This window comes from Drosophila pseudoobscura, chromosome X (genome assembly GCF_009870125.1).
Source record: "Drosophila pseudoobscura strain MV-25-SWS-2005 chromosome X, UCI_Dpse_MV25, whole genome shotgun sequence".
Lineage (NCBI taxonomy): Eukaryota > Metazoa > Arthropoda > Insecta > Diptera > Drosophilidae > Drosophila > Drosophila pseudoobscura.
The window spans coordinates 54,050,617-54,289,605 of NC_046683.1; the positions used below are offsets into that span (position 1 = coordinate 54,050,617).

At 45.2% G+C, this 238,989-nt stretch overlaps 25 protein-coding genes, 3 long non-coding RNA genes and 1 other non-coding gene across 49 annotated transcripts; 17 read left to right on the plus strand and 12 right to left on the minus strand.

Moving 5' to 3' along the window:
• Positions 1 to 19,220: 19,220 nt before the first annotated feature.
• Positions 19,221 to 20,429, minus strand: LOC6900816 (angiopoietin-related protein 1-like). Its single transcript, XM_002135139.3, has 2 exons — positions 19,541 to 20,429; positions 19,221 to 19,477 (listed from the first exon to the last, which is right to left on the minus strand). Exons 1-2 carry the CDS (start codon positions 20,380 to 20,382, stop codon positions 19,342 to 19,344), a joined length of 978 nt encoding a protein of 325 aa, XP_002135175.3. The 5' UTR covers positions 20,383 to 20,429; the 3' UTR covers positions 19,221 to 19,341.
• A 1,736-nt stretch (positions 20,430 to 22,165) lies between these two features.
• Positions 22,166 to 40,807, minus strand: AstC-R2 (Allatostatin C receptor 2). Its single transcript, XM_033382811.1, has 2 exons — positions 40,440 to 40,807; positions 22,166 to 25,769 (listed from the first exon to the last, which is right to left on the minus strand). The coding sequence occupies exon 2, from the start codon at positions 25,540 to 25,542 to the stop codon at positions 23,794 to 23,796; it is 1,749 nt and encodes a 582-aa protein (XP_033238702.1). The 5' UTR covers positions 25,543 to 25,769; positions 40,440 to 40,807; the 3' UTR covers positions 22,166 to 23,793.
• A 36,982-nt stretch (positions 40,808 to 77,789) lies between these two features.
• LOC26533974 (period circadian protein-like) lies at positions 77,790 to 78,910 on the plus strand. 3 transcript variants are annotated; one of them, XM_033384349.1, is made up of 4 exons: positions 77,790 to 77,879; positions 77,934 to 78,122; positions 78,159 to 78,572; positions 78,634 to 78,910. In XM_033384349.1, the coding sequence occupies exons 1-4, from the start codon at positions 77,822 to 77,824 to the stop codon at positions 78,714 to 78,716; spliced, it is 744 nt and encodes a 247-aa protein (XP_033240240.1). In that variant the 5' UTR covers positions 77,790 to 77,821; the 3' UTR covers positions 78,717 to 78,910. The 3 variants fall into 3 exon arrangements, with proteins under 3 accessions (XP_033240240.1, XP_033240239.1, XP_033240241.1); XM_033384348.1 differs by having other exon boundaries at positions 77,934 to 78,572; XM_033384350.1 differs by having other exon boundaries at positions 77,803 to 77,879; positions 77,951 to 78,572.
• Positions 78,911 to 83,704: 4,794 nt separating this feature from the next.
• AstC-R1 (Allatostatin C receptor 1) lies at positions 83,705 to 98,169 on the plus strand. Its single transcript, XM_002135142.3, has 2 exons — positions 83,705 to 84,315; positions 96,100 to 98,169. The coding sequence occupies exon 2, from the start codon at positions 96,187 to 96,189 to the stop codon at positions 97,672 to 97,674; it is 1,488 nt and encodes a 495-aa protein (XP_002135178.2). The 5' UTR covers positions 83,705 to 84,315; positions 96,100 to 96,186; the 3' UTR covers positions 97,675 to 98,169.
• A 6,366-nt stretch (positions 98,170 to 104,535) lies between these two features.
• LOC26532334 (uncharacterized) lies at positions 104,536 to 109,705 on the minus strand. Its single transcript, XR_004469818.1, has 3 exons — positions 109,473 to 109,705; positions 105,379 to 109,395; positions 104,536 to 105,098 (listed from the first exon to the last, which is right to left on the minus strand). It is a non-coding gene; the product is annotated as an uncharacterized lncRNA (long non-coding RNA).
• A 1,904-nt stretch (positions 109,706 to 111,609) lies between these two features.
• LOC4813126 (protein terminus-like) lies at positions 111,610 to 113,042 on the plus strand. Its single transcript, XM_001353949.4, has one exon. The coding sequence runs from the start codon at positions 111,705 to 111,707 to the stop codon at positions 113,022 to 113,024; it is 1,320 nt and encodes a 439-aa protein (XP_001353985.3). The 5' UTR covers positions 111,610 to 111,704; the 3' UTR covers positions 113,025 to 113,042.
• Positions 113,043 to 117,782: 4,740 nt separating this feature from the next.
• Positions 117,783 to 119,651, minus strand: LOC4813266 (prolyl 4-hydroxylase subunit alpha-2-like). The gene is made up of 6 exons (XM_001353950.4): positions 119,412 to 119,651; positions 119,058 to 119,351; positions 118,804 to 119,003; positions 118,174 to 118,739; positions 117,969 to 118,116; positions 117,783 to 117,897 (listed from the first exon to the last, which is right to left on the minus strand). Exons 1-6 carry the CDS (start codon positions 119,615 to 119,617, stop codon positions 117,875 to 117,877), a joined length of 1,437 nt encoding a protein of 478 aa, XP_001353986.4. The 5' UTR covers positions 119,618 to 119,651; the 3' UTR covers positions 117,783 to 117,874.
• Positions 119,652 to 119,685: 34 nt separating this feature from the next.
• Positions 119,686 to 122,436, minus strand: LOC6900820 (prolyl 4-hydroxylase subunit alpha-1-like). The gene is made up of 8 exons (XM_002135143.3): positions 122,211 to 122,436; positions 121,868 to 122,158; positions 121,610 to 121,809; positions 120,955 to 121,553; positions 120,755 to 120,896; positions 120,251 to 120,697; positions 119,889 to 120,179; positions 119,686 to 119,823 (listed from the first exon to the last, which is right to left on the minus strand). The coding sequence occupies exons 1-6, from the start codon at positions 122,411 to 122,413 to the stop codon at positions 120,675 to 120,677; spliced, it is 1,458 nt and encodes a 485-aa protein (XP_002135179.3). The 5' UTR covers positions 122,414 to 122,436; the 3' UTR covers positions 119,686 to 119,823; positions 119,889 to 120,179; positions 120,251 to 120,674.
• A 92-nt stretch (positions 122,437 to 122,528) lies between these two features.
• On the plus strand, positions 122,529 to 124,539 carry LOC6900821 (prolyl 4-hydroxylase subunit alpha-2). Its single transcript, XM_002135144.3, has 8 exons — positions 122,529 to 122,761; positions 122,812 to 123,117; positions 123,167 to 123,366; positions 123,427 to 123,542; positions 123,598 to 124,026; positions 124,087 to 124,125; positions 124,183 to 124,348; positions 124,403 to 124,539. Exons 1-8 carry the CDS (start codon positions 122,571 to 122,573, stop codon positions 124,444 to 124,446), a joined length of 1,491 nt encoding a protein of 496 aa, XP_002135180.3. The 5' UTR covers positions 122,529 to 122,570; the 3' UTR covers positions 124,447 to 124,539.
• A 34-nt stretch (positions 124,540 to 124,573) lies between these two features.
• On the plus strand, positions 124,574 to 126,553 carry LOC6900822 (prolyl 4-hydroxylase subunit alpha-1). Of its 2 annotated transcripts, none has more exons than XM_033382081.1 (6): positions 124,574 to 124,786; positions 124,837 to 125,139; positions 125,208 to 125,404; positions 125,466 to 126,112; positions 126,168 to 126,346; positions 126,396 to 126,553. In XM_033382081.1, the coding sequence occupies exons 1-6, from the start codon at positions 124,587 to 124,589 to the stop codon at positions 126,445 to 126,447; spliced, it is 1,578 nt and encodes a 525-aa protein (XP_033237972.1). In that variant the 5' UTR covers positions 124,574 to 124,586; the 3' UTR covers positions 126,448 to 126,553. The 2 variants fall into 2 exon arrangements, with proteins under 2 accessions (XP_033237972.1, XP_002135181.2); XM_002135145.3 differs by having other exon boundaries at positions 126,168 to 126,333.
• Positions 126,554 to 126,610: 57 nt separating this feature from the next.
• LOC6900824 (prolyl 4-hydroxylase subunit alpha-2) lies at positions 126,611 to 130,865 on the plus strand. Of its 5 annotated transcripts, none has more exons than XM_033382080.1 (8): positions 126,612 to 126,834; positions 126,892 to 127,043; positions 127,098 to 127,248; positions 127,305 to 127,501; positions 127,554 to 127,592; positions 127,653 to 128,188; positions 128,252 to 128,417; positions 128,473 to 128,710. In XM_033382080.1, the coding sequence occupies exons 1-8, from the start codon at positions 126,623 to 126,625 to the stop codon at positions 128,550 to 128,552; spliced, it is 1,533 nt and encodes a 510-aa protein (XP_033237971.1). In that variant the 5' UTR covers positions 126,612 to 126,622; the 3' UTR covers positions 128,553 to 128,710. The 5 variants fall into 5 exon arrangements, with proteins under 5 accessions (XP_033237968.1, XP_033237971.1, XP_002135182.3 ...); XM_033382079.1 differs by lacking the exons at positions 126,612 to 126,834; positions 126,892 to 127,043; positions 127,098 to 127,248; ... (3 more) ...; positions 128,252 to 128,417; positions 128,473 to 128,710 and adding exons at positions 128,809 to 129,064; positions 129,122 to 129,273; positions 129,329 to 129,479; ... (3 more) ...; positions 130,490 to 130,655; positions 130,716 to 130,865; XM_033382077.1 differs by lacking the exons at positions 126,892 to 127,043; positions 127,098 to 127,248; positions 127,305 to 127,501; ... (2 more) ...; positions 128,252 to 128,417; positions 128,473 to 128,710 and adding exons at positions 129,122 to 129,273; positions 129,329 to 129,479; positions 129,536 to 129,732; ... (1 more) ...; positions 130,490 to 130,655; positions 130,716 to 130,865 and having other exon boundaries at positions 126,611 to 126,834.
• On the minus strand, positions 130,613 to 136,541 carry LOC26534394 (uncharacterized). 2 transcript variants are annotated; one of them, XR_001453236.2, is made up of 9 exons: positions 136,315 to 136,541; positions 136,033 to 136,259; positions 135,532 to 135,774; positions 135,346 to 135,466; positions 135,060 to 135,276; positions 134,712 to 134,996; positions 134,540 to 134,660; positions 130,723 to 130,838; positions 130,613 to 130,631 (listed from the first exon to the last, which is right to left on the minus strand). It is a non-coding gene; the product is annotated as an uncharacterized lncRNA (long non-coding RNA). The 2 variants fall into 2 exon arrangements; XR_001453237.2 differs by lacking the exon at positions 130,613 to 130,631 and having other exon boundaries at positions 134,717 to 134,996.
• Positions 131,062 to 133,134, plus strand: LOC4813005 (prolyl 4-hydroxylase subunit alpha-1). 2 transcript variants are annotated; one of them, XM_015187886.2, is made up of 7 exons: positions 131,062 to 131,302; positions 131,359 to 131,661; positions 131,723 to 131,919; positions 131,976 to 132,602; positions 132,641 to 132,708; positions 132,771 to 132,936; positions 133,004 to 133,134. In XM_015187886.2, the coding sequence occupies exons 1-7, from the start codon at positions 131,091 to 131,093 to the stop codon at positions 133,060 to 133,062; spliced, it is 1,632 nt and encodes a 543-aa protein (XP_015043372.2). In that variant the 5' UTR covers positions 131,062 to 131,090; the 3' UTR covers positions 133,063 to 133,134. The 2 variants fall into 2 exon arrangements, with proteins under 2 accessions (XP_015043372.2, XP_001353987.4); XM_001353951.4 differs by having other exon boundaries at positions 131,976 to 132,598; positions 132,655 to 132,708.
• A 65-nt stretch (positions 136,542 to 136,606) lies between the features above and the next one.
• LOC26533175 (uncharacterized) lies at positions 136,607 to 138,157 on the plus strand. Its single transcript, XR_004469817.1, has 3 exons — positions 136,607 to 137,703; positions 137,770 to 137,939; positions 137,996 to 138,157. It is a non-coding gene; the product is annotated as an uncharacterized lncRNA (long non-coding RNA).
• Positions 138,158 to 139,048: 891 nt separating this feature from the next.
• On the plus strand, positions 139,049 to 139,120 carry TRNAP-CGG (transfer RNA proline (anticodon CGG)). The gene has a single exon. It is a non-coding gene; the product is annotated as a tRNA-Pro (tRNA).
• Positions 139,121 to 139,333: 213 nt separating this feature from the next.
• Positions 139,334 to 142,295, minus strand: not (ubiquitin carboxyl-terminal hydrolase nonstop; the record flags this gene model as incomplete). Its single annotated transcript, XM_033382558.1, has 5 exons — positions 139,334 to 139,782; positions 139,846 to 140,657; positions 140,715 to 140,822; positions 140,882 to 141,283; positions 141,543 to 142,295. Coding segments are annotated over 5 exons (2,118 nt in total), but the record flags the coding sequence as incomplete, so codon positions are not given.
• Positions 142,296 to 143,176: 881 nt separating this feature from the next.
• On the plus strand, positions 143,177 to 145,324 carry bora (aurora kinase A activator-like protein bora). The gene is made up of 2 exons (XM_001353953.4): positions 143,177 to 143,574; positions 143,645 to 145,324. The coding sequence occupies exons 1-2, from the start codon at positions 143,300 to 143,302 to the stop codon at positions 145,002 to 145,004; spliced, it is 1,635 nt and encodes a 544-aa protein (XP_001353989.3). The 5' UTR covers positions 143,177 to 143,299; the 3' UTR covers positions 145,005 to 145,324.
• Positions 145,325 to 147,186: 1,862 nt separating this feature from the next.
• MYPT-75D (Myosin phosphatase targeting subunit 75D) lies at positions 147,187 to 191,996 on the plus strand. Of its 12 annotated transcripts, XM_033382574.1 has the most exons (10): positions 147,187 to 147,405; positions 148,082 to 148,260; positions 160,221 to 160,265; positions 187,300 to 187,956; positions 188,019 to 188,730; positions 188,794 to 188,919; positions 188,992 to 189,067; positions 189,136 to 189,256; positions 189,324 to 189,889; positions 191,051 to 191,996. In XM_033382574.1, exons 4-10 carry the CDS (start codon positions 187,811 to 187,813, stop codon positions 191,635 to 191,637), a joined length of 2,334 nt encoding a protein of 777 aa, XP_033238465.1. In that variant the 5' UTR covers positions 147,187 to 147,405; positions 148,082 to 148,260; positions 160,221 to 160,265; positions 187,300 to 187,810; the 3' UTR covers positions 191,638 to 191,996. The 12 variants fall into 12 exon arrangements, with proteins under 12 accessions (XP_033238465.1, XP_033238464.1, XP_033238475.1 ...); XM_033382573.1 differs by lacking the exon at positions 160,221 to 160,265 and having other exon boundaries at positions 147,188 to 147,405; XM_033382584.1 differs by lacking the exon at positions 160,221 to 160,265 and having other exon boundaries at positions 147,188 to 147,405; positions 191,333 to 191,996.
• A 908-nt stretch (positions 191,997 to 192,904) lies between these two features.
• On the plus strand, positions 192,905 to 193,885 carry LOC6900826 (uncharacterized). Its single transcript, XM_002135148.3, has 3 exons — positions 192,905 to 193,144; positions 193,198 to 193,343; positions 193,397 to 193,885. Exons 1-3 carry the CDS (start codon positions 192,988 to 192,990, stop codon positions 193,538 to 193,540), a joined length of 447 nt encoding a protein of 148 aa, XP_002135184.2. The 5' UTR covers positions 192,905 to 192,987; the 3' UTR covers positions 193,541 to 193,885.
• A 4,283-nt stretch (positions 193,886 to 198,168) lies between these two features.
• Positions 198,169 to 202,733, minus strand: Capr (caprin family member). The gene is made up of 4 exons (XM_001353955.4): positions 202,202 to 202,733; positions 201,513 to 201,695; positions 201,279 to 201,445; positions 198,169 to 201,225 (listed from the first exon to the last, which is right to left on the minus strand). The coding sequence occupies exons 1-4, from the start codon at positions 202,583 to 202,585 to the stop codon at positions 199,110 to 199,112; spliced, it is 2,850 nt and encodes a 949-aa protein (XP_001353991.3). The 5' UTR covers positions 202,586 to 202,733; the 3' UTR covers positions 198,169 to 199,109.
• A 62-nt stretch (positions 202,734 to 202,795) lies between these two features.
• LOC4813434 (gram-negative bacteria-binding protein 2-like) lies at positions 202,796 to 204,986 on the minus strand. Its single transcript, XM_001353956.4, has 4 exons — positions 204,342 to 204,986; positions 203,530 to 204,276; positions 203,408 to 203,464; positions 202,796 to 203,350 (listed from the first exon to the last, which is right to left on the minus strand). The coding sequence occupies exons 1-4, from the start codon at positions 204,472 to 204,474 to the stop codon at positions 202,893 to 202,895; spliced, it is 1,395 nt and encodes a 464-aa protein (XP_001353992.4). The 5' UTR covers positions 204,475 to 204,986; the 3' UTR covers positions 202,796 to 202,892.
• Positions 204,954 to 206,708, plus strand: GNBP1 (Gram-negative bacteria binding protein 1). Its single transcript, XM_001353957.4, has 3 exons — positions 204,954 to 205,115; positions 205,177 to 206,348; positions 206,415 to 206,708. Exons 1-3 carry the CDS (start codon positions 204,989 to 204,991, stop codon positions 206,610 to 206,612), a joined length of 1,497 nt encoding a protein of 498 aa, XP_001353993.3. The 5' UTR covers positions 204,954 to 204,988; the 3' UTR covers positions 206,613 to 206,708.
• On the plus strand, positions 206,702 to 208,410 carry LOC6900827 (gram-negative bacteria-binding protein 2-like). Its single transcript, XM_015187888.2, has 4 exons — positions 206,702 to 206,861; positions 206,926 to 207,651; positions 207,718 to 208,019; positions 208,087 to 208,410. The coding sequence occupies exons 1-4, from the start codon at positions 206,738 to 206,740 to the stop codon at positions 208,273 to 208,275; spliced, it is 1,341 nt and encodes a 446-aa protein (XP_015043374.2). The 5' UTR covers positions 206,702 to 206,737; the 3' UTR covers positions 208,276 to 208,410.
• Positions 208,411 to 208,538: 128 nt separating this feature from the next.
• LOC6900828 (gram-negative bacteria-binding protein 2-like) lies at positions 208,539 to 210,299 on the plus strand. The gene is made up of 3 exons (XM_002135150.3): positions 208,539 to 209,544; positions 209,603 to 209,934; positions 210,036 to 210,299. The coding sequence occupies exons 1-3, from the start codon at positions 208,680 to 208,682 to the stop codon at positions 210,243 to 210,245; spliced, it is 1,407 nt and encodes a 468-aa protein (XP_002135186.3). The 5' UTR covers positions 208,539 to 208,679; the 3' UTR covers positions 210,246 to 210,299.
• Positions 210,246 to 211,211, minus strand: Sgf11 (SAGA associated factor 11kDa). The gene has a single exon (XM_001353958.4). It carries the CDS (start codon positions 210,931 to 210,933, stop codon positions 210,316 to 210,318), a length of 618 nt encoding a protein of 205 aa, XP_001353994.3. The 5' UTR covers positions 210,934 to 211,211; the 3' UTR covers positions 210,246 to 210,315.
• Positions 211,212 to 211,272: 61 nt separating this feature from the next.
• On the plus strand, positions 211,273 to 211,907 carry LOC4813821 (uncharacterized). The gene is made up of 2 exons (XM_001353959.4): positions 211,273 to 211,478; positions 211,539 to 211,907. Exons 1-2 carry the CDS (start codon positions 211,378 to 211,380, stop codon positions 211,834 to 211,836), a joined length of 399 nt encoding a protein of 132 aa, XP_001353995.2. The 5' UTR covers positions 211,273 to 211,377; the 3' UTR covers positions 211,837 to 211,907.
• Chmp1 (charged multivesicular body protein 1) lies at positions 211,847 to 212,826 on the minus strand. The gene is made up of 2 exons (XM_001353960.3): positions 212,664 to 212,826; positions 211,847 to 212,581 (listed from the first exon to the last, which is right to left on the minus strand). The coding sequence occupies exons 1-2, from the start codon at positions 212,683 to 212,685 to the stop codon at positions 211,989 to 211,991; spliced, it is 615 nt and encodes a 204-aa protein (XP_001353996.1). The 5' UTR covers positions 212,686 to 212,826; the 3' UTR covers positions 211,847 to 211,988.
• A 390-nt stretch (positions 212,827 to 213,216) lies between these two features.
• Positions 213,217 to 214,942, minus strand: Cyp12c1 (Cytochrome P450 12c1). Its single transcript, XM_001353961.4, has 2 exons — positions 214,454 to 214,942; positions 213,217 to 214,399 (listed from the first exon to the last, which is right to left on the minus strand). Exons 1-2 carry the CDS (start codon positions 214,906 to 214,908, stop codon positions 213,250 to 213,252), a joined length of 1,605 nt encoding a protein of 534 aa, XP_001353997.3. The 5' UTR covers positions 214,909 to 214,942; the 3' UTR covers positions 213,217 to 213,249.
• Positions 214,943 to 224,668: 9,726 nt separating this feature from the next.
• On the plus strand, positions 224,669 to 225,935 carry LOC4813033 (mitochondrial dicarboxylate carrier). The gene is made up of 4 exons (XM_001353962.4): positions 224,669 to 224,820; positions 224,895 to 225,043; positions 225,105 to 225,475; positions 225,547 to 225,935. Exons 2-4 carry the CDS (start codon positions 224,980 to 224,982, stop codon positions 225,874 to 225,876), a joined length of 765 nt encoding a protein of 254 aa, XP_001353998.3. The 5' UTR covers positions 224,669 to 224,820; positions 224,895 to 224,979; the 3' UTR covers positions 225,877 to 225,935.
• Positions 225,936 to 238,989: the final 13,054 nt, after the last annotated feature.

Consider the following 238,989-nt stretch of genomic DNA (forward strand, 5'->3'; position numbering starts at 1 on the left):
CAGAAGAAAACCAGTATTTGCATGGTGTGCAAATCCAACATTTCGGAAGGCTATATCTCAGCTAAATAGGGCCAGATCGGCACAGGACTAACTGTCCAAGGATCGCGAGGATCCAGTCTGTCGATTGGCACCAAAATCTCGACCACGAAAATGAGGCCGATTTTTGGCAAATTGGATGATGTAACCATCATGATTTTTTGCGAAAATCGTGATGGAATGGATATCCTTTTTTCTGGTGCCAATCGGTTGGCAGGACTCTCCCGGTCACGAAATGACATGCCACGCCTCGATCGGCTGCCGTTTAGCAGAGATATAGCTTGCAGAAAATACCAGTATTTTCATGATGTGCAAATCCAACATTTCGGAAGGCTATAGCTCAGCTAAATGGGGCCAGATCGGCGAAGGACCTAGTCTCCCAGGATCGTGGGGATCCAGCCTGTCGATTGGCACCAAAATCTCGACCACGAAAATGAGGCCGATTTTTGGCAAATTGGATGATGTAACCATCATGATTTTTTGCGAAAATCGTGATGGAATGGATATCCTTTTTTCTGGTGCCAATCGGTTGGCAGGACTCTCCCGGTCACGAAATGACATGCCACGCCTCGATCGGCTGCCGTTTAGCAGAGATATAGCTTGCAGAAAATACCAGTATTTTCACGATGTGCAAATCCAACATTTCGGAAGGCTATATCTCAGCTAAATAGGGCCAGATCGGCACAGGACTAACTGTCCAAGGATCGCGAGGATCCAGTCTGTCGATTGGCACCAAAATCTCGACCACGAAAATGAGGCCGATTTTTGGCAAATTGGATGATGTAACCATCATGATTTTTTGCGAAAATCGTGATGGAATGGATATCCTTTTTTCTGGTGCCAATCGGTTGGCAGGACTCTCCCGGTCACGAAATGACATGCCACGCCTCGATCGGTTGCCGTTTAGCAGAGATATAGCTTACAGAAGAAAACCAGTATTTGCATGGTGTGCAAATCCAACATTTCGGAAGGCTATATCTCAGCTAAATAGGGCCAGATCGGCACAGGACTAACTGTCCAAGGATCGCGAGGATCCAGTCTGTCGATTGGCACCAAAATCTCGACCACGAAAATGAGGCCGATTTTTGGCAAATTGGATGATGTAACCATCATGATTTTTTGCGAAAATCGTGATGGAATGGATATCCTTTTTTCTGGTGCCAATCGGTTGGCAGGACTCTCCCGGTCACGAAATGACATGCCACGCCTCGATCGGTTGCCGTTTAGCAGAGATATAGCTTACAGAAGAAAACCAGTATTTGCATGGTGTGCAAATCCAAATCTTCGGAAGGCTATATCTCAGCTAAAAAGGGCCAGATCGGCACAGGACTAACTGTCCAAGGATCGGGAGGATCCTGCCTGTCGATTGGCACCAAAATCTCGACCACGAAAATGAGGCCGATTTTTGGCAAATTGGATGATGTAACCATCATGATTTTTTGCGAAAATCGTGATGGAATGGATATCCTTTTTTCTGGTGCCAATCGGTTGGCAGGACTCTCCCGGTCACGAAATGACATGCCACGCCTCGATCGGCTGCCGTTTAGCAGAGATATAGCTTGCAGAAAATACCAGTATTTTCACGATGTGCAAATCCAACATTTCGGAAGGCTATATCTCAGCTAAATAGGGCCAGATCGGCACAGGACTAACTGTCCAAGGATCGCGAGGATCCAGTCTGTCGATTGGCACCAAAATCTCGACCACGAAAATGAGGCCGATTTTTGGCAAATTGGATGATGTAACCATCATGATTTTTTGCGAAAATCGTGATGGAATGGATATCCTTTTTTCTGGTGCCAATCGGTTGGCAGGACTCTCCCGGTCACGAAATGACATGCCACGCCTCGATCGGTTGCCGTTTAGCAGAGATATAGCTTACAGAAGAAAACCAGTATTTGCATGGTGTGCAAATCCAAATCTTCGGAAGGCTATATCTCAGCTAAAAAGGGCCAGATCGGCGAAGGACCTAGTCTCCCAGGATCGTGGGGATCCAGCCTGTCGATTGGCACCAAAATCTCGACCACGAAAATGAGGCCGATTTTTGGCAAATTGGATGATGTAACCATCATGATTTTTTGCGAAAATCGTGATGGAATGGATATCCTTTTTTCTGGTGCCAATCGGTTGGCAGGACTCTCCCGGTCACGAAATGACATGCCACGCCTCGATCGGCTGCCGTTTAGCAGAGATATAGCTTGCAGAAAATACCAGTATTTTCACGATGTGCAAATCCAACATTTCGGAAGGCTATATCTCAGCTAAATAGGGCCAGATCGGCACAGGACTAACTGTCCAAGGATCGCGAGGATCCAGTCTGTCGATTGGCACCAAAATCTCGACCACGAAAATGAGGCCGATTTTTGGCAAATTGGATGATGTAACCATCATGATTTTTTGCGAAAATCGTGATGGAATGGATATCCTTTTTTCTGGTGCCAATCGGTTGGCAGGACTCTCCCGGTCACGAAATGACATGCCACGCCTCGATCGGTTGCCGTTTAGCAGAGATATAGCTTACAGAAGAAAACCAGTATTTGCATGGTGTGCAAATCCAAATCTTCGGAAGGCTATATCTCAGCTAAAAAGGGCCAGATCGGCGAAGGACCTAGTCTCCCAGGATCGTGGGGATCCAGCCTGTCGATTGGCACCAAAATCTCGACCACGAAAATGAGGCCGATTTTTGGCAAATTGGATGATGTAACCATCATGATTTTTTGCGAAAATCGTGATGGAATGGATATCCTTTTTTCTGGTGCCAATCGGTTGGCAGGACTCTCCCGGTCACGAAATGACATGCCACGCCTCGATCGGTTGCCGTTTAGCAGAGATATAGCTTACAGAAGAAAACCAGTATTTGCATGGTGTGCAAATCCAAATCTTCGGAAGGCTATATCTCAGCTAAAAAGGGCCAGATCGGCGAAGGACCTAGTCTCCCAGGATCGTGGGGATCCAGCCTGTCGATTGGCACCAAAATCTCGACCACGAAAATGAGGCCGATTTTTGGCAAATTGGATGATGTAACCATCATGATTTTTTGCGAAAATCGTGATGGAATGGATATCCTTTTTTCTGGTGCCAATCGGTTGGCAGGACTCTCCCGGTCACGAAATGACATGCCACGCCTCGATCGGTTGCCGTTTAGCAGAGATATAGCTTACAGAAGAAAACCAGTATTTGCATGGTGTGCAAATCCAAATCTTCGGAAGGCTATATCTCAGCTAAAAAGGGCCAGATCGGCGAAGGACCTAGTCTCCCAGGATCGTGGGGATCCAGCCTGTCGATTGGCACCAAAATCTCGACCACGAAAATGAGGCCGATTTTTGGCAAATTGGATGATGTAACCATCATGATTTTTTGCGAAAATCGTGATGGAATGGATATCCTTTTTTCTGGTGCCAATCGGTTGGCAGGACTCTCCCGGTCACGAAATGACATGCCACGCCTCGATCGGCTGCCGTTTAGCAGAGATATAGCTTGCAGAAAAAAACCAGTATTTTCACGATGTGCAAATCCAACATTTCGGAAGGCTATATCTCAGCTAAAAAGGGCCAGATCGGCACAGGACTAACTGTCCAAGGATCGGGAGGATCCTGCCTGTCGATTGGCACCAAAATCTCGACCACGAAAATGAGGCCGATTTTTGGCAAATTGGATGATGTAACCATCATGATTTTTTGCGAAAATCGTGATGGAATGGATATCCTTTTTTCTGGTGCCAATCGGTTGGCAGGACTCTCCCGGTCACGAAATGACATGCCACGCCTCGATCGGTTGCCGTTTAGCAGAGATATAGCTTACAGAAGAAAACCAGTATTTGCATGGTGTGCAAATCCAAATCTTCGGAAGGCTATATCTCAGCTAAAAAGGGCCAGATCGGCGAAGGACCTAGTCTCCCAGGATCGTGGGGATCCAGCCTGTCGATTGGCACCAAAATCTCGACCACGAAAATGAGGCCGATTTTTGGCAAATTGGATGATGTAACCATCATGATTTTTTGCGAAAATCGTGATGGAATGGATATCCTTTTTTCTGGTGCCAATCGGTTGGCAGGACTCTCCCGGTCACGAAATGACATGCCACGCCTCGATCGGCTGCCGTTTAGCAGAGATATAGCTTGCAGAAAATACCAGTATTTTCACGATGTGCAAATCCAACATTTCGGAAGGCTATATCTCAGCTAAATAGGGCCAGATCGGCACAGGACTAACTGTCCAAGGATCGCGAGGATCCAGTCTGTCGATTGGCACCAAAATCTCGACCACGAAAATGAGGCCGATTTTTGGCAAATTGGATGATGTAACCATCATGATTTTTTGCGAAAATCGTGATGGAATGGATATCCTTTTTTCTGGTGCCAATCGGTTGGCAGGACTCTCCCGGTCACGAAATGACATGCCACGCCTCGATCGGTTGCCGTTTAGCAGAGATATAGCTTACAGAAGAAAACCAGTATTTGCATGGTGTGCAAATCCAAATCTTCGGAAGGCTATATCTCAGCTAAAAAGGGCCAGATCGGCGAAGGACCTAGTCTCCCAGGATCGTGGGGATCCAGCCTGTCGATTGGCACCAAAATCTCGACCACGAAAATGAGGCCGATTTTTGGCAAATTGGATGATGTAACCATCATGATTTTTTGCGAAAATCGTGATGGAATGGATATCCTTTTTTCTGGTGCCAATCGGTTGGCAGGACTCTCCCGGTCACGAAATGACATGCCACGCCTCGATCGGCTGCCGTTTAGCAGAGATATAGCTTGCAGAAAAAAACCAGTATTTTCACGATGTGCAAATCCAACATTTCGGAAGGCTATATCTCAGCTAAAAAGGGCCAGATCGGCACAGGACTAACTGTCCAAGGATCGGGAGGATCCTGCCTGTCGATTGGCACCAAAATCTCGACCACGAAAATGAGGCCGATTTTTGGCAAATTGGATGATGTAACCATCATGATTTTTTGCGAAAATCGTGATGGAATGGATATCCTCTTTTCTGGTGCCAATCGGTTGGCAGGACTCTCCCGGTCACGAAATGACATGCCACGCCTCGATCGGCTGCCGTTTAGCAGAGATATAGCTTGCAGAAAAAAACCAGTATTTTCACGATGTGCAAATCCAACATTTCGGAAGGCTACATCTCAGCTAAATAGGGCCAGATCGGCACAGGACTAACTGTCCAAGGATCGCGAGGATCCAGTCTGTCGATTGGCACCAAAATCTCGACCACGAAAATGAGGCCGATTTTTGGCAAATTGGATGATGTAACCATCATGATTTTTTGCGAAAATCGTGATGGAATGGATATCCTTTTTTCTGGTGCCAATCGGTTGGCAGGACTCTCCCGGTCACGAAATGACATGCCACGCCTCGATCGGCTGCCGTTTAGCAGAGATATAGCTTGCAGAAAAAAACCAGTATTTTCACGATGTGCAAATCCAACATTTCGGAAGGCTATATCTCAGCTAAATAGGGCCAGATCGGCGAAGGACCTAGTCTCCCAGGATCGTGGGGATCCAGCCTGTCGATTGGCACCAAAATCTCGACCACGAAAATGGGGCTGATTTTTGGCAAATTGGATGATGTAACCATCATGATTTTTTGCGAAAATCGTGATGGAATGGATATCCTCTTTTCTGGTGCCAATCGGTTGGCAGGACTCTCCCGGTCACGAAATGACATGCCACGCCTCGATCGGCTGCCGTTTAGCAGAGATATAGCTTGCAGAAAAAAACCAGTATTTTCACGATGTGCAAATCCAACATTTCGGAAGGCTACATCTCAGCTAAATAGGGCCAGATCGGCACAGGACTAACTGTCCAAGGATCGCGAGGATCCAGTCTGTCGATTGGCACCAAAATCTCGACCACGAAAATGAGGCCGATTTTTGGCAAATTGGATGATGTAACCATCATGATTTTTTGCGAAAATCGTGATGGAATGGATATCCTTTTTTCTGGTGCCAATCGGTTGGCAGGACTCTCCCGGTCACGAAATGACATGCCACGCCTCGATCGGTTGCCGTTTAGCAGAGATATAGCTTACAGAAGAAAACCAGTATTTGCATGGTGTGCAAATCCAAATCTTCGGAAGGCTATATCTCAGCTAAAAAGGGCCAGATCGGCACAGGACTAACTGTCCAAGGATCGGGAGGATGTAACCATCATGATATTTTGCGAAAATCGTGATGGAATGGATATCCTTTTTTCTGGTGCCAATCGGTTGGCAGGACTCTCCCGGTCACGAAATGACATGCCACGCCTCGATCGGCTGCCGTTTAGCAGAGATATAGCTTGCAGAAAAAAACCAGTATTTTCACGATGTGCAAATCCAACATTTCGGAAGGCTATATCTCAGCTAAATAGGGCCAGATCGGCACAGGACTAACTGTCCAAGGATCGCGAGGAGCCAGTCTGTCGATTGGCACCAAAATCTCGACCACGAAAATGGGGCTGATTTTTGGCAAATTGGATGATGTAACCATCATGATTTTTTGCGAAAATCGTGATGGAATGGATATCCTCTTTTCTGGTGCCAATCGGTTGGCAGGACTCTCCCGGTCACGAAATGACATGCCACGCCTCGATCGGCTGCCGTTTAGCAGAGATATAGCTTGCAGAAAAAAACCAGTATTTTCACGATGTGCAAATCCAACATTTCGGAAGGCTACATCTCAGCTAAATAGGGCCAGATCGGCACAGGACTAACTGTCCAAGGATCGCGAGGAGCCAGTCTGTCGATTGGCACCAAAATCTCGACCACGAAAATGGGGCTGATTTTTGGCAAATTGGATGATGTAACCATCATGATTTTTTGCGAAAATCGTGATGGAATGGATATCCTTTTTTCTGGTGCCAATCGGTTGGCAGGACTCTCCCGGTCACGAAATGACATGCCACGCCTCGATCGGTTGCCGTTTAGCAGAGATATAGCTTACAGAAGAAAACCAGTATTTGCATGGTGTGCAAATCCAAATCTTCGGAAGGCTATATCTCAGCTAAAAAGGGCCAGATCGGCACAGGACTAACTGTCCAAGGATCGGGAGGATCCTGCCTGTCGATTGGCACCAAAATCTCGACCACGAAAATGAGGCCGATTTTTGGCAAATTGGATGATGTAACCATCATGATATTTTGCGAAAATCGTGATGGAATGGATATCCTTTTTTCTGGTGCCAATCGGTTGGCAGGACTCTCCCGGTCACGAAATGACATGCCACGCCTCGATCGGCTGCCGTTTAGCAGAGATATAGCTTGCAGAAAAAAACCAGTATTTTCACGATGTGCAAATCCAACATTTCGGAAGGCTATATCTCAGTTAAACGGGGCCAGATCGGCGAAGGACCTAGTCTCCCAGGATCGTGGGGATCCAGCCTGTCGATTGGCACCAAAATCTCGACCACGAAAATGAGGCCGATTTTTGGCAAATTGGATGATGTAACCATCATGATTTTTTGCGAAAATCGTGATGGAATGGATATCCTCTTTTCTGGTGCCAATCGGTTGGCAGGACTCTCCCGGTCACGAAATGACATGCCACGCCTCGATCGGCTGCCGTTTAGCAGAGATATAGCTTGCAGAAAAAAACCAGTATTTTCACGATGTGCAAATCCAACATTTCGGAAGGCTACATCTCAGCTAAATAGGGCCAGATCGGCACAGGACTAACTGTCCAAGGATCGCGAGGATCCAGTCTGTCGATTGGCACCAAAATCTCGACCACGAAAATGAGGCCGATTTTTGGCAAATTGGATGATGTAACCATCATGATTTTTTGCGAAAATCGTGATGGAATGGATATCCTTTTTTCTGGTGCCAATCGGTTGGCAGGACTCTCCCGGTCACGAAATGACATGCCACGCCTCGATCGGTTGCCGTTTAGCAGAGATATAGCTTACAGAAGAAAACCAGTATTTGCATGGTGTGCAAATCCAAATCTTCGGAAGGCTATATCTCAGCTAAAAAGGGCCAGATCGGCACAGGACTAACTGTCCAAGGATCGGGAGGATCCTGCCTGTCGATTGGCACCAAAATCTCGACCACGAAAATGAGGCCGATTTTTGGCAAATTGGATGATGTAACCATCATGATTTTTTGCGAAAATCGTGATGGAATGGATATCCTTTTTTCTGGTGCCAATCGGTTGGCAGGACTCTCCCGGTCACGAAATGACATGCCACGCCTCGATCGGCTGCCGTTTAGCAGAGATATAGCTTGCAGAAAAAAACCAGTATTTTCACGATGTGCAAATCCAACATTTCGGAAGGCTATATCTCAGCTAAATAGGGCCAGATCGGCACAGGACTAACTGTCCAAGGATCGCGAGGAGCCAGTCTGTCGATTGGCACCAAAATCTCGACCACGAAAATGAGGCCGATTTTTGGCAAATTGGATGATGTAACCATCATGATTTTTTGCGAAAATCGTGATGGAATGGATATCCTTTTTTCTGGTGCCAATCGGTTGGCAGGACTCTCCCGGTCACGAAATGACATGCCACGCCTCGATCGGTTGCCGTTTAGCAGAGATATAGCTTACAGAAGAAAACCAGTATTTGCATGGTGTGCAAATCCAAATCTTCGGAAGGCTATATCTCAGCTAAAAAGGGCCAGATCGGCACAGGACTAACTGTCCAAGGATCGGGAGGATCCTGCCTGTCGATTGGCACCAAAATCTCGACCACGAAAATGAGGCCGATTTTTGGCAAATTGGATGATGTAACCATCATGATTTTTTGCGAAAATCGTGATGGAATGGATATCCTTTTTTCTGGTGCCAATCGGTTGGCAGGACTCTCCCGGTCACGAAATGACATGCCACGCCTCGATCGGCTGCCGTTTAGCAGAGATATAGCTTGCAGAAAAAAACCAGTATTTTCACGATGTGCAAATCCAACATTTCGGAAGGCTATATCTCAGCTAAATAGGGCCAGATCGGCGAAGGACCTAGTCTCCCAGGATCGTGGGGATCCAGCCTGTCGATTGGCACCAAAATCTCGACCACGAAAATGGGGCTGATTTTTGGCAAATTGGATGATGTAACCATCATGATTTTTTGCGAAAATCGTGATGGAATGGATATCCTCTTTTCTGGTGCCAATCGGTTGGCAGGACTCTCCCGGTCACGAAATGACATGCCACGCCTCGATCGGCTGCCGTTTAGCAGAGATATAGCTTGCAGAAAAAAACCAGTATTTTCACGATGTGCAAATCCAACATTTCGGAAGGCTATATCTCAGCTAAATAGGGCCAGATCGGCACAGGACTAACTGTCCAAGGATCGCGAGGAGCCAGTCTGTCGATTGGCACCAAAATCTCGACCACGAAAATGGGGCTGATTTTTGGCAAATTGGATGATGTAACCATCATGATTTTTTGCGAAAATCGTGATGGAATGGATATCCTCTTTTCTGGTGCCAATCGGTTGGCAGGACTCTCCCGGTCACGAAATGACATGCCACGCCTCGATCGGCTGCCGTTTAGCAGAGATATAGCTTGCAGAAAAAAACCAGTATTTTCACGATGTGCAAATCCAACATTTCGGAAGGCTACATCTCAGCTAAATAGGGCCAGATCGGCACAGGACTAACTGTCCAAGGATCGCGAGGAGCCAGTCTGTCGATTGGCACCAAAATCTCGACCACGAAAATGGGGCTGATTTTTGGCAAATTGGATGATGTAACCATCATGATTTTTTGCGAAAATCGTGATGGAATGGATATCCTTTTTTCTGGTGCCAATCGGTTGGCAGGACTCTCCCGGTCACGAAATGACATGCCACGCCTCGATCGGTTGCCGTTTAGCAGAGATATAGCTTACAGAAGAAAACCAGTATTTGCATGGTGTGCAAATCCAAATCTTCGGAAGGCTATATCTCAGCTAAAAAGGGCCAGATCGGCACAGGACTAACTGTCCAAGGATCGGGAGGATCCTGCCTGTCGATTGGCACCAAAATCTCGACCACGAAAATGAGGCCGATTTTTGGCAAATTGGATGATGTAACCATCATGATATTTTGCGAAAATCGTGATGGAATGGATATCCTTTTTTCTGGTGCCAATCGGTTGGCAGGACTCTCCCGGTCACGAAATGACATGCCACGCCTCGATCGGCTGCCGTTTAGCAGAGATATAGCTTGCAGAAAAAAACCAGTATTTTCACGATGTGCAAATCCAACATTTCGGAAGGCTATATCTCAGTTAAACGGGGCCAGATCGGCGAAGGACCTAGTCTCCCAGGATCGTGGGGATCCAGCCTGTCGATTGGCACCAAAATCTCGACCACGAAAATGAGGCCGATTTTTGGCAAATTGGATGATGTAACCATCATGATTTTTTGCGAAAATCGTGATGGAATGGATATCCTCTTTTCTGGTGCCAATCGGTTGGCAGGACTCTCCCGGTCACGAAATGACATGCCACGCCTCGATCGGCTGCCGTTTAGCAGAGATATAGCTTGCAGAAAAAAACCAGTATTTTCACGATGTGCAAATCCAACATTTCGGAAGGCTACATCTCAGCTAAATAGGGCCAGATCGGCACAGGACTAACTGTCCAAGGATCGCGAGGATCCAGTCTGTCGATTGGCACCAAAATCTCGACCACGAAAATGAGGCCGATTTTTGGCAAATTGGATGATGTAACCATCATGATTTTTTGCGAAAATCGTGATGGAATGGATATCCTTTTTTCTGGTGCCAATCGGTTGGCAGGACTCTCCCGGTCACGAAATGACATGCCACGCCTCGATCGGTTGCCGTTTAGCAGAGATATAGCTTACAGAAGAAAACCAGTATTTGCATGGTGTGCAAATCCAAATCTTCGGAAGGCTATATCTCAGCTAAAAAGGGCCAGATCGGCACAGGACTAACTGTCCAAGGATCGGGAGGATCCTGCCTGTCGATTGGCACCAAAATCTCGACCACGAAAATGAGGCCGATTTTTGGCAAATTGGATGATGTAACCATCATGATTTTTTGCGAAAATCGTGATGGAATGGATATCCTTTTTTCTGGTGCCAATCGGTTGGCAGGACTCTCCCGGTCACGAAATGACATGCCACGCCTCGATCGGCTGCCGTTTAGCAGAGATATAGCTTGCAGAAAAAAACCAGTATTTTCACGATGTGCAAATCCAACATTTCGGAAGGCTATATCTCAGCTAAATAGGGCCAGATCGGCACAGGACTAACTGTCCAAGGATCGCGAGGAGCCAGTCTGTCGATTGGCACCAAAATCTCGACCACGAAAATGAGGCCGATTTTTGGCAAATTGGATGATGTAACCATCATGATTTTTTGCGAAAATCGTGATGGAATGGATATCCTTTTTTCTGGTGCCAATCGGTTGGCAGGACTCTCCCGGTCACGAAATGACATGCCACGCCTCGATCGGTTGCCGTTTAGCAGAGATATAGCTTACAGAAGAAAACCAGTATTTGCATGGTGTGCAAATCCAAATCTTCGGAAGGCTATATCTCAGCTAAAAAGGGCCAGATCGGCACAGGACTAACTGTCCAAGGATCGGGAGGATCCTGCCTGTCGATTGGCACCAAAATCTCGACCACGAAAATGAGGCCGATTTTTGGCAAATTGGATGATGTAACCATCATGATTTTTTGCGAAAATCGTGATGGAATGGATATCCTTTTTTCTGGTGCCAATCGGTTGGCAGGACTCTCCCGGTCACGAAATGACATGCCACGCCTCGATCGGCTGCCGTTTAGCAGAGATATAGCTTGCAGAAAAAAACCAGTATTTTCACGATGTGCAAATCCAACATTTCGGAAGGCTATATCTCAGCTAAATAGGGCCAGATCGGCGAAGGACCTAGTCTCCCAGGATCGTGGGGATCCAGCCTGTCGATTGGCACCAAAATCTCGACCACGAAAATGGGGCTGATTTTTGGCAAATTGGATGATGTAACCATCATGATTTTTTGCGAAAATCGTGATGGAATGGATATCCTCTTTTCTGGTGCCAATCGGTTGGCAGGACTCTCCCGGTCACGAAATGACATGCCACGCCTCGATCGGCTGCCGTTTAGCAGAGATATAGCTTGCAGAAAAAAACCAGTATTTTCACGATGTGCAAATCCAACATTTCGGAAGGCTATATCTCAGCTAAATAGGGCCAGATCGGCACAGGACTAACTGTCCAAGGATCGCGAGGAGCCAGTCTGTCGATTGGCACCAAAATCTCGACCACGAAAATGGGGCTGATTTTTGGCAAATTGGATAATGTAACCATCATGATTTTTTGCGAAAATCGTGATGGAATGGATATCCTCTTTTCTGGTGCCAATCGGTTGGCAGGACTCTCCCGGTCACGAAATGACATGCCACGCCTCGATCGGCTGCCGTTTAGCAGAGATATAGCTTGCAGAAAAAAACCAGTATTTTCACGATGTGCAAATCCAACATTTCGGAAGGCTATATCTCAGCTAAATAGGGCCAGATCGGCACAGGACTAACTGTCCAAGGATCGCGAGGAGCCAGTCTGTCGATTGGCACCAAAATCTCGACCACGAAAATGGGGCTGATTTTTGGCAAATTGGATGATGTAACCATCATGATTTTTTGCGAAAATCGTGATGGAATGGATATCCTTTTTTCTGGTGCCAATCGGTTGGCAGGACTCTCCCGGTCACGAAATGACATGCCACGCCTCGATCGGTTGCCGTTTAGCAGAGATATAGCTTACAGAAGAAAACCAGTATTTGCATGGTGTGCAAATCCAAATCTTCGGAAGGCTATATCTCAGCTAAAAAGGGCCAGATCGGCACAGGACTAACTGTCCAAGGATCGGGAGGATCCTGCCTGTCGATTGGCACCAAAATCTCGACCACGAAAATGAGGCCGATTTTTGGCAAATTGGATGATGTAACCATCATGATTTTTTGCGAAAATCGTGATGGAATGGATATCCTTTTTTCTGGTGCCAATCGGTTGGCAGGACTCTCCCGGTCACGAAATGACATGCCACGCCTCGATCGGTTGCCGTTTAGCAGAGATATAGCTTACAGAAGAAAACCAGTATTTGCATGGTGTGCAAATCCAAATCTTCGGAAGGCTATATCTCAGCTAAAAAGGGCCAGATCGGCACAGGACTAACTGTCCAAGGATCGGGAGGATCCTGCCTGTCGATTGGCACCAAAATCTCGACCACGAAAATGAGGCCGATTTTTGGCAAATTGGATGATGTAACCATCATGATTTTTTGCGAAAATCGTGATGGAATGGATATCCTTTTTTCTGGTGCCAATCGGTTGGCAGGACTCTCCCGGTCACGAAATGACATGCCACGCCTCGATCGGCTGCCGTTTAGCAGAGATATAGCTTGCAGAAAAAAACCAGTATTTTCACGATGTGCAAATCCAACATTTCGGAAGGCTATATCTCAGCTAAATAGGGCCAGATCGGCGAAGGACCTAGTCTCCCAGGATCGTGGGGATCCAGCCTGTCGATTGGCACCAAAATCTCGACCACGAAAATGGGGCTGATTTTTGTCAAATTGGATGATGTAACCATCATGATTTTTTGCGAAAATCGTGATGGAATGGATATCCTTTTTTCTGGTGCCAATCGGTTGGCAGGACTCTCCCGGTCACGAAATGACATGCCACGCCTCGATCGGCTGCCGTTTAGCAGAGATATAGCTTGCAGAAAAAAACCAGTATTTTCACGATGTGCAAATCCAACATTTCGGAAGGCTATATCTCAGCTAAATAGGGCCAGATCGGCACAGGACTAACTGTCCAAGGATCGCGAGGAGCCAGTCTGTCGATTGGCACCAAAATCTCGACCACGAAAATGGGGCTGATTTTTGGCAAATTGGATGATGTAACCATCATGATTTTTTGCGAAAATCGTGATGGAATGGATATCCTTTTTTCTGGTGCCAATCGGTTGGCAGGACTCTCCCGGTCACGAAATGACATGCCACGCCTCGATCGGTTGCCGTTTAGCAGAGATATAGCTTACAGAAGAAAACCAGTATTTGCATGGTGTGCAAATCCAAATCTTCGGAAGGCTATATCTCAGCTAAAAAGGGCCAGATCGGCACAGGACTAACTGTCCAAGGATCGCGAGGATCCTGCCTGTCGATTGGCACCAAAATCTCGACCACGAAAATGAGGCCGATTTTTGGCAAATTGGATGATGTAACCATCATGATTTTTTGCGAAAATCGTGATGGAATGGATATCCTTTTTTCTGGTGCCAATCGGTTGGCAGGACTCTCCCGGTCACGAAATGACATGCCACGCCTCGATCGGTTGCCGTTTAGCAGAGATATAGCTTACAGAAGAAAACCAGTATTTGCATGGTGTGCAAATCCAAATCTTCGGAAGGCTATATCTCAGCTAAAAAGGGCCAGATCGGCACAGGACTAACTGTCCAAGGATCGGGAGGATCCTGCCTGTCGATTGGCACCAAAATCTCGACCACGAAAATGAGGCCGATTTTTGGCAAATTGGATGATGTAACCATCATGATTTTTTGCGAAAATCGTGATGGAATGGATATCCTTTTTTCTGGTGCCAATCGGTTGGCAGGACTCTCCCGGTCACGAAATGACATGCCACGCCTCGATCGGCTGCCGTTTAGCAGAGATATAGCTTGCAGAAAATACCAGTATTTTCACGATGTGCAAATCCAACATTTCGGAAGGCTATATCTCAGCTAAATAGGGCCAGATCGGCACAGGACTAACTGTCCAAGGATCGCGAGGATCCAGTCTGTCGATTGGCACCAAAATCTCGACCACGAAAATGAGGCCGATTTTTGGCAAATTGGATGATGTAACCATCATGATTTTTTGCGAAAATCGTGATGGAATGGATATCCTTTTTTCTGGTGCCAATCGGTTGGCAGGACTCTCCCGGTCACGAAATGACATGCCACGCCTCGATCGGTTGCCGTTTAGCAGAGATATAGCTTACAGAAGAAAACCAGTATTTGCATGGTGTGCAAATCCAAATCTTCGGAAGGCTATATCTCAGCTAAAAAGGGCCAGATCGGCGAAGGACCTAGTCTCCCAGGATCGTGGGGATCCAGCCTGTCGATTGGCACCAAAATCTCGACCACGAAAATGAGGCCGATTTTTGGCAAATTGGATGATGTAACCATCATGATTTTTTGCGAAAATCGTGATGGAATGGATATCCTTTTTTCTGGTGCCAATCGGTTGGCAGGACTCTCCCGGTCACGAAATGACATGCCACGCCTCGATCGGCTGCCGTTTAGCAGAGATATAGCTTGCAGAAAAAAACCAGTATTTTCACGATGTGCAAATCCAACATTTCGGAAGGCTATATCTCAGCTAAACAGGGCCAGATCGGCACAGGACTAACTGTCCAAGGATCGCGAGGATCCAGTCTGTCGATCGGCATCAAAATCTCGACTACGAAAATGGGGCTGATTTTTTGCAAAACCATCATTAGGTTACATCATTAACTTTACGTTTCCTTCTCTATTTCTCGTGCTATAAAGATGTGCCACTACTTCTCGTGATCGCGAGAATATCCCAGATCGTTAGAGCACAGATTGACATTAAGGATAATAAGGAACAGGCACTAGTTTATTGTTTTATAGCCATAACTCCACTATTTATTGTCTGATATCAGCGTGCCACGCCTCCTCGTAGTCGGGAGATTGTTTTAGATAAGAATATTTCAGGCCCTATTTACTATCCCAAAGAAATACTTCACATTTTTTAAATTTTTATATAAAATTGCATACTTTATTTATATACCAACTTCATTTCGTTTTTTAGAAATGTATAATAATACATTGATGTAATTATATATGTACATATATGTATAATTATGTAAGTTCATAGGTACATATAGGTATGTGAGCAAGTGTTACAATAAACTGATATATATATTATAATAACACAAAGCGTTTCCATTTGCTAAAAGTGCATTATCCTTGTTGTACCTTATGCAAGCTTAGGCGTGCCACGCCTTCTCGTGGTTGGAAAAAACATCCTTGATCGACTGGGACGCAAATTGCATGGGACTGCAGAACTCTCTGGGCGCTACTGGCGGAGATCTTCATGTTAGCCGTGCAGATGCATTCGCACACGAAGTAGTATTGGCTCTGAATTGGAATAGCATTTGTTAGATGGGTAGGAGAGGCAGTCTTTGAAGACACTTACCACATTCTGGACCATGGAGCGATTGCACGGGATTGCCAGGCTCAACGGGACTCCAAACGGGGGAGGACCATAAAAGTAAAAGAATAAAATATATTTAAATGAGAAACATATATGTATATATGAGCTTTAATTTCAGTCAATCGGATGATCCCGATCAAAACAATGCCACACCCAGATCGGCAAATAGAGCCAGATCGGCGAAAGGCTTTAAGTGCTTTCTTTCTTTCACTCTCTCTCTCTCTCTGTAATATATCTTTCAATTGTAATAATTTGATTGCGTAATCTAAGGAAACCTAAGGGAAAAGTTTATCGCACCAATCTCAAATGGAAAACACCTTCGGGAAGGGCTTCTTAAAAGAGGGAAACACGTGCCGCTTTTTTCAGAAACCGTTGCAAAATGTTGACAAATCTTCGTGGTCCCTGACCAAGGCCCTTAACGCACCATTATGGCCAGCAAATGAAATGCTCGTCAGTCCTCAGAAAAAATGAAGGAAAAATAGCCCAAGGGTGCCAAAAGAAAGAATACCAGAGAAAGCCGAGAGGAATGGAGCAGATGAGGAGGCATAAATAACTATGGCCGCACAGAATAAACATAAATAAAAGCGGGGCAAGAGCCACAAACTCAAATTACACTCCGTTGAGTGGAGGGGAGGGCCCGGATAGGAAGGGGATGGGAATGGACGAAGTACCGGACACCCTGCTGCGGCTGAGCCCAAATGTAGGCGACTAATGTCCACAAATGTTTGCCCAGGTTTGTCCTGGTTCATTTTCAGGTGAGTCTTTCCCTTTTCTCTGTCTCTATCTCTCTCTGTATTTCCCTCCTGGTGTGTGCTTTGTGTAATTAATGTGCCCCTGCTGCTTCGGGTAACGGCAACAATGTCCGAGAGGAAGCGGAAGTGTGAGCCCAAAAAGTTTACGTTAACAGGAAATTGTTATTGTTTTGTCGCCTTAAAAAAGCAAAGAACGAAAAAGAAACAGGATTGGGGCAGGCCAACTGTGAAACGAATCAGTTATACCCTAAAGATCGAAAATAAACTCCGTAAAGAGATATGCATCTCAAAATTGTAGATTCCACGACAGAAAACATCAAGTAATCCTTCGAATCGACTGAGAAATATGTAGGTTACATACCACTCCATGAAGATGAAATACCCCTCATCTAGCATACATACCCATTGATGGGTGGCCTGCGTACAAAAACCAAAAGTGAGCGCCCACAGCAGTTTGCGTTGGTAATATTGTGGAGCTGACCATTGCCGAGTTATCCCGACCAGGTCATTGACATTCCTTCCAGTCTCTTCCTTCTCCTGTGCCTCTCACTGCGCCTCTCACTGTGTGTCTGTGTGTTGATGTGGCTGTGGGTGGGTGGTTGGTCGTGTGTGGATGGGTAATTAAGATGCTATCTTAGGATGCGTTGAAATTCGAGACGAGAAGCGATTTCTGGATAGCGGGTTGGCTTTTACGGCTTAGCCTTGACGGAAATTGGCCAACTTAAAGAGGCCCCGTGCTGGGTGTCTTTAAAGCCTATTACTAGTCCCTGCAGCGTGCCATATTTTTCAATAAGCACAATTGACACCCACGGTGAGAGAGAGAGAGAGAGAGAGAGAGCGGTCCTGAGGAGTGGCTACCACTCGAGCTGAGGTCCTCTGACACTTGCCGGGGTGGGGGCTAATTTACGCCTTCAATTTGTACCGGACAACAGCCAGCAGCCAGCGGCTGTGGCTCCCACTTGATATAATTGATGGCCAGCCCGAGACCGGACCAGTTCCAGCCACTGGGATGAGAGCTGAGACTGGAGACAGTGGTGGCTACCCACTGGCTAGTTATTTACTCGACCTTGGACGTCCGGGACGTTTTGTGTTTCCGTCTCATTCTCATGTGAATGACACGCCCAAAAGCAGGTCATATAGCACCATAGCGCCTCCATCCATATATCCAATATGTATATGAGAGCAGCATATTTCAAGCGTTTTTATGGCCAAAGAGTCCAGAATTAGGAAGCTTATTCCACGGCATGTGGCGCTGTTTTCGGAAGCTGCCTAACCATGGTAACCATGGGGGGCTCCTCATCATCATCATCACCATCATCTGTGAAAAATGCTACAAAAATGTTGATCGATTCGAGTTTGACTTTTATGCCCGCTGCGTGTTTGTCGTGTTTCGGTACGGGTTCCAAAAACATGCTTTCAATGAGGGGTAAACTCACTAGGGTGTGACGCTAGAATACTTCAGCTCAATCCAAGATTATAATATATAACACTGTGTGATGGCAGCAGATTGCTTTGGGCACCCACATCTCTTGAAGTCCCCACAAAAGAGCATCCAAAAACCATCTTAAATATCTTCCCTTTATCCACAATGTATTTTGTATCCATCGCTGTCAATACTTTCTTGTGTGCTGACTGAATCATCAATCACTCGGTGGCCCCATCTCCTTTCCTAATGTTAAGCGGCTTTAACCCCTCCAATGGCTTATCAAATTCGTTTCTGAAAGCCACTGAAATCGGCTACGTTCTGGCCTTTAATCGAAGCCAAAGATTCGGAAGGAAACCGCTTGTTGTGCCCCAATTACAGCGAGTAAACTAGAGGAACAACTCCTTACAAATTTATTGTCCGACTCAACGACTTTGGACTTTTGAGCAATTTGCTATTGCTATAGCCACGAGCAGGAGCCGGAGCAGGAACAGGAGGCAGCGGTAAGAGCTCTATGGAAATAGTTTATAGTTCCGCATGCAGAAATGCCAAACGCTCGAGTGGCCGCAAAACAAAAATTGTTGGCGAAAAACTTTCAATTTGCCCAGCCGAGAATCGGAATCGTGGTAAAAAGGAAAAATCATAAAATACGAGTACGTATAAACCGAAAGCCACAGCCACCATCAATGGAGGAAGTGGCACGGAATGCTCAAGAACTTTTCAATTTGGTGGCGAAATTTGCGCCACTTCCTTGGCTGCTGCTGTATTTCGCAAAGGGTGAACGGGTTGGACTTCCCTGGCCCTGTCCCCCCCACCCAACCACTTCAAAAACTGCAAGTGTCAATGGGAAAAATTATGGATTGCGCAAAGTTGTTCAACGCCCAACCAACCAACTACGTATATTTGCTCGTTTCTTTCAAAAATGTTGGAATTTTTTGTAGAATCCCCTCACAGCGCTTTTTTAGTCGAGCATCAAAGTGTACGATGGACGAATCATCATTTCGACTGATTTCAGCGCAGCATAGCCCTTCCAGGTGTACCACCAGATGCTGGTTCTGTCGTTTCTTTCGTAACGGTAGTATTGACCCATCAGATTGCTGAGAATGAAATGAAAATGATCGAGCTATATGCAATGGAGATTCAGGTGTGAGCACCCTCACCTATTGGCGTCCCAGCCATACCACCAGGCTCCCTGATAGAAATCGGCACAGTTCCCTTCGCTCCATCCATCGTTGTCCATATCGAAGGTTGTAAACTCATTGCCTATATGGTAGCCCATTGCCTGCCCGGCATCTCCTGAGTAGCCACCCAAGGTTTTGAGCTTATATTTCTCTTGCTCATTTCCAATCCTTATATTACTGTAGAGAGCATATCGCTCGTTGCCGTTGAAATCCTTGAGCTTTATGAGCAGCTCGTAGGGCACGGACCTTGTAAGACTGTACAGCTTCTCGAGGCCCAAGAAGTGATCGCCGGACAGGTCCCCGAAGCCATTGCGATAGCTCTCCCAGTTCCTGTGAAAGTCCAGCTGGTCTCCATTGGTGCGTCTCAATACGACTACCCAGGCTGGTTCATCCATCTGCTCCATTTCGCAGTACACCAGGAACGGATCCGTGCCGGGTACTTGAATTTGATGAATTCCGGACTCCTCATAGGTTGCACACTTGGTGGGCAGTGAAGCATTCGTGGCTGTTGTGGGAGTGGTGGTAGTAGTGGTAGTGGAATCTCTTCCAATTGGGTGGTCGTTCCTAAGCTCTTCGATGTCTTTGCTCAGAGAATCCACTATACGGCGAAGCTCCACTATTTGTTGGTTTACGTTCGCGATCTGTGCACCATATTCTTCGCCACGGTGCTTCATATCTACTGCATGGTCGAGCAGGGGCTTCAGCTTCTCAAAGCACTCTGGCCCACAATAGTCGACGGAATTCCGTTCAATTGTGTTGGATTCGTACGGTTGTGCGACACAAAATCCTGCCAGAAGCAGAATAGCTGGAATAACTTTCATCGTTCGCGAGAAACGTGGGGCTGGTGGGAAGATTTAAAACAAACTGATCGCCAATCGAGCGAAATGAATGCAAAGATGACTTTTCTGTGTAAATCTCGTTCAGTTCTTATCTGTTTGAATTGATTTGCGTCGCTATAAGGTCACACGGATAGCGTCAAATATTATCAATATACACACACAGTCAGCACAGCTGAATACAACGACTCGATTCTAGACGAATGACCTAACTAAGAGTATTGATAATGGTAAAATAAAGACTCAACATCTACTTCATCAAGTATGAGTCACAGTCATGTCCACTATCGGACGTCCTCGTTTTTCATTTCCTCAAGAAAGTTTCCTAACCAAGACTCCGATTTGTGGCAAATAAGCGTGCAACTTTTTAATTGCTCATTTAATCCATTTAACCTTCCAAATATATTATTTGAACAGCTGTAGAGTCTCGTCCAATCTGGCTTAATCTTTGGCTAAATTTTCTTTTTGTGTATTTCTATTTGGCCAGCAGCATCATTATCCGTCGTATTGAGGTGCTAATGTATTTATAAAGCGACTCGAATGTATTTTTAGCTTTGAAAGAAACCCGTTGCTGAACGAAATGTGGCTGGGCGGGCGCCTTTTTATCTGTTCATTTTCATTGGCCGATTTATGAAGTGCGAAGCATTAATTTGATTTCTCGTATAGCCAGAAATAAATTAGGTCAAAATATTCACAAACTGTTGGGGCAGCGCTTTGAAGTCGGCCCGCTCAGACACATATTCGTATACTCGTATATCTGTTCCTCGTTTGACTTTGAAAATTTCCAGAGAGCGCTGGAAAACAGAAGGGGCAGGGTGCAGGGGGCGGCAGCCTTGCCTCGAACCGAATTCATAATTCAACTGACAGCTGAGTTTTTTCCATCAATATGGCTATAAGTTGTCCGCCTGGCCTGGCCTGGCCTGGCCTGCCCCATCTTGCACACGTACACGGACTTCTAAGTGCCTTCTCTGCTCTGCTCTGCTCTACCCTGACCTTAAACTTCAACTTGATGGAGATGGAGGGTTGGGATGTACGTCGTGGCGGGGGAACTGCATCCGTCAGTCCCCGTCCTCGTCCGCAGTTTCCTATTAAAACTCTCAAAGTTCCCTGGCATATGGCGAAGTGCATCAGCATGCAGGAGCGATGACCATAATCAATATGCCCCGCACACTACATTCGTTAAGTGCGAATGAAATCGAGTAGGACAAACTACTCTAACACTTCTTTGTCTCTCTCTCTCTCTCTCTCTCTCTCTCTGTCTCTGTTTTTGTTTTTGGGTGTTCTTAACATTTTCTCAATTTGGTTGGTCAACTGGATTTACAATCTGTCCAGAATGTCATTGTCCTCGGGGTAATAGCCATAGCCATAGCCTCCCTTACTGTCTGAAACTGTCATTTCTTGGCAGTTTTCCCTTTCCTTTAATATTGTTGCAGTTTGTGTTAAGCTTTCATTAGATGTTCCTCAGTTTTTCCCTTGCATTTTCCATGCAAGCCCCACTGCGGTCCTAGACATCCTGTGGATGCCGAAGCATAAAAAGTGTTTTCTTGTTTTTCCTGTTGTTTACGGATCCTGAATGGGAATCCTTCTCACTTCTAACTCGTTCTGCCAGACACATGACCAGGCCAGCAGGACAGCCAGCGCAAAGCTATGGCAAGGCATTGATGGATTCTAAGTGGAAACTTAAATCAAATCCAAATAAACAAAATCATTTCACATGGAAGTAAAAATCGATTGAATGGTACACAAAAAAGTTTATGAGTTGCGAGAATTCATTTAAAATTATGTTTATTTTTATTTGATCATTTTTTGAAGCACTCAAAGTCCACCTAATGTATTTTTAACAACATTTGTTTGACTTCAATTAAGTTACACTTAAAATTGAAAAAATTTACCATACATACATATATGTAGATGTATCTTTTTTTTTACATTTTTTTACCTGTAGCTTTTTTGTGGACATTTAATAAAGGTAGGTATGTATGTATCATAATTTATAGTAAACACTGATTAGCCTAGGTTCTTTTTTTTTGTATTTTCAAAAGTACAAATACTCGTGTACATTGGGGGAGGGGGGAAACATTCTCTCAACAATGCCCAAAGATTATTTCAGCTATGGGTACAATATCCAAGTCAATGATCAATTCTGGCATAGGTTTTTTTATTTTACGTTTTTTGAAAACATTCAAGAAAGACAAACATTTTTTGGGGGAATCTATTGAGAGGCTATTCGACTGATTCCATATTTATTGTAGCTATTGTTTTTTTTTATTTATGTATTCATTTAATATTCATTTAAGTCGATTATTGAAAGCGCCGTTGAGTCAATTCCAGCAGCCGCTAAAAAAACATTTAGTTCCAATGTTAATTAAAATGCACTCGGTTAATTAGGCTTCATTAGAGATTATCGTCATGAATTGTAATGCAAATTTTTCACATTGTTCGCTTCACATTTCCCCCTTTTCCATTACCTTTTACCCTTTACCATTTCCCTTTTCGTTTTTGTTTTTGTTATTGTTTTATTTTACAATCACATTACAATTTAATTCGAATTGAAAAAGGACTTTTTTCGGTATTTATTATTTTATTTCTTGTTTCTTGTTTCTTGTTTCAGAGAATACTTTGTTCGTTTTATTTCCAATGGAATTATTTGCCTTTCTGGAATTCTTTGGGTTCTCTTTGGGTTTGTTTTGGCTTGTTAATGGCGCCTTTTTTTCTGAGTTATTCCTTGTGTATTTCAAAGTCTTTCCTTGAAATCTAAGATCAAATCTTTGGCTTACTGAACTAACACTCGAAACTGGTTATGTTCCACTATTTGCTTTGTTTGACGCTCTTCACTACTCAGCTTATTTGTAGAGATTTTCAACCTTATTCTAGCAGAGTATCTAAATGGGAAAACGACATTAAAAGTATCCACACTTATGCAAAACTTATCTGATTGGCAAACTGATGCGACGGCGACGGCGACTGCGACTGTGATTTACGTTTGATATATCCTCCGATCTGAAACACTGTTATGATGAATACTTTAGTTTTGACACTATTTCTGACTGAGAATCTGTCATAAATGTTTCATCGATTCCTTTTGATGGGCATTAAGAATTCTCTATGTACCTACAGGATTCTCTGGCATTATCATTTGCGATCGAACGAGGTCTCAACATCGCTTTCGCATCGCTTTGCTTTTTCAATATAAAATATCAATATCCATCGAGAGAACGAACGCTTAGCCTAAAGCAGGAACTCCGACTGCATTGTCAGCTGTCGATCGAGCTCCAGCTCCACTCCCACTCCCACTCGCACTCCCACTCCCACTCCCACTCCGATGTCGGCGTGCCCTCATCTTCTGGCTATAAGCACAACCGTCTCCAGCGGCATAGCCTGGGCCTGGGCCCGCTCTTATAAGTCCGTGTGCAGCACGGGCGGCTTACAGTTGTTGGTCTCGGCATTGACCACCAGGAGAGTGGCAGGATTGCCGCTGGTGCTGCAGCTGCCGGATGGCGCTAGTAGCTCGGCAGGAACATTATGAACTGCTGGCTGCACAGAGGTCACGGTGTCCGTTCCGGTCGTTGTCGTGGTCGTTGTGGTGGTGGCCATCGGGGCATTGTTGTTTCTCGCTGCAGCCAGAGCAGCCCGCTTCTTGGCCGTGCCACCGGTTTTGGCCCCCTTGTTGCCGCCACCGATGAGCCGCTCCGACTGCCGGCCCTTGCCGAACTTCGGGAAGAAGCTGTTCTCCAGCTGGAGCTGGGCGTTGACGTCCTTGCGGGCCGCACAAGTGCAGGCCTTCATGAAACTCTTCTTGAAGTTGTCGCTGAGGAAGGCGTAGAGAATGGGATTCATCGCCGAGTTCGAGTAGCTGAGACAGCCGCAGACCAGGAAGACTGCCAGCTCCAGTCGGGAGGCACCGCACGGATTCGGGACCGAGTTGATTAGGGCCACCTGCGAGATCCAGTGGGGCAGCCAGCACATGATGTACACGGTTATGACGGTCAGCACCAGCTTGGTGACCTTCCTGTGGGAGCGCTTCTTCTCCTTTGACTTGTGCTTGGGCCCCACCGTGTGCAGCTTCCGAATGACCAGGCAGTAGAAGACCAGGATGAAGGTCAGCGGCGTGGCGAAGCCCAGCACCAGGGAGTACAGTATGAATGTGGAGTCCGAGTCCAGGTTCTGGGTGTCGGGCCACTCGATGTTGCAGGTCAGCAGTCCGTTCTCCGCTGGCACGGTGCTGGCGAACAGAATCACCGGCAGCATCAGCAGCACGGAGGTCATCCAGGCGAAGGCCGACACGAGCTTCGACACGAACGGGGTGCGGTAGCGGGGCGACGATATCGGATGGCAGACAGCTATATACCGGTCCGCGGACATGATCAGCAGGAAGATCGAGGAGGTGAACGATGTGATGGAGCTGCTCACCATGTACGCCTTGCACATGTAGTCCCCGAAGGACCAGTTGCCCACCTGCATCGTGTAGATAAGGAAGGGAATGCCGATCAGGAAGAACTCGTCGGCTATCGCCAGATTCAAAATGTAGATGTTGGTCACCGTCTGCATCTTGGAGAACCGCATCACCACGTAGATTACGAGGGTGTTGCCGAAGAGACCGACGATGCACACCATTGCGTACAGGATCATCGCGATGAGCTTCAGGATGAAGTTGCTGCTACTGTGGTTGCTGCTTTTGCTGCAGTCGGCGCCCGCATAAAGTCCGCTCCCATTGCGGTACTGGTGGGGCGGCGGCGGCCGTCCAAAGGCAAGTGTTCCATTGAAGTCAACTGCTGCCACCAGATTGCCATTCATGTGCTTGTAGTCTAGCTCCAGTTGCAATTGCTGCTCTAGTTGTTGCAGTTGTTGCTGCTGATGTTGCTGCTGTTTCTGTTTCTGTTGCTGTTGCTGCTGTTGTTGTTGCAGTTGCAGCTGCTGCTGCTGCTGCTGTTGCTGCTGTTGCTGCTGTGTGGTTCCATTTGGCGCCACTGTCAACTGCTCTGTGGGCGTTATTAAGCTCGTTAGTGTCAGCGCTGTCAGCACAAATAACAGAATGGCCCTGCCATGGTCTTGGTTTGGGCCCTGGACATGGCTGTTGTCGCTGTCCACGATGCGGCGGCCACTGCGGTCAGCAGCTGCCCCATTCGGTTTCGAATGTCCTTTCATGTTGGCTTTTGTGCCTGTGCCCGTACACTCCTCCACCAAGGACTCCTAGCCTGGTAATTTCCTATCCCTGCTGCTGCTGCTGGTCGTCAGCCTATTAGTGGAAGCCTGAACCAGCTGAATCGCAAATGTTTTGATATGTTTTCCATACTTTATGAGTGCCACCCGTTGTCACATGGTCCTGTTCCTGTTCCTATTCCAGTTCCTGTTGGTGGCTGATGCTGCTGCTGCTGCAATAGTAGAATAGAGAAATGCGAGATTGATTAGTGGCCAGAGCTGGGTGATGGTGATCCCCATATTATTAGCCAGGGATATGGCCTGCCTGCCTGGCTGCCTGTCAGCAGCTGCTCCTAACAAGCAAGCGCATTATTTACCGACAATATTGAGCGGAGGGTATCACTATTTCATGCAGCCACAGTGCGCCCTCGATACAGTAGATCATCGAGAAGGGAGATGAGTAAAAGAAAGGGCTCTCTTCTCCAACGTTCCGTCTCTGGGGAGTGGCCTGTAGCGGCTCGGAACCTCATTGTCCCAGGCATTGTCTTCCCAGCAGACAATGCAATCAACTATATGAAATTTTTGCCCGTTTGCTTGTGTTTGCCATCTTTTCTGCTCGCGAGCGCAAAAAACAAATGATTTTCTATCTGGCGAGTGAAAAATGAATGGCAACCGGAGAACGGCAAGGCAAAGGAAAGCAGAAAAGAAAGAGAGCAGGCAACAGGGAATAAGAGAAACACAACAACGATAACAATATTAGCAGCAACAACAAGCAATTAACTTGGCAATAACAAAGCTGAAAGACGAAGAGGGGCAGAGGGGGCAGAGCTCAGTACTCGTACAGCATATGTACATAGACCCAATCTATTTGCTGTGCCAAGAGCAGAAATGAAAAATAATTAAAATGAATTTCAAACTCAACGCAATCCCATCATGGATATTGGCTGCCAGTGCCAGGAAATGCCAACGAGCTAAATGCTATGTCAAATATCACTGAGAAACATTTCTTCAAGACGTGGACTAAAAGAGCTCAATAAATTACACAATATGGCCTTAAATATCGGAGCAGACAATACTATTATTTATGAGATTTTTACATCGACAATAGGTACGAGCACTTTTGTACCTGCCATCGGTAAGCGTGCAATGTGGTCCCCCCCTCGAGTACTTTGTGCAGCATTTAAAAGGAAAATGGATTCGAAACGCTTTCAGGTGTCCCTTTTACTGGGCAACATCCAGCGACACCTTCAATAGTTCCGGCGGTACCTCACCTCTAGGCGGGATATGCCAGCAAGAGCGGGAGGGCAGCGCAAAAGTTTGAACCCAGAAGCAAGCCTTAAGACACACTATACTAAACAACCCGACGAAAGCCGTAAACTTCTCGGTCCGCAGCCAGGCAGAAACCTCCGCAGACAGCGACGCAGCCAATAAGAAGTGAAGTCAAGTTTTTGGGGCGGCCATAACCGACAAAACTTATTTGCCGAGGACATGCCAAGGCCAAGTGGAAGGAAGTCTTGGTAGGTCATGGCGGAAGTGGCGTGTGGGTCGGCGGGCACTTTACTCCTCCATAGCGACCACACGCAGATGGAATTTCCTCTGATTAATTAATTGGCGTAATCCCAGTTAGATAAACTGCATGAATTGCCACCAAATTTATGACTCCAAGCAACAGCAACAGCGACAGCAACAGCAGCTGTTCCTAACGACCTCTGTCCAGATCGGATTTAAGCTTGAGCCCCCCCCCCATCCATAGCCCACACTCAATTAGGAACAAGGGGGCGCACTTACTCATACGGCAGCCCCCATCATGATTGCCAGCAATCCGCTAACCTTTGTACGGCATACACCTTGATTAGTCAGACAGATATCCCGATAATTATGCCAGGACCAGTCGCTGTCTCGGGCCTGCCAGCCAAATGGCGTTCAGTGCCAATACCAGTTTTATCCGCTCCACTGTTGTTCGGCTTCGGGCCTGGACAGACAAGGCTAGCGCTGGCAATCAGTTGCTCAACCATGTTGCCATTGACGATGACGAGACGACGGCAACTCATACATATTTGGCTCTGCTCTACCTCCCAAAATGACAATCGAAGGCCATAAAACGCTTGACTACCGACTACCGACTACCGATCTGGCCGTTGGAGCAGAAGACATGTGCTTCGGGTTGCCAGCGAAATCGAGAGAGAAGAAGAGGAAAAGATGGCTTTATGCCTGGCTGACTAATGAAACTATAATTGCCACTGCTCGACGGTAACGAGGAAAGATGGTTAGCTTTGCAATACAAAAACTTAAACATAGATATTCATATTGGAATATTGAAATGAATTTTAGGGCACTTTCTTTGGGAAATTTTGTTAAATTAAACACCAACTGAATTGAAGAACCTAACGAATTTTTATGGAATGGTTGTTTTTCCGTTGAATTTTGCCTTTTGTTCCCAGCGCCTTTGTTCACCTGAGTACACGCCAAGCACAAACTTTGCACTGCTATCTTTCACACTCATTGGCCAAAGTCATTGTCATGCATAGAGTTTCTGTCCTCATCCTCATCCCCCTCCTCCTCCTCCTCCTTTTCCTCCTCTCGTTTCAGCTTTGTTCCAATCTTTCCTCTGGCATAAATTTTCACTTCCACGAGAATCGCGTGAATAGGTGGTGCTCCCTCCTTCGATCCCTGTTTCACCTTTCACCTTTCAGTTGATTTGTTTTGCCCCAAGTTTGCTTGCCTAATTTCATGAATATATCTATGCACTGATTATTGAATGCAGTCGCTGGATTGCCATTTGGTTAATTAAAAATTATATTCGATCTGCTGTGCAGCCCAACCCATGAGCCCGTGAGCCCGTGAGCCCATGAAAAGTATGTAAACGCAAAATCGGCTTATGTCAACCAATTTAATTGGTAAATGCACGAAAATACATACATAGCTCACATTTCACATTTCCCCAGCAACAGCACAGCAGCCAAATCATATTCCCATTTGGTTATGAGCAAATCAGGCCGATTGGCATTGGCTGCTGGCTAATGCGAGTACCCGTCCCCGTCGCCGTACCCCTTTCCCCTTTGGGTAAGCTTCTAACTTGATTGAATTTCATGGCTGAATGTGATTAAAAGTTGTATTCGATCAATAATCGGAGTTTAAGTCCAAATTTATTTGATGAATAGTACTTATTCGGTTATTTTACCTAAACGAATGAATGTTGATTCATTACCTTTGAGTGGGCCTATTGAGGTGCTTTTCTGTGATTATGAACTCAATCTTTCAAGCTCTATTTTGTTCAATGATTAAAACTTTAAATGCCTCTTAGCTTACATTATTCCAAGTGTCCTTCAGGGCCATGGTCTGGGCCCCTTCTTTGAGCTAAGTTGCATTTCTTTTAGCCCTTTCGTGCACATCTTAGAGTCATTAATTATGCGAATTATCCTCTCGTTAGCCCTTGATGAGGTTATGTTTCCAGCATGACTGGACATTTATTACAGATCCCACGATTAATGCGTCACTTCCTGTACGGTCTCTGCCCACATTGTTTCTTTTTCTAATTTCTCCTTTTAAGGGGATGGCGAAAAAGGTGTTCCGCCCACCGGACGCCGGGCAAAATATGTTTGCCATAATTTATGTATTTACACTTTGGCCCGTAGGTTCGACCCGATTCTGGATAAATTATGTGCTCATCCGTGCAGTGGCGACATGCTCACGTTTTCCTCTCGACACGTCGCTCGATGCTTGATGGTCGACGCTCGACGCTCGATGGTATATCGTATGTGGCAGCATGTGTATGTGGCAACGTCATTGTCGCTTTGTCGCTTTGTCGCTTTGGCCAGGTCATGATTTATAAATAATTAAATATTTATTTTCGCACATCGTAAATGACGTTGCCACAGCCATCGATGAGGTTTGCCGCCAGGGTCCGCATCTCGCTTGAGACTTTTTGGCCCCCAACCATATGCTCATTAATATTAATAAGGCGACTTTTCCGAGCACGAGTATCAGATGGCCTGCTGTACCCGTGTCTAGTCTCTCTAATCTCAACAGGTGTTTGTGTTTGTGTTGCCTGCTGCCTGCTGCCTTCTGCCACACGTGTCATCCCTGTCTTCGTCTTCGTCCCCGTCGATGTCCTTGCCTGCCACGTAATCAAGTCAAGTGCCACTGCCTTGGCCACATACAGAAAGTTCCATTTGAGCGTGGCCCGGAGCGAAGAGCGTTTGCGTTTAGGCCGAAACTCCCGCTCGAATCCAATTTCCATTATCCAATTTAACGCCGGCATGCGCGCATAAATAAGCCTCTGCGGATAGAGTCCGGGATAGAGACCATCAGGACCAATAGGAATCGGGACAATTTTGCAGGACGATCTCGAGCCAGCGCCCCGCCCTGCCCCGCCCCACAATGGCTCTCCCTGTTATGCAAATCTCAGTGAAAATGAAAAGGGAATAATATCAATCTTCTACTTAGCCAGGCCACAGCAGAATATATTTTATAGGCCCAACCCCGACCCGACCTCATACATCACTTTGTTGAGGCTGACACTGAGGCTGAGACTGAGGCTGAGACTGAGGCTGAGACTGAGGCTGACACAAAATGTTACCCAAAAATGTGTTGCCTTTAAATTTAGTTAAAGTGAAAAATTCCACGAAAATTCTATGACGCAGCTGTCTCGGAGCTGTTTGGGGTGGCCCCCAGAGAGGGATATTGAAAAATATAATTTATTATTTATATTTAAGAAACCAAGAGAGGAGCGGCGAGGAGAGGCGAGGCGAGGCGAGGAATGAAAGGCAGCACAGCAGAGAGCTAAAAGACAAAACCGAAACCAAAAGAGACACAAGCGACAGTTTAGCAAACAAGCAACAACAACAACAACAGAAAAAAACCAAAATAAAGTGAAACAGAGTCGAAGACTAAGAGAAAAGTACAACTCCATGGTGGAAGAGGAGGAGTCTTTATTTGGATTGCTGAGAGGTTGCCATTTGCCACGCGCCTGGAGCATCCATTTCACAGAATACAGATTTTACAGGTGTCCTGTGTGGGTGTGCCTGTGTTTGAGTGTGTGTGTTTGAGTGTGTGTGTTTGAGTGTGTGTGTGTGTGTATGTGTATGTGGGTAGTCGAAAGAGCTTCACCCCAAATACTATGAAGTTCATAGTATCAAAGCTGGAGAGAAAAGCGATAACTCATTTCCAGAAGTCGAACCTTCAAGTACCCTTTGGTTGAGTTTTCGTATAATTCACAAAAATATTACCTATTCCAGGGCTTCGACAGGCAAAGCTAAGGACGTGTTATTTGTTGCAGAAATAATATACATTATTCTACGATCAGTTTGCATCCAAGCTTAAGGATATAGAGGAGCACTGAGACTTTCAGCCAATAACTATGCTATATTTTCTTTTCGGGCTTTTTCCTCAACATTAAATACCCCAAATACGCATTGCTTTTACAAAGTTGCTGCGAAAAATACAAATAGAAGAACAATGTCGTGATCAACGTTTAAAAGTAAATTTTGTATTACATTTTTCGTTTTTATTTTTTTCTGCCTTTTTTTTTTGTTGCCCTCCATTAAATGGCAACTCTGTTGCGTATCAGAAGGTGAGCGAAGAATTTTTTTGTTATCTCTATAACTTGATTTATGCCCCTTGTGTCGCCGTCGCCGTCGTTGCCGTCGTCGCCGCCGCCGCCGAAAAACCCCCATTAGAGTTTATCGATTATAAACAGTTTTTGGTATGGGATGGGGATGGGGATGGGGATGGGGATGGGGGGAGCAGCTCCCTTTAGGTGCTGTCTATGAGATTTCCTATAGCGGGGGAAAATTGAGGGAAAATGAGCCACGCGCGCTTTCAGCAACATTTAACGTCGGCGTCAACAATGTGTCACGCCCATAGAGGCGCCTGGCTCTCGTTTTAGCCGTATCCCCTCGCCCCTCTAGCATTTAGACAATAAATTAATTTCAGCCACGAAGTGAGAGTATAACAAAAAGAGCAACAGCAAAATCAACTGAAATCAGTGTCTAGACAAAGACAGAGCTACCAAGGAGGAGATGGAAGAGGGAGGGTGTTGGAGATTGCCGCAAAAAGGCGCGTGTTGCATTTCAAGAGAGCTTTGGTGGTAGCCAGCCCAGCCCAGCTCAGCCCAGCCCAGACCTAGACCTGGGTCTCAGACTGCTTACTGGGTCCCTCATCCACTGCTTTGGGGCTTATTTGCTTGCGGGATTCGGTCTTGATTTTCATATTCATCCTCCTCCTAATGGCCTCCATGGCTCGTGCGTGAGCGGAATTGTGCCACGGAACTAATGGCGGGCACTGGCACACTGTGCCACTGTGCGGTGTGTGCCGCAAAGCACTCAAACAAACGTGAGGCAAAACCACTGAAATGCTCGTAATTTAAAATAAATTCCCACTTTAAGGGCCTTGTTCTCGCAATTTATTCTTAAAGAAACGAAAATGAGATGCCGAAATTTGCATAGGAATGACAGCTTAAATCGCATCGCAAATGTATTACTTTACATTCGGCATACAATAAACGAAGAAAATTTCGAGCTTAAAACAAGGAAGAAGGTATTCATTTGAAGTTCATCGAAGCATTGAATACTCTGACACACTTTCATGGTGGACAATTCTGTGGTTCTCTGGCTCTCTGGTTCTCTGCATATGTGGAATGGAATTCCTTCCGCGTTTAAGGGTAAATTCAAATAATGAAATTCAATTCATAGAGTCAAGGAAATAGGAAAATGTAGCAAAGAGGCATTAAAGTGGAAAGAAAAATATTATTTGTACACAATAAAATTGGAATGGAATGTGACATAGAGTCAAGGCATATCCCTACCACCATCGCAGTCCTTTCTTTTTCACCATCACACCCATCGACTTGCTGTAAAAATATGTACAGCAAAGGATTGTTTGACATAAATTTATAGACACGCTGCCTGCCCACTCCTCACGCTCCTTGAACATCGACATGCAAAATGGAAAATAGAACATGAAACAGGACGTGATGGTGCGATAAACGGACACTGTCCTGTCCGCATAAATCGTATCGCAACAAAACATATAAACAGGCAAAAACTGGAGGGCGGACATCGTAAAAAAACAACGGCCCAAGGAAGAACATGGAATTGGGGAAAAAACAGGGGAGCAGCGGGAGCAGGGGGAACAGGGGGAACAAACTATAACCAGATATGCAGATCATTGGAATTGTCACAGAAAAACACACACAAAATATGTATTTCCGAACATGACCGAGCCTAACGAAGCAGATAACCAAATTTATGACTCCAGAAACCGTCCAAATGTTTGGCTAAGTGAAACATGAGCCCATAAAAATGATGACTGAGCCACAAACTTGCCAAAGAGCCGGATGTTCCGCCCAGCAAGAGTCCATAAATACTCCGAAGTCGAAGGCCATAAACACGCGAAATGGTTGCCTTCGCTCTTGATGCGACGAAGAACTTTTCAAATTGACACTCAAATACGTTCTACGGACCTCAACGTGATCATTTGTACGATTAAAATACATAAACTCAGAGTACTCAACTTGATAGATTTCTAGGAAGATATACCTAAGTTATACTATTAAGGATAATGTCCGTATTTCCGCGCAATATTGATCGTCAATCTACGGTTCCAAAGAACCTTTTCCTATCCATTCAATCGTTTGGTAATGGAAAGAGTCCCATGCACTGGAGTGGAATAGTTTTTCAGTTAGTTTCTGTTAAAGTCAAGGAGCTACCAAAGTCCTGAGCTACCTTCCAGATATGCTTCCTTCCCTCCTTTTTCGTAATTTCAATTAGTGCTATCAAGCATTCAAGCGCACTTGAACTACTCCAATCACATCGACATCCACATCCACATCCACATCCACATTTGAAGAATAATTAATCCTACTAAATCACTTAATGGAATCGATAGTTTTTCCTTGTTTTCCCATGGTTCTTATCTCCATGGTTTTCTTCTGGCTGCAAGACAGCAAACAAGACAATCAACTTTCATCAGCAATTTCTCAGGGCCTTTCTCGGCCGAGAAGTTTTTCCTATTTTCGTCATTCAAGTTGAAACTTTTCAATTAGTCACACGACTGCACAATTAAATTTTAGTGCCACTCCCTTCGGATATCCCGGCCTTGACTACCATCCATGACCATGTTCATGGCCATGAGACGCCGCGCCGTGTATTTGTCCGCTCTCGGAGCACCTCCATGCCTTGCCACCGTGCCACCTATGTGTGTGGCAGCAGCGCGGACAACTTGCAGACATTTATCTTCCATTCGGCGCTCCACTCTCGCCGGGGCTTGTGCCCCATAAAAAAAAAGAGTGGACCAGAGTCAGAAGGATGCTACTCCTGGGGTTTGTTCTGTGGCGGGGGCCAAACTTGTCGTAATTCACTCTGAGGGCAAGTTCTGGCATCGATAAATTTTCTGCGTCCAAGCACTTGTTGCACTTTGAAGTTTTCCATCGGTTGAATGGACCATTCATGGGCCCTCCCTGGTGGTGGGGCAGAATGGGCAGAAGTGATCGCTCGCTCGCCCGCCCGCCCACGGGCGAAGTGTCAAAGTAAATCACTTTCCTCGTAAACATCGATTACAATTTTCGGCCATTTACTGTTAAAGTCTATAAGTTCACTGGAAAATGCTCGTTGGGGGGAAAAGTATTGATTGAAGGGGTATTCTAATCTTATTTATTGTATATTTATGCTAAAAAGCACAAAATATTTCACCGACAGGCCCCCTGAGTAGTTCTTTTTTTCATAGATTACCATAAAGTTGATGCCACTGATTTTCTATATTTTCTATATTTTCGCATCACATCTATATATGTACATATGATAAGCTCCTCTTGGCGGATCCACGCATAACTCAGGCACACAGCCAAACGTTTCGTTTGGGGGGATGGGGGTGGCCAGAAAATTCGGGGAAATTTCCATGAGGCATGAGGCATGGCCTGGCATGACACAATGACACAATGACGTGGCAGCTGGTGTCCGCAAAAACTAAACCAACAAAATGTTTTAGGAATCCTAATTGAAATGACAGGGCCAGTGAAACGGCTAATGCCACACATTTGGTCCTTTAATGTTGGCAAGGACTATGACAGTTTTTTAAGGGCACACGACAGCAGAGTATTAAATTCTGGGGAAGCACCTCAAGGCATTTATAGAGGCTTGACACTTGGCAATGAAACAGAGAATGAACGGGAGGTAAGCGCTAAGAGTCCCGCCCAACACATGCTCGTATCTCGGACCAACTTGAGCCACCGCTGATGAGCTGCCATCTGTATGATTTGCCTGCTGGGAGGGAGCGACAGGGGTTTCGGTTGCCCTTCCTTCCCAAAAGGGGGGAGGGGCTGCAGATGCAGAACAAGATGAACTCAACTGAATTATGCAATGGACAGCCGCACCAGCAGCAGCATCAGCAGCAGCACCAGCAGAAGCAATAGCAATAGCAGCAGAGACCCACTGCAAGTGGACTTGAAAACGAGAAAGAGACCCCAGTCAAGAGGATATTTTCATGATATTTTCCGAGAGAAAGCGAAGAGGTTTATTTCGGCACTGTACGTACTTACGTAGATACGTTTGTGGTTGCCACCAATATATGTGGCAACATACATACGTATGTGCATGTGCGGGGTAATTGCGAAATGTAATTGAAGTGCTCACTCATTGAGGTTCGTCCTCGTCACTCTTTCCAATTGACGGCAGCAGCAAAATTAAAGGCCAAGCATGGTGCTTAAGGATTATTCAAGGGCTACCTTTGGCTAGATAATGCTTTGGCAAGTGAATAATGTGAATCACGGTTGAATAGCCCTCAACGCCATGAGGTCTGAATGTGTATAGGAGTGTCAGGAGCTATATACTCGAAATTGATATTCCTTTTGAAAGTGCTACAATTTACACTTCTGGGTTTACCAGAGAAGAATATTACGAAAGAACTAAAAGAGCTTCGGGTTGGCCCTTGAAAGGGATAAGCACCTACAATGCACCTTTGGGACCTCTCCCCTCCTGTTGCCACTTTGCAAAAGTATCAATTATTCAATTTCTCACCTGCTACTGCCACAGCTCTGGCTCCTGCTCCTCCTGCTGTTAATATTTGCACTGCTCATGAAAACTTTTAATTTAATTTCATCTCATTTAGGCCATCTTTGCCAGCTCTTAACGTTTCATTTAACCTTTTTTTGTGGTCCCACCTTTGGCAGCCATTTCAATTAAAAGCGTTCGGCGAAAAAGGCCAGGAGATAGCACTTGATAAATTTCAAAGGTCCCAAGTCGCCGAAAAAAATTGTAAATCAAAAAGGAAGAGGCCACAGAAAGAGATACCAAATAGATGGAGTGGCAGTGGAAGTGCACGGGCATGGGCATGGGCTTGGCCATGGAAATGAGTAGGTCAAGTGGCGATAAACAACTTAAAAGGTCGAGAATTAAAATTGGATAAAGAGCGCAAAGGGTGCTAAGGTGGGGACTGCCTTTGGGCTAACTATTTGCGGGGCTGAAAACCTCCCGAAAATTCCCACTCAAACTTTTCACATTTTGATACACTTTTTTGCCCAGTTTTCTGGGCCCCCAAATGTATTTCGTCGATTGACGAATCCACTGAGAAATTAATTTGATTTTAGCTGCGGCTTTGCCCCGGAAACTTTCCCATTTTGCATTTTAGCTCAATTTTTGAGCTCATTATCTGCTGTCGAGTCCTTTTTGAAGTTGAAAAGTTTCTCGAGAGAATTTTCCTCTTTTTTTTTTTTATTTGCGGTACGGCAAAACTTTTAATAGATTTATAAGAGCTCCGTAGAGAGGGCCTTTTATTGAAATTTATTTGAATTTTTTTTTGTTTTTTTGTTGGGTATTTTCGATTGTTTGAATTTGAATTGCATTGCACTTAAGGATTTCCCATTTACATATTCCTGAGGTAAAACCAATTTTGATTATCTCCCTCTGGGCTTTCAACTATTAAATTCCATTTAAATTTTCAATTGATATTTTGCTCACACTTTCGGCTGCCAAAATTGAGGCCATGAGGTTGGTTGTTCAAGAAGGCCAAAACGGTCAGAGGCCAACAAAGAAATTTGCAAATTTTATTTATTTAAACAGCAGCCACAAAAAACACACAGCCCCTCTCGCACGAACACACACACACAAACACACACACACACACACACACACACCATACACACATAGCACCCATACGAGTGTACATATGGGATAGGGGTTGATAATGTTATTTCAGCTCAATTGTTTCACACCACCGCCAACGATAACAACAATTACACCAACGAAAACAACAGCACCCGAATTCGACAATGAACCCAAGCAAATGTATCGCTTAGATGGAAGTTTTTTGGTTTTTTTGGTACCCACAAAGTGGAAGGGTATCTTGTGCTTCGCAATGTCTATGTAATAGGAAGAGGAAAACGATTCTGAATCGCTCTCAGCCAGTCATCTCCGGAAGGGTTTCATATAGGGTTTCCGATCTGGCAATCTACCGAAAATCATCCTGCTTACAGGCGGAAAAGGTAGGAAAATGTTTCGGGGAAGCAAAGTAGTATCTAATGGGTATCTAACAGTGCGAAAGTCTAGTGCACTCCCAGTATTATTTTGTATTGAAATTACTGAACAGAATACACAGATATTGTCGTTGTTTTAGTGGTGTTCTCCGTGTGTTTGTGTTTGTACTGCTGATAACAATGTCGATTTAATTACATTTTATTGACTCCTCTGCAGGGAACAGGAAGCGGTGTGTGTGTGTGTGTGTGTGTGTGGGACAGCCGGCCAAACCCCCGACCAACGTACGCGTCATCATCATAAGCTCTTATCAAATAACAGAAGCACACACTACGCCGCAATATAGACATATTTATGCAGACACAGAAAGAGATACGATACTCGTACTTTACCCCTCATGTTGTACTATGTAGTTGTTGCAATTTAATTACACTTTTATTCTGTGCTCCCGCTCCTGCTCCTGCTGCTGTATTTCCTGATAAAACCTCTGACTTTCCACTCTGAGCTTCTCTGGGTCTTGTGGGCGATCACTGCTTTATGATTGCAGTTGAGATTTGATGAAAATAGTGTGCATTTATGGAATTGCATTTAATCAAATGCACGAAACTTCTGTGCTAATATATTTGCAATATATTTTCATTTAGAAGAGGAAATTCCCAACAAGAGGTTACCCCAATAGCCCTACTCATTGGAGCATTCGGGACCCGTCTTCTATGAATTTCCTTTGGCTCGGGCCTGATGGTGTTTGTGGCTATTCGTGTAGGGCTACTCGTATTTGTTGTCGGTGGCAATAAGCACGTCATTACTCACACAAGCAGAAGCCAGTGCAGGAACACACACACCCGACACCCGACAGCCGACACCGCACTCCGGAGACGGACACGGACACGGACACGGACACGTAGCAGGCAGAAGGCAGAAGGGTCTCTTGTCCGAATACAAACACATTATGTAATTACATTTAATTATCTGCATTGAGTTTGTGGTCACTCTAGCCAAACACCAAGCAAGGACTATTTCTCAGAAATTAAGTCAATTTCGCACATTCCCTTCTTCTCTCTCTCTCTCTCTTTATCTTTCTCTGTTCCTGTTCTCTCTCTCTCCCCCTTTGGCTGTTTATTAATTTAACTTTTTGTCTTTGTCCTTCAGGTTTCTCTGCCTGCTCCATTGTTGAACCAGAGGGGCGGCAGCTCGGCCTCCTCCAAAAATGGTTCACAATGGAATACTGCGGTCGGGTGCCCCAAGGAGTACGTATACGACGAGTATGCTGCATTTTATTCCGTGAACCCCTGCTTCACCAGGAGCTACATATGGCAGGACTCCTCCTGCAGCATTCGGAAGTCTTCCGAACTATTTCGGTAGCACATAAAGCACACTTAGCCACTTACACACACTTACATAACGCATATGGGGTACAGTGCGTTACAAGACCATAAGATCAGGCTATAAGCAAATCTCTAATCTTTCGATTGCTATCGATGCTTTTGCTTAATTAATTCATATTTTTCAGCAAGGATACATAATTCCAAAGTGTCAAAATAGGCATTTCTTAGTGTTGATTTACAAAAAAGTTCGTACCTTTGACATTCTTTGAACAATTTTAATATTTAGTAGCTTATTTTTTGGCGAATGAATACCTCTAAAGAACTAACGTCTAAGAAAAGGACCATAGAATAAAAAGAAAATTTAAAAAAAATGTCAAAATTAATGAAAAAAAATATAGTTTAGAAAAACTTTGGCTCGCTATATCTTCAGGTATATCCATTGTATAGAAACAAACCACAAGACCTGTGAACAGTCTTACAATTTTTGATATTTGTGGCTATACGCGCTGCAGTTCTGGTGAAATATTGCAAAATCCAAGTATGAGGAAGGCCTACAACCAGGCCTACAACCTAATACAATAAAGAGTGCAAAGTACACTCAAAAGTTTTCTTTTTGTCGCACAGTGTTATTTTCTATAACTCTTGATGGGACCCCACTGCACTAAGTTGGATTGTATGACATTTATATGCTGGTATGCTTTTCTGTATGTAATCTCTCCACGCTCTGCCCCTCTCTGGGGACGACAAAAGCAGCAAAGCCACTTGGCCCCAACTTTGAGGCCTCGTGTTTCCTTCTCTTCTCTGTGCAACTGTGCAACATTTATGCTTTAATATTACACAAGATTTAATATTTAATAAGAATTTTTCCAAAGCTAGGAAGAGCGTGTAACCGTTTGATATATCAAATCAGTTAAACTAAAATTTTGTGCTAATGAAGGGGAATAATTTAAGTTCTGGTTTGGTTTAATTTATTCATTTTTCTAAATTATTATTTCAGATCTTTGAAGTATGTCTTAAACGTTTTCTTTACCTAGGCTGCTATGCTGCCCTTTAAATTTCATTGATATTATCTGACTCCATTAACCTTTGAGGAACTGCTCTTTTAATGGCTATCTAGGAGGCTGTTTACATTTTTTACGAGCCCCTCAAAAGTACCAGTGTACTTTTTACTATAATAAACTCACGGAGTAATAAAGGTTGATGTCCTGCCATAATAGTTAACGCTTTGATAACTGACATTCGACCATAATTTTACACTTTTCCGGGAAGGCATAAAAGACCAAACATAAATGTTGAAAAATTAAATATTTATTCACAAATACAGAAGTACATTAAATGTACATTTATCTCGGGTTTTTCATAAATATGCTTGACAAGAATAACTTACTCCCTTGGGCAGAGGACGGACCTTTGTTTCTGTCTAATACATGGAAATTATGTACCTAAAAAACCACCGAAAATAAATCTCTACGCAAACTGATCTTTTTATCGTGTAATGAGTACTTTAATAAAGTTACAAGCTATAACTTAAAACATTCCACAGAATTTCTGTATTTTTACAAAGTTTTATTTCAGCCTCCATCTCCCCTATGATTACCACAACTTATCAAACATTATTTCGGATGTAAAAACCCTGAGAATGCTTGAATTTATTAGGCCCAATGGAAGAGGCGAAGAGCCATAGAATCCATTGAATCCATAGAAAAAATATGTTAACACAATTACAAGAACAAACAAGTTGACACCCACAAAAAAAACAGAAACACAATTTGGATGTACCAGCCTCTCCTTCCGTTTCCTTGCCTGGCATTCCCATGAAGCATCTGAGAAGGCAAATAAAAAATCTTCGAGGTTTCTGCTGGGGACAGATGGAAAGGTTTCCATCTTTCAGCTCAGCTCAACTCAACTCTCATAAGCCATATAAATTTCCGGCTGTCGCCTTTTACCGCTTCGCATAAATTTGACACTTTTTTCATAGCTTTTTTCCCTTTTTTTCACTGTCGCTGGCTCAGGAGAAGGAACCATTTCTTTTGTTTATGCACTGAGAGCAGTTTTCGGGGGGAGTTCATTTTAAGACAGATTTATGGAGAGATATAGCAAAAGTAATATTTACCTTGGGAAAATTGAGTTTCTGTGAAGTTTGTGTCTTTTTTATGTCTTAAAAAGAACACTTTTTAATGTTTTAAGAAACACAATTCTTAATGTTTTTGGTTTTCGATTCTGGAATATTTAAAAGCTAATTGGTAAAAAAAAAAGCTTGGGCATTTGGTTTGTTTTTCCAGCACTTTCTTTGCCCACAACACTTTGAAACACTTAAAGGAAATTCTTCAAATCAAATTATTTCGCGTTTGACTTGAAAAAAAATTGAGATATTTTGCGGAGCAGGTTCTTCAGACACGTTCGCAGCGCTTTGTTGACAGGCAACGACTGAAGCCGCTCAGGAAAATTGTAGGTCTAACATCAACGATGACGACCATGATGATGATGATGATGGCGCCCATTGATGGGGCAATGGTAAGGCCAGCGGCACCGACAGAACAGCTGTTACTCCGAACGGCCTTCTCGGACCTGCTCGTGCCTGCTCGTGGCATACGATTCCGAAACGTGCTTCCAGGGAGCCTCTGTTACTCTGTTACTCTGCTCCTCTGTTACCGAACATCCTCTGTTAGGCTGCGTGGGTGGTCTACCTGTTTGCTTTTCCCTGTTAACTTAACATTCTAGCGGCACGTTCGAGCTGTTAGCTTTGAAAGGCGGCGCCCAAGTGTGTTTATTTCCTCGAAGAATGTTTATTTAATATTATTTAATATTAGTTTTTATTATAATGGCTTTTTAATGCCAGCCATTCCGAACGTTTCATGTTCATTGTACTTTTGGTTTGTTTTTTTCTTGTTCTCTCTGGTTTTCAATTTGATTTGGTTTCATTTCGATACCCTCGCCGGGGATACTATAAATTTGAGGACCCATTTGCAACTTCCACAAGGAAGCAGCTTCAATCATAGATTTCGGAGTCCTCTGAGTACTAAAGGGGAGTCAGTCGACCAGTTATTACCCTGTACTTCTGTAGATGTATAGCAGTCGGAGCTCTAGCTTTTAAGAACTATTGTTTGATGATTTTCCTCAGAGAGAGAGAGAGAGAGAGAGAGAGTAGAAGGCGAGAGATCTCTGAGGGTATTAAACGATTCTCTTTTGTTTTTGTTTTTGGATTTTCCTTTAGGATTTGGCCTTTATGTCTGCTGCGCATTCGTTTATAAACAATTTGTGGGGTGTGTTTCCACACCTTTGACGGTGGCGGTGGCGGTGGCGCTGGCGCTGGAGGGGCGTGCCGGGGCAGACGATCGAATATAAATAAATATCCGGAGAGGCCATAACAATCAAAAGCAATTATCGATAATAAATCAGCCGTCGATTTATGAAAGTGTCAATGCAATTTTTTTTCCCCTGAATTCAAATTCTTGTGACGTCAACGCTTTGAAGTGCTCTCTCCCTCTGCATTATATCCATCTCTCTCCCTCTCCGTCTCCGTCTCCCTCTCCCTGGTACAATATGGGTTTGTTTGAATTCCGTTTTCCAAATAAATAATTAACCAAAAGCCGTTTGGAGGAGGCGTCTTTATTTTTGTCTTGGCCTTTGTTTTCCACATTTCTTGTGGGCAAGGGGATAATTATGAGTGGAACTGTATTATTAAAGGCGTAATACGGAAACAAAGGTGCGACACTCGACGAAGATGGCCAGAAAGAGTGGGAGTTACAGCAATATTATCGCAGGGGAAGATCACCCCATGACCGACTTACTACGGGAGAACCTTTCCAACCAACCTTTGGGCGTTGATATGCAATGACTGCACCATCAAGTGGGCCAGCAGAAGGCTGTTGCGCGCGAATCCTAGGCAAAAACGCAGCATTCCTCCCGCCCAAACGACCAAACCGAAGGCCAACATGCAGGAAGGATAGGTGTTAGCCTAGTACTCAAGTAAAACTAGGACTAAACGCACAATTACTAATTATGTGAAAGATATGTGAGTTGTTGGTTGTGCACAAAAGTCACACCAAGCATTTTTCCTAAGATTAATAGCAATTTGCTAGGGTAAGATGGCAGTCTCATCCTTGCATCCCACAGAGCAAAAGTGAAAAGCGTTTCTGGACTGATTCTATATGGTACACGAGGAGCTTTGCATTGAGGGCACTATACACAAGAGCCGTATTCGAAAATCGGACAAGCTAGCGGGATATAGAGAATGTTTGTTATATAGGGTTCGATAATAGACCCATGGTCCCTTTTACCATGGTCGAAATGGGTATAGAAAACCTTTACTTGGTGTCTAATATAATTTAATTTAGTCTTAATTTGTTTTGTTGTTCGATGTGGTCGTGGTGTCAATCTGTACATGCCAGGCGATGCGGCGATTTGGACTGAGGCAAAGAAAAGGGCGATGCGGTGCAATCTTAGCAGTAAGAAAGTTACAAATCATTTAGGAGCATTCGGATAGAAGATATTTGAAGGCATTATAGGCAATATCTTGAGAACTATTGGAGCTCAATATGCGATGTCCTTGAATGCATCCTTCTGCCTGCCAATACAGCTTTCACTGCATTTGATAAACAAGTGAATATTGTTGATTAGAAAATTGCGCCACAAAACGCAATTATTGATTTGTATATTTGGCATCAATTCATATGCACAATCACGTATTCCGTTAATCTGCTGCCTCCTCCATGCACCTCATAGACTTCTCCTCCACTAACATATATGTATCTGACAATCAATCGTATCCAGGCATATCATCTTCCCACATATATATAGTTTGAACATGCTGTAATCCCGCTAATGTTATTAATTAACAACTGCGGGCATTTTCTTTTTCATTTGGAGCTTATTGCAGCTTTTCACATTTTATTAATGCTGTTAATTTTTAAAGCCACTTTCGCGTAGGACAGTGCTCATAAATTTCCCATTTACGAGTATGCTCGGTTTAAATTTTTTATCTGCAGAACACGGAAACTGCTGCAGAAAGCGGAAGCTGAAGCTGAAGGCATTAAAAAACAGACGCAGAACAAAGTGGACGGAGAAGCGAAGCGAAGGTGGATCTGCAAGTGGAGTGTTCGGCAAAGGACGACTGGAAATGGAGGAGCTGCTGGAGCTGCTGGAGCTGGAGGTGGAAGACGAGCAATGCTGTTGACTGGCTGGGATTGCATTTATGCTGCAGTCTGCAGTCGGTCTTTTGCTATTAGTTCGGCGAAGTGGAAGTGAATGCTGGACGGTTTAATAACCTCTACACAGGTCCAAGATACCAGAAAATGAAAATAATCAGAAAATCCATTAATATTCTTGTGGAAATCATGGAAATGCAGTCCCTACAGAGCTTACAATTTATGGAATAGAGAACTTTCATGGTAGCATAACTTTCAAGCATCCCCAAAATATATCGAATTTTATGTAATTATTGGACTATGAAACGGAATATCCCATCCCACCATATCTACCTTCATTAATTACCTGTTCAAATTCCGCTCTAGGGTATCACCTATTCGGTAAACTTCATCAGAGTTTTTTTGTTCTTTTTATTTGCATTTATTTACAGCGTAATAAACCGTAAACTGTAAATGCTGTGCATGCTGTTTGTCAACGGTATGCGAGGACGGACCTCCACAGGATACCGCACGGAACAGGGATCCCTACACACACCCTTACACGCCGCCCAGCTCGGCCAGACGCAGCCCCTCATTTAACGCCTCTACGAGGGTAGAGGCGTCTGTCTGGGATGGGATGGGATCGGTTGGGATGGGATGGGATGGGAAGGGATGTGTTCGGGCACCTCTTAATAAAAAGCAAATTAGCTCAAGCACATTAAATTGATGTGGCAGAGGCAGAAGCAGAAGCATCCGTGGCATCGGTGCAGCTTCTGTTTCTCCTCCATCCTTTTCCGCCTCCGCCTCTGCCTCTGCCTCTGTTCGCTGTTCTCTGTTTTCCATGAGAATATTAATATTTCTCTTCCTTTCCGACCCTCTCCATCTCTGTCTCTGTCTCTCCCTCTTGATAACATTTGGCGTCAATTTTATGCCAAGCCATAAAATTTGAAAGGCTAAAAATTCGCTAGATCTCCCCAGCGGGATTGTTCATATGAGCATGAAAATGCCGTCATAAATGTTGGCTGGCCTACACTCTGCCCCATCATCAGTTTTTATAGCCATTAGAGCTGGACGGTAAAAAGTTTTAATGTTGGTCAGCCGCCAGCCGAAGGAGAGGGGAGTGATCCCCCCGGCTAATGGTATCCAGAGGATGGAGAATCTGAAAAAGTTAGATGTTTTCTATGGGCTGCGGAAGCAACTATCGCTTGCTATCGAAATATGAAATCTTATTTGTAATTTGAATCTTAAATAATTCCATTTTGCATTCAACTAAAGACTTTGGCTCACACTTTCATCGTTGGGTGGCCGTTGCCTTGGTCTCAAGTGCAACTTCCTTCCTGTAATTTATGTGTCAAATATAAACGGCCACCATCCGGGCTGCACCACCTCTCCTCCTCTGCTCCTCTGCTCCTCTGCTCCTCTTTCCTCGCCAATTTTCAGGATTCCGGCCGGATTTTTGTTTGTTTCCTTTGTAAATTTGCTCGGTTCATTAATTCATTTTAAATTACATGCACGCTCTGGATGCAAATTACAGTGTGCGATACGATGCGATGCCCTCTCCTCTAGACCCTCTCTCTCTCTCATGTGCTACCCCGCTGCTCCTTCGTGTGTATTCTGCCCTTTCCCGCTGTTAAATTTTTGCAAAATCAGCCGATTAAATGTGTTTTAAATTACTTCCGTTGCATTAAAAGAGAGATTTCGGAGACAAAAGGATGGGCTGTCCCCTACATTCTGCACTTTGCAGCATTCTCCGTGCCCCGTATTTTTTGTCGTATTTACTATGCAAATTTCGCAACCCTATTCAATGAATTTAAATTCATTATTACTTCGCCAGAAAGTCAAACAAAAACTCAGGCAACAGGAACATGTTAATTAACATTTAATTGGTAGAGAAATCCGCATTCGAATGGGTTAAGCAAATGTTTAATGGCACATATGTAATTGTTTAATAAATCATGTACACACGGAGACGGAAACGGAGAGCAAGTGGAGAGCACTTCCTCGTGGGAATTACCTTAAAGAAAACATTTCCCAGTTTATTTGCTTCATTTGTCTCTTGAGTACTGAAAAGGAGGTGTCGAATGCTATTCATACATTCAGAGAGAGATCGTATGGGGTACAAAAAATAGAAGGTCGGCAGACGACACGTTCTCTACTCAAATAAGGAATTTCCATTACACGAATCATCTCTTCTGTTAGCAGAAAACGGCAAAATAATTTGCCAACAATTTAGCAAACGAAGGGAAACGTGAGAAAAGAGGAAAATATAGAAACAGCTCCAGAAGGGAGGAGACAAAAATAGATTGAAACGATGCAAGTGGCAGAAAATATATGAAATACCAGCCATTGATGAAGCAACTCCATCACCAATCCTTCGTGAAAAAAAATACTTCCCAAGCCACCAACAAGTTCCTGTATAATCGTGAACCGTACTGTACATGCAAGTACTAGTAACTATCAGTTAGTTAGTTAATCAAGTCATTTACCCCCAATCCAATCCACAATCCTGATTGTGAATTCAGGCATTTAAAGTATTCGACTTGACGTTCGCCCCCTAACCGTTTACATGGCATCCTTCCCTTTGCGTGTTGTCGTGGATTCCAGTGGTTTACAATCGAAATCTGTGAAAGAAATCACGTAATAGATTTGCATATTTATGGTACTTTTGGCTGCTGCCCCAAAAAAACCGCCCCCCCAGCTTTCACGTGTGGGGACTGCTCTCTCCGGCGAAGACTGAGACTGCTGTCGAGATGTCTCGATGGAGCCTGCGTGGGGTACGCGGAGTAGGGAGTACTCTCCCCGGTTTTGCTTGAGTGAATTCATTCGTGGAGTGATATCTGCCACGGATACTATCTGGTAGGTTAAAATTAAAAGCCGAAAAAGGCAAAGAACTTAAATGCTAGATTTTCAAGTATTCCCAACTAAAGCAACTCAAACAGAAGCCCAAACCAATCCAAACAGAGCCCTCATCCACTCAGACCAAAACCAATTCCCAGCAGCTCGGCCAATGCATTGACCCACATTCAAGAGACTCCTTCTCGAGAGGAACAGGAGGAGGAGTAGGAGAAGGGGGAGGAGAAGGGGGAGGAAGCTCGTAGTCGATGTACAATTAACACAATTGCAAAGTGTTGTCAACATGCCGCAAGTCAACTCGAGCATCCACTGCGTATACGTAATGCGAGAGTGGTGCGGCATGCCTCCGAGTGTGCCTGTGCGTGTGGGTATGCGAGCGCGTGTGCGAGACATATGCGTGTGTGGCATGTGTGTAATCGAGTGTGTGTGTGTCTGCGTCTCTGTGCAACATTTCCTGCTATTGTTCAGCAATTTCCGCTGGCATGGGTTTGGCTTTCTTTACTTTCGTTTTTCCCCTCGCTGCTTATTCGCTTTGCGCTGCTTTTTTTCCCGCTGAAAGTTCTAAGGGAACGGGACCAGAAGCAGGAAACACTTCCCTTTGGCTTGAGGTTGGGCGACTTGGCCTGGAAGTTCGTGCGACGGGCTTTGGGCTGGATGTTGGTGGCCCTAGTAATGCTGAAATTGGATTGGAACATGTCACTGCACTGCACTGCACACGGGCAACCCTCTGACGTACACTGCTGTTGAAATTTGTCCGCGGTATCTCTGGATGATGGTTGCCATCACAAAGATTGACACAGCACCTTGCACGGAGCGGCGGCATTATTTCCATATCCTTCCGATATTAAGAGGACATCTATGCACACATCGCTGGGGGGGGTTGGGCTCCCATGCACGTGCCCTGCTCTCCACACTTTCGGTCGGTCGAGAGGCCATTGCGGGTCAAGGACATAAAGCAGAGCAAGACCCTCATTCCAGATAGTGTGACGAGTACCAGTACGAGTACGAGTACGAGTATTATCATGATTCAGTTATCACATGTAGCAAAGTAATTGCTAATTAAGTCCTAATGAGTGCTAAGAGAGCATCTAATGGGTCGCAGGGGAGGGGGACAGTTGAAGGAGTCACTCGAAAGAACCCACCAACTTGTTGATGGGAAGCAATTTCAAAGTTTATGTCTACTGAAATCTCTTCATGGATGAGTTTTCTTCTTTGCGAGCGTGGAAGCTTTATGTATTTTCCGAGTTATTTATATCCTTTAAACGCAGACAGACACACTGTTTACATTTGTCTATCGTTCATTATTCAGTTTATGAGTACTTGAATGGATTGTTCCTTTGCCGCATACATATGTATATGTATATGTACTCGTTCATATAATCATCGTGTTACCCACTCCCAGTTCCACATACGCGGCGATATTTCACTCTACTCGCCCACCGATTCCTTTGTTGGAAGCTCAATTCCATTGAGCATTGACACATGGCCCGTGACTGCCATAAGTCCTGGGTGCCCCGAATGCAGTCCCTTTTAATGGTCCTAACTGCATTTTCCCCAGATGATGAATGGTCCTGGCGATATCTTAGATGGTTCTCCTGCTGTTTTGGGGCTCTGCCGCCCCACACTGTTATTTATGTGCAGGAAAATGTGTGCCAAGTGCCCAATATAACACTCGCCAGAGAATATATATACATCGGGAATGCAGTGACCTGTTTCCACCTCTCCATGCCATTTCCAAATGTAAAAGAAATAAAAAAAGAGAAACGAACACGAATTTAAATTTGATTCGCGAAACTTTTACATCCATCGCTCTGTCGACCGCCTAATTTCAATCGCTCAACGCTCGAACATCATTTAATTTATATGCTTGGCCAACTCCTTTTGACGCGCCAACGTGGCGTGAATAAAAAAAGAAGAGAAAAAACCCCAAAGGAGGGAATTCTTCCATGCGCCCCACCAAGGGGCAAAAAAAAAGCCACAGAACCGCAGGTTTTTTCGCCCCGCCCCGCCCCGCCACGCCACGCCCCAACCATCCTCGCACATGGCGGGCATTTTTGTGCCCGGCCTCGCTCGTATTCCCCCACATTCGTTGCTTTTTTGCATACCCTGTAATCGTGGAATGCCAGGCATTTCGATTCCGAGCGATCTTTCTCTGGCACCGTTCAAAAAGGAGGCGAGCTTTATTCGTTTCCCAAACTTTAAATCGAATTGCGAATGAGTATCGCACAGTTGAAAGATGGATTAGATTTGAGCTCCATGGCTCGTTCTCTCTTTTCGGTGGGTGTGGGTACGGGTTAGGGTACTCGAACTCGTCTTTGTTAAATTGAAAAGCGTTGCTATGCGCTGGCGACCGCTGAAAAGGCACAACGGCATTCCAACCTCTCCTTCCACCATCCACCTACTCGTAAAAAACCCTCAAAGTAATTGATGTTACCCCGCTGAAGGGTCTCGTCCGGCGAGCCAGGAACAATTTTTTCCGCATTGGTTTTTGTTTGTTTTTTGGGGGCAGGGGTGGCCTCTCCATCGCCTCTTAGCGGGATCACTCGTGCTGCTGATATATCGTCAAAAAAGTAAACGGAGCGAAAGTGCCACTCGGCTGTATATGGAGAGGGCTCTGCCTAAATACCCAACGGTCAATGGTCACTGGTGAATGGTCACTGGTGAAAGGGGAATGGTGAATGGGGAATGGTGAATGGGGAATGGTGTATCAAAGGCTTTAGCTTCAATCTCATCTCCACCCTCATCTGTCGCCTTTGCAGTCAATCTTTGGCAATTCGCGCGCAAAACCTCAATTTCAATGCATCTCAATCGGTCCTGTATCTGTATCTATGGGTGTCCTTCTGTGTTCATGTGGCGCTCCACTTCAATGATTACAATTCGTTTGACCGGTTCGAAAATGAATCAGAGGTGGATATTGGCTATTGGCTATCCGTGGAAGAGGCGTACACGGGGCAAAGTTCGAAACCTAAAAGCATTCTATGATACATTTTAAGGCCATCATAGTAAAAACCTCTGCAATATCTTGCAACAATATTTGATTAACACGTCTAAATGGCAACGACTTGGCCGCGATAATGTGTTGAACATTTGTATTTATCCCGAAATTCACATCACGAATTCTGCGCACGTGTAAACAAACAGCTCTATCTGCCTAGCTAGCGCCGTCCCTGTCTGCTCTCTGCTCTCCTTTCTGTCTGTGTGTCTGGTGTGCTGCATATTCGCCCGTCTGTGTGTGTGTGTCAGCGAGCTTTGCTGCTTGGATGTGTGGGTGGTGCCTGCGCGTGCCATCATTTTAAGTTCAAGTGCAAAGAGTGCAAAGAGTGCAAGAGCCATGGCTTCGGCAAAAGGCGAACGTGAGCGAACAACAAAAATTGCAATTACCCAAAGGAGCAAACAGCTCTACCCTCCTGCCCTGCCTCCTGCCACCCTCCTGCGTGACCCTTTTCTGCTTCAGGCTGCCTCTCTGTTTCCCACTGCTGCTACTCCTTTCAAATCGCATCGAATTTTTATGGTCTCACTCAAGTGCAAATAATGCGAAGGTAAAACAAGAACGAATGAATAGCCAATGGGTCCGAAGCTCTATATACCCTGGCACCAAATCGTATTCGTACATCCCGTACCCCGTATCCCCAAGGAGTGCCCAAGTTGTATATTTTTTATCTACACAGAAAGGATTCCTTCTCTGCATTTGCAAACTTTTTCTGAAAATCCCAATGCCATCTTCAAGAGTATAACAAAAGGAACGACCAGGAGGGAGATAGATAGGGAGAGAAGCGAAAGCAGAGGTGGTATATAAAGAAGAGAAAGGGGGAGAGCAAAAGCGAGGATTGGCATCATTTGAGTGCATTTATTGGTCACTTGGCCACTTGGCCACTTGGCCTTGGCCAGCCAGCAGGAAGTTTACGGACAACAATTGGGATCAATTCTCAGTGCGTTTTCCTCTGATGCATATTCATTTCACTTATTAAATTTCCAGAGCATGCTCAATTTGCATCTGCATTGTTCCTTCCACACGGCACTCAAAATTATTCCCATGGATGAAATAAAACTCAAATATACTGATTGACTTGTGCCACCAAAACAAACACCAGATGTCCCACGGCTGGGAAAACTATCTCCCGCAAAACACTTTCAATGGTTGTTCAAATACGAGTGCAAACACATGTATAGTATTTTTATTTTTATTTTTATTTTAGTGTTTCTTTTTTTAATGTTTTGTGTCCTCTCCCACGCCAAAATATGTAGTACATTCGTCGAAAGTGAATAACGTTTTGTGGGATTGAAATGTTTGCTTAACGCGTGGCTGGCGGCCTCTATTTTTCTCGCATTCAAAATTCGCAGCACGCACACAATAATTCCATTCGTTATTGTTTTATAAATACCAACATTAATTATTCGATTGCCTGGAAGCTGTCGATTGGGTGGGGCGTGACGAGGATTGGGGCCATCAAATCTTGTAAATTGGCAGGATCTTTCCGAAAAGAATAAGAATGAACAGAGCCTGAACTCCATAGAGTCCTCTTAAATATAAATTGAATTCTTACAATATCGTTTCCCACATTCTCTCATCGCTAGCTCGTATCATTTCCAAATGCTCCTCTCTAATAGAAAAAAAAAACACAAATTTCTTCCAATTATAAATGCATAAAAACAGAATTGAAATGCATTTCGGTGTTTGCGTTTCAATTGCTTCGGCAAATATTTATGGCTAGAGCTTTTTATGAAAAAATCATTTAATTAAATTTTCCATAGAAATCGTTTCCGGGGATGCTTTAGCGAAGGCTTTGAAGCTGAATTAAGCGCTGGATTGCTTTGGATTAAGCAACCAATTTCTGTGAATGGGATACACCAGCTATGGGTATCATTCGAAGTGGAGTTTGCTATCCATCAAGCTGTAGCACTTAGCCGGCCCTAACTGCTTTCGATTATTTTCAGATTTCTCCTCTAACATAATTAATTCGTTCTTCTTTTTGGATGCCATGGAGTCAAGTAATTTGTGTCCTTTGCTAAATGCTTTCATCACGGGATGGTAGGGGTGGCCAAAGCCTGGCAACACATGTTGGAGCTTGCGTTATGAATTAGTGTAAGCTTCAGCCGAAATAGATCCCCTCTAGATCCCGACCCATGAATATTCATGTATGCGTGCGAAGGGCCTCTTCCCCCCGCTCTGGTGAGCTCTGGTGAGCTCTGGTGAGCTCTGGCTGTCATCCATCATCATCATTCGGATGGAGGATGGAAAATGGTGCAGGATGGTGTTGCCTACTTTCGGGACTGCCTGACAGACACTTCTTCGGGTCTCAGTCTGCGTTCACACCTGAGCCACCTGTCACTCAGCCTCTTGTCCGGGCGTGTGTGTGTGATGTACGAGTTCGCCCTCCATCATTCCGTACATCATTCACTGGCCCCGACCGCCCGACCTACGGAATAGAACCTTTTATCATCATTTTAATTTCACTAATTTCCCAGGAAGCCTAAAATAGAAGTTTTTCTGGGCGTGACATGTGGATCTGATCCAGTAAACTTTTTGCTCTCTGCCTGAACGAGGCACAAATTAATCGCTCTCCATTAACTTTGATTTATGGCTTTCTCTCTCTTGCTGGCGAGAGGTTAAAGTGGGCGTGGCAGGCATTTACTTTCTGCTCGCCATATTTTGTACATATTATTTATAGTTTCCCCCATCCCCCATCCCCCTCCTGCACTCCGACCAGAGACTGATGGGTTAACAAATGTTTCTTCGGGTTAATAGACGGTCAAAGTATTTTTGTATGTCTTTCGTTTTGCCTTTCGTTGGGTGCGGTTTTTATGGAAAATGAATGGATAAAAGGGAAGGATGGGGGAGGATGAAAAATAAAGTCTTGATTATGGACTCTTGTAGATGGACATTTGTCTGTGAAAGGTCCGGAATAAAGCGGAGGAGAATCCCCGAGGGCCCATTCAGCTCTCCATTCCATAATTTTTGTATAAATAAATCTTTGATTTCAGCTTGAATTAAATATAACATATATTAATCCCGTAGAGTCCCTCATTTATGTAGATTGCAAATTAGCATTTATGATGTTAACGAATGTACATTGTACATGCAAAAAAATGTATCTAGGAAACCCTTTTTTCAGAGATTTAATCAACTCTTTTTCAAAGGCCTTTATCCACAATTTCTTTGGCATGTGTCGCAGCTTGTTAGAATTACCGCAATTTATGGGAATTTATGTAAGCCACACCACGCCACGCTTCCCTCTGCAACCATTTTCCGCCGTCGCGTTGGTTTTATCCACATTAATTTGCTAAGCGAACCATTTCTTGTTGGCCAAGTGGATGCGGGCCAAATGCTGCTGTGGCGTCACTTTGCTCGTTAAATTTAATTTCATTTGCTGCTGCACCATCGATGTATGCAAAGAGCAGCAAATGGGGGGAGGCAGAAAAGGGGTATTTTATAAACAATAGTCAGCGCCACACAAGCGTCATAAATTGGTGGCTGATATTTCACACATGCTGGCCACAGATTTGGTGGGTCCAGAGAGGGTACAAGATTCACAGGGGATACATATGTATGTATGTACATATGTATATGCGAGTGTGCAGATACAAATCCGAGCGACTCACCCACCAAGTGGCGTTAATAAAATGCTTAATTTACCAGATTCCAATCCCAAAGCACAGCAACCTTTTTACCAAATATTCCGCACATGTTTTTGGGTGCTTTTACACACGTTTCTCACGTTTTTCGCCCACCGCCCTTCTCTCTTTTTCGGTGAATTTTTATGATATTTCATTGCTCTCCATTTACCCTGCCGATTCCCTTCCCGAATTACTACCTTCTGCATTCAATATTCAGTTGATTTTGTGGCCAATGAATTCTTTGTTTATTCAACAATTTCTCAAGTGATTGACTTTCATGCGATTTACAGCACAACACGCTCAAAATGAACAAACTTTTACAGCGTAATTTCAGTGGAATTGACTAAGTACACAAACGTATACGTTTACATATTGTGGTTGGTCTTTACGTTCGTTAAACAAATAAACAAATCAACGAAGGTGTTTGCGCCAGATAAAAATATTCTCTTGAATCCTTTTAAAATAAAAGTTTATGTATAAATAAATAAATAGCTTGGATATTCAACACTTTAAACTGTGGCAAGGTACAAGCAAATTTTTCTGAAAGCTTTTCATCGGCAAAACCTGAAGGTTTGGTTTCGTTTTTCATTGAAATTTCCCTGGAAGCAGTTCAACGACTAAACCTGAAGCCTTGGCTCAAACCTGAAACCTGAAGGTGTGGTTCGTTTTCCATGCATAAGCAACTGATCAAGCAGTTCGCTGCTGAAACCTGAAGCCTTGGTTCAAGCAGTGATCCACTGAAACCTGAAGGTGTGGTTCGTTTTTTCCCTTTAATGACAACTGATCAAGCAGTTCGCTGCTGAAACCTGAAGCCTTGGTTCAAACCTGAAACCTGAAGGTGTGGTTCGTTTTTTCCCTTTAATGACAACTGATCAAGCAGTTCGCTGCTAAAACCTGAAGCCTCAGTTCAAGCAGTGATCCACTGAAACCTGAAGGTTTGGTTCGTTGTCCCCTCACAAGCAGGGCGCTGCTAAAACCTAAAGCTTGCTTCATCTACAAAACAGAAAACTTGAACTCCTTTTTCCTTCACAGACAACGAATTGAATAAATAAAAATGCTAAAGATGGCTACTCGCTTGGTCAGATTTCTCGTAATCCATTAATAAAGAACCCAACCCACCTAAATGATGGCCTAACAAAAGTCTCAACTTTTCACATACTCATTCGAGCAAAATGATTTGACAGAAGTTTCGCAAGCCGTTTCCCTTCGCTTTTCAATCGAAAAATAAACCAAACCAAACATATCAATGGCCAAATTCCTATTGGGTTTCCTGTTTCCTTTCCTTCCTTTTCTTTTTTTTTTTTGCCCAGCTTTTCCTGCATTAAAATGCCATTCAAATTACGCAAATGTGGCCGAAAGAAGAGGGCGAAGCGATGTCGGGGAACCGAGCCAACTCCGCATATCACTTTGCATTACATTTGCCACAGATGCATGAACCCTGAATGGGGGGCCGGGGCCGGGGCCGGGGCCAGGGCCAGGCTAGCCGAGTCTGAGCTCAGCACAATAATCAAACTTACAATTCAGATACAGATACAAAAAAAAAAATATACACAGATACAACAATATATACGAGTATTTCTTTGGTCATTGGCTTTTGCATAAATTCCAAAGAAGGCAACGCTGCGGATGGCGAAGGAAAATCAAATAAAATAAACTAAAATAAAAATATATTTATTTTTATATGCAATGAACCTGCCACACATGGACAAACTACACACATGGCACATTTAAGCCGCCATTGAGGCCATTGGGCGGGGAGCATTGTGCGGGGCATTCCTTGTCTATTTCCGGTTCCTGCGCCACCATTATTGTGCCCGCCCACCCGCTGCTTCCCATCATTTCCCTCCTCCTTCGCTATCATTGTTGCTCTTGCGGTTATCTAAACGTTTTGTTTTGTTTTCGTTTTCGTTTCGTTTCTTTTTGCATTTCAATTTTGGCAATTTTTCCCGCCCCTTTTTTTTCTGCCGGAGCAAGAGAATGGGCACATTCTTTGGCTTCCCTCGTTTTTTCTGCCCCGCTGCCTGCAGTTGTGTTGCCGACTCTCCTCTCCATGGCTTTCCCTCCTCCCCGATCCATGGCCATTTTCCATTTTGTTCGTTATGCCCTCTTTTTTATTATGATTTTGTTGATTTTACTTTTCCGGCAACCGGAAATTACCTTTCGGGCAAGACGAGGACTTGATGCTCTTACAGTTGGAGCTGGAAATATCTTAAGAAGAGGTTGAAATATCATATGGTAGCCGCTCAGTGGCAAAATACTCGTATATTTGCGATTTTACTTCTCTCAAAAGGTGCGCGTTTTGCTCTCATATCCAAAACAACTCCTTTTTCCCATTGTCCGCCTTTTTATGGCCAATCCCCCCGGCAATATGCTCTCTCTTTTCCCTTCTTTTCCCATTCCGTAGCCCTCTCCTAGCTGTGATACCCCGCCAACTCGTTAGAGTACACCTAAAATAGAAGCCAGAACGAGTGAATGGTCCTTGAAAGCGTGTTATTTTGGCCGTGGTGCGACTTACAGTCAGTGGACGATGATGACGATGATGATGGCCAGAGGTGAGAGCGGTGAAAACATCCAAATGATACGCACCATTTGGCCGTTTACTTTGGGCCCAAAATTTAATTTGAATAGTGGACACAGCCAGAGCCCCTCCCCGTCCATCCTTATCTCCATCTGCATCTGCATGGACTTTTACAATAATCAAATAATTTAGTGCCGAGTGCCTGGGGCAGTGCTCGCTCACAGGTTTGTTGATCTGATTTGCAATTCCATTTCTTATTGACTCAAATCAATAGAAATCAACTTACTCGCAAATCAATTTGTGCACAGGCCCAGGACCCTATTAAAGGAGCCAGCAAATAGCATAATAGAACGAGGATGTTGAGCGTCAAACGCTGCCAGGCCGGGGGCAGGGGCAGGAGCAGCCCTTAGCTTTTATAGAAATTCATGATGGTACAACAGAAAAATTAAAACCATAAAAAAAGAGCCTGCATTTGAAGTAGGAGGAAGAGCAGGCGGTCGAGTCCTTTGGGTTTCTCTTTGGGCTCTGGAGGATTGTGTTGGCAGCAAGCAGGCAAGCATACTTAATGAGAAAGGAATGCGGGTGAATGGTATTCATGACGAGGACGAGGAGGAGGAGGACGAGGAGGAGGAGTCAGGACCCACCAAGGGTTGCTTAATATATATATTGTCTTAGCAACAAGCATAACATTAACTTTTGTTTATATATAGAGTCATGTGGCTTGTACATTGTACATCCTTTCACCCACAACCTTTTTAGAGGATGGAGAAAGGCATCTCAAGGAGCTCTTCTCTCTTTGAGTTTTGTGTGTTCCATTTAGCAGCAGCAAATAAAATCTCGCACGAGTACTCGTACTCGTACTCGTAGTCGTAGTCGTACCCACAGGCCCTGACAATAATCTATGAAAATATGGCAATGAAATCAGCTCGGGGCTAAGCCAAACAAGAGATGCTGATACGAGGACACCTTCAATCTCTTCGATCCCCAAACAATGGCGGCATCGAGGAGGAGTGCAGGAGCAACAGCCCGGGGAGTATCGTGGTCGTGGCACCCGACTATTATCCCATGCAAATATTTAGTCCCCGTGCCAGACCGTAAGTCCATGGCTATGATATGGTATTGTTTTGTTGCTGTCGGAGGACACCATTGTGCTGGCATTCTGGCAGTCATGCTGTGACATGCATAACGCGATTTTCCTCTGCTCAGGCTGCTGCTGCTGCTGCTTTTTGAGCCCCAGCATCAAATAGTACGAGTATGTAAGCAAATCAGTCAAGGGATGTTGGCAAAAAGTGCACAAACATCGAGCAACTTGATGGAGCATCCCCAGCATAAAACAAAAAAAAAAATAAAATGAAAATCAGTAAAACAACAAAACAAAAAAATAAAGCAAAACAAAAAAATAGGTCAACACACACACACAGTTTTTGTAAGCTGTCTCGAGGCGAAGTTTCCTGCAAAAACAAACAGAAACCCAAACAGGATTTAAATCTAATGGAAATTGTCCTACACAAACAGATTTCCAGTTGGGAGGCAGAATTCTCGGAAAAAGTGTAATTTTCTGTACAACTCTTTTTCAGGGCTCTCCGAATTATTCATTAAAGTTCCATCAGGCATTCGAATCGCAGTGGGAATTATATCTGTTTCTGTTTGTGAAAAGTTCGTCTTTATTAGTGGCAGATGTTTTCCTTTTTTTCCAGACATCGCAGTAAACTAGTTTTTCAAAACGCCAACCACCTATATATCCTTCTTGATCTCGTATCCTTCTCGTGGCATTCGTAGGGCAGCATTTTTCTGCCTGTCCGATGCCTCATTGAGTCCTAGACATAAACTTCTGTCAGTTTGGCTGCTTTTTGTTGAGACAAACATATTGGCAGCGACAGAGGGCAGTGGGCAGACATCATAGACAAGCACTTAGTGAGCTTGCCGTTGCGGGGGGGCTGCTGGGCTGCTGGGCTGGGGGGGGTTTCCAGGGTTACGGGTCTGGGCTTTAGAGAGACAGACATGCTAACTATGGCCATGAATCAAGAGACAAGAACAACTGCACACAGCGAAGGAAAGGCCAGGCCAGGCCAGAAGAGAGGCTGAGATTGAGACGGAGACGGAGACCGAAACGAGACTTGGACCAAAGACCAGACCAGACGTAGGACTCGTGTCTCAACGTTGAGCCTCAATAAAACTCAAACTTCGAGTAATTGCCACAAGTCTGAGGGAGAAGTTCATAAAAATGCCATAACTTGACTGGTTTCCTCTCTCTCTCCCTCCCCCTCCCCCCCCCACTTAACCCCTTTTTCGCCCACAGTTCTTGCCGAGGTTATTCTGGCTGGAAAAAGAAGGGGATCGGGGGAGAGGTCGGATATAAATTTACCAATTTGCCGTGGCATTTGTTTTTACGGCTCCAGACGCTGACGACGACGACGACGACGACGACGACGACGACGACGATGCATGGATGAGGTTTATGCAAATTGCTGCGTTTGATGGCGTGCGATTTTTATATGTCTCATGGCCCCCCCCCCCTTCGGCGCCCCCTCCTTCAGAAGGGGTGAAGGTGCTCCGCTCCGCTCGGCTCGGCTCGGCTCGGCTCCGACAAAATGGCTAAATGTCATACACAATGGTAATTAACCCAATTTGCGTGGCGGTGTTAATGTTTTGTTGCCTACAATGATGATGGCTTGATGGCTCCCCTTACTGGCAGCCGGGAGCGAAAACATTTGCTATGGAAATTAACGAAGGGGGTAAGCAGCACCGAGCCGCCACGCCACGCCACGCCTCCCTGCTGCTGCTGTGTCGAGCAAATTGCCATCATGTGCTCGGGGGGGCGGAGTCCCGCTTTCGGAATTGCAGTGGCTACTCCCATGACGGAGCCGTAGATGCCACTTGGCCTCAATTGGCTATGCTGGGTGGCTCTTCTGGTAGGTTTTCCCTAGTCATGCAATTGGCAGATTACGAGATACTTAGGGTAGTACACGTGCTAAGGCGGTTGTGCCGCAAGACGTCTCAAAGGCAACTCGTTAAGCTGTACTTTAACCAACAAGAGTTTCAATGAATCATTGAGCCGGGATTATGCCAAGGAATGGTGCCCTCTACTGCAGTGCCATAGCAGAGATACATGGTTGTTCTACCGCTGGTGCCAATAAATAAATAAATAAATAAATAATGGTGTGCATTTAAAAAAGGGAAAACTCCCTCCAAAGAAAACATTTAATTGGCTTGCATCAATAAACCCGAAAACATGCTCAAAGGACGCACCTGAGGCTTCAGTGCAACTGAAACATAAAATATGTATGAATTTCATGTAAAGGTAAAATCAAATCAAAGAAAAAGCACAGCAGCAAAATAAATGAAAACAAACTGGAGGCAGGCCCAGGCATCGACCGCATCATTGTCACTCAATTTGCCGGGTCTGACTCTGACATTTGAACTGTTTGAACCGCAGAGTGGGGAGGGAGGGGGGGCGGGGAGGCAGACATTCAGACCGGCCCAAAAGAAATACTGCAGCCATCGATTTGGCCAGCCCGAGATGAGGGGGGGTGAGGGATGACCAGTGTGGACCTTCGGGCACTGCGAGCCGAGGGTCGGGCATAATTTGTAAATGTCTCAACATGAAATCAAGACACAAGAAAGAACTTCTTTCAGGCGAGGCAGCAGCTGACTTGGATCCAAAGATGACTTTGGTTTTTCTCTCCCCGCAGGACACTTGAGCCTTGAGCCTGGAGCCATGAGCCATGAAAGACACAATTGGGCCAAACGCTTGAAAGCTGTTGACAATTTGAATTTTGGCCCTACCAGCAGCGATGGCAAGGAGCTGAAAATCAAGGCAAAAACTTGCCCCAAAAACAACAACTAAAAGGGTAAAACTACTCGTACAAAGTTGCCACGTGCTGCGTGCTGTCCAAAAACAAAAGATGTTGGCCAAGTTTATTTTTTTTTACGGGATTCTGCATGTAAAATATTAAGCACACCATGTTTTTGTACACATTTTCATTATATTTTGAACATGAAATGTGCCAAGGGCCAGGCAGCCAGCCAGGACATGGCGCAGGCATCTCCCTAGGATGTGGGAGTTGGCTGAGAAAATAATGAGCGTCATGCGGCGTCGTCTGATAAATAAAGCACACAATAACAACAACAACAACAACAACAACAACAACAAGGAAAATATGTATGTAGGCAACAGTTGTCGGTGCCATAAGCGATAAATATTTGCCAACTCATGGCAAATTGTGACCATAGCCGTGGGGGTACGATATGTATTATATTATTTATAAGAAATGAGGCTGCAACTCATGGCTGAAATGGTTCGTTAAGGTGTTTAGCCTGGGGGACAGCTCTCTCTCTCTCTATCTAGCTCTCTTCAGCGACTGAATCACTCAAAATAGCTGAAGATTTTCCAAAGATCTACCGACTGGTTATGCATTAATTCATTAAGCCGCATCCCGTGGAATTCAAATACTTGGTTCCCATTTGAAATGCCCTTCTGGCAGGCACTACGTCTCAAAAGCCTTTTGTAAGGCCCCCACACTGCAGTGCTCTGGAAGCTAATCGGCAGTCTGGAGGTGGCTCCTGCCTGGCGCCCCCCCTTCCCTCTCGTCTAGTGCGAGGCAATTTAATCAGGCATCAAGGTGTATGCTTATTATAAATTAATTTACCCTCAGTTCCCTCGGTTCGCTCGGTTCCGAACCACAAAACGCGATTAGAGAGAGGGCCTAGTGTGGGCCCAGCCTCTTGCCTTTGCCTCGGCGCTCCGTATTGTGCATAGCCCGGACCCAGACCGGTCTCAGGGTCTCATGGTCTCTGAAATTCCTTTCATGCCCTGTTTGTGCAGCCCACCCACACAACCCAACCCCAGCCACCCAACTGCCTCCCGATGGAAAATGAGTAGAAAGCCAAGACACTGCAGCCTGCTGTCGGGCGGGTCCTTGTCCTTCCGTACTGTTGCCTTCCCCATTAGCTATGCAGCGTCGGAAATTGGCCGAGGACATTACAAAAATGTTATGCAGCAAAGTGCAAATTTAATTTCGCCCGAACTCGTGCTAAAAATCAGCGAGCAAATGGGATCTCTTAAATGCCATTGTCTGCCCGCAAATTGATGCCCCCAATCGATTCGGATAGATGTATGTATGTATGTGTCCGATTCAATGCAATTCAATTGCAGTTGCAGGATTTTGTACCGCCGATACACGAGGGAACGTTTAAAATGATACCCCATAAAAAAGCCCATGCCATGCATAAATAAATAAAAACCCGAACGAAGTTTGACTTTTCCAGGCGTAATCAAATGAACGATGGCCCTGTAAAGTGCCTGGGAAAAAAGGCAATATTCCTGTTCCTGTCATACAAATTGGGCATTTTCGCTCGGGTCGGTTTGCCCTTGTGGCTGCGGCCATCATTTTTGTTTGGGCCACAATTAAAATACGTTTCCCTGTGTCCCCGGGACAGAGACAAGCAGACCTCCTCTTCCATTTGGCATCGCATTTCATTAAAATAATCCTCCACTCCACTCCACTCTTCGCCCCTCAATGCCCGGCTGATGGTGACAATTGCATCTCGGATACAATTTGTCAGGCTAAAATATTTGCCTCTACCATTCTCCTCCATCACCTGACGGTCCTCTATGTTCCAATTGTTGTCACTCCTGTTTCTGTTCCGATGAAATTAATTATACACTTATTCCAGCACCTGTCTGTGTGCCTGACTGACTGCCTGACTGACTGACTGACTGACTGCCAGACTGACTGGCTGACTGACAGACAGGGTTACAGATGTCGAGAGCATTGCACAATCCGATTGCCTCTGGTCTGTTGCTACTTGCGGCATCTTTTGCTTACGCAAGGTAAGCCGCCCCCGCCTTCGGCAGGTAAAGAACGTCACTTGGTTCAACCTCAACGTGTTCCTTGGCACCCCCTGATTATGAGGGGGCGAGAACACCTGACACAGACACGGATCTCAGTACCAGTAGCCATTTACAGTCATAGACGTTGCCTGTCGACGTCATCGTGAGTTTTATATAAACTTTTCGGTTGCGAGAGACGTCAGGAGGAGGACCTGGAGTGCAGCTCTATGCGTAATTATAGAGCACAGAGAACGGACACAGACACAGACACAGACACGTGTCCAACTGCCACCGAGGTGGCCATAATGAGTACGTACTAAATCGGATTATGCAGAGGTGTGGAAAACTTGCATAAGTGCCCCGTGCCCCGTGCCCCGTGCCCCCGAGCCATGCTCGTTTCTAATTGTTAGATATCATCTCCAGAGACAAAGGACATGGCCGCTGGACGTTGGACGCTTAGTGTAAGATGAACCTCCTACAACATGGCATGAATCCATTGTATTGCGGATTTTGTCAGAGCTACTGAATAGAGATCCAAAAATAGTATCCGATGTGCAATGAAAGACGGAAATAACATGGCTATTGATGAATGACTCAAACGGAAAACCCACAAGCATTATCATAACAATTTATCAATATTTTATTTAAGCAATTGCCGGACATTTTCCAACCAAATAAGAAAGGTTTCAGGCCCAAGTAATCGCCTATTATTCTAAATTTTATTATTTCCCCAAAGAGAAATTCAAGCAAAATTTTATTTAATTTAAAACCGTTGACATGAGGCTTTGTCCACAACCAACTAATTAAAAAATGAACATCTCACCCTGCCCCCCTCCCCCCGCCATCGTGGGTCTATGTATTTACAATCCCATTTGCGTCAAAACCGAAAACAAAACTGATTTGTCCCAAAGGCAAACCCTTTTCAACGCCCGGACAGACTGTCAAACATTTCAGAAAAGTCTTTTTGCCAGTAGATCCATAATTCCATATGAATTTAGAGTGGATTGGGCTCTTCAGATTTGATATTTTCGAGATAGAATGCCACTGAAATCTGCAGTGCTTGTAGGTCGCCAAGGAGGTGTCCATCTGAAAGCCGCCCATCGTCCATTCCGAGTCTTGTTTAATTCCGAATATTGGTCCTGTTGGAAGGTCTCTGTTGGACTGTTATTGCTCTGTGAACCGATAAGAGCCGCTCTGTTGCTCTCGCACTCCGAAAGATTTTCGCGCGCGCTCTCTTGCTTTCCCGTTCGGATTTCCACTGTCTCTCTGCCTGGAAAAGCCGCCAAAATATCAGCTGTTTGGGGACTTGGTCTTGTTCTTTCGCTTGCTAAGACCTCCTGAGAAGGCATGACCAGCCATAACAAATATTGTAACTCGCACTCCCCTCCCCCTCCCCCTCCACCATACCACACACCGCACACTGCTCTTGACGTTTATCGCGTCGGAGTCGCCTTAACCAATTTAATTGTGTTTAATTTATGTGACAAACGAAGGGCCGTGGAGCGTCCATCCATATGGCGATTGAGCTGGAGAAATGGAGATGGGTCCTCGATATGGGGCCTTCGACCAGACCGGGACCGGGACCGGGAGCGGGACCGCCTCATGCACACTCCGGCAAATGGTGCGTGTCCAAATCGCATATCGAGGGCGAGGCCCGTCGCTGAGTAAATAAAACGCAAAATGAAATGAAATAAAACAAAATGGAAATGGAAATGGAAATGGGAATGAAAATGGCAATGGAAATCGACATAAATAAATTGCTGGGAAAAACGTTTTTATCGCTGGCACAGCCTTTGACACTTTTGCTTAATGGCAGGATCCCCTCCATGCCCTAACCTCACAGAATGATTTAGGTACAGGGCCCGTGGTCCAGGAGCATCCCACATGGCGTATGCGCAATTAAAATATTTACCCATCTACAAATTTTGTCAAATTTTGTACGTGCAATCACAAAAACCTTCACAATTTATTTTCCCACAATTTGTTCTCCATTTATTTATTTTTTTTTTTATGTGGAACTTTTATCTTATCGCTGCTTATCAGAGTCCTTTGGGACATAAATCGTGCTTTGGCAGGACTCTCCTCTCCTCTCTCCTTGCCTCTCCGAACAAGAACACAACTAATTTGACAATTGGTTTGTCTGAGAATTTCAATATGTTTCTGCAGTCGGTGCTCCACGGCGAGAGAGGAGCGGCACATTATCATAATTTGTTTTTGGCATGTATAAATTTTGACTTTCTTCTGGCAGCATGTGGAAAAAGTTGGCCCAGCAAAAAGAACAATCTTTTTCGGCAAATTAAGTTTTTGCCTTCGTGTTTGTCCTACAGAAGTTGATTTATGAAGACTTTTCTTTCGCTCTGCGGCTGTTTGTCCTCCTTTGGTTGGTGAGGCTATAAGTAGTTTTAATTAAGAGTGAGATCAAAATTGAAGAGTTTTTCTTGGCTTATGAAAAGTAATTGTAACTTTTTATATCGTTAACTTTGTTCACGGGAAGACCCAGGTGTTTGGTACCAGCATTTACGAAAGACTCTTTTCTTAGCCCAATGCCCCAAAGAGTTTTCCTGCCACCAACAAAACCATTCTTAGAGGAAGTTTAAAAAAGAAAACACAACACTAGAATGAGAAGATTCAATTAAATCTTCCTTTCTTGCTTTTCTCTCCACCAATTCATAAAGGTTAAAAATGTCGAAAAAACGCTTTTCCCCTTAACATTTTCCGTGGCATTTAGCAGTCGGTTCTGCCCCAAATCTAATTGTTCCCACAGAGGCCCGGCAAACTTTAGTTATTAATTTTTATTGTTTTCTCTCACTTTGCCCGTGATTTTTTGCTGTTGTTGTTTTTAAATTCGTTTTTTGATACCAATTCCCCGAAACGTTTTCATCCCATGTCCATCGCTACATTTTGCATGCAAATGAAAATGCTTGCGGCTTTTCACGACACTTTCCGCCTGCCACTGCCACTGCCACTCCCACTCCCACTCGTAGTGCCAGAGCCAGTGCCAGTGCCACAGTCCCTGTCCCAATCCGTGTCCCTCCTCTACATACCACACACACTCGTATATCGTCGCCGCTTAATGCCCCGCCGTCCGGAGAACATTGTTTTTCCATTTGTGTGTGTCGCGTTTTAATTGCAAAGTGAAAGCAAAAGAGCAAAAAAGCGGAAAAGCGTAGCGAAATGGCCGTCGAGTTCACTCCGGACAGCTAGTTGGCCTACTTTCGACCGCCTTTCTGCCAAAAAATGTTGCAGAATGCCCGCAAATTGTCGGCAGACGGTCATTCCGGTCGGAACAAATCTTTTAGTGCCTGTGTCGAATCACAATTTCTAATAATGCCACATGTTGTGCCAAAAATTAGCGACCAATTTGCGTATACGGAATTGTTAGGCGATTTGTGATCCGGAAAATTGTGACAGCTTTCGGATCAACTCTGACGGAAATCAATAGCTTGGATATTTGGTGGAAAATATGGATTGTTTTCTCCACTTCTTTCTCTTCCCACCAATCCACGCAATTTAATGGATATTTTCTGGGTATTGGGGGGAGTCCCCGTGGTGGACTTAGCCGTTGCTCAAGGCAAAAAGTACTCTGAAATATCATATGAGACTTTTTTGATTAATATTTTACTCTTTAGCTTTTAAGTATTTCTACTTCCAGGCAGTGACTCTCAAACTATGGCCGAAACTATGGGAACATAGGGGAAGAGAAAAGGTGCTGAGAAGAGAATTAGAAGGTAGAGAGCCTGCAGGAGGTGTACTTCTCTTCCCTCTCATGTACATCCCCTTCTCAAACACCGATTAGTTTTCCTCAAAATATAAATTAATATTTCAAATGCCTAGAACAGGGAACAAATTCTAAAATATATCTCCAAAATAGAGCCATCTAGAACTCTCGCCGCCCCGTGACGGTGAATTCTCGGAATTTTCGTTTAGGATTTACGAATGAATGCAAGCCACACATTTCTCACGGATTAAGCGAATTATGAGGATTGATAATAAGCCAAATCAATATCAATTAGCATGAGTGTGAGTGTGAGTGTGGGCCACGCATCGAAAGATTAAAGGACTCAAAATGAGGCATTCGAAATGTTTAGTAATTCAATGAAAGGCGGGCGGGTAAGCGGGTCTGTCGAATGCCTGAACAATGGGGAACTTAAAGCAGAAAACTGCCTTCAGAAAAATCTGGCGAAATCAGGCAGGGCGAAGCCTTTTGGGGGAGAATAAAAATCAGAAACCAATAGCACGCGCAGGACCCACAAAAAAAATCTCGACAAATATTAAGCGACAGCCTTGAGGGCGTTGAAGGCGGCTTTCAAAACCTCCGAAATGTGAGAAAAACATCAACTTAAATTTCATGGGACACAGAGATAGAGAGACAGAGAGCAAGAGGGTGGGACGGGGTAGAGTGGGGTAGACTGAAGAAATGGATATAAATGAAAAAGATAAACCCACTTTATGAATGAATTTTTTATGCGACGCCTTGTCCTTTTTTGGATGATTGGCCCGGCCCTTCTCCTTTCTTTGATATTCTATTCTATTTTTTGTTTGTTTTTTTTTTTTTTTTGAGAGAACAGGAAGACGGGGGGACAAACAACAGGCGCTAATTCCCGGCAGACACCCAAAGGAGTAGTTAGCCATGGAGATAAACGGCGTTTACGGGGAAGACGCGAGACGCCATCCAGACACTTGGCCAAGGCCTGCTATTGTGGCCAGGTCTGCATCGCGAGACGATGAACGTCCGTGACCGCAGACTGGCAATAGCCTTGGCCAGCAAATGCGCCATAAATCAGCGCCTTTCAGCCTGCAAATTGTAAACCCAATCTGAATCGGTTCATCCCAGCCCAGCACAGCCCAGCCCAGCGCAGCCCAACCATTCTGTCTCTATCCCAGCCATTCAAATGATCATCCTCCCCAGTCATTTGAGCCCCGAAGCACAGAGACGTGTTGCGAATATGAAATCTTAGATGGACAAAAGTTCATAAGTTCTTATATCCACCGCCACCGCCACCGTCAGCGCCCCCCCTCTGGATGGAGCAATTAGGGGTAGCGTGTTGTCATTTCAATTTGCTTAAATCAACATTTGGTTAGGTTTTTCTGGTCAAATGGTCACTCCTTGAGGGAGTATCCGTATCCGTATCCGTCCAGCAAATGTGTAAATGAAAATTGGTCAATAAAATAAGCTAACTGCATTTGCGTGACACTCATGCTGATTGGAGACACTCAGGGTTTATTCGAGGTGTTCGAAGTATACGAGAAAGCTTTGCTCTCTGACGGGTCGAGGGTCCTGCTAATTGATGAGGACGAATCGTCATTAAGGGCGATAGAAAAGAGATGTTTTCTTGAGCAGGGGTTTGTATTATTATTTTACATTTTCCGTCTTAAGATAAAGCCTCTCTAGGGCCTACAGTCAAGGCTGAAACAATACCGAATAGCATCTCGATAGCACTTAATTTCATTTATTCTGTGCACCCCACCCACTCATTGAATCCCTCGCCAATCATCACTGCCCTCTCTCTGGGCCCCATTTCAATTCAATCTATTGCCTGGCAACCCGACGGCGGCTGTCTTTTGTCAACTAGTCGTCGCACATTCCACTTAAATCCCAAGAACTTAATCAAGTTTTGGTTACAAAAGATTCCCCACAAAACTTTTCGCACTCATTTCATTTGTTTGGATTCTGTTTGCTTCATCTCTTCCTGCCGCCACACGCATAACCCTGGATGAGTGGTGCCCCACGCCCCACGCCCCATGCCCCATGCCCCACGCCCTCGCGCACGCCCACTTTCTGTTTATTTTGCATATCATTTGAGATGAATTTCCAATTTGGAAGGGAATTTCAATTTTGTCAAGGATTTCGCACATACTTGCATATGAATTTTGAAAATTGCTTGTATCACATTGATTGAATTTCATCGTCCCTTCCGCATGGGAGCTGCAGGTGGAGATGGTTGGTCAGGTTATTGTCAAGGCCTTTGATTGATAGCTTAGTTGTGGCCTTGGCGCCGTCGCTATCCACCTTGGATTCCTGGCAGGCGTTTACCTGTCGCCCCTGATTGATGGCCAGCGGTCAGATTTACACTTCAAGATCAATAAACCGTCCGAAACTGTCCGAGCCACTTCGTTAGCTCGTACAATCCACACTTCTGGCCTCATCTTGATGGATTTTCAAATTCGAGTTCACTGAACTGGCAAAAAACTGGCTGTCTTCGAAGACAGCACGTGGAGTAAATTGGGTTGAAGGTGCCCCACCAGACAGACCAGACGACGACGACGGCGACGACGACGGAAAGAACATCGTCCTCTGTCTGCTAATTAACCAAAAGAAAGGTTCTGTTCTGTTCTTCTGCCAACCGTTGTCGTTGTCGTCCCTCTCGGGTATCCTTGTCACGGGTAACAGGTGTGAAATGTCTCCGGTTTTCGGGATGTGTGGTATAGGTGTTCCGAACTTTGATGAATACAATGGCAATTAGAGGGAAAGGGGTTTTTTGCATTTCGTCTGTCATTTGGCGTCCGTCCAGTCCAATCGTTGCTCAAATTCAGTGATTTGGAAATGTGTGATATGGGTTCTGACTCTCCGTCCCCCGTGGGTAAATGGAATGTACTCGTAAATTGGAAAATATATTCGATTCAATTTTATTTGATTTTTTTTTTTTTGGTTTGTGGACTGAATTCATTGATTCAACAATTTCAGTTCCAGTAAAATCAAAATCAGCAAGTGAAGTTTTTAGGAATACTTTTCAATGAATGTATTTTCCGATCACTGTTCCTCCAAGAAGCCTTAGCATTTAGTTAAATGTATCTTATTATCTGTAACTCAAGATGCAGAGTGCTGAGATATTTGAATATTGTCGTTCCATGTTCCATTTTCACAGTTCAATTGCCAGGCATAATGGCGCGTCAGGCGCGTGTCCGCCCATGCCTGTCCTCTTCTGTGATCCATTCCGTCATTCCATTCCGTCACTCCGTGTGCAAGGCTCGTATAATAATTCCCCAATTACCCTTGAGTGGGGAAGCTCTTTCGCATTCAGGTTAATTGTACCATCTCATCCTATCCCATCATCTCCATTCATTGCTATAACAAAACAACAAAAAAAATTCTCAAAATTTATTTGAGCGGAAATGAAATCGAGCTGAATCAAGACGGACGATAAAGAAAGACACCGAACCTCGTCCCGGCACGGCACGGCGCGGCGCGTGTTGTAAAATCAACGAACGGAGCCGAAAGTCGAGGGAGAGGAATTTTTGTTGCTTTTATTACAAATATTAAAATGTTTACACTTGAATGGGTGCCGGTGCCGGTGCCAGTGCCGGTGCCGGCAAACAGAAAAAGCAACAATAGCAGCAATCACTCGATTATGATAACAAGGTCGTGTTGCCAGGGCAGCTGGCACACGAAGCACCCTCGAACCCTCCCCCCTTGAGCCGTACTCGGACTCGAGAAAAATTTGCCCAAATATTCAAAAGAAAATATAGGCATAGGCTCTAGGACAAACACAGACACACCCCCGCACACACGTGTGCCAAATGATTTAAGATTCGTGCCTAATTAGGGTATCGGTGACAGCCCGTATTTCGTATATTCCGTTTCAGTTTTCATTTTGGGTCACGGCTATTTTCAGCCTAATGTTTGGGAAACTCTAAGCCCTTGATGGGACATCTTTAAGGGCCGCTGGGCTAGAAATGCCCAAGGAAAAGCAGGGACCGTAACTTCTGTAAGTTTTCAACAGCAATTTTATCCAAATTTGTATTTAAAATTTACGAAATAATAACACTCGATTTTGATTCTAAAATATGAATATCTCTTGAAGAAGGAAATCCTTGAATCCTTTTTGTATCTAGTACATTTTGTGGCACTAATAAATAAATAAACAAAAATTAATAGCATTGCCCGAAAGAATTGAAGCCAAAATCAATCTTCAGCCAATATTAAAGCTTGTTCCTTTGATTCCATCGAGTTTATGGCCATTAAATTGAGTGAAAGACAAGCCCCAAAAAGCACAAACAATGCCCGACAATAATCACTCATGAGCCAACCCCCTCTTTCGAGAGGGACTGGAGGACCGAACTACCGAAATGAAAGGCCTGTTAATCACACTCAAATCAAGCCCGCCCCGAGCCACCCCTCTTCGAGGCATACAAAGGACCGCATTGTTTGCTAATTAATCAAAACAAACGCATTATCGTGCCATGTGTGTGTTCACTGTACAGTGCACATCAGACACCAGTGGGAGGTCGGGGGGTCCCCGAAACCACTTGAGATGTTTGCTCCTCTTTCGGTTTCCTTCATGCTTTTGCGGACTCCACAGGCGCCGTGGCAACAGTCACTGTCTACGCCACAGTTCAATGAGCCGGCGGCGGTCAGGCAAATGCCGAGCACATTCATTAGGAGGCTGGCCAAAGATTTGTAGGCGTGGCCGCATTCAAAATCTGACATGTGAAAGAAAGGCCAAGGAATCGTCTTTACCAGTGGATGAATCGGTTGTAGGAGGCGGATGGAGGGGTCGTGCTTTGAACGCCTGAATGGCAGCGAATTGAATTGCGGATTCAATGACACTGGGATTAGAATATGGAAAGTAGGACTGAGGGGAGCACATGTCTTTGAACTTGTCTTTGAAGTTCCCTTCAGCAGAGAGATCTCTGCGGACTGTAATTACTGGTAAAAATCGAAATTTAATTGGAAAACGCTGTAGGAAGTATTAAAGAGTCTAAGCGACGTTACCGTGCCGAACTTTCAGATCGATTTTGGCGCCCAAGAGAGAAGGAGGAAAAAACCCTAGAATGAAATCAGTTGCGTGTCAATCAGTGAACTTTCGCCATCAGCCCTTGAAGCCTTCATTGATTCCCATCTGCCCTGAAGGACCCAGAAGAGGAAGTGTGGTACCACCAGAAGCACCTTCATCTTTTCCCATCAGTTGTTTCTGTTCCACTTTAATTGCTTTGTCGGGTCCCTGTTCCCCCCCTGTAATTGCCTAATGTCCATCAATGTAAGCCCCTTAAACTCAAAAGGAGGCAGCAGCAAAAAAGCGAATACACTCAGGGGCAAATAATTACAAACGAAAGCAGACACACCGAATTGAGTGTCACTCAAAAGGGAATTACATTTGATTGGATTTGGCTGATCAGAGGGAAAGGCAAGGGCAAAGGGAAAGGTAAAGCTAGGTATTACCGCAACACACATAAGATTGCAATCAACAAATTTTCCAAGACATAAAAAACTGTATTTCACAAATTAATAAACCAAAAATAGCAGCGAGCGCATAGAATTTAATTTAATCTTAGCTTGAGCCATGGAAAAATGTTTCATCCTCTTTTTAGAAAAAAAAAAAACGAAAAGAAAAACCCCAACGTGACTCCTTTGAACAAAAAGTTATGCTCAGGTGAGGTTAGTCTTCCTTGTGTTGGCGGCTGGTGGCTGGCGGCTGGGGGCTGCCATGACAGCAGCAGCAGCCTCTCATACGAGTACATTACCATCCGCCCCCGACTAAGCCGTGTCCCTAGCAAAAGACGTGCGGGCGTTCCACATAACAAAAGGAAAGCTGCTTATGTAGAACGCTCAAGCCTTCGCTGGGTAGATCTGGGTATCCCAAAGATATTGCCTTTTTTTTTGTATGAGGGAAATCCCAATGTGAGAGACTTTCCACAGCACCCATGACCTTGAGACACAGCAGCAGCAGCAGCGGCAAGGTGTTTATCGAAGCGATTGCCACTCCGTTGTGTGTGTGTGTGTGTGTGTGTGTGTGTGTGGGGAAGGAATCTGAATCTGAGAATCAGAATCGAAATCGGAATATATTTCCATTCATTGGCACTGATCCTCCTCGCACCATCCTCGCGCTGGGCAAAAATGTAACCCATATCAATTTCTGTTCGCATTGCACAATTCCCTTAATTGGCTTTATATAATTCTTCTATCGTACTGTTTGCAGGCCAACAGCATTTTTGCGGTTGCAGCCAACGTAGAAAAAACACAAACTATTTATTGAATCGATTTCAAATTGCTGCCGATGCAGCTGCAGCTTTCGTTGCAAAAGTAAAAACCAATTAAACGCATTCAAATGTGAAATAGAAGCAAGAAAAACAGGAGGAGAGGGGGAGAGGGGGAGAGGGGGAAAACAGAGTCAACAATTGACAGTAATTTAGGGACCTTTCTGTTGACTGTTTTTTTGCGCCATACCGAATGTAGTTCCGTGGTTAACCGCAAAACCGTTCCGTGGTTTCGCGGTTTTTATGTGTGTGTTTTTCCCATAGAGCCCATTGAATGCGTGGTCAGGGAGATGTCATTGTTTGGCAATACATTAAATGGTTTTGGCCAGCGTTGGCATAAATAAACCACAGGCGAGAATTTACAATAGACAGAACATGACCATCGGGGTCACCAAAGAGGGAAAGATACCATCAAAAATATGAGAAGAGCCCCCAAAAGTTTTTACCTTTCTTGGCATACAAATTCGATATTATTTGGGAGGCCAATGCAGCTGCTTTGCCACAATAAAGTTCACACAATGTATCTATGTATGTGTGTATTTAATTGTATAAAAGCAGTGGTCTCCCTTGAAACGAAATGTATTTATACAATTTTTAGAATAAACATTTTTCTATAATTAAAATCAACAGAGAGCAGCCAGAGACAATAGCAGCGCTGGGGGCACGCACGTGTTTGCTTTCAACTTCCTTTTTGACGCTGCCGCAAAGAGGGCCGCCAGCAGCAGCAGGACATGAGTGAGTGGCTGGGGCAGGGGGGCAGGGGGGGCAACCAGAAGCAGGGGAAACCGCACGCGTAAAAACAATCAAGTCGTTGGTGACCCACGACCTCCACATACTCGTAGTCGTACAACCCAACAAGAGGGCCAGAGGACCAGAGGACCAGAGAACCAGAGGCCACTCAGCACGCTGAACCGAACTGTTTATCTGTAAATATAAACTGCACATGCACCATGTACAGATACAGATACATTTACCAGCGCAGATGCGGCATACAAAGGCATTGCTGCGGAGACACGGATGCAGATACGATATGGGGGAGTAAACAGAATACGGAATACCGAATACCGAATACGGACTACGGACTACGGAAAACAAATACAATTGCTCTTATCCTCGAGGCTTATGCAGACGGGGGCAATACGCGTTTCCTTTTCGTTTAATTGCGCTTGCAACATGATGGCAACCCTGGCGGAAGCACACCCACACACATGCACACAAATACAGATACAGATACATATGTTAAATTTTCGGTTTAATTTCGTTTTCATTTCCGCGCACAGTCTGCGTGAACTGAAGGGCGGGGGGAATGGGGAGCAATGGCGAAAAAAAAAAAGAAGATACGAGGCACCGACCGAAAGATTGAAGAATCTGCAAACAGTTTGCCTGCAGCACATGTTAACTTGGGGCACACGGGGCATGGCTTTTTGTACAACGGCAGCAGCCAATCAATTCGACATTAAAAATAAAGAAGACAAATCCAGGCTGGGAGAGCAGAGTCGACTTTTAGATACCCAAAAAGGGACCATCAAATTATGAAAGATCATTGTAGATCTTACGTTTGCAAGTAGGAAAGAGTGGAGTACAATGCTTGGAGGAGAACTGAATGAAGGTCCCAGAATATATATACAGTAAATAAAGAAAATAAAGCCCTGAGAAACCAATAGCTATTGAATGGATTCCCATCACTTGTGGACATTGTAAAAAGAAACAGTTCAATTAAATGTGAGTGGAAAAGTTTAGTGAAAGATTCTCTTCCACCAATGCAAAACATCACATCCGAAATGTATCCAGACGAGGCACAAGTACAGGTAACCCTCCAGAGGCCTCCAAATATGAATTTAAGATACTTATGCCTAGGCCTTAGGGCGGCCTTTTCCTTCCTTCCGTACAAGGGCATACATTACGTTCATATATCCTTTTGGCAGTGCTATGGAAGAACTCCGCTCCACTCCACTCCACGCATCCGCCATTTATTATGCAACGGAAATGAGCACAAAGTGTATTCCCGTCTGTGTGTCTCTTACTTACCCTCCTTTATCCGCTTTCTGTGGCGGTTTGGTTTTCCCTCCGCCCCTTGGGTTTGTACGTAGTATATTGTTGCCTGCGGACGCGCTTCGCTTATGTTGAGAATTAAAAGAAACCTAACCCTTCCGCCCTAACCCAGGCTCTTCTCTGGTCGGCATTTTGCGGAAGTTGCAATGAAATTGCCAACATCCGCCAACAACAGAGAAAGCCGGCAACAGCAGCACCAGCAGCAACAATGTGTGTGGCATGCAACAACAGCACGTGTGCGTATGCCATCCGCATCGAGCCCAGACGAAAGGGTAAGGCGTAACGAGAGCATGCGATGAGTGGGCTGTGCGGAGTGAGAAGTGAGAGGTGAGAGAAATGCCTGCATTTGTCAGTCTAGGCAGCCAATATGGCTGCCTGCTCATTTCCTGTGCGCACAGCGGAAGTGATTTGAGCCAGCTTGCAGGCTCGAAATGAATACTTCTTACCTTCCTTAAGCCCAGACCCAGTCTGAGATGATAGACTGCTGCTTCATGAATATTTAGGGGAGCTTGGGCACCAGCTTTTACGGTTACGCCTTAGTGTCAAGGTCAATGTCAGGCTTTTCCACCTGAGAACCATATTTCCCGTTCAACTTGTCTGTTTTTTTCGAATAAAGGGTAGAGTCTTTCCGCTCCATCATCTCTAACGAGACTTTACACTTATGGCCCGTTCGTTTCGGCTTTACTTCGTGGAGCTGGTCCATTCGTATTCACCTTCTAATTCCTACCCATCCTATCTCCCTCCCTGCCTCTGTACACCAATGTACAATAGTCAACCCTTTGCATCGACACACAAGTACCTCGATCCGCATTAACCTCTTGCGAGGTCGGTTAGCTGCTGGCAAAGCCAGTCCCAGGGCAACGCTTATTAAAAACCCAGCCCAAGTCGCGAGCAATCATCCATTCAGTCAGTCAGTCAGCCAGCCAGTCAGTCAGTCAGCAGCGGATATCAGAGATATTTTGCTCCAACTGCAGCGGAAAGCGGAACATATGCACTGGAGATGGCAGAGATGGAAAAGTGGAAATAAATATATGGGGAAATGCCAAGTGAAATGCAAATTTGACTTTGATTCTTTTTCGCTGACGCACAGGAGCAACTTTGTGACTGGAACTCATATTTGGAATGGCGTTTTGCTTGCTGCTCAAAGTGTAGGATCCGCAGGACGAAGGCTGAAGGCTGAAAGATGAAGAGGTAGGTGGTAGGTTCCTTTAACCCTGGCATTTACCTGCTGCTTGCCAATGCAAATGTTAGACAATTTTTCATTTGCATAATGTCCTCCCTGCTCCGCTCTGCTCTGCTCTGCTGGTGAGATTTGAAAGTCTGGCAACTTTGTCACTTGCAGACAAGTCGGATTATGCCCGGCACTCCTCAGTGCCAAGGAAGCGAAAAGTTCCATCCAGCCAAAAAAAAAAGAGAAAAGGGAAGGAACCAAGAAAGTTTCCTTGACAAATTAGCGCGGGACAGAAGAAGTACAAGTTAAAGTTAAAAAACTCCTCAGATAAACTTATTTCCCACATGTGTAATGGTCCTCAACGGAGTTGTTGCTCTTTGGATTAGGTTAACTCATCCGCCGCCAAGCAACCAAGCAGCCAGTTATCGGCAGATTGCCACATATTTAGAGCTCTACTTGTTGTTACTTTCCGTACTTTCTTTTCTTTTATACTCAGTACTCGAAGAGATGAGGGATGTGGATCCAGAAGGAAGTGTTTCCGACCATATGAAGGGCATGTATATTCTTGTTCAGCATCAATAGGCCGTCCGTCTGTCTCCCGTCAAATGAGGTTAATCTAGGGCACGATCCTAACCATATCTATCAGATCGGAACATTATTTAAGGCAGAATGAAGAAAAGGCATTGCAGTGTGCATTTACCCATTCCCACTCTCTCTCTCTTTCTCTCTCTTCCTCGTCCAGTGGGCGCCCCCTAGCGGGTACCGCGTATACAGGTAGAGCCTCAGCCCTTGCCGCGGCTCACCACCTTCTCGCTGGTTTTCCTTTCACAAACGATTCTTGTACACTTTTATTGCAAATTGAATCGCCTGTGGCACGTCTTTGGCCACTTTGTCAATATAAAACTGCCGCCATAGAAAAAGTTTCTATATGTGGAGTATGGGTGCATTGAATGTGCATGAATACAGGGTGATCTTATGGAAAAGAAGCTACCAATCAAAGCTTGGAAAGCTTCCTGAAACTTCCCAGAAGAACTTCTCAGGCAACCCTGTTTCTAAGGCGAAAGTTTACCCAGCTCTGAGCAGTTTTCTTGGACATAAAATGCAGCTGCAACTGTGGCAAGGCTGGACTGCAACAAAGAACTTTCTGTTGCCATTGTTATGCTTGCCCTGGTCAGACCTGGTCGTTGCCCTTTCCAGTGCCATTCTCAAAGCGATTTGAGCGATGTGGTGACCCAGTGAGTTCACAAATATTCGCACCATCCGGCCCCTGCTCACCGCATCAGCACATGGTTCCGGTCGGGGTCGAGGGTAGGGGTAGGGGTAGGGGTCGGGGTCGGGGTCGGAGTCGGGAGACTGGTGCGGATTTGCCGGGCATCATTTGTCAATGTCGTCCGCGCCCTGGGCGCTGAGCACACGCAACCTCCATATGCTCCATCTCCATATCCATAGCCGTATACTCCTGTGGCATGTTTGGTTCGCGTAAGTCCTGCGAATTGCTGGATTTCCATGGCATTGCATGAAATTTATACACATCTGCCACCTGTCCGACTGTCTGCCGTGCTACCAACTGCTTTTGCGGGCCAGCACAGGAGTATACTGCTCCCAGTGAACTTCTGGGCATCGTCGCATCGCTTTTATTATGCAGCACATTGGGAGTTGGCCCCTCCCTCCGGCTCCGGCTCGGGCTCTGGCTCTGGCTCTGCCCCTGCTCTATGTTCATGCCGCTCCTGGTGGCATAACTAACCGCAGTGCCAGCCCAGCCGCTGCCTTGCTGCCTTGCTTGCCCTCTAATTAAACGCCTTTGAAATTTGCTCCTCTCATTGAGGGTCGACTTTGAATGCATTCAACCATTTAATTGATGCTGTTCTTTGCCATCTAATTGCCTTGATGATTGCCTAGCAGATGATTGTCGACGGAGATGCAATTCCCAATGCAATGTGCGGTTTCCCCTTTCCTCCCCTCCTCCCATTTGTGGCGTAAGCGAAATTAGCTTTCGATATTTTCTGTTTGTGTAAGCATTTCCCACAAATGTTTACTGGTTCAATATTTAAAAAAATTCAAACTTTAATCACATATTTTGTTCTGGGGGAAGTTTTTCCTAAGGATCACAATCTGTCATAGAAGTGTCTGAGGCCAAGGCTAGCCGAAACACTCAACGAAGGGCACAAATAGGTTTAAAGGCTGAAAGCCGCAAAAGAGCACAAAACCCAGAGACCCGAGACCCGAGAGCCGAGAGCCAGCAGCAGGCAAATGAACTGGCTCGCGAATAGCGTAAAGACTGGGCCAAAACCGCTCAAATGTTATGGCTAGAAGGGAGCCGCAAAAAGTCATTATCTTAAATATTTGACATGCCATCCAGACCCGCACGATGGCGGCCCACAAAAGCAATTAACAATAAGGTAAGGGTCCAGGTCCAAGTCCAGGCCAAACAGTTCAAGGGTTCAAAGATCTGTTCGTGGCGTATCCCGAAAAGTATGCAGCACGCAAAAAGTGTGAGCGTTGGGGGAAAGCGAAGGAAAAGTGAAAAGCTAAAACGCTGAAAAGCTTTCTCCCGGCGTGCGTGCATAATCAATGACATATGAGGCACCAAAATGCTATTCAACAACAGACAAAAGCAATCTGCCACCTCCGAGTGGCAGTGGAAATGCAGATCTCAAAATTATGAAATGAAAACTTTCCCTACCATCCCACCATCCCACCATCCTGCCATCCCACCATCCTGCCATCCTCCACGAGCTGTGCATATCTCGAGGACAACTTTTGGAAATGAATTTTTTATGGGCGCTCCACTGGCGGCGCCTGAGGGGAGTAGTGCCCGTCATATCTGCATTTGCTTGGTGTGCATTTTTTGGGATTTTATCAGAGAGGGTAAAGAGTGAGAGAGAGAGAGAGAGAGTGCTGCAACTTGCAACTTATGCCACACACTGCCCCAGATGGGAGGCCCCCGAGGTCTCTGCTGCACGGGAATGTGAGTTGGACAAGTTGGTAAGTGGCAGCAGCATCTTGAGAACTGTTTGGGGGGCGGGGCGGGGATGTGCTGTTCTGCACACAAAAGTGAAACTATCTGGGATGGAAAGCGCCTTCTTACGGAAGATTAAAGGGCATTCAGGTATGAAGCCCAACGGGACATTCTTCCTGCAAGCTGGAGATCTCATTAAACCGGCAACACAGGAAATAAAGTGTACCCAAGACTTCTCCAGAAGCAGACTCTTTCAAAGTTCTAAAGTCCCCCCCCCCCACAAAGAAAACAAATAAAACGCTTGTCGAATTGATTTTGGAACTGAAACAAGCTTCAGGCGAAAACAAAACCCGACCCGAAACAGTTGACATTTGAAGTTCAGCTCCGAATATCATGGGTTTTTCATCGCTGGTGCAAGCCTTGATGCCAATCACCGCCTTTTTTGGTGGGAGTAAGTCCAAGAGCAAAACACAATGCCCCAATATTCCTAATATTCGATGAGAAGAGTGTGGTAAATTTCAGAAGAAAGTGAAAGGCAGTAACCGCCTTTTGCTCGCCTACAAGTGCGTCTGCAAGGACGGCTACGTGCAGAGCGGTAACGATGGATGCGTTGCCATTCACATTCCGCCGTACACCAAGCCGAAACGGAAAAAGTCAACCACAACAATGAACACGGCCGGAACAACCACAAGCACCAGCACCACCAAAAGCGACAGCACCACCAAAAGCGACAGCACCACCAAAAGCGAGAGCACCACGAAGAGCCATAGCACCACGAAAAGCAACAACACCACCACAGGGACCACCACAGGGACCACCACAGGGACCACCACAGGGACCACCACAGGGACCACCACAGGGACCACCTTAGGGACTACCACAGGGACCACCACAGGGACCACCTTAGGGACCACCACAGGGACCACCACAAGGACCACCACGAATAGTAGCATATCATCGAGCAGCACATCTTGGTGGCCAACCTGGCTAACGACAACCGAGCCGATGCCAAACAAAAACGACGACGTACAGCCAAGAACCAAGAGATACGAGAATGCGATCTGGAGCACGTCGGAAGGACCTTATTATTTGGATAGGACCGATTTCGCTATTCCCGAGGCCAGCACTGTGTCAATGCCAATCCGTAAGCGAAACGATTCCACAAAAATGCCCACGGCCAGGGACTAAATAAACTTTTCATTCAGATGTGATGAGCATCGATGCAGCCAGCCCCAAGACTACGCCACTTAGTTGGCAATGGCATTATCTTGTGGCAGGAGATCAATAATTAAGAGAGAGACTATAGGACATATTTTAGACACATTTCCGTACATTTTCCGGTTACTTAACCCATCATAAAGTCCGTAGAGTGTATAAAGTGTATACTCTGGCTGTTTGACCGACAGCACAGCTCCTGTGGAGGGACTTAATTGAAACCCAAGCAAATAAAACATGTTACCTCACACGACTAATCCCCAAAAAGTTGAGTGCGCAATTAACAGACAGTCAGACAGTCCCGTTGCCGGACTGCCAGAAGCCTCAACCATTTCTGGCGAAAAATGTGAAATAAAATAAATATTGACAGGCGAGAGTCGGCTGTCGGTTGATTTATGTGGCATGACTCATGAGCGTGAAAGTGTAACTGGAACTGAAACTGGGACTGGGACTGGAGCTGAGACTGAGACCGGTCTAGATTTATATGGTATATGGTGCCGGTGCTGACCAATCTGTCTGTCCCCCGACAATTCCCAGACACGGGGGCAAACAGGCCAAAAGGAAAAATTGGAAACTTCAAGCACTTGGCCCATTCATGGAATATAATATGGGGAAGGCATCGCACCGAGTACATTGAACCCTCGACAATGGACAAAAAATATACAAGTACATGTACATATGTTTGTAGTAATACCCTCCTTCCCTCCTTGCGAATGCAAATGAGTGGGTGGGTGGGCCACAGATTTGCTACGCTTTGCGTTCACTTTTTTTTTTTGCCAGATATGAGTACGCATATGAGTGCGGGCTGGTGTACTCGTATTTCGGTCACACAGAGACACTGTGGGTGGGGTGGGGAGGGGGACCGGGACCGGGACCCCATTCACTTGTGCCTGTCAATCACTCTCCGACTCTCTGACAGGAAAAACGGCAGACCAGAGGCATACAACAGCACACGTAGTACGACCATCCATCCATCCATCTATCCATCCATCCATCCATCCTCATTCCCATCCTCATCCTCATGCTCATCCTCATCTGGCTGCCAACGATGCGACGATGAGACAAACATTCCCACATTTGATTGACAGACTAAAACGCTCCGTCCAACGTCTGGTACAAGCGCAATGAAAGACCGAAATACTAGACCACTTTTTATATTCATACGTGTGTGAATTTCTTTATAATTAAATTTAACAGAATTCTCAATTATTTATGCCCAATTAAATTGTATTCAGAGACGAGCAAAAAAAAACCTAAAGCACCAAATTAATGACTCAATTATTAATTGGCTTCATTAAATTCTAGAAATACCCGGACTAAACACCTACTAAATATGCCAAATGCATATTTCATGTCTGTGCCACCGCTCCAGACCCCAGACCCCACACCCCAGGCCTCAGGCCTCAGGCCCCAGGCCCGAGACCCCCAGACATACATAAATGTGCAGAAATATCTGTCCAAACTATTAATTAATGTTCTCTGTGCATGATTATTATTTTATTTTTAATGCCATGCATTTATTTTACTCTCTACGCTCAGATCATTTGCATTTGCCATAATCCATGCTGGCAAGAATGGGGCACAAATTTAATGTATCATTAATTTCAAGTGTCCAAGTGTGTCTATCTTTTTGGCTGGCCGAAAGAGTGGAGAAACGCAAAGACATTTTGCATTTCTGTGACTAGAGCCGCAAATATTTATGTATTCGAATGTTTTTATGGAAATTTACAAGCCATAATGATCTTCGGGGATAAGTAGAAACCTGTGGGTTTCGGACTTCCGCAGAAGGCGGCCTAAAGAGATATTCTACTCTATCGAATTACGCCTTATTATTCCCACTTTGTTCATGGAAAATACTTTCAAAATTCCAAAATAGCTTTATATTTAAACTAATCTATTAGAAAATAGTTTTAAAATTCGTACACATATATTTTCGGTGTGTTAATTATCTTTAAAAATAATTATATATTCCTGCCAGTATTTAATGGGAAATACCTGTGGATAATTCACACGCAAAATTGTATACAAAATACTCCCCAAAGGCAATCAATTTATCTGCATTGATATTTTGTGCGCAATTATGTTTTGCCAGTTGATAATCAACTAATTCATTATAGAATAAATTATATGAATATCCAACAGCATTTTCCTGTGTAATCATTTCTCACTCTCTGCAATCGTTTGGAAGTCATTTAATTTGCATAATGCTGCCTGCCCCTGTTTTTCGATATTGCTGAATGAGTAAATTACAAAAAATTACCATTTGGTACATTTATTCCCTTCGCTATTAATTAGCTGGTGGGAGTGGCTTTTATAATTCCTTAATTGCATCAAATTATAAGCAGTTGGATAGGGATCTCTCCACATACATACATATACGTTACATATGTATGCATATTAATGTGTGTCCGAATACGTATACGACTAAGTGTCCCACGCACAAGAAGTTCATCAAAAATTCATTCGGGCTCCCGACTTTTCCAACTCTGATTATTTTTCACCGAGTTTATAGAGTTGCTGAAAGTCAATTTTCGGGAAAATTGAATTTATTTCTATGGAAAATGGATACAAAAAATATGTGAAAACTATTCGGATTACACTCAATGTGGATGTACTCTTTCGGAGAAAGAAAAGAAGAAAAGGACTAAGTTTTTCTGAATTTTATTTATAGATATTCCTTCAATCTGGTTGATTCCTACATATTACATGCTACAACCGCAGCACACGCATACAGGTGGTTATCCTGGCTGAGAATATTTACATTATTTATACAAAAAATTAGAAAAAATAAATGATAAAATTATGTTAAATTAAAATTATTATAAGAATTAGAATGAAATGTAATGGAGGAATAGGTGTTCATCCTGACTGAGAATGCATTTAATATATTTATAAGGAAATAATAATATTGAATACACAAAAATAAATTTAAATGAAAAAAAAATTTCAAAAGAATCAAAATAAAATTTAATTAAAATTATTATAAAAATTGGAATGAACTGTAATTGAAGGACAGGTGTTCATCCTGATTGAGAATACATTTAAATTATTTATATAGAAATTAAATACACAAAAATAACTTTCAACATATAAACAAAAATTTAAAAAAAAAAATTAAAATATAAACTATTTTTAATTAATTAATAATCTTGTATAAAAATTCTCATAAGAATATGAATGTCTTAGTCCTGGATTTTGTTGGTAAATAATTTTCTCTACGAATTCTTTTAACGCTGAAATATGCATATGTAGATATATTGCTTATGTCCTGCACTAATACCCACTGAAAGGGTATAGAAATTAATAGAATTTATAAGAAAAGTTTGTGCCCACCGAAAAACTTTCGCACAACAGAGACAACCACAAAAAGGACCAAGACAATCCATGGTCTGGGCTGGATGGTTCGAAAATGATAGACTGACCTTGATGTACGATGGTGTGTCCTTATGTGTCTGCATTCCCAGACGCCTTGGCTGGGAAAACCACGGGCCACGGAAAACTTTGCCCGTCTGTGACTAAATTCCTTCTTAATTCAATCAGCCGAGACACGTTTTAAAGTCGATGCTGATTTAATATTCTGTGGGGGCGAGATATTTAAAAGTAAACTTTAATAATCTGCTGACGGCACTAATTGCGCAGGACATGCTCGGGAAATGCCTTGGCCGTAATTCAATTACGGACATTAGTTTTGGCTGCAAAAATTCCCTTTGGCTTCTGGCTGCTGGCCGCATAAATAAAGACTCGAAACCAGAGGGAACTTTGTGTTCTTGTGGTTGATCATTTAATTTAAAGTTTTTTTTTCGGAGGACAACTTTTGGGGATTTGAGAAATGGTAAACAATAAACAGCTTCCCTTTACGGACGGCACTTTAAGCACTTTTCAGTGTCAGCGGAAACGGAAAGACGGCGCATTGAGGCAACAACTAGACAAGTGACGGAAGTTCAGCCCGGGACGGGATTAAAAGTTTTGCTCAAAAGGCGAAACTAAAGCCCGGCTCAAAGGGAGACGACAGTTGACGTATTTTTGCAGCTCTCCTCTTCTCTTTCGCTCTCTATTTTTGCCTATGATTGGATATGTTTTCCCTTGGCTTTTTGTCCAGCCAACTTTATTTGCTTGCAACTGAGAAACTTAAACCCGCTCCACATGGAAATTATTTCAGCAGTTTTTCCCAGAAGTTTCGGTGCTAGCAAAAACTGATAGTTTGATATTCTCCTAATGACTCGGACAGAGAATATTCGCCCAAGTTTGTGCGCCAGGTGAAATGGTTACCCTGCCACTGCCAAAGTCCAGAGCAATTAGATTTCAGTGCTGGAGGCGGCAAAAGCTCCAGAATCCGAGAGAAGACAAATGGTTCAAGTTCTGGGAAATGATTTATTTAGTCTATAAACGTAGGGGGGATGTTAAATTCAAAGAGATTCAAATCGGAAGCATAATTATGTTATGGAATTTTCATTTTGGTATTCAAGATTAAACCAAGGTATCTTCAATCTTCAAATGTGATTAGACCGTATAGAGCACATACGATATTTTGCAATTTCCAATTATTTTCCATTTTCCTACCTGCAATTAGGCACAATATAATCAATCAGTAATCGAAGACCATCCCCACCGAGCGGCCTGTCCAACTCGCATTCAAATCTAATCATTTCTGCCCCAGCCCCCAGTCCCAGTCCCCAGTCCCAGTCCCCAGTCCCAGCTCTAGTCAAAGTTCAATCAGGCCGCCAACCAAAAGCTAACAGAGCTTCGGCGTTTAACAGTGCACTGTTAGGCGCTAACAGCCAACGAAAGTGAGAGTTCGTGCTCGTATAAGAGAGAGAGAAAGTGCCCGCGCGACAGTGGAAGAGAGAGAGAGAGAAACGAGCGAAAGCTGTTAATTGAAGGAAATTGCAATGCGAGCCATGCCATGCCATGCCATGCAGCCAGCAACAACAGCAACAGCAACAGCGACGGAGACGGAGACGGCGACAAAAGCATCGCCGAACCGCAACACGCATCAGGCCAATCGGGCGACGAACCTGAACCCGAAGGAGGCGGCGAGCTTGTAACTGTATAGCCGACCGAGCGGCGACTCTGCACTCGTCTCTCGCATTGCACCGCAACGAAATTCGCCGGCAAGTGCGGCGCCACAGTATGCAAAACAAAGCCGAAACGTGCAGCAGTGGCAACGGCAGAAGACTACAGCACTAGCGAGGCAACGGTAAATCAGACAAAAACAACCGTTTGCGAAATACGCGCGCGAAAACCACACACAGAAGAGCCACCGCATCTGCGGGCGGGCGGATGCGTGTCTTCGACACGCTGGATGCGTCTTGAGGCAAATGCAAATTAGCAGCCAGAACGGCAAAAGAAAATACACAAAATAAGTGGCAGAATAGCAGCACCAGGAGCAGCATCCGAGCAGCATCCGAGCAGCATCGCATCACCAGCTAGAATTCTGCAACAGAATCCGCATCCGAAGAACATCAGAAATAAATCCGGCAAGAGGGAAGGCCAAAAGTGAAAAATAACATTAGACAAATCGCGAGAAATTGCAGAAACGTTTGCCAAATATTTTGAGAACCTCAAAAAGTGCATCGTCGTGTGCCATTTTGTGGGGAATTTTCTCTGGGATAGATCTACCACCTACCCACCTACCCACCTACCCAGAGTATGATGGGATGATATCCAAGCGGGTAAGCCAACGGGTACCCCTAAAAATGTGTCCCTTCCAAAAAGGTTTCACCCTCTCGGAATTTATTTGTGTGTGTGTGGCGGAATTTGTCAGATAAACCCAAAATTTTGTGTGAATGGCCATTTGTAACTGTTGAATGTTGCGTTGTGTTTTTTTTTGGGGGGTGAGGGGTGGGAGTCCCCGTCGGAATGAGGAATTGGTTTGCCTGATGATGTGGAAATTGAGAAACTGGAGGCCAGGAGGCCCGAAAAGATTTTTGGCAAATGAAATGAGATTTGAAAAATTACGGTAAGAGTAATGGGCTGAAAGGGAAACTTGTACGAATCTTGTGATTGTTTGGACTCGAAATGGCCTCATATTTAAAGCAGAACTAAAGAATGATTATTCGTAACTATAATTTGAGATCTTTTAAAAGCTAAAACCACAACGATATCAATGGAAAAGTTGTTCTAAAGAGTTTCCCAAAAATAATAAATAACGCAAAAAGCCACGAGCTACTACGACTACATATAAAAAACCCAAACCCAGAAGAGATGAAATGAGCTCATCCACCAAAACCAAACCCGAACCCGAACCAAACCCAACCCCTAACCAAAACCCACCCAAAGGAAAACCCAAGCAAAGCAAAGCCACCTAGCGCCCAATCAAAAGGCCGTTGCACTCTGCGACTAACTGAATGACGTGCGTCCGTTCATTCGCTTGATAGCTTGATGGGTTGAGTCCAAATGTGGGGCAAGCAGCCAGAGACAACAATGGGCATGGGTGAACGAAGGGCCAGTCATGGAGGCGGAAGAACTGGCGGAGCAGCTGCTGCTGGTGCGACTTCGCAGGGCATGTAATTTGTCAGACAGATTTCTTTCTAGCGCCAGGACCACCCAAAAAAAGACCCCCCAACCCCGGACCGGCCCACATCATTGCAACAAAACTGCTTCCTTCCTGGCATTCGGCAAATGCTGTCCGGAGTCCGGAGTCCGGACTCCGGAGATGGAAGAGGGAATGTGTGGGCAGTCAGAGAGGGGGAGGGAGTAAGTGAGAAGAGATGAAAAAGCAACAGACATTGACATTTCAGTGCAAATGAAGTGATAAAAAGTAAAGGCAAAGCGGCGTCAGCTCGAATATTGCCACAGCAAAAGCAAAAGCAAAAAAAAAGCCAACGGAGAAAGGGCTAGAAGAGGTGGTGAGCTAACAGAGAGAGGGAGAGAGAGAGATAGACGAAATAGCCAAAGGCAATAGGACACTAACAGGGAAAGAGAGAGAGAGAGAGAGGGAGAGAGAGAGGAGGGGGGAAAGGAAACACAGACAAAGCGCGTTGAAAATGCGTCTAATTTGATGGAAGCGATGCATGCCTTAACCTTTCGCCTCGGCGTCAGGCAAACAGACAACAACAAGAATGATGGCGTTTCCTTCCATCTCAAAGGAAGCTTTGGATAAGAAAGAGCAAGTGTTGGCGGTGGGAGGGGGGTAGGTCTAGAGACCCCATGATTCAAATGGTAGAGCAAGTGCCAGAGATGCTCCACCAACTCTTGAGATGCCGCTGATGCTTTCTTGGTAATTGATGGCTAAAGAAGCATAAAATTGCTGCTTGATACTTCAAGAGGGACTGTGGGAGAGAGAGATCTGATTCTAATATACATATATTTGAGAACCGCCGGCTCACTCGCTATATATTTACCTTTATTTATTTAATAAAGAATAATAATAATAATAATAAAGAAACTTTTAGCTACCCAAAGACCTCCTTTATGTGGTATAAAACTTTCCTTTTGTTCGGGGAAACAATTATGTCGTTACTTTCGATGACTAGTGGGTAAAAGTGATCCCAAACATTTCACGAATAATTGATTGAATTTTAGAGACCATGTCACGCTCGTCATCGATGAAGTTTTCTCCTGCTGCTAATTAGAGAATTTTGTATAATTATTCATCATAATTGACAACTCTCTGGTTTTAGCCACTCATCACTTGTGGATGGTATCCCCGACCCACCATTTCCCAGCGTCCACAAAAACTTTGAACTTTTGTGCAGCATCAGACGAGAGAGAACAGAACATGAAGGGAACTTTTGCAATTAATTACGGACAAGAACCTTAAACAGGCAGAGGGCGGGGGTTTGGGGCTAGGGGCTAGGGGTGGGGGCACAGACGTTAAACTTAACCTATAAAAAAAAAATTAAAATAATAAAAAAGAACGAAATCTAAGCGCAAGAGATAAGATTAGCTGCGTGTAGAAGAGGAAGATAGAGATAGGGATAGAGATAGGGATAGGAATAGGGAGAACAGCTGTAGATATCATATCCAACTGTGTCACGCCCCCCTCTGAATTGGCCTACATAAAGAGAATTAATGAGTGCGTCGAGGGAAATGGAGATGATGGAAGGGAGACCAAACGCATCCACATCCACATCCACATCCACCACATAATGATAGATGAGTTAATGAGGACTTAGCCATGGCTCCATCTGGGCCAAACGACGGCAAACTGTCAATTAATGTGAGCCAACAGTTGGCTGTGATGATTAGCCATGGCACAAAAGCGAGGAAGCGAAAGGAGGGATGAGAAAAGATGATGCGGGAATGCGGGCAAGTAAACTATGTGTTAAGGTGCTCCATAAAAGTCCAGCAAGTTCAGCAACTCCACAAGAAAAATATCTCAAAAAAAAGCTTAAAAAAGAATTGTGGGTAGAAAGAGGCCAAGACCAAGACCAAGACCAGACCAAGACCAAAGTTTGCCAAACCATCCAGAATGTTGGGGGGAAAGTTGCCGCAGAATTTCAGAATGCTTTTTGCCCCAAGAAATACTTGATGCGCATGTGCAACATGAATGTTGGGGCGCATAGAAAACTAATAATAAGACCTGCCTGTCTTCTTTAGAGAACCTGCCGCAACTTTTCCTCTGCTGCAATATTGGTTGCAACTTCCTTTGTCTGTTTTTGTGCCACAGTTTCAGCCTTCACCCCACCATCAGGCATAGACAGGCATGATTAATGTTCAAATTAAACGAGGACGCAATGACGTTAATGACGACAAAAGAGTAGCAGCAGATAACAGGAAAATCGAACAAAAGCAGCAACAAAAAGATAATGTGATGTGTGGGATATACACAAAAAATAGTAAACAAATGATTAGACTGGAGGGTGGGGAGGGGGGGTGGTGGCTCTCACTCAATGTCGCATCTGGGGGGGTAAACAGAGATATCAAAATACGTGAAATATTGGCAAAAGATGAGTCTCTGCCAATCTATAATTGACTACGAATGCAAATCAACTAATCAATCAAGGCCCCCTAAGGATTTGAGCCAAAAAAGATATTTAACTCCATTTGACGTGTCGATCGATTCCGTTATGCGGACGGATACCGTTTCGTAATTCAATTAGCGTCCGATTTTCTGGCAATGACACAACTCCGTCACGGCTGCCCTGCAATATTGATTGAATTTCCATAGAAAACTGATACAAAAGAGAGCACAAAGCACACTATTCAGGGACCTGGTGTTGCAAAATGTATTTAATAAAGAGCTTGATTTAGTGTTAATTGGAGAGAGTCCAGTCCCAACAATGGAACCGGTGTGTATTGGTATTTTTAGGTGGATTATTGAGGGCATTTTGTAGGCCGCACAGCTGTTAAGTATTCCAGAGACCGAGACCCCGCACCGAATCTGTTATAAAGCAATCAATTTAAATGCGAGGATAAAAAGTTCATCATTTTTATGATTTTCATGGCTTCTGGTTAATTGAACCCATAAAATGGGGAAAAACAACAGCAACGGCAACAACAATTCCGTTATTTGGCCATGGCTGCTGCAAAACACACACATTGAGAACACACTCCGATCCAATGAGCGAAAGGAAGGGGGAGAGGGGGAATGCGATGAACAGATGAGAGCAGAAAAACCGAAACCGAAACCAAAACCAAAAAGTAAAAGCATCATCGGGCTACCAAACACAACAATAATTACATTGAAAGACGCACTAAAATGCAGAATTGGCAAATTTTGTAAACAAAACGTAAATGGAAATTGTGTGAGGAGAATACGGCCGGCAGATACTCTACGCAAAGATATCTGGAAGATACCTCAAAGCTCTGACAACTCCTCTGTGTGTGGGGTTTACCCTCGGCCATTATCGAATGATAAAACAACAAGAATGAGAACTGTTGATGACAGAATGGCAGCTGGGAAAAACAAAAACAGTCAGCAAATCAATTGGCCATTCATGTTGCCTAATTGCATTGCGGAACCGAGCCACAAACAGTTCTAATAGTATCTGAGAATCGGTCGGTCGATTGAGCGCTTGCCCTTTTTGTTGCAATCAACTTGATTTCTTTTCTGTTTTCTTTTTTCTGCTTCCCCAGATTTATCCCATTTATCTGCGCACTTCTTGAGCATTTTATTTATTTATTTTTGCTGAATGGTCAGCAGCAACACGTCGGGCACATCAAAAGTGGCGAAGAGAAAGCCTTTGCTGTTTCCTGGCTACCATATTATTTACCTAGGTAATGGCATTTGCTGATGACGATGACGACGACGATGACGATGATGGGGCAGCAGCAGCAGTTTGTGTGATTAACTCCGGCAAAAAAGGAACTCCCATTGAAGTCAGAGGCCTCGACTGACTGACTGACTGGCTGGCTGGCTCTGGTCAAGTGTTTAGCAAATAGCCAAGGCAAGACGGAGTGCTCCTTCTCGTTCTCGTTGCCGTTCCCGTTCCCGTTCTGGGGACCATTCAATTGAAGTGCAAACAGGGCGTATGAATGATGTTGATTGGCTGGAAATAATTCAATTCAATTAAATTGCTGCTTTTGTTTCCGAATATCCTCGAAAACTTTAAAGTTACAGTGAAAACTCTTTGGCCACAATTTTCGGACAGCATCCATAATGTACGTAAAAGCCAAACCGCTCGGCCAACAAAGGATTTTCGATTTGCCACGCAATTAGTGACAATCCTTGGGCGCAGCATGGCAGCGGCATTTACATGGGCATGGATTCGTTGACCCGAAACGACATATGCAACATAATCCTCTATCTATTGGGGGCCGGGTGGGGGTGGAGGAAGAGCAGTTCAATTATTGTCAATGGGTGCTCGGAAAATTATGTTAAATTTGCCGGCGGAACTATCGAAGCATCCAACACACACACACACACACACACACACACACACGCGAGCGCTTCCACACAGGCGAACAATAATAAACACATCGCTTTGGAAGAGAAGGAGCAGGGAGCAGGCAGCAGGGAGCAGGACGAAGGGAGCAGGGAGCTGGTAACAGAGAGAGAGTAATATATATTTTGGTGCTAATTTATGCAAATTGTCGAGAGCGCAGGGCTTGGGGAATGCTCCCCATAAATTGCACTAGTGGATGGCGCGAGGCGTGAAGCTGGCAAGTGTTAAGCGCCCGTAAGCCGATGGCAATGATATTTGAACTCCAACTAAATTGTTTGTAAGGGACTCCTCGATCTAATTGGACTACAGCGGGGATTAGCCCGGAAATGCCATATAATAAAACGATTTTCCACCTCCCCCTCCCCTCTAAATTCTTTAAATTTTTGTATTTTTCTATCATCTACTTATGAATGTGCCCCACATTTGAGGAAAATTAAAAAAGCTTAAGCCTAAGCCGCTTAAGGGAAAAGTGTTTCCATGGAAACAACATTCGAGTGGGAAATTTGATACAATTTCCAGAAAGGGGTCTGGAAAAATGTGTAAAGCTTACAGTCGGATTGGGCAAAGCCTTTACGTGCTCCCTTTAAGTCCTTAAAGAGCTACCAGACCGTGACACATCCTGCAAATATTATCTACAGATCTACATTCAGTTCACTCTTTTTTTGCTTTTGTTTTTGTTTTCCCCTTTTTTTTCCCGGGCACTTCCTGCCACCAATCACTAAAAACGTTTAGCATGCAATTGACAAACATTTTTCAGAAAGCGCCACCGAATTGAGCGGTGGAAAAACAACAACGACAAAGAACCAAATCGGAAACAGCTATGGAGCCGATGAGGGTGTGGCTGAACAATGAACAAAGCTTCAAAGACAGATGTGATGTGGTGGAAGGGGCCGTGAAAATGTGAAAACAGAGTGGAAAACCGATGGCAGATTTCAGTTTTTGGCAAACGGCCTGCCCCGCCGTTGAGACCACAAACCAACGGCATCGGCACCGGCAACAGGAGCTGCCACATAAAACAACACACAACGGACCACATCAAAGGATCCACAAACACGGAAGGAGTTTACCTCACCCTCACCCACCACCTCCCCCCTTCTGCTGGGCCCCTTTATAAGGTGCAGCCCCAGAGCTTGCTGCTGCCATAAATAAAAACGAACCAAATGGCAGGAAGAGAAAAGAACAATCTCTCCAGGACTCCAGCTTATGTCGCAGACATTATGGTCTCCCAGGGTCCCAGGGTCCCAGACTCCTAGACGAGCTAACAATGAACACCCCAGCCATAATTGAGCCAACAGTGTGCCCACCCATTGGCTACCATTTGGATGCTAAATAGGGACTGGCCGCAAAAAGTTCCAAGGGGGAGACACCCGGGCCCGGAGACACCAGCCAGACAATGAGCAAAACTCTCTCAAAGTGGTGGGGCGGGTACTCTCTAGTACTCTCTACGAGTACCATGGAGTACGTACGTACGTATGTATGCATGTGGCTTGGTCGCGTAGCAGGGGATTTCTTTCACTCATGCAACGGCATAATCTGCCTGCCAATTCGAATGCTTAATTGGGCGAAATAAATGCATAAATCGGTAGAATAGCCCTTCAAAGGATTATACGCAAATGCACACAAAGGACGATAATCCCAAACATTTTTATCAGGCCGATGTATGGACACAACTTTTTTTGCCGCACTCCCAAACTCAATTCTGAAATGAAACAAAAGGCTTGAAGCACAAAGCCCTTTGGGATTATAATTGCACTTGTTGTAGAGGTCGTCGTCGTGGTCGTGGTCGTCGTTGTTGTTTTTATGTGTTGTGCAACACATGTTTTGAGTGTTTTTATCAAAGGTCAGGGAGTCAGGGCAAGTGTAAGGATAAGGGTAAGGGTAAGGGTAAGGCCACACGGTGAGTGGCAACCTGTGGCCGAAATACCCAAAAATGTGTCCCAAAGATTAAGTGCGTTTGCCACCAAACAAAAAACACCATCCACATCCACATCCACAAAGGGGGTCGAGTGGGAGGGCGGAAGACGACCGATGTAGCAGCACTCTCTCGGGGGGGCGCGGTGTGGTGTAGGTGACTGAGTTTTGTTTATGTTGCACTTTATGCTCGGGTAGGGGCTCTATAAACAAGAGTACCGTATCCCGAACCCAAGTGCACTCTAGCCTCGAGGCTGGGCGACACATTTCTCTGTTTCTGTGCTTCTATGTTTCTGTGTTTGGGTGTGTGTGTGTGTGTTTGTGTTGTGTATACATGCAAATTTTCTAGTCATATTTGCATGCCACTGCCACTGCTCCTAAGGCACACACACACACACACACACACAAATACGCAGAAACATAGGAGCATAGGCTTAAATGTGTGTGCCTCCTCCGCCCTGTGTGTACAGTGGGCGGGTGTTGTGTGTTGTGTGCTGTGTGCTATGTGTTTATCCATAAAATTATGCTCTTTGCATATGCCTGCCTCTCCCTCGCTCTGATTTACTTTCATGCCCTCCCTTCCGAAGGGAAGAATGATTCCTTCGAGCAGCAGTTTGCATCAGCAGCAGCGACAATATCCTTCTGCTTCCCGAAAGGGCATCAAATGCTTCGGCACTCCGACAGCTGTGCTGCTGCGTGCCAAAACCAAAGCAAGCGGATAATCATTTGCCAAGGGGCCAAGGTATACTCATGCAAGGTTAGGCCCTGCCGCTCTTCGCTTCGCATTTCCAGGAATGCATGCGTCCCCTGGTCTCCATTGCCCTTTGGCCCCAAGCCGTTGCCTTTCCTTGTTGCCTTGTTTGTCCTTCCCTGTGTGCGCCTAGCTGTATTTTTTGGTAACATAATCCACATATACCCACATAGCGCAGCCACACACACATGCATGCCATATTCAAGGGTCCTTTGATAAAGTTTTAATTAATTAAGCGCACATCAGCAAAGCTTAAAGTTCTGGGTGCTTATGAATAATCCAAAAATTTTTCAATTTAACCGGCAAGAATTGGCCAAGAGATGGACGAAGTTATCAAATTACTGGGCTAAGCCAAACAGGCCAAAAGCAGAGAAATTACTCCTATGGAGTGGAGCGCGATACGTTCTGTAGAATTTGCTTTCAAAATTAATTATCTTTATTTTGTTGAAGAGAATTAATGAGGAGAAATTAAGATGAGAAAAAGATTTGAAAGAAAAAAACATTACAACGCTGAAACCTGAAGGTTTGGTTTCATTTCGTGTTCAAGTGCTGCTGCAAGCAGTTCATCGACTAAACCTGAAGGTTTCGATCAAGCAGTACGACGCTGAAACCTGAAGGTTTCGTTCAAGCAGTACGCCGCTGAAACCTGAAGGTTTGGTTCAAGCAGTACGCCACTGAAACCTGAAGGTTTCGTGCAAGCAGTACGCCGCTGAAACCTGAAGGTTTGGTTTGTTTTCTTCTTCACTGGCCAGTGATCAAGCAGTGCTCTGCTGAAACCCGAAGCTTTGGTTCAAGTCGACAAACTAACCAACTTTTTAGTTAGAATATTCTGAATTTTAATATCAAATATAATTATTTGATAAATATAAATATTTGTAGATGCACTCTCAGCTCCTCCGAACTCAGTAATTAATGAAACATTAAAATTGTGTATATTTCAAGTGAGCCAAAACTTTGGCAATCTATTTTCGTGATACCTTTTCATACCTTTTTGTCCCCACTCCTCACGAAAAACATTCGCTTTATTAAAGCTTCCAAAAACATTATGAAAATCCCCGAAAAACATTATATGCAACTCTGTATTGACTGGCATGTGTCCTTTGTCCTTTTTGCCTTCGGATACTCTTCATTTTTATAGAACTCCTAAGCTTTATGGTCGAACCCAGAGACCAAATAAGCTCCCTCTAAGCTGAAAATGCTGATTTTTATAGCCTTTCGTCACATCATCAAGAGCCAGAGAGCAAAGGGGAGAGGGGCAGACGGGGCGTCGGGGCGTTGGGGAGAGAGAGTAGGATGAAGAGGTTCAATGGAGCAGAGACATCAACAAAAGCTGTGAGGGAAATGCATTTGAGGAGCCACTCTTGAGGGTCTCATAAAATGCATAAATTTTTAATAAATGCTGCAGAACAGAACACACACAAAGACACGAACATACGTGCACACTGAGCGAATGAGCAGGGAGAGAGAGAGAGAAACAGAGGAAGAAGAAAAAAATGTGGTCAAGGGTGCGATGAGCAGATGATGATGGCTCCGGCACCTTCCGATGGTGTTGCTGCTCGGTCCCTTGTCAGAGATGAGACGACAGCTGCCCCTCGCTTCTCCTCCTGTCTCCATCCATCTCCTTCCCCCTGCAGAAGGGAGCTTCGTCAGTAGCTTTCTTGGCAATAGTCTCCGCCGTCTGTTGCCTGTCGTCGTCAGTGGAGGAACTGCAGACAATAGAAGTGCGCCGCGTGCTGTCTTCGCCCCCTTCGAGGCAATCAGCTGCCTGGCTGCCGATTTGTGCCTCCATTGCGGTTTGCCGATAACAGTTACACTTGCAACAACAATAACAACGCAGCAGCCCCGAGAGCCGAAAGGAAAAATAAATGTCGAACAACAATTGTGCAGAGTCAAAGATAGGTGGGGTGGAGGGGGGGAATCGATGCGTTTTACACCTGTCGACGGGTTGCAAGTTAAGTCTCCAAGCAAACAAACGACAGCACACGGGTGGGAAGGGGGGATGGATACGGATTGTGGCTACTGATGGAATAGTGACTACCGCACACACACACACAAAGCCAATAAGGAATACAAAAGGAATTGGAATGCGAAAAAGGGAATAAAGTTGGGCTCTACAATATTTGCCGATAGAAAGCATCATCTTTGACTGTTTTCCACATAGAAAACTATCAAATTCAATCTCAACAAACCATTTGGATCGGATTCAGTGCAGGCTTAGGCGTTAAGGGAAGTGGTTTAAGATCTACCCAAAGCAATGTGATCCAAAAAGATACGGATTAATTTTTAATTATGTTCAATTAATTTTTGTATAAAAACCACAAATTGAAATACGAAATAACCTGCATCTGAAATTGCAGCTTAAATGGGATTTCATCCCCAACAAAACCCTTCAGTAGCTCAACTGCCAATATCATTGCATATCCCCGCCCTGCCCTGCTTTGCCCTGCCCTGTCCTACTTCTCGCACCTGATTACATGTTAATTACACACATAACAACGTCAAATACAGCTCTAATTGATTGCACCGCTGTAATCCAATACGCAGAACATGGCTGCCATGCCATGCCATGCCATGCCTGCCTTGATCCCAGCTTGATTGCTTTGCTCGATGCAGCTCAAATGTGGAGGCAATCTATGGGATTCAATGGGCCAGCCAGGCAATCAGCTTGGAATTAAAGGTAGCGTTCAGCTAAAGGAAGCTGAGAGATTTGTGGCATGCAAGTTCCATTCGAATGATATTCGAATGTAGAAGGACTGTTGAATATTTTAGCAAGTTAAAGTACAAGAAAGCCCCAACAATATTCCCCCCGATAGCCAAATGAACTGAATGCATTTCATAGACTAACCTCAGGGGTCTTTAAGGTCCTAACAATAATTGTTAGCATTTTACTACATCCCTGACTTAACCCCCAATTAAAATTATGATCTATGGCTAACAAATTTGGATAGATGTTGTAATCCAACATGCATCGGGGAATCGCCTCAGACTTAGTCAGAAATAGGCATAGACTAAGAGGATTAACTCTTCCTTTGGCCTTTCAAAACGGTCTTATGCATGCACAGTCCCTCCTTCCTGCCCTCCTTGCCTCCTTGCGTGGTGCAACCGAATTTTGATGAAGCAAATATGTATAAATTTTCGCCAGATATGTACACACATATTTGCGTAAATTGAGCACCGGATTCCACTTCATTTGCTTTATTTATTTATTTTACAATACAAAGTTCTTGGCTGGCGACCTGCCCTGTTTGTTGTTGACAAATTGTGTGTAATTTGAATTCAATTTAAATGTTAATTTATCACCTCCATCCTCCCACCTACCACCTACCACCTAGCACCTGCCACACCCTGAAAATCAACTGAGTTTTCATAAATCAAGAACTTTTCCATTTGCACATGGAATTTGCCGCTCTTCCGTTTAAATAAATTGGCCAAAAACATATGATTTATGTACATACATATATATTTGTCTACCTTCAAAACTCCTTGTTCTACAACTCGTCAGAAAAAAAAATAATAAAAAACGTTGAAAGTTGAAGATTTTTGGGGTAATTTTTCAGAAAAGTCGGCGCAAAACTTTTGCCCCCAAAAAGTTCTCCTCCAAGTGTCTGGTCTGGGCGGGGTTGTGATTTGTTTTCTTATTGTACGTGTAATTTGTCAGTGTTAACTTTTAACTTGGGATTCAATAATTTGTTAACAAGTGCCAGTTGAAGATGTTTGTTCACAGAAAGAGAAAGGGAAAGCATTGATGCAGTAATTGGGGGATAATTAAGATGGATGGATAGACATCCGGGGATATCTGCTTTCATCTAGCTTCTATAAATCCTATATAGATTAAAGCTATTTTAATTAGTAGCCAATCGAGCCAAAAAAAAAGTTCATATTTTGCATAATTATACACAAACACCCAAAGCACGCACGCACGCATAAAATATGTATTTAATGGGATAATGAAATTTGTTTTACAGGTAAACCGAATGATGGACATCCCCCGAACAATATAATTAGATTTAGAGCGCACAAAAAACACAAAGGAGACAGAGACCGGCCAGACCATGTTGACCTGGCTAATAATGATGAGGCTGCTGCATTCGGCCCGGGGGGGAGGCGAGGGGCCGTCAACCGATTCGTATCCAAACACCACGGCCTGGAACGAGAGCCTCTTCACCACAGAACTAAGCCAACGGTGGGACAGCGGCAGGGGCTCCACGATCCAGCCAGAGGAGCCACCGCTCTACAGCACGGACCTGCCCACGTACGAGCATTGCATAGCCACCAGGAACTCGCTGGCGGACCTGTTCACGGTGGTGCTGTACGGAATCGTGTGCATCGTGGGGCTGTTTGGGAACACGCTCGTGATCTATGTGGTGCTGAGGTTCTCCAAGATGCAGACGGTGACCAATATCTACATCCTGAATCTGGCCATAGCGGACGAGTGCTTCCTGATCGGCATACCCTTTCTGCTCTACACGATGCGCATCTGCAGCTGGCGCTTCGGGGAGTTCATGTGCAAGGCCTATATGGTGAGCACCTCCATCACATCGTTCACCTCGTCGATCTTCCTGCTGATCATGTCCGCGGACAGGTATATAGCCGTCTGTCATCCGATATCCTCGCCCCGATATCGCACCCTGCACATAGCCAAGATCGTGTCGGCCGTGGCCTGGTCCACGTCCGCCGTACTGATGCTTCCGGTGATCCTATACGCGAGCACCGTGGAGCAGGAGGATGGCATCAACTACTCGTGCAACATTATGTGGCCGGATGCGTATAAGAAACATTCGGGCACAACATTCATTCTGTACACCTTTTTCCTGGGCTTCGCCACGCCGCTCTGCTTCATTCTCAGCTTCTACTATCTGGTCATACGGAAACTGAAGTCCGTGGGGCCCAAGCAGGCGACCAAGTCCAAGGAGAAGCGGCGGGCCCATCGCAAGGTCACGCGACTGGTGCTGACCGTCATTACGGTGTACATCTGCTGCTGGCTGCCGCACTGGATATCCCAGCTGGCGTTGATCAACTCGAACCCGGCTCAGCGCGACCTGTCGCGCCTGGAGATACTCATCTTCCTGCTGCTGGGCGCCCTCGTCTACTCGAATTCGGCCGTCAACCCCATTCTGTACGCCTTCCTGAGCGAGAACTTCCGCAAGAGCTTCTTCAAGGCCTTCACCTGCATGACCCAGCAGGACATCAATGCCCAGCTGCACCTGGAGCCGAGCGTGTTCACCAAGCAGGGCAGTCGTCGTCGTGGTGGCTCCAAGCGGCTCCTCACCGCCAATGCCCAGGCGCCGCAGCTGCAGCCCAACAATGCGGGCAACAATAATTCCTCGACGGCCACCTCCTCCACAACGACGGCGGAGAAGACCGCATCGACAGGGGCCCAGGGGAAGTCCAGCAGCTCCAATGGCAAATTAGCCACAGCTCCCAAAGCACACCCCAGGGACCCGGAGAATCTGATCATCTGCCTGGGGGAGCAGCAGGGGGAGGCCTTCTGCACCATGGCCAGGCGGGGTTCCGGTGCGATGCAGCAAACGGATTTGTAACTAATTTTAAGATATATCTAACGAATCCATCATCGGATGGACGTAAGGAAAGGCATGTTTTTTTTTTGTGGTGTTTTATACATAAAAATCTTGTGAATCTTGTCCTCGATCGAATACGTATTTCGAGTAGAGACTTTGGCAGTATTAATAACGAACTACAATCTATAACTAATCTATACAGATTTTTTTAAGAGCGAATCTTAGCGACAACGATTAATGGCAAGAAAATGGAACTGAAATATTTTAATGGGTGAAAGAGAGAGAGAGAGAGAGAGAGAGAGAGGGAGAACACACATACGAGAACATCTAATCAATTTAATCTCACATTTTTCTCTTCCCAGATTTAATAATTACTTAAATTAAAATGAAATGTAGGTATATTTAAACGCCCTATGATATTATCATGGAACTACCATAATAAATAAAAATAAAACAATACGTAAACTTGCAGTGAAAAAAGTATTCCAAATGTAAACTTGTATCTTCTTGAATTAGTTTCATAAAAATATTTGCTAAAAATATATAATATTTATACAAATTTTTTTTTTTTTTTTTATATAAGGAAATAAAATATTTCTCATACTTTGTCGTTAGATAGATAGATATAGGACATATATTAGAATTTAAATCATATTATTTATTTTAAAGATTATTTTCAGTTACAGATTTAGGCGCTCCAACCCATTTGGGCATTCAGCAAAACCGACATTATTTTATCGCCTCCATTTCCCAATTAGCCGTTTTGGGTAATTATGGAAAATGGTTCATGCAATTAAAAAAGTATAAGACGGATTTGCTTGGAATAAGAAGCTTAGCAACGGCAAAGTCATCCAAAGAGTCAACCAGGACTCTCTCTCTCTAATTTTTTTTTTTTATGTCTCTCATAAAATAAGAAATAAAAAACTTTTTAAGAGCCCAAGCCAGAGCAGACCCACTCACAGTCCTAGTCAATATGGAACTATATAGATACTGGGGACCCTTTTTTTTTGGATTTCGCTAAAGTTTTAATTGAAAACTTAAGAGAAAGTTAAGGAGATATATACCAAAAAAAAAAAAAAAAGAAAGGACTTGCCTTCGATAAATCAGCGCTCGTACGGGTATGTTTCTCTCGGACAAGTTTGCCAGAAGGAAATTCAACACTTGATAAATTATTCAACTGCTAGTTGGTTGAATGCTGATGTGAGTGGGTGAAGGGTGGCCCCCCTTCCTGTTTCCGGCCTGGCCTGGCAAAGTGCATATAAATTAATTCAATTAGTTTACCCAACATCGTCGGACAGGGACGGAGCTATAGTTTAGGCTAAACGTATTTAATTTATGTATGTAAATGTGCTTGAAAGTGCGTTAATAAAATGGAATTTTATAAAATATTTATGAGTGTATTATTATATAAATATATTCTGTACGCTCTTGAGATGCCATTCCCCCAATTGAAAATTTTAAAGATTGACATCAGCTTTCGGCCAGCATCAATTTGTCAAGGAACAAATCTCAAATTCTTTGCGAGTATTTCTCTGTTGCCGATTGCTGATTTATATCGATGCGATTCAAGTCAGGTTAAGAGCTTTTAAGCCAGCAACACTTTGGAGAACAACCTGCCAATATATTGTATTCTCGTTGCCTTTTCCTTTGCCTCTACTGCACCGGCATTAAATCAAGTTTAGGAACTTGGCTTGCTGCCATCTTCCCCCTCCTCATCCTCCTCCTCCGTCCCGTCCCAGCCCGGTCTGTTGCTTACCTGGTGGCTTGCTTACTTGATTTTTCCCCCATTGATTTATGCGTTTCAGCGCCCCAGAATAAAGAGCTGGGCGAAAGCTGCTTTTACCTGCAGGCGACGGCAGCGGCTGAACGGCACGCCGGAAGGTGAAAAGTGAAAATTTTAACTCAAATATGGGTGAAAGGAACAAAAATAAAATAAAATAAAATAAAAACAAATGGCAAAAACTCAAAGCTGCAGAGAGCTGCTCGTTGGCCCCTTGTATGGCTGTATGCCCTGAACGGGGAATTTGCGTAAGCCGGAGAGGAGCTTGGCAACTTTTTCGAGTGCAAATTTGTGAGATTTTTCCCGTTGGCTTCAGCTTCAGCATCAGTATCATTATTACTTTTGACTTTTGAATGCTGCCCTGGCACTTCTGGCTTTTGATAGCCTCCGCTGGGGGTTTCCTTCTCCCACAAGGATTTATGTATGCAGCTTGAATCTGATTTATGGCTAGAGTTGTGCCGATGGCCTTCTCGGCCGAAGCTTCGAGCCTTATTAGTTGATTAGTTTGTGGAATTTGAGTGGCCTGTCCACAGGCCCGGCAGGATGTCGGTGTGGCCTGACCTGTCACCCACCTTTCTCTGTGGTCAGAGAGCTGTGTGCGGGTGTGTGGGTGTGTGTGTGGTCATTGAAAAATCAAATTTGCGGTCGGACCAGAACTCATATGTGAGTGAAATGAATCGATTTTCCCCTGCTACCAGTCGAGAAAAGATAAACTGAAACAATCTTTCGGCTCGTTCGAAGATGTCAGTGTCAGGTCCCGAAAAAGCCATCTCCAAGACAATGCTGTAGGTCCATTCAGGCCAACATCGTTGTCATCAGCCGTTAACAACACCCGATTGCTGGTCAAAACGATTGAGCACAAGTATGGCTTGAATGCAATCTGGAACGTGGGTTATTAAAAATCCTGCAGCAGCAGCAGCAGACATACACACATTCGGAGCCACAAAGAACGAAGCGTGAAATACAAAACGTGACCCAAGACACGGCCAGAGGCAGGGGCAGAGCCAGCGGCAGAGCCAGAGGCAGAGCCAGCGGCAGAGGCAAAGCCAGATGCAGAGCCAGAGGCGACTTCCTCCAGGGTCTGTTGCATTTTCGGGGGGTGTCAACCAGAGTGCCCTGTATGCCCTACTCGGCTGCTTCCGGCCTCCTCTGAGTGCAACTCCAATTGGAAATCCCTGTGTGTCTGTGTCCTGGCCATTAGCATTTCATTATGGCGGAGATTGGATTACGCTGTAAATGCATTTCGCTGCTGGGATCCTCCTCTTAAGTGCAAATGGTCCTTTCTCGGCTTAAAGTCAATGTCCCCGAATGTACTGGCAGCACAAGGAACTGGGTCTGGTCTTAATGGAGTGCTTACCCATCGAACATCGGATATCCAGCAGCATTTTAAATCATTCTCTAATTAATGAGGGCTCTCCTTGGCGAAGCCCGATTTAATTTAATAATAGTTTGTAAATTGTTAGAAAGATGCCTCCACTTCCTCTGAAATAAGGGGATCAAATAATACACCTCAGTAGTCGCACAAATTAATAAGCAAAAGGTTTATGAAGCCCTCAAATTCCATGAAGATTCAAAAAAATCAAACATGAAAAATAAAAAAATGTGTAAGTAATAATTAAATAAATTTTAAATAAATTTTAACAATATTGGCCCATAGTTTAAGCGATTATAATATTAAATAAATTATCTGTCTGTTATATAAGAAAGAGTTGGGATTGAGCGAAGCGAGTGAGCCTAGGGTTGGCCCGAGGGCAGGGGGCTTGCCGCCTAGTCTCCCCCAAAGAGACTCCCCCAGAGAGGCGTGTACAAAAAACACTTTACAATCAATTTATTAGCAAGTATTTCTTTGATTTATGTCAAAAATATCCAAGATGCTTTCAAACTGCCATAAAACAAAAGACCAGAAAAAAATACCTGTGTGCGTAGCCGGCGAGCTGCAACCTGCACCTGGGGCTGAAGCCCGATGGCTAAAAATATTCCTGGGTCAAGCCCCCCCCCCCCCCCCCCCCCACGGGTATCCAACTCGCCCGCACATGAGGATCCAAGCAGCGTTTTTCAACCATTTTACTACCATTTTCCCGACACTACTCGCTGGGATATAAATTCAGTGCGAACTTTTGAAAAACCCAGACCCGAAACAGCAGGAGAAAAACAGCTACAAAGGCAAAAGTTCTTACAGCTTCATTTAATATCGACTGGGAGACACACACAGAGAGAGAGAGAGAGAGAGAGCAAAAAAACGAGGAAAACTTTTTGCCCACCTCCACCTCCCAGCAGGGGGGTGGGGGTTTTTTATTTTATTTTATTTTATCTTATTTCGTTCGCCTGTTGTGAATTTTTTATGAAATTTGTTCGCTTGTTGCCTTGCCTTTTGGCTGCTGCTGCTTTCCATGCCAAAAGCGTAAAAATATTTACGCATTAAAGTCGGAAAAGTAGAAGAAACAAATAGTACAAGGAGCAATGTGGGGGGTAGGGGAGGTTGAGGGAGAGGGGAATAGGAATGGGAATGGCATAACAATAAGCGAATTTGTTTTCTCTACTTAAACAAATAAAATGTCAAACAAACAGTGAGAAGAAACTTTAAGGGGAAAAGCGAAAGAAGAACAAATAGATTCCGGTCGGTCTGCAGGCGGAAATGCCTGTCAGAGCGGACCGTCAAGTTATGAGCGGCAGCCGCAGCCGCAGCACTGCCCGGCACTGTCCAGCACTGGCCGGAATGAAATGCAAATTTCGAATCATGGCCAAAAACTTTCGGTTGTTGCTTGTCTTCAGAGCTACTGCGGCTCTGGAATTTCCCATACAATTGCAGGACGATACAGGACGATACCAAGGCGACGAGACGCACGTCGCCCGTCGCCCGACGCCAGACGCCAACAAGCGAAAACTTGAGTAATTGATATGTGTGGTTTCAACTTTCTAATGGAGCTCTCGCTCTGCTCAGTGTTGGACAGTGTGGAAAAGTTTGCGGTTTCCCGGGCAAATTCTGGCGACTCCCATCCATGGCTCAAGACTGAAGACCGACACTAGAGTTTCCCCACTAGATTGTAATTGGTTTTGCGGTGGCCTGCAGGTGAAGCCAGCATTCAGCAGCAGCACGATTTACCAATTAAGAAAATTCAATCTTAAATCAGTTTTATGTTGAACCACTAAGAAGAATAAACTCATTTAAACAGATATATTGCAATTCGAACAAATTCAAAGAGTTTTGTGGTACAATCTGCAGTTGTGGTGATTCTGTGTGCCCCAGGACTCAGGCTGAGAAAGAAAAGAAGAACATTTCTTTACCCATAACTTTCCATTCAAGGCGGTTCTATTGCAAATACCCATTAAATTTCTTAGGTTCGAATTAAATCAAATAATCTATGTACATATGTTCCCTTGGACCTTTATCTCCACAGATGTTGTCCCTCTATCAGAGCTCCCTTTAATCAAGCTCCATAATGTTGTATGACATTCTCTCACATGGAAAATGCACGCTTGAAGCGAAGTCACACAGGTCCGTAGCCCCCTTCCCTTCCCTTCCCGCCCCCAAAAACATTTAAATGCCATTTCAATTACGCGTTCCATCCGTCTGAATGCCGGCTGCCGGCTGCCTGCACGCCGCCCCCCACAAAGCCCTCGCAATCGTCCCGCACCTCACACGCTGCTGTATTATTCAGAGGGCAAAAGCTTCTTCGCTTCCCAACCAATCCCTTCCTTCCCTCTTCCGCTTCGTTAGTGCAACGTTTACGCACAAATTAACACGCTGGCAAACTGGAACTTTCTGCCATCCAGGACGACGACGACGACGACGGCGACGACGAAATCACAAACGACAAAGGGTTAAGGCAGAGAGAGGGGGAGGGAGAGTGTGTGGAAAAGGGGAAGAAAAATTAAAACATATACAAAAATCATACAATTTCAATTTTAATGAGCAACATTCTGTGGCAGTTCCCTTGCAGCAGAGAAATTATTCGGAGAAATTATTCTATACAATAAAACTGCATTAATTATTTTCTATTATTTTCTTGGAATGCAACTGTAATTCCCCTTCGAGGCGGTTAAGTGGTAAATGGATTTTGCCAACATTCGCACATCACGTGGCACATGTGCCGGGCTGGAATTTGCATTAAAACGAGCCCTAAGTGCATGCTGATGGCTGCTGAATAAGAAATAACGAGAATGAATGTACAGAAACGTAGAGACGGCAGTCGACCCGAGTGTCGAGTGTCGAGTGGCGAGGGTCGAGGGTCGAGTACTGCCGGAATCGGTAGCAGAGCCTATGCAAACACCCGACCGACCTGCCACATCATTCATTATTACTCATTTAGTACTTGATTTAACCAAAGAGTTGATGGGTTCTTCGAAGGCTTCTGTTCTCCACTTGCTCTTTGTATTGGGCACCACTGCTTGAGTTGCTCAACTGCTTCCAGGAACCTCCCACACATTTTGCCAAACAGAAATTTAATGAGATTTTTCAAAAGCTCCAAATTTCCAGGGTGGTAGGGTCACTGTTTTGGTACATTAAGTATATACATATATAATTTTTTTTATATTTTAAACCCTGGAACCATCGAAATAAGTTTAAAAATGAAATATCTCAAATCTATTCTATTTGAGAAAAATCCAATTAAAGACAGAGTTGCAGGTCTGTCAGATTAAAAAAAAACGCAAATATTTATACTTCTTAGAATTATAATAGTGAGAATCGAACAGAGGGGATTCCATATCCGTTGCAGTATCCAGCGCAAACGATAAGTCCTGTATCTAGCAGATACAATTTGTGGTTGCTTGTGTGTAAAAAAAACCCCACCCAAGCTGCCTGCAGACAAATGTTTCTGGCCGAGGATATAGACAGTGGTTCAGACAAAACATACAAAACCGATCGATCAACGTACATCCCCCTAAAAACGTATAACTATCACACTAGAAAAAATTCACTGATCGAAAACCAAAAAATATCTATAAATTAAAAAGTAGGGAAAGGATGATATACGAGATATACAGAATATTACAGAAAATTATAATTATTATAAATACATATTTATAAATTTCGGAAAAAGTATATAACCGTATAAAACGGAAAGACTCACCTGTTCTTATATGCATTTTCAATATGTAGTTTAATATTATCTTCTGTCTACTTTTGGGACGTGTATGTAGCTGCTTTTTAGTTCTGTATCTTTGAATATAATTTTCTATTTTTTTGCGTTGCATTTCTTTATAATGTTGTTTTCCACAAAAACACATAAACAAAAACAAAAATTTAAAAAATTTTTTATCACACACGACGCACACACCTTAAGACCTTGTGGCCTAGCGAAAATGAGGAATAATTGATTTTAATTATATTTTCGTAGGAAAAAAATCATTTGGGAACTTTTCACGTTAGTTGCAGGGCGCGCACGCGCACTTTTACTAGAAATACGATTTAAACGAACGCTTTAAAAGACCGATTTGAACGACCGCTTTAAACTACCGCTTTGAATGAGAAACCGGGGGGAAATAACAGTGGCGATAAGATCGAAGAGTAGTCGAAGCTGTGAAAAGAATGCAGCAGCATGGGCGAAGCGAAAGCTTGTGTGTTCGGTGTGTCACGTCATGGGAGAGGGGGGCAGCAGAGCAGCGTAGGCCAGTCAAAGCTCGGTTCGCAGATCGGCCTTCGTTTCTGCACGACTTCCTCTCTCTTAATAAGACGAGAGGAATTAAAAAGAATTAATTGACCGCTCTTATGACTGCTATGAATGAGGGGTGGGGGGGAAGAGCAGCAGCGTGGGCGGCTCAAGGCTCGTCTCATCTCTCCCTATCTCACTCATAAGAACGAGAGCGAAAGTTGGTGGCCAAGCAAGAGAGTTGTGTATATGTATGTATGTGTAGGCGTGTACTAGATCACGAAACTAAACCTGTGATAAAAGTGCGGGCGCTCAAGAGAAGAGAAGATCAAGATAAAGACAGAAAATACGCACCAATGTAGACACCCGTTCGTTTGTTCCGTTGTGAGATGCAGTCGTCTCAGCGCGTTGTTGTTGTTGTTGTTGAGAGAACAATAGAATGAAGAATAGAGCAAGAGCGAAGCTTGTAAAACTTTGTAGACAGCAGCCGCTACGCCATACACTCCGCTTATCGACAAACGTTTACTTCTGAAGAAATTGGAAGGGAATCATATTCCCTCGACGCACGGGCAATCCATACAAATCTTTGCACGAGCACCTGTGGACTCCAAACACATACATATGTACCTATGTATGAATGTGATTGCAAATTTCAACGCGGCAAAACCAATGAAAACCTACCATAAAAGGCCTCAAAAGAATTAAGTTGGGTATTTGTGACTATGGTGGAACTGATCTGCTCCAATATAAAAGTCGAAAATGTATAGTGTTGTCTGTACTAAAATATTTCACCGTATTCTACCGTCGATCTACCGAAGTCCTATTTCTATTCCTACTTCATTCTCTCGGAATAAAAGCGTGTTTAAAATATACTTTTTGTTGTTCTACTTGTTGTCTCACTTAAAGAGTATAACCTTTGTCGCGCCGCTCTGACTTTCTATTAAAATTTCATCGTAAATTGTATCTACAAAATTATTAAATAAACACAGTGGAATTTTAAATCTCATAGAGATTAAATTCCCAAAAAAAATTTAATAAAATCCCAAACAAATGAAATTCCAATCGACTGCCCGCCGTCTCTCCTCCAGTCACTGAAATTTCTATACCTTAACTATATTCAGGGAATACAAAAATTTCATAATCAACATTTTTTTCTCTTTCAGCACACACACAGAGAGGGACTCTCTGCGTCTCCCTCTCTCTCCGTCACCGTCTGTCTGTCTTCCGACCCCTCGCTTATACTTCCCTTGTGTAGAACAGAACTCCCCAAAGCTTTTTGGCTTAAAATGTTAATTGGACGCTGAAATGTTAAATTAGTAAAAAGCAAAACGGGACACTAACAGAGGGAGTGAGGAGCAAAGGAAAAAATTCAAGAAAAATATATGTGCCCCCTCCTTATAGCATTTATGAAAAATGTCAGTTGGATGCCAGCCAACACTGGGCGGCAGTTGGGGGCGGGGCTAAGGGCAGACTACTTCCGGGACTGCCATGAGGACGGCGTAGCAATATGGTAGGAGCAGCACAACCAGCACAGGCGGGTGGACTTGGAAGTCCTTTCCACATCCCACATCCCACACAGCCATACCAGCACACCACACCACAGGTCTCATTTTATTATGCATAAATTATGAAATTACGCAAAAAAAATAAATAAAAGTAAAACGTCAACCGTTTTAATGCCGTGTTGGCAGGTCTCTGCCATGGTTCCATGTGGGAGCTATTTTGGGACAGCCGGGAGCAGACTGGAAACTGACAGAATTATTAAGCCATTTACGTGCCTTTGCTTTGTTTTCATTTGCTGCATTTTGCAACTGCGATTTTGAGTGATGTGATGCCCGGGGCCGGCGTCGTTTTCGTCGATTGGGCGGTGGAGCAGTGGGGCGGTGGGGCTCTGAGCCTGGTTTAATCACCTGTCAGCCAGCTACGAACGGCTGAAACGCCAGTGGAAAGTCATCAGTTGGCTTACGAACAAGTAAGCTGGACATGTCAGGAGTAATTTAATTGACGCCGAATGGTGGGGTTAACCTTTGGGAGTGATTGCAGATGGGTCACAGCCCGTAGCCCTATTCAGTGTCACCTTAAGGTAGTTATTGCCAATGAGTGATTAGTTATGGGTATAACAGTCCCAAGCCGTGGGAAATTCATAGCCTTATGACCAAATTCCCGATATTTTAAGTTGTCGTAAAACATCAACATCACTTCAAAGGGAAATTTCCATTTGATGCCGCAGTGTGCAAATCGTAGATAAATTTGACGATTGATCGAATTTTCCCATTGATTGAGAGAATAAAATTTACAAAAAGGCAAGCGAAGAAGAAAAAAAGTAGATGGTATTAATGAAGGAGGAAAGTAAAGGTAGAAAGGAAACCAGGTCTTCGAAGGATTGGGGGATTTATTAAGAAATGCATTGGGCGGAAAGCTCTTCGAGGATGTCGGAAGCAGGATGGAGAAGCTGCCATGCTCTGCACAAAGAGTTAAGCAAATGAAAAGGAACTCATGGAAAAGTAATCAACGATTTTCTCGAGAAAAGCTAAACGACTGATTTACAATGAGCCAAGAAGCGCTTAAGATGAAGACTAAAAAACCAAGGAGTAGTTTTTCATTTGAATTTAATGAATGAGTTTTCTTTTCGTATTTAATCATTTCTGCTTAATAAGCAGGAAATGGTTCCGGGAAAGTGTTTGGAATTGCTGAGGTATTTCTATGAAAATGTTCTAGCTAAAAATTATTAGTATTTTTTAATCCAGCAATTTATCGAACAATTAAAGATAGTGTAAAGATTTAGATTTAAAATTCCTGAGAAGTGTATGCCAACGAACCAGATGGTGAATAATTCAATAGCTAAAACAGCAGTGTCGAAAACTTTATAATCTAAAACAGCCAACGGAGCGGACAGATGGTTCGAAACTCATACAAAATGCATTCCAATTAAATGCAATAAATTAAATAGAATTCTAGCAGAGACTAGATAACCATTTGGTTCCCCCCCACTCCCCCAAAACTGCTGCATAATTAATTAGCCAAGCATGTGGCGCAGCGAAAAAACAAGGTCATTAAGAATGGAACTCATTCGTTTGCTTACAAAGATTGCAAATTATGCAGAAAATAAGATGGCACCATAAGCCATTGAGAAGATGTTTTGATTGATGGTGACTGAATAGTTGATACCCCAAGGAGACGCCAATTCTAACATAAATGTTTAAGGCCAAGTCTTAGTAAAGATATTCGCTAATCACTAATTAGAGCTACTTGGGGAAAGTGGCCTCTGGGACCTGTAACAAACATATCCCTTAACTTTAATAGAAACATTCGAATATATCTCTTATAAAACGGTCTCTCGCTCCTCTTCTGCTGGGCATAGTTCAATAACAGTCTTATACTCCATGTTACGACCCGTTCAACAGTTCCCTCTGTTAAACGCCGATGCGTGTGTATAAGACATGAGAAAGAGACCTGTTCAAGTGATTTGTGATCCTTGTGCAGCATTTCACCATGCCTATACAACCTTGTTTGTACCGTCTCTAAGCCGCAAAGCAGTTTGCCTACAAAGCCTTGCCTGTGTTAAGAAGTTCTGAATAGAAGTGGCTCATTGGTGGCTACCATCTAATGACATCCATCAGGCAGTCAACCAGCAGCTGCCAAACAAGACCAGCGACTGCGACGATGACGATGCCGTCGACAAGTGACTCAATCTTTGACTGACAGCGAACTAAATTCTAAAGCATTTTAATTGCTGTCTCGGTGCCCCGGGAGGGGGGCTGTATTTCGTTGCATACAAAATAAAATGGGTGAGTGGTTTGGGATTGAGGTTGAGTAGGAGGCGAGAAGGAGAAGGAGGAGGTTGAAAGGGCATAAATATGTTGACCTTGCAGCCAGTCAGTTAGAAAGCGAAAGGGGCTTTCGTTGAAAGTCAAATTTGCATAATTTGCATGCAGCAGCAGGCCACGAGGTGGGGTGGGGGAGATGCAATTGCACTCAAACCGAGCATAGAATTTAGTTGTTAGGAAAACTTGCTGACAAATTGTGGCCCAGGCTAACGGAGGAAAGTCAACACCTTAAATCCCAGACCAGACCAGACCAGACCAGCAGAGCCCCACAGTCTGAAAGGCGTCTGTGCCATAAAGGAGGGGAACGACGACAGCGCCAGCGCCGACGACGACAACGGTGGATGTTGACGACTTTTGCCATTGAGACGGCCAAAGTTTTTTATGGCAATTTTCGCCAGAGCCAGACACTTGAAGTGGTTGTCCTTGTTGTAGTTGCTAGTTGCATGAATATGAAAATTGTAGCATAAATTGCAACCGAGTTACAAGTTCTTTTCACCCGCATTTTCCGCATAGGCCTGGGCCTGGGCCTGGTCCTGGTCCTGGCCTGGAAATAAAGTGGAAAAGTTTTTTGTTCAAAAATAATATCAAAAATGGTAAGGAAAAGAAGCTTCTTCAACTTACGGGTAAACTGCATCTTAAGTCGAAGCAAATTACATTTGCAAAACAAATCAAGAAACACTTCAAGTCCTTGTGGGGCGGGACTGCAGTTGACCAGGGAATTTGCGAAAAGTTTTCATGATAAACTTACGGTTTCGGTTCCAGGAAATTAAATTCATAGCAATTATGACACTTGAGCTTCCACTCTAGATTTAAACAATTGGAATTACTCAGAACCTTGTGCTTTTTCCATTGCAAATTACCCAGGAAAACAAACTATCAAAAGTTCGGTCCGGGTCCGGGTCCAGGTCCGGGTCCTTGCTCTTTTCCACACAGTCCGGGTATTGTCCAAAGTAATCTGTAAAATTGAGAGGAATAAAAAAATATAAGTAAAATACACAAAATGTCAACACTCTGAGATTTCGAAGGAGCCCAGACCGATTGCGGACAGATTTTATGCATCTCAATTTTGCAGGATTGCCTGGACATGGACCTCAACCTCAAACAGAGCCTGGACAGGTGTGCTGTGTGCTGTGAGCTTCGTTGCAGCATCCATTAGACGACCCTTTGCTAAGCTTTTAAGCGGCATGCCTCAGGCGGTGCCAGGGACTGTCCTCCAATGGTTGGCTCCAAAAGCGTTTCACAATTTTATGACGAGCCACGGAATGGCCAAAAGGTATGAGTCGGTCGATAGCCGTGGCTACCTCTGACAGACAGACAGTCCTATCCTTAGCTGTACTCATCTATCCCTTCATCTATCTATCGTTTGGTCTTGTGTGCGTCCGCTTGATTGCTTCGCTTGGCTTGACGGGGCGTTTGATATTCGGTTTCACATAGCACACAGCAAATAACACTTTTACAGTTCGATGTTGAGTGCTGGAAGTTGATGGATGCAGACTGGTCCACCCCTGGGAATAGGGTACTGAACTGATGTCTGTTTAGTTTCCGATTTAATCTGCAACTCTGCGGCAGTCAACGCCTGTTTTCCTGCTGTTGCAATCTTTCGACCTTGCCAGACTCCGAATCTGCTTTTGGGGCCCAAGGTAATTCGATTCGCGTTTGCATAGGACTCGCATGTGTCATTGCCACAGCACCCTCTGCATGTACATCAGACTTAATTAAGTTTTGGCTCTCTGTCATGTGCCCCTGTGGCAGCAAAATGTACAAATTGTGCAACATATAAGAAAGGGAAGATGTGTTGCAAATGTAAACTAGGGAATGCCTTACTGGAAACGTAATAAAACACCCCGTTAGCGGAACGTATACCCATTATTCTATTAACATTCTGCCATACCCTCGAGAGAAACGCAAGCTAGATGAATGGACATGAGAGCTAGCATCTTGTTTAAATAATTATTGTCTACTTTAAGCACCTTCTAATTGACTTTGTTAATTTTCGAGCATATTTCACTCGAAGAAGAGCTTTAAATTGCAGTCGAGAAAAGCGGGTGGGAGGAAGTGGAATGGAAAGCCAAAACCTAAACCAGAGACGGCCACAGCGCAAAAGGCAGACAATGAAGCGTGAAAAAAGGAAACGGAAATTAAGTGACTGCAGTGCGACCGACTCTCGCCGAGAGAATGACCAGAGCTGCAGAGCTCCAGACCTCGAGCGCCATTGTCGCGTCACTTGCCATGCGGTGGTGGCCATTGTCCACTTCGTTTGCGTGGAGACAAGGCTTGAGGAGGCGGATGATGGCGGTTTGTCTATCCTATCCTCTCCTATACTCTCCTATCCTCTCCATTGCTCTGTTCTGCTCTGCGTTCCTTCGACTAGTGCAAATTGCACAGGACGCCAGGGAAGCCTGGGCGTCGGTGGTTTATTTTTCCTAGGGATGATCTTTTTACCTTCTGCCACTTGGTGGGTTGAGGCGGCAGTCCTTGTGCTCGAATTGCTGTGGCTTTAATGGCTCAATCCTAGAATTAAGGTGGAAGGTGAGATGGCGACAGGTATGAGATCTACCCGAACTTACCTCTCCCAGCGGCTGGCAGATGCTGGCATCTGGAAATCATAAAAGCCCACAATAAATCTGAGATCTGAGATTAGGCAAAGAATTTCCAAATAACAGATGTTAGCTGTAAGCCATCGAGGCTTTAGCCACCTACCTGTTATACAGGTAAAGGCTCCGACTACAAGTTACCCTCTGGGTGGTTCGCATATAAATCCAACGCTTCCAAAGCAGAGCACATCAGTCATCAACTGAATCTTAGCAGAGAAGCATCAACAGTAGTTTCCATTCCGAAAATCCATATTCCAACATGCCATTTGACATCATGTACGACGACGAGCCCATTTCGAGCTTTGTGTTCACCAATGAGGCAACGACACAAACATTCCACCATCGCTGGTATGCCCAGGGCCAGATGCACGAGTGTGCCACCTGCTATAGTTGCATAGACGCCGATGAGCCGCCTAGCCAGCACTGGGTACGTGGCGGCGAGAACTCGCAGGGCCTCAAGCTGAGCAAGCAACAGCAGGCCGTGCTCGACATCATCGAGGCGCGCCAGATAGAGACCTTCTTCTTGTGCGACGAGAGCGCCAAGGACAAGCTAGATCACTTCATGGGCGAAACCTGTGCCAGGGGAGTGCCCGAGCTGCTGCGCTGGATGTTCCACAACAACACGTTCAGCGTGGAGTTCAATCTGGCCTGCTACGTGAACGTTATGAACCAGGTGCTGATCTTCCAGAGCGGCAACCTCAGGGTGGATCATCACTATGACATAGAAGAGTGCGTGAGTGTGGTCTACGAGATGATAATGCAAAGGATCGAGAATTACCTGAGCTGCAACAGTGAGCATGGACTGGACGAGTGCAGCATTACCAGAATACGGGTGCAAGTGAAAAGACAGCGGCAGGATGCCGAATCCCCAGCCATGGAGTCATCGTTTGCCCTGCCCCTTCAGCTGAGACAGGAGGAGGGGTCCAGTTCCAGTTCCAGTTCCAGCACTACCAGCGAAGCCGAGCTGACCAGTCTCAAGGCCGCCTACCTGAAGCACTACCGCGAATGCCTCGGCTACTTTCCACCCAACATGCGCGTCAATCTCCATGGCCTGCAGCAGTGCAAAACCACCAAGGAGCTCTATGTAGTGCCGTATCACATCAGCGAGACGCTGCAACAGTTGCCCAATAAGAATTTCCTCATTCTGAACGACATCATGGGCCAGTTCCAGCGACTGCACGAGCTGCCAACTCCCATTATGGGCTCCGCACCAGCGTCAGTGCCACCAACAGCATCGCCGACCTCGCCCACCCGTCCCCTGCAGTGTCGTCGGTGTCGCACTCATTTTACGCGCCGCAGCAAGTTGCACATCCACCAGCAGCTCCACTGCGGCCAGGACTTCTCCGTGGACAGCATGCACGCGGATATTGTCGAGATCTACGAGCAGTGTCTGCCCATTTCTCGCAATGTCTTCCAATACGCCTGCTATGGCATCACCAAGCCCAAGACGGTCATGCGGAAGGGCCAGTTTGTGCCAATCGAGTGCGATTGGCGCAGCGAGAGCTCGGTGAAAGTGCAGCACGGACCGTGCGTGGTCATCAGTAATGCTCAACATAGTAGTCCCTATAAATATTTGTAAATAAATGGTTTATTTTAAGGCACAATCGAGTGGGTTTTTATTTTAAATTTACTTATCTGAGTAGTAGGCTTGGTATTTGGCACTGGTTTGGGGAGAGTATTCATAAGGCTTTGCTTCTGGAAAAATCAGTCAGTACATTTCAGTCAGACTGTCAGCAAGGACAGAATTCATTTAATTCAAAATTATATTTGGCTTTAACACACCGTACAAAATTATCGGACTTCCCCTCCCGCTTCCTGTGTGCCCTGGTCGACGCAACGATGCTCCATCGATGGATAGTCAGTAGTCAGCCAACATGTTGTACCTGGTTCCCAATTCCCGTGTCTGTTCATGGTCCATGGCATTCTCGGCTATCTTTGTCCCCTGAAACTCAACATGGAGCTCCTTGAGCGAGTCGCCTAAGCCTGGAGGACGCTGCGAACGATAAACTGCTGATGGTTCATGACCAACAGGAGGCAAAAAATGTACAGAAGAAAATCGTATCGGCCACATTTTAGAAGATGACTAATTGAGAAGTTTTTTTAATAAAATATAATAATTCGAGTCTATACAAATACGGTTGCTGTAGTTACTTGTTTATAATGCGGGTTGAAGACTCTTCTGGCTCTTAAAGCCCTTATCCGAGTTATCAGTTTGGTTCTATACCGGAGAACTTGATTAACTCATGCCCTACTTGCAATCAAACGCCTCGTTCGGATCAGTTTCAATCACCAGCTTACACGCATACATTCGAATGCACTGCTGACGGACTGAGGGCCGGTTTACGCACAAAAAAAAATGCAAAGTACCAACTTTACCCAAAGCCGCTATCAAAGGGCTATCAACCAAGAGTAAACACTGATAGCATTATCTGAGCGGAAAGGCCATTGGCAATAATTTGCAATTAAATTGGAGGGTGCTCTCCGTTTAAGTAGCCAAAAGAACGAGAACCATCCGAAGCCAAACAATTTCGCATTGCAACCACGAAACAACAATCAAGTAGTATTCGCTATAACGATGCAACACCCACCACCCCATCCACATTCCACCGCCACAAGCCAATTATTGCGGTTACGCTTGGTGTGGCACTAAGCCAAAAACCAAATGGACAGACGGAGATGTTAAAAACAACAGCAATTCCTCTTCTGGCCACTTGCTAATTACCCAGCGGTCTGTGAAGACCGTCATTGAAGACTCATGGATAAATCAATTTGAATTTGATTCAATTGCATTTAATGAAAAGATTTTCGGGTTTAAGCATGTGCAACGAGGAAATATTTTAGGAAATGGTCTGCGTATAAGAACATTTAATAGTCAAGGCAGCGGCAGCCTTGGACAACTCCATTCTGGGGGCACCAGCTCCAAGTGTCACAACACGTAAGTCAACACGTGGAAATTGGATTATTAGAGCGGTGCGTGTGCACAATGGAAGTCGAGGGAAAACAGCAAATTGGACCAAAAACGCTCGCAGCTAAGACAGCTCCAGGAGGAGCAGCAGCAACAAAGCAGCATGTCGATTGGGTAACTAACGAGGCACAAAACGAGGCAAAGCATTCAAGGAATGTGAACAAATTTAAAATTCAACAAAACGATGTCCCGCCGAAAGTACTGCCTGTGGAATGGCAAACAAAAGCATCCATAATTCAGTGGGCACCGAAGTAAAGATGGGGAAAGTTGTCAGAACTAAATTATCTAAGAAATTGCTTTAAAGTCTTTCCAGCTGAAGCTCCAGCTGAAGCTCCTCAGAATATGGCTTGCAAAGGAACAAAGACATGGAGTGCTCAAGCCTGCAAGTAAGCACTCCTTCAAAATGGGCCAGAAGGCTAACCCAAGTCGGCCCACGGCCGCAAAGAAATCCGATGGCCATCCCCAAGCATCCAGGCTTCAGCTGGAAGACTCTCCAAGACATCATAGCGAGATCAGTGCACTAAGGATAAGGCATGGGCATTATAAAAACAATAAATAAACAGTTATATGAAACTTATTAACAAATGCAAAACCATTCATATTGACCCTCCTTTCGTTGATGGAGGTATCCCTATGCACTATATGGTAATATCAGAGTACCCGCCAGGGTGGGGAAACGTCTCCACGGACAGAGACACTGGCCAGACGACAACAAGTGCGAAATATGGCCTTCCATCCATTTTAGCTTTAACTTTAAAGCCATTTCTCAATGAGCGAGCCCAGGGCAGGCTGTCAGATCGTATATCGCAAATCGATTTTTCCTTCTCGGCTATTTTTTTTTTTCGGCTATAAATTACATGTCGTCCCTCGTCAAAGTTGCCTTGCGCTGTCCTTCACAGGGAATTGGGTGGAATTTGTGCACTTAGTTCCAGCGCCTCATTATGGCCGTCACGGCGGTGGTAATCCTAATGCGTTGTAATAATAATTCAAATATTCCGGAGAACGGACACATTAGTTCCGCCATTTTGAACAGGCGGCAGAACAGTGTGTGATAAACGATGGACCAACCAACAGGTTGTGACAAGTGGATTCGGCGGTCCAATTTGTAGGCACTTCATAAATGTCTAGGGGAAAGTTATTAAATGATCATTTCGTTGGAAATGTTACGCGCCAGAATGATTGATAGCCCACTGAAGCCCCTACGCACAATCGGAAGACACGAGAGAGCCCATAAAACGCTTTCGGCGAATGCCCATCAAGTAGCGATACAATAAATAATACAATAGTCAGAAACATTTGACAGAGCATCCATAAAAGTGCCGAAAGAACCAAAGAGGACTCCTACCAACTCCACCATCGTCTGTGTGTATGGAGCTCCTGCTCATTCAAATTGTAGCCATGTTCACATAAAGAGCAGACAAAAGACATAAAGTAAATGAAGCGCCACACAAAATGCAGACGAGATGAGTAGTACATACATATGTACATATATGTATATATATGTAGAGCTGCTCCGAGCCACTAGCAGACGATGTGACGAGTATTTTCATTCTATTTCCATTTGCACATTCTCGTAACTCAGTTGCCATTCAAAAGCGAAATCCAAATCAATTGTTACACACAATGAAAACAGTTTTTCCTGCACAATAAATGCGAGCATATAGATATACATAAGTCTGTGCAGCATTCTCTGGATACCAAACAGTGCAAAGCTCCCTTTGGGGAGCCTTTCGGCTTTAATATAAAAATAATCATTTAAGCAAGATCCCAGGACTCAATCCGGCGCTTGCCTGTCAGCAGCAAAGGAGAACAATAGACTACTGACTACTGACTACCGACGGCTACATGTGATTGCTTGAGTAAATTGTATGACTGACTGGCAACTGGCAACTGGTAACTGGCAAGTTGTCAAGATAAGGTCTAACATCAATCGGGGCTGCTTGGCAGACACTCCATAGAAAGCTTAACCTTGAAATGCATGAATACCGGAATGGTTATTGTGTCTGGCTACGACATGAGAAGTGTACAAGTGAATTCTCAATGTGTCAAAATTGTGGTGTTGCGAGATAAGTATTTATAGAATTGAATACCTTTAAGCCAAAATACAGAAAATAATGCGACAATTGTGTGCTTTGTGTGTGTGTGTGTGTGTGTGTGTGGGAGAGAATAATTATTGCACGAAACCAATGGAAAAACAAATTAATTTAAGAGTTGGAATATAAAATGTCCATAGCAGCCCATTCATCACTCTGATTACTTTTCCCCATTTAATCCGTATACGAGTAGAGAACAGACTATGAGTTCCTTGGAGTAAAAACGAAACCCATTCCAATCCACACTCTAATAGACAATGAACCCGTCCAACCATTTCAATACTTCAGCATCAGTGCCATGAATATAGATTGCGTGCAGTGACGCACACGCGAATCGGTACGGTTACGGTTACGGGTACTGGTACGGGTGCGGGGATAGAGAAAGGCATTCATACATGACATTTTAATACCCATATGAATGGTAATCAAAATGAACAAAAAAAAAAACTCAAAGTTCGCGAGGCACACACGAGACAAAAGGGATATTAATTTCGACAGGACTTTAGCCTTCATCTGCGATGATGCTTGGCTGGAGAATCATCTGGAATTGAGATGTACAATCATGTTAACAAACAATTGTCAAATTGGCGTCCTGTCAAATGGAGCTTATTAGCATAAATTGCTTTTTAATGTCGAAAATTGCTTGGCGAAAGCATTAGCATCTGCCTACGATTATCACATGCTCCTCCTGCATTTGATTTTGAATGGCAGTCTGGCAGCCATATTTCAGCTGGGCGCAGACAAGCGGACCAAAGAACCCTTAAGTGATTTGTTTGTTCAAGAGGAATTGATTGCAACGAAAGCCGAGACAGACAGACACACAGTCAGGCAACGCAAAGACAAAGGCAGCCCAGCCAGCTGTGGCGTAAGAACCTGAATCCGAATCAGCACCAGAACCCAGACAGGCACCGATATAGCCGCCCTTGGGGGCGGTTCGTATAAATCCATCCATCCATTCGACCCACAGCACACACACACACTGGCAAGTGTGAATTTGCCATTTTTATGGTTTAAGTGTCGCGTCATTATAATTCAGTTGGAATGCATGGCATTCGGACCATTTGAATGGTTTATGGGAGACACATTAAAAGTTCTCCCTGCACATATTTGTTTTAGAAATATATATCACCCACAAAAGGCAATCAAGATGACATGAAAAACATCTGACGCAGTTGATAAAGTGCTTTCAAATGGTATGGGGAATACTACGGAATTGTCTGATTAACGAAAACGTATATGGATTTAATGCTAAACAGACTAAAAAAAGAGAGATTCGACCGAAGATAGGAAGCGAGAGAAGTTTAATTTTGTTATTTAAAACACATTCAAACGATAAATCGTTTCAGGAACTTAACCAGAACTGCCATGTGCTTAATTCAATTTCTTCGTTGCAACTGAAATTATTAAAATTTAAGCTTTAGTATGCCCAAACGATGCATATATGTATATAGACTAATAAGCTCACCCCACATGTTCCCTATTATTAGAGGGCAAGAATTGTGCAAGACACTCCAATCGGTGTTCCGCCATAGCAGCAAAGAACCTTTCTGCGGCTTCACGCGTAAGCTGAGAAAGGGGAAGACTGTCTCTCCGCCTTGCTGCACGTTGCTCATCTGTTAAAAAGGTTGAGTTGAATTAAATACAGCACCAAAAATGTAATAGATCCTTACAAAAATTAGTGCTGTAGCTGCAGAACCCGCACTGTCATCAAGATCGTATCTGCCAGCGATCCCATAATTGACAACCTGTAGCATTTCCTTTTCGTTCATATCCATTCCACTGACATCCTGAATGCGTCGATTCACAGTGCGAATGATATCTTGGGCAGAGTTCGACAACTGGGCTATCTTGCAGGTGAAATTGCTTGAAATTTTTTGGCGTTTCAGTTTGGGTCTAGCTAAACTTTTCAATGCCTCAATTTCCTCATGGTTGAAGAGATCGTGATATAAGTAAACGTGCGCTTCGTTATCCAAATTCTCTTGTCTGATGGGTGCAAGCTGTAGAAACGGCGTGGATCGTAGGTAGCGACAATGGACATCATTTACTTTTCGAGGATACGACATTGCACACAAGGTTTTTAGATTGTGTAGGTGCAAAACATCTTCTTCTGGTTGGGCACGTTTAAAGGGCTGACTTTCCAGCAGCTGCAGCTTGGACAACTGCTTCAGCATATACTGGTGATCGGGCTGAATGGAAAGTACTTCGTGGGCATGCTCAATAGATGCGGAAAAACGTCCTACGATACGGGAAGGAAATCAAATTCATATTCTAAAGTTATTCTGTACAAATGTTCAACTAACCAAATCCCTTTGTGGCCTCAACAAGCATTTCCAAAATAGTGATATATTTCATGACCATTGTGTCAAACTGTTTTTGATTGCGATGGGCATCATAGTAAAAGAGAGCCAATTCCAGCCAATATTCGGCTGTCTCGTAGTGTTTGATATACAGATTTACCAGACCGAACATGAAACACTCGCTCGGTCCCCATTTCTTACGACTGGAAGGAATCGAAAGGATTGAAACCAGAAAGCATAGAGTTTTATCATCATACCTGTAGCGTTTGCCACGCAATATCCCGCCTGCCATGTCTCCGGGATCCAAGCTATAAACGGTTTGGAGCTTATAAATAGCTCCTAGAGCTTCCTCAAAATCAATGCCAGTGGGCTGCTCGTGTAATCGAGACTGAGACATGGCAATCTCTTTGGAGCCCAATACTTTTTTCATCAGTTTCAAATATTGCGGCCAATCCCAGTACATATGACGAATGAGCCTGAACTGATGCCACAAATTGTGCCCAGGCTTTGCTGTTAGTGCGCTCAACAGATCCTCCGCATGCTTTATGGCTCTGTAAAATGTGCGATGATTCAGTTTTTGTTTGATTTAACTACATGTTGGTTGTACATACAGATGCACTTGCTTCAGTTGAATCTTCAACGCTTCCTCATAGCTTTTAAAATTATTCACATATGCTTCTTTCAGTTTTATCATGGGTAGCAGAGATTCCAAGGATATGGTAATGTCGTGCGACTTGGCTTCATATTGAAGCTGTGCCCCAGCGTGGAGACAAACAGCCGCCATCAGAAACAGAAAGAACAGGCACAATTTAACCATGGCAATGACTAATTAAAACTGATCTGAAAACCTATATGAAAGACGAACTTCCTGAGAAGCTTGGCTAATATGTTTTCATTATGCTTCATGCTTGATTATTTCCCAAATCTGAGCTACGTTACAATTATTTCCAGCTTTTCCAAATTTTTGTCACGCCATCCTTGCATCAATATCCCCAATCATACTCAGGGGGAGTGTGTTTGCAACTGAAAAATCGCCCAATCAAATCAGATATTAAATTGACAGAGATTCAAGAACTTATTGCACTTACAGGAATGGGTAGCAAAGATTCCCGTGATCTGTAGTCATCCGTCTCTTCCTTAGCCTGGAGGCAAACAACAGCCGTTAGAAGCAGGAAGAACAGGCACAATTTAACCATGGCAATAACAAATTTTAACTGACTTGAAAATCTGTATGAATCACTTGGTGAGACGCTTGGCTAATATGATTTCTGTATGCTTCATGCTTCGATATTTCCGCGGTGTCTTAACCTTGAGAGTATAGAGGAGGATTACCCAGTTGGGCTACACCACAAGGGGACAAGGCTGAGAGGGTAAAAAGCCTAGAAAGTTCGGTAAGTAAGCTAGTACACAAAGCATTCGATAATAGAAATGGCTTAAATATATTACATACATAGATCAATGGTGCAATGACGCGATCACCGGACTCCCTTTCATGTTCTCCTCTATAGTTTCAAAAGTCCGTGGCTTATCTGCAGCCCTTCTGTCTAGATGGCTTTTCCCACACCTTCACATAGACCAGTGAAGATTCTTGACCGATGCTTGCTTCAGTTTCTGCAAAGGCCTCAAGAAAGGTATCATGCCAGGCAGGTTTCGCTGGTACTTCAATGTCAAACCTTGGAACCTACTAAGAAAGCACCTACCTACACCAAACCTACTTAAAACCGTAGAAAATTAAATGACCTAAGCAATTAGTTGCACTTTAATTACACATACACCCGGTACTTTACTTAAAATTTTTGTTGTTCTTGGATATGAAGCCAAGTTAATTTTTAAAAACATTTTTGTAACATTTTTAGGGATCACCACCGAATAAACTATTCTATCTGTTTTGTAGCAACTAAAAAGAGACGAATCAAAGGGTTACGATGTCATGGAAATGATATTTCAGACTTACCCCACTTATTCCCCACAATGACGGGACACTCAATGTGGTAATCGCCTGTCCTGGGCCACACCAGAAGCGAACCCTTTTGTGGAGTGACCCGTAGATTTAGAGAGGGAAAATGTATTTCACCTCCTTGCCTGACATTACTCAGCTAAAATGGCGGAGGAGTTATTATAGATGGTTTCGTACATCATCAACTGTGTACTCACATAAAGCAAGGCAGTGACGACAGCTGTATCCCCTGGAGGAGGCTCTAAGAAGTGTCCGCCAATGCCAAAGTTCCTGACTTGCAGATCATCGGACTGAGGCGAACTGGCGCCGCTGGCTTGGTGTATCCTTCTATTCAAGGAGCTAATTATCTTATGCATTGAGCTGCTTAGTTCTGCTGATTGCCAGGGGCGTGTGGCCGTGTAGTCCGTGAAACTGTCGATTTCCCTGTATGTTATTTTGTTCCGTTTCAAAAGCGGACTTGCCAAACGCCTGACTATAGCCAGTTCTTCATCGCTGAGGATATCATGATATAAACTGATGAGTGGCATAAGAGAAAGTTCTTCCATTTTAAGCGGCGCTAAGCGAAGAAAATCCACTCCCCTCATGTAACGACAGTGCAGCCTGCCAGCAGGCGGTGACTGATGCTGGCGGCACAATCTCTTGAGTAGCTTCGCATCCACATCTATGGGTAATGATGATTTTGGTTTTTGCTCATCTGATTTCGTACCAAGTTCTTGTACTTTGTCTTGGAAGAATTTATCGTAAGGCTGAAGTACCAATAGTTCTTTCGCATGTTCCAAAGCAGCCTCAAATTTACCTGGAAAAGGTAATCTTTTGATGGAAAATCACTTTCTTAATGGAAATATGCTTTACCCAAGCCAATGTTGGCAAGCATCAAGTACTCCAATACGTGGTCATAGGTCCAGTGACGGAATCCGAGCTGTCTGGGATTGGGATGTCGCCTGTAACTGTCCCGCGTCAGTGTCAGCCAAGCGTCAGCGTCCTTGTAATACCCTTGAAGTTGACACAAAACTCCCAGCACGAATGTCTCAAAAGCTCCCCACCGCTTAACGCTGTTAAATTATAGTTTTTGGTATATACGTAGGTTCTTATAACTATCCATCCACTCACTTGTACTGTCTGCCGTGTAGGTTTCCTCTGGCTATGTCCGCGGGTTCCAAATCCCAAGTATACTGTATGCGCTGGAGCCCCTTGAGAGCCTCCACAAGATCCATATTTGTGGGCATTTGTGGTTGCAGTTCCTTTAGAATCTGTATCTGTATCTGTTCCTTGGGGGCACGCATAACACTAAGCCACTTGGCCCAATCCAGATGCATGTGACGTATCACAGAGAACTGATGCATTAAATTCATCGAATTTAAGGTCGCTTTCCTTTGCAGATCCTCATACATTCCAATGGCTCTAGAAATATTTTGTTTATTTTAAATTTCATATTAAATTTTGATTGACTCACAGTTGGACATCTGCCATTTGCTGTTGCAAAGTTTGGGCATAGCTGCGAAGGTTTGCCACCGTCTTTTCCTGCAGTTTCAAAAGCGGCAGCAAGGCGTCTAGTGATACAGAAAATCCAAAGGTGGGTGGTATATATCGCTCAGCATTGATGCAGGTGCCCAGAGCTGAAAACAAGAAAGGCAGCAAGAAAGCAAACTTGATCATTGCAGCGACTGTACAGGTTATGATCATATACTTAAAAGATCTATACTGAAACGAACTGAATTACCCTAACGAAAGCATTCGCCAGGGCAATATCTCTGGCCTCAATGTGGCATTAGTTTTATAAACAGTTGATGGGCTGATTTCCAAAGCTAGCAACATGTGGCATTGCTTATTGTTCTTCCTCTGCTTCATCTTACATAAACTGCCTCGAGTTCAAATGGAATTCATGACAGATCATGCCCAGTCCACAGCTTCCATGATAAGTCTAGTGGAGATGGAAAGTGTGTTCATTAAACAGCTAGACAGATACTCGGACGACTTGGAGTGGAAAATCAACAGCATGGAGAGGTTGTTTTCAATTATTCTTAAAGATTTTTAACCGATCTTCTTCCGCTCAGCTTTCTTGACGAAGTGCAGCTGAAAAGGGTGCCTTGGAAGCATACTCCGGAGGAGTATGTTGCTCATCCGTTGACCAGTTTCTCGCTCATACGACGCCTACATGAGGATTGGAGCCATATGGAGATATTTATGTCACATCATGTGGGCTTGGATAGTCTCAACAAAATTCAGAGTATACTAGATATGGCCAAGCCCACGGAACAGGACCTTCAAGATGCCCTCAGCGGCATAGACGCCATCCAGAGTCACTATGATCTAGAGCCAACGGATATAGCCAATGGAGTGCTGAATGGACGGCAATACAAGTAGGTTGAATGCCTATGCTCCTTCATATTTGTACATGGTTCTGTTTAGCACTACCATGACGACACTCGAGTGCCTGGCTATGGTTAAATTTCACGAAAGTAACCAACAGATGCATTCGGCAATCGGATGGTATGAGGCAGCGCTACAGCGCTACGATGGGGCCAGAGATGGTCATCTCTACAGAGAAGTTTTAAATTTTAAACTATCCGATTTTTATGGTAGTTATGCTCGTGCCTTGGCCGCAAGAGGTAGGTTAGGTTTACAGCATTATTCCATTGCCTTTCAATTGGGTTTCCTCCGCAAAACAGGCTTGTGGAAGCCTGCATTAGCCCTACTGGAGAATGTGTCCGACTTGCATGCTGATCTCTGGCTACTGCAGCGTCAGCTCAGGAATCTAATGGACCTGCATGAGCGCCACGAAACAGTAAGTCTGAAAAAAGGGTCCATATTTGCATAATTTCTTTGGCTCTTCATTCCAGTATGTGAAAAAAGATCCAAACACCGAAACGATCGCTTGTCTTGGTTTATATACACCCATCAGAAATCGTAGCTGTCACTACGAGTCTACTAGAACAGCATTCCTTCGGCTTGCCCCGCTCAAGGTGGAGATGCTTAGCCTCGATCCCTATATAGCCATCTACCACGATGTCATTTACGAGAGAGAGATCGCTCGTGTCATGACGCTAGCACTATCTTCACTCAAGGGTCCTGGCCGCTATAGTAAGCGGCGGGAGCACAATATAAAGTCTGTGACGGTGTACGAGGAGGAGAACAGCCAACTGAACCAACGTACTAGGGATATGACTGGTGAACAAGTGAAAGAAGACAAGGACTTTCGTATCTACAATTCTGGAATAGGTGGCTATATACGATACCATATGGATAACTTGGCGAAAGAAGAGCAACAGGTATCCTAATACTTGAAACACAAAAGAAGGGAATGTTCTTCTAATATTCGTATCCTTTAGCCCGGCTTTGGGGATTACCAGACAACAATTATGTTTTTTGTAAGTATTAAGAGCATTTCCTTTTCTGTCTTTAATCTTAATTAATCCCCAATTTAGTTAAATGAAGTGCCGCACGGCGGCGCCATTTCATTTCCACAACTGGAATTTACTGTCTGGCCTCGAAAGGGCAGTGCTCTGGTGTGGCACAATCTGAATAATAATTTGGAGCTCGACTATCGTGTTGCACACATCTCATGCCCTGTTATAGTGGGCTCCAAGTGGAGTAAGTTTTTCCCATTAACATTCATTCAAAAATTCAATTTCACTTAATTTTCAGCCCTAGTAAAGTGGCTGCATGAGGAGCACCAAAGGTTTACATAGACCCTGCCAAAAGCACGTGACTAAATCACTAAATCATAGCCGTGAAATGGATAATTTTCCAACGCTTTCTGCTTCTTAATGGGTACTTTTTTTTTAGCCAGTTTAAGTTTGTTTCTTAACCCGTTTGAAACTCTATTAAAATGACCAGACTTTTCGCCTATATTTGCCTTATAGTTTTAGTCCAAGACAGTCACTCTGTTGATCCGGCAAACTATTTTAAAGATTACTACAGTTCTTCGGTTTTGGGATTGCTGAATCTATTTGAGCTTGAGCGAGAATTTATGGACAATTTCATAGTCTATGCAGATGTCCTGCAAGAGAAGGTTGACAACCTGAAAATGTGAGTGAAGGCAACCCCGGTGGTCCAAAAAACATTTCCATTTATTTCAGGTACATCGATTCTTTGGATCGTGGTATGCATGAAAACCACAAGGAACGGGAAGGCTTTGTCTCCAATCCACTCAACGCCTTTGGACTGATCCGTCGCTTGCATCAGGAATGGCCCAAGTGGCAGAACTACACCAAGAAGCCCTTGGGTGTGGCACAGCTAACTGCAATGGAAGAGCTACTGTCTAAAGCGCCTGAACCTTTCGACATGACAGAGTCCCTGAAGTCAATGGATCGAATTGAGAGAGCTTATGACCTCCCAGCCAGCCACATAGCCAGGGGCCTGCTGCAGAACAAACAATACGAGTAAGTGATCGATGGAATCGATCATTCGATCGAATACCCTGCTGAATCAGCAGATCACTTTTGAACAGCACTCAACTATCAGTCCGGGACTGCTTGGCCTTGGCACAGCACAAATACGAATCCGGCGACTATATACGTGCCTCGATGTGGTATCGCGAAGCCCTGCGCCACAGTGGCGAACCCAACGCCGAGATTATTAACAGCGTTCTGGGCAATCCACTCGATGGTGTGGATCTTCAGTTTGCCAGAACCATTGTCATACGCGGTGAGTGTTGAAGGGAAGCAAGCTCGGGGAAGCCAAAGATCTGCAGGTTTTCATTTGACAGGCCTTGGTTTGTCGGATCATTCGATGAGCAGGGAAACGATTCACGAATTAGCCAGCAACTTTTTGAACCAGTCTAGTCCACGAGATGTGAAGATATTCATCAGCCATTATCTCAGACAAAGTGATGAGCAAATAGGCAATGAACTGGGTACCGTCCAGACGCCGCCAACTGCCCACGAATCTGGATGTCGCGGACTGTTTCCCAAACGCACGAATCTCGTCTGTCGCTACAACAGCACCACGACACCTTTCCTAAGACTGGCCCCCCTGAAAATGGAGGAGGTTAATCACGATCCTTATATCGTTATGTACCACCAAGTTCTATCGGACCGAGAAATGGAGGAAATGAAGCAACTGGCACGGCCAATGACCAATGGAATGTCGGGGTCTGAAATGGCGAATTTAACAGAGCCCCTCGAAATTGTGGCACGCGTCGCATGGCTGATTGAAGCGTCGCCGTTCAGGGAGCGGCTCAATCTCCGCATCGGCGACATGACGGGCTTCGATGTGAGTGACTTTAAAGCCCTCCAATTGGCCAACTTTGGGGTGGGCTCCTACTTCAAGGCGCACTATGACTACCGCACCGAACGCGTCAACGACTTGGGCGTCACAGAGTTGGGCGATCGCACGGGCAGCATCATCTTTTATGTCAGTCGATATCCTTTCCCTCCGTACATATATTCACACCTTAAATCCCCTGCAGGCCAGCGAAGTGCCCCAAGGTGGCGCCACGATATTCCCCGACATCCAGGTGACGGTCACACCTCAGAAAGGAAACAGCTTGTTCTGGTTCAACACATTCGATGACTCGACCCCAGACCCGCGATCCCTGCACGCCATATGCCCTGTCATAGCCGGTTCCAGATGGAGTGAGTGTTCCCAGTAAGTTCCCAGGGACTAGAGACCATCTCATTCGATTGCCTTCTTACAGCAATTACCAAATGGCTCCACCAATGGCCACAAATGTTTCTGAAGCCCTGTAGTCCGCGGGCAGGGGAACGGACGTCCTAAATTGCAATTTTCCTCCTTTCTATGGCATGTAAATAAAGTTGGAAATTCCAGAGAAATTCCATATCAAATCAAATATAATCTTAGCTAATTCGTGTAGCTAATTTGTTCTAATGAAATGGTATTTAGTTTATCATCTACTCAGTAAAAATGCAACGTCGTCTAAACCTTATCACAGCTCTTCTTGTCTTAGGTCAAACTATTGGCAGGGGTATGCCAGATCGACCTTACGATGAGCATAGGGAACGGTACAGCTCCTCCACAGTGGGCTTGTTAAAGCTGTTGGAACTAGAGTTGCAGTTTATAGAGAACCTGAAAAACTACACAGATCTACTGTCTGCTAAAGCTAATACTTTGCAAGAGTGAGTAAATGTGGTTGGAAAAGATTCCATTGCTAAAGAAATCCATCATCTCTTAAGTCTTATAGACTCTGTGGATCGGGGAACGGAGAAAACCCTAGCTGAACGCGAGAAATACGTATCCAATCCCTTGAATGCCTTTGGACTGATGAGACGGACGCATCAGGATTGGCCCAAATGGCACCACTACATAAATACGACTGTGGGAAGGGGTAAGGAATAATTTCAAGACTTTCGATGAATCTCTAGTAATACATTCCAAATAGTCGAGCTCCAAGCACTGGATGATATTCTGGGCAAGGCACCGGACAGTCAGGATATGAAGGAGGCCCTGATAGGTATGAATCGGATAGAAAGGACCTATGCTCTGGAAGCTAAAGACCTGGCCAAGGGCCGTCTGCTGGACAAGCAATACGAGTGAATATCCCATAGCTAAGAAAACCATCCAAAACTTAACCCCCTCCCCACATCAGCATTCAACTATCCATTCGGGACTGCCTGTCCCTTGGCCAGCACAAGTTCCAAGAAGGCGACTTCTTTCGTGCTTCTATGTGGTACCGAATGGCAATCAAACACCAGCCCGAACCGAATGCTGAGGAATTGAACACGATTCTGGGGGATCCACTCAAGGACTTGAAGCTGAACTATGCCAAAGCCACCATTATACATGGTATGTGCTGGAAAACGCTTCCTGCTATTCACTTAATCCTTTTCATTTCCAGGACTAAGCACAGGAAATCTATCTCTGAGCATCCAAAATGTTCTAAATATAACAGAGGCAACGATACAAAAGGCTAGTCCAGCAGATTTGGAGGCATTTATAGCGGAGTTGCTGAATCAAACAGATGATGATATCTCGAGAGAAATGGCTGCCTTTGAGCCTTCACCCACCCCCTACGAAATCGGTTGTCGCGGACTCTTCCCAAAGCGCACGAAACTCGTCTGTCGATACAACTTCACCACGACACCATTCCTTAGACTAGCACCTCTTAAAATGGAGGAAGTGAACCACGATCCTTACATCGTTTTGTACCACGAAGTTCTATACGATAGGGAGATCGAGGAACTCAAGAAGCAGTCGAAGAATATGATCAATGGATTTTCAGAGCCACAGCAGGAGAATAAGATCAGGGAGATCATAGCGCGTCATGCCTGGTGGTGGGAGCAGACGACGACCAGGGCGCGCATCTATCAACGGATCACAGACATTACAGGCTTCCAATTATTTGTACAGGAGGAGCTAAATGTCGCCAATTACGGTCTAGGCACTATATTCGGGCCACACTACGACTACACGCCCGAAAATTATGATATTGGCTGGTTTATGGGTGGTCCCTTGGGCACCATACTCTTCTATGTAAGTATTTTACGACCTTTCGTACCAGAGATCCTTTAAAATTTCCTTTTCAATGTTCAACAGGCAGGCGATCTGCAGCAAGGTGGGGCCACTATCTTTCCATCAATCAATATCACTGTGTCTCCCAGAAAGGGTAGCGCCTTGCTCTGGTTTAATTTATACGATGACGGCGAACCAGATCCACGTACTCTGCACTCTTCATGCCCTGTAATCGAAGGGGATAGATGGAGTAGGTGGCCCAATCTCAGGTTTTCTTGATTTCACATTTGTGCCTTCCATTTCAGCTCTCACCAAGTGGGTGCACTTGGTTCCTCAGATGTTTATCCTGCCCTGCCAGCCAAGGAAAGTGTCTCAAAGAGTGTAAATAAATAGTTTCCATAAATGTGCAATGCATGTAATAAGAAGTCCTCGAAGAAAAGGAAGACAAATCAACCAGATATCCCCATCATAATATTGTTATAAAGTCTATTAACCATCTACGGGAACTAAAGATGTATAAATAAATTAGTGAAGCAGAACGGATCTGGTTCTTTGGATTTCGTATGGAAGCAACGTCTCCTTTGATGCATATGGAATCAATTATCTAGACATTAACGACATTGCCCTGCTTTTAGTAGAACGAGTCAGTCAGTCAGTCAGAGAGTAGTCACTCTAGTCAGTAATAATGAAACAGTTTCTAAGTTTGCTCACAGCTCTAATCTTTTTAAGTCCCATTATTGGCGAGGACGTTGAGGAGAAGCCATACAATGAGAATAGGGAACGGTATAGCTCCTCCACAGTGGGCTTGTTAAAGCTGTTGGAACTAGAGATGCAGTTTATAGAGAACCTGAAAAACTACACAGATCTGCTGTCTGCTAAAGCTAATACATTACAAGAGTGAGTAAATGTGCTTTAAAAAGATTCCATTGCTAAGGAAATCCATAATCTCTTAAGTCTAATAGACTCTGTGGATCGGGGAACGGAGAGAACCCTAGCTGAACGCGAGAAATACGTATCCAATCCCTTGAATGCCTTTGGACTGATGAGACGCACGCATCAGGATTGGCCCAAATGGCACCACTACATAAATACGACTGTGGGAAGGGGTAAGGAATAATTTCAAGACATTCGATGAATCTCTTATAAAAACATACCAAATAGTCGAGCTCCAAGCACTGGATGATATTCTGGGCAAGGCACCGGACAGTCAGGATATGAAGGAGGCCCTGATAGGTATGAATCGGATAGAAAGGACCTATGCTCTGGAAGCTAAAGACCTGGCCAAGGGCCGTCTGCTGGACAAGCAATACGAGTGAATATCCCATAGCTAAGAAAACCACCCAAAACCTAACCCCATCCCCACATCAGCATTCAACTATCCATTCGGGACTGCCTGTCCCTTGGCCAGCACAAGTTCCAAGAAGGCGACTACTTCCGTGCTTCTATGTGGTACCGAATGGCTATCAAGCACCAGCCCGAACCGAATGCTGAGGAATTGAACACGATTCTGGGGGATCCACTCAAGGACTTGAAGCTGAACTATGCCAAAGCCACCATTATACATGGTATGTGCTGGAAAACGCTTCCTGCTATTCACTTAATCCTTTTCATTTCCAGGACTAAGCACAGGAAATCTATCTCTGAGCATCCAAAATGTTCTAAATATAACAGAGGCAACGATACAAAAGGCAAGTCCAGCAGATCTGGAGGCATTTATAGCGGAGTTACTGAATCAAACAGATGATGATATGTCGAGAGAAATGTCTGCCTTTGAGCCCGCACCCACCCCCTACGAAATCGGTTGTCGCGGACTCTTCCCAAAGCGCACGAAGCTCGTCTGTCGATACAACTTCACTACGACACCATTCCTGAGGCTGGCCCCGCTAAAAATGGAGGAGGTGAACCACGATCCTTATATCGTTATGTACCACGAAGTTCTTTCGGACCGAGAAATTGAGGAAATGAAGAGGCGATCTGGGCAGATGAGTAATGGCTGGGCAGACCAAAAGGAGGCGAATAGTACAAAGATCAGGGACATCGTATGTCGTCATACCTGGTGGAGGGAACAGTCGGCCATCAAGGAGCGCGTTAATCGACGCATATCAGATATGACGAACTTCGATTTCCCACCGCAGGAGGATCTGCAGGTGGCCAATTATGGCCTGGGCACCCACTTCAAGCCCCACTACGACTACACTTCCGATGGCTACGAGACCCCGGATGTTCTAACCTTGGGCGATCGATTGGGCAGCATTATCTTCTATGTAGGTACTTGCCGTGCTTCGCGGAAGATTTCTACAGTTTCGCTTCCATCTTCCACAGGCTAGCGATGTGCCGCAAGGTGGTGCCACCGTCTTTCCTCGCAGTCGTGTCTCGATTTTCCCCCGAAAGGGTAGCAGCGTGTTCTGGTATAATTTGTACGACGATGGCCGGATAGATACTCGAAGTCAGCATTCGGTATGCCCTGTAATCGTAGGGGATAGATGGAGTAGGTCCACTATATTATTGGTATTTTTGCATTATATAATATGTATACACATTTTTCCAGCTCTCACCAAATGGCTGCATATTGTCCCTCAAATGTTTGTCATGCCTTGCAAACCGCGGAAGAACGAAAAAAGTCCATAATATAATACAATGAATATTACACTTTTTGTATGGTTAAAAGCACCTGAAAATATAGAAAATAAATATCAGATCAAGCTTAACAAATAAATATAACAGATACCTTTTTAGAGCCAGAGGATAGATTTCTTCTGAAAATATCAAGAAGTCAATCTTTGCATAATCTTTCTTTCCCAAAGTGTTCGAGGAACAAGGAAATGCAGTAAACTCTAACTAACGAACCATGGAAATTGAGATTTCAGATGGTAAGTGTGAAGAAATTAAAGCGAAAATGTGGCAGTTGTAGACCAAAGCCAAGATGAAGATGAGGTTCCTGTTCAAACTCAATTTGCTAGTGCTACTTTTACATCAAAATCTTGCCATAGAAGATACACAGATGGAAGACACAGAGATGATTTACAGCTCCTCTGTGCTGAGCATGGTGAAGCTTTTGGAAATGGAAGATTCTTTAAAAGACAACCTGGAGTCCTATGTCCAAGTTATGCAAACAAAATTGGATTCTATAAAACTGTAAGTCATGGTAGGCACTATTTAACATATATCAGAGGTTACCATTCCATTTGCAGTTTTCAACAGATGCTGCAGAGGGAAGCCATGACAACTCTAGAGGAAAGGGAGGAATTTATGGGAAATCCGCTCAATGCATTTCCCCTGCTGCGACGCCTCAATCAGGATTGGCCCAAGTGGCTGAAATATTTAAGGACGGCCATAGCCACCAAGACCACAAACGCAATGGAAAAGAAATTGAAATCAGGACCAAGTAACGAGGATCTTCAAGTGGCACTCAAGGGATTCGCGCGCATCGAAAGTTTCTACGATCAGGAGGCAGCGGACATGGCCAAAGGTGACCTATTGGGACAACACTTTGGGTGAGTTAAACCTACTATACTTCCCCTCCAAATGCAAAACGTAAATGAACTGTTCTTTCAGCTCTCAACTGACTGCTCCCGATTGCTTTGCTCTGGCTGACTTTTACTACAATCAAACGCAATTCGCCAGATGTACGCCTTGGTATCGCACGGCCCTCAGAATACACCAGAGTTCTGAGGGGAAACTTTATGAAAAGGTTTTGGGGCTGAAGCGGAAAAAGATCTACAAGAAGTATGCCAAGGCCTTGGTCATGGAGGGTAAGCCATCGGGTTGCTTATAAAATAATTACAATTAGTCCAGTCTCTCTTCTTAGCCTTCTATTTGGCTATGCCAAACAAGATAAATCCCGAATGGGAGACACTCGCCAATCAAGTGGCGGTCGAGGCCAACTATCGGAGCACCAAAGACGCCATAGACGAATACCTTGCCGGAGATGCGGATATCTTACAGCAGGAGGCTGCTAAGCACAAGCCCAAACCATCCAGGCTAGAGCGCGGCTGTCGTGGACAGTGGCAGAGGAAGTCCTCCCCTCCACTAGCCTGCAGATATAACCGAGAGTACTCTGCCTTTCTTTTACTAGCTCCACTCAAAATGGAAGTCCTTAACCAGCAACCGCTGATAGTTCTCTACCACGAGGTACTCTACGAGAAAGAATTGAGAGCAATGCGGGATATAGCCAACAAAAATGCCACCATGCAGGATGGCTGGACTCGGATGCACTCTGATCAGCGGGTCAAGCCAGAGCCTGAGGATCGGGTGTTGAAGCTGCACATCTTCCAGGGCAACTCCGAGTCGTTCTCCCCAAGCATCAATCGCCGCATAGCGGACATGACCGGGCTGGAGGTGCAGGGGAACAACGCCTTGCACTTGTCCAACTATGGTCTGGGTGGATATTTTAATGCCCATTATGATTATGTGGACCTAACCAAACGTCCAGTTAGTAAGTTCCTTCATAGCAAGGTAATTTTACCCATGCAGATCCTTCTTTACAGGCAAACTACTTTACTGAATGGGGAGGCGATGTCTTGGCCACAGTTCTACTCTACGTAAGTGATCTGAATCTGAACGATGAAGGAATCTTTTAGAGTTGTTTTCCCATTCTTTTCAGGCAAGCGACGTTCGGCTGGGAGGAGCCGTGGTTTTTCCCAAATTAAAGATTTCTGTAGAGCCCAAAAAAGGGAATGCTTTGATCTGGGACAACCTGAACAACGCTGGCGATCCTGATAAGCTTTCAAAGCACGCAGTATGCCCTGTTGTCATGGGTTCCCGTTGGAGTAAGTTAAGGATCATAATCTGCAAAGATAATATCGAATATCACCATTTTTGTTTACTATTTTAAAGCAATTTACAAATGGATTAACAAACAGCAGCAGATGTTGAAGAGGCCTTGTCTGGCATAGTTCGGGAATGTATCTCTTTATTCGCGCCTCCGTTAGGATGGCATGCAAATAAATGCAAATCTCCCCATCCAAGCCTGCCACAAGCGGAACAATGTCAATGTATATGGGGGGCCCCTCTCCCAGCTGGCACACATTTTGTGCTCAGTCTGGTGTCTCCCTTTCATTGTTTGCCATAAAAATTGCAAGTGCCACTAAATACAGCGCCAGTATTGGCCGAGAGGAGAGGCAGGGGGACACAAGAGTGGGCTGGGCAGAGGGTAAGCTTATGTGCTTGCCCCAAATACCATTTAGCGGAAGTGCACACTTCAATAATGGAAAGAGGGCAACTGCAGTCAAGCAAGGAGCATGGAGGACACCCAAGCACGGAGCACAATGGCCAGGCTCAGGGGTACTCAAGTCTCATCTTTGTCTATTCTTTAGCCGGGAGTAGCATAAAGGGTGCAACCATCTGATTTAAAGGAGGAAGCAGGCTCTGAACTAAGGAAAAACCAAGGGATATTAATACAGAATAAGTATGGTAGAAAAACAATCACATTTTGCATAATGTCGCCATGGGAAATGCCCCATAAATTGGCAATGTGTTAAGTATATATTATATGTGTAATAAGGTGAATAATGCCTTGCCTAATATCTAGTTAAATATCGATCGTATCCACCATTTCTATTAAAGACAAGGCGACCAGACCAGACATCCATGAATATTTGAAACAATTGTATTATTCACAAAACTACAACTGAGGAAACGAAATCTGGGGCAGCAACACTAATTGGAATATTTACCCCTCGCCCTCGCCCTCGCCCTACCCTAGCCCCAACAAAAGTCCTGGCATGGCCATCCTCTAAAATAGTGCTAATACATGGTTAAGCTGCCGCCATCATGAGCAACTTTAAATGAGTTTAAAAGCAACTTTGCTTAGCCCGAGAGTGAGAGAGGCTCGAAGCGAAACGAAACGAAATCAGCATGAAAGCAATTGTCCAAGTTATTCCAAAGTGCCCAGAGGCCAAAGAGGGGACTGCTAGAACAGCAGGCAGCCACTGAGGTCGAGTCGTAGACCGAGTCTGAACTGTTGTCCAGTTGGTGAGTTGCTGTTGCTGTCAACGCTAGAAGCGTTCGTATAGGTCGGGAGGGCCAACTGTTTTTGAAATGAGATACAAAGGAAGGAATGGCCGGATGTTGGCGTCGAGGAAGTGCTGTAGATGTTGTTTTCTTATCCATTGAAATGGCGATCTATAGTTAAGCACTAACAACTAAGAGATGCAGCTGTTGGAAACGGCATGGATTATCAGACAGAAATAAAGGGCATTAAAAACTACACGAAATACAAATTGAGAGTATTTTAAGAGGGTTAAACTCCATTAGGAGACCTTAGAGAATATAATGATTACAGTTGCCGATTAAATATATATATATAGCTTAGGAAATCGTCAAACAAAGAGTTTTTCACACATAAAGCTGTTGAAATACAATCAGACGTACCTAGTGATGCCGCGCTAAACAGTCTTAACGCACTTTACAAGTCCACACAAGCTATGCATAAGTCCTTTACTTCATGTCGTGCACCAATAGCAGCTCCACAAGCATTTGTCAAGATTTTTACCTGTTAAGTACAGCTATTGAGCCACAAAATGGCAGTACAAGCACGGCTTACCATACAGATGCAGATCATTATAACTTATGCTCAAGTGCAAGCCAAATAAAGTCCTGGGCGGACTTAATAGCAACGATTGCGACCCCATTCAAGTCGAAGACAAAACGAAGTCGAGAGCAGCAGAGAGCCAGGCCAGAGGCTTCGTTCTATCCACTGCAGCATTGATTTATCAGGAGCCAAGAGCCGCCTGTTGAAGCACCAGAATGCGGATCTCTAAGAAGTAGTAAAAGTTGAAGCAGAAGCAGAAGTGAATCCATTGAATGGATTTGCAAGTTGTTGAGGAAACTGCAGCAAAGGGAAAAAAGAAAATAAGCAGAAGCAAATGCAATCTAAAGCGTCTGCACTTACCAGCTAGAGTTGTGCCCAGAAGGAGCTAGGACGACACCGCAATGTGTCCGGCGGGTACAACTTGCAAGTTGGACCCATGGGGTGCTCTTGGGGCATTGTAAAGCGATTCCAAAATGTGTTGAACTCTTAAGTGATTGAATTGTTATCGGTGACATGAATTTGTTCGCTGATTTGAATGGGGGGGCGCTGCCGCTGAGAGCTGAGCATTGAATCCGCACTGCAATTGAGATGATAGATAGGTTAATACAAGTGCACAAATAATGCAATGGAAATATTTTAGAGTAACCTGATATGACTCAGCTGGAAGTGGCCACAACCCAGTGTCAGTGCGCTGACAAAGCTTCTGCTGATCTCATCCTGCAGCAGTCGTTCCGTCAAAAGGTGCTGAAGGCGTTTAAAATTCCTCTCTGCAAGAAAAAACAAGGGAAGCCAGCATAAAAACGTTAGCGGCACTTCAATTCAATGCACTTACTTAGCGTTAAGTCACTCCGCTGGGGTGTGCTGATGCTTCTCGTGCGGTGCTGCAGTGTCAAGCTGGTGTGACTAGGCCATAAGGGTTTATAGCAGTCATGCCCGTGTTGCATTTCCTTTTTGCCCCAGCTAATGTGAGCGGCCAACGACGACACTTGAGCACTTCATAAATGTCGCTCCGAAGAGGAGAAGCCCTGGCCTGTGTGCTCGTGGGTGTCGGACGATTTTGTTATATGGGTTAAAGCTAAAAGTATAGAATAATATAAACAAATGCTCTCCTCCTCGACAAAAAAAAATCACAGACATCAATTATTTGACTAGACACTGACCAATTTCAACACGATCAATACATTTTTGAAACATAGATTAAGTGGGCTGGTGGCGAGCATCAAACTCATCCCAGGTTCCACATCTTGGCGTGATCAGCCTTACAGAAGAAACACTCGCCTGATGTGATGTTAGACCATTTCCAACAGTAAAAAAAACCTAGGCCAGAACTCACCGCTGGTTGCTTTTCGCATATTGCGGCAAGGCGTCCATGGAAGTACTGGTGGCAGCGAACACATTCGGGGGCCTTTATTGGACGCTCACGTATGCGTGTCTAATAATGAATTGTGCACATCGGACTCGATATCCTCATATATTGCCATGATTGTTTGGTGACTGGAGCGGGTTTATGGTACGTCAACCGAGTTCAGACTTTCCAAAACTGCATTCCGATCGGTCTCTCTGATACCGGAATTGTAATAATTAGCCGCAAATTTGTGTTAAATGCAAATCTTACCCATTTTTCTTGTGATTCACAAGTCGATTTTCGGTTATAAGAACAGCGCCGACCTCAACTAATGGTTGATATATGTAAATATAATCTACACCGCTTACCTATCCCAATAAAAATCTGATCGGGAATTTTCTAAGCACGCAAAACGCAAATGACGCCCTCAGAAATTTTTTTTTTGCAAAACGCACTTCATTTCAAGTAACGGTGCTCACTAGTGCTGTGAAGCGCGTAAACATTAACACTTCAATTGACTAGTCCGAGACCACCGAAAAAAAACCAATACTTATATATTTATAAAAGATTAAAAAAAAAGTCATCATATCAATAAAGATAATTCATCGAAAAAAAATTAAGTTCTTTGTTTATACATCTGTATATATGGGCATGTGTGCGAAAACAGACAAAATGTATGTATGCCAATAGAAAAGATCACAACAAAAAAGACAAAATACGCACCAAAGTAGTGTCTAGTCCCGTTCGTTTGTTCCCTGCTCTTCACACGAGCGCTCGTATTTGCTGAGCGCGAGAGAGAGAGTCGTCTCAGTATGAATGCTGCCGATTATGCTTTTTTCCCGTCAGATCTGGCTTTTTTTGAAGACCAGCGGTAGTTCTGTATTTATTATAAAAAGTTGGCAGCACCTCTCAGCATCTTTGCTGCTGTTTCTAAGAGAACCATAGAATGAAGGATAAAAAGAGAACTGCCGTCGAGTAACCGCCGCGATTGAAAGAGAGGAGAACACCAAACAACATTTAAATTTTGCTACCCTATCTCCGAATCTCCGCTATTCGAGAAACGATTGCTGCTGAGGAAATTGGCAGCAGACTTTATGGACATCTATTTCCACTGGACGGGACGCTGAAAACGCACAGTCAGCGTCTTTGCGGCCTCTCTGCTAAAAAGCTTCAACATGCTTCCATATTTACCACTGGAGACCCTTGACAAAGTGTTCGGATACCTGAATGAGAAAGAGCAAGTGAAAGCGGCCCAAGTCCACCCGCAGCTTGGCCGCGCATTTGCTTACCACGTTGGAGGGAATTACAAGCGACTGAATTGCTGCCATTTTGTAGGCGACACTTTTGTACTCCGCTATACGTACGACGAGTTTAGAGTTATTCTGTCACTGTGCGGGTCCACTGTTGTGGATATTTCAATCAAATCTAGTGATGTAACGGATCGAATTGGAGAACTAATAGAAAAGTACTGCATTAACCTCGAATCTGCCTTTATCGAGGTTACAGATGGAAATTTCAACGCGATCAAACGTGTTTTAAGCATGAAAGGGCTACACGATCTTGTCTTGAATTGTTACCGTTATCGCGGATCGGATCTGTTGTAGCACATAAATCCAAACTGCACAAAATTGTGTTTAATGGGAATGACTACGGACCAGGGTAAGAATTACAATTACTTCTTCATAAGCGAATAAGTGCTTGACAAGTGCTTTACATTTTTTCCAGAGGAACATTAAGGCAACAACTGTGGCACCAAAAATGGTATTTTAAAATTTATATTCTCCGAATTACTGGAGTCCTTTATTCAGGTTTTAAAGGAAAACGGTTTCAGCACACAGAAACGCTTCAAATTGGTAGGGGACTTGGATAAAACCGATGAACTTAAGCAGGAATTGGTGAGTGTTTGCTCTGGAGTGGAATTTCGCCGAAATTGAAACCATTTTTATTGCAGATGAACAAACTGCCGAATTCCGAAGTGTGGGACTTGATTACATTGACTGACATCCAGATTTACTGCACATGATTATTAAAATAGATTTGCTAGAATACTAAATATGTATACCACATATAAGAATTAAAACTTGTCAGTCTACCATTTTGGGGCAATCTCTAATGTGAAACCCAGCAGTAATCCAATTCGAAGGAACAGGCAGAGGGACTGATTGCTTTCCATCGTGAATCGACATGATCGGGGGTAGCCTCTGTTCTACTTCTCCACAGACCGCCATAAGAAATACGTACATATGTATGTATACGTAATACGTATTACGAATACGGCTTGCATGCGGATGGGTCGCCTTTTCTTTTTCTTGTAGGTGTGCAAAAATCAAATCTTGCTAATGTGCTATTTTTATTACTCCCAACAATAAATACGGTCGCCATCACCCTCGGGAAGACAAAAGGTAATTCGCAAACCAAAGTCCAATTCTACATTTCGAATTTTAAAGAAAGGCAGAATTTTGGTTGGCTTAATGAGAACCCCCACTAAATGTTACAAAAATATCGTAGGAAAAGGGTTTCGTGGAGTCGGTGTAGTCCAAATGTATACATATTTATTTAATAAAATCCCATGGAAATAAAAGATCGACTACTCTTCTCCATTTACTTCCAATATGGTCCAATTATAGTCTTGCAAATTTGATCGAATGAGAGAAATCAAATGTATTTAATATACTTTTTTAAATTACCTCTAAAGTATTTTATTTAACAAGCCTATCTATTTGTACAAATTTGAAACATTTTATTTTATTTGTATTGAATTAATTTTAAATGCAACGGAAATACAATTCCTTGACCCTTGCCACACTAAAAGGTTTGAGGTTTAGCTAGCCTAGCACGGACAACAACCAAAATTACATTTCCAACAATTTGCATGTAAAAATAGAAACCCCGGTGCACACTATAGTCGTCTCGTTCACACCCGACTACAGACATACGGACAAAGCATGCCCCAGCAGAGCAAGCCCGTGCATTAAATCCACAATAGGACTCTCCATGTTCAACTGGCTCGTTGGTCTAGAGGTATGATTCTCGCTTCGGGTGCGAGAGGTCCCGGGTTCAATTCCCGGACGAGCCCAAGGTGGAAGTGAATTAAATTTTTTTTCGGTCTTCAACTTTTTTTTTTTTTGCCGATTTTGCAATACAATACTGTACTTTCGCGAGCCTTAAACAAACATAAACCACTTTTGGTCGTTGTTTTTGTCTTTGATTATCAGTGTGCTCTTGTGTTTTCTCGATCGCGATGCAAGTTCTTTTCCCCAGAGATCAAAGATAAGCGGTGCTACTGAACTTGCAAGCGGAATCGGTATCTTTGCTTCGATGACTCGTTTGTATGTACATAAGCAGAATGTTGTTTAGCATTTGTTTAGTTTTTAGTATTATGGATTTTGAAATACTTAGAACAATAAGGGTATTGCCAGGATTGATACAGATTACACATTAAAGAGTTTTGGGCACACAAAGGTTTTGATTTTTCCCTCCTATTGTTCAATCGCGGGCTTATTTAGAAGTTGATTTACTTTTTCTTTAAATTATTTCTTAAATTGTTAGCGCTGCCGCGGCCTTGTCGGTTTTGTTTTGGGTGTGTGTATTCGTTATGCTAATTGTATGTGCCTATGGGTTTGTAGTGTTTCTGTTTGTGTGTGTGTGTGTGTGTGTGTGTGTTCCGGGGGATGCAGTCTCTGTGGATGCCCTCTCTACTCGTATTCCAGCACGTTTTTATGGTAAAACAATAAATAGCTGAAAGAGAGAAGTGACAATGACACATTTTGCATCATATACTTCTATATGTATTCCACTCACCCCTCGCTGTCCAGCACCTGTTTGAGCGATGCCATAGTTATCACATGATCATCACACTTTACCCACGTGTCCTTCTGATGCCGCACATACGCCGTGTAGTGGCCAGTGTCGATGGTGCCCACGTGATTGACCACCGCGTACAGGGAGAAGCGAAAGTCGCCGTAGGCGTTCTTCTTCTCGGACATGAAGGGCGTCATATCGAACTCGACGGGGAACTGGATGAACGAGGAGATCTTGCGATCGATCAGCGCCGAGTGTTCAAAGCGCTTCAGATGAAAAGAGACCACGCTGGGCAGAGTCCGTAGGCTGAACTGCTTGGTGGACTCCTGGTAGGACTTGCAGGTGGAGCATTTTATCTTCGCCGCGGAGCCTAGATGCTCGGCCCGCGTGTACCGCTCCAGGCAGTCGATCAACGTCTTGGGCGTTACACCACCGTGCGTCGTGGTCTCGCCCAGGTCCAGCGAAATGTCCCAGAAGGGATCGAATGTGGTGGACACGCCCTTGCAGGCCTGGCACACCACGTCGCTCTGCAGCATGCCCGTGAAGATCTGGTCGATGATGCAGTTGCACTGTCCGTAGCTGGAAGTCGAGGAGCTGGTTGAATTGGTGCCGCTACCCGAGCTAGAGCTATTGCTCTTGCTCTCGTGCTCCGCCTTGGCCTTGACGCAATGCCGATGCAGCACATCCAGAGTGGCAATGAAGAACTCGTGCGCATCCTGCTGCTCGTAACCTGCCAGGTGCTTGGCATGGTTCCAGATTAAATGCAATAGGCGATGCAGCGACAGCGGCGAACGGGAGCCCGAATAGAACTCCTGGCGAAAAATAGTCGGATATTAGTGGAAAGTGGCAATCGGAAGATTGTGTATCACCTGGAAGAGACGCGACACTTCGCAGACCAGACACTTGTGCGAGGACTTGCCGCAGTCATGCCGGTCCGACATAAAGTAGTCGCTCAGCAGTGGGGTGTGTACCAAGGCCTGGGGGGGATGACAATGGGGGGTCATGGGAGATTACGTTTCCTGCATTCACCACTCACCTGGACAATGCAGTTCATGAAGCAGGTGGCCCCCAGATTGAGGAGGCCCCTCAGCCCGATCGTCTGATTGGGCCGCACTAGCCGGCGTCGTGGATTGGCCAGCAGCAGGTTCGAGTCCTTGGCCGAAGGTATCCACGGCTGCCACCCCAGGCTCTTCTGCAGATCCTTGGCCTCCAGCTTCCGGTTGATCAGCGCGTACTCACGGCTGCGCGAGTCGTAGATAAAGTCGCGACACGCATGGCAGTAAAGCGTTCCATGGGACAGCTCCAGGGCCACATGGTGTTTCTTTGCCCGCAGATGGCTGTGGATGTGTGAGCCCCGGCAGCCAAAGTAGATGCAGTGCAGGCAGGCGTATAGCTGGATGCTGGCGCTGCCGCACTCGAAGCAGTAGCAGTGTATGGCCTGGCGGTGGACGAAAAGGGTTAAATGTCAGTCAAGGTGAAAGCGCGCTTAGGGATGGCCAAGATTTAAGTGGTAACGGCTGGCAGTGTTTAAAAACACACCAATCAAAATTTGTTTGGTAATCACTTTATTGCCAGCACTGATCTTCCTCTTCCCTCCCCTCTCAACGGACTGTGTCAGTGAACTCTGCACATAACCGTAACGCTCTCTCTCTCTCTCTCTCGCGCGCTCTGTTTCGCTCACTCTCTCTTCCCCTCACCTTCTTCAAACGCGCATCTTTGTTCACGCAGGCAGAAAAATAAGCATCGATGACCCGGTATGTATCATATCCGTGCTCCTTCAAGTAGCTCTGATAATGCCGGCAGCCTGTCTCCGACATGACACCGCTCGCCTCCCTCTCCCTGCTAGCGACGCTCTTGGCGTCAACGCTGACGTCAAGTTCAATAGCAAGCTTTTGGACTGTGCGCAAACAGGCCGACAAATACGCCGCATTCAGTGGGCCCTTTGTTAGCTTTGCTCCGCCGTCGCTCTCGCTGCCGGTTGCTTCGTCTTTGTCGTCTTTCCCCCTCTCAACACCTCTGCCACGCCCACTTCTAGCAACAGTTTCGTTTTCCTCTGTCGCCACACACCGGCCGGCAGCTGACTTTGCCGATGACTTTGTTGTTGTTGTTGTTTTTGCTGCTGCTACTGAATCTGCTGCTGCTGCTGCTTCTGCCGCTGTTTCGTTTTCGGCCGTTCCCCGGCCCGCTCCCGTCCCTGGGTAGAATCGTTTGTTGTTGCTGCTGGTGTTGTTTAGGCCGCCGGCAACGACGACGCTACCACTGTGGGTGCTGCTGCTGCTGCTTGTTATGCTAATTACGCTTGTAGTACTATCAACACTATTCTCTTTTGTTTTCGTTCGTTTGGAACACGGCTGCGGCACGAATGCTTTATCACTCTTGCGCTGTTTTCGCCGAATTTTGGCCACTTTTGCTATGAACACACACAAGTGCTGTAAAATAGGAACTCTGTTTCACTAAATTTCGCGTTCGTTTGGATTTTTTGAATTTAATTTTTGTGATTTTTCGCGTTTCTGTTTCTACACACACCAGTGTGACCGCGGAACCATTGATAAAATATACGGTCTGACCCTTACAAATACGTCACAAATTTTAAGGTATACCGTACAAATACTGATGAATTATTTGTATTCAAGTTCCATCATATTCCACGTTTTTCATATTCGGTTTAATATTACTGGCTAGCAAGGACCCTCAGCTCTCAACTCATAGATTTATCCGATTACTAAATCAATTTCCTACAAGTCTGTTTAAATTTAAGTTCTCATCTTTATTGCATTGCTTATAAAATAAATTTTAAGCATAACCGGTCAACAAGAATTTCAATTAAATTTATTTCCCTACATGGTAACTACACGCTAACTACACATTTTGTACATAACGGAAGGAAAAAGAGGGCATGGACAACAGGCAAAACGGCCCAGAAAATGCAACGCATCCAAGGTAAAATCCACCTTATTTGCTCAATATATACCAGTATATACCGTAAATATAACTGCTCGATTTCGACGTCAAAATATACCAAACAGCATATAATATACCGTAAATGGTTACACACACACACACACGCACATACCAAACACACACACGGTCAGAGCGGCGACAGCTGAATCGACAATCTTGCAAAACAGGGCTGCTGTGACAGCTGACATGTTATCGAATTGAATGGCGCGCTTTGTAAAAATACCAGAAGTATTTGATAAGCAGAGACTCGAACAAAAATATTCGAAATAAATAGATAAAAGATGAAAAAAACATTTAAAACAAGCTCAAATCTGTGGATTCGTGTTTAATATATATGTTTTTTGCTTTCCCTATTCAAACAGCAACGTATTCGATAAGTCGCCGGCGACGTTTGGCAACACTGATTCATTTGAAAATACTGATATCTACAGTAGAAGCAGGCGCATTTGTATCACTTTAATATAGAAATTAACAAAATTTTGGTTTACAAAATATGTACACAGATGAGGTGCGAACACCTCAGGCCCTCAAAAGTCGATACTTCACCAATCTGGGTGATCTAAATTGCCGGACGCGCAGGAACAGCGCCACGGGCAATAGTTCTGTGGCGTCTGCTGCAACGCCAACTAATGGCGGCAAGCAAAATACGAAATGTAGCCCACAAATGTCCACTCTGGTGTGTACGCCACCGCCTAAGCGCTTCCACAAGATTCGGAATCCCTTCGAAGGCGCTCTGGCGGACCGTTTGCACCTGCCTCTGATTGCCAGGTAAGTGTGTGCATCCTGTTCATCCAGCCCGCTGCGGCCATTCATAGAACACTTCTATTGTCTGCTGTAGTCCTTCGCTGTTCCGCGCACGCACCCCCCAACTCTCGTCCACGCAGTTCGAGTGGAACATCGACGAGGTGTCCCAGCTGACGCCCGCCGATGTGGAGCCCCACGAAACGCAGTTCCACGACTCGCCCGACCCCGAGCTGGAGAGCAAGGCCCAGATGGCGATCAGTGCCTTCTTCAAGGAATCTCTCATAGTACCCAGTCCAGTGGACTGTCCGCTGCGCAAGAACCGCATCATACTCAACGCGGACCATACGCCCATCTCGAACAAATCATCGAGCGGCCGACGGGGGAGGGACTGCAGTGTCCAGACCGAACTGACACTGCCCCCTATCCTGCCCAAGGCGCTAGAGGAGGCGCTGCGCCCCTACTTACAGCCCCATCTGGCTGGCGGCACGTCAGGTCGTTTCAAGTCCCGCTCCAGTGGTAGCGACGTCTTCAACAGCTCCATGAGGCGCAAGCTGTTCGATCTTCACAATGTGATTGTGCTGGGCGAGAAGGAGGCAGTGCAGTCCCCCCAAATGGTTGGCTCCAGTCCGCAGGGCAAGCAGACTATGTTCGCCGGCAGACTCTCGGACTCGGCGTCAGGTGAGGGCAGCTTTGGGTCCCTCTCGCCTATCAGGAACCTGTGCGGCCTGCCTTTGGGGACCCCAGACGACGGAAATCGCTCCTCCAAGCGTAAGCTGCTGCTAATAAACGAGCTGGAGTTTCCCTCGCCAATAGCTCCGCCTGAGCATCTCAGCCGTCGCTTGGTGCACTCCAAAGTGGAGGCCAGCATCAGCTCGAATGAACAGCACGATACGTTGTCGGAGCTGACCGGAACGGGACGACCGGCCTGCCGATTCACTCCAGATCGTAGCTCCTCGCCGATGCAGGCACTAGAGCATTCTGATTCCAGTATCAACCAGCGGGTAAGTCGGCTGAGAGTGAACAGCACGCGGCAGTTGCCTAGCCAGTCGTTCCTGGAGACTGTGGACCAGGCTCTGTTTGAGGAGGTAGAAGCGGACGACACAGACGAGCCCGAGGCCGATCCAGAATCGGACGAGGATGAGGAGGAGGCCGAGGCCATGCAGTTGTCCACGATCAGCTTCAACTGCAGCTCCTCCAACTCGGACACACCGCGCGGACACCGCCGCCACCGTTCGGCCAATCGTAAAAACCTCTCGCAATCCTTTAGTGCCAATTTGGAGGAAGTGGAGGCCCAGCGGGTAAAGACAGCTCCACCTGTGATCAATCCGCCGGCGCAGCGCATTGGTCTCTATCGCGTGGACAGTGGCTTTAACGAGACGTCCATCATATCGACATTCGCCTGCTCCCAGGACATCTCCATGGCCTGCTGCTCGACGCCCTCCACGCGCCCCTGACAGCACAAGCAGTTGAAACTATTTTAATGCAATAACTCATCTTCCCAGGCTATAGAGGAAGACTCGCTTAATGATTGCAATGTAACCCACCGATACTACGGCCTTATCTTTAGTTCTGTATTTTTGTTTGTGTTTTTTTTATTGTCTTCTTATATTCATGCGTGTTAAGCTCAAATTAATCACTTGTTTATTTCACACTCCCCGTATCCTACACCTACGTGTTTGCCAAAAAATTGTATGTTTAGTTTCGGTATTTATAGAGTTAATTCATTGTGTCATTGTATAGTTTAAAGCATAAATTAAATAAATGTTTTGTGTCATATTCGCTTTTAGACTAAGTAGCTCCCAGAAGGGAAACAGGAACAGGAACTAGGGTATTAGTAAATCGGGTTGGGTTGGGTTGGGTTGGGTAGCGCTAGCTAACGTGAAAGACTACTGCCATAAAATTATCAGAAAAAGGGATGAACTGATTTTTTACGTGGAGGGGGGATCTCCAACTTTTCATGAGAGATGGGAAAATAAATAGAGAAAGAGAGCACTAGTGTTGTTTTAAATGTCAATTCCTGCACTACGTTTATCGTCTTTATGCCCTATTTATTTGTTCAGAATTAAAGAATGTTTTATCTTTCTATGTTACTACATTTTTGTATGTAAAAAAAAAAGGATGGATAATTGTAGTCTTGGCAACATTTGGCATTTCTGCGAAACCCATATCTATAAGACTTTAAAAGGACTACAATGTTTTTAAAAGATATTACCCTTGCGACAGAATGAAAACTTTTGATTGTGCTTTGTCCAAGAAAAAAATTGGTTTGTAGGCTATATACAATATGCTGTCTTTTCTTAAAACAGAAAAGCAGTGATTTTGTTTTTGGTTTTTAAGACTTTAGTTCTGTGTTGGCATTATTTTCCAACAAACAAAGCTACTAATTATTGTCCAAATAGTCCAAACAATGCCAAAGGTTGGATGATAAAATCCACAAGAAATGCCCTATACATAGACAGCTAAAACAAAATAAGCAGCTTATGCATTTTGAAAATTTTAAATTCAATTCCTCTGTAAATTTAGAAAAAAATATTTGACCATAGCAAATGTCAACCAATCGATAATTTAACAGCTAAAATTTTAATATTTTTCATTGTTAGAATAGAAATTCTGTCGGGGAGCATGAAAACGTTCTCCTTGGTTTTCTCGAACTTTGATTTGATCGAGCCCCTTTTTTGCTTTAAAGGTATGGAGAACAAGTAAAAACGATCAAGAGAACTTGCAAGACTCGCACGAACTCTACCTTGTCTTGTTTTAACCAACAATATACCTTGTCCATACCCTCTTTTTTCTCAGTCCTTAATTTTTTACCGTTGGCAACATCCGATTTGTATGGGAAGTTTGTTGCGAGCACCATTCTGTATACCCTATGGATATGGACATTATGGAATTGAGGAAATGTTTGTCATCGCAGGTTCCAATGAATTCAGAAACAGTCCGTCTCTGTTTTAAAGCTATTTCAGCGAAATATTCAGTTTGTGGACTTTTACAGAGACCAAGAATAGAAATCGGAATCATGATATATATACAGGAAACTAATCATTTACATAAATGGGTCTAAAATATGTCAATCTGAAAAAGGCTATTATTAATTATGTTTTTAATCTGCTTGGAAAACAGATTTTTCCTAGTTATTAAATGAAATAGGGTATATATGTATATGCCATACTTATGGCAATTACCTGTTGACCAGCAACCATGACGTAACACTCCATACACACTTACATTCCGTTGACACTTACGTTTCATGCCTTGACTTTATTTGCTTAAACCATATTTTTGACACAATCAAATCAAAAAGAGTCCCTAAAATTAACTCATCTTGTAGAAAATTGATCTATCAATTGGATAAAAATATGTCTTCAGAGCTGAGGGTCTTAGCTAGCCAGCAATATTAAATCGAATATCGAAATTGAGGAATATGATTTCAAATCGTGGACAAGGCACATTAACCCATTGTCAACCACTTCGCATTAAAAAACACTTCCCGAAAATTATGAATCTTGAACAATTTTAACGCAGCTTAGGTGAAAGATATCGTGGTTCTTTTTTAAGCAAAGGTTATGGAATGGATGAATCTACAAGAGCAATTATTATTATTAATATTATTAGCATTATTTTCCCCGGCTCAACTCAAGTTGTTATTCTGCTTAAATTAAGGGGGGCTTGAGTGGGCTAAGCTCGTTTTTTCAACACTGCTTGTTGCTCTCGCGTTGTGCGCGGTTTGAACAAATCAAAATGTACGCGCATGCGAAAGAAACCAAAGTTATTTGTACGATCAGCAAACAATACAGAAGATCTCTGCACTAATTTTCACCTGAGCGCAGCCAGTGCAGTGGGTGTTTCTGTGTGCGTGTAGGTGCTTGCGTGTTTGCGTGTGTGTGTGGTTGCGGTGTGCGTGTGTTCTGTTATAAATAGCAAAAGAGAAGAGGAAACGAAAAGGAAGATCACTTTTGGGGCCGTAAATAAATGCCAAAAGAAAGTGCGGAGAAAAATAAAATTGTTTGTTTGTGGGCCAAGTAAATAAATTAGAACAACTCGTAAATAAGTCAGGTGGTGGAGAATTTCAATAAAATAAAAGGCGGAAATGTGCAAATTAATGAAAATTCAACACGGCCATGTCCCCGCTTCCCGCTCCCGTCCCCCTTGCCCTGTCGCTCTTTAGCCACCTACTATCCCTCTGCTACGCCGAAATTCCTGTTACAAGAAACCAGTTAGGCGGCATCGCCCCCGACTGAGTGTCGCCCCCCAATCTCCCCCTGCAACTAGCATTTCTTATTGGCCGAGCGACTGGGTGGCTGCATCCGTTTTTGAGCGAAAGTTTTTTTTACGGCCTGGTGTCCACCGTGCAAAATGTGTGTTCAAGTCGGGCCAGCTGTTCCATCGTCCACTCCACCGTCGGAAGAAGCGAAAGAAAGAGAAAAATCTAGCCAATTATTTTTTGTGCTCTGTGCTCTATCTGTGCTGTGAAGAAAGTGTGTGCCAAGTCTCAATGTCTATAATAAATACAATTTTTTTTTACAATTTGCAGTTTTGTTTTTTGTGTGATTTGATTCAATTTGATTGAAGGCAGCCCACTTGCCACTTGTGCTGCAACAAAAAAGCGGAATAAACGCAAAAAAAAAAAAAAAACACTGAGGAGACTGCAATTGGAACTGAATGGCAGTTGTCGGCCTTTCGTCTTCTTCATCATCTTCGTTCATTTTGAAGGTAAGCTGCTCTCAAACGGGGAGAAGGGGACATTTGGGAAATTTTGTGTTTACATTCGGGAATTACATGCATACATATGCACACACGGATTCTATGCAGGCTGTGAGAAGTCTGTGTAGTAATGTCAGCTAATCAAGAAGGATGTGGCAAGAAGGAATATTCGAAAGAACAATTTGTTTAGATCGAGCTCTCTCTGCAAAGCCTTTTGCGCAATTGAAGTGATCTTTTATTGCCGAAAGTCCCTGCCGGGAATACAATAGACGGCGGCATTGGAATTTTTAATGATCTTGCATGTGTGGGTCGGGGGAAATTTGCTGGAGACTGGTGAGGAAAGCAGTCTTTCCTTATTTCATGGGGGGACATTTTTTGTTGCTGCATTAGAATATTTGTGTGTGCGTTTTCATGGGGGGAGGCTATGGAAGTCCGGTTGGTGATGAAAACACATAAGTATACTTGTGTATACATATGTATATAACAGCCATCATGCATATAACGGTTCGGGCGAAGGAACAGTGTGAAGAGAGCCGTTATATGTTGTTAAACTCGTGGTCTCGTCAGCTTTTGTCACATGTCATATGCGGCTTCTCTTCGCTTCTCCTCTGTCATTCGGCCTCCCTTTTCCCCACATGTTCTTTGGCTTATCTCAACCCTTGTTGTTTTTTTCTGTGTTATATAGCCGGTTCTGCGGCTTTTGTATAACTTCCGCTACTATTATTATTATTTTTTATTTGTTCACTGAAAAAAAGTGTAATTAAACAGAGGCGGACAGCAGACGGAGGACAGAGGAGCAGACAAAGAGTATGGCACAAATAACCCTCTGCAATAGCAACTGCAGCAGCGGCGGCAGCGGCAGCGGCAACAGCCTCTCATGGGAGTCGACTCTCGAAAACCGGTTACAAATCATTAAACTAAAGATTCTAAAGCATGGCATACCCTATACAAGTACCTATGCAGCTCCCCCACTCTATCTCCCTCCCTCCATATGTTGCATGCCTCACTGCACAGGCTGCCGTGTTGCAAGTGCAACTTGTTGCTGTCTGTTGCCGCTGCCGCTGCCACCGCTGCCACTGCTGCACTTTCATTAAAAAGAGGATAAGCAAACTTCACACACATGTATGAATAGAGGAAAAGAGTATACAGAGGGTCTCTAGATATTCCGAATAGATGAAAAATATCATTACCAAGAGCTTTACGAATGAATATCTGTATGTGTAAGACATTGAATCATTTTAATCACCATTTGAATCATTTCCTTTCGTATTGAGTGCTCCACCACAAGATTGTTGCAATGAATCATAGCTCTATTTGTGGCTCATTTATCTGCTGTCCCTTGATATATATTACACAGTTTTAACCACAGTCTAGTCTGAGAATCTAGGAATCTAGGAAAATAATTATAGAGCATCCTTGTGTCGCTCTGGCATCTGCTTTTTGTACTCTTTCTCGTTTTTCCTGTTTCGCTCGCACCCAAACAAACATCAATTTGTCTAATATTCAAAATCGAAAGAAGAAACGAGAATCGCGAAAGAGGGAATGGAACGGAACGGAACGGAACCCGTTTATTGGCATCCTTGTGACACACTGACATCTTTTGCGGTTCTTTTGCTCTCTCCCTGTCGCCCTGTCTCCCCGTCTCCCTGTCTCCCCGTCTCTCTAGCTCTCACTTTAGTTAATTAATTTTGCTTTCTGTTGGCTCCCCTCCCCCCTTTCCCTTTCCCCTTCCCCTTCACTCTCCCCGTCATTTGCATTGATTTGCAAATTTTTTTATTGGCCCATTCCGAGTCGATTCGATTCGATTCGAGCCTGACGTAATTTGTTCAACTTTGTTATTTACCTGACAAGCGTGAGAGAGAGAGGGGGAGAGGGAGAGAGAGAGGGAGCAATAACTAACTAATCAGCGACGGCCTTTTGGTTGGACTTTAATTTATTAAGTGAGCGCGCGGGTGAATGAGAGGGAGATTTATTGGTCAAGGACTTTTTCTCTCTCTCTCTCCCTCGCCCTCTGTATCCGTTTGGTTTTGGGAATTTTTTTGTGGTCGGGTCGCGGTCCATCTGTCGGGGAAAATACTTGACATTTTGTTTGAAACTCAATGCCTTTCTTGCTGGGAAATTTGACATTGAGGAAGTCAGGGGGGGGGGGGGCACCCCTGTCTCCTCGACTCTATAAACACAGCTGTTCAATTTGTGTGCACAACGCGAGGCGGCCAGCAGCTGGCGCACCAGAAACCCAGTCACTCAAACCAGACCTGACCAGAACCAACCAGACAGACCCCAGTGGGGAGACCCTTGAGTCTGTCTGGCTTAATACCCTTTCCGACCCTGCAGGGTACGATGACTGCCGGCGGAATGCCATATCCGAACGAGCATTTAGGCAAACAAAAGCAAAGACGCTTCAATTTGAAAGGGCATTCAATGCCCGACTTGTCTTCAGATTGCGTTTGCTTATTAACCCGTTATGTGGCCCGTCTTCGCTCCTCCCGCCTTAACCCCAGGGCTTTGGTGCAGCAAACTTGTTAATTGCGCACTTTGCATTCTAGTGCAAGTTCTTGCCCGTTTAACGGTACCCATTTCGAGAGAGATGAAGATGATGGAAACTGACTCAAAAGTCAGTTAACTAATTCAATTAGTGCCGTGCGAATTGGCCTGGCCAAATGCAAAGCAGAGTACGACAGAGAACAGGAGTGGAGATGGAGATGGCGATGGAGGAATACTCTGGACACAAAAGACTTTTGTCAGTCTCCTCTCTCTGTCTCTGACTCTCCATTGTACAATCTTGAGAGATGATGATGATGATGATTGCCCCTCAGGGTAATAGAGGGTGAATTCTGAACGCAACAGGAATTCATATCGCATACAAATTTGAACAATTCTTGGAATCGTACTCTAAAGAATACATTTTGATTAGATAAGGCTCCCTATCTCCTTCGCCCCCATAGGCTATTGTTGGGGGAATACTCTATTCTATGATCTTTGTTTTGTTAAGAATACTCGTAGGGATGGCATTGCTGGATGGTTGGTGGATGATAGAAATAATTAATGTCAAATGGAAAGGGATTGTGTGACTGTTATAGCCAATAACTAAATAGAACTCACAGAGTATCACCGAGAGGATGCCTCCTGGGTTATGTTTCCATCAAATCACTCGGCTATCAAAATTCAGCATCAACTCTGTTGACCTTCTTCCAAACTTTTGTCTCCTCCTCCTCCTCCTCCTCCTCTCTCGAGATGGCCTCTAATTTAGCCATATCAAATTTCTATGCGAATTAGCCCCGCCAGCCCCTCGCAAAACAACAACAAAAATGGACTTGTTCTGGTGGTCTCGGGGCCCGGCTCGGCCTGGTTGTTGGCCTGCCTCGAAAGCTACTACCGGGGGGGCTGCTGCCGAAAAGAGTACAAGTTTTGAACCAGTTTCCATTTCGGTATTGTTTCATCTCTGTCGCTCCCTCTCGTTCTGTTTGCCGTCTCTCGGTGTTCTCCATGTCTTTTTTATCTATTCTGTTTATACCCTGTAACCAAAAGAGTGCCAAGGTATATGGAGTTTCACCTCAAACAGGATTTCTCTCATCAAGGAATGCAAAAGTGGCAGATATTTCAGATCTTTCTATCTGATGGGTATCATATAGTCGTGTCTTGTTTTTTTGCAGCGCCCGAAAATTGCCCAACAGCCGCCAGAACAACAATTGACAAAAAAAGTTTTCTAGTTTGAAATTTTTGCGTGCGGGGCTTAAAAGTCCCACGCCCACGCCTCTGAAACTCGAGCCCCGTACCACGCCCACGCCTCTGCCACGCCCTTAAACAGACTTGACAAACAATTGTGCTTTTGTTTACTAATTTGTGTGGCTGTAACTTGGCTTTGTTTTGCTTTTTGTTTGACTTTTGTTTTATTGACTTTCTTTGGCTTGGTTTAGTTTTTTGGCTTCTTCTCCGTTTCCTTTCCTTTCCTCTCGTTTGTTTTGTTTTTGTTTTTTTTTTTTGGGTTTTTTTAGGTCTTTGGGGGTTTGTTGGTTTTTTTTTTTTTGGCGAGTTGAAAGTTCATTTGCCGTTTTAATTGCCGGCTAATAGCTCGAAAGCTCCCAAAAGTTGTTCGTTTTTCGTTTTTTTGTTGTTTTTTGTTTTTATTGCCTTCCCGTTTCTGTTTGATTCTTGTTTTCTTTTTTATGCCACAGGGGGTTCAAAAGGGTAGAGAGATCTCACCTGGTAATTCGTTAAAATAATGACATTTGGGATGGTCTTTCCATCACTACCCCGAATACCGAAAATTGCAGGTGAAAGTGTCCATCAAGTCATAGAACACCTTTTTGGTGGCTTCCCCCCCACCCTCAGGCAACATCTTCGTACTGGACAGTCTTTGGTTGAAGTTCCATCAAAAAATCACCTAGAAATAATACCCCTAGTTGGGTTTTATTGCTCGTTATTTCCATGCTTAGAAATAGTTCCAGTAAAATAGATTCTTTCAGTGGTTAATTGTGGCAATATTATGATAGATATGTGATTCGATATTTGCATTGCATATTATCATAATATCGCTTATATGCGAATCACAATTTCATCAAGAATCGTATACAGTTTTTCTCTAATTAACACTTTCTCTTCTTTGAGCTTTGATTTCGATTTCGATTAGTAATTCGCGCCGGGCTAAGTCCAAGAATCTATCTATCTATCTATCTATCTTTGTATCTTTAACTGCCGGATACAATTTCATCTTCTGTAACCTCAATCCCCGGCGAGAGTAAACCTCTCTTTGCCTGTCGCTGGCTCAGCGGCAATTAGACGGCAGCACTGGGGGCCCGCCTGCTGCCATCTTGAGAGCAATTTCCTTGTTTTGAGCCACGGCATAACTTTTCCATAACTTTTCATTCATTTCTGCCCGACCTCTGAGAGGAGGAGGCCATAGAACTGAAAGCCGGCTTTACTCCACTCCACTCCACTCCACTCCAGTCCTCTTTTCCTTTCTTTTCTTTTCTGTTCTGCCCCCTCCCCCCTACCCTCTTCTTGTTGGTACACCCCTTTAAACCCCATTAATTAAACTTCTGGTCTTTTGTTCCAGCCCCCCCCCCCCCTCTCCTCTGCACTCCTCTTGGGCCGCTTCTTGTTGTTTCTCTATCGTTTTTCTACTGTTTTTTTTTTCTTTTTGTCTTTGGGGCTTATTATTGTTGCTATTTATTATTGCGGCGGCCATAATGTTTGTTGTTTTTGGCCCAAACGGGGGTCTCTCAAACAGTTGATGACCCCGTCGCCACGCCACGCCACACCATGCCACACACCATGCCACGCAATTTCTGCTGTGCCCCCTCCTCGTGCGCGAGGCATATTTCACGCTTTTTCTACACTCTTTTTTTTCACCGACTTTTGTTATATTTGTTACTCATTTTTTTTTTTTGCTGATTTGTGCGATAGTTTAAAAAAAAAAAACCAAAAACAGAACACAAAATGTCAACGCAGTCGTCGGCAGATAAAGAGCCAGAATTGAATAGAGAGAAGGAATTCCTTCTGCACACACACACACACACACACACACACACACACACTGTACATATGTATTTGTATTTGTATTTGGTATATGTTATTTTGTTGCCACTTTGCTTCGTGATTATTTAACGGCATGTGGCATGCTAAAACAAAGGCTTGTCTGCCATTCAGGCAGTTCCAGCAGTCATATGTATGTTCCTCGAGATATGATTAGCCAGCCCCCTAGCCACCCCCTCCTGCCCACCTTCCCAAACAAATTATAAAATGAAACGTCGTTCGAATGGCATTCGTATGGCGCATATTTTGTAACCATTTTCTTGTGGTCACGGGATTTTAGTTGAATGATATTTCATATCGCAAATGACCAGGCCGCTATCAGGGTAATGGCCCGCGAGCCACAAGACTCTGTAGACTTTCCAGAGAATATCATTATTAATAGCAGAGAATAGATCTATATAAGCAAATAGCAGATTAGATACTTAATAAATGACAAATTAATAGAAATATATCAGATTTGATGGTTTTTAGAGTTTTATTTACGAGATGGATTCCATCTTGGGGATATAGAAGAAGAATACTTCAAAATACTTCCATCGATTGTTTGTGCCACACCTAGGGATTACAGATGCTACCAGAAACCGCATACAATATGTTGGATCCATCATCCCCCAGCATTTATCCGAAAATATCCCCAAAAAAAACAAATAGAGAAAGATGGACCCAAAGTGGTATATCTATAAAGCGCATACGATCGGATTTTTGGGACTACGACTATATATAGACGTTGTCATAATATGGCTCTATCTCTCTTTGGCTTCGAAGCCAACAAAAGCAATAACAAAGGCAACAGCCAACGGGCAACAGGCAACAGAAACAACAATTCAAATTCAACTTGTTTTTTCATTAGATCATTTATCGAGGCGAAATGTCAGTCAATGAGGGGGGGCACGCGGCCTCCACACGGCCCACCCCGCGGGCCCAACCTGCCGCTGCCGCTGCCGCTGCTTGTGTGTGCGATAATTAACTGAAATAGACCCGTGACTGCCAGCCAGCCAGCCAGCCAGCCAGCCAGATACAAGAATTATACATAGATATATGTACACACTCGTGCGTTGGTACTCAACAGTGCGTATCGCAATTGTAGTGTCGCTGCAAATCAATATCGCAGCTACATTCGTTGACATGTGACTGGCTTTTTGTTCCCCCGTTTAATCAGCTGATTTTTCAGTCTTCCCAACAGTACAATATTCCTCGAAGGAAGGGCATCCTACTAAAAATATAAAAAAAATATTTTATACTCACATACAAGAACCACTTTTGTGGTAGGATAACCCCTATCAGTAGTACGGCAGCCCCATTACAACCCACATATATCCCTAGCTTAGATTATTAAACCGTTAGTGTGGCCGTTCGTGCATTCTCCAGGAAAATACCGAAGATACGGCCACATGAAGAGTATGTAGATCGAAGCTCATTCATTCTAAAGGAGCATAAAGACGTACTCGAAAAGTAAACCATCCACGTTCGAGGTGTGCTCCTCCCCGAAGGCAGGTCCCAAAGGTCCATGGGTGGTAAATAATTTTAGGGGGGAGACCAGGCCCCCACCTTGCAGAGCCAGTTCTGATTATTGGACAATAAATCTGTGATAATTGATCTAAATTTTGGATCCAGAAGAGTGTGTCCTTTTGCTCATTAGAAGAGTCGTTCAAAGACTATGCCCACCCGTTGGGAAGGCCCTGGCTGTGCCCTAACGCCTTGGCGCGCACTGTACGCTGCCATATACATATGTATGTACATACATTGAAGGTATATTTGTATATGGTTCTGTGACGTTTTAGTACTTGAGTTGCAAGTTCGCATTTCCATGGCGCGGCGTAAGTGCAAAAGTGCGCTAGTTGTAAAATTACCAAGAAGGAGAAGCAGAAGCAGAAGCAAAGGGAGGACGCAAAGAAGTACTCAGAGCCATAAAGAGGGTGGCCAAAAAGGAGGGATAAAAAGGAAAGGCAGGAAGGCAGGAAGCCAGGCCACGCGATGCAGAAGTTAAAACTTTTTTCGGGCCCCCATAAAGAAAGACAGATAGAGAGAGAGAAATGAATGGGTTGGAGAGACAGAGAGACAGAGAGAGAGAGAGGAGTTCTCATTCAGTTTTTCGTTTCACTACCGGCACCGCCACCCGTTCTCCTCTCTCTCCTCTCCTCTCCTGTGCTGCAGCCTCCTCCAGCCCCAGAGCCCAGGTGCTCTCAAGACCATTCACTGATTTTTTTGTTCTCCTTTTTCTTTAATAACTCACGACTTTGGCCATGGCTTTGACAAGCTGTTAATAGCCTTAAACGAGTGCCAAAGAGCCGGGGCCAAGAGGAAGGAGAGACCTAGAAATCACGGCGGCTAAAAAAGGAAGCAAAAAACTCTTGAAAATTGTTGGTCATTTAACAAAAAAGAAAAAAAGTAAAAAAGTAAAAAAGAGAGAAAAAAAAGACCATTCCTCTGCTTGAGACTCGAATGAGAATTGCTTTGAGAATTATTTGCCGGGCCCGTAATTGGTTCCAATTCGAAATTGAAACGCATTTCAAAGAGAATTCTCTTTGGTTTTCTTTCACCTCTCTCTCGCGCTCCCCCCCTCTCTCTCTCTCTCTCTCTGTCTGTGAAAACATTTTTGTATTTTTGTGTTTGTTGGTCTTCTAGGCCACATTTTATGGCAGGAGAGGGAGCAGGAGAAACAGTTTATGGGATGCCCACTAATTGGCCATAAAATGTTATAAATTTCATGCGTCGGTTTGGGTTTTTCCCCATCGCTTACGTTGCCAATTAGTCACCTCAAAATGTGGCATGGGTCAATATTTGGTGGTGGCGGTGCCCTAGAAAATGTATTTTGTGGAATGTGCGGCCGTATTTATGGAAACTAGCTGATGAAAATTGCAATCGAAATTGACAGGGAAAACATTTAACCAATTTAAAGCGGAGCGCCTGCGGCCAGTGCTGCCCAACAGAAAGCTGTGCCGGAAATGCTACCCATGCTCGGAAGGCAGTGTTTAGCAGTACAGGGCATCCATGTAGTCGATCCCCTCGCGGGTTTGTACTCTTTTCTGATTACTGTTTTCTTGTCTCCACAAGTTTTGTCTGATAAGCTTTAAAGCTGATATAAAGTGCTGACCATGCTGATAGTTTAAAGCTACTTCGGCTGGCAATAAATCATAAATGATATTCACGTACTCGTCCAAAGGAAAACGTAATTATTTATAAATACAATGAAAATACAAATGAAATTGATATCAATTCAATCGAATATTGTGTGTGCGAATTTCAATTGTGGAAAATCGAATTAAAGACGAAAAACAATGGCGTTAAAGAGTTGAGAGAAGAACAAAAGATGGATTCCCAATGGGGTATGGTGGCACAAGCGAACTCCCTTTATGGGATGAATCTCTGTATGTATCTCCGCCATGATTCCAAGAAATCTCTTTGGGATACTTTTTTGACTGATATCCTACACTCTTTCGATCTATATTTGATGGGATTCTCGTAATCAGAGGCAATATGGAAACCATTAAAGTATTTTTAAACGCACATGTATTATTAACAATTTGCTGAGCGACAATTGACAAGACCATAACCCCCCCCCCCGCCCCCTCCGCCACACAACGAAAACAAACTGCTGAAATATTTATGCCATTAAAAATGTAATTTCAATAAAAGCCGAAGAGGAAAATTCAATTAAAACGAAATTTGTGTGCCGAAATACAAACACACAAAAATCTCGGACCAAAAAACGAGAATCATTAAGAGAGAGCCATCCGCAGCAGAAAATAATGTTAAATTTGGGACTGAGCGCTCGTTAACTTGTTCACCTATGTGCATACCCTGTAATTGTGGATTCTAAAGGGTATATGGGCAACAGCAAGCGGCTCCATTGTATCCCTAACCGAAACAGTGGGCAATAGTATTTATACTGATAATTATACCCAAAGAAAGCTCATAGGGTATGTCCTTAGTCGGTATATATTTCTATTTGTTTTTTTTTATGTTACGCAGGAGTTTATTTACTTTGTTTGGCATTTTAATAAACCCGCTGGCCGCCGCTAAAAAAAAAAACACAAAACTCCGATAGCCACAGAATATTATATTAATTACCGGTCAAGAGGTGGGCGAGGGGGCAGGAAAAGGTTACAGGTGTGCCATTAAAAACACTCAAGTGAGTTTTGGGGACAGGTGTTTATATTTTATTCCATTTTTCGCCCAAAAACTAACCCATTTAACTACCGTACCTTGACACACATACAATATCTGCACAAAAACTATCTGCGAGGGGAAAAGTGAAACTGAAACAAAACTAAAACCATTTCCCTCACAGCAACGCGTGTCGGTATTCCCCATCCCCCCCCTCCCATCTACGGGGGCCAGCCACAGAGAGAAAAACACAAAAGTTTGGGGGGAATTTTACAAAATGGAAATCCATCTCTCCCTCTCTCTACCTGTCTCTGGGAATTCATTTCCCCCTTGCTTCTGTGTTGCAATATTTTCGCATTTCCTGTCGTACAAATATTTTCCATGTAACAGCTTTTCCACTTCCATTTTGCTGTGGCAACGGTGCAACAACTGTGCAACACAGTTGCCAAAGCTAACTTTTTGGCCGAAAATAAACAATAAACTAAACACGCGAAAGAACGAATTTTGCATGCTCTTCCCTGCTTTTGTACTAGATCTCTTTTCTCCACTTCAATCGCCAGGCCCCGATACATACCCTGTACAGGCATGCACAGAGGTACATACATATGTATGCATGTGCATGCTCTCGCAATTGCTTCGCTCCCTCTCGCTCTCTCAGCAACAAACACAAAAGTAAACCCTCGGGACTGGCACAAAGGTGGTCCACTCCCTCTCTCTCGGGTCTTATTATACGCTCAGCACTACTGAGAGCCCCCTTTGACGGCATGTTTGCTGGGAGAGAGCGCCGTTGCACTGAGCAAAATGTGACCCGAAAAGAGAGCGCTCACACGCATTCCAAATTCTGGCTATCCCTTGGCATTGGATTATTACTGAAGCCTGCCTCCAGCCTCTAGAGGGTCGACTTGGTTGGGTTTTCGATATTGTATTCGATTTTTATTCTTGCAAATCTATTTTCATAATCATGTGCAGTAAATCTGGATGTCAGTCAATGTAATCAAGTCCCACACTTCGGAATTCGGCAGTTTGTTCATCTGCAATAAAAATGGTTTCAATTTCGGCGAAATTCCACTCCAGAGCAAACACTCACCAATTCCTGCCTAAGTGCATCGGTTTTATCCTTCCTTAAATGGGAGCAGATTTCGAAAATATTTCGGAATTCGACAGATTCCACGTCCAGTTTTTCCAAATTAGTCAGTTGCCTTAAATGTTCCTCTGGAAAAAATGTAAAGCACTTGTCAAGCACTTATTCGCTTATGAAGAAGTAATTGTAATTCTTATCCTGGTCCGTAGTCATTCCCATTAAACACAAATTTGTGCAGTTTAGATTTATGTGCTGCAACAGATCCGATCCGCGATAACGGTAACAATTCAAGACAAGATCGTGTAGCCCATTCATGCTTAAAACACGTTTGATCGCGTTGAAATTTCCATCTGTAACCTCGATAGAGGCAGATTCGAGGTTAATGCAGTACTTTTCTATGAGTTCTCCAATTCGATCCGTTACATGACTAGATTTGATTGAAATATCCACAACAGTGGGCCCGCACAGTGACAGAATAACTCTAAACTCGTCGTACGTATAGCGGAGTACAAAAGTGTCGCCTACAAAATGGCAGCAATTCAGTCGCTTGTAATTCCCTCCAACGTGGTAAGCAAATGCGCGGCCAAGCTGCGGGTGGACTTGGGCCGCTTTCACTTGCTCTTTCTCATTCAGGTATCCGAACACTTTGTCAAGGGTCTCCAGTGGTAAATATGGAAGCATGTTGAAGCTTTTTAGCAGAGAGGCCGCAAAGACGCTGACTGTGCGTTTTCAGCGTCCCGTCCAGTGGAAATAGATGTCCGTAAAGTCTGCTGCCAATTTCCTCAGCAGCAATCGTTTCTCGAATAGCGGAGATTCGGAGATAGGGTAGCAAAATTTAAATGTTGCTTGGTGTTCTCCTCTCTTTCAATCGCGGCGGTTACTCGACGGCAGTTCTCTTTCTATGGTTCTCTTAGAAACAGCAGCAAAAATGCTGAGCGGTGCTGCCAACTTTTTATAATAAATACAGAACTACCGCTGGTCTTCAAAAAAAGCCAGATCTGACGGGAAAAAAGCATAATCGGCAGCATTCATACTGAGACGACTCTCTCTCTCGCGCTCAGCAAATACGAACGCTCGTGTGAAGCACAAGGAATAAACAAACGGGACTCTACTGTATTGCTGCGCAGTTTCTGTGTTTGCAGTGATCCTCCCTTCTATTGGTTTTGGCTTTCCTATTGACAACCAGCCACGTGATACCCTTTATTCTAGAGATCTTACATATTTCTGTATGTTCTTTTATTTCCAGGTAATATGCTGGCAATGCTGTTTTATTGATCATACATCCCAAAAGGTATTTGTATTTATGCGTAAAATATGGGAAAAGCTAATTTGTACCCAAATGAAAGATATTTCTGTATTTCTCCTTCGAAGAGTATGCTCCGTAGAGAGTATCCCTGTTACTTGAATGTTGGATTACCGTTGGCTCAGACCCGTATTTGAAGGGGGAATCCGTTTGCTAGTAGAGTTTATTTCGAAATTGTTATACCCCATTCCCCGTAGGGTAATTCCGGAGCTGCATTCTGGGGAGCAGAGGAAAAGAATCGAGCAGAGACAAAGGAAGATGAAGATGAGCAAGTGAGTGGTAGGGCAGCAGCCAACTACCGCTAAAACAAAAAGTAAACAATGGCAACAAAGTTGAAGCATGCCCCGGGCAAAAGAGCGAGATAGAGCGAGCGGAGGTGGTGGCGTGGAGGATGGAGGCTGAAGCAAAGTCACCAACAGACACCCGCTTCTGACGCGGGCATCGAAAACAGGCCAAGACAATAGCCACCGTACCCTTGCAGATCCAACGTCTCTCTGGCAGCACCGGAAAGGGTATCAAACGAGACAAATTTTGTGGCGAAAGAAAAGCGGAAGCAGAAGCAGAAGCAGAAGCAGAAGCATAGCGACATGTTGCGTTTGAAATGACAGACAGACACGGACGGACTCAGCACGAGAGATTGACCTTAGCTCGAAGAAGCACGTGGTGTTGCAATTCTAGGGGGGGTCCCCTGTCTCCAGGCCCCTGCTGGCATGAAAGAATGATGAAGGATGCGGGTGCCTGAACTTGAATGAAGTTCTACACGTATTTACTTGCTAGTTTCCGAATTTCTGCAGGAGGAGTAAGCAGTAGTAGATCCTCCTTTGTGTGTGAATAAGATTGTAGATTATTTGGTTCTATATTTACAAGTGGATAATAGAATACAGCAAAAGGTAGAAGCGGGTTGCCATAGCTAAAGCCATGATATAGGGGAGTGAACCTCTAAGAGTTCTTTCATTTATTGCAGTAATTCCATGTATAATGATCATGCTTGATTAAAGACAGGCGATATTACTATTTGCGATAATAGTTATGAGTTAAAAAAAATTGAGGCACAAAACAATCATTAAGAGTGGGGAAAATAGACATGCATATGTATATGTTATCTTTTACGGAGAATTTCAAAACAGGTTAAACTTTTATTTGCCATTTTTTTAAATATAAAAATTCATTTAAATGATAAAAATAAAAAAAATAATTTATATTTTCAATTTTTATAATAAAATTTAGGTTATAACTTTTATTTTTAATTTTTATAATAAAAATTAGCATTATCCCACCCTAAAAATCCCCAAAAATTTATTATAAAAATTGAAAATAAATTTTATGTCTTAATTTGTATATAAAAATGTTAATATACAATTTTTTTTTATTTGTATCATTTCAATTAATTTTTATATTTGAACAAATTTTGTTTAAATAAATACAACAAATAAATTGTATTTGTTAATTTTTAAAGTATATTCTGATTATGGAATATTTCAATTGATTTTCCATTGATTGTTTGACAATCGTAATCAGGAAGTGAAATATGGGTTCTTAATTCAAAGATAATGGAAATCTTTCAACAGTCTTTCACTTTTGATAACCTGTTGGGAATGTTGGGTAATAGATTAAAGACAAGAATCCAGACAAACTTGTGGAAAACTAAATGTGTGTGTAAATTATTGCAAGAATCAATCACAGACTTTCATTATTGAGAATATCTGTTCATAAAAGTTAAAGCTGGAAACTTTACTGGCACTCACGGGCAGTGACAATCTCATTCTCTTTAAATCGGTCGGTGACTAAGCCAAAGACCAGCTGTTTTCCGCCGCAAAAAAGAAAAAAAAAGCAGCAGCAGCAGAACCGGGCACAAGAGCACTTTCCTTCCACTTTGATTAGATTAGGGGGAACGCAGACCATTTGGAATTCAGGGCACTTAGACAGTGCCCGCCGAAAGTAGATGGCACCAAAGCGAAGGACCGAACCGACCATAAAGCTTAACCCACACTCGGGGGCGAGGGCGAGGGCCAGGGCCAGGGCCATTGTCGTCGTCATCCATTAACCTGGTCGAAATATTACACAATTTAGCCCAGACTTTAGGGCCCGTCCCGCTTATCGCCAATCAAATAATTAGAAAAGGTAAAACAGCCAGAAACGCCTCCCCCCACGGCCACAAAAAATGCCAATACAAATGATAGAAATTGCACGTTTTGTGTGTGAGATAGGAAGCGTTTTCAGGGGTGGGGTGTTGGGTGGGGGATGGGAAGGAAGAAGGAAAATAGCTACGAGTTTGTTTAACAAAGTGGTTTTCAACACCCCATAAAAAACATTCGCCAAAAAAGAAGCAAAACCAAGAAAAACACACACAGAAAGTGAACCCACCAAGAAACGGCCCAAGCAAAGCAAAAGGGCAACAGGAGAAGGCCAACAAAAGAGCAACAGCAAGAACAGGAAAACGCAGACATCAGGCAGTGCTGTGCCGTTGTTTCCCCAGCGCGATCACTGTGGAGGAGGACGACTGCGACTAAGGGACACCCACTAATCGGTAGAGGGAAGTATATAGAAATTTAGCTGGGAACAAGAGCTAAAGTAGGGGCTATGCAGTAGATGATAGCCCCCCCAATCATCAAAACTACTAGACTCCTAAATCCAAAGCATATCCCTCTACCTGTAGCCAATATACCCATTGCATACAGAACACACCAGGGTATCAAAAGGCAAACAAATAACCGTACAGAGAGAGACATGGGGAGGGAGAGAGAGGGGGGCAGAGAGAAATGTAAACAATGCAAGCGAGACGCGATGCACAGCAGCAGAGCGGCAGAGCAGCAGAGCAGCAGAGCGGCAGAACAGCAGAGCGGCAGAGCAGCCTCAAGAACAAGAAGAACAACAAGAACAAGAACAAGGGAAAACGGCACAAAACGGCACAAAACAAATGCCAGCTGAAGTGAAGTTCAAGTTGAATTTTTTGTGTTTCTGACGCGGAGACGTCTCCGCCAGGCGACTCACCTCACTCGTGTTCCCTCTTTGTTCCGCTATGCGAAATACATACTTCATCAACAACGTGCCAGACAAAGTGCTAACCAGTGCCAGTGGGCCTGGGAAGGGGTAGGGGGAGGGGGGAAATATGTAACTACGGTCTGTTTGTCCCCTAATGAGGGAAGAACCGACGCTGGACATCCCGAAGATGGGGAACAACAAAAGTCAGGAACCAAAAGGTTCCTAAAAATAAAGGGCCATTAGAGCCTTAGGGGCCAGGATTGTTATAGTCCATGGATACACTTTATGAATTCGATTTGAAGAATAATATATGTGTGTACAGTGCCGCTCATCTGAATAGGTTCAACAAAAGTCCAAGAAAGTCTGTGGTTTCCAGGACACGTTTTTAAAGACTATTTATTAGGTTTTTCAAAACCATTACAACAAACAACTATTTATTTATTTAGAGTACATATGTATATGTATATAATGTATATAATGTATAAGTATACAGACATTGCAGACATTTTATCGTATAAATGTAAATACTAGAGAAATTCCTAAATATCTACTCAACCTTTATGATCCGCAACTGATCGAAGCGAAAAAAAACGAGGACCAATGCATAAAGGGTACTCTGGTACTCTGTATAAACAATGATGAAACAAATGGCCCAAATGGGCGGCAAACAAAGCCATGTAAGGGCGGGCAAGTGAAATGGAGCAAATCTTTGAGCAAACTCTCCGGATTGGTGCGGGGGCGGGGGCAATTGATAAACCGGGCCAAGATAGAGAAGCGATAAAAGTGCCAAGGGAAACGTGGAAGGAAGAACCCACTAGCCCGACAGCCCCCCGGCAGCTCCACCCCTGTGCACGACATTGCCTTCGATGGCGCAACGTTTCGGAAACAATTTGATGGCCATAAAAGTTGATGTGGCGGCGGCTGTCATAAAGGAGGCGACGGCGGCTCCAGCTCCTCCCGTAGAAGGGAGAGGGCAAAAGTTAGGTGAAAACTGCGGCAGCAGTCAAGATGCGGAAGCAGGATCCGGGAAGACCCCAGGAACCCCTGGGTTCCCCCAACATTGTCGGGGATTAGGCGGCGACGGGCGACGGGCGAAAGCAAACAAATAAACATCGAGCAGCTGTTTGTGGCGCCGCCAGAGAGAGAGAGAGAGGGAGAGCACAAGAGGGACCGCAAAAGAGAGCAAGCGAGTGCGAGAGAGCAGAGCACAGCAGTTTGGCGCTCTCTGCCGGTTGGCGGCCAATGCAGGGTACATTTATGCGAGGTGAGGCCTTCCGAGAGAGCTCAACCCAGAGGGTATGGCCAGTATTTAAAGCATCCACTGTTATTATTCGGCTTTCAGTTCGTTTTCTCTCTCTGTCTCTCTCTCTGTCTCTGTCTCTGGGTGCGCGCTCACCCACCGCCCACTTATCAAACGGCACTCAATCATTCATGGCCAGACTGCTCCTACTGCCCCCTGCCCCCTGCCCCCTTCGCACTGCCCCTGCCCATTCCCCGCCGCCTTGTCTGCTGCGCCTATTGGCAGAGAGACGCACGGGGGAGTGGAGTGCTTCGTGCCCTGCCACGAAGGGGAGAACGACGACGATGCGGCATTTTGGGCACGCTTTGGCGCTTGGCCATATTTCAAACGGTTTCTCGGTCTCTCAGTCGCAATTCTGTGGCTGCAGCGGCAACACTAGCCACCAGCAGCAGTTCCACCCCGCACTCCGCGCTCCGCACGCGGATACTCGAATACGGGCTCCAGCAGTTTATTACGTATACGGTACGGTGCCGCATGCTGCCGCCGCTATCCGCCGTGTGCCGTTTGCCGCTTGCCTCTTGCCGCTTGCCGCTTGCCGCCCGTTAACCGTTGGCATTGCAAATGCGAAATTAAAATGTAAATGATAATGATTGCAATACCCGAAACAAGAACAAGAACAAGAACTGGTCGAAATCAATGTGTCGATAAGGCGGCAAAAAACAGTCTGATCGAAAAGTGTGTGGCCCTCAAAAGCATTGACAGAAAGTGTGCGACAAAGCAAACGGAAATTGTAATTTCGTTCCCTTTTACACCCCCCCAACCCCCCCTCACCCCACTCACTCTCTCTCCCTATTTACCTCTTCACGTGATGTGTCGCATCGCATCGCATCGTATCGTATCGTATGTCGGCGTAAGATAAGCAACGGTATAAAAAAAAGGCGATAGATAGATTGTATGCATGATTGCCAGTCGAGCCCGTATGACATTCGCTTCAGGGTTGTACCTGATGTACCGCAGTATCCCTAAGGAGATCATTATTCAATATTCAAAAGATACCCAGATCAGTGCACTTTTCCGCTAGTTTTTCCACTTGAAAATTGAAAGTAATTGCATTTTCATTAAAAGTTGTACAGTTTACAGCTGTAAAAAGTGTTGCCTTCCCAGAATAATCAACGAAGTTTCGTGATTTCCTGGAAAAAGTGCGAGATGTAAGTAATTTGAAAGTTCTCGGGCTTTGTTCGGAAACCAAGGCAGGGGATTTCTTGGTAGACGAAAGTTAAAATTAAACTAGTTTCAAGTAAATCTACCAATTGACTGTTGAAAACAGCTGAAAAGAAACTTGTTTTCAAGTAAAAAGTGTCCACACGGTGTTTGGGTTTCAGTTTTGCAGCACTTGAACAAGAAATTCCTTCATTCAGCTGTTAGAATTCCCAGTAAATGTCATACGGGTTTTATTTACTTTGAAGGGGAAATATTCCCCGATTTCGATGCCAGGCGATGCCATGCGATTCCGAGGAAGAGGCAGAGGCAGAGGCAGGGGCAGGGCCACACACACAAACAAATAAACAGACGAATCGAACAATAGACTCCATTCCATGCCATGCGATTCCATTCCATTCAATTCTGATCGCCCCGTTTTCCCTCTTTTTATTTTTATTTTTTTTGGTGTGCGTTTCCCTTTTGGGTTCGATTTCTGCAGAAAGTGCAATACAAATATTAGCACTGCAATAAAACAATAAAATAATCAACTTTGAGCGTATTAATTGCAATCTTGTGATAGAGATTATTTAAGCGGAACACGGGAGGGAGCACCAGAAACAACAACAACAACAACAACAACACAAAGAGCAGGTAAATGAAACGAATAAATAGGAAACAATCGAAGAATTCGTAAATATTAATAAACATAAATAAACAAATCAATAAAAAACAAAACCACAGCTCAGTGAATATTAATTTGATACGAAAATTAGTTGTTTAGAACTCGAATGAAACCCCTGATAAATATTTTCCAAATTATACAAACAATTCAACTTAGGCATTGTTTTTTATTGCGGAATTTATGAACTAACAAAATGTGCAATCAATTTCAAGAAAAACACAATACATTTCCAACGAATACCCTTTTAAAACCCAATAAAAATTCAAATTTCTAATTCTGACACATGTCGTCGCCACTTGTCCCCCACCACCCCCCCCCTCCACCCGGACATATGTATTTGAAATTTTCACAGAATATTAATTCGTAGCTTCATCTCTGGTTTCTCATCTGCATTTCGGCATTTGGGCATTTGGGCATCTCTGTCTCTGTCAGTTTTTGGCATTTGAAAGCCAATTATTTGGTTGGGCTGCCATTCGGTGGATCAGATGGTACGGGACGGGACAATGTCGATGACAGATTTAAGCATTTTTGCAAAATATGAAACGAACATAGAATACGCATTTGTCACAGTCCAAGACCGAGACAGAGACCTAAATTGGACTAAAATTGAGTGAGGAATGGATTTAACATCCTTTATTCCTGGATTCCTCTATGAATATCTCTATGTCTGCATTTGGCCTTGATAAACCCATATTTAATCATCCTCCTCATATCCCCCTGCCACCCCCATGATTGGGGAAGCAATAAATTATGCTGCCTCTTGGGGCACCGGCTCCTAGGTATGTACGAGGCATTAAAATCTTTCCAGCCAACAAAATTCCTTTGCTAACTTTTAATTAAAATATTTATTTATAGTCGTGCACTCCTTGTCAGCTCTAAACCGCAGGCGAAACCAAAAAAACTTGAGTAAATTTTATTTTCGCTTGGCAATCCATCCAAAAGCATATCCGAGAGGGCCAATAACAACTTGCGTCCTTTTGGCCACCAAATTGGCCTCAATGAAAGTTCCAGTTTGGCAGTGGCCGTAGTAGGAATATCACCAAGAAGAACTTTTTGTGGGGGCGAAGAAGGCGCAGGTTTGGTTTTTTTTTGGGAGTTCCCGAAGCTCTGAATACCCTTGAAGGATCTGCCAGAACTGGGCATTCGAGAGGGTACCAACAAGAGTTCAAAAACGTTGTCGGAATAAAAGATAAAGGACATTATTAGGATAACCCAGAAGAATGCCGTAGGATAGAGATTCGATGCGAGTGATGCGGCAGTGCCCATCGGTTGGCTGGGACCTCCAATTTCTGTGTGTTTTTTAGGCAAACAAATCACGGGTGTTTAGGGCAATAGCCTGCCAAGTAATATCCTTGAATCCTGAAAGCCGTCACCCATCTAATGGACAAATGAGTGGACACCAAAAGGAGAAAGGATAACCCCAAAAAAGCACAAGAATAACTTTTTCAATTGGCTTTTGGTCTTACAAGATTTACCATATATGTACATATGTGTGTGTGTGTGTGAGTATGTATGGGTGTGCCGTGGGAGTCCGAATCATTCATTCACAGCGATATGCTGTGTGGTGTGTGGATTATTGAGTGTTTTTTGCTCCCTTGGTTTCTCTTCCTATTTTTTATTTACGCCCCGCAATTTGCGCTGACAGGTGCCCATAATTTATGGCATGCCACTTATTGATTATGCCCCTAGAATCCCTCTCCCTCTCTGGCCCCCCCTTAAAGAGGTTTCTTATCAATAAAACGGAAAATGAATTGAGTTGTCTTTTGGCCCGCCTCCACAGTCCCACAGTCCCACAGTCCACAGTCCACGCTTTAACTGGGCTTTTCCGCTGTTATGGCCATAATTTGTCCGCTCAACCCGCTCTCGGGAAAATTGTATTTTCTGTTGCTTCTTCTCTCTCTCTCTCTGCCGTTGTCGTTGCTGTTTCCGTTTTCCGCTCTGTTGTGACATTTTCGTGCTGTTTTTGTTGGGTTGCCATTGACGGGGTTTTTGGCTGCAATCGTTTTGCAATTTAGTAGCCGCACCGCAAAATGGCCAACTGTTTTTCGTGGCCCGGGCCTGGCCTGCTCGGCTAATCGGTAGCCGATTTGTTGCTTTTTTGTTTTTTGGCCACAGCCGACGGCGGGCTGTTGTTGTTCGTTTTGGCTTTAAGTCCTTTAAAAATTTACTTTTGGGATTTGCATGGACTTTTCCTTTGCCCTTTGCCCCCTGCACTGTACTTCACTTCCTGCTCTGTCGAATTATGCTAATTGTGGAGGCTGCTGCTGCTTCTGAGGATTTCGGATTTCGGATTTATTCATAAAAGGAAATTTTATTTTTGCATATCTCTCTTTTTCTTTTTTTTTTCTGTTTTGTATTCCTTTTTTTTACATTTCATAAGCATATTTATGTTCCTTGGAGTAATTTTCTGTTGGTTTTCGCTAATTAGAAGCGTGCGCGAAAGCCCTGTTTTGGCACAAATTTATGCAGATAATCCCAGCTTCAAACAGGGAAAACAGAGCGCAAAAGTATTCGCGATGGAATAGGAAGAAGACTGAGAGCTGTATAGCGAATAGAATGAGAGATAAATTGGAAGACATCCAAGCAGAATGAGCAAAGGAACAGGAAGAATAGTAGGTGAATGGATAGACAGCAGAATGGCAGCTGGATGGGTATGGATAGTATGTGAAAATCTACAAGTAATACTGGAATTTGAGAAAATTATTCAGCTTGAAAGCCTGCTCTCTGCGGCTTACCTGATGGAATGTTTCTGGCTTGTCTTGCAGGTAGAATTCGTATTTTTGGCTCTTACCTCACCTGCTGCTGTGACTCAAAGAAATCCTATTAAATGACACAATTTTGTGGTAGGAAAAGCAGAGGCTTAAAGCCCATAGTCGCGTGTGATTTGTGCCTTGTTTTTTAGCAAGGATATGGGCGGGAAGGAGCTAAAAGATGGTGTCTAAGAGGCATCTACCTTTCGATCTTCGACCTGTTCTAAGGCGACAGTGTGTACACACGAAAGGCCTGCATGAACAGGGAACCGAATCGATTCGGTTTTAAATTCGAAAATTTCGTTTATTCTTTCTCGCTCACTCCACGTTTTGAAGCCCTAGAGCTCGCACACGTGGCAGGATGACTGAAAGCAGGATTCGTAGTGATCGAAAGAGGCATTTAAGAGGCATGAAGGCAGCTGTGGATTCCTGTCGGGCGAGTGTTTTACAAAACGAGTAACGAGTAACCCGAAATCCCGCATGCTCTTCATCCCACGAACACATCTGAGAGCTAAACGTCTTTCTCCCGTGGGAGAACGAGAGAGAGAGAAAAAACAGACGCTTAGACGCTAAAACGCAAGCTTTGTGGCTGAGCTTTAGATTTGTAACGGATCATCTCTGTAGATTATTCACTTAAGAGACAGAGACGGCGACAGAGAAAGGGACAGATAGAAAGGGAAAAAAGAGCAAAAGCCTGCCAGGTCTGCTCTGCCCGCATTTTCATTCTTTTTCTCCTCAGTTGAGCTTTAGATTTGTAATAGAAACCGAACCGAAACGAGCCCCATGAAAGCATTCTACCTCTCCGTTGCCTTTTGTGTGTGTGTGTGTGTCCGTGTGTGTGTGAGTGGCATTCAGAGACATTTTTTTCCACATTTTTCAGCATTTTGATGAAGAAATTTTCTTTATCCGCGGCCAACCACAGACTGAAATGAAAAAAATAAAAATAAAATAAAACTAGATAAATTCTGAGACTTGTTGCGGAATATTAAAACGAGTCGTCTGACAATAAACCTTGGCTTTCCGTGGCTGTCCGTGGCATTCCCCTTGGATAAATCCAACAATTTCCATAATGTACGCCTGATTAGAGGGCCAGGGTCTTGTTGCCGCCACAAAATATCGATTTGGGCCAACAATATTGGCTTCTTGACGGTGCCCGATAGCCCTCTCGTAAGTGTTAATGCAGCTGCCTGTCTGCCCGGCTGTCTGGCGGGTTATTAAAGTTAAGCCAGGGCTTTGTTACTGCTTTTTGGGCGGGGGACTGCCTCAAGTTTCATGGCTGGGATTTGTTGGCGATGCATAAAATTGACAGCTCATTCACTGCGAGATATCCACCGAAGGATGATCAATAAAGTCAGTCGATTGACAGGTCCCCCAGGTCCAGCATTCCAGCAGGGCCCCCCACCCCCCTTCGTGGCCGCCACTGCGGCATCTCAAGGATTATGAATATACTCGTACGTATATCTTTTACGATTCCACACAAAAACAAAAATTGATTCAAAAAACTCATTCGTGTGTAAAAATGTCAAGCAAAAGCCGTGGAGGAGCGAGAGAGACATTGGCTTAATGGATGCCATGGCCTCTCCCTCTGCCCTCTGCCCTCTGCCACCGTGGCTTTGGGGAAAATTCATCGCATGGAAAATCCATTTATCAAAAAACGACGACCCATACCCAGAAAAAACCGCAAGCGCATCGCACAATTTGACGCGGCAACAAGAAACAAACGAACAAATGATTTAAATTAATCCACTTAAGGCCACTCAAAGCCCGTGCTGCCAGCCAGAGCCAGAGCCAGGGCCAGGGCCCAAAAATGTATGCTACACATTCGCAGGCAGACACAAAACGAACACAAGAGAAACATGCAATATATATTCCGTGTATTCACAATTTTCCCTGGGAATAAGGAAAAAATGTCATACACTGAAAGTTGGGTGGACCTCTGGGACGAAGGGCGAGTGAGAAATTAGACCAGGAAATGATTCACCTTGTTTGTGTGTCCAGGGAAAGGAGGGAGGGATATAGAAAACTCTACTTACAGACATTCGAGGTATGGAAACATTAAGTGATTATCCATCGAGAGATGCAACACAGATCGTTGCAAGAGACTGCGGCGTTATGTTTTGACCAGGCAGGAGCAAACTCCTTTGAACGCTTTACAGGCCCATTCCCCAGGGTTCAAGCAAACAGGAATGCTGCCCCATAACAGAATAGGTATTTCGCCTCACAAATATGTACAAAGTGGCGTGACTTGGGGGCTGGCGACCCCCTGACATATTGAAAAACGTCAGCGAAAGGAAAGAAATATTTTTGCAATTTCAATATAAAGCCTGGAGGCATGGGCCAAAGGCGGCTAAGGACAATCGTGGGCGACGGCACGCCTTTAAATGTGGGTCAAACCACACAAACCCCCCCGCCCCCCTCCCCCACACACACACAGACAAAGAGACAGACACACGCAATTGTGTGTGGGTGTTTTTTTTTTTGCGAGCGCCTCTCAAAGGGGGGGAGGCAGTTGGTTGTCAACGTAACGACCCCACAGACCCCCTAACCGAACCGATGCCCCGACCAGAACCCGCATTCCTGCCCCTCAGGCGCCGCGGCAATAAAAACAATCAAATCCCCGGCCGCGTATAAGGCTGGACTTTTGCCTTTGTCTCCCCCTTTGGATGTCAAGAAGGGGGGGTAGGGATGGTGTCAATCCTGCGGCCGGCGTCCCGCTCTGCGGGGACCTTTTTTCTACTTCAGATTTTCCCCTATTTTGTTGTTGTTTAACCGTCATAGTGGCGACAGTTTATTGGTGCATCCTTGCAACTTTTATAGACCCATCGGCAAATTCTCACACACACCCACTCTGGCACACCCACTCGCTGCCGCTGCCGCTGCCGCTGCCCCTGCCCCTTCCTCTGTGTGTGGCGTATGGCGTGTGTGCCTGCCGCCGTCATCCTTGTATGATGATATTTATGTATGTGTGTGAGTGTGTGTGTGTGTGTCTTTCGTTATTTACCGTTATTTTAGTGCATTGTACGTCACGGCGGAAGTGAAGCAAGTGGTGGGCAGGGGAGCGGGGGGATATTAGTGCCAGGATATGGGGGATTGGGATCGTCCCTCCACAAACACACACGCGCCAGTATCCGTACACTTGGAGAAAACCAAATATGCATAGTTTCTGATCTTTAAAGATCCCATGCCCAAGATTTCACAGAAGAAAACGTGAAAATGATCGCTTTAAGCAGATCTGCTACCGAAAGTCTAAGACTCTTTGTCTCTCCCAGTGTGGCTTAGCATTCAAGGGCGAGTAACGAGTGATTTCTGGCACACCAGCTCTCCCTCTCTCTTCCTCCCTCTAGCTCCATCCTGGAGAGACTCGAGTCGACTGCCTGCCTGCACAAAATAATTTCTTAATCTGTCGATATTCGCATACCGTTCGTGCCACACAGCCCGCCCATGCATGTGTGTGTGTGTGCATCTTCCACAAATGTAAATTTAGGAGTTCCAAAGAAATCTTGAAAAAAAAAAACCAACAACAACAAATAAAGAAGGAAACCAAAAGAAAAGGAAGAAATATAGCAGGCACGAACACACATGGTGTCCCGCTCTCCAGCTCTCTCCAGCTCCCTTTTGCTCCCTTTGCCACCTCCTTGTAAAGTGGCGTCCATATGCTGCTCCTTTCGTCGATTCCTGGGCGCCATGTGCTTCATGTGTGCCACATTTTGTTCGGTGGCCAACTTTTTTGCGCTCCACCTTTTCTTTTTTTTGCTTTTTACTTTTTGTTGCTGTTGGCGTGACGATAGCACGGGCAAAATACAAAGTGGAAGAAACTAGCAGGACAAGAAGATTGCTTGAAATTTGAATACCCTTACTTTTGTGGATCTGAGCGATAAGGTAGGATTTCTGTACATCGTTTCCTGAAGCCATCAAGGGCACATACATACACACTCGTATATGTATCTTTGTGACCCCCTGTGACCGCCTGTGACCCCCTGTGACCTACTCATCAGAGCCGCGATACCCCTCATGCGGTTAGGGTATCGTAAAGAGGGAGCTCGTTAGAGCTAAATAGAAAGCCAGATGATAATCGAATGGGATTTTTTCCCTTGTGTGTGTGTGGGTGTGTGTGTGTGTGGGTGTAGTATTGCATTAGATAAGTATATCGATATCTGAGAGATAAAAGAGGAAAATGCAGATAATTCGAATAGATAAAATGTGTGTGCGTGGGCGGGCGCACACTGCACAAGTACAGTGTGCACTCGACCAGGGTGATCGATTCCAAGGACTCAATTAATGCCCTTTAAATCGATCGAAATAACCAAAAAGCAAATACAGAGCGGAGAGAATTTACATATTTGTGGAATTATGTTGTTTAAACAGCCGTGAAAATGGAAAAGGAAAATTTATGCCAGTTATAATGAACTTTTCCGAAATTAAATGCCAACAATCGAGCGAAAAACGGGCCATCAAATTCAGGCCCCAAAGCTATTGAATTTTTGTTTTCGGATATTATTTTCGGTTCGCAGGAGCAGAATGCCCCGCCACGCCTCGCCTCGCCCCCTCCCATCCCCACACACCCGAAAATCATGTGGCAGATTGCAGGACGGCAATTGACAATTTGACGGCAAATTATGAAAAAAATAGAAACCATAGCCCCACCGAAAAATATGCATAAACTGGGAAAATATGCAATGAACTGTGGAGTATTTTTTGTGTCCTGAAATGTTGAATTTTTGGACGATCTTTAAAGTAGAGATATTAGAGAATGAATGAACGTACTTTACTTCGAGACTTTACTTCGCTTGCAGTTACCTCCTGCCCCTCTTTCCCCTCCTTCTTAAGCTGGCAAACACAAGCAGCAGCAGCAGGAAGTACAGTCAACCGCAAGAGCAGGGCACAGCACAAGGCACACACACAGTATTCGGTAATAACCGGACCCCTACTCGTATCCCTCTCCCAATTAGGTCGTATCCCCCAGCCCACAGGCCCCATCCTCCAGCCCCTTGCTACGTGCCCCATGCTACGGGTTGTCGCCTCTGTGTGTCTCTCGCATCGGTGTCCGTTTTAAGCCCATATAAGCCGCTCTTAAACCCTTCTTCGATGCGTAGCCGTGCCATTTAATACAAATTTCCCCAGTCTCCCCAGTGTGTGTGTGTGTGTGTGTGTGTGTGTGCTTGAAGTACTCTCTCAAAAGCCAATTACAAGCCTCGCAATGTCACCCAAAGAAGAGGCAACAGAAACAGGACTCGGCCCTGAATGCGAGGAGGCTGGAGCGGGGCGGGGCGGAGCGGTGCGGAAACTGGCCATAACATTTATAAGATCACGTGCTCAATTATTAAGCCACTAAATAAATAAATAGCGGTCCACTGACACGTGCCGTTGAATGCCGAAATCAGCCTCCCTCCCACAATCCACATCCCTCCTCCCGCCTCCCTCCTCCCGCCTCCCTCCTCCCGCCTCCCTCCTCCCGCCTCCCTCCTCCCGCCTCTCTAATGACATTTATGGGGCCTGGCCGGGTCTTTGCCGAACAAACGCACGCACAAATAAACGAAAATATCATTCAGTGGGCACATTACTCATACGGCACGCTGTGTTCCGTGGTCTCCGCCGTGCCATTTAATTAATCACGTGGATAACTAATGGATGGACCCGCTGTAACGAGCAACCTGCGCAGGAACCTTTTTATGGCCAATAAAGTTGTATATACAGTAACTCTGAACTAAAGCAAATATGTATGTGGATGGATGGCACTACACTAATCAGTCGAGAATTAAGCTGCCTTCGCAGAGATTTAGGGCCACAGCTAATTTTATTTGTAATTAAAGAATAAACAAATAAATATCCAAGTATTTCCAGACCCTGGCTGCGGCTGCCTGCTTCGCAGTTCGCTTATCTCTTGATCTACGTTTTGTCCACGCAAACACTCGGCAATTCCTTCTGTTCTTCCTTCTCTAGCTCTCTCCCGCTCTCTCAGCAACAAACATACAGGTGGTCGACTCCCTCTCTCTCTCCTCCTCGGCGCCACTGAGAGCGCTTTGACGGGACAGAGAGGCCCGAAAAGCCAACGCGTTGCGTTTGCGAAAGAGAGACGATTCGCTCAGAGAGGATCAAAGCGGACGAGCTGACAACGCTGCAGTGATGGAGTGCGGGTTAGAAAGAGATGCAGACAAATGGCAATTGCGTCGCAGTTTTTGCTATGCTGCTACGCTCTTCTTGCGCCCAATGTGTCGCAAGGGAAACCGATCGGAATGCATTCGTTCTTTCTGTGGAATTCGACAAGTGTAAAAGTGGGTTTTGTTTGTTCCTTTCCTTTCCCGAGCCTGATGGCGACCCCGTTTATGCACACATACATACTACATATGTACATCTGTACATGGTTTGTATATTGTGTGGTGATAAAAATCGCGCAATTAGCCAGCGTTGATTTTTGCACACACACACACGTATAAACAGGACAAAGGCCCACCCGTACACTGGTGTGTGTGTGTGTATGTGTATGTATTTGTTATGGCGGTCTTTGGATAAGTAGAACAGAGGAGGACGTACCCGATCCCCGTGCAGTGCCACCGCAGGGGTTGCAGCTCCTATCGTAGGACTAATTTACGACCAGGGCGCAAAAATAATTTACTTTTTGCACGTTGCCGTGCGAGGGGGGCGGCAGGTGGGTAGGTGGATAGGGGGACACTAGAGCGTTTAAACGAAGGTGCAAATTAAATCAACATGCATATCCGTTTGACACCGTTTCGCTATATGGCGAAAGCTCCCCATGGGAACCCACCGAAATGCCCCAAAGAGCATGAGAGCAGCGGCTTGGTGGGGTTTGGGGAGGGGGAGGCGGAGGGGGCTGTGCAAATGACCGAAATGGAAAAATAGGGGGTTTGCTGTGGTGTATTGTGGGTGGAAGGGGGAGGGGTAAATGAAAAATGGAAAAACTTTCGGTCATGTTTGTGCCAGTGTTTGTGTGTGTGTGTGTGTTTCAACCTTGTTAAAAATCTGGGACGCATAGATATTCCACCTGTCGAGCGGAGGAGGTGGGGGGGGGGGGTGGGGATGGGGCAGCAAAGAGTTTTCATTTTTGGTGTCAGAGGCGCTGCAAGGGGGGGGGGGGGGGGGGGCAGAGAGACAATCACAAGCGGAATAAAATGCCAAAACAGGAGATGAATGGAAAAGCAACAACAACAAAATGGTGGAAAAACGCGAAAGATCTTTCGGGCACAGGCTGGCCCCCTGCACTCGAAAGGACTCTCTGGCTGGTCAATAGCTGGAGGAACCACATTTGTAGTTCATATTTCTCAAAACTATTTTCCCCCCCCCCCCCCCCCCAATCTTTCCCTACAAATCGAGAAAAAGCCACAAATTATATGGATCCAGAATGGGGATCAGGATGTGGCTGCTTACTTTATTGAAATTATTTTCCATAAGAATGAGTGTACATATCGTTATTCATTTCTTTAGTCAAGGGGTATCCTTTATACATATATAGCTTTCATCCATTCATCCATTCTCCTAAAAAGGTTAGGTTTTATCCATTTGCCTAGGAAAAAGTATAGCTTTTATCCATTTCTAAAGTAAAAAGGTTAATCTTTTGCCCATTTTTCTAGTAAAAGCGATCTACCAGAAATTGTATCTTTTATCCATCCTTTTCATCGATTGCTCTAAATATATCTCTTAAAATATTTCTATAGTAAAAAAGAGGTGTCTTTATGGTCGAAACGATTGAAATGAATACTTTTTAATGACAACAAGGAAACTGCATTAAAGCTTACAGGCAAGACAGAGAGAAAAAAAATCAGCATAGATACATATGTATCTGTAGTCGTAAATGTCGGAGAGAGAGACTGCAATGCGGGTGGGAGATAGGAGTGCAGTGCACAGTGGTGTGTGTGGGGGGGGGGGGGGGGGAGACACCTGTCGGCAAGGAGTGGCTGTGCGATGGCAGGGGGAGGGTGAGGGGGGTTGGATCTCCGGTGTCAATCCCGAAAAGGACAAGAATCCGTCACTCCGTGTGGAGGGGAGGGGGCGGAGTGGAAGTGGAAATGGATATGGAAATGAAAATGGATATGGAAATGGAAATGGCTGATGATTTCCTTTTGGATTTTTGTTGAAGATGTTCAACGAGCATTTAAATTGCAAAATAGAACATAATATTTATTGCCTTTGGGCATAGATTGGTTGGAGATTAATATTGAAATAAATCTTCTTTCTTTTTAGGTAAGATGATGAAAGCGTAATCTGAGGGTTTTTAAATTTTATGGTAAATATTATGGAACATCTTTCTCCAAGTCTTAATCGACTTTAAATAGTTAATAGCCATTCCCCCCAGAAACCCCCCCCCCCAGAACCCCCTGACCCCCCCAGAAAGTGTTAACCGAAACTCATTTGTTGTCTGTGCACGCGCTAAACATTTTAACATAAAAAAAAACAAAAAAACACTGATGGACACAAAGCCAAAGAGCAGGGGGAGGGAGAAGGGGGAAGGCGGATGCGAAACGCTTGACACTCGCTTAAATAAAAGATTTTTTAATTAAAAATATTTCACCTGCAAAAGCAAAAGCTCAAAAAAGAGCGAAAAAAGCGAAAAGCAGCGGGCGGTGTCGACACAATTTTCCCCTTTTGCGCTCACATAAATAAATGCAACCACGCACCAGAAACGGTAAAAGAACAGCAGCGGCAGGGGCAGGATTGATGGAGGCCTTGGATACCCCTTTGCGGGTGTAAACTTCAGTGTTTTCTGTGGAACATCTGGCTTATGTTCAGAGAGATGGATGGAGAGAGATTTGGATGTGGCCTTGACAAAGGTTTGGTGGGCATATCTACGGAAAGTCAAGGGCTTTGCCATAAGCTATGATCTGATGAGCATCGATATAGTCAAGGGTACGATGGGTAGGTACACCGATGGTGGAGTAAGAATTTGACTTGGGAAGCGAGAAGACTGAAGACTAAGATATGGAAAGGAACCCAATTGTAATCTAGTTTCTGGAGCGGATTACTACTCACTTGTAGGGAGGATCCCTACTGAGGATCCCCACAACAGCAGGAAACAAAAGAATAGGTCCTAGGAAAACTGTACTTAAGGTCTTTTGGAAAACGTCAGAAGGTTTCACAAATCATAATGCCCCACAGCAAGGGGTATAAATAACTACAGCAACATCAACATAAAGAGCAATTTAACAACAAAGACACGTGCCAAATGGGAAATGTGGGGAGGCAGGTGAGGTGAGAGGATGAAAGCATCAGGGAAGAGCCGAAAGAAAGGGCAAAGGTGTAAAGGGAGCGGGGAGCGGGGAGCAGGGCGGAGTGTGGGAGCGCGTGGGCATGGGAAAGGGACATCCAGCAGTGGGTCAGCGAAATGAAAAAAAAAGCCGCTGGCGTAAATATAAATAAATGAGGCGCCGCCCAGCCACAAAGCGAGACAGAGATGGAGAAAGGGAGGGAGATGGAGAAGCTGCCACATACAGAGCGTGGGGGTTAGAGGGAGACAGGAGACTGGGAGCAAGAGAGATGGGTATAATGCGCAATTAACGGATGCGGTGGGTGCGAATGACAAATAATTAAACCAATACCCAAACAATTGAACTGTAGGTGGCGCCTTAAGGTCATTGAGAGCCCGTCATAGCGGTAAATATACGACAGCAGCAACGACAAAGAAATAAACAACAAAAAAATGACGCATTTAATGGGAAGCGGTAGAAGAAGCACAAGGGGTTTCCAAGGGGGTAAAAAGAGCAGCACTACACTGAGAGAAAAAGAACATGGCTCAGGAATATGGGGAGCAGGAGGAGTAGAGTGGGAGTCCATTGTAAACTTGTTGTATTGAATGCCCGAAATACATATATCCTTTTTGGTGGAAGGTTTAGAAAAGAGTTTAAGAGGCCTCAAAGGCCTCAAGAGATCCGATCAAATGTACAAGATTTTGTATGTGACTAAGGGGGTATTTCTTTGAAATACTCTTCGTGATGTTTTCTTCTAGTTTCACAGAACAAATTGCTCCCTCAGAGGCCTCTTCTTCAGTTGGCCTATGGGCTGCTCAGTTTGCCCGCAGTGCCACAGCCAGCACATCGCTAAGCTCTTGAAGAAAAATTACAAAAATGATGGCAGACGAAGCTTAAACAAAAACAAAAAATGACATAAAATGAATGAAATTGGAGGAGAGGAAACGAAAGCAGCAGTGGGATCAGTGCAAGGACATGCCACGTCATGCTGACAGGAGGCGTGTTCCTCTGGCAGGCGGCGTGCGGCGGACGGTGGGGGGCGGGGTGTGGCATGTGGACTCCTCTCTACATGTGTCATCTGTGTGAACTTGATTGAGTAGAGTGGGCGGAACGGTGGGGCGGTGGGGCGGTGGGGACGAGGGGGGGAGCACACGACACAACGACGACGACGACGACGTGCTAAATTTTGAGAGATGGCCAAAGCTTCTGTTAAATTGCTCACGCCAGTTGGTCAACGAATCAGGAGGAGCAGGGGGGTGGGGAGGGGGGAGGGGAGACCGGAATGAACACATCAGTGGCAGTGGAAAATGGAATATACACCACTCCATGATAATCAGCTGTGGACACTTTGTGTGTGTGGGGGAGTGGAGGGGGGGTCCTTCGGAGTGGGCCCTCTCTCCGGGCGGGTCGCTCTGGATGGATGGCCCAGCTGTGGAGCACAACTTTGTCCGGCAGCAGCCTCCTGATGGTAATGTTTACTCACTTATGCTTATGCATATTCGGTTGCAAATTATCTTTTTGCGCCCAGCAGGAAGTTACAGTTGGAAAAGCACTCTCGAACGAGTTCCCTTGGTGCTGGGGGGTGGGGGGTGGGGGCTGGGGGCTGGGGGCTGGAGGCTGAAAGGGCTTTCAGTTTTCGGAATACGATTAAAAAACTCTCCCCCCCTCCCCCCCCCTCTCTCTCTCGGGGGGAGGTTATAGTAAATGAAAATTGTGTTTACCAATTTGCATTGCTGCATTTATTTCAATAAAGAGAGAGAGGGAGGGGGAGAGAGAGCTCTGGTTTTACTGGGTTATCGTTTTAGTTTTCATTAAGTTTACGGGTAATGCGGGACGAAGGGGCATCGCAACACTCAGAGCACTTATCCGATAGGTTTAATGCTTGTAAACGTCTTTAAAATATGCTCGTTGAAGTTTCTGTTCAACTGGAATACTGGAAATTAATACTTTTAAGGTAATTTCAATTAAACTGTGTTGGTAAACGTGCAAAAACGTTTTTGTCCACGTCTGAACATCAAGCTGTAGAAAAGAATGCATAATTAAGTGTTGAATAACATTCGAAATGCATTCTTGGCAAACAGTGTTGATAAACGTTAAAATTAAATTCAAATTTGCAAAAATAATACCCATACAGTGGATTATTATTCGTCGGCTCGATTATTATGTTGATTATTTACAGTGTTGGCTAACGACTTAGGCATACTTGATCACTTGTTGATCAAAAGAGAGCTTAACCATTTTTTGTGTTATTCTTTATGTAAATTTTAATAGACCGAAAAAATTTGCATCTCTTTTCCATACGAAAGCCAAAACTTGAGCTTGAGTGTTGTTTCAAACGAAATTTAGTGCCCATAAAATGGCTCAAATAACCCTCAGATCCTCTTTATGCTGCCAGAAACTGTCGGTTGCCAAAACTCATTTGAAACCTCATGTGGAGTCCTCTCATTATTTTGTGTGTCGTTTGTTTGTGGGTTTTTTTTTGGCTCGTAAGCATTGCGCTGTCGCTTATCGTTAGTCGCTTTGCCAGGACAGTCACAGGACAGTCCCAGGACATGGGCCCTGTCCATTTGGCTTCGTCTCCTTGGAGACCCTGTCGGGAAAGGCTGGGAAAGCGAGGAGCCCCGAAACAGCAACAAGAAACGAACTTTAACTGGCACAAAATACTCGTACACCTGTGACCCCGTTTTGTGGGGAGCTCCGGCGCGACACAGGCAGGCAGGCAGTCAGGCAGGCAGGCAGGCAGGCAGGCAGGCAATGCAGACAAATCAGCACTGAAATTTAATTTGCATGGGCCTTCTATTACTCCTCCCAGAGCACAGAACTTCGGACGGGGCGTCGGACCGGCCAGGCCCCAGAGTCAACAAAGCGGAAACAACAACAAAGTTGGAAACCCAATTCGCATTTGGCCCACCCCCCATCCTCCGTTGGGGGCATACTGTATATATATGTATGCCTCAGCGTCAGCGTCAGCGTCAGCTTCAGCTCCGACTCGAGACTTGGCTTTCACGTGCAATCGCTTTATTTGATTTTCATTTTTGGGGCCAACATACAACAGCAGCAGCAGCAGCAGCAACAGAAGCAACAGCAACAGTGGCAACAACACGCCCCAAAGGAGCAGAAGGAGGAGGAGGAAAGACCTAGGCCGGGGCCCAGGCAGAGGCAGAGGCAGTAACTATAATTTTTAGTGCCCTCGACTTGTGCTTATACAGCTGCGGTCAAGATAATAGCGGTGCTAATGGGTTTATCCCCATTGAGAAACTAAAGAGTACAAAGTTATGTTCAAGAATAGCGCAGTAGTCCATGGGTTGGCCGCTCCTTGGTCTCCAAAGGGCTGCAGTAGCTCCTGTGGATATCCTGTGGTCGCGCAACGCTTTCTTCTACACCCCATAAGCAAGCATTACCTTGATGCAGGGTCTCTTGCTTATTATTACGGCCGCAGCTGTAGAGATGTGTGTTTGTGGCACAGTTTTTGGCCGAAACATAGGGCCGGGGCCGGGGCAGAGGCAGTGGCGGGGGGCTGGGGCTGGAGCTGTGAGGCCTAGAGATGCCATGGCCTCGCCGTGCAACCACTTGGGCAACGGTTAAGGCAAACATCCTGCAATGCCCCCCTCTTTGCCTCCTTGCCCCTTTGCCGTGCCTCAAAATCTTATCCGCATTCGCATCCACATCCGCATCCGCATCCCCGCAGTCATCACCATGAAGGGGAAACGAAACGGGTGCTAATGCACTTGCACTCCGGTGGCAAGCACATAATTCGCTGCCCTCGAGCACACATGAGAGCGGCGGCACCGACACTCGCACGCCCCGCGCCATGCCACAAGTGGAGGACGTTCCAACACCCTCTTCATGAGGATGCCGCCGCCGCCGTCGCCGTCGCCGCCAACAGTGGGTGCTAATTAAGTAGAACACTAGAATTGCGGGACGCTTCGATGGCCATAAACTATGAGGGTCGGGCGGGGTCGGCGGGGTCGAGCGGGGCGTCTAATGAGCTGCGAAACGGGTGGTGCGGCAGCGGGAAATGTAGTTTTTAATTGGATATAAATATTGATGGGCCAATTCAAAGGGAATTCCCTTTTTTTTGCCCTTGAATTGAGTGCATAAAATCCGCAGAATGCGCTACTTAATCAAATATTATTATCGTGTTTATTAATTAACATTTAAACTCTCAACAGCACGGACCTGTGACAGCAAATGTTTAAATTTCAATTAAATAAACATCGTATGCGTGTCCGGTTGATTGTAATCGTGATTTCGTGTCACTATTCGCTCTATTCCAAATGGAGAAAGGGCCAAGGCCTCAGCCAGCTCTCCAGAGGGCATCCCAATGGCCTGGCTGGTTGTTTCCCCCGTAGCCAGGTGGCACTGTGTGGCAATCAGGCGAAGCAAAGCCATATGGTTCTCTAGGGCTGTTGCCTGGTGCTTTGCTGCTCATTAGAAGTGATGGCCGTTGGAGGATCCCCTGACAGTACCCGCGACCCCCGACCCCCAACCCCTGACCCCTGCATGCAACATAGATGCCTCGAAGGTATCGTGGCTGCTGTTGTTGTGGCTGGCCGTCTGACTCGTGTTGCACATGGCGCCCGTCGAGGGCCATTCATTTGCGGCCTCTCCACCCAGCCAGCCATTCCCTAGGCTCCGTCGTACCCTGTAATACAATGGGGCTCCCTCCGGCACACTTGAGCTCTCTTGAGGTCGTCGTCACTTGCCTTGATGTTCGGTCGGTGAGCGGCAGAATGTCGTGTAGTGGGCTTTGACTTTCGTTTTGTGGCGCTGGCGCTTTTCTGCTGAGCTTTCGCTATCTTATCTGCTATCAGTTAATGCCGCCCGCCGTCTTTGGGGCTGTAAATTATTAGCTGTTTGCGTTGTTTTCTCTCTGCCCCTGCCCCTGCCTCTGCCTCTGCCCCAGCCCCTGCCTCTCCCTCTCGTCGTTTTTCTTTTTTGTATTTATTAAATAGTTGCATAAATATCGAGCTTAACGCGAGGCGTGCAAAATGAATAGCCCAAAGCCTGGGGCACGCACGCACACAATCGGAAGGTTAGGAGGGGGGGGGCCCTTGACTGACCCCAGGAGATAACACGCATACGCCCTGGTGTACGCGCACGAGTGTCAGCGTGAAAGGAAGTCGAGGATGTCGAGGCATTGTGGCTGCTATGCAGGGCATTCGGTGTACAAAGGGTATATTTGCATGTAGAGGTACGTGACCCTTCCATTTGTGGCTTTCGTAGGGCCTCCTGCGCCTCCAAAGCTCTTTCCAATGTGGTATCTGGCATCTACCCATTGCCTGGAGATCGTTACGACAGAACACCACCGGCTCGATCGGCTGCAGTGACGAATGCAATCTGTAGCTCGTTGCGCCGACACCCCGACTCTCTCGCTACTGCTCGTGCTCGTTCTTACTCTCTCGCTACTGCTCGGGCTCGTTCTTACTCTCTCGCTACAGCTTGTGCTCGTACTCGTTCTCCTACTCCTACTCGTGCCCGTGCTCTCTCACTCTCTGCTTTTACTTGCCCTCTGAAATCCCGTGTACCTTTGGAGTTGCATGCGTCATCTATGAATGCATTTATGCACGAGTATGTACGGCTTTCGAGAGCCTCCTGAAAGACGAAAGACCTTCGGATCAGGCCTCTAGCCACAATTTGTCTGCAGCTCTATCCACCATCTAAGGGTGTTCTCGTGCCTCTTCCACTTTCTGCAAGCACATTACCAGCCATACTTTTTGCCAGCCCCGTTTGAGAGTGTTCGCATTGTCGAAAGACTGCTGTTGCCTTCTTGATTTGCCATTTCTGAAGCTGTTATTATCGACAATTTTTGGGTCACACAAACAGGACGTAGCACATGCAGGAAGGAAGGAAATCCTTTGTATTTCCATCTCTGGCAAAACTCATAAATGAACATTTCCTTAATGGCTGCGCTGCCATTTCGATCCACTTGACTGCTGCTGCTGCTGCTGCTGCTGCTGCTGCATCGTCAAGGAAACCAGGACATGCAGTGCATGCGTCCTGAATCCGTTATGCAGTAACCGGATGGCAGAAAGTGTGCTGTTAGCCAGGCCACAATCGATACTCGATTTAAATTGTTCGTTTAATGACTATATGTTGTATTACGGCCTGCAATACCATATTTCAGGGCCGAAAGATGAGAGTAATTGGTAAATGCAATTTCCCAGGGAATCGAGAATTGATTGCCAGACTATCGTGCAGCAGATGAAAGCCACGCCAAGCCAACGAGAGACAAAAGAGACGTAAAACATAACATACATACTTCTCCTCTTCCGTTGGGAGAGCCAGGAACAGCCGAATGATTGATTGTTTGATGCGAGAATAATCGTGTTTTTTGCTCTTTGTCTTTCGGGGGAAATGAGGCTGATGCTGAGCAAATTTCTATTCATATTCGTCCAAATCCCACGAGTATTTCGGGGCCTATTGGCAGCACCAGGTAAATAATTGATTGATTCAGTCGCAAATCCCTGTAAAAGCCACACTCAGGCGTGTGATTTGTTGCACACACATCCACATGATGTATGTACATACATATGTATTTGGGAATTATTTGTGAGTTATTTCGCCTCGAAGAAATCAGGAAAATGAACAAATTTAAGCAAACAGCACTTTGAGTAAATAAACACTACAGGATTTTGTAAATGTTGCAGCTCTTAACTACAGAAACGTGATTTGGCATGCATTTCCAGTAGAATTTTATTAGGTTCGAGAAGGGTACGCCATACGCAAAGGGGAATGTAGGGGTATCTACGAATAGTGGTGGAGGTAACCCCATAGGGTACCTGTATGTATATCATCTCGATCGGGGTCAAAAGCCAAGTCGAGCGCCTGGGTTGCAGGGACCATAAGAGACTCCTGTGGCACAGCTCTGGCCATATCCACTGGGTTGTTGCATCATTGGATCATTAATATAGCCAGAAAAAACAAATGATACCAGGCAGTGGCTGTCTCCCTCTCGCAAACACACTCTTCCTCGTGCAGTGTGCCACATCTGGCGGAGGGGAGTGAGATAGCAACACCATACGGGGTACCCTCGGCTTTCCCGCTTTCCCTTGCCGTGAGGGCCCTTCCCACTGCAACCCTGAGACAAAAGGACTATTAACTGCATTGATTTCCAGATTTATTAGGAATGGACTGTGGCTCCGGTTTCACGCTTTTCCGGCTATCATTTACACATATTTGTATTCCAGAATTCCATTTCTGGATTCCATTTGGTGGAGATCTGAAAATGGTCTTCGATGGGGGGTGAATTCTACATGAAAGACCATGATCGCTGCTGGCTTTTCGTCCTCTCTCTGGGGGAGAGTCTCTCAGGAAGACCGGCGACCCAAGCGCCGAAGAAAAGAGTGAAGGAAACCGCTGAGCATAATCTTGCGATGAGGATAGGGCCGATTGATGTTCTCAATTTTCTAGCCGTAGAGTGGAGTTGGTTCGTGGGTTGCAGGGGAAGACGGGGTTGACTACATTTCGTAGTCCCTCTGCGACCTGGGAAGGTATACTCGGAGGAAGGACGCAGTGAATCCTGCATGGATATGTATGTGGAAATAAATGAAATGAAAATGAAATAAAATAAACATTTGTTGCACCTTAATCGCATCCTCCCCCCGCGCCCCTGCGTCCCCGCTCTCCCTCTCTGGGACCCTCCCTTTGGCATGAACTTTACTCGTATAATAAATCATTCAAGGTAATCCCCAGGACTTTTCGCATTTCTCTCCTTGCTCCTAAATGTTTTCGCCCCCTCGAGGAGGGGAGTGGAGGTGGAGCGGGGGTGGAGCGGGGGCATGTATAGAGGGAATAGTAAATTAGCGACTTAGTGCAAGTTCGGGCGGAAAGGAAAGGCATTTCTTGTTCACTTTCCTTCACTCTAGAATTCTCTTTGTAAGCCTTTCCCTTCCTCCTTCCCCTTCCGCATTGGCAGGATCAAGTTGGCTGCACATGAGATTGGACTTGTGGCTTCTTGGGCTGTGCTTCGAGTTAAATAAACTTAACTCGATGATGGGTGATGGCTGATGGCTGATGGTCGGATGGTCTGATGGTCGGATGGTCTGTCGGATGGTCTGATGGCCTCTTGGCATGCAATTTCAGGCAGAGCCCTGGCTGGCAGGTCTCAGCCCTGGCAACGGCAAGCAGGAGAGTAAAGAAGGCGTCGAAGGGGAAGGGGAAGAGGAAGGTGAAGGGTAAGGGAATGCTAGGGACACAATGCGTCATCAGCATTATTCTTACACTTCAACGCACCCAAAACGACGGACAAATGTTGAGAAAGTGCGCATTCACCGGGGGAGGGGGGAGGAGCGGAGGAGGGGGCTCCTTACGTATGTAACAGTGTTGGGGATACTCTTTGAGTTCATATCGAAAATGATTGATCATCGCAAACAGACTTTTAACGAGCTTTTCTTCCTTTTAAAGCGAGTCCAACCGGGAACTTCCTTAAAGCCCACTAATCCCTCGATTATCTGCATGTCCTGCCCTTGTCCGTCTGATATTCTCTTCAAAATGGTGTTGTGTAGAGGCACACGTGGCTCGGGTACTGATCCCTTGTCCGATGTACTTTATGGGGCGGCAAGCGCAGCCCTCTGTTCGATATACCCCTTGAATACTCTTCGAATGCAGGGTATTAATATATATGGAGGATAAGGCGACGACGAAAAGAGGGACTGAATCGAGTGGTTGGCTTCAGCGATGATATGGGGATCCATTAACGCAATTGCCTTGACCGCTCGGCACCCACACCCGTACAGCCGTACACCCGTACACCCGTACAACCGTACGACCGTACACCCGTAAGCCATAAACCAGGGAATGGGATCATTTATCTTAGTTAATGTTTTTATCCACGAACTAGATTTAAGACTTGCGCTTTTACAGCTGCCGCTGCCGCTGCTGCTGGCGCTGCTGCCGCTGCATTTACTATGCAATTTTATGGAATATTATATATATTTTATTTGAATTTTCGTCTGTTTTTCTTTGGCAGGGAAGCACAACAGAAATCTGCAGTTAAAGCGAATGAGAGAGCTTGGACAAACATCAACAGGAGCCCGGAAGCACGGAAGCACGGAAGCACGAAGGACCAACCAAATCATAAGTAAACAGAGCGATAGGGAGCGAGCGGACAGGGTGGACAGCGGATAGGGGAGGCGGCAGGACGAAGGATAAACGTGGTCTCGTTGCCATGAGTGCAGCCTCGGGTGTTGTCAAGGAGTAGCAGGTGATAGGAGCTGCACCAAGGAGGCACAACCACAATAGACCTCCGCACCCGCACCCGCAGTCGTAGCCGCACTTGCAATCAAATTCAAAGATGCAAATTACAATTTCCATAGACAAACACGACAGAGCAACAGCAACAGCAACAGCCACATAAATTGCTCCCAACAAATGGTTTAAATTTGTTTGATTAGAACCGAGAAAGTGAGAAACTGAGAAGAACACACATATCATACAATCGCAGGGAGAGCACGGTGGCCGTGTCGTCTGACTCTGACAAAATGATTAAGGGTATTCTGATCCAGCGCAAGAGCCAGGAGGATGCCAGCTACGCGAAGCAGCTCAAGATGGAGCACGCCGATCTGGTGGCCGAGATGCAGACGGTGGAGAGTCTGCCCACCCACGAGCGCCTGCAGCTGGCCAGACTGTGAGTGCCACACCACGTATCTGTTTGATATCTCTGCTAATCCTTTGCTCTCTTCCAATTAGACGGCGGGCCCAGCAGCTGAAGCTGTCGCGGCAGAAGGACAAGGAGTGGGCCAAGCTGCAGCGAGCCAAGGGCAATACAGGAAGCGCTGCCGTGGCAGCGAGCGGCGCCAGCCACGGGCACACGGGTCTGATGAACGGCAATGGGGACACAACGCATCATTTTCGGCATGCCAACGGCTCGGGGACGGTGAGCGGCAGGCGGCACATATCCTTCGAGAACAGCGTGGTGCTGCTGGAAGCGGCCTCGCGCAACGATATGCCAGAGGTGGCGGCCCTGCTGCAGCACGGCATCACGCCGGATGCGGCCAACGAAGACGGACTGACGGCCATGCACCAGGCGTGCATCGACAACAACGTGCAGATGCTGCAGCTGCTGCTCGAGTACGGGGCGGATGTGGATGCCCAGGACAGTGATAAATGGACGCCGCTGCATGCGGCTGCCACCTGCGGCCATCTCGAGCTGGTGCGCATCCTCATCCGGCACGGTGCTAACCTGCTGGCCGTCAACACGGACGGCAACATGCCCTACGACCTGTGCGACGACGAGAACTCGCTGGACTTTATCGAGGGCGAGATGGCCCAGCGCGGCGTCACCCAGGAGCTGATCGACGAGACGCGCTCCTCCACGGAACGCATCATGCTGCGGGATCTCATGGAGCTGGCCCGCACTGGCGGGGATCTTGAGGAGCCGGACTATCAGTGTGCCACCCCAGTGAGTGCCTGAAACCCAGCTACAGCCCCCAACGTTCTTTGACTAACGCGCTTACTCTTGCAGCTGCACATAGCCGCCGCCAATGGCTATGTGCGTGTGGTGGAGTTCCTGCTGGAGCAGCACGTCAATGTGGATGCCATGGACAAGGATCTGTGGACGCCAGTGCATGCGGCCGCCTGCTGGGGTCATGTAAGGCAGCAGAAGGGCGCGACTCGGCCGAACAGGATAATAATAGCCCATTCGTGATTCTCTCTGTTCTAGCTTGAGGTCCTTGAGATGCTCGCCCAATGCGGTGCCGATTTGAATGTCCGCAACAAAGACGATGAGACGCCCTCAGGTATCCATCCTCCCATCTGCATATTTACATGCTTTACATGCTTCTCACTTCTATTGTTCTTTCGGTAGATATCTGTGAGGATCCCGAGATCAGGGAGCGCATTGAGCAGCTGAAAACGGAGCAGGAGAGCAAACGACTGGCCGAGGCGCAACGAAGGCGCGTTCGCCGCTCTCAGAGCAACAATACCAGGCATGAATCCACATCCTTACACCACTCCAGCGACTAATCTATGTATATCTCTGCCATTCTTCAACAGGGCGCAATCGGTGCGCCGGACCAGTTTGCGGGACAAAACGCTGACAACCAAAAAGGATGCCGTCGAGGAGACTCGCCTACGGCTGCAGGCCCAGGAGGCGACCGCCACAGAGGGGGCCCCTGCCTCCCTGGATCCACTGGCCAATGGCTATGGCTATGGCAGCAGCAGCGGCGGCGGCGGCAGCAGCCACCACAACGGTGAGAAGCGCCCCTCGACGGCCAGCCAGAATGGCCATGGCCACGGCCACGGCACTGGCCAGCTACTGCCACACTCCAAGTCCGCCGATGCGCTGGACAACGCCACTTCGATCACTTCATCCACATCCACAACAACCGCAACACATTCCTTCCAGTCGCGTCGTCCACCCGATGGCCGCGAAAACGACGAGCTGCTCCGCCTGAAAGGAGCCCAGGACGGTGCCGCGGGCGAGATGCAGCGCGCCACCTCAGCGGCGGCCGTCATCCTCACCGACAAGGGTACGGCGGCCAGTGCCGAGGCCGTGCAGTTTCAGTCGTCCAAAGAGGCTGCCAACGGCAAGATCAATGTCCAGGTCACCGTTCTAGTGGGTGAGTGGTGTCATCTCTATCACTGGCCCCGTGCCCCGCATGCTTCCCACAAGCTTCCCCATCATCCATCCATCCATCCATCCATCCACACAATCAACCGCCGCCACTGCACCTGTAAGCCACAGCAAATACTCGGCTTAAGCGCTTCTTCCGCCCGTGTCAATGTCAATGTTTAATGTGTATTTAACGACTCTACTAAAAAGAAAATGAATGAGAAAATACGAGTAGTACGCCCCCCGACTAAGCGGCTGAGCAAAGCCAACAGAATGTCCAGGTAGTTGACTGAGGATATACCCTGTAAGTGGGGGGTCCTCGTCGCTTAAATCGTCTATTTTGAGCCCTATATTTCCATAAATACCGAATTGTTTCCTTTGAATGTTCCCTTAATGTTGAACGAATTTGATTCGATTTCGATTTCGATTTAGACCTAGATCTATAGGATCCTTGAAGCTTAGGGAAATCCTAAGTAGATCTTCATTGGCTCTGTAGATCCGGATTAAAGGATTACAAATATTGAATGATTCTAATTTTAAAGTAGTTGATATGTTTCCATTTACCGCTACATCTGTCTCTGTCTCTGCGTCTCTTTCTCTCTCTCTCTCTCTCTCTCTCTTTCACTTTCATCCAGCCCAGGCGTGCTGCACTGCCTCCCCGACAGGGGGCGCACACTGCACGATTAAGAGTGAGCGAGAGATAGAGAGAATGAGAAAGAGCTCTCTAAGTGGTTTTCTTCATTCTGGCTATATTAATGATCCGATCTGTTAGATATCCAGGGCTAAGATTAGATGCCGACTTATGCAAACTTTAGGACCCTCTCCGATTGCACGACTTGCACGACTCGCGCTCTAAGATTTCATGTAACATAATCCACCTATAACTAACTACCCCGCACACATGGTTATAGGGTATTAAAACCTTAACTCTCAGAAAATCGCACACAAAAAACGAGAGAAAAGTTAAATAACATTTGCTTGTTTCTGTTTTATTCTTTTTTTTTTTTGTTTTTGTTGTCGCCCGTTCTGTGTCGTCTGCCTGCCTGCCTGCCTGCCTGCCTGCCTGCATCATCATCATCATCATCATCACCATCAACACAAATCCACCCACAAATACCACCCAACACCCACCCACACACACATACACACACACACACACAACAAACAGACACGAACAGCACGCATCATCAGCAGCAGCTCCAACAACACGCGATGCTGCTGCAGCAACATCAGCATCAACAGCAGCATGCTGGCAGCATGGATGGCTTCAGTGCTGCGACCTTGTCGAACTTGAAGAAGCAGCGCTCCCTCTCACGCACCGCGAATGTCCTTAACAATTTCGAACTCTCATCAAACTCCACTACGACTACGACAACATCCACAGCATCGAATCCCATTGTAGCGGCAGTAGCAACAGCAACAGCAACAACATCTAATGGTTCTGTTTTAGGAGCCAACAACAACAATAACAACAGCACCAGCAACAACAACAACAACGGTGGAGGCGGAGCAGTAGCAGGAGGAGGAGGAGGAGGAGGTGGTGGAGGATCAGCATCAGCAGGAGGAGCAACCGCACCGATCTCCACCCAACCCCTGGGACTGGGCCCCATGGGTGGTGGCGGTCCCGGCAGCCTGCTGGACTTTGAGGCCGCATCGCCGGCAACGAGCAATTCGGTGAACAAGTTTAGCGGCATCACGGGCGACGTGGTCAGCGATAGCACCAGTTCCAGCCGTAAGTGCTGTGTCCTCATGTAGGAACAGCGCTCAACTCGATCACCACAGTCCACGCTCCACGCTCCAGCTGAATAACAGGGTATTAACCAAGAGAAGCAGGCATTATCGTGAAGAATGCCATTGCAAAGATTTGTCAGATAGATAGATTCGATATAGAGACCATTTTTTACATGGGATTGTGTAAGCAAGCAAAAGAAAAGTGTCTTTTTTTTTTTTAGAAATTTAGTGAGAAAATTCGTTGAGAATTGTTAATTGTATAAACCAGAAAACTTGATCCAACAAAGAGTTCAATTCTGTGAGCTCCCCCATTAACGGCTCAAAGTCGTTGCATTTTCCTATAACGAATGCTACACTACACTACACAACACAACAAATTATAAGATACAAATTGACATATATACACACACAGCTCTCTGTATATATGAGCATTGAAATATATATATATATATATATATATATATATATATATATATATAGAGAGAGAGAGAGAGAGAGAGAGAAAGAATACATTTTAAAGATTATCCAACAAAATAAATGTGAGCAGTTTACCTTAGTCTATACATATTGTATGTAAAATGAGAATCAAAATCAAAAATCAAAAACAAACAAAAAAAGAGCAGCAAAACTATTTATATAAAATGGTTAGGAACTCTTGTTTATTGATGATTGTTCACTAGATTTGATTGCTTGAGATTGCGAGAGTGTGTGAGAACAAGACAAGCTAAGTATTATGCTAAAAGTATGAAATATATTTAATTAAATATACGATAGCAAAATTGTAGTTAAAACGATCAAGTAAAGCAAAGCAATGAAACGAACGAAAAGAAATGAAATGAAATGAAATGCAAAACCACTTAAGCAATTTCCAACCCAATAAATAAATGTGTACACGTTTGAATTGAATTGATTATAGCCAGCCAGCATTAGGATTTTGCTTTGTCTTCTCTAAATGTACCCTTTTATTGCAATTGCAACTTTGTTCAGCAAGCATGTGAATTGAGTTTTGTTGAGAGGTACAAAGAACATTTGTATTATTTATGTATATAGTATATAGAATTCCAGGAGAAGATAAACAAAAACAAAAACAAATACAGAAATACAACGCGCAATTAGCAAATGAGACTTTGTTCGATTTAATTGTCAAGGCATTAGCAGAATGTTTTGTAAAATAAACAAATGAAAGAGAAAATAAATTCCTTCACAAAATGTTTCGCGCTTATTCAAATGGAAGGCTTGGCGCCATACAAACAACGCCCTCTGCCGTTTATTTGTTGTACTAATATAACTGCACACAGGTTGGCAGCTCCGGCAACCAGCTGATTCCACTGCTTGAGTGTTTTCTTCTTTTGTATTTATACAAATTTGAATTAAATGGAATCCTTGGTAAACTACCGCTATAGCCTAGTGGCTGGCGCTTGTGCTGCCGGGGGTAGCTTTTTTGGCAAGTTGCCCAGCCACCTGAGCGCACAGAAGCTGCTGTATTTTCAAGATTCAGCCGGAGGAAACTTTTCTGACTCGTCGTATCTGGGTAAGTATTTTAGATTTGCCTCAAAAGTAATTATATTTTGTGTCTATCTCTAGAGTTTGGTTTGCTGCGTCTGCTGCCATTGGTCCTGATGGTGATCTGCAATGTTTGTAACCTGCGCTGTTTCCTTAAAGCGCTACAAATGACGGAGCAGACCCTAACGTGCGTTGTGCTGACTGCCGCGTCCAACTATGTGTTATCTGTAGGTCCCCCACCATGCCTTGGTACGAACATGACAGTATGCTTTGTTTATAGTTTCTTTTAGGTACGCTGGTATACCAAGAGCCACTAACCGCATTGTCTGGTATTGGAATTACACTAATATTGGCTGGGCTTTGGTTTCTTTGCGATGCTGGAGCCGTGGACAGCAGGAAAAAAGAGACAGAAAAAGAGTCATAACTGAATTGTTGTTTATGACTGGAAAAAATATCGTTGATCCTTGATATTGAGTCCATCGAGGATGTTCCCTCGATCTCGAGAAGGCGTGAACCGCCCAGATCAGACGAGAAGAAGCGGAGCTATAGCTATATGTATATAATTAGGAATAAAATTAGCAAGGTATATCCTCATCGTCCTTGGTGCCAGGGATAAAATGCTCTCGCGATCACGAGAAGTCGTGGCTCGCCCATATCCGATGGATAAAATCAGAGTTATAGATATTTTACTGAAAACTAACGTTAAAAAGGCAATTTCCTTATTGTCCTTGACACCAAACGATCGGGGATATCCTGCCTTTCATGAATAGGCGGGGCACGCCGAGCTCGAACTGGAAAAATCGGAGCTATATCGCCTGGTATACCAGCTCTGAGTTTCTCATTTTCGGCTATTTTTCTTTGGCTATATCTCGATTATTTATGGGCCGATCGACAAAGGATCGCGAGGATCCAGCCTGTCGATCGGCATGAAAATCAGGACTACGAAAATGAGGCCAATTTTTGGCAAATTGAATGCCAATCGGTTGGCAGGACTCTCCCGGTCACTAAATGACGTGCATGATGTGCAAATCGAAACCTACGGGAGGCCATATCTCAGAGAAATAGGGCCAGATCGACGAAGGACTAACTCTCCCAGGATCGGGAGGATCCAGTCTGTCGATCGGCATCAAAATCTGGACTACGAAAATGGGGCTGATTTTTGGCAAATTGGATGATGTAACCATCATGATTTTTTGCGAAAATCGTGATGGAATGGATATCCTTTTTTCTGGTGCCAATCGGTTGGCAGGACTCTCCCGGTCACGAAATGACATGCCACGCCCCGATCGGCTGCCGTTTGGCAGAGATATAGCTTGCAGAAAAAAACCAGTATTTTCACGATGTGCAAATCCAACATTTCGGAAGGCTATATCTCAGCTAAATAGGGCCAGATCGGCACAGGACTAACTGTCCAAGGATCGCGAGGATCCAGTCTGTCGATTGGCACCAAAATCTCGACCACGAAAATGAGGCCGATTTTTGGCAAATTGGATGATGGTTACATCATGATTTTTGGCGAAAATCATGATGGAATGGATATCCTTTTTTCTGGTGCCAATCGGTTGGCAGGACTCTCCCGGTCACGAAATGACATGCCACGCCCCGATCGGCTGCCGTTTGGCAGAGATATAGCTTGCAGAAAAAAACCAGTATTTTCACGATGTGCAAATCCAACATTTCGGAAGGCTATATCTCAACTAAACGGGGCCAGAGCGGCGAAGGACCTAGTCTCCCAGGATCGTGGGGATCCAGCCTGTCGATTGGCACCAAAATCTCGACCACGAAAATGGGGCTGATTTTTGGTAAATTGGATGATGGTTACATCATGATTTTTTGCGAAAATCGTGATGGAATGGATATCCTTTTTTCTGGTGCCAATCGGTTGGCAGGACTCTCCCGGTCACGAAATGACATGCCACGCCTCGATCGGCTGCCGTTTAGCAGAGATATAGCTTGCAGAAAAAAACCAGTATTTTCACGATGTGCAAATCCAACATTTCGGAAGGCTATATCTCGGCTAAATAGGGCCAGATCGGCACAGGACTAACTGTCCAAGGATCGGGAGGATCCTGCCTGTCGATCGGCATCAAAATCTCGACTACGAAAATGGGGCCGATTTTTGGCAAATTGGATGATGTAACCATCATGATTTTTTGCGAAAATCGTGATGGAATGGATATCCTTTTTTCTGGTGCCAATCGGTTGGCAGGACTCTCCCGGTCACGAAATGACATGCCACGCCTCGATCGGCTGCCGTTTAGCAGAGATATAGCTTGCAGAAAAAAACCAGTATTTGAAGGATGTGCAAATCCAAATCTTCGGAAGGCTATATCTCAGCTAAATAGGGCCAGATCGGCAAAGGACTAACTGTCCAAGGATCGCGAGGATCCTGCCTGTCGATCGGCATCAAAATCTGGACTACGAAAATGGGGCTGTTTTTTGGCAAATTGGATGATGTAACCATCATGATTTTTTGCGAAAATCGTGATGGAATGGATATCCTTTTTTCTGGTGCCAATCGGTTGGCAGGACTCTCCCGGTCACGAAATGACATGCCACGCCTCGATCGGCTGCCGTTTAGCAGAGATATAGCTTACAGAAGAAAACCAGTATTTGCATGGTGTGCAAATCCAACATTTCGGAAGGCTATATCTCAACTAAACGGGGCCAGATCGGCACAGGACTAACTGTCCAAGGATTGGGAGGATCCTGCCTGTCGATTGGCACCAAAATCTCGACCACGAAAATGAGGCCGATTTTTGGCAAATTGGGTGATGTAACCATCATGATTTTTTGCGAAAATCGTGATGGAATGGATATCCTTTTTTCTGGTGCCAATCGGTTGGCAGGACTCTCCCGGTCACGAAATGACATGCCACGCCCCGATCGGCTGCCGTTTGGCAGAGATATAGCTTGCAGAAAAAAACCAGTATTTTCACGATGTGCAAATCCAACATTTCGGAAGGCTATATCTCAGCTAAATAGGGCCAGATCGGCACAGGACTAACTGTCCAAGGATCGCGAGGATCCAGTCTGTCGATTGGCACCAAAATCTCGACCACGAAAATGAGGCCGATTTTTGGCAAATTGGATGATGGTTACATCATGATTTTTGGCGAAAATCGTGATGGAATGGATATCTTTTTTTCTGGTGCCAATCGGTTGGCAGGACTCTCCCGGTCACGAAATGACATGCCACGCCTCGATCGGCTGCCGTTTAGCAGAGATATAGCTTGCAGAAAAAAACCAGTATTTTCACGATGTGCAAATCCAACATTTCGGAAGGCTATATCTCAGCCAAAAAGGGCCAGATCGGTGAAGGACCGACTCTCCCAGGATGGCGAGGATCCAGTCTGTCGATCGGCATCAAAATCTCGACTACGAAAATGGGGCTGATTTTCGGCAAATTGGATGATGTAACCATCATGATTTTTTGCGAAAATCGTGATGGAATGGATATCCTTTTTTCTGGTGCCAATCGGTTGGCAGGACTCTCCCGGTCACGAAATGACATGCCACGCCTCGATCGGCTGCCGTTTAGCAGAGATATAGCTTGCAGAAAAAAACCAGTATTTTCACGATGTGCAAATCCAACATTTCGGAAGGCTATATCTCGGCTAAATAGGGCCAGATCGGCACAGGACTAACTGTCCAAGGATCGGGAGGATCCTGCCTGTCGATCGGCATCAAAATCTCGACTACGAAAATGGGGCCGATTTTTGGCAAATTGGATGATGTAACCATCATGATTTTTTGCGAAAATCGTGATGGAATGGATATCCTTTTTTCTGGTGCCAATCGGTTGGCAGGACTCTCCCGGTCACGAAATGACATGCCACGCCTCGATCGGTTGCCGTTTAGCAGAGATATAGCTTGCAGAAGAAAACCAGTATTTGCATGGTGTGCAAATCCAACATTTCGGAAGGCTATATCTCAACTAAACGGGGCCAGAGCGGCGAAGGACCTAGTCTCCCAGGATCGTGGGGATCCAGCCTGTCGATTGGCACCAAAATCTCGACCACGAAAATGAGGCCGATTTTTGGTAAATTGGATGATGTAACCATCATGATTTTTTGCGAAAATCGTGATGGAATGGATATCCTTTCTTCTGGTGCCAATCGGTTGGCAGGACTCTCCCGGTCACGAAATGACATGCCACGCCCCGATCGGCTGCCGTTTGGCAGATATATAGCTTGCAGAAAAAAACCAGTATTTTCATGATGTGCAAATCCAACATTTCGGAAGGCTATATCTCAGCTAAATAGGGCCAGATCGGCACAGGACTAACTGTCCAAGGATCGGGAGGATCCTGCCTGTCGATCGGCACCAAAATCTCGACCACGAAAATGAGGCCGATTTTCGGCAAATTGGATGATGTAACCATCATGATTTTTTGCGAAAATCGTGATGGAATGGATATCCTTTTTTCTGGTGCCAATCGGTTGGCAGGACTCTCCCGGTCACGAAATGACATGCCACGCCCCGATCGGCCCATAAATAACCGAGATATAGCAACAACAAAAATCTGAACCTTAAATATGCGAACACGAAGAAATTTCTAAACTCGGCACCAGGCGAACAGAAATCAGCAGAAGGCTACTTTAGAAAATTAAAATATTTGTTGCATACTTTTGGGGCTGAAAGCAGTTTCTTTCTGCTGATTTCTGTTCGCCTGGTAGATTGGTCCGAAATTTGAGCAGTCGCAACTTGTGTGCTGTTTTTGTACAACAACAACACGTTAGAAGTCAGTTTTGTTTTCTTATTTTCTCCGTGATTTGTAGGCCGATCCTGGCGCGCGACGGCTTCTTGTGTTCGGAAAAATGTCCTTGGTTTGATGGAGTCCTTATCAAGGACCAAGAAATTTTTCACGTTCTCAGAAAATATGCCGTCTCATCTGTATAGCCGCCAAGCCGAAATATACATTTTATTATTATGTTTTTTATATACAAATTGTATATTTGAAGAACTGCTATGAGATGCTAACCATACCCCCCTCTGGCAAGGTGCATAGCCTTGCCCTAGCTTCCCCGAAAATGTAAATCAATGAATCGCTTACATATACATAATTTTGTTTAATGTATGTACCATTTTGCAAATACATAAATCATTTCATTTCATTTATAATGCACTGTTAGTGTGCATGCTTCTTTTTTCGCATAGAGTTAATTACAACTATTATTTTCATAAGTGGTTTTGCATTTTTTTCGTTTCGTTTGTGTGTAAGATTTTGGCAAAACTACAAAAAAAAAAAAACAATGTTGAAATGGGATAGAACATGACAGTAAGAGCAAAAACTAAAAATATATTATCCTTCGTTTATATATATAGGTAATAGTAATTAATTTGTATATTTCAGAATTGTTATTTAATTGCTAAGACGTATAAATACTTTTTTTTCACCCCGCACTCGGTCTCTGTTCGTTATTAGATCAGTTTTAGCGCAGCCGAACAAAATGGTTAAGGTTGTTCGAGGAGAAGGGGAGGGGAGAGACTTTCTGAGTTGTTGTTTCTGTACTTTGCTCATCTTTTTGTTGCGTAGAAGTTCTTCCTGTCCTGTCCTGTCCTGTCTGGGAGTTTTAGAAACGAAACCCTTACAGCGTTTCTTTCCTGTATATAGTTGTAATCTTTCTGAATTTTTCTTCGTTTTTCTAACAACTATTTTGCTTTTATTAATACGTAAATAAATCGTAATTAAGGGAAAGAATTATACATGGTTTTCAAAAATGCGCAAGAATCGGATTTCTCATTTGATGCTGCTGCCGCTGCCGTTTTCCCTGCCCCTAATTGTGATTTTCTCTAGACGAATTTTGTTTGTTTATTTTCATATTTTCTTGTTGTTTCCTGGAGTCTAACGTCGTAATAGTAATTGTACGTCTACGTTGCCTTTGCTTGCATGTGGATGATCTGTGTTCGCTATCTGTGTGTTTCTGTGTGTTTCTGTATGATTTGTATGAAGTTTTCCTTGTTGTTTATTGGTAATACGTATTGTTTGCTCAGTTTTTGTTCTCCAATCCAATTGGCATGCGCTGTGGCTGGGTCTGGCGTTGGTTTATGTAGCCACCACGCTCGCCACCGGCACCTTGGCCACCTGCTCCACCACGACCACGATCGCCCAAGGGTCTGCCACCGCCAAACGATCCGTTCCCGTTCCGTTGCTGGTTTCCACCACGCTGGCCGCGATAGCTTCCACCTCCGCCTGAAGAGTCATAGCGCGATTCCTTGTTGTACACTCCACCGCCATTCTGGTAGTAGTTGTTGCCTCCGTTTCCAGACTCATTGTTGCGGAAGTAGACACCACTGTTGCCACCGGGATTGCGTCCGTTTGTCGAGTTTCCGTACTGACGAGCGCGATAGCTTCCTCTTTCGCCACCATTACGACGCTCATCGCCTCGTCCACCCTGGTCGCGGTCACGATCGCGATCCCGATCGCGCCTGTCATCTCCTCCAGCACCGCGGCGCTGATAGTTGCCAGAATTGCGTCGTCCATCTTGCTGAGAACTGTTCCAATGGTTGTTGCCTTCGTTCTCCGGATATCCGCTGCCGCTGCTATTGTCGCGTGGAGTAGCCCACTCCTGCTTATGGCTGTTGTTGCTGCTGCCGTTCGAGGCGGCACTGCTCATGGCATTCATTTCCGAGCTCCATTTGTTTGGTGGTGCAGGTGGTGTGGACTCTGCTATCGACGAGGACTGGGCCTTTAAGACATTCGTAAGCGCAGCAGTGGCGGCGGCATTGGTGTCGTTATTACGGGCATTCCAATCATTGCTCTCCACATCGCCCCCAGCTCCGGCAGACGATTTGATCACTATAGTGGGCTCTTCCAACTGCTGTTTTTCCTTCAGCTGCTGCTGGATTTGTTGCTCGTAGGTCACAACAGCACTATCATAGGGAAAAACTGAGGTCACGTCTCCTGGCTGCATGCCGATGCCTTGAGGAGCTTGCTGTGGAGGCAGCTGTGGTTGTGGTTGAGGCTGTGGCTGCTGCTGGGGCGGTAGACGTGCCATGATTAACATAGGCTGCTGCTGCTGTTGCTGTCGCTGCTCGTGGATCAAAACTGGCGAGAAGAGCTGCTGCTGCGGTGGAGGGACCTGCGGCTGGGGCTTCGGTTGTTGCGGCTGCGAGGGGAACGATTGATTGGTGAAGGTCAGGGTTTGTATGGCCTGTGGAGGCTCTTCAATATAGTGTGGGCGAGCCTCAAAGATCAATCCCTGATTGGATGGGGGCGGAGGAGCCAAGACCTCAGGATTGTCCAGTTCGCTGTCCTGCAGAAAGTGGAAGGTTCCTGTGCCCAAAACCTCCGCCAAAGGACGCAGTTGTTGCATAAACTGTTGCTGCTGCGGTGTGGGAGCCTGCAATCCTGCTGCCTGGGGGTGCTGCGGCTGCTTGAAGTAATTCTGCTCCACGGCACGAACAGTGGGTGCGAAATGGGGCGGAGGCGGCTGCTGCTGTTGCTGCTGAGGGGGAGGAGGAGCTGCTCCCGTCTGCAAGGCCTGGAGATTCACGGGGCTGCTCAGCAGCTTGTGTGGATGAGGCGGTGGTGGCTGTTGTTGCTGAGGAGGTAGCGGCGAAGCATACACAACATGCACTGGCGTGGTCGTTGGTTGAGAGATGGGAGGCTGCTGCACCACCATGTTTTGCGGCGGCTGCGGCTGCTCCACTGGAGCGCGCAGGTGCTGAGGCTCAAGCAGAATGAGATGTGGGCGTTCGTGTTGCAGCTGCTGCTGTTCCATTTCAGGATTGCCACCCAAATGAACTTTATCAAGACCCTCCTCAAGAGAGTTGCGTGCTGACGGCTCGGAGGGAATCTCCGTATCCAACTCTCCGGTGGCATCGTTCAGCAATATCTCCCCGACCTCACCCTCACCGCTTCCAGTGCCGCTGTCCGTGCTGTTGGCCACCGCATTCTCCACCGGCACTTGATAGTACTTATCCAGATAGCCGCTGTCCTGGATCTGTTGGAAAAGCGCACGCACCTTGTCGAAGGTGATTTCACCGTAGGCCTTGGGCTTGGCATTGATCGTCAGGGAAAAGATCTCGGCCGCCTTCTGAGCAGTGGCTATGAAGCTTATGTCCTCTGCAGTTTCCGGACGACGGGTTTGGGTCTCAATGCAGCTAAGATTGAAAACAGAATTAATTTCAAGACCGCTTGCTTTGGCTCTACTTACAATTTCTCCAGCACATCCAGTTCGCTGCTCTCCAACTTTTGAGCTCCGTTCTCGCCCGACAGGAAATCGTTTCGAACTTGTTCATCATTGAAGCAGTTGAGTACATTCTGAATGATCAAAACCTCCCGAATCTTGGCTGTCTCAGCCAGTGCCTTGGCCTGGTTGTCCTTCAAACAGATTCAAACAAGATTTGTCAAAAAATCATTTCATTTTCTGAGCATGCTCGCGACTTACCTTGCGTGCCTGTTTCTTCTGCTCCTTTTCGGCCTCTTTGGATTGCTGTTGCATTTGCTTGGCCAGCTCCCGGGCAAACTCCAGATTGGCCAGGACCGCATCGTATTTGGCCACAGCGGATGCCTGGTCAGCGCTCAGTTCCTTGCCGCCTGTTTGTATGGCGCGATAAGATTCCAGTTTCGTCTGTTTATGAGAAAATGCAATGAATCAGTTGGCATTACTCATGGCTTGGAATATAAACAAAAGAAAAGGGAAATAGGCAAACAAAAATGTAGATTGTCCACCGGCTATGGTGTTGCCAGACCGCCGGCAGACTCTCAGCTGTTGGATGTGCGAATTAAAGAATACGAACAAATGCAATGCAAGAACTAAAATTGTATACGTCTAAAATTAATATTCCAATATTCTGAAAAGCCTGCAAAATTCGAAATATCTATGAATGTTTATGGGACATGCCGGGCCGGCCAGAACATTGAGCCACCAGGGCTGGCAACTCTGTGCGATATAAAACATGGCGTCGCGAAAAATCTGCAGCCACGAGAGGGGGGAAAGGCGAAATGAAACAAAGCAACACAAGAGAACGAAAATAAAAATGGTGGGCAATGCGAAGAACAAATTGTAAATCCTTTGTTTCACATTCTTTGGGCAGGTGGACACTATGCAATACAGGCAGTCCCATTTATACAGACCTTGCGCTTCTCCAGGTTCCGAATTTTGTGCTCAATGGTGACCAACATTTGCTTCAGGGGATTGTACGGCTCGGCAGCAGCAGCAGCAGCAGTTGTAGCAGCAACGGCAGTCGCAGATGCGGCTGTCTTCAGTGCTTTGGCAGCATTTCCATTGCTCGAATTGTTGTTGGTCAAATCGGTTTGGCTGCCATCCGCTGCCGGTGCCGTCGACTTTTCGGCCAAGCTGGGGCTATTGCTGCGCTGCCCATTGGTAGTGCTCGAGCTGCTACCGTTCCCGCTGCCACCGATTCCGCCCACGCCGCCACCACCGATGGAGCCGACCGAGGCGCGCTTCTCCTTGCTATTGTTGTTGTTGTTGGTAATTGTGGTAGCAGCCGAAGGCATGGTGTGCCGTTGTGTTCTTCTAGTTGCTTACTACGTTTGCTTGAAAATGGGAATGATCGTTGTAAAGTTGCTTTTTTCCTGTTATTTTATCTGCTCCTCGAAAAAAACACACTCCGCAAAACTGGCAGCAAATGCACGAAAACGATGACAGCTGCTGGAAAATAATCGAAGGCACAGTTGCCAGTGATGGGATGGAAATATCGCCAGAGATGGGGGGGAAATATCGCTGAGTTCAAATTTATTTACAAATCATTTCCTACCACTACCACATTAAATTTTTCGTGAAAATGAAAATAAAATGAGTGTTTCACTCTGCATATACACGCACATAATCTATAATCATGGAGCTGTGCTTGCCCCATGTGGGAGCCCAGGTGTCGCGCTGTTGCCAAAAGGAAAGAGCTGCCCGCGGTTCCCGGTTGAGATATGGTTTTACGTCTTTCGCCAGTACGCTATCGTCGAAATTGAGAAATCCGCCGACAGTAACGCCAAAAATGATGAAACACTTCTCATTGAAGAAGGACAAACCTTCGTAGAGCTCTCCATAGATCTCTTCGTCCACCATTAACGTAATCTTATCCCGCTGCCATATCATTGTGTAGTTGTGGAAACTATCCCCGTAGTGCGCCTTACTCAAACGATCCTTGAGGTACTGCATAGCGCGTCCGTGAGGCCAGACAACCATTCCACCATACAGATGACTCCCGGAGATGTCCTCCTGTTGATTGCTTTGCAGGTGAGAGTTTCCCCTTGCGTAGGCAACACCTAAGAACAACCGGCGGCTGAGAAGTTGGATGCACCTTTACGATCGTTCACACTTACGCAGTTGTTTGGCATAATGTGTTTCTGCATAGGTCGACACGGGCTGCAGCATCACGTCTAAGGAGGTACACAGATTTTAAGTATGGAAGCCGCTTGCCAATTTATCTCGTGTTGGAACTTACATGGAAAAAGCCAATCGCCTTTTGGCAGCTTTGCCCGTACCACGATCTTCCCGTATTTAAAGCTGAACGAGTCCCGTGTGTGGATTTGGGCGGAGAAAACTGGAGGTTTGATGCTATAAAAGCTTCCCTGAGCAATGTTGCACTCCTGCTCGGGGCTTTCGACGGCTGTGCAGCGATCTCCCAGCTTGAAGCTGCCTTCGACCACCTCGCTCGCCACAATGGGAACAATATGCAGATAGCCCTCCTTCACGTACGAGTTTCGAGGAGCATCATCGAAGGCCACCAGCTCCTCCTCCACATGATACATGCGCTGGCGTATGTCATGTTTCCACGTGCTGCGATTCAACTGCGCCTCACTGAAGTTGTCCTCAAAGAGCAGCTCGCCCTGGCAGGTCTGGCGGCTGCTGCTGACGATGCTCTGGGCGGGCTTACAGCGCTTGGCCTGCTTCTGCGGCGACAAATAGGCATGGCATTCACCCTCCCCGTTGGGATAGGTAATGCTCTGCGAACGGCCGTCGCGGGTAGTCAACAATCGAGCGTTTATAATCACCCGAGTCTCGCTTTTTTCGTAGATCTCGTCGTTGTACTGCACCAGAACTGAAATTTGCAGCTTATCATTGTTCTGCAGACTTGTCTTTTGCCTGCTGATCCAGCTCCCGTTGTTGGACTCCGTGATGTAGTCCATCAGAGCCGGACAGTTGTCATCTATTTGGAGCATGTAGAAGACCCGTTGCATGCCAGGCTCATCTGAAAAACAGTGTTCCACGGTACTCCATGAAGTTTATCAACTTGACCTTGTCCCTGGACGTTACCTGGGATGGACACTTCAAAGCCGAGTTCATGTAGCATTTCAAAGTCAATGCTGGGTATCTTAAAAGCCAAATTTTCATTGCTTTTCAGCAACAGAAGCCACAGACTGCAACAGAGAAGAGTTTTCCAGCACATGACGCAGTTTTAATTGCTTTCAGATTTCAGATTATTCCGTTTAGCGTACAATTCCTAGAATTCTACATGCAACTGATTGAAAATCTTGATGCAATAGCTTATTCCGATTTCAAGCTTACAAACTGCTTTTCTATCTCAGATCGAATAAGCTTTCGTTATCGCCAGAGCAAAGCTTTCAGCTACATATGTAGATTTCGATCATCTCCGCTCTCGTGCACTAATCTGAGTGCCGTTAAAACTTATATTTCGGCGTCTAACACTAGATCTGTAGAAAATGTTTCGTTCGCAGAGAACCTCTTCAGAGCCGGAGCTGATATGTGCCTATGTAGATTTGAGTACACCAAACTGAGTCTTGGCAAATAATCGCAATACCCGAGAACCGGTCTGGAAGAAAGGCAGCAGCCGCCACCGCCACTGCCACTGCCACCGCCATCGCGCCACCGTCGCCCCGCTTGCTCAGGCTGAGTCAGATCAACGCTGGGTAGGAACAAAGTGTGTGAGAAGAAGCCTGAGAATGCATGGACTAGCAACAATTGGCATATTGCTGCTGCTCTGGACCAAGATTGGGCACGGCGAAGGCTATAAGGTGCCCACGGCCAAGGTGGAGCTGTTGGCGAATGGCTTTCGGGTGTCAATTCCAGGTAATAAACCACAACACATCTTGTGAGAGGATTGATCATTTGTTTCTTTCTCCTTTCAAAGATGAGACTGGCGTGAGGCTGGTGGCTTTCAATGTGAATCGCAATCGGAATTTCACTTCGTTTACTCAGGGCCAGTACAGCACCCGGCTGGTGGAACCGCAGAATAATCGCTGGTCGCATGATTTTCTTTCTGTCCCATTGAGGGCCCACGATGTGTTGTACATTTGGACGAGTGTGCAGCATGAAAGGGCGATATTCCAGGACTTAGAGCAGCCCATTTATGTCTGCACCTTGGCCGGAGCGAATCTGCCCAAGGGTTGCTCTTCGCCCGAGCAGGAGCCAACAGAGAGCAACAGTCTGAACACAGAGGACACCAACGCCCCGTCATCATCTGAGAGAGCAGAGCCCGGAGCATGCGAACCATCTTCAACGACAATATCACCAGCTCCATCGTCACCCATTTGCAAGGGGCAGCTGCTGTTCCACGAGACCTTCGACCAACTGAACGAGTCCCGTTGGATGCACGAGGTCCGGATACCCCTGGACACCAAAGACGCCGAGTTTGTGCTGTACGACGGAAGGGCCAGAGTCCAAAATGGCAATCTTGTGATCGAACCCATTCTGTGGTCAAGCTACCGCCCAGACCTGTCCATATCGAACTCTCGGCTAGATCTCTCCGAGCGCTGCACGGGCACGCAAAACCGCCAGAAGGAGTGTATGCTGCACACCAGCGGCAGCGGTCCAAGTGCCATCATGCCTCCGATTGTGGCTCCCCGCGTCAGCACCAAGGAATCATTTGCCATTAAATACGGACGCATAGAAATTCGGGCCAAGGTGCCAAAGGGGGACTGGCTGGTGCCCCTGCTGCTGTTGGAACCTCTGACAGAATGGTACGGCCAGACGGGATACGAGTCGGGTCAGCTGCGGGTGGCCATGGCCAGGGGAAACTCCAAGCTTCGGATGCCCCACGGCAAACTTGTTGATGGTCGGTCATTGTATGCCGGGCCAGTCCTCTCCACGGATGCCCTCCAGCGCGAGGATATCTGGGTCAGTCAGCGAAGAAATATACACTTTGGCGACGACTTCCACACCTACAGCCTAGACTGGAGTAGCAAGCGTCTGCGCTTCTCGGTGGACGGACAGGTCTATGGCGAGATGTTGAGTGGCTTTGCGGAGCTGGACTTGAACACAAGATGGAAGAGGGGCGGTCCCATGGCCCCATTCGATCGAATGGTAACGTATTTCAATCTTGATCATATATTTAGTTATACTCGCACGTACATGCATATATCATTTTAGTTCTACATCACTCTGGGACTTTCTGTGGGTGGATTCGGAGACTTTGTGGACAATTTGCGCACCGCAACCTACGAGAAGCCATGGATGAATTATCATCCGCAGGCCAAGCTGCATTTCTTTGAAGCGAAAGATCATTGGCTTCCTTCTTGGAAGCAGCCGTCTTTATTGGTCGACTATGTACGTGTCTACGCAAACTGATTATCATTTTCATATTTTTAAACAAGTGTAGACGATGCTCGTGTCGGAATCTTATCACGAATAAAGCACTGACAGCCCCTCTCAGTAAATTATGAATCCCAGTTTAGTTGTGCCTCGCATCGAAGATGATGAGCCCGGGACTTTTGTTGCTCTCGTTAGCTGTTCTTGTGCTCGGTTCGGGGGCTTTTCAGATTCAGCCGATGGTAAATGATACGAAAAACGATGAATGGGTCTGGGTATCGCTGCCAGGTAAGTTTGTGATTGTGTTTGCATATCTTTTTTGTTAATCAGTAATGAATATGAAATTTCATAGACGACCAAAAGATTTGTTCGGTGTTTTTTTACACCGAACACTGTGAAAATGAGGGTCCAGCCTTTAATTACAGAGTCGACCCAAATATAGGACACCCCTGGGCTGTGAAGGAGTACCTAAATGATACCCTTAGAGTCTCGGTCGTTGTTGAAACGTATCAAAGCGAGATAATTAGCGAGTCGTTCAAGATTACACCCAGAGGAGGGTCAAGAGACTCTGGTCTGAAGCCGGTCAGGAAATACAACATCGGCACAAGACGGCCCTCGGATTGCGAGGCACTAAAGCATCCCCAGAGATTTTGCATCCCAACAGATTCTGTATTCAATGGAGAGGCTTGTGAATGCGGTGGACGAATGATCTTCAGTGAAACATTTGAGAACGAAAGTTGGAGAAATAATTGGCAACACATGGAGCATTCACGGCTTCCCAATCCCTACTACGAGAGTGTGGCCTTTGTACATAACGGGATCAATTCATATGTGAAAGACAATGCCTTACATCTGCGAGTCACCCCGTCCAAGTATAGCCGGGCCAATCCATTTTATTTGAAAAATTGCACCTGGTCGACCAAAGAGAAAGTTTACTGCGGATACAGTAGATATAAAATACAGTCAAAAAAATATTGGCCACCCTTCAATTCGGCCAGCATTATTTCAATGTCCGATTTCACATATTGCCGAATCGAAATAGAAGCCAAGCTGCCAATTGGAGACTGGCTGTTCCCAGGTACTTATGGCCATGCGAATAACCATCGAAATAAACATGTATTTAATATTTAAAATTTTCACACAGTACTCTCGCTGAAATCCAAAATCAACTCGGCATCCATTCGCATTGCCATTGTCCGAGGCAACAAGCAACTCAAGGACATTGCTGGGAACGAGATTGGCGGCAAGAGCCTCTTCGGCGGAGCCATTGTCGATATGAACAGACATGAGGCTATGCGGCATGTCACTGTCGGCAAGCACTTTGGCGAAGACTTTCACACTTATACGGCTATTTGGAAGAAAAACATCATTATTTTCAAGGTGGATGGACGTCCCTACGCCGAAATCACCGACACGGACATCCTGAACGAGTTGAGTGAGGGCAAGGTGCGGTTGTGTCCGAAGTATGCACATAGAACAACAAGTATATCGTATGAATCCTCTTTCCTTGCAGTGCCACATCCAGCTGGGATTGACTGTCGGAGGAGAGTATAATTTCCCCGACTCACGTATTTTTCCAGACCAAAAACCTTTCCGAAACAACATAAATGGCGGTATTCGAAATCTATCTTTGCATAACTTTGATTCCGAGTTAGTCATTAGATCCCTCAGAGTTTATTCCATTACCGATTATGAACAATGAAACTATCAAGTTTTTACGTCATAGACTAGAAGTCTAAGCTTATCAATATATGGGAAAGTCCCCCCTTTTTTGGATCCAGGGCTAGTTGAGTCATGTTAGCTTATAAAAATAATAGTCTCTGCTAGATCAACCGTATTAGAACAACTCTCCCTGCGTATAATTGTCTTTCTTCAATCATGTACATATGTACTTATTAAGAAAACAGCCTGGGGGGAGGACGTTTTTCAACGCATGGTAAAAACTTCTTTCTGCCATACTGTATGTACGAGTAGGATTGTTTGCTGGCCATCAGGGGTATGCACATATGCGTATTGAAACCTAGAGGTTATCGCTTCGCGCAATGATACGATTGGATCGCTGTGCAATCACAAGTCGTGCAAAGCCTCAGTTTCTCTTTGTCCATTATGAAGAGTAGGTGTGTGATCTTCTGGCTAACCAGCCTGCTGCTGGGTTCCTTGACTGCACTCGATTTGCCGGCCGCAGTGGTGAAAATAAATAATAATGAGCTGTACATATCGCTACCAGGGCAGCTTGAAGGCGTCCAGTCTTTACTTTTTCAAGTTGAGGTACAGACAGATGAATGTGTGAACAACAGCTACTCGTACAGGTCGCAGAGCCCCTGGCAAGCAAAGATGTCGCTCCCCAAGAATATTGCCAAGAATGCCTGGCTGAGGGTTCAGACTCTGGTGGAAAGGACAAACAACGTGATCAGCAGCATGAGCTCTGTATACACTGTCGATAAGGATGGAATGGTCCACTTGTATGTCCCTGGGTCATCCAACAAAAAAATTGATGTCGAGACTCTGCTCTCGAAATGTAAGCCAGTGGAGGAAATCAGAGAAGGGTCGGTGACAGAATCTGGGAATGCGAGAGAGTTTACGAGCGGGGAACTACTCTTCGAGGACAACTTTGATAATGGTCAAAGCATCAAAAATAATTGGCTGCATGAGGTTAAAATGCGTTATACTGGTGGACAGAATCAGGAATATGTGGCCTTTGTGTCCGATCCAAGAAATTCGTATGTATCCGACAACAAGCTGCACATTAAGATAGCCATAGCCAAATACCGTCGTAACACATACTTTAAACTGAAAAACTGTACAAGCTTAAGCGAGAAGCGCACGGAGGAGTGTGGCCCAATCGAAGTCTTTGCTTGGCACAACCTTCCCCCTGCGTGGTCTGCCAAGATACACTCGAACCAGTTCTCCTTCAAATTCGGAAGAGTGGAGATAAGGGCCCGAATGCCCAAAGGCAATTGGCTATTTCCATGTAAGTGGATCAGATGAGACATGGAACACAAATCGCATCGCTCACTTTTTCCTTGCAGATCTGGCTTTGCAGTCGAAGAAGAATCACTTTGCTGATAATTTCGCTGATCAAATACGGCTCTACGCTAGGGGTAACAACTTGCTCCAAGATAAACATCATAATACTTTTGATGGTAGATCGCTGTTCGGAAGTGCTCTCATCTGGAACACCGAATCAGATAGACAGCATACGGACTATTGGGTTATTAAAACGAATGTCAGCCATTATTCTGAAGATTTTCATGACTATACCATAATTTGGAAGAGTGATCAAATCGCTTTCAAGGTAGATGGCGAGTTCTTTGGGTCAATAACCAATTCGGCAATCCTCTCAAAGTTCAATAATGATGAGGTGAGGTGATAAGAGAGGGTGGATCTATAATTTTGATAATTTATCTTCTTGTAAATCTTGACAAACCTTTACCTTTCTGTTCCGTTCCGTTCCACAAACAGTGTTATCTGGTACTGGGCCTTACTGCTGGCGGTGCTATGAACTTCGACGATGAGGTTCTGATGAAGGAACATAAAAAAGACAAATTTTCAAATACCTTTCCACAAGCTGGCAAGCTGATTAAAGAGATCTTTATAAAAGAGAATTGGCCGCAGCCCACGCTGGTGATTGACCATGTTCGCGTTTACGCAATAGACAAATATGGAAACTAATTGTTTGTTTGTACAATGCATGGAAATTTAATACATTTCTCAATTATTGCACCACTTGGCCGGGAGCTGTTTAAAAAGTTTTGCCATTGTTCTTTTTGGAGCCATTGTTGCGCGAGTTTTGTGTGGATTTCTTTTTGCGTTTATCAGATGACCAGTCGACATCGTCCTCGTCGTCGGTGCCGCCTGCATTGGCTCCGGAATGCACATAGGAGGAATTCGAGCTGGCACTGGTGCCCTCCTTGGTCGCCAGACGGCGGGATGCAATGCGGGACGAAATGCGGCCCATGCCCATGCACTTCTCGAGATGTGGGGCGAAACGTGCTGCCGCCACCAGACGATCACAGTTTGGGCAGGTGCAATCAATGGCCTTCTTGGCCGTGGAGACGCCAAATATATCCAAATTTGGAACATCGCAAATGCGGTGCGCCGACTCCTCGGCCACTCCGTCCAGGGCCGACAGATTGCCGATTTTCCGCAAATGATGAACCTCGATGAAAATGCCGGTCACAGCGTCTTCCAGCAGCGACTCGTACAGCTGATTGGCGGCTTCGTCCAGTTTTTTTGGGTCTTTGGTCAGTTCGCGAAAGTTGTTTGCAATCGCTTTGCGTGTAGTGGGGCTTTGAGCAGCGACCGCCGGCACCGGTGCTGCAGACGTTGGCATGTTCAAGGCATTTGGATTCGCAGACATGCCTTACGTTTATTGTTTAGTGGAAGATTCCTCTGGCAGCACAGTGTAATTTAAAAAATTCGATTTGTTTTCTTTTCGTATCTACAATGCCAATGCGTTGCCAGACAGTCGCGCTTTCGTTCTGGTGGTTTCAGTCGCTCTAAACCTGATTCATTTAAGCAGTTTTTGTTATTTATTACTACGTTAAATGCTGAATTTATTTTCTAAATAGATTTCGCTAGAACTATTTATTAATTGACGAATTCTACCAACCTCCCTGTCTAGATTACACACCTTGCACTTTATCCGATATGGATGATATGTATCGGTCCATGTCGATTGAAATATCGTTACGTTCATCCCTGTGTTGTTCACATTTTGTAGAAAACTTATTAATTTATCGTACAAAATTATTTTTTCAGTGATGATGGTCCTAGCGCCTCCGGACCGCAAACAAAATAAAAAATGTTGCTTAACAAAAAGTCGCTCGTATACCAGCAGTTAGTGGAAAGGCTCTTTGATAAATGCCAGAAGATACAGGCGGACAATGAGCGCTGTGTTATGAGGTGGGCATCAAAATATCGCAAGGTACTGTCGAGGTGCATCAATTGTTGAGTTATTTTCAGAGTTAATGCCATAAAAAAGACATTGCGACGGCGAAATTTCGATGTGGAGATGTTAAAGCGTCGGCTGGACAAATATGGCGATAACTGGAGGTTAGTGCCCATGGTGGCGCCACATCCCAAGGGGAAAACAGAGCAAAAGCGACGAGGGCCGAAGCCGAAGAACAAACAAGCCCCAGATGGAGGGACAGTACCAGCTACTCCCGCACGGAAGCCTCGGAAGCAGCGTGCAAGTGCAAAACAGCCGCAACCCAATCTCAATTCCACAAAGCAGCAGCAGCCACATCCTGGAATAGGCTGACATTAATTGATTCTTGCACTTTTATATGTATATTTAAGAGTCAAAGCTAATACATAATTCTTATTCATATATTTCGGTACTTAAATGCTAAAACAAAAATTCAACGGCATCGAATGCTGGCAGGGAGTTCCTTATAGTGCGTCTCCCTCGTTTTATTCAGCCTGCCTAAGGCGTGCCAGACGCTGCGTGAGTTCATCCTGCTCCTGCGAGACCTGGGTGGTAGAGGCGCCAATAGTCTGGCTCTGCACGCCGCTGGGCAGCTCCATGTTCAGTTCAAGACCAGCCTCGTCTGCCACTTGCTGCAACAGATTGTCGACATCGCCCTGGGGCACCGAAGTGGTCACCGTATCAGACATGGTGCCCTCCATCACTGAGCTCTGCACGTCCAAGTCCTCGAATTGTGACTCAAACTTTTCCATTAGCGATGAGATTTTCTCCAAATTCATCCCCTTCATGGCCGCATCCATGGCTTTGACCACGCCAGCCATGGAGCCAGTGACTTTCCGTGTAGTCAGGGCGGACTGCACCCGACTGGATACGGCATCGACGCGAGCACTCATGCGCAAGTAGTTGACGGCCTGGTTCTTCTGGCGTATGGCGTTCTCTGCATGAATGCGGGCCACATCCATATTGCCATTTTGGATGGCCTTCTTGGCTTTGGCCTTCTCCTTTTTCTCCTCCTTATCGCATTTCTTGGAGTTGCGCTCCAGCTCCTTCACCGCAAATTTTAGATTAAAGAGGTGTTCTGTTGGGGGAGGGTGTGGGTGAGAAAGATTCTTTGTCTGGGTGTCTGCTGGTGTATGGCGTCATCGAACTGAACAACTTACTTTCCATTGATGAGGTGGACATGTCGTTACCCAGCTTGATGAATTTACTATTTCAAATGAGGTAAAAAGGTTTTCAGTTGGTTCTCAACTGAAAATAAGGAATTTTGTGAGTTTATTATGAATCACTTTATTTCAGTGTGACAGCGCACCTTTCGATAAGATATACGGTCTCACCCTCAGAAATATACGGAAAAATATACCGTCTCACTTTAAAAATATACCGTAAATATACTGACGAGTTTAAACATATTCCTCGTTTTTGATATTCCGTCGAATATTACTAGCTAAATAGAACCCTCAGCCCAGCTCACTCAATTTTGTTTGATTAATGAATCAATTTTCTAGCTGACTAGCTTATTTTAAATACGTGCTTTTATTGGATCTTTTCAAAAAAAGGTTTTACAGGTCAAACAAATAAAACGTAATACAACGTAAGAGAAAACCCGTTCCTATGCTCAGACCCTAAGACCTTCGCTAGCCACATTTTTGAAAAAATGTACACTTTGATGGGAAACGTTCAGGAACTAGAAATAAAGTATTCGAATATGGCAGCTATTTTTGAAAATGCATTGCTCATTAGTGTTATTTATGAATAGTTAACATCGGTGAATTTAAATCTCAGTGGGATGTTGGGCATGTTTAGGAACGAGCGCTTGAAGGCATTCTCAATGGGGTAGTTGAACTCTATGTGGAAGTTTCGGACCAGATTGGCCACGGTCAGCTCCATTTCGAGGTCCACTATGCGCTTGCCCACACACATGCGGGGCCCAAAGCCAAACGGTAGGTAGACGAATGGATTCAAATTATTTCGGAGAGGCGACTCGGCACTGTTGTCGTCCTGGAGGCGTGCCCATCGCTCTGGCAGAAATTCGTTGGGTCGGGGATAGAAGCGTTCGTCGCGCAGCATATTACTGGAGAGCATCAGGAGATTCGTGCCCTGGGGTATGCGATAGCCATCCAGCACGACATCTGTTCCCGCAGATCGGATATTGCCGAAGGTGACGGGGAACATGCGCATCGATTCCTTAATGCAGGCACGCAGGTATGGAAGCGATTTCATCTCAGCCAGCGTGAACTGGCGGTCCGGATGGGGCAGCATGGACACTATCTCCTCGCGCAGCATTTGCTGCTGCTTGGGATTCTTCGCCAGGCTCAGAAGGACTCCAGCTAGGGCCGAGGTGGTTGTGTCCACTGCGCCAAAGAGCAAGTCCATGGCCATGACTACAGCGAACTTCCGATTGATTTGCAGCAGCTGCTCCAAGATACTCCTTCGGCCCTCCCGCTCCGCGGCCGACTGGCCATCTATCCGTGCCACAGCCTCGTTCACGTACATCGAGCAGGTGTCAAAGATCGCATCGGACGCCTGACTGAATTTTCGGTACGTGGGCGTGCTGATGTACTTGTACACCGACGGCTTGATGCCCAGATCGAAGAACGATTGCAGAAAGATCTTGATGTTCCTGAAGAGCTCTTTGGCCTCTGGCTTTTGATCGGAGTCCCGCAATAGGCCGAGCTCCCGGTCCAAGGCCACCACAGCCACAGACTCAAAGGTCAGTGTGTTTATGGTATCGAGGAAGTCTCCAGGCATCTCCAGTGACTCCTTGTCCCGCGTGGCCCTGATGCGATCTATGAACTGGTTGTTGACGCGCTGCATCGGCTCCAAGTAGAGGTTAGCATTCCGATGCTGCATCAGCACAGGGTTCGCCGCGCTGCGCAGACGGCCCCACTCCGGACCACTGGAAATGAAGATCAGCAACTGGGAACTCTGGCGAACATAATGGCCTACCTACTTGCTGAACAGTCCAACGCAGTCCTTGAAGAATGCATCCTTGCGATTTGCTCGATAGTGCAGCACTGGGTCGGCTCCCCCTCTCACTGGCCACTGTCCCTCGGTGCGGTAGATCCGCTCGAAGTTCTCCACCTTAAAGGTGAACACAGTGGTAGGCATGCCGAACAGGCCCGGCACCCTAACCATGTCCCCGAATCTCGACCGATAAAGGTCCATTAGCTCGGCCATATCCAGGTGATGGAACTCCCCGCCCTTCTGGAAGCCTCGCCACAATTGCCAGCGTGTCGGACCGGGGATCTCTTCGAAGGGCTTCGCTGTACTCCACTCCCCCTCCAGCTGCTCCATGTACGAGGAGCTGGCAGCTGCCGGATCCAGGTTCTTCTTGGAGATAACCTGGACCCCAGCCAGGCTGGACCTGGCCCTGATGCCCTGTTGCACCACTGCACGACGTATCATGGCCGCAATCTCTTTTTGAAATGAGTCGGACTGATAGCAGCAAAGCCAAGTAAATAAACAAGTTGGCGAGCTTTCATGGAAAGCTTTCGGCTTATTTCGCAATAGAACCAAAACCCTATTCCATGGTAAAGCTTTATGATTGTTATCTCTCAAGTGGGAACTTTACCCGAAAGCTTAGATCTTTGCCATAGTACGGGTACGAGTAAACGGTAATCAACAAATAAATACCTACACTGTACCTTATTTAGTGGGAATTTAATTTTAGTTGCCACAAAATAGGAGAAGTGCCACAAAACATGTGGCAAATGTATTTTGATATTCCGGCTTTAATAATCAGACGACCTTGATGAATTTTAGTAGAGACCTAAATACACTCAGAGAAGAAAGCCCTGGGCGCCGAATATTTTCACTTAGATTTAAATATTTATACCATTTTGCAATGGAGTTGTTTTCTCGTACATTTTGACATTAATATGATACAATTTGAGCTTAATATATTTCATATAAAATATATAAATATATGTTTCGTATTGAAATTAAATATATTTCTTACAAAAACACTTTTTACAACATTTATATTTAAATAAAATGAAAATTCTGTTTGTATTGGAAAATCGAATACTTAATTTATATATGTATGGGTGTGCTTCTTTTTACTGTGCCATTTTTCTCTCAGTGTAATGTCTTTGCATAAATACATATGTATGTGGCACATAACAAAATCTGTTAAATATATTTAATTTATTTCAAATTCTGGCTTGCAAAGCTGTTTCTTGACTTGGGTTCTAGTGTCTCTGAAATTCTGGTTCTTAAAACCAGATATTGAGATACTTTTAATGAGATACTACCCATTTTACCTATGTATAGATGTAAGTACTACTGCTGTACTAGTACCACGGGTATAGCAACAATCAATTGGGCAAACAACTTTATCGATCCAATTTCGTATGCAAAAAGTAGATTTTAAATTCGTAAATCGTGTGCGGCTCACATTGTATGCTTGCTGGTCCACAAAATAGAGCCCTCTGTGTGTGCTGTGTGGGGCATCCACAATACGCTCCATCCATTCCACTGTTATCCAGAGCCATCAATAATATATGAGTCGCAAACGCTTGCATTGGAACACAATGGACAGAAGCAAAACGCATTTTATGTGCATTTCAAAAACAATAAACCAAAACAAAAGGGCCAAAAACACATAGAGTGAGCGAGACACAGACAGAGAGAGAGAGAGGGAGAGAGCGAGTGCGAGTGCGGAACAATAGGGAGAGAGGGCTTGGCTTCCATTGTTTTGACCAACTTTGCGGAGGAGCACTCGACACCCTTGCTCCCCCCCCGTCCCCTACTGACCAGCAAAGAATGTATTACATATTAAGTCTGATAACACGTTGCGGGCTTAAATTATAGCTTAGGCCAGTTATGGCCACTGCCACGCCTACACGAAGGAAGAGAAAAAATAACGCCACAGCAAAGTGCAGCTATTGTCAGGACGGCCGGAATGGAGCTCCTCACCCAGACATCACTTTTCAATGGAGCCCTGAGAGAAGTATGCTAACTAACCAACAATTACAGATAACATGAGGTTACAGTTTGAAGTGAAGAGGATGTTACCAGAATTTTATTTATCCAATAATTTTTATGTAATACCCAGAGGACATCAGATTTAATCCACCATGGACCATATTGTATAGCAGAAGCAGACGGTAAAAGACGGTACCTCCCCCAACCAAGAGACGACTTTTATCTGTAGGTATAGTACTGTTACTGGAGACATGCCCCCTCCAGCAAACCTAGAAACGTGAGTCCCGAAAAATAAGTATCGCAAAAGGCTCTCAACCGAGAGCTACTATGACTGATACTTTCCCTGCCACAAACTGAACGACACAAGTATCATATCTGTATCATTTTCGGATCCAAATTCGAGCGTTTGCTAAACATTGTCATTTCGATAATAGTAAGCCCCTGTTTCCATTAAAACGAGCCAAGTTTGGGTACGTTTCGCGTTACAAAATGGTATAGTCTGTAGCTACTGGTCTGCAGAAAGGCCTATTTGGACATGTAAATGAAATCCGAAGCACCCTCTTTTCCTCAAGTATATATGTATTTTCATTTGTACGATACGTATATATTGTATGTACATATATATAGAGCAAACAAATTACACAATTGACCGCCAAACAGGCCGCAAAAACTTGGCCAAATTAACTGCGTCTGTGTGCCACACAACAACAAAAAAGTTTTTACATAAATTTTGTAAATTATTATAAATATTGTTTGGACCACACAAGGGCTCCTGCAAAAAGCATCTATATATATATATAACACTCCTATATATGTACATATATAAATATGGGGGCGCGGTGGTTTGGTCTGTGGATATAACAAAGCTGGAAATTATCCATAAATTTTGGTGCTTTGTGGCTCTAATACCCTTGCCGACGGTTTTAATATGCATCAATGTCATAAATAGTTTGAAACTTAATCGAAATGAACCCACAAAAAGAGGAGCTTTTATAAGTATTTAGGACTGCAAGTTGCTCTATTCATTGAACCATTATTGACCCAAATCGATGTCCTCTGTCCGGGGTGGTGTCGGGGTGGTCTTCGGGGTGGCTTGCATTAATTTCCAATAACTCTTCCATTTGCCTGTCATAATCGGCATCTAGCCAAACTGCCACTTGAGTGGAAATGCCTTGACATTATCATAACTGCATCAGATGTTCAATAATTCTAGCGTTTTTCTTTATTCCCTCTTTGCTTGCACTCTTCAAACGGAATCGGAGTCCTCCGCCATGAAGATGCCGTCGATGAGGAGGCGACACCTAAAAACCAAAGGCAAACAGCCGGATTTCTTTCTCTTCCCTTTTAGTTTTTTTTATTTTTTTTTGTTCGTTGTCCCATCGCGTTTCTTGCTCTTTATCACGCGCCAACTGAGGCACCAGGGGAAACCAGGGGGCAGAAGGCACCAGGCAGCGCAATCGGGATCCAGACCAAGTCCCAGTCGCAGACCCAGACCCAGACCCAGACCCAGGAACAGAACAGAACAGAGACCATCTCCCCTTACCAGACACTCAGCCAACGGCAACGAAAAGATTAAATCAGCGCAAAGTGCAAACACTGTGTCAAGTGTAGAGACTGTGGAGTGTAGACCCAGTCGGGCAGCAGACCGGGGCCCCAGACACGGCTAAAGACACACGGGAACGGGCCATTGATACGGACGCCCACGGACGCCCACGAAGGCCCACGCCCCCTATCCGGGTCCCCTTTTCGTGGGACGAACATACCGAGCAAAAACGACACAAAAAAAAAGAACGGATAAATGTCAATCAAATTAACTGGCAATGCGATATGCAGCGATAGTGTAGGTAGCAGGTGAAACACACGGAAGTTCCTGTTTTTTAAGGATTTCTCCTTCCTGGAATTAAATTACATACTTCCTTGTGTGTACGAGGCAGCGATTAAAGACGAGCAGCGATTAAGGAGTTCCACAGAAATGTTCGATTTAATGAGATCCCAGAGCGGTGAACTTTTGAGTCAATAAAAGGCTATTGTTTTTCATTCGCATCATATTAGTTCGGAATTTGAATCCAATCGATTTATTCCAACAAGGTGCTAATCATTTCATTGAGGGGCCCTGAAACTTGGCGGCCACCATGAACACGTGCTGTTTGTTTTCTTCAATTAAAAGTTCGCATACCTCTGAAATGCACAGCCATATCATTCGATTCAACAAGTGTTTGCCCCAAGTCCCCCAAGCAGAGCCGAGCCCCCACCGCAAATGGGGGTATTCACACTGAGTACATATTGTAAGTGCATGTAGACAAATACAATTAAGAGAAAAACGCGACGCAGCATTAATTGTTGCAGTTTTTCCTATTTACACACAACTCGGCAAAGGAAAACAAATGTGAAAATCCCAGAGTAATTAAGCTGCACATCAGGGAGCGAACGGAGAAACTTTGTTGCTAAATGCCTGCAAACAGGGAACGGGTAGCAAACTCTCGTACTTGCTCGCAATTAATGCAAAGAAGGCATATAAAGGCAAATATTGTGTAACATTTTGAATGCTTTTTGAGCAAGCTTCTACCCTCGTCTACCCTCGAGCCAGGGGCCTCGAACAAATTTAAGGCCCATTAATTGCAGCCAGCAACAGGAAATCATTTCAGATATTCCTTTGATAATTACAAACAGACGACTGGGGGGAGGGAGGCCGACAGGGGGAGTCTCCGTCAGAGTTCAATCGATGACAATCGTGGCCCTCTAGGTCCACGCCCTGGGGCTAACCACAGGCCACAAACAAGTCCATCATCGATTGTGGTTCAAATTGCGTTAATATTCGATGGGATGCGATGCGATGCGATGCGAAGCGAAGCGATGCGATGCCATTCGATGCGATGGGCCTCCATCGATGGTGGATGGCAGTCAACAACAGAACAGAGCCAGTGTCTGCATAATTGTCATTAACGTTGGATACTCGTATGTCCGTTTGCATGGATTGTTGTTTGTGCAGCTGCTGTAGGAACATGGCAGTCCATTAGCCACGGCTTGCCCTGCCCTGAAGCTAATCGAACTGTCATGGGAATCTTAATATAATTAATAACATCTTGATACATTCCTTTGTTTTATGGAATTTAGCCTTCTCTGCTCTGCTCTTCTGCTTATATTCATTTAAAAATTGCCAACCTACTGACCAGAGTTTTTGATTAGCATACTGATTCTATCACCGTAATTTCCAGTTTCTTTCCTCTCTGCCCGAATAATTATTTCATTTTGTTTTAATTTCCCGTTTTCTCTCATTCGCTTTTCAGTTCAAGAATCCCTGAATTGTGTGTGTGTGTGTCGGGAGTGCGGGCGGGACGGGGGGTACGGAGGGGAGTAGTCGGACGGAGTCCCCAACAATTAGCCAATCCCTAAGTCAGCCCCTGCTAGGCTCAACACGGATGCCGAACCAAAACCCTTTCCTCGCTTTCCTCGCTTTCCCCGTAACCCCATTTCAGAGACATTGCCCCCTGTGGGGTGGGTCTGCTGTCTGACTTGGACTCCCCATTGGGGCCTGGCTTTTCGATGCACGACACGACATAGTTCCATTAAACTTTCGACGATAACGCGCCAAACTTTGCGCCCAGCAAAACTCTCAGTAATTTGCAGGAAGTCGACCGACCCACCGACCCACCGCCCCCAACCCCCGGCCCGAAATCCCAACCAAAGCAAGGAGGGCCCTGCCTGGCCATAAGTTAGGCGCTGCACTAATCAAGCGTTGCATACCAGACCAGGCTAGCACACAGAACAGAACAGAAGACCAGACCAGACCAGGCCCGGAGGCAAAGGCAGTTGCAGTGGCAGTGGCAGAGGCAGTGGCAGAGGCAGAGGCGTTAAACAGAGGCAGAGACTCCTTTCCTACATCGAGGCATTTATTAATAACGCGAACTTTAAATAACCCAGCAGAACTTAAGTCAAGTCCTGCCTTGGCTGCAGGTCTCTCCCGGTCTCTCTCCGGTGCCCGATGCGGTTGCCTGATAATTGCGCATACGCCACGTTGCCGTAGCTGGCTGCGGCTGGGCATTTCTGGAATAGCTTCAAATCTGGCGGCTCGTGCACTGAATTTTAAACTTGCTCTAAACGGATACCCTGATCGATTTCTACAGCCCAGATCGATGGGGAAAAACCTAAGAAAGTGAGCGTATTGAAGGCTTATGCTTTCCAATTTCTAATGCCGTTTATTCCGTTGCCCTTCGAAGAGTATCTCCTTATTTTAAAGGGTGGCTGAGTGTCGCTACTCTGCTTTCGGGCAATTTCTTTTGGCCGAAAAACTGCAGCATTCCCCGAATGCGCAGCTGCTTGGATTGGGTGTTTGTATTGTTATTATTATTACGGCACATGTTGCCCAGATGCCGTATCCTGGCCAGCGCACAGGACCGACATGACTCGACCCGAGCCAGGGCGAGGGCCAACTTGGTTTCCGGGCACTATCAATCTTTTCCTGGGTTTTTTTTTTTTTTTTTTGGTTTGTTTGGCTAGCGGCCAAGTTGCATTATCATAAAATGGAATTTTCGTAGCACCTCTGGCCGATTCGTGACTGGGCCTGGCCTTTGAGTGACTTTTGCCACAGCTTTGACCATTTGATTGTTGCACCATCGGATACCTCCGACACCCGTTCGACTTCACACCCCTCGACCCCCCAGCCCTTGTCTGTTGGGTCATTTACACTTGGCCACCTGATCCCTGTCGGCCGGTGCCGGTGCCCGTCCCCCACCCCCTGTCTCCAGTTGTTCCAGTGTTGATATTTTGCCCAAAAACATTTCTCAAAAAAAGTTCAACACGAAAATTGCCTCTGATGGAGGATGGAGGGCGGGGCAGGGCAGGGCAGGGCAGGGCAGGGCAGGGCAGAATAGAGGAGTCCCCCCGACAGGCCGCAAAAAGGGAAGAAAAAAGAAAAGTGTGCTGGGAAAAACTTGATAGAATCTTCTTGTCCTACTGCCGCTCCACAGCTTGTCCTGGTCGCTGCTTGGTTGAGTTGCCAAGCTTGTCGGCTTGCAGCTGCAGTACATGTGGCTGGAGGCATCGACAGCACAGCCGTTGCAAGGCTCTTGTTTGTTGTACTTGTCGAAAGTTTGCCAGCAGACGCGGGCTGGTGATGGGTTGGGCCGGCGATGGGTTGGGCCGGCGATGGGGGAGTTGCGGTGGCAATATCTGGGGATATACGAGTGCTGCCCTGACTGACTGTTGCATGCGCTGCAACCGGAAGGCGCTGCAGAAATATGGAAAGAATTTCCGTAAGTGGATACATATGTACAAATTATTCATACATTTATCTAATGTTGAAGGCTTACTTTTGGCAGTCGTGAGATTATCGATGGCTTCCAATGAAGAATGTTTATCAAGAAGAATTTAGAGGGTCGTGCGGGCCTAGAAAACTATAGGAATTATAGATTTCTAATCAGTCCTTTACCAGCTGTGATCTTCTGATATAATTCGACGGGTTATATGAAGGATTAATTGGTGGCAATGAGTACCAAAAACACTTAAGACCAGACAATAGAGCATTCCCGCTTGCAGATCAGATGGCGTGGAGATCTCCCTGAGAGAGCGCTTTCATCGGGTGTCCGAAATGGCCTAAACAACTCCAATATGCAATTTTCTTCGAGTGCCAACTTTTTGTGGCCCATCCCCCCTACCCCCCACCCACCAAGTCAGGCCGCAAACTTTTCTAATAACCTAAGATACTGGCAAACAGACACGACCACACATTGGCACAGACTCCAGCGAGGGGCAAACATTGCCGAGGAAAGGAATAATATGTGCTGCCGAAAAAATTGCAGGGCATACAAGGGAGAGAAAGAGAGAGAGAGAGCAGCATGGGGATACAACAGCAGGACAAACAAAGGCCATACCATCGATGTAGAGGCATATCAAATTGACGTGTTATTTCGAAAACTTTCCAAGAGAGAGGGAGAGAGAGAGAGAGAGAGAGTAAGCATTAAATTTGCAAAAGTAAATTCGCCGAGTGCCAGAAAGGGATGGCCAGATAGCGGGAGTACTGTCTAAACGGGGTTGCAGGCATCAAAATGAAAGAAGGCAAACGAGATACTAAATATTGTGCGACAAAATATCCTTGAAAAGCGATGGTTTGCCATGCAGGTGCTGCTGTCCCGTTTGGCCAGTACCCAGGACACTCCGGCAGGAGCTTGGCCGATGGAGGAGCGGGCATACCGAAACGTGATATATTATCTTACATTAAGGGCAAATTGAAAAGCTAGCTGTAAAAGAAGCAATTGAGAAGAGTAAAAAGAGAGCAACTCCGCAGAGAAATAAAATAACAAATCGAAAAAGAGTAATTTCGCATCCACTTCGGGGGGGAGGGGGAGGGGCAGGGGAGCTTTAGAGCTTACGCATTTCAACACGCTCCTCCACCGCTCCTCTGGTCCCCTGCTCCACCCAATCGAATGCAGTTATGACTATGACTAACTGTAAAAGCGACAGTGAAAGAGACAGATAGAGCCAGGAGGAGGAGGAGGAGGAGGAGGATGCAAGGAGTGCTGGTACAGTTATGGCCTCCTGGCATTCATTTTTTAGTGCGCCACCAATAAAAAATATACGGCTAGATATTTATGTGTGTAGTCTATAGTAAATATTTTCGCTGCTGCCGCTGCTGTTTTTACAATACTTGCATTGAAATTGCTGGCAATCAAATAAATGCGGAATTGATTGATTGACCGCTTGATTGATGCCAGTGCGGGCTCTTTGAAAAATAATCAAAAACAACAAAAAACCACTTAATGAGGAAAGGCGCTGCCTGGAAATGTCATAAATCCGACGGAACTAGTTCATTTGGGTGCGGGCCTTGGCACGGTATTAGTTCACCTTCGGTTCACTCAATTGAAATCCCATTAAACTGTTTATAACCAATACTCGAAGAGTTAAGGGGTAATACATATTGTTGATTGCTTCGAGTTTAGAGTATACCAAAAATCATAGAGACAAAAGAAAGTTACTTTAAATAATTCATTAATGAAGATCTGACTTTGGAAGCACAAGTATCAAAGGAGCAAAGATGGAAACATTTATTGTAATCGCGGCCAAGGCTACGGAAAGATTCTTGGTCGGAAGACGGAGAGTAAAGCAATGCCTCGCCCGGCGGGATGGGACAGCAATACTGATTGGGCTAATGAGGGCCGAGGATTCAAGCCCGTCTAGCAGAGGTTTATGGTTTTCAAGAGAGTGCAAGCCGACTCTCATAAGAAGGAAGATGACGAGAAGGGTAGCCAGGGATTAGATCGGATCTTTATTGTAAGCCAGAAGGAACAAAGCCCCTTCCACGCGCTTACTCAACGTCTCTCTCTCTCTCGCACACACACTCTTCCTCGTGCAGTGTGCACGCTCTGAAGGAGCTGAGCGAGAGCATAACGGCTCTAGTGCATAATCGATAATAGAATATTAGGTAATGGATTTAAGATTATTTCCGGGGCTTATCTCTGCATTGCTGGAAGTATTGTGCGAGTTGAAGGTTCGCCCCAAGCTATATCCCACAAGTACTTCTTTTAATTAACAACCCACCAGTGTTCATATGTACATACCATACAAATGTATCTTCGTCCACAATTTGAACAGCTAAGCTGCCAACTTTCCTCCCATCCCTTGAAAATAACTTTCAGTTGCCCCGTAATCTGACCGAACTTGCAACCAATTTGGGACTGCACATTCTCGCATTGGTGATGCCTAATGGGCGATGATAATGCACCGACAACTGTGTGAACAGAACAGCAGAGCAGAGCAGAGCAGAGCAGAGCACACTCGAAACTTCGCCGGGGATGGAAGAGGGACGGCTGGCCACCGAACTATGCCAAATTACTGAAAAGCCTTGCAACACCTGCGTGGCGTGGCAATAACTTCTTTGGATTGTGGGTGGTGGGGCCACTGGAAAGTTGGCCACCTGCAGTCGGTCGGGCAGGACCACGAGGGGGTAGGGGAGGGCTCAATTAGTTCAAACTTGGACCAGCAGCAATTAGACAACGCAGTGGAGGGCTCATGTTAATGGCCGGAAGCAGAAATGACACACGACGGAAGCCACTTCTGACAGGGACCGAGAGACAGAGCAACAGAGCAACAGAGAGGGGTAAAGAAGAGAGCCTTGGCTAGACTCTCAGCTCCAGTTTCGGTCAAGGCATTGCGATTCCAAAAATTAATTTCAAGGGATGGGCCCAGACTGTGTACAATCGAGTCTAGATTTGTTGACTTTTCTAATATCGATATCAAACAAATATCAAATTGGGAGTAAAAGCCGAAGCATGGCTAATAGATTGCTTTCATTTTGCTGTCAGTGAAGGCTTGTGCACTCAGACCACTCAGAATTAGATACGACTTCAAGCTGGCGTGCCTATACAAGTACTGCGAAGTCCTGAAGGAGGACCGAAGGTGTGGGATGCGGCTGTCCCCCTCCCCCCCCTCGAGCGCTATTACTGATCTTGATGTTCTGTGTGTGATTGCAGGTTATATCCGCGGTGGTGGGCCGGCGGGTTGGCGGGCGCCACCACGCAGTTAATAACGTCCCCCCTCGACCTTCTGGAGACGCGCATGATGATCATCAAGAAGCGTAAGAGTATTGTGGAGCTCGGCCGCTTGGCTATCGAAAAAGACGGTAAGCCGTACAGATACTCGCATTCATTCGACGATCGCAATCGAAGCCCTGTCGCACATAGGTTTCCTGTCCCTATACGATGGACTCAGTGCCCAGCTGATGCGCCAGATGACCTACATGGCCCTTCGCTTTCATCTGTACGAGACCGGGAAGAGGTACGTGGACGAGTACAACTTCCTGCACAAGGTGGGCGTGGCCTGCGTGGCTGGGATTACGGCGGGATGTGTGGGCATACCGATGGAGCTGGTGAACACCAGGATGCACGTGGACCGGGTCCTTGCCGAGGAGAAGAGACGCAACTACCGGCATGTCTTCCATGGCCTGTACAGCGTGATTCGCGACGAGGGTTGGATGTCACTCTACAAGGGCGGAACCTTCTCATGCGCCCGGGCGGCCCTCCTCACCATTGGCCAGAATGCGGTCTACGATCAGGTGATGCAAGCATTCTTTAGCCCTCATGTTCGTCCTCTGATCCTCCCCCCCCCCCCCCCCCCCACCGCCAGGCCAAGATGAACTACATGAGCTACTTGGAGCTCAAGGACGACAGCAAGATCCTGCACGTGATCAGCTCCCTGACGGCGGCCCTCCTCTGCGGTCCCCTGTGCCAGCCCATCGAGATCATGAAAACGCTCAGCATGACCACCAGAGCCCCGGACGGGGACAAGACGGAGAAGCTATGGAACTACATGCTGCGTTTCGGACCAGGTGGACTCTTCCGCGGAGTTGTGCCCAATCTGATGCGGATAGTGCCGAACACGATCTGTACGTTTGTTCTGTTCGAACAGTTTCGCTTGTACTTTGGGTACTACGATGATGTCCCACGGAGTGACTGAATGCCGAATGAGTACTGAATGTGCAACGAAATGCAGCTGTCTAATGTTTGCCCCCTGAACGAACACCTTCTAAATGTTAGTTTAACCTCGTGGCTCGCCCAGCGAGAGCGCTCTCGTAAGTCAAACATTCAGTGCCATTCGCGGCCCCTGCCACGGCCCCTGACTGACTTCAGCCACGTATTTATTTGCAAAACAATCTCGGCCAAAGCAACCTCAAATATACGCTGAATGCACCTCTATAAAGCATTCAATTCCACATTGATTGCACAACCTCACCACACCTCCCCCCCCCCCCCCCCCCCCCACGGAGCTCTCACGGCGGGAGCTCCCACCGAAAACGGGTCAACGGTGCGTGTGCGTATTATTTAATAATGCAAAACGATGTGGGCGCCGTATAACCGAGTCGTAGCCGTAGCCGTAGCCGTAGCCGTGCCTGTGCCAAACCGCTTGCATAAATACAAACTATGCAAATTATTTTAATGGCAAACAAAATGTGCAAGCCTAGCGCCTAATAACCTGCCAACCGACACAGAAAACAGCCCCAACCACCGGCTGCCGATCCCCCATATCTTTCGTATATCCGCCAGCTGAGGCAAGGCCTCATTGCGGATGCAATCGCAAGTCAGTCATAAACTTGGCTGAGAGCATTTATGCAAATAGCGAGAGCGGGTGTCTAAGTGCGAGTTTGTGTGCTGTGTTGTGCAGTGCCGTTGCGTTGTGTTGCGTTGCAAGTGTACGCACTGGTTGTTGCTGGATGGTACGCACGAATGGCTAGAGGAGGGAGCGAGCCCAAGGGGGTGTGTGGGGACCCAAGCCTAGAGCCTAGATAGATATATCCTCCAGATATCGCTATCGCTATCGCTACTGATTGCCATCTCTATAAAGAAACCTCGCTTAGCTGTCGCTCTATATCCCGGCATTCCACTAATTTGGTTTCACTGCGTCGCATTATTCTTATTTTTGCCGCGTTTCCCCTCGCCCGCCTAAAATTGCCTACTTACAAATTCAATTTCCACAATGATTGCAATCACGATTAAAGGGTGGAGTGGAGCACTAGGACTAGGCGAAGGCAGAGGGCGGACGGAGAGACGCATGTGTAGTGGTGTGTCCTCCATATGTTGTCGTGGTCCTTCACCCACCCACCAAGCCATCCATCTCCCTCCATACGTGGAACATTTACCTCGTGTACGTGACACGACACTCCACGCAAAACGATGTCAGATGCGGAGACTCCTCGAACAAGGGAACTTCACTTCTCGCGAGACTGACACTCGCTGACTCTCCCTGACTTGCTGTGTGGGCACTGTTGCTCATACGCCTAGCTGTCATCGTCCTCCCTCCACCTAAACCTCCATCGCCAGCACCAGCGCCACTTCCTCTCTGAAAACTATGCACGGGACACGTGCTGGCATTTGGCCCCCAACTTTGGTGGCACACAACTGCGTCCCCGGCAGCGGCAACGAGTTGGACAAACTAATGTTCATTAGTCACGTTGCGAGTGGTAATCAATTTATAATGTGAGCAGTTGCGGTTGATGTTTTCAGTGGGCCAGGGACTGATGGTAGGGGATGGCAGGGGATGGGCCCACACCGAAACCCTTTTGTGTCAATGATCTCTCGCTGGAAATTACCCAAGTCGCAGCTGTTCGTAGAGAACAAGGAGATACACCGAAGCAGGAGGTTTGCGAAGCATTGCTGGAACTAGCCCACGCCCACGCCCCCCCATCACCACCGGGTTGCGAGATAACGGTGAAGAAGATCGAGGCCATCCCCGAGATATCGAAGTGTAGAGCAATGCCATCCTTCATACCCAACCTTTCGCTCCACTTGGTTTTGATCTGGACGTAGGCGAAGGCTGATCAATCCTCTGTCCTCTGTGTCATATCTCAGGCACAGGTGAACACCGAGGCCTTCAAGACCGCCGCAGTTCCTCCGGTGTTAAGGGCCCGCCAGCCCTCCTCCTTGGGAATTCGGATGAAGGCATCGACGAGCTTGGATCGGGTTAGGTGAGATCGCTGAGATCGAAATGCTAGAGGCTACTTGTGGCGGTCTCCGAAAGGTAGCATCAGGGCAGATGCATGGGTATGCCGCAGATCGATGCCACGGCTCCGGAAAAGCCAGCTAGGCACAGTTTGGTGTCCGGTTGGATGCCTGACTGGCGGCCCGCCCCGTATATCCCGAATCGCAGGTCATCTGCCGCGTGGCAACCGCGGAATCCCGAATCAAAGAGTCACTAGTCGGAGGACCCTAATTGGTTAACCTCCTCGTCGATACACCTTCAGAGTCGTTTCCCTCATTCGCTTCTCATTCTTTTGGGTCTGCCTGATCCAATCGACTGGCGCTACTCTTTTTATTTTCTATGGATGGCAACCCTGATGGGTTGCATTGTATTTTACATTCCTGTTTATTTCCCTTCGAAGTCCCCCAACTTCTATGGCTGCTCCCCGTTGATAAGGACAACTTTTGACTTGAATTCCTTTCACCTACCACCCACCGTCCACCGCCCAACTGCCCACCGCCCAGCGCAAGGACAGCGCCCAGCTTATAAATCTAAACAAGCTCAGTTGGCGGCCAGTTGCATAAGTTTACAGTTGCAGCTCCGCCACACCACCCGATCTCCACTGGCAGCGCATTCCAGCAGGTCTCTTTCGACTACATTTTCCTTGAAAAACTTTTCACCCACGCGGTTTGGTCGTGCGCATAGTTTTATGCCTCCTCCGTACCGGGACACGTACTCAAAGAGGACGCAGAGGGCTCTACCCACTCCCCACTCCCCACTCCGCGCTACCCACCGCCCAATCACCTGTGTGGCCCTTCCACCACCCGCTGGGGTGCGCAAAATGGTTTTCCCGTTCGCTGTGCGACGATGACGATGACATAATAAACGAGGTTACCGCCAGCGAACTTGTTCCTCTACTTTGTCCTGCCCAAAGTTCTCGCCCTGCCCTGCGTTTTGCATTTTTTGTTTTATACCCCTTTTTCCGCTAGAATTTGAGGGTATAATGGGCCTATGTAGAGCGCGTATCCTTGGAGGATCTAAGCGATCATTGGCAGTGTGTACTTAATAGAAATTGTAGGGAGAAGGGAATCACACGCTGCAGAAAGACGAACAGAGCCGAAAGTGTGAACTCTCAGCGAGGGGGCCCTTCGGCTCCCAATAAAGAGGAATCAATTGAGCTTAGTGAAGGCTTTTTTAAAGTCGAACCCACGACTTGTTTACGAGATATCTCAGGGTCGTTGTAAGTACTGTCTGAAAATCGCTAGGCACTTGGCAGGTTTTTTGGTCCGCTCTCCGGCTAATGTCGGACATTTGTCGCTGTCCTTGCAACCCATCCTATTTTGCATACTCGACACGCTTCGTTGGCCCCCAGTCCCCCGCAGTTGTGCAGTTCCGCAGTCCGAGAGGCCCCACCAGCCCCGCTCCACTTTGCATGCATTGACAAGTTTTTGTCACGTTTTTGGTGGCGATGGGAAATTCGAGTAACTTTTTCGCAACACGCACTTATCAAAAGTGGCTTCGACTCTTGTGCCCTCCTGTGCTGCTGCTGCTGCTCCACCTGAAAGAGTTAATGAGGCATCTTCAGGCGGGGGGACGAGCTTGAGGTGGACACCTGACCGGGCTCTTGAGAACTTCAACTTTTCTAATTAAATTTTACAAACATAATGCCACAACGCACGCCCCCGGAGAGAAGGAACGATAGAGCGCGGGAGGGTAGCAAAGAGTAGCATAAAAACAGTTGGCAAGTTGACACTCGCTTATCATTTCCGTTTCCGGCAGGCAAGCGAGGCACGGGGCAGGGGGCACGGGGCGCGGGGCATGTGGACAACCGCATGACGTCCGCTGTCCGGCAAAGGACTTTTCGTGTAATGAGAGAGGAGGCGTTTGGCTGCGAAACGTTTTAATTGTCAACGCCCCGAGTGGAGGGCTTACGAACGAGTAAGTGGCTTGAGAATGCGATTGCAGCAGCTCTGTCTCTGTGTCTGTCAGTAATCATTAATTGGCATTACCATGGATGAGGAGGGGGATGCCGGGGGCGAGGGCCGAGGGCAGAGGAAACGTGCGGACAGCGGGGATTGTGCCACTGACAAACTCTTTTTCCACACACACACACAAACACACACGCCCACTCCCGCCCACACATCACTTGATGAATTGTGCTTAATTGCAATTCATTTGATATTGACACTTTCGAGGGCTTGTCGTACTCTCTCTCTCTCTCTCTTTCTCTCTGTCGTCCCTGCTTGCATGCCACACAATCTGCTGCCTACTCGAAGACGCGCCTGGCCATGCCAAATTGTCATTGATTAATGTCAACACACAGACGGGTATGGAGCATGGAGCATGGAGCACGGAGCATGGAGCGGCGAAAGTTGTGCTCTCGAGTGCAAAGCAATTAATTTTGTCTGTATGCACTCGAATGGAAACTGAAGAGAGTCGCCACCAAAGCACACCATCGCCCTCCCCCCCCCTGGCCATACCTACACATCGTACATATATATTTACTCAAAGGGTTTTCGACAACAAAATGAAAGAGGCGGCAGGAGGCGCTATGTAATCACTGCCTGGCATGCCAGATGCATATAATCCCTCGCGAATTATGATGCTATGGCGTGCCCGAACTGTTTGATTTGTTTCGGGGAAAGCCACCTGCATACCACCCTCCCAATAATCCCATACAGAGAGGATGTTGTATATTTAGGGTTTAAACAGCGGAAGGAAGGTGTAAATAATGTTTACCTTCACTTGTTGTACGATCACATATATGCACGCCCGATTCGTGGGAGTTTTCTTGGCCTGGCCAAGATCAGACGGACGGTTCATTGTCCCCACGTCAACAACTGCCAACAACAGTTGGCTTTGAGTCTTGCCACTTCAATGGGACCCGAGGCAAGTGGCGGGTGGCGGGTAGCAGGCACCAGGAAGCCGAACCATAAGCTAGATTCGCGCTGCATTCCAAATGTCAGTCAACCTGCTGTTGCCGGCAGCAGCAGCGGCAGCACCAGCAGCACCAGTAGATTTTTCCACCCATTTTCCCTTGGCATTTTTCTTCATTTCGCTGCAGCGTGGCCGGATGATGAGTTTTTAATGCTGCTTTGTTTTTGTCGTTCGCCTGTCCGCCCGTCCGCCCGTCCGACCGTCGCTTTTCCGACTGTTTCCCTGTCGTGTTTAGGAGACTGGCACGCAGCTTTCCCGGCTGTCAGACTGTCAGGACGACAGCAGCGGCCCAATTTCGAAACTAACTTTCCCGGTTTGCCCGGTTCCCCATCCCCCAGCCATCCAGCCATCTCCCATCCGATATGCGTGCCAAACTGTTGCCAATGTGTCCGTGTTCCTGTCCCTGTCCCTGTCCGTGTCCCTGTCCGTGTCCGTGTCCGCGTCCGTGTATGTTGACGCGAATGTTTCCGCCTTTTGCCAGTTTCCGTCAAAGGAGGGACGGGACTCTCTTTGAGATGAAGCACGAGGAATGGAAGTGGAACTGCTGCACAATCAATTTCGATTTTGAGTCCACACACAACCCGACTCGGAGCCGCCCCCCTTCCCCCTTCCCCACCACCCCACCATTCCATCTGAGATCCTCTGATTTGTCCTGCTTTCGTATGCAGGCCGCAGTACGAGGATTGAGGGACAAACTTTTACATCCAGTTAATTTACATTGTAATTTCCCATTGATGTCCTTAGCGGCAGCAAAAAAAAAAAAAAAAATGAAAAAAAAATACAGCGGGGGAAGGGGTAGGCGAAAGGCAAACAGAAATCCCGGCGAAAGCTCAAGGATTTGCCCAATACAAATACATAAAAATTGCAATTTGCATTAATTATGCAAAATTATGCAGAGCTGACCTCTCCCCCTTTCCCCCCCTCTCTCTCTCTCTCAGTCACTCTGCCGATATTTATAAATTTTATGCGTCGTTAAATGTTTGGCCACAATTCTCCTTCCGACTCTTGGGTGGGCCTTTGAGTCCTTTGTTCCGGCTCTTTTGCGACCATTCAACTGGAAATTATGCAGAACTTCAAGTCCGAAACTTTCCTCGAGCTTGTTTTGCTAATAAAATTTCGAGGGAAAATCGCGTTTTTCTCTCATTGTTCTCTCTCTGTTTTTATGACCTTTTACTAGCCCAGCAATGCTCGTATTTTTCCTGGTATTTCATCAAATTAGTCGGCGATTTACGTTGCTTTTCAGGCTCTTTGTGGCAACGGAATTTATAAATTGCCCGGGGGCCACCACACAATTATAAATCCTTGCAACAAATAGTGTCCGCTAATGAACATGTACAATATTTAGCATAAATTATTAGCTAGAGATTGAATATTTATGCCAAACTAGACTCGTATTTATATTGGGTATCTATAAAAATGATACAGATTCAAATTCGATTCGTTTTATTGTTACAATATTTATTCCATTTGCCCCCGGGGGCAAGACATCGGCCGTCAATAAACATAATTAATAATCAGTGATAAATTTGCTTTAAATCTACAAATCGGAATGTCTACATTGAGAGAAAAGTGGCAAATATTCCGTTTTTAAATAAAAACATTTCGAAATTAAATAGAATTCACTTTGATTTAAAATTTAAGTATTATACTAAATTACTTTAAATTGTTGGAAATATATTTTCATAAAAAAAAAACTACCTTTCTGGAAATTCCAACATATTACCATAAATACCGAACTGGAAAAACTAGACAAAAATAGTACACACAACTCTATATACCAACCACACTTTCTTAACACCAAAAACGATTAAATGATCACCTTTTTCTATTTACGGAAGAATCAAAAACGGTTCGCAATCCCAACGGAAACAAACACTTTAAAAGTGGACTTATTACAAAACTTTTCTTCCATCTATTCAGCCGAAATCACAGCCATATATGAGGCAATACAAATTGTTAAATTTGTAACCATTAGTAACCCCGATAACTTCAACTACTATGAATCTAAAATAAGATCTATTTTAATGCAATTATAACCAGAAATCAGCTTCAATAATGCCCCTTAAATATACACACAATAACAATATATCAGACATTAATAAACATCTCAAGAGAAACATGCTTAAGGGCAAATGCAACGGAATAACATCTGACCAATTCACCAAAAGACTAGACCAAAACACCACATCAAGGATAAATCAAACAAAGGACTAAGACTAGGATACTAGATCCTACTAAAACAAATACTTGTACGAATGGCCAGAACAACGTCCCAATAACTATGGAACATTTACTCAAAGACTGCCCATCCTCACAACTCACAGACAGACGTTCCAAAATCTTCTCTAACACACTAACACTAACACTTCTCTAACTCACACTTCTTTCTAACCCATCAAAAAACTGAAATTGATCAAATCATAAACTATTTAAAAGAAAGAAATTTACACCAATTATTCCAATCTAAAACCAATCATCTAATAATAATATAATATAATAATAACATAGCCGAAGGTCTTAGTAACCAGTGCTATTTGTAAATAAGCTAGGCTCGCTGTAAATAAATAAATAAATAAAATATTTGCATACGTGCGCTGCCTTTTAAGTATCTTGGCAATTTCTAGTGAAAATATTTAAATTTCAGTGCTATTTTCTCCGGGTGTATGGAGATGCTTTCTATTGAGATGGACATGTTTTCTTAAATCAATGAACACAATTGCATTACAAACCTTTTTTCCAGCTTTCCCTGGGCCTATGTAGCGTATGTTCCCTGGTAGCCCCCTGGTATCCAGTGCTGCTCAAGTAGGTCCCACATTCAAGTAATTTCCTGTGTGGCCGCCATTGTATTTGCGATTACGTCGAATCTCGCAGCTGCGGTTGCACGGACACGGGACAATAAACGAAAAAGAGTTAGAAATATACGAGCAAAACCGGATGGACGGGTACGGGTACGGGTACGGGTACGGGCCCCCCTTTCTTTGGTATTTTCTGGCCAACTTTTCTCTCACTTTTCTTTTGCATTCAAGCGAAACAAGATGAAGTATGAAATATGATGTAAAATGATGTGATTACAGTTGAAAATGTACAAAAAATAATAATAAAGGAAGCGGGTAAAGGAGACCCCTTAGAGCCGAAGACACATGGTGTGTTGTGAAGGTAACCAGAAAGAGAAATGGCACAGGGAAAGTGGGCATGGTTGGGAGGTGTGTGTGGTGGGAGAGGGGGGGAGGGTATGGATGCCAGTAGCAACAGCAACAGCTACAGCAGCAAGAACAAACATGTCAGGCCATAAAAATGAGCGCAGCTCGTTTGGGGCAAAAACATTGCCGTACATGCTGGCAGGATTGTGGGCGTGGTCAGACCGAATGAGGGGCAGAGAGGGTGGTGTGGGTGTCGGTGTCGGTGTACGTGTAGGTGTATGTGTAGGTGTAGGTGTTCGTGTTGCCGAGATTGACAGTTTGCGAAATGGGTTGAGTAATTCCTATGATGAATTATCTGAAGCAGAATCGAGCACAAGAACGGAGAACGGAGAACTGAGAACTGAGAACGAAGAAGGTTAAGGATACATAAATAGTTGCTTGAACTTTGGAGACGTTTATTTAAGACCCAATACGAGGGCTGTTCAATAGGTCCGTGACCTTTTAGAAGGCTCGTACAATTTTGATGACGTTTTGATATGTTTGCTTTAAAGAGACAAACAACATTTGCTTAACTGTGTTTAAATACCAAAATCCTCAATTTTGGAAACGAAATCTCATTATTATTTTCATCTGGTTTACACCAGTGGAAGTTTTTCCATATAAAAACATTATTGCAAACACCAATTCGGTATTAAAATTTTAACCTTGGACGTCCGAAACTGTCTAAAACGATTGCGGGATTATAATTTGTCGGACCCCTGAGAAACCTATATTTTCACAGGTGCAATTTTGTAGGGAACCCAAAAAAAATTTCTCGTGTAGATCAATCTTACTTTAATTTTAGAATTCTTCAAGTTGTATAGTTTTGATGGGTTTTTCAATAGCCATTGGCCTTTAAGGGGTTAATAAGCCATCTATCAGCTGATTCCTGTCCAAAATTGAAGAAGCTGTGCTCACTAGGCATTCTTTTTTCACCACTGAAACCCGGGCTATGCTTGAAAAATTCTATAGAAAGGAACTTTAACACGTTGCCCAAAAATGATTCATCTTTTAATTGAAGATGCTCGATCCCTACTACCAGTCCCAGCCTCTTCAATCTGTTGTGGGGAAAGCATCAACCCTCTATGAATAAACCCACTAACCACTCTCTTTAAATCGCAAATGAAGCACCCTGTGTGCTGGAGCTGCTGTTGCTGCTGCTGCATGACTGATGAAGTGATTTTAAAGTGCGTGAGGTGGTTTTTAAATTAATTTCTCGCCGGCACACGACGGGCTAAGAGAGGAAAACACAGCCGTGCTGGCTGCTAATTAATTGCACAACATTTTGGCCGATTGGTCAGGTTGATGTACCTGCCAGCCTTTGACCCCAATTCGGGGAGAAAGAGAGCAACAACAAACAAACCAAAAAAAAAAAAGGGGGAAAAACTTTACAGCCTTTGGGTTGTGTCAAATGAAAAATTACCGATTTAAATGGCGGTCGCTGGCAGTGTATCTCCATCTCTGTCGCTTTTCAACTCTAACTGCCAGTCGTTTGTCGACTTCAGGAAGCCCCTGGCACGCTCTCGCTCTCTCGCTCTATCTCTTTGAGTGCCGACTGCGTCTGTGTCCGTCTGTTCGTCTGTCTATCTGTCCATCTGTCTCGCTGTCGGTGTGGGCCACATGCTGATGAACACGTCTTGTCAGCGGCTAACGAGCGCCACTTACACGCTCAACAATCACTTAACCTCAATTGTTGCTTCTGAATAAAAAATATATACAAAAAAAAAAACGAAGGATAGGGAGGAGGAGGAAGCAACAACGACAACAACACCACCACCACCAGCAAAATAAAGGGAAAAGTGTAAAAGGCAATGCCAATGGCTTCCTCCACTCATTGCCCTCTCTATCCCACTCCCACTCCCACTCACTCTCTCTCTCTCTCTGGCTGCTGCTCTGCTCTCTGGCAGCTTCGCTCTTTTGTGTTGGCTGTGTGTAAATATACTTAATTAATTAACTGTTTTTCTTTTTATTTGCTCTCTCTTTTCACAGTTTGCATATGTGTATGAGTGTTGCCGTATTTGCAGGGGAAAATATTTATAATAAAAACGATTGTGCAGCTTTTTGATGCATAGCCAAAGGAACAGACATTCAAATAATGCCACAAATCTCTCCACTCTGAGCAAGAGCATCCTGCTAATGCTTGTTCAAAGATCTTTTGAGTGGATTTGCATAGAGTATAAACCGCTTCGCTTCGACAAGAAGATAAGCAAACGAAGAGTACTCATACTTTTCTCCCCTTCCTTTTCTTTCATTTCACTTGATAACACTATTTTTGTTTTTTTTATTTTTTTTTGTTTTTTTTTTTTTTTTTGTGTAGCCCGGGCACCCGCTTAATGTAATCAAAATGCCACGGCTGGAATGGCAATTTCTGTTCCGTTAGTGCTGCTGCTGCTGATGCTGCTGCTGCTGCTGCAGCCTGTTCCTGCAGGCAATGCCTTTCCGGGCCATGGAGCTGCCAACCCAACAAATTGACAATGACGCAGAATAGTGTCGCATGAGGAGGGGAGGCGAGGCGAGGCGGCAGGATGGAGAGTCTGCTGCTGGTTGGACCCGGCGAATTGTGAGCTAGTTTGCCGTGTAATAAGCAATTATGGCGCTCAAGCAAAGGCTGGCAATTAGCTAGATTTCTGCCAAGTTGAGCCTAATCGAGTGCAACTGCAACTGCAACTGCCAGTGCCACTGCCACTGCAACAGGCTGCACACAAGCATTGGTGCATGGCTGCCCCAAGGCCGTCCATCCATGGAAGTTCAAACTTGGTATCGAGTAAACCTCTTAAAGTTCGGCTCAGCTCAGGGGAGCTCCCGGGGAGCGCTCTGGCAGATCCCAGCTAATGCAAATTGAATTTACCCCGACACGAACGCGCACCCCTGGCTAATGGAATTTAAAAATATGCAGCCCCTCTTCAGCTTGTGCTCCTCCATTTTCCACTCTTATACAAAAACAGCAATCAAGCAGGGCTCAAGGTGGAGCAGGCAGCAGGTAGCAGGCAGCAGGCAGCAGGCGAAAATAGAAAAAATTAGCAATTAAATTGTAAGGGCAACCTGAAAACAGTTTTCCCCCAGCTCCAATGGGGGGCAGCAGGCAAGTGGGCAAGGGGGCAAGGGGGAAGCTGTGTCACTGCGTTATGATTTCATTAATTTAAAGGTAGCAAAAGCAGTATAAGTGGAAGACCAAAGGGAGAACGAAGTGGAGAAAGAAACAGAAAAGAGGGCGAAAAGTTGCGTCGCGTCCTTGTCGAAGTTTGTGCCGCTGCTGCTGTTGCTGCTGCTGCTGTTGCTGCTTTGCCGCTGCCACTGCCGCTGCTTCTTCATGGCAATTAGCAAAATGTGACGCGGCTGTTGAGCAACCCGAGTTGAGTTTGGGCTTAGTTTAATCAGCAGCAGTAGGGAGCAAGGAGCAGCGGTAGGAAAATCAGCGGCCAGGAGCAGCCGAACAAGCAGTAGCGGAATCAGTGCGAAAATAAATTACATCCCAAACTGGAGAGCAGCAGCATTGCTGCGGTTTTTCTAGACAGGGTACCAATGTGGGAAATAAGTCCAGAAAAAAACGGGTACAAGGAACCAAATTGAAACTCCCGTTGTCTCTCTTGCCGATCTGCTTTGTGCTCTCAATAATTCGCTCTCGCTCGTTCTTGCTTTGCGCTCGCCTTAGCTTTGCGCTCTCTGCAGTCGTGATTGGGAATTCGCCTTAGCTTTGCTCTCTCTCCAGTCGTGATTGGGAGTTCGCCTTAGCTTCGCGCTCTGTCCTGTCGTGATTGGAAATTCGCCTGGGAGCGAATTCGCCCACGCTCGTTTTTGCCTTGTCTAGCCCATACTAATGCATAATGAGTGTAAAAGAGCAATGAAAAGAGAATATCAACAGCAATGAGATGGCTCTTTTCGATCGCTTAGCGAAACAGTGCCCTCACGGATTTTGAAACAAGCCAAAATCTCATCTCGAGCGCCCTCCGATTCACTTTATTATACAAATGCCTTTTCCACTATCTATGTACATATGTATGTACGTTGAATGTGCTTCAAGCCAGCTGCTGCCTCATTTGGCCAGTGCTTAGCAGCAGCTATGCTACTGGTTGGAGTGGCCTGAGGGCCTCTCGGAGCCGTTTCGGAGGCGGAAATGTTTTATTATGAACAGCAGCAGGAGCAGCAGCAGCAGCAGCAGAAGCTTAAAGTTGTTTTTGAATAGCTAAGCAGTGTTGAGAAGGCTCGTGAAGAGTGTTGATAACTGAGAAAAGAGCTGAATAATAAGGCAGAAACTTTCAATGTCGAGAGGTTAATTATAGGATGAGTACAGTGGAAAGCACTCGTGAGGCATACGACAGGATGGTCAAGGCTTTAAAATGGACTTTGGATTTAATATCCAGATAACTCGTGTGGGAAACTCCCAATTTGGGAAATTGAAAAGAACAGAAGTTACCCATTGACACCAAATATTTGAATATTTTTTCGTTGTGCCATTTGTAATCTTCCTGCGCAGGAAAGCTGATGAAATTCCTTGAAACGTGCATTTTCAGCATAAAAATGTAATGTGCTCATGGGTGGGATATTCATGGTGTGTGCGCATTTTTAATCCGTAACTTAATATCCCTTCTGCTTTGCATCCTCAATCCTATTATGCGCTGCTCTAGCCTGGCCAAAAGCGCATCAAATTCGCTTTCTGCTCCTCTTTGCCGCTCAACGCCAATCGATGTGTGATGGTGATGCCTCCGCCTCGACTGATTAAAAATTCATCAAAGCCATCGAAGCTTTAAAGCAAATAAAGGAATGGAATTTATCAAATTACTGCGTTCGTTCGAATAAAAAAAATATCTACGTACGTAGTACATACATAAATATATTTAAATTTCGTCCGCAACGAAGCAAACACTGGCGTCGAGCAGACCAAACCAAACCAAACCAAATCCTACCAAATGGATCAAAAACGAAACCAAAGTGAAAGTCGGACTGTGGTAGGGATACGGGGTACGGGGTACGGGCTACCGGTCCTGGTAGTGTGCTGTGA

What these genes read in the sequence shown, in the direction of transcription:
- LOC4813126 (XM_001353949.4), top strand. Translation starts at nt 111,705, where the DNA reads ATGCCATTTGACATCATGTACGACGACGAGCCCATTTCGAGCTTTGTG.
- AstC-R1 (XM_002135142.3), top strand. Translation starts at nt 96,187, where the DNA reads ATGTTGACCTGGCTAATAATGATGAGGCTGCTGCATTCGGCCCGGGGG.
- bora (XM_001353953.4), top strand. Translation starts at nt 143,300, where the DNA reads ATGTACACAGATGAGGTGCGAACACCTCAGGCCCTCAAAAGTCGATAC. An exon ending in CACCTGCCTCTGATTGCCAG is followed by an intron (nt 143,575 to 143,644) that starts GTAAGTGTGTGC and finishes TGTCTGCTGTAG; the next exon opens with TCCTTCGCTGTTCCGCGCAC.
- LOC6900822 (XM_002135145.3), top strand. Translation starts at nt 124,587, where the DNA reads ATGACCAGACTTTTCGCCTATATTTGCCTTATAGTTTTAGTCCAAGAC. An exon ending in AAGGTTGACAACCTGAAAAT is followed by an intron (nt 124,787 to 124,836) that starts GTGAGTGAAGGC and finishes CATTTATTTCAG; the next exon opens with GTACATCGATTCTTTGGATC. An exon ending in CAGAACCATTGTCATACGCG is followed by an intron (nt 125,405 to 125,465) that starts GTGAGTGTTGAA and finishes TTCATTTGACAG; the next exon opens with GCCTTGGTTTGTCGGATCAT.
- Capr (XM_001353955.4), bottom strand. Translation starts at nt 202,585, where the DNA reads ATGCCTTCGGCTGCTACCACAATTACCAACAACAACAACAATAGCAAG. An exon ending in AGAAGAAACAGGCACGCAAG is followed by an intron (nt 201,446 to 201,512) that starts GTAAGTCGCGAG and finishes ATCTGTTTGAAG; the next exon opens with GACAACCAGGCCAAGGCACT. An exon ending in CTGGATGTGCTGGAGAAATT is followed by an intron (nt 201,226 to 201,278) that starts GTAAGTAGAGCC and finishes TTTCAATCTTAG; the next exon opens with CTGCATTGAGACCCAAACCC.
- LOC6900827 (XM_015187888.2), top strand. Translation starts at nt 206,738, where the DNA reads ATGATGAGCCCGGGACTTTTGTTGCTCTCGTTAGCTGTTCTTGTGCTC. An exon ending in GGTCTGGGTATCGCTGCCAG is followed by an intron (nt 206,862 to 206,925) that starts GTAAGTTTGTGA and finishes GAAATTTCATAG; the next exon opens with ACGACCAAAAGATTTGTTCG. An exon ending in TGGAGACTGGCTGTTCCCAG is followed by an intron (nt 207,652 to 207,717) that starts GTACTTATGGCC and finishes ATTTTCACACAG; the next exon opens with TACTCTCGCTGAAATCCAAA.
- Sgf11 (XM_001353958.4), bottom strand. Translation starts at nt 210,933, where the DNA reads ATGTCTGCGAATCCAAATGCCTTGAACATGCCAACGTCTGCAGCACCG.
- GNBP1 (XM_001353957.4), top strand. Translation starts at nt 204,989, where the DNA reads ATGCATGGACTAGCAACAATTGGCATATTGCTGCTGCTCTGGACCAAG. An exon ending in CTTTCGGGTGTCAATTCCAG is followed by an intron (nt 205,116 to 205,176) that starts GTAATAAACCAC and finishes CTCCTTTCAAAG; the next exon opens with ATGAGACTGGCGTGAGGCTG. An exon ending in TGGCCCCATTCGATCGAATG is followed by an intron (nt 206,349 to 206,414) that starts GTAACGTATTTC and finishes ATATCATTTTAG; the next exon opens with TTCTACATCACTCTGGGACT.
- LOC6900821 (XM_002135144.3), top strand. Translation starts at nt 122,571, where the DNA reads ATGTGGCATTGCTTATTGTTCTTCCTCTGCTTCATCTTACATAAACTG. An exon ending in TGGCGAAAGAAGAGCAACAG is followed by an intron (nt 124,027 to 124,086) that starts GTATCCTAATAC and finishes CGTATCCTTTAG; the next exon opens with CCCGGCTTTGGGGATTACCA. An exon ending in AGACAACAATTATGTTTTTT is followed by an intron (nt 124,126 to 124,182) that starts GTAAGTATTAAG and finishes TCCCCAATTTAG; the next exon opens with TTAAATGAAGTGCCGCACGG.
- AstC-R2 (XM_033382811.1), bottom strand. Translation starts at nt 25,542, where the DNA reads ATGAAAGGACATTCGAAACCGAATGGGGCAGCTGCTGACCGCAGTGGC.
- LOC6900824 (XM_033382077.1), top strand. Translation starts at nt 126,623, where the DNA reads ATGCAACGTCGTCTAAACCTTATCACAGCTCTTCTTGTCTTAGGTCAA. An exon ending in AAAGCTAATACTTTGCAAGA is followed by an intron (nt 126,835 to 129,121) that starts GTGAGTAAATGT and finishes TAATCTCTTAAG; the next exon opens with TCTAATAGACTCTGTGGATC. An exon ending in AATCGTAGGGGATAGATGGA is followed by an intron (nt 130,656 to 130,715) that starts GTAGGTCCACTA and finishes ACATTTTTCCAG; the next exon opens with CTCTCACCAAATGGCTGCAT.
- LOC6900816 (XM_002135139.3), bottom strand. Translation starts at nt 20,382, where the DNA reads ATGAAAGTTATTCCAGCTATTCTGCTTCTGGCAGGATTTTGTGTCGCA. An exon ending in TATGGCTGGGACGCCAATAG is followed by an intron (nt 19,478 to 19,540) that starts GTGAGGGTGCTC and finishes TTTCATTCTCAG; the next exon opens with CAATCTGATGGGTCAATACT.
- LOC4813005 (XM_015187886.2), top strand. Translation starts at nt 131,091, where the DNA reads ATGAAGATGAGGTTCCTGTTCAAACTCAATTTGCTAGTGCTACTTTTA. An exon ending in CCTAACCAAACGTCCAGTTA is followed by an intron (nt 132,603 to 132,640) that starts GTAAGTTCCTTC and finishes TTACCCATGCAG; the next exon opens with ATCCTTCTTTACAGGCAAAC. An exon ending in TGTCATGGGTTCCCGTTGGA is followed by an intron (nt 132,937 to 133,003) that starts GTAAGTTAAGGA and finishes ACTATTTTAAAG; the next exon opens with CAATTTACAAATGGATTAAC.
- LOC6900828 (XM_002135150.3), top strand. Translation starts at nt 208,680, where the DNA reads ATGAAGAGTAGGTGTGTGATCTTCTGGCTAACCAGCCTGCTGCTGGGT. An exon ending in AGGCAATTGGCTATTTCCAT is followed by an intron (nt 209,545 to 209,602) that starts GTAAGTGGATCA and finishes TTTTCCTTGCAG; the next exon opens with ATCTGGCTTTGCAGTCGAAG. An exon ending in CAAAGTTCAATAATGATGAG is followed by an intron (nt 209,935 to 210,035) that starts GTGAGGTGATAA and finishes TTCCACAAACAG; the next exon opens with TGTTATCTGGTACTGGGCCT.
- LOC26533974 (XM_033384348.1), top strand. Translation starts at nt 77,822, where the DNA reads ATGGGTTTTTCATCGCTGGTGCAAGCCTTGATGCCAATCACCGCCTTT. An exon ending in CACCGCCTTTTTTGGTGGGA is followed by an intron (nt 77,880 to 77,933) that starts GTAAGTCCAAGA and finishes TTCGATGAGAAG; the next exon opens with AGTGTGGTAAATTTCAGAAG. An exon ending in CACTGTGTCAATGCCAATCC is followed by an intron (nt 78,573 to 78,633) that starts GTAAGCGAAACG and finishes CTTTTCATTCAG; the next exon opens with ATGTGATGAGCATCGATGCA.
- LOC4813821 (XM_001353959.4), top strand. Translation starts at nt 211,378, where the DNA reads ATGTTGCTTAACAAAAAGTCGCTCGTATACCAGCAGTTAGTGGAAAGG. An exon ending in AATGAGCGCTGTGTTATGAG is followed by an intron (nt 211,479 to 211,538) that starts GTGGGCATCAAA and finishes AGTTATTTTCAG; the next exon opens with AGTTAATGCCATAAAAAAGA.
- LOC6900826 (XM_002135148.3), top strand. Translation starts at nt 192,988, where the DNA reads ATGGAATCCTTGGTAAACTACCGCTATAGCCTAGTGGCTGGCGCTTGT. An exon ending in TTCTGACTCGTCGTATCTGG is followed by an intron (nt 193,145 to 193,197) that starts GTAAGTATTTTA and finishes GTCTATCTCTAG; the next exon opens with AGTTTGGTTTGCTGCGTCTG. An exon ending in CGTCCAACTATGTGTTATCT is followed by an intron (nt 193,344 to 193,396) that starts GTAGGTCCCCCA and finishes CTTTGTTTATAG; the next exon opens with TTTCTTTTAGGTACGCTGGT.
- LOC6900820 (XM_002135143.3), bottom strand. Translation starts at nt 122,413, where the DNA reads ATGATCAAGTTTGCTTTCTTGCTGCCTTTCTTGTTTTCAGCTCTGGGC. An exon ending in CTACACGGCAGACAGTACAA is followed by an intron (nt 121,810 to 121,867) that starts GTGAGTGGATGG and finishes ATAATTTAACAG; the next exon opens with CGTTAAGCGGTGGGGAGCTT. An exon ending in TCGTCACTGCCTTGCTTTAT is followed by an intron (nt 120,897 to 120,954) that starts GTGAGTACACAG and finishes CCGCCATTTTAG; the next exon opens with CTGAGTAATGTCAGGCAAGG.
- Chmp1 (XM_001353960.3), bottom strand. Translation starts at nt 212,685, where the DNA reads ATGTCCACCTCATCAATGGAAA. An exon ending in GTCCACCTCATCAATGGAAA is followed by an intron (nt 212,582 to 212,663) that starts GTAAGTTGTTCA and finishes CTCCCCCAACAG; the next exon opens with AACACCTCTTTAATCTAAAA.
- LOC4813033 (XM_001353962.4), top strand. Translation starts at nt 224,980, where the DNA reads ATGATGATCATCAAGAAGCGTAAGAGTATTGTGGAGCTCGGCCGCTTG. An exon ending in CTTGGCTATCGAAAAAGACG is followed by an intron (nt 225,044 to 225,104) that starts GTAAGCCGTACA and finishes TGTCGCACATAG; the next exon opens with GTTTCCTGTCCCTATACGAT. An exon ending in AGAATGCGGTCTACGATCAG is followed by an intron (nt 225,476 to 225,546) that starts GTGATGCAAGCA and finishes CCCCACCGCCAG; the next exon opens with GCCAAGATGAACTACATGAG.
- MYPT-75D (XM_033382574.1), top strand. Translation starts at nt 187,811, where the DNA reads ATGATTAAGGGTATTCTGATCCAGCGCAAGAGCCAGGAGGATGCCAGC. An exon ending in ACTATCAGTGTGCCACCCCA is followed by an intron (nt 188,731 to 188,793) that starts GTGAGTGCCTGA and finishes TTACTCTTGCAG; the next exon opens with CTGCACATAGCCGCCGCCAA. An exon ending in CCAGGTCACCGTTCTAGTGG is followed by an intron (nt 189,890 to 191,050) that starts GTGAGTGGTGTC and finishes CACAACAAACAG; the next exon opens with ACACGAACAGCACGCATCAT.
- LOC4813266 (XM_001353950.4), bottom strand. Translation starts at nt 119,617, where the DNA reads ATGGTTAAATTGTGCCTGTTCTTTCTGTTTCTGATGGCGGCTGTTTGT. An exon ending in CAACTGAAGCAAGTGCATCT is followed by an intron (nt 119,352 to 119,411) that starts GTATGTACAACC and finishes CACATTTTACAG; the next exon opens with AGCCATAAAGCATGCGGAGG. An exon ending in CAGCTACAGCACTAATTTTT is followed by an intron (nt 118,117 to 118,173) that starts GTAAGGATCTAT and finishes CCTTTTTAACAG; the next exon opens with ATGAGCAACGTGCAGCAAGG.
- LOC4813434 (XM_001353956.4), bottom strand. Translation starts at nt 204,474, where the DNA reads ATGTGCTGGAAAACTCTTCTCTGTTGCAGTCTGTGGCTTCTGTTGCTG. An exon ending in CTTTGAAGTGTCCATCCCAG is followed by an intron (nt 204,277 to 204,341) that starts GTAACGTCCAGG and finishes ACTGTTTTTCAG; the next exon opens with ATGAGCCTGGCATGCAACGG. An exon ending in ACATTATGCCAAACAACTGC is followed by an intron (nt 203,351 to 203,407) that starts GTAAGTGTGAAC and finishes GGTTGTTCTTAG; the next exon opens with GTGTTGCCTACGCAAGGGGA.
- Cyp12c1 (XM_001353961.4), bottom strand. Translation starts at nt 214,908, where the DNA reads ATGATACGTCGTGCAGTGGTGCAACAGGGCATCAGGGCCAGGTCCAGC. An exon ending in TGCGTTGGACTGTTCAGCAA is followed by an intron (nt 214,400 to 214,453) that starts GTAGGTAGGCCA and finishes CTTCATTTCCAG; the next exon opens with TGGTCCGGAGTGGGGCCGTC.